Source organism: Aulonocara stuartgranti (assembly GCF_965226115.1).
Source record: "Aulonocara stuartgranti genome assembly, chromosome: 19".
NCBI lineage: Eukaryota > Metazoa > Chordata > Actinopteri > Cichliformes > Cichlidae > Aulonocara > Aulonocara stuartgranti.
The window spans coordinates 21,320,330-21,604,446 of NC_138955.1; the positions used below are offsets into that span (position 1 = coordinate 21,320,330).

General features: G+C 47.4%; 13 protein-coding genes and 1 long non-coding RNA gene across 27 annotated transcripts; 8 read left to right on the plus strand and 6 right to left on the minus strand.

The window, feature by feature from the left end:
• Positions 1–72,936: 72,936 nt before the first annotated feature.
• eipr1 (EARP complex and GARP complex interacting protein 1) lies at positions 72,937–123,356 on the minus strand. Of its 2 annotated transcripts, XM_082516807.1 has the most exons (9): positions 123,202–123,355; positions 123,009–123,092; positions 118,226–118,358; positions 115,347–115,503; positions 103,431–103,530; positions 94,882–95,018; positions 80,972–81,139; positions 75,642–75,809; positions 72,937–73,234 (listed from the first exon to the last, which is right to left on the minus strand). In XM_082516807.1, exons 1-9 carry the CDS (start codon positions 123,241–123,243, stop codon positions 73,060–73,062), a joined length of 1,164 nt encoding a protein of 387 aa, XP_082372933.1. In that variant the 5' UTR covers positions 123,244–123,355; the 3' UTR covers positions 72,937–73,059. The 2 variants fall into 2 exon arrangements, with proteins under 2 accessions (XP_082372933.1, XP_082372934.1); XM_082516808.1 differs by lacking the exon at positions 80,972–81,139 and having other exon boundaries at positions 123,202–123,356.
• Positions 123,357–123,461: 105 nt separating this feature from the next.
• Positions 123,462–152,749, plus strand: trappc12 (trafficking protein particle complex subunit 12). 2 transcript variants are annotated; one of them, XM_082516788.1, is made up of 12 exons: positions 123,462–123,539; positions 124,962–126,230; positions 126,348–126,464; positions 141,134–141,247; positions 143,497–143,635; positions 146,132–146,244; positions 146,564–146,636; positions 147,351–147,424; positions 148,297–148,395; positions 149,474–149,577; positions 150,311–150,398; positions 151,689–152,749. In XM_082516788.1, exons 2-12 carry the CDS (start codon positions 124,971–124,973, stop codon positions 151,929–151,931), a joined length of 2,424 nt encoding a protein of 807 aa, XP_082372914.1. In that variant the 5' UTR covers positions 123,462–123,539; positions 124,962–124,970; the 3' UTR covers positions 151,932–152,749. The 2 variants fall into 2 exon arrangements, with proteins under 2 accessions (XP_082372914.1, XP_082372915.1); XM_082516789.1 differs by lacking the exon at positions 123,462–123,539 and adding an exon at positions 123,568–123,916.
• Positions 152,750–152,799: 50 nt separating this feature from the next.
• Positions 152,800–154,896, minus strand: adi1 (acireductone dioxygenase 1). The gene is made up of 4 exons (XM_082516815.1): positions 154,660–154,896; positions 154,097–154,216; positions 153,523–153,702; positions 152,800–153,438 (listed from the first exon to the last, which is right to left on the minus strand). Exons 1-4 carry the CDS (start codon positions 154,780–154,782, stop codon positions 153,322–153,324), a joined length of 540 nt encoding a protein of 179 aa, XP_082372941.1. The 5' UTR covers positions 154,783–154,896; the 3' UTR covers positions 152,800–153,321.
• Positions 154,897–158,455: 3,559 nt separating this feature from the next.
• tedc1 (tubulin epsilon and delta complex 1) lies at positions 158,456–162,807 on the plus strand. Of its 2 annotated transcripts, XM_082516804.1 has the most exons (9): positions 158,456–158,693; positions 159,634–159,715; positions 159,791–159,868; positions 159,905–160,026; positions 160,097–160,234; positions 160,581–160,643; positions 160,898–160,984; positions 161,107–161,244; positions 162,163–162,807. In XM_082516804.1, exons 1-9 carry the CDS (start codon positions 158,553–158,555, stop codon positions 162,508–162,510), a joined length of 1,197 nt encoding a protein of 398 aa, XP_082372930.1. In that variant the 5' UTR covers positions 158,456–158,552; the 3' UTR covers positions 162,511–162,807. The 2 variants fall into 2 exon arrangements, with proteins under 2 accessions (XP_082372930.1, XP_082372929.1); XM_082516803.1 differs by having other exon boundaries at positions 159,791–160,026.
• Positions 162,808–162,872: 65 nt separating this feature from the next.
• pth2 (parathyroid hormone 2) lies at positions 162,873–165,250 on the minus strand. Of its 3 annotated transcripts, none has more exons than XM_082516813.1 (4): positions 165,238–165,250; positions 163,656–165,051; positions 163,331–163,510; positions 162,873–163,051 (listed from the first exon to the last, which is right to left on the minus strand). In XM_082516813.1, the coding sequence occupies exons 2-4, from the start codon at positions 163,865–163,867 to the stop codon at positions 162,877–162,879; spliced, it is 567 nt and encodes a 188-aa protein (XP_082372939.1). In that variant the 5' UTR covers positions 163,868–165,051; positions 165,238–165,250; the 3' UTR covers positions 162,873–162,876. The 3 variants fall into 3 exon arrangements, with proteins under 3 accessions (XP_082372939.1, XP_082372940.1, XP_082372938.1); XM_082516814.1 differs by lacking the exon at positions 165,238–165,250 and having other exon boundaries at positions 163,656–163,760; positions 164,932–165,180; XM_082516812.1 differs by lacking the exon at positions 165,238–165,250 and having other exon boundaries at positions 163,656–165,180.
• Positions 165,251–167,004: 1,754 nt separating this feature from the next.
• On the minus strand, positions 167,005–199,636 carry rin3 (Ras and Rab interactor 3). Its single transcript, XM_082516786.1, has 14 exons — positions 199,110–199,636; positions 189,468–189,972; positions 188,214–188,328; positions 188,068–188,140; positions 187,809–187,900; positions 181,676–182,714; positions 180,281–180,461; positions 180,015–180,186; positions 179,726–179,847; positions 179,359–179,545; positions 178,943–179,074; positions 178,693–178,859; positions 169,101–169,215; positions 167,005–167,822 (listed from the first exon to the last, which is right to left on the minus strand). The coding sequence occupies exons 1-14, from the start codon at positions 199,142–199,144 to the stop codon at positions 167,554–167,556; spliced, it is 3,204 nt and encodes a 1,067-aa protein (XP_082372912.1). The 5' UTR covers positions 199,145–199,636; the 3' UTR covers positions 167,005–167,553.
• Positions 190,022–219,382, plus strand: LOC309695840 (uncharacterized protein). Of its 6 annotated transcripts, none has more exons than XM_082516769.1 (7): positions 190,022–192,651; positions 192,945–193,109; positions 201,163–201,304; positions 207,931–211,963; positions 213,326–213,449; positions 216,115–216,987; positions 217,694–219,382. In XM_082516769.1, exons 4-7 carry the CDS (start codon positions 208,546–208,548, stop codon positions 218,265–218,267), a joined length of 4,989 nt encoding a protein of 1,662 aa, XP_082372895.1. In that variant the 5' UTR covers positions 190,022–192,651; positions 192,945–193,109; positions 201,163–201,304; positions 207,931–208,545; the 3' UTR covers positions 218,268–219,382. The 6 variants fall into 6 exon arrangements, with proteins under 6 accessions (XP_082372895.1, XP_082372894.1, XP_082372896.1 ...); XM_082516768.1 differs by having other exon boundaries at positions 193,024–193,109; XM_082516770.1 differs by lacking the exon at positions 201,163–201,304 and having other exon boundaries at positions 193,024–193,109.
• A 19,502-nt stretch (positions 219,383–238,884) lies between these two features.
• LOC309695154 (uncharacterized protein) lies at positions 238,885–242,791 on the plus strand. The gene is made up of 2 exons (XM_082515642.1): positions 238,885–239,054; positions 241,615–242,791. The coding sequence occupies exon 2, from the start codon at positions 241,842–241,844 to the stop codon at positions 242,601–242,603; it is 762 nt and encodes a 253-aa protein (XP_082371768.1). The 5' UTR covers positions 238,885–239,054; positions 241,615–241,841; the 3' UTR covers positions 242,604–242,791.
• On the minus strand, positions 242,592–244,177 carry LOC309695155. 4 transcript variants are annotated; one of them, XR_014273043.1, is made up of 3 exons: positions 243,208–244,177; positions 242,939–243,089; positions 242,592–242,680 (listed from the first exon to the last, which is right to left on the minus strand). It is a non-coding gene; the product is annotated as an uncharacterized lncRNA (long non-coding RNA). The 4 variants fall into 4 exon arrangements; XR_014273044.1 differs by having other exon boundaries at positions 243,189–244,177; XR_014273045.1 differs by having other exon boundaries at positions 242,594–242,680; positions 242,808–243,089.
• Positions 244,178–244,310: 133 nt separating this feature from the next.
• gphna (gephyrin a) lies at positions 244,311–267,228 on the plus strand. The gene is given in 25 exon segments (XM_082515641.1): positions 244,311–244,437; positions 244,439–244,486; positions 244,488–244,588; positions 250,715–250,793; positions 250,878–250,935; positions 251,381–251,473; positions 251,548–251,642; positions 252,158–252,224; positions 253,278–253,583; positions 254,817–254,918; positions 255,349–255,486; positions 259,304–259,346; positions 259,467–259,604; positions 260,033–260,125; positions 260,221–260,276; positions 260,731–260,850; positions 260,926–260,984; positions 261,070–261,345; positions 261,573–261,660; positions 262,041–262,114; positions 262,388–262,452; positions 262,989–263,092; positions 263,236–263,332; positions 263,970–264,108; positions 264,183–267,228. Coding segments are annotated over 24 exon segments (2,445 nt in total). The 5' UTR covers positions 244,311–244,426; the 3' UTR covers positions 264,104–264,108; positions 264,183–267,228.
• A 706-nt stretch (positions 267,229–267,934) lies between these two features.
• On the plus strand, positions 267,935–270,216 carry LOC309696152 (mitochondrial import inner membrane translocase subunit Tim9). The gene is made up of 4 exons (XM_082517280.1): positions 267,935–268,164; positions 268,403–268,451; positions 269,572–269,667; positions 269,752–270,216. Exons 2-4 carry the CDS (start codon positions 268,413–268,415, stop codon positions 269,884–269,886), a joined length of 270 nt encoding a protein of 89 aa, XP_082373406.1. The 5' UTR covers positions 267,935–268,164; positions 268,403–268,412; the 3' UTR covers positions 269,887–270,216.
• Positions 270,217–272,565: 2,349 nt separating this feature from the next.
• On the minus strand, positions 272,566–274,707 carry slirp (SRA stem-loop interacting RNA binding protein). Its single transcript, XM_082517212.1, has 4 exons — positions 274,598–274,707; positions 273,481–273,539; positions 273,106–273,213; positions 272,566–272,853 (listed from the first exon to the last, which is right to left on the minus strand). Exons 1-4 carry the CDS (start codon positions 274,659–274,661, stop codon positions 272,785–272,787), a joined length of 300 nt encoding a protein of 99 aa, XP_082373338.1. The 5' UTR covers positions 274,662–274,707; the 3' UTR covers positions 272,566–272,784.
• Positions 273,546–274,591, plus strand: LOC309696096 (uncharacterized protein). The gene is made up of 2 exons (XM_082517211.1): positions 273,546–274,100; positions 274,299–274,591. Exons 1-2 carry the CDS (start codon positions 273,859–273,861, stop codon positions 274,363–274,365), a joined length of 309 nt encoding a protein of 102 aa, XP_082373337.1. The 5' UTR covers positions 273,546–273,858; the 3' UTR covers positions 274,366–274,591.
• A 48-nt stretch (positions 274,708–274,755) lies between the features above and the next one.
• Positions 274,756–279,605, plus strand: alkbh1 (alkB homolog 1, histone H2A dioxygenase). Its single transcript, XM_082517207.1, has 6 exons — positions 274,756–275,265; positions 276,708–276,816; positions 277,190–277,352; positions 278,277–278,367; positions 278,500–278,693; positions 278,771–279,605. The coding sequence occupies exons 1-6, from the start codon at positions 275,128–275,130 to the stop codon at positions 279,210–279,212; spliced, it is 1,137 nt and encodes a 378-aa protein (XP_082373333.1). The 5' UTR covers positions 274,756–275,127; the 3' UTR covers positions 279,213–279,605.
• The last annotated feature ends 4,512 nt before the right edge of the window (positions 279,606–284,117 follow it).

The window sequence follows — 284,117 nt, forward strand, 5'->3', positions numbered from 1 at the left end:
TGTTGAGGTTATATTAACAACACACCTTAGCATTACTTTAAATGTTCTTATCAAACAGAAGGAATGAAAAATGTACCTTCAGTAGGAGATAAAGGTCAAAGGTCACTGATCATGGGGGTGTCATTATGGCGCACCTGGGACGGTAAGTTTCTAACGTCAGCAGGGTGATGCTGTGTTTTTCCTATCCGAAGAGGAACGAGCGCACACACACACACACACACACACAGTCCTCAGCTTGAGTCGTGAGGCGGCGCGTGCAGCTGGCTCGCCTTCCTCCTGACAGAAGCAGAGGAAGGCTAATTTCAGCCTGTCTCCAGTCTGCAGTGCAGCCACTGAGCCACAACACCAGCACGCCGCAGACACCACCTCACAGCAGCACGCCACCCCTCTCTCTGTGCGAGCCGGTCAACTCCAGCTCCACAACCATCATTAAAGCGTTCTGGCTGATCACACGCTTTAATTGGACCGTACCAGCCGCACGGGCAAAATGGCGCCTTGTTAGCTCAGCTGCAGAGCGCAGCGATCGCACAAACAAACAGGCAAACAAATGAGGATATAAACAAACCCAGCGGAAGCTCACTTGGAACGCCGAGCATGTTAGGAAGCGCGCACGAGGCTGACCTGCAAATACACGAGCTGACGAGTAGACGTGTAGTAAAACAGCGTCGGAGGATCAGGGGCTTTCCTCAACGCTGCTTTTATTTTGACGGGTTTCTCCTGGCACTGTGGAGCAATGCTCCCCGAGCAGTTTGTTTAAGAGAAGCCCCCGATATACACGACATGCTCGGCATTCAGAGGAAAATTAGCATCCAATAAGTAGCAGGCATTCATTAGCAGCACTGATGGCCCTGAGGGATTTCTAATGTGGGCAATAAAGCTGCGCTTTACCCACCGAAGGGATGTTTTCTTATTCCTAACGTTTCAGACATACAGCTTCCTCTAAGTATTCCACAGTTGTCCTCCTCCTCCTCCTCCTCGCGGCATTTAATTTGGAGGTGGAAGTGTGTGCATTGTAATATTTTCCCATTTAGCGCTGAGGGACTGGGAGAATTCGGCGGGTCGTTTCGCTTTCACGCTTTGCTGAAGAAAAAGCGAGGACCATCTGACAATAGTTGCTACGAGTCACCTTGGCGCTGCTTTTATCCCGACGTGGTGGCAGATAATTCAAGGTTGTTAATGCCACACAGGCGCCGCTAAATCAGGAGCTGGAGGGGCAGCGCGGCTCCTCTAATCACTGACGGCAGCGTGTTGCTGTTGTTGCTTCGCTGATTAAAACCATTACAGTGCTCGCAGTTTCTCCCTCGCATTACCGCACACGCCCATCTGCCCATGGGGCAAAGGTCATCGCAGAGGTATTATGTGAAATCCTGACGGCCAACTTCCACAATTCTGCCCTTCATGAGACGCTTTTACACACGAAGGCATAGAAACAAGATCGGATCGTTTAACCCTACTGTAATCACTACTGTATGCTACAGTCACAGCGGGGAAAGCTGTGGTTGGAGGCCGCAGCATGGACAAAATTACTGCAACTGGGGGCAATAACCTGGCAATCTTGTTGCCTTTGAAATGGTTGCTCCGGGGACAGGGAGCAGCTCTGCAACCGCTCACAGTCCGCTGCTGTCTGTGAAACAGCTGTGACTGATGCCATCAGAGGTCTGACTCAGGTCAAACTGGTTCCTCCCACTAGGTGACCTGTGGCTGGTTGTGATTGAGACTGAGGCTGTTGCACGTGCAACCTCTGGAGTGCCGGTCGGTCACCTCAGCAACTCACAGTCCGCCTCACGCAGCATTCATTCATCGCAACCAGCGGCCGAGTGAGAACATCTGAGACAGAAACATCTTAGCAATGATTGCTTGTTTGTTACAATCAGACAGAAAAAAAAGAAACATTTTAAAAGTTCATTTTTATTTATGTGCAGTCCCTCCTGAATGTAAAATTCAACCTGTGTATGCAAAAGATTTATAATAATAAAATTATAAAGCTGCAGTCATTGGCTAACGACCTGTCACTCGCAAGCTGTTAGCCAATGAGCACAGATCCTCCTCTCGGAGAGGCCCGTCCTCGCTGCAGACGTTCACATCGACCACGTCATTTCACAGGATTCTTTTTTTTCAGCTCGATTTTTCTGTTTGTTCACATGCGGATAAACAGATCTGACCAATCAGACGGTTGCATTTGGCAACAAGCGCAGTGATCCTGAACGACCTGCGTCCCTCAGACTCACGGCTGTCTGCTGCTCCCTGATATGATTCCTCCGCCTCAGATGTGGAGCTCCGACCGTCCCGCTGACATCATGAAGTACGAGCGAACGCGTCGACTCTGGAATCAACCAGGAAACTTTCCTGTCTCCGTCTTTCTTCTCACAGCTCATCGTCTCTTCACGTCCACTCTGTTTTTTAACAGTGTGTTCTTACGTTAAACCACAAACTCACATCTAAACTTTGTATTGTGCTGTTCGCTGTGTGACGGCTCCGTTTGTTCAACTCCAAATGAGGAGACCAGCACGGTGCTTGCAGAGGTCAGGGCCGTGGTGTCATGAGGTAAAGGAAAGAAAATGATTTGGATCCAGAAGCTTCGGTTTGTAAAAGTGTTTGTCTGAAAACATGACTGTACGAGGACTGACAATGAAATGGTTAAAAAGCACAATATTTGGGCCCACCTCGTGTACTTAGTGCAAGAACATTCACAGCATGAAGGTAACATTTTGCTGTGCATCTTTTTTATGAGACTAAGATGTTTTGCGGTTCCTCACAGATGATTTTTGGAGCGACATTTCTGAGAAAACGTCTCTTTTCACAGCGAAGGTTGCCGAGCCCTGCCGCGGGGCTTTTTTTTTTTTTTTTTTTTTTTTTTTTTTAAATGACATCAGAAACAGCAGTATGCGACATTACGTGATGGCAGAGCTTCAGTTCATCCTTTGTCATTTTTTTTTTTTTTTTTAAATAAATAGGACAGGGGGAATGAATGAGAGAAAGAGGGGGAGAGAAAGAAAGAAAACCAAAGGGGAGAAGAGACGGTGAGAAGGGGGGGGAAGAGAGAGAAAAAAAAAGAACTCCTGGGTCACCTGTATGGAGAAAAAAAAAAAAAAAAAAACAAAAAAAAAAAAACAGAGGAGACAGCAAACAACAAAGAGCAACATAATAATAGAGAAAACAAAGCACCATCACAATAAACTAGCTAGTCATAGATATCAATATTTACTAAATAATAAACGATATTGTGCAGCACGCAAGATAGACAGCGCACAGTGTGCTTTGAGGCAGCAGCCAAGAAAGCTTTAGTCCGCGTCTGTGAATACCCATGTGTGCATACCTGTGTGGATCAGCATGCTTGCATTCCAAAGGTTTCTCCATGTAATGATCTGCTAGGGAGTGTGGGGGGGCCACAGCCCCGTCCTCCAGGGTGTGAAGCGGGTATGGAGGAGATCAAAACTCCAGACATCCAGAGGCCCCCAGAACACAAGAGACCATGGAAGACCAACAGAGGGGCAGCCGCGCCACTGTTCCAGTAAGAGCTGAGGAGAGTCCCAGATGAGGGCTCGCCCAGCAGCCGCGGAGCAGAAGTCAGGGGGAGTTGCAGTGACGCGCCCGTGAGCTCCGCCAGCCCCCAGCTGTGCCTGAGTGACCGAGCCCCAGGCCGAGAGGCCGGGGGCACCCCACCTCCAAAGGGGCCCGAGCGAGCCCCAGGCCCCAGCCCCAAGCGGCTGCCAAGGAGTGAGCCGGTGTGTACCTGGACGCCCACCCCCAGACACAAAGAACCACCAACACACCGACACCTGAGGGAGTCCGCCACCGGCAGGGGAAGTGGTGGTGGGTGGAGATAGGCCTCCAAACCTTGGAGGGCCTGAGGTGTCCCCAGAGAGGTGGCGTCTGATACCCAACCTGACATATAGACACAGACATACAGGCACATACAGACACAAACATCCATTCCCACCCTCATACTCTCATATGCACTCACTCCACACTCAACCAACGTGGAGACAAACATAAAGAGACGCTGTACACACAATCACACTCCCCAAGCGTACTCTACAAACCGGGTCTAGGTACCCTTGCCCCTGGAGGGGGGAATTGCACCCAGACCCAGGTGGTGTTACCCTTTTCCCTGCGGTGGGGAGAGGCAGACCACCCCGACTCCGCAGCAGCAGGGAGGCCCCACACCCCAGACCGCAGTCGGACGGCCAACTCCTCCTACTAGCCCTCCCGCTCCAGCAGGCCGCAGAGAATGGGGGTGGGAGAAGACTCCAAACCTCCCTCCACCCGCTCATTGTAGTGTTGATGCATATGTGTTCTAAGGTGCAATTAAAACCCAGGAGGGCATGGAGCTACCTGCCAAGGAGCAGCAGGTAAGCGCATAGTCCCTCCTGCTAGCCCTCAATGACTAAGTGTATTTAAAATTGAGAGGTGGGCAACGACGTCAGGGGTGAGGTATACACCCTGATGGTAATTTGGACTCCGTGATTGTGCCCACCCCCAAGATCCTATATGTATGTGTAATGAGAGTGTGAATAATGTGAATGTCTAAGTTGTGGGATAAAATTGAGGCAGAGGCAGCCAGAAGGGGACAGGGGGGGGGTAGCCTCCTCTGCACCCTGGTGACATACCCCCACTCCAAGGCCCTGCATGTGTGGGTGGTTGTGGAGGAGCGGGAAGAGGGAGGCAGCTGGAGATGGGGAGGGAAGGAAGGGAGGGGCAGGTAACCCCTCCCTGGGGCCAGCTCCCCCGCTGACCCCAGTAGGCACTCCCACCCTTCGCGACCCGCCAGGGAAGGGGGGCCCAGGCCCATCAGACCGGGGCCCAGTGCAGTAGCGCCCTCCGGCTCCACAGAGCCCTGGACAGTCCACCCAACCCCACCACAGAGAAAACTGCACCCACCCCACCATCCACACATCTTCCAGACTACATAAGACGGTAAACGCCCAGGCTGAGATCTTCCTCCACCTCTCCTGTATCTCCCCCTCCTGCAGAGAGTTCCTGAAGAGAAGAAAGCTCCTGCCGCGGGGCTTCGATACAGGTAATCGCTCCTCCTGTTTGCAGTCGTGGCAGAGCTGCCGCTGTAATCCACAGCCTCTGCTCTCTGCAAACACACATTCACAGGTTTTCCCTTCCCATCCCTCGCCAGTTTTCCAGGAAAACACAAAGCGACGTCTGCTCTGCAGAAGCCTCGTTATCTTCACATAAACCCTGAAATGTGTTTCTGCACAGATTTTGTCAACATCTCATACGGAGGAACCCACGCTGTGAAATTTGGTCAAATTACACGTAGCGACGTCCTCTGAGATGAAGCTGACTGTTAGTCTGTGACATGTGAAAAGCTGCCAGCCAATCATGTGACAGCAGAGCGATTTAAAAAGTTTAAAAGATTCAAATTCATCAGATCACGTCGCGGCTGCTCACCCACAGCATGAGCGCTGCATTATGAAATGCCCTCACATACACGTGCCATCTGAAGCTACAGTGTGTGTGTGTGTGTGTGTGTGTGTGTGTGTGTGTGTGTGTGTGTGTGTGTGTGTGTGGCGTTCGACCCCTGGCTCTCAGCAGATGCCAGCGTCTGTTGTGGAGCCCTCTAATGGACGCCCAGCTGGAGTCAGGCACATACAAGGGCAGCCAAGGTCACAGCCACGGCCTCTCAGGACCCCTCATTTGGCAGAGCCATGCAGCCTGTGTGTGTGTGTGTGTGTGTGTGTGTCCGCTTGGGTATGGCGGGTGTTCTTGTGTGTGTTTGATTCGATTTTCTCGTGTTTGAGACGACGTAACAAAAGGGGCCGTCTCAGGTCGAGAGCCGCTCGCTCATCCTCTCACCTCTGAGCACGTGTGAGTTTATCGTCGCTCAAAGAGGAAACATCCCGAACGTTCTGCAGATCGTCTTTAATCCGTGTCCACACACTCGGTTTGCCGCGAGAAGTCAGTGCTGAGAGCTTGAGGGGAAGCTGATATATGCCGACCTGGTGGGTGTAGTGGGAGCCGTGGTTTTGATCAGCCGTGCGGGCTGCAGGAGTTGAAGGGCGGAGCATCAAACATAATGCCACAGACGGGCCCAGCTCCTCAGCGAGGGTTGAGCGTGGCGCTCAGAGCAGACCTGCTGATTTCTGTAGGTCAAACTTTCAGTTGCAGGATTTTGGGTTTCAACTAAAGACTAAAAGGAAACTCGTTCTTCACGTTTAGTTTAACGTCCGACTTCAGATTGGTGGATGCTGCCACTGCTCCTCCAGCCCAGAACATCACAGTGACCATGCAGCACGGTCCTCAAAACAGCACAACCTGCTGCACGGACATCGCCTGCAGCCTGGTTCAGAAACGTGTCCTCGTTATTCTACGGAAAAGTTTACATTCACTGAATCTGCATTTCCAGGATTTACCGTCACATTTAGTCAGAGTACCGACAGCCGCGGGAGCCGTCTGTCATTATTAAAGGTCAGACAGTAATAACTGCACCAGCTGACTGGATGGCAGTGGCTGCTGCACCAAAAACCTCTCAGTGATTACTAGGGGTGCAACGATATTCGTATCGATATTGAACCGTTCGATACAGTGCTTTCGGTTCGGTACGCATATGTATCGAACAATACAAAATTTGTAATTTATTTTATCAACTTTCCTTCTGACGATGCTGTCTGTGTCGACCGCTCAGTGAATCTGCGTTCGACTACTCCGCCTAGGCTGCACTGTCGAGCGCAGATCCGCTGAGCGCTCAACACAGACAGCATCATCAGAAGGAAGAGCGCAGGGCAAGCTAGCGAGACAGAAGTTAAGCTCTCCATTTGCAACATGGCAAATTGAACCTCCCCCACCCTCATTCAGATCTGGCGTTTGGAATTATTTTGGTTTTCATGTGACGTATGACCCTGAAGGTAAGCGAGTCATGGACTAAAGTAAAACAGTATGTTGGATGTGCCACGCAATGCTTAATTACATGGGTGGGAACTAGTGTGTTAGCGCAGTTAGCTCGTTAACGTGTTGGCCATCTAGCCCCATGCACTGGGCGATCAGGGGTAGCTCGTTAACGGAGATTTGCCGTGTTGTGGCGTTAAGGTCATTTCAACGAGATTAGCCTGAAAGCACTAGTGGGAACACAACGAATATGACTGCACATTTACATCATCCTAGTGCAAAGACAAGTGGAAGCAGACAAAAACAACAAGCATGCATGCTACAAACTTTACCCGAGTCATTTAGACAGCCGTTAGCGCATGATTCTCCTTATGGGGACCTGATATGTTTAATATGCTGCTGAGAATATAGCCCAGAAGAAGCGGATAGTATAGCTTTTTATTTTGGAAAGAGACATTTCTCTGTAATAAACTCTCTTTTCCAAAGATGAGTGATTCCTCAATCAGATACAGGGCTCGCAATATCGCTAGCCCGACGTCCCGGGGCTAGCGATTTTTCCAGTCGGGCTACCAAAATCTATCTCTTCCCTGCCCGTCGGGCTATTGTAGGAAGGAAAAATATATGTCAATGCTTTTGCATTCTTTCAGAAATGTAGCTGGGTAATTATGTCATTGGCATCGGTGAGCCACTGTCAATATGTGACATATTGCAATCGCGTTTGAATTTGCGCTTGTTTTTTGCTTTCACTTTGCAATCGCGCGAACTGTGTATAGAGAGCGACAGCACTGATCTGTGAGTGATGATAATTTGCGCACCAATTCCTTTGACATCGTCTTATCAATCGTTAGCTTACTACGCAAACACGACGAGTGAAATCTCCCGCAGCAAGCTTAAACATGTAAGAGGATGCAGAGAATCGCTGAGCTTATGTGAGTGTGTGTGTAAAAGCAGCAGGATATATATTTTAGTTCTGCTGAGCCAAATAAGACAGGTCAGGGTGAAGAAGTGACAGCCAAAGAAAAGCTTACCACAAAACATAAAAGTTATGACAAATCAGACTATAAGGCAAAAAGAAAGTGCAGCTTTATGGTTTCATGGACAAAATAATTTCTGTGGCTGCGATATGATGAGCTATATAACCGGGGCTGCACATAAGTGGTCCGCATTCGCTGTCAAAATAAAAAACACGCAAAGGGTTAGGGTTAAATTTAAAAACTTTAACTTTTGAGTTAAAATATATATTTATAATTTTAATAAATGACAAATTAAAAAGACATGAACATTTTTTTTGTATCGAAAAAATATCGAACCGTGACACCAAAGTATCGAACCGAACCGAACCGTGAATTTTGTGTATCGTTGCACCCCTAGTGATTACGTTGGTTACTAGTTGCTTTTAGTTTTCCCTGTTGTCTGCAAACACTGCTAGCTACTATCCTAGCTGGGGTAAAACTCGAGAAAGAGCGACAAAAATCAGAAATGTAGAAGGTTCGCCTTCAAAGTAAAAGTTGTGAAACAAGTAAAGCCTGAAATAATCAAACGCAATGATTCCCAAAGTGTACGCTGGGGTCCCCTTGTGGGCGATGAAGGTACTGCAGGGGTGCTGCTGTAATAACAGAAAATGTAGTTTGTGTACATGTACAGCTACAGACTTATTTAAATAAAAAGTTAATGTAAAACTGGTAACAGGAGATGTTCAGTTTGTGATATTCAACAGTCTGTGCTGTTCATGGTTTTTGCGTAAATTTGACAAAGAAATGCGTCACTCTCTTTGATTAGAGTGAAAATTTGGGAGGGATTTTCTGTTTTGAGTTTGAGTTTCTTTCATGAAAGAAATCAAGAAACGTTTTTACAAATACAGAAATTTGACAAGTACTTTCTGTAAACTCAAAGTGCTGCACAGATGTTTCTGTCATTATTGTTCTCATTTCCTCAACAGAAGATGATTTGTCTTTGAACGGACTATTAGCATAAATAAAATCAGTCTGCTGGATATCACCAGATTAGAAGAGACTCCATTTTTGAGCTAGCGTTAGCTTATCACTAAAAACCAAATGTCATACAGACTCGACCACAAACTACAAATATGTACAGGGCTCTCAAAATTTCAAAATCCCTGGTAGCCCTTCGGGCAGGGACTCTTCAGTTTTTGCTAGCCCAAAATAAATGTAAGTAGCCCGAATAAAAAAAGAGAGCAATTTTTTGATTGATGTTTTGTTTCCTTTACAATATTATACATTAAAGTATAATATTGTAAAGGAAACAAAACATTAATCAAAAAATTGTTGAAAAACAAATTACAACATTGTATAAAAATTACAATCATCAACTCAAATACTTGGTTCTAATTGAACAGAAATTTCTATGAACTTGTAAGAACTGTGTAGGACATGAATCAGTCTGTGTCAGATCCTGAATTTGAAATTTCCACTGAAGTCACGGGTAAGAGACAAGTGGAACCAAGATCGAGGCCATTTGCTTTTTGAAGTTTGCAAAGACTGCTAAATTGTGCCAGTGGTAGTTCACTCTTTGCAACATAGTACGCTGTTCTAAACAGATTTTTCAGGTTTATTTTTAGTATGTTATTTGCAATTGGTGTTTGTTCTGGGAAAGATATTGCAGACTGAGCAATAATGCATTTCTTGCATTTCTCATGGGTTCTAATGGGGGCCTTTCTTAAAATGACTGGTCCCAGTAACAAAGGCGCTTGTCGACTCAGAAATCGAGAGAAAACCAACAACACACTCGGCAGAACATTATGTTATTTACACGGGTGCACATAAGTGGTCCGCATGTGCGCATTCGCTGTCAAAATAAAAGACGCGCACCAGATAAGAAGTTGCAACGCGTGTTTGCGTCCATATAAAAAGCAGTGTTTTTGTGCGCTAGAGTGGGATTTTCACGGCACATTCTGCACCACATCTCTGTGCGTTCATCATTTGTTTGAAGCCAGCTCACCTCCTGCAACCACTTTTCCGAGAATACGTGCTTCTTTTGTGGTTCGGACTCCTTCTGACATTTGTTTGGAGGTGGAGGAAGACCAAAGTAATTGCTTAAAGGAGCTTCTTCGACATCTTTAAGAGTTCTAAACAAATGTCTGTCCTCCTCCAGAAAATCTTATGTATGCAAACACGCGTTTCAACGTCTTATCTTGTGCGCGTTTTTTTTTTATTTTGACAGCGAATGCGCACCTGCGGACCACTTATGTGCAGCCCCGGTTATATAGCTCGTCATATTGCAGCCACAGAAATTCTTTTGTCCATGAAACCATAAAGCTGCACTTTCTTTTTGCCTTATAGTCTGATTTGTCATAACTTCTCCGTTTTGTGGTAAGCTTTTCTTTGGCTGTCACTTCTTCACCCTGACCTGTCTTATTTAGCTCAGCAGAACTAAAATATGTATCTTGCTGCTTTTACACACACACATAACGGTCAGCGATTCTCTGCGCGATCAACCTCTCATATGTTTAAGCTTGCTGCGGGAGATTTCACTTGCCATGTTTGCGTAGTAAGCTAACGATTGATAAGACGATGTCAGAGGAATTGGTGCACAAATTATCATCACTCACAGATCAGTGCTGTCGCTCTCTATACACAGTTCGTGCGATTGCAAAGTGAAAGCAAAAAACAAGCGCAAATTCAAACGTGATTTCAATATGTCACATATTGACAGTGGCTCACCGATGCCAATGACATAATTACCCAGCTACATTTCCGAAAGAATGCAAAAGCATTGACATATATTTTTCCTTCCTACGATAGCCCGACGGGCAGGGCAGAGATAGATTTTGGTAGCCCGACTGGAAAAATCGCTAGCCCCGGGACGTCGGGCTAGCGATTTTGCAAGCCCTGATGTACCAGAAAGGAAATTTAGTAACATCCACGCTCCGGGGCGCCAGATGAAATTATAAGCTGTAGCTAACAATTCGTCCACATTAGCAGGTGAAGTAACATTAGCTAACATTAGCCAGGAGCCAAAACTCTGGTGAGCATCAGCAGAACATCCTTTGAGTCAGGGTCAGATCTCCAACTCCAAACTGTCTGTTCAGTCTGTTGCCCGTTTGCAGAACATCCTGCCAGCGTAACAACCAGCACAGCTCGCCAGCTATCAGCTGACCGGGTGGTCGGGGCTCCCGATGCTCCTGCAGCTGTTCTCAAACTTTCTCTGACCTCTGAGTGAAGGTTAAAGGCAGAGTGAATCTTTACTCCCTGATAAATAAACGTGTTATAGCTGTTTTAAGAACTGGAATTAAAGTTTAAATTTGGGAGGAAGATGCAGAAACATGTGAACCAGCATGTTGACGGATCTCCAGAAATGAACAAATGATGTGTTTTAATATTTATTCAGCTGTATTCTAAACACCAGCTGTTTGTTAAAAGAAGACTCGTAGAATAAAAAGAAAATAACTTGAACATCTGACCTGTTTGTCTTTTGTTCAGTGAGCTCTGTACGTTATAAAGTTTATTGATTCAGTAAAGCCGCACACCGCTCCGTATCACAGCCTTTCATTAATGATCAGAACATTGAGCAGATCAGTCCTGTGTTTACAGCAAGCTTTCAAACTTATTTCTCCTTAATGATCCTTTTCTAGCCGAACATCTTGTTAAAGGGCCTATAAATATTTTTTTAGATGTTTTAATGAACGCAGGTGATTAACCATCTTATTTACCATCGTCAGTGTGAATCCACACTGACATTAATCACAGTAAAAATAAAAGGAAATGATGTCACCAGCTAACCCGATCCAAGACAGTGACTTACGTAGGGCTGGACCGCTAATCTGGCATAGCGGACATTTTCCCGGTGGGCTGACACACAAGCACTGACAGCAGCTCATTAATTACTGACACCGGATTGTCCAATCAGATCTCTCAATGTCACCGACCCCTCCCCTACCTTTGCTATGCTCTCACGCAGCTCGTAGGTTTAGTGTGGAATAGTGATGGTAAATTTGATTCTTTTTACTGAATCGAGTTTTAATGAGTCACTCACCAAAGTGAATCGGGTTTTTTGAGTCATTTGATCCACTGAGTCAGTTGACCAGAGAGTGCAAAAAATTTACATTTTCACTCAAACTTAATTTGTTTCTCTTTTCATGTAAATCCCACTGCTAAGATGAATGATTCTAAAAAAACCAACTATTTTATAGAGCAAAAAAGAGCAAAAACATTTCTAAAATTAAGCAATTTCCTATCAGAATTGCTTAATAAACATTTATTTTGTTTATTTTTATTTTATTAGTATTTTCCTTAAATGTGTTAAATATATATTTTCTCATCTAAATGTCCACTGACCTGTGAGCCGGGGGCGGTAATGCGCCTTAACATTGATTGCCAACCAAGAAGAAGAAGCTGTGAGCCAGGAGGGAGGGGGTTAGTGAGTCCTGAGTGATTTGCTTACGCTTACGATTCAACACAGGAAGGGAGGGGGTTGTCAATACCCGATCCGTACCCTGCATGCGCAAATCTTACGTCACTTCCTCTCTTTGCCAACATTGCGACATTCAATATATTTGAATGATACGGTTAGCGCCCAGTTAGCTCCCAGCATTTCTCAACAGCTCTGCCTCCTTTTCGACTACCGGGACATTTAAACAATGGATAATCCGTATCCGCAACAAATTTTTGCTTTTCTCCTCAAGAGAGAGCGTTCCCCGATTGAACAACAGCGCCGTAAAATAAGAAGAATGGTGCCTAATGACAGAGTTAATAATACAGACTTTATAATATGTCACACGAAGATTCAGCAGCCAGATTAAGTGTTTACTGGCAATTGACAGTGACAGCGGACATTATCATCACTATTCCAACAATCCTCTCCACACAGACAAGCATAAACACACTCGACTATCACTAAATCACATTTAACACACGTTTGTAATGACGCTAATTCAGTTTACAGTAGGGTTCATTCGCTCAGTCAGCAGGTGGCGGTATCCTCGTACACTGGGGAGTACACTGCCATTAAAATTCAGGCCAGATGAATGGCAGCGTTGAGCATGAGCCGCTGCTAACAGCTAAAGTTTAGCCTTTAATTATTCTAATCATTAATTATTTAATTATTGCTGCTACGAACCCAACAAACAACCGTAAAAACCTGATTAAAACCTGTTTCAATATCTATAATCAAACAAAATCCAATAAATACGTCACTGGGCTGGCTGGACCACAAAGGCCAGTCTCAGTGCAGCATTGGACAGTCTGCTGCAGAGACCCGCCGTCCCTCCCAGCTGCAGGTGTTGTCCTTTAGAAAACGTTATCGTGAGCACGGGATCATTTGCATGCAGAGTTTACGAGCTGTTTACAGACCAATGGACGGGAATGAGAGGTCGCGTCAGCCACAGCTGCCTCTGTGATGCAGCGCAACAGCATCAGCGCACTGACATGTAAACAGGCTGCTGCACTATATGAGTGTGTTAGCTGAAGTCCATCCATGCAGAAACGTGACCAAATACGCATGAATACGTGTGTGTGTGTGTGTGTACGGTGATCTGTGGCAGAGATAAGTGAGGTTTAGCTCACAGACCAGGACACACGTCTCTAACACGACCTCCTCATGAACGCAGCACCGTGACCACAGAAGCCCCGCCCACCTGTCTAATGTTCAAATTCGGTTTATGAAGAGCAGCCAATCAGAGGAAGGTTGCTGTGAAGGGTGTGATTAAATCACCAATGTCACATATCAAAATCCCATTTCCTCCAGTTCCTTTCACAATAAGAGTCCTTGACATATAAAGTTATAAAGTTACTGTTGTATATGAAAAGTTTAACAGACACAGCTGCAACATATCAAAGACGTGCTTTTGCATTTCTGTCTTCGTGCAAGTTTGCAGCAGTGCATCTGCACCTTTTCCACTCCGGCCCCCGATGTGTTGCTGCTAAAGGTGAGCCGACGGTCTGTGGTTAAAACTCTGAGTGGTTTAAATCACTTCCCCCTCAGATCCTGTGTACATCTTTCATGAAGCTGGTGGGCAGTTTGCTCCTAACTGCAGCAAAAACGTTCAAATGTTTTGCAGTCCTGATTCACCCTCGGCCTCCCTTCACGTCGCTACACGACGTTTTCAGGAGTTTAAAGAGGCGTGCAGGAAATCAAAGCTTTTATCAGGAACAGATTTGGTGCTGAAACACTGGATTTGATTATGAGGTCCATGGTTGACCAGTGTGTTTCATGAAAGTGTCTGCACGAGAGTTAAACCATGTTTTATGCTGAATTATTGCTGTACAGCAGGATGAAAGAGAGATCCTCAAATAACAGTGCAGAATATAAATGTAGTGAAAAGAAGCCATGATGCAGATCACAGCAGCACTTTGCAGTCAGAGCGCCGTCCTGCAGCAGCTACGTCACTGTTTTTGGTGTGATTTATCAATTTGTGTTTCATATCTGGGACTCTGACTGTAAGCAACCTTTCACTGATTTATCACAAACAGATTGCAGCTAACTCCTGACTCGCCTCCATTCAGTTGCAGACAGCAGACTGCGAGTGCTCCCCGTCTCCAGTCCAGTCCACGGTTTTCCGAGTGTGACTGAGGAGATCCTCAAGGTTGCACAAAGACATCTGGCTACAAAAGGCCCCTCCCCTTTTTCTGTGACCTCAGCCAACTCTCTCCTGATGAGTTTATGATCTCGGCCGCAGCTTTCAGGTCGTGCTGAATAAGATAAGAAGCTGTTTGTAAATTTTGGTCAGTTCTGGAGTGAGAAAGGAGGCGTGGCCGTTATGTGACCATGAACACGCTCATGCTGAGGGTTCATCACTGATTACCAGGTGATGCTACGATGTGTGTCCATGTTTGGTGCTGCTTCCAGTGACAGCAGCAGCCTGTCGGTGACCGTGGATGCTGAATCTTCTCAGACACTCGATGGTTAAATGATCTGGAGAAAGCTCTGCTCAGCTCGAGCTCCTCGCCGCAGCTTCGTGACCTGCGCTCGTTTAGCAGACGTACCGTGCGAGCAAACAAGCACGCAGCGATGTCGATGTCTTGTTACCGGCAATGGTGACATCATTCCTCACCTCCAGCAACTTCCAGGTCTAATTCTGTACATGTGATCCCAGTAGACCCGAGCTACCGCCGGGCTGCGTTTCTGTCACCGTCAGCACTCTCTTTCATGCAGCCCGTGGGCTTTGACACGCTCCCGTGTTCGTTTTTTTGGCTTTCCGCTGGAGCACAAACGCACCCGGAGCACATTTCATCGCCAGTGAGCTCTGATCAAACAACAGTTGGCACGCAGGTGAAAGGAACGCGAGTATGTGTGTGTGTGTGTGTGTGTGAGAAAAGTCAACATCGTCTTTCATGTCTGTTTGACGCCGCTCTGCGCCCGCCGTCCCTCTGATCTGCCGACTCTTCCTGTATATCTAGCACGGCTGCCGGCCGTGTGAGTAAATGCCAGGCTCGCCGCCCCCCGCCCTTTAACAAACACCCCGCTGGGACTGCAACCACACACGTCAGCGATTCCTCAACTTCACTTCTGCGTCCCAGACCACAGGAAACAGTCTTAATTCTAATTATTCAAGATCAAATTTACAGAAATGAGGTTGTCCGTCAGCAGGCTGGCGCTCCTCACTTCCTGTCACATTTCTGCAGTTCCTGTGCCCCCAGCGTCTGCGCAGAAATCCATGCTCTAAACACGCGTTTCTTTTTTTATGTCAAGCATAGTGGAAGCCCCACCCACCCGTTTACAAGGAGCAGCCAATCAGAAAAGAATTGGTTTAATAGTGTTAAGTTTTGTATTGTTCATTGTAATTTATGCTTAGAAATATTTAACCATATATGCTTAGAGGTGTATAATCATTTGAAGATTGAAAGAATGTCTCATCCTAGGAGGTCTGTAACAACTCTGTGTAGCATGAAGAGGGGAGTGCGTTCACTCCTCTACAGAGTGTTCTGGCATAGATCCGTATCTTCTCTTGTTGATATATGGCATAGCAAACACACGTATATCTGTCTAAGTATAAGAGCCTTTTGTTCAGATGGACCCGCTAGACACAGGGTCACATCTTGACCTCACACAAATCACACACACACACACACACACACACACACACACACACACACACACACACACACACACACACACACACACAGTATTCTTTGTTCACATGTATACCTATGTAAGATGTTATATGTTAATGACCCTATATTCATGTAACCACAATAAAAGGAGTGCTATGGGGAACCTGGCTGAGAGTCTGACGGAGGTCAAGTGGTGGAACGACACTTGGCTCCAGGCAGGACTCCCTCATGCATGAGTAACATGAAGAACTTTGCCTACTTCGGGTCTTGCTTGCTGTGTAATTATATTGCCTTCAACGTTCCAACGAATAGGTTCAAGCTACAAACCTATCAAATAGGGCGGAGCTAAGAGGGCTTGTTTCAGACAGGATGAACTGCCAAGGACAAAAGGATTATTATGAACTGTGAATCATGCAAAGCTGATCTAGTACAGGAATAAAAACAAGTCTCCTTCTAGCTTCACAGATCAACGATTGGACGCTTTGTTAGTACAGTGACCTCACAGCAGCCATGTCATTGGTCAGCTAGCTGCTGTGGCCACCTGTGACATCATCCACCTGTCAGTCAAAGAGGCCACGCTCCCAGTAATGCAAACTTTTAACTTTTAACAACAACAGTTTTCATGAAGGGGGAAATTCTCCAGAGAAACCAGAACATGTTTCTGCGCCCATGTTTGTCCTGAAAAAGTTATTGATGAATAACTTGACATTCATGTTCCCCAAGTTGCAAACTCACCTGTGCACACTGCATGCGTCTCTCACTGCACAACGAAGTGTGCAGCTACTATGAGTCAGACCACATAGATGCTCCGTACTGAAGCTGCTTCACTGCTTTTCCAGAGACACAGTCGAGAGCGACGCTTTAACCCTTTAACACTAAGAGTTTCATATCTGACACGAGGTTTGTGAGACCTCTGCGTCATCGGTGGGATTTTATTAATCTGAAGAATTTGAATAAATTTCCAAAATTATTCAAATGCCAGAAGTTTAGATGTGAATGAAGCCAAAAACTAAAGAGCAGCAATGTTTGGAGTGCTGGTGACGTCCTCGCTGATACTGTGCTGATGAAACACGATCACAGGAGGATGGGGAACTGAGGTTAAACTGCTCTTATTAAAGGTTTTTGGGGAGACAAATGTCTGAACACAGAGAATCTGAGTTGATGCGTCCGCAGCACCAGTTCAGTCACTGCTGCCGTGAGAAATCCTGATCCTCAGCTTCACGCCCGCTCGTAGATGAGCTGTGCGCTCAGCTTTCCCAGCTCGCCGTCGTCCCGTGTTTACCTCCTCCATCCCTCTCTGTGACTCACAGTTTCAGTGTCCTCGTGTCCTTCAGACAGCATCGCTGTAACCTGCTCCCCTCCCCTGGGCCCGGCCTGCTCAGGCAAAGACAGTAACAGAGCACCATGAAATGAGAGCGTTTCCACTGTGGAGCACAGCGAGACACTCGGCTCAGCAACAGCAGCACCGCCAACAAACACCAACCCACTGAACTTGGTGCTGAATCTGTTATTAAAGAAAGGTTTGATCACGTTTGTATTGAGTGGGTTCTGTTCAGGTTTCGCATGGCGGGAGGTCACAAACACACAAAAAGCCTGCACTCATTATATTAGGGCAGCTTTTCAGCCTGGAAGCTGCAAAAAGCTCAAAAAGATTCACATGAAATGTGTCTCGTACTCATTAGAGGAAGAGCAAAGGCTCATGGGAGTGCGGCGGCTCGGGTTCGGTCGGGGAAGCTGTTTAACACGCCGGGATAACTTTCACTTATCTGGATCTTCTTAACCTCCTCAGCAAGCAGTCGAGCTACAGTGCTGAGCTGTGTTTCACAGATTAACCAGGTCACCTCACCTGTTTCTGGGGATCATCGCCATGGTAACTGATGAGCAGGTTGGGTTTGAGTAAGATCGGTACTCTCAGTCTGTGCCGTACCTCACAGATGTATTAAGAAATCCCCGATCAGGCGCGTTATCTGTGCGTACAACGCCATCAGCTGTGCGCCGTGCGAGGGTTACTGCTACCCCTCCCCACTGTCCTCACCTAAACCTGGGTGTAACACAGCAGACTGGCGCCCCTCAGCATCCTGCTGTAGCGCCGGTATCTCTTTGCAGCCCGTTCTTCCACAGCCGGCACGCCAACATGCGGACACCAGCGCGCAGCTTCTCCATGAGATAAGATCTTAGAAATGAGCTGGATGCTGTTATGAACGTCGTTCTGGAGCTTTTCTGTTGATCTCGACGAGGCGACCTGCTCAGACAGCGATTTCTGACAGCGGCTCTCATCAGGCTGATTGATGCTGCTGAGGATGTGCTGGCACACCGATGCACTCTGCAGCATGTTCCTGCAGAACATGTGTGCGCATCCTTAAGCAGCTTGTCCTTCCTCATAAATCATTTGCAAAGATGATTTTGGAGAAGAGCTGCAGAGGTGATGGGACTTCTTTTCTCCGTCACCTGCAGTGTTACTACCACCTGTAGCTCACCTGCAGAGCGCCCTCCCCCCACGCTACAGCAGCATACATGCATGAGATAAACCAAAGCGGGACCCGCCCAGACACCAGCTCCACCGTCAGAGCCTTTAAAGTCGTTTTTAGTCACCACTTTTATCCAGTTTGTTCCCTGAGCACTAAGAAGTCGGAGGAAACTACTGAGGCACAAAAGGCCAAATGTGCCAATATATGTACGCACACCTCTCCACATGCTGAGGAGAAGCAAAGGAGACCGCCAACAAATAAATGAAAAGAATATTTTGCTTCTCCACATTGTTTTGTGTCACATGACTGACTTACCTTTGAGATCACTTTGCATCAGCAGTCATTCAAAGGAAATTCCTCTGCAGTACTTTGGTCTGATGCAGAACACATTCTCAGCTCTGTGGAAGTCACCATGTCACCAAACATACAGCTGAGGTAAAGGTCGGCTGTAAACTCAAAGGCTGCTCACACAGGGTCAACATGTCTGCCTATATTTGGTCCTCAGTGTTAGCTACAATTAGCTCAGGTGAAGCTTAGCACACAGCTAGCAGCTACAGCCACCTGTGTCATTCACCTGTCAGTCAAAGAGGCCACGCCCCTAATAATGCAGATTGTAAGTCCAACTAGCGATCAGCTGCTTGTGCCTTTCTAATTTCTTTTTTACAGAAATATCGCTGACATCTGCCGAGCTTCTACTTTGTGACCTGCATGTAAAAAACCTCAGTAAAGCGGCGCTAACCTGCTTCTATTTGCTCCCCGAGGCTGCAGGAAGAACTCACTTATCCGAGCAGATTGACTGTATACTCGCCTTGAGCTGCAATTAAAAAAGAGCATTTGGCCCCCTGATATTTTAAGAAGGATTGGGTTATGAGGAAGACTGACATTTTTTAAGCCAGCTAAGGGTTTTTTGTTTTTTTTAAAGGTGTTTTCTCAGCATACAAAGAGAGCAAACAGCATCAGGCATGATTTTCTGGTTTAAACGTGGACTTTTTAATAAAAAAATGACAATTTCTGGTTGTGATTTTGAGGTTAAACGGTAAGCAGGCAGGAAAGGACCAGATTTAAAATGAAAAAGTGACAGCTGGTGGTAAAAAAAAAAAGAGCTAACACAGTGAGGTGATGTGATCATATTTCTTGGTTGAGATATCAGGATGTAATGCTCTCGGTAAGCAGGCTCGCAGTGCTTTTTTTAAGGATACAGGACAGAAGAGAGCCATAAATAATGAGAAAAAGCAGGATGGAAATATGCCGCGGACACCAGACGGTGATGAAGAACATAGAGGAGGAGGGGAAGACAGGCATGGAAAAAGAAAAGGATGAGCGAGATGAAAGGAGGAAGAGGGAGCGAGGGAGAGGAAGCCGCTAATTCGGTGGCCAGGCAGGCAGGCGTGGAGGAAGGGATTTGGAATGAGCTCTGGTCCAGATCCCTGCCTGTTAGACTGACACAGCAACAACCCTGCCACGGGCCTAATCCTCCAAATCAGCCCTCCACCACGGGAGCAGAGACGAGCAAGGATTGGAGGGGAGGACTGCGAAGGGGAGAGGAAGTAAGGAACGAGGGGAGGATGAAACATGGGAAGAAGTGGAGGGAAAAGATAAAGGATGGAGGGACGAGAGCGGGGAGAAGTGAAAGGAGGAACGGGAAAACAACAGAGGGCCAATTTGGCTGAGAAGGATGGAGCGGGGAGAGACAGGCGAGAGGAGGAGAGGCGGGCGAGAGACACCAGGGGAGAATGGAGGAGAAGGGAAGAGAGAGAGGCTGTTTGAGCTGGCGTTTCAGCTCCATCCAACAGCAGGTCTGCCCGGCACTAATGAGTGTGGCTGCTGCATGTGTGTGTTGTGAGGGTGGGGAGGAGGAGTTGGTGGAGAAGCCTGGCACTGCCAACCACCTCCACCACTTCAATCCTTGTTTCTGCACCCCCCCCCCCCCCCCTCGCTCATTAGTATGATTGAATGCCCCCCTCCCTCTCTCGTCTGCTATCTGCCAGGGTCAGTGTGCATGCACAGCTTCTCCAAACCCACCACCCATCTCTTGCTATCTCTCTCCCCACAAAGCAGGCACTGCCTCTGGGCGCTTCTTGCAGCTCGGCTGGCCTCGCTCCCAACATCCGAGGAGTTAGAGGTTGTGGCCTTGAGTCACTCCCGCCTCTTTCACCTCCTCCGGGGGAAAAAAGCAGCTTCTCACTTGAGATGGTTTCCTCATCAGCCTCCTCCAGTTCCCTGAAACCACGTCCATCATTGATTGGTTAAAGGCGTCAAAGGGCAACGAGGCCGCCTCGGTGAGCACGGAGACGGGGGCCAGGTCAAACTGACTTTAGATCCCGGGCCACAGATTTGATCTCACTGCTTAAAACACTTTTTTCTTCTGAACACACTCACATCCATAACACAATGACACATCTGAGATGAGCAGCTATGGGTTTATTTTTGGTGCTTTCAGAGGTGTCTGGCTTCCATGAACTCTAAAAAACAAGATCTGGATCTCGTTTCTTCTCTCGGGTTAGAAGTCAGCACCTTCCTCTCCCTTGCCGCAGGGTTTCTTCTCCCCTCTCTGGAGGCTCCGTCTCTGGTTGGTGAGGTCGTTGCAGCAGAAACAAAAGTCCTAAAGGTTCTGCAGATGAACCTGTTGAAGGATTGTGAGCAGTTGCAGCTGACTCCCTCCGGCTCTATGACGGGGTCTCACCTGTGCAGCTTTCCTGAGGATGAATGATGTGGATGCTGTAGCGGTTTGTTTCGGTAAAAAGGAAGCTGAGCCTGAAGGTCAAAGCTCCCATCCTCACTCGTGACCTTGAGCTGTGCGCAGAGGCTGAAACAGGCTGGGCTTTCCCTTAGAGACGGGGAGGAGCTGTTACTTCTCCACATGGCTGAGGTAGTTCAGCATGTGACCAGGATGAATCCTGGACGAGGTGTTTCAGGCTCGTGGAACAGGGAAAGTCCGAGCACTGCCCCTGCAGCCCACCCACAAAAGGATGGACGGATTAAATGTTCCTGTTCTGACGCTTTAAGTTTGAAGTTGGAGATTTCTGATGTGTCACATTTCACTTTTTCTGTCACAAACATGGGGGTAGATTTGGTTTGAGCATGGAGGAGGGTCTGAAAGATGCTACCAGGACACTTTGGGAGTCAGACACTTCTTTCCTGTTTTTATGAGCTGATTTATGGTATCAATGAAATGAAGCACACTGACAACAAGGACAGGTGAGTCGCCGGCTCTCTTAGCTGTCTGTGTGTTAATAAAGATTTTGTGATGTGATATTTTCCTTATTTAAACTTCAGTCCTACTGCAGTAAACGGTCTGAGAGTAAAGCTATCCTTCTCTGCAGTTCTCACTATGAGCAGAGCCATCCAGCAGGCCGGATCGGACCCTTCGGTGGCCAGCTTTTAGTCCACACGCCACATGTTTGACAGCCGTACTGTGGAGACAGGATGATGGAAATGAGGCTCAGGTGTGGGGAGCATTTCTGTTGATGGAAAGAGAAAAGCAGGAGTGCAGTGTTGTGGGATGGTGCTCAGTATGGCGTTACACAGTCACACGGAGAGGCGCGCTACCCCCCCACCGAGGGCCCTCTTTAAAAATTCATTCAGTCAATAATGACCCTTCGCCCTCCCAGCCTCTCTGAGGAGCTCGCATGGCTGCCTCCTCCCACACCGCCACCCTCTTCCTCAGCCTCACACACACACACACACTCCTCTGTGTCTCACATTAACCGAGCCGCAGCAGCGCCATTAGCTCTGCTATCACGTACGGCTAACTGCTAGCTGCGCGCTGCAGTCACATCTCTCATGATTAACTGCTTCTTCTGCGTCTGACAGATGTTGGAGTCGATTTTCCCTCAAACGACACGAGCAAAGAGACACCTTCTGATTCGCCACTGGCTCAACAAATTAGCAATCTATGTGGCGGCGAAGCTAGGCGAGATAAGCGTCACGCCACGGTGAGGATGGGACTTTGATCCAGTCAGCCATGTTGCCGGCTCTCCTCTGAGATAATTCCCATTTATCTGATTACTCTCTGCTGCATCTTGGAGCAGGAGAAGACAGTAAATTATATGTTTCGGGGACGTTGGAGTGGCACCGGGACCTGGATGAGAAGCAACAAATTGGATGTAGTGAAAGTCTGGGCGGAGAGCCAAGCTGTTCCTCGCAGCGGTGTCACCGAGACTGAGCGCGAGCCATGTTTGAACTTCATTTGGCGGTTATGCAGAGTAGGACTTCTTCTCTTGTTTCCTCATTCACAGCCGATGAATAAAACGGACGTTTAATTGCCCGAGCGAAGCTAATACACTCTGCAGAAACAGGAAGTCCACTTCTATTTAAACTTCAAGGCCACAACCTTAAAAACAGCAGTCAATAAGAATAAAAACAGCCTACCATCACCTCAGCGAACATCCCAGAGCTGCCCACTGCGTCGTGCAGGGGGCGCTGTGGAGACGATTGTGATTTTACATCTGTCATTAAATGGATTCCTGTCAGCAACATTAAAGTAACTAATAAATTAAGAATAAATTGTGTTATGAGTAGAGATGGACCGATCCGATATTACGTATCGGTATCGGTCCGATACTGACCTAAATTACTGGATCGGATATCGGAGAAAAATAAAAAATGTAATCCAATCCATTAAATATCACGAAAGCACCTCACAAAACTTGCAACACGCCGTAACTCACCTCAGAACGTATGCATCACGTGATAGAGCAGCTGTGGCATGCGGGACCTGTCGGTGGTCTGGATAGCATGTGGAGCTTCGCTAGCAACCTGGCATTTCATCTCCGACAAAGTTATCCCCGAGAGAAGTAAAGCAAGTGTGTAAGTCCATCTCTGAATGTTTGTAAAGCATTCCCACGTTAAGCTTAACAAGCGACTGCCTCTCGCTCTCCGGCTGCTACTTCAATCGTGAAACTGCTTAAATCAGCTGATCGGCTTTTCTGTCGCGAGTCCGTGTCTCTTGTTTGTTTTTGGCCCACTTTGCGCCAGAAAGAGCAAACCAGCGGCTGAACAACAGCAGCACGTTTAAGCTTGATAAGCTGTTGTTAGAATTTATTTAATATTAATTTCTACACCAGGATCTTTTTCTACAGCTGACGGCTGGTAACTGTGCAGGGGCGGATCTAGCAAAGTTTAGCCAGGGGGGCCGATAGGGCATTAACAGGGAAAAGGGGGCACAAAGACATACTTTTCTTTCTTATTCTCATTTAAAATGTCTAGCTTTTAATAAATAATTATCTGACACCCAAAGTTTTAATTTGATGTAAAATGAATAGAAGTCAATTACTGTACATAGTGACTATTAAGTCTAATATATATACCCTAGTAAGCTATAGTACTTTTTCCTTTGGGAAGGTACCATCTGTGCAGTCTGCAATTTTGTTGAAGAAAGATGTTGAATCTATTTAATATTTCTTGAAAAATAATTGATTTCTGTGCATTTTTTTTTCACACTGCATCAAATTAAGGTTGATTACGTCGATTAAGCATCATGAGGTGGAGCGTGAGGGGTGGTTCCCTATTTTTTATTTTTTTATTTTTGTTGTTGCTGGGAGTTGGAACCCTATTAGTTAGGTTGCTTAATATTTACGCTAAGTACTCTTTAAAATACCAGAATAGGGAGGATGGTGTAGGTCTAAGTTTATTAGATTGATCAGTATTGCTGAACTATGAAATATTTTTTTTGTATACAGGTATAACAGAATAGCTTTAGTGTAGTTGTTGTTTTAAACTTGAGTATGAACTTGAGTATGAACTTGCAGACTTGCAAAATGCAGCAAGATATTTTAAAAAACAGTTTTGTTGATTAAAAAACACTATATCGGATTCATATCGGTATCGGCAGATATCCAAATTTATGATATCGGTATCGGTATCGGACATAAAAAAGTGGTATCGTGCCATCTCTAGTTATGAGCAGTGTTGGGTAAGTTACTTTAAATTAGTAACTTAGTTACATTACTAGTTACTTCCATCAAAAGTAACTCAGTTACTTCAAGTTACTCGTTACTTTCAAAGTAACTAGTTACTAGGGAAAGTAGCTTTGGTTTTACTCAGAATTATCTTGTTAATGTGTTGCTTCTGTAACTGGATACCCAGCCAGATTGCCAGTCTTCTAGCTTGCTTACTTGCCACAGTGCACTGTGCCACCTGCCAACAGAAAGGAAAAGATAATGTTCATATTTCCACGAGAGAAATCCCACACCTGTACCGTCGCTGACCACCGCCAAGATTCTAGCCTACGTCACAGTGTCATGTGCGCTTTTTACATCCAACACAAAAACTGCAGTCGTGGTGCTTTTGATTGTACTCAGAACTCGGAAATTCTGCCTTCTGAATAGGAAGATGTAGGCAACACCAGACTGCAGATGAGCTGCATACAGGGCTGGACTGGGACAAAAAATAGTCCCGGGCGTTTTGACTAGAGACCGGCCGCCATTATAGGAAAAATCATAAAGCCTTTGAATGAACATAAACACTGTTGTGACAGTGATGTACACTGTTCTGATGGTATATATGCATCAATCTATAAATCGTTTGTTGTAAGACTCAGATAATTATTTATTAAGAGCTAGACATTTTAAATGAGAATAAGAAAGTATTTCTTTGTGCCCCCCTCTCCCTGTTAATGCCCTACATGCCCCCTGGCAACACTTTGCTAGACCCGCCCCTGCACAGTTACCAGCTGTCAGCTACATAAAAAAGGATCCTGGTGTTATTTGTCTCTCAGAAACAGTTCATAACTTCCCTTCAACTCATTCATGTCACCTAAAAGGTAAACCTGTTTCTCCATCACCTGTTCAGCTCTGATGATCCAGTAAGGACATCTCCTGGTTTCATCTTCATGTTTCCCTCTCATCACATAACCAAACCAATATCATGACCAGCAGGTTTACAGCTGTGGCTCCAGCAAACATCAGCTGATACTAGAAATTAATATTAAATAAATTCTAACAACAGCTGATCAAGCTTAAACATGCTGCTGTTGTTTAGCGCGACATCCGCTGGTTTCCTCTTTCTGGCGCAAAGTGAGCGATAAACACACAAGAGAGAAAAGCCGATCAGCTGATCATTGATTAGTTTCATGATTGAAGTAGAAACAGGAGAGGGAGGGGAGAGAATGAGAGAAGAAGAGGCAGCTGTGCAGCAAAGACACAGAATAACTCCAGCTTTGTATCTTTTTCATTGTAGCTGAAGTCCGGGACAAACTGTGTTTCTTTTCACCTCAACAGGAAACGTGTAATATTTTCTCTGAATACCAGACGATTCCGTTTTTTACAGGATGGTTGGCAACTCTACTAACGAACCTTATGAATAAAATAAAGTTCACTATCAGTAACATCATAGCACCCACCCAGCTGTATAGAAACTCCGTCATTTATTATTATTATTAACCTTTATTTAACCAGGAAGATCCCATTGAGATTAAAAACCTCTTTTTCAAGGGAGACCTGGCCAAGATAGGCAGCAGCAGATGTCTCACAGTTACAGAAATTACTGAAACACAGGCAGCAACAACACACATGCAACAATAAGTGAAAGAATACAAATAAAATAAAATTCAATAAAATTCTAATAAAATAAATAAATAAATAAAAAGGTCAGTTAAAATGACAATCTAATTGAAACAGTTGCATGTTATGGACTTGGCCTCAAGGATCCGTAGTTTAGATTTAAAAGCACTTAATGAAATGAATTCAGTCATTTTCCTTCTGCAGTTTGTTCCAAGCCAAGGGTGCTAAATGGACAAAAGCTCTTTTACCAAGTTCAGTTCGGGCAAATGGAACAGAAAGCAACAAGTAGCCATGCGGACGAAGAGAATACCGACCAGCATGTTTCATTACAAGCAGGGAACATAAATAAGAAGGCAGCAACCCAAGTATCGCCTTATATATAAAACTGTATAGATGAGAGTTCCTCCGACTTACCAAAGCAGGCCGTCCTACCTGAGAGTATAACTCACAGTGGTGAGTCTGAAATTTACAGTTAGTGATGAACCTCAGAGAAGCATGATACACAGAATCAACCATTTGAAGACATTGAGCAGAAGCATTCATATATAGAATATCACCATAATCCAGCACAGGCAAGAATGTTGCAGCAACAAGCTGCTTCTTTGTATCAACACACAACTTATTTTGAAAATAAAATCTCAGTTTTAACTTCAGGTTTTTCACAAGATTCTCTACATGTGGTTTGAAGGTAAGCGAGTCATCAATTAAGATTCCCAGATATTTATAGGTGTGAACCAACTCTATTTCATTACCTTCAAGAGTGGTTACTGATGGGATTGTTTGGGCTCGTCTGTTAGGATGCCTGGTTCGTTGACCCAGGGTTTTTGAGTTTATTATTTATTATTTCTAGTCTTTGGTTTCTTTGAATTCTGTCTTATGGTTTATGTCTCTGTCTTCTCTAGTTGCTCTGTCTCCCCTGTCAGCTGTATCCCCTTGTCTAGTTCCCGTCTCTGTGTATCCTTAGTTGCTATATCCCCGTGTCCAGTCAGTGTCTGTGTTTGCCCTGGTCCCACGTCTCTGTTCCCTCTGTTGTAGTGCGTGCATGTGAGTCTGTGTCTTTTGTTCAGTCTGTGTTATGGGTTTCCTGTTTTACTTTGAAAGTCCATGTCTGATGTTAATGTGTCTGGTTTTGCTTCCCCTTGTCTCGTTAGGCCTGATTTGCCCCAGCTGTGTTTCCCTCCTGTTACCCATTCCCTGATTGCTCCCTCTGTGTATTTGAGCCCTGTGTTTCTTTGTGGCTGTGTTGCGATCCACCGTTTACCTAGCTGTGTGTTCTGTCAGTCCTCCGGTGTAAGTTTATTTTGATTTTTTCCAGTTATGTTATATTTGAGTTTAACATTAAAGCTGTTTTGAGTTCACATCTGCAGACACACACCGGAGTCTGCACCTTGGGTCCTATTCCTGTCTGCACACAGCCTACACATAACATCGTCTCCTTGATTTAGAAAACAACATGAGTTTTGTTTTGTCTGCATTGAGAACAAGTTTAAGCTGAAGTAATGAGTGCTGGACAGCAAAAAAGGCTTTCTGCAAGGAGTCAATGGCTTGGACAAGAGTTGAACCACAGCTGTAAATAACTGTATCATCAGCATAGAAGTACAAGTTTGCATCTGGCACATGTAGACTAAGATTGTTTACGTACAGTGGGGCAAAAAAGTATTTAGTCAGCCACCGATTGTGCAAGTTCCCCCACCTAAAATGATGACAGAGGTCAGTAATTTGCACCAGAGGTACACTTCAACTGTGAGAGACAGAATGTGAAAAAAAAAATCCATGAATCCACATGGTAGGATTTGTAAAGAATTTATTCGTAAATCAGGGTGGAAAATAAGTATTTGGTCAATAACAAAAATACAACTCAATACTTTGTAACATAACCTTTGTTGGCAATAACAGAGGTCAAACGTTTACTATAGGTCTTTACCAGGTTTGCACACACAGTAGCTGATATTTTGGCCCATTCCTCCATGCAGATCTTCTCGAGAGCAGTGATGTTTTGGGGCTGTCGCCGAGCAACACGGACTTTCAACTCACGCCACAGATTTTCTATGGGGTTGAGGTCTGGAGACTGGCTAGGCCACTCCAGGACTTTCAAATGCTTCTTACGGAGCCACTCCTTTGTTGCCCGGGCGGTGTGTTTTGGATCATTGTCATGTTGGAAGACCCAGCCTCGTTTCATCTTCAAAGTTCTCACTGATGGAAGGAGGTTTTGGCTCAAAATCTCACGATACATGGCCCCATTCATTCTGTCCTTAACACGGATCAGTCGTCCTGTCCCCTTGGCAGAAAAACAGCCCCATAGCATGATGTTTCCACCCCCATGCTTCACAGTAGGTATGGTGTTCTTGGGATGCAACTCAGTATTCTTCTTCCTCCAAACACAACGAGTTGAGTTTATACCAAAAAGTTCTACTTTGGTTTCATCTGACCACATGACATTCTCCCAATCCTCTGCTGTATCATCCATGTGCTCTCTGGCAAACTTCAGACGGGCCTGGACATGCACTGGCTTTAGCAGCGGAACACGTCTGGCACTGCGGGATTTGATTCCCTGCCGTTGTAGTGTGTTACTGATGGTGACCTTTGTTACTTTGGTCCCAGCTCTCTGCAGGTCATTCACCAGGTCCCCCCGTGTGGTTCTGGGATCTTTGCTCACCGTTCTCATGATCATTTTGACCCCACGGGATGAGATCTTGCGTGGAGCCCCAGATCGAGGGAGATTATCAGTGGTCTTGTATGTCTTCCATTTTCTGATGATTGCTCCCACAGTTGATTTTTTCACACCAAGCTGCTTGCCTATTGTAGATTCACTCTTCCCAGTCTGGCGCAGGTCTACAATACTTTTCCTGGTATCCTTCGAAAGCTCTTTGGTCTTGGCCATGGCGGAGTTTGGAGTCTGACTGTTTGAGGCTGTGGACAGGTGTCTTTTATACAGATGATGAGTTCAAACAGGTGCCATTCATACAGGTAACGAGTGGGGGACAGAAAAGCTTCTTACAGAAGACGTTACAGGTCTGTGAGAGCCAGAGATTTTCCTTGTTTGAGGTGACCAAATACTTATTTTCCACCCTGATTTACGAATAAATTCTTTACAAATCCTACCATGTGAATTCATGGATTTTTTTTTTCACATTCTGTCTCTCACAGTTGAAGTGTACCTCTGGTGCAAATTACTGACCTCTGTCATCATTTTAAGTGGGGGAACTTGCACAATCGGTGGCTGACTAAATACTTTTTTGCCCCACTGTAAATGATAAATAGAAGGGGACCTAATACCGAACCCTGTGGCACTCCGTTGTGCACTGTAACAAAGTCAGAACATAGACCGTCAGATTTAATGCACTGAGTCCTGTTACTGAGGTAGTTTGAGAACCATGCCACTGCTCTCTCAGAGAGTCCTGACTGGAAGAGTCTACGTTTTAAAATGCAATGATCAACAGCGTCAAATGCTTTTGACAAATCAATAAAAAGGGATGCACAGTGTTGTTTTTTTATCAAGTGCAATAGTAATATCATTTACCACTAATTGCAGCTGTGATAGTACTGTGATTCTTCCTAAAGCCTTATTGATATTCAGATAAAATGGCATTGGTGTGTAAAAACTCCTTTAACTGCTCACACACAAGAGCTTCAAGAACTTTAGCCAGCACAGATTAGATATTGGTCTGTAATTAGTTAACACTGCTGGGTCGCCCCCTTTTAATAGTGGAATAACAAAAGCTGATTTCCATACTGAGGGAATTTTATTCGTATCCAGTGTGAGGTTGAAAAGTGTTGTGAGAGGCTCTGCCACAAAATCAGCTGCCAGTTTCAAGAAGTAAGGATGTAGTAAGTCTGGCCCTGGAGATATTCTAGGATCTAACAGTTTAAGAGCTTTACAGACCTCCTGCACAGAGAAAGGAACAAAGTTAAATGGCTGACCAGTGTACACCGGAAGGTTTGTGCCAGATTTTACAGAGACTGGGTTCAGAGAGTCAAACAAAGAGCCAGAAGATATAAAGTGCTTGTTAAAGCAATTCATAATCTCCTTCCTATCATAAACAGGAACAGAATCCTTAAAAACATAGGTGGGTAGAGCGTGGGAGCCTTTACTCACTAGCTAGAACGCTGTACAAGTTATTGTAAATGACTGTAAAAAGTCAGCACAGCTAAAATAAACTCCACCTAAACTTGGTTTATATCTGACCCAGATAGACTGCAGGTCATAACTTCTTACCTGAAGTTCAGTCCACCTGACACTCGGACCGGCGGCCGCCTCGGGTCTCTGCTCCTGCCTCCCCTTTCTCTCATCCACCTGCTGGCCTCCACCACTTGCGGAAGCTCCGCCATAGCCACCACCAAACAACTGAGTTATTTTTACACATCTGCCAGCATCTGGCTAATCCACCACCTCTCAGTGTTTATACCGTTACGGGAAAAAAGAAGAAAAAGAAAACACTGGCCCATCAAAACGAAAAATCACCATCGGCCCACTGAGTCCAGCTATGGCTGCATGTGTGTTTAGTAGTAATTGTTTTTTGTAGAGAGCTAGCAAAACAACCGTTTTCGAGGGCGTCGTCATATTGGAATCCCAACTTCTCTGACGAGGCTAACCAGAACGCCGTTTACTCGAGTGTGACATCATTCCCAGGTCCGTGTTCTGATTTCCGAGGTCAGTAACGAATAACGAGCCTAAATCTAAATCCCAGTAACGAGTTCCTAGTTTTGGTATAATAACTACTTACCATGCTCGTTACCACAATAATAATGTAGTTACTGTAACGCGTTACTTAATAACGTGTTAGTCCCAACACTGGTCATGAGTACTTTAAATTCTCTACTCTAAATTCTTTCAGCGCTTTTTAAAACATTTATTTATCATGAGCCAGGTTTAAACTCTTGTGTAACCACTTTCCCTGTAAAACCATCTGTATGAGGACACGGAGCCTCCAAATCACACCAGAATTTATTTTCTACACTCAATTTATATCTAAACTCATCTTCTGCCTTGCTGTGATATGTGGGGGCTCGTCTGGGATCTTTGGGACAGTTTGTGGACACGTCATCAGAGGCTGGCTGATGGTAGCATTATGTCCAGGGGCCCGTTCTTCGTACGTCGCTTACTACATCCAAGATCAAATGACACATCCAAGACCAAATCATCGCGCTAACCGTGAGCTCGCTAATCCGGTTCTCCGAACACACCTGCTGTTGACGATTAGTACAGCTGGATGAAGTAATGTGAGATCACTGGGTGTCGTAAAAGGGGCTACGCATCCATAGTAGAAACATTGATCGGCAACCCTCTGATTGGTTGGCGAAAATGTCGAAGGAGCGCGCTCGGTATTTTTCGGCAGCAGAGCAAGAACCCTTGAGTGAGGGATTTCAGGAGTTTAATCAGAACGCAAGGGAACACTGCAAAGGCTGCAAAGCAAGGAGAGAGGGCTGGCAGAAAGTTGCTGACAAATCAAACTCGTAAGTAATTTAATAATAACAATAATAATGGAGTGGATTTACATAGCGCTTTTCAAGGCACCCAAAGCGCTTTACAGTGCCACTATTCATTCACTCTCACATTCACACACTGGTGGAGGCAGCTACGGTTGTAGCCACAGCTGCCCTGGGGCAGACTGACAGAAGCCAGGCTGCCATATCGCGCCATCGGCCCCTCTGGCCAACACCAGTAGGCGGTAGGGTAAATTTATTATATTACACTATATTATCCAATATTATATTACATTATATTATATTATATTATATTACATTATATCCTCTTTCACATTAGAGCCACAACAGGACCCACTAGAACATGGGAACAAGTAAAAGTGAAATATAAGAATATTCTACAGAATGGTAATATTTATCACTTATATTGCTTTTCGTCTCTTGGAAAGAGACCCTGGAATAATCTGTTTGTTTGTTTATAACAGCAACCAAGAAAAGGGCAGAGCAAAAAAAGACAGGTGGTGGTCCTGCACAAGTTGGTTAAGTAAATAATACCCTCACGGGAATATCGATATCTCTCAATGAGCACACTGTCGCGCTGAGCTAAAGGATCCTGTCTGTCCCGCAATATGCGCTGAATTCTGAAAACTCTCCTTATCAATCTTGCACCTTCCGCAATGGGTGGCTCGCGTATACGGACAGGACATGGCTGCGACAGACTTCCCAAATCCACCTTCGCTTTTATAGCCGTGGTCTCCCATCTTGATTACACGAAGTAATTTACAATTACTACTCTAAAATATGAATTACATCTGTAATAATCACATACATGTAATAGAATTTTAATAGTACATTTCCCTTTTTTAGGAAATGACTTGTATGTATCTGTGTGAAATCAATAAAAGGATCAAGTGCTGCATTATCTTTAGTTACATTGATGTTATTTATTTATGGTGAAACAGTGGTGGAATATCGCTGTTGCTTTCGTATAAATGAAGCGGACATACCTGCGTGGCCGCGATCTAATCCTGTTTACATGAAGTAAGCCTGCTCCCAAGCAGGTTTACGCTTACGGCTCTGTTGCTATGACAGCAAGTCCCGGATGAGCTTCGGGGAACCGAACGATCCAGGATCACGCGAAATCGTCAACAATCAAATCCAGCTAACTTACTTAGCGAGGTACGAAGAACGGGCCCCTGGCCTTGGGTTTTCCAGCCAGTGTTTGAGTTGTGATCTCTTATTCTTAGTTTAGAATATTCTTTCTTTTGTATTCTTATTTTTGGTTTTTGTAAGTTTGAAGTTTGTTTTCTGTGTCTTCTTTGTTTCCCAGTCGTGTCTGTTTTTCTGTCTGTATGTCTCATTCTCAGTGTTAGTTTCCTGTTTTATTTTGATAGTCTCCTGTCTGCGTCACATTCAGTTTTGTTTTCCCTGTCATCAGTGACGTAGTTCACCTGTGTCTTGTTATTTTCCAGCTGTGTTCCATCTCCATAATTACCTCCTGTTTCCATCTGTTCTGTTTGGCGATGCTGCCAGCTCACGAGTTCAGCGTTTAAAGCTGACTCAAACCTGGTGCAGCAGTGTAGGCGAGGCTGGCTAGGCTCAATGCTGGTTTCTCCAACCTTATAAACAGTATGTTTACACAATGACCCAAAGAGTTTACTTCCATGACTGTTACTATGCAAAATGTGGTGACCATTGATCAGAGCTGAGGAGCGGCTGCAGGGAGCCAGACGTCTGTGATGGCTGGAGTTAGATTCCCACCCTGAGTCCTTTCTTCTGTTATACATAACAGAGCTCTCAGGGTCAAAATTACATGTTAAGATCATGTAGTTAGGGTTAAAACACAAATCGAGGGTCACAGGCAGTGTTGGGAAGGTTACTTTAAAAATGTAACCTACTACAGATTACAGATTACATGCCCCAAAATGTATTTTGTAACGTATTTGGTTACGTTACTTAATGAGAGTAACGTATTCTGAATACTTTGGATTACTTAATATATTATCATGGTTTTTACAACTACATGAATGTGATTTATTACTATTACTGAAGGTCCACGGCTCCGAACCGTAGTAAAGGGACCTCTGGCTAATACGTCGGGTTCGTGTCGGGCTCGTAGCTGAAAATTAGCTTTACTTTGTTGTCTGGGTCAACTTTGCTAGAGAGAGACAGAGAGAGGCGTTGAAAGGCTGCTGCAACGGAGCTTATTGTTTCAGAGGAAAACACGAACACGGTGTACAGTCGAGTCTTAGTAGCTTACTTATAGCTGGGCTCGTCAGGCACTCTTCTTGGCTGCAGTGGTTATTATTATATTTACATGCTTCCAGCTCCCGTTTCTGCTCAGTGACAGCTCGTACTTTTCCTTTTTCTCCCTCCTCGCTCACAGACACATAACGGGTATGGCAGTCCATTCTCCCTGCAACACGGACTACACTGCCCATGAGGCTACATTCTTTAGAGCTATGCTTGTAGCATTCTGCCTGTTAGCTTAGCACAGGGGTGCTCAATACGTCGATCGCGATCGACCAGTCGATCGCAAAGGTAGTATTGGTAGATCGCATGGCATTAAAAAAATAGATGCCAGCCTATCATCCATCCCGTCACTTGATTGATACAGGGAAGCCAGTCAGATGACATCGGATTTTTTCTGACGCTTAGGTCGCTGCGCATGTGCAAACAGCGGCGCGAAGTGTAGTAAAACTGACAAGCTAGTCAGCGAGTTAACTCCAATTTTTAGCTCTCGGTTTTTTCTAAACCTAAGAAAGGGTTAAAAATGAGTGAGGGAGCTGGACCAAGTAAGAAGACAAAAACGTATCACATTCATACGGAATGGGAGGAAGACTTTTTTTTCACGATGTCATTTTCGAAGTGCGTTTGCCTCATCTGCCAGGCTGCCATCGCAATGCCAAAGAAGGGAAATGTGGAGCGGCATTTTCGAACTGTTCACGGAAAATACGACACTACATTCCCGCCGAAAAGCGAGCTAAGAAAGAAAAAGATGAAGGAACTAAAATCCCAGTTGTCCGGACAGCAGTCATTTTTCACACAACAAACTTCAAAAGCGAAAGCCGCCACCGAAGCATCGTTCCGGGTGAGTCACATCATCGTTAAAAACAAGAAGTCTTTTCAAGATGGAGAGATGGTAAAAGAGGCATTCGTTGAAGCAGCTGACTCATTGTTCCGAGACTTTAAAAATAAGGCAGAAATAACATCTTCGATCAAAGCTCTCCAGCTGTCAAGAAGTACAGTTACACGGCGCTGTGAAGCCATGGCGGAGGATTTAACCCAGCAACTTTGGAAGGACATCGGAGATTGCCAGTGTTTCTCACTGCAGTTGGACGAATCTACGGACGTGAGTGACACAGCCCAGGTGTGCATTTTCATTCGTATGGTGTTTACTGATATCACTGCAAAAGAAGAGCTATTAACAGTCCTGCCCATGAAAGAACAGACGCGAGGAGAGGACATATTTCAGTCGTTCAAAAACTTTATCGAGAAAACCCAGCTCCCAGTGTACAAATTGGTGTCTATTACCACAGATGGAGCACCCGCAATGGTTGGCCGCTTGAATGGATTTATTGCCAAGTGCAGGCAGGACGATGCTTTCCCGGACTTCCTAAATTACCATTGCATAATCCACCAACAAGCGTTATGCGCTAAAATGCTCAACATGAAGGAGATCATGAATGTTGCAACGAAGATCGCCTGTTCTATTCGCGCCAGATCTCTTCAAAGACGGTTATTTCGTGCACATCTAGAGAAGGCTGACTGCGACCACTCTGAGTTGTTGCTACACACTGACGTGAGGTGGCTTAGTCGAGGGAAATTCCTGCAAAGATTTCGAGAGCTCTGTCCGGAGATTAAGGAGTTTTTCCGTGTAGCTGGACAAGCAGAATACATGCAACTTAATGACGGTCAGTGGCTGTTAGACTTGGCATTTTTAACCGATCTGACAAACATGTTGAATGACCTTAATCTACAGCTGCAAGGAAAAGACAAAACAGTGATCAACATGATCAGCTCAGTTAATGCTTTCAAACGAAAGATGCAACATCTCTCTTTAAAGCTGCAGCGCCATGATTTGATAAACTTTCAAAACCTGGCGTCAGAGCTGGAGATGCAGGGGATGGCCTGTTTGCAACTTGACAGTGCACGCTACACAGAGCAGATTGACAATTGTCTGTCAGAGTTTGACAAACGCTTTCAAGACTTTTCTTTGCTCGAGCCAGTCGCTACCTTCATGTGCTATCCTTTTCGGGAAGATGCTGATGTCGATTCACTCGCATCAAAAATTGCAAAACTATTTCACCTGAACTCTTCTGGAGTGGAAGATGAGATTTTGACACTACAAGCCGACATTGAGCTGAAGTCCAGAGATCATGGACAGTTCTGGAACTTACTCACAGAAGTAAAGTACCCCAACATGAGGAAATGTGCTGCCTCTTTGACTGCATTATTCGGCTCCACTTATTTATGTGAGTCATCATTTTCCCACATGAACATCATTAAGTCCAAGTACCGTTCCACCATGACTGATGAACATTTGGAAGTGTGTTTGAGGCTGGCCGTCAGCAGCTACTGTCCGGACTATGCATCCCTGGCTGATTCAATTCAGTGCAAGTCATCAGAGTAAACTCAGGTAATGACAAAAAATTTACATTGTTAATTGTGTTGTGAAATATTGGATATTGCGGTTATGCATGTATATACATTGTAGATATAAAGAATCCTCAATATATTTATAAATGAGTATATGTTTTGGATTTTTGTAGTGGGTAGATCATGTTGACTTGGTCATTTTATAAGTAGCTCACATGCGGAAAAAGTGTGAGCACCCCTGGCTTAGCACAACAACAACAACAACAAAAAGGTGCTCTCTCACCCAGGAAACACACAGTCCCAGAGCGCGTCACCCTGTAACCATGGCAACCGTAATGCTGCCGCCTGGAACAACAGAACAAACGAAACCCAAACAGTCCTGACCCGCGACAATATGAAACAGGAAAGTACCGCCGTGTAATCCATTTATTTCAACAAAGTAACTGTATTCTAAATACCACCTTTTAAATCAGTAACTGTAACGGAATACAGTTACTCATATTTTGTATTTTAAATACGTAACGGCGGTACATGTATTTCGTTACTCCCCAACACTGGGCGCAGGTACATCATTAGGTGGGGTTAGTCCTTTTTGGGTGGAGGTGCTGCAGTCTTTGGGTGTTACCTGGGCTTACCTGTAGGAGGGGAGGCACTGCTTTCTGCCAGGCCCCATCAGGCTCCATTAGCTGTCCTTGTAGCTGAGATGATTAAATAATTTAAAATAAGACCAAAGTTCCTACAGACTCTGGTGGTACAGACAGACAGACCTCCTCTCAGCCTCTGAGACTGAAGACGTCACCTGGATGATGATGATGATGTTTCTCCCACTGACATCCAGATGATCAGCGTTTTGAGATTTCCTCACCTGGATGATTGAGCACGCATCACGACGAGTTGACTGAAACATATTCAATCATTGCCTTTTGGTCAGGCTCCCCAAACTAGAACATTAATTGGATAATCTCCCCGAGGCCACGCCTACACCTGTGCGCCGAAGGCAGAGACTGCAGATTCGTTGACCTCCTTTAAATGACACAAACCCACTGAACTCCAGTCTCAGAGCAGTTCTATATTTTAATGCACAGATATTTTTCTCTTTAAACCATATTCAGAAATAAAAGCACATTATTTAAAATCCTATGCACTGTGCCTTCTCTCATTCTTCCACTAAAAGCTTTGGGGAATGCCGACCTAAAGCAGCGGGATCACCTTTGACCCCACCTGTGTCCGCTCCCATTACATCCCATTACCACCATTCACGGCTCTGAGAGGAGGTCCCTGGTGGCAGCGTGTTCTCGCGGTGCACTCCGGGGGGGGAGGGTTCAGCTTCTCCTCTCCATCACTTCGTCCCTCCATTCATCCATCATCAGCGGGCTGCTAAATGGAGCAGAGCGCCTCGCTTCTGACCCCTTTCAATGAGCCACGGGGTCTTCCAGGGGTGCCGCGCTCCCTGTGGTCCCGGGGGGTGCAATTTGGATCAAGCCGCTCACGTCGGTAATGTCCTGTTGCTTTCAGGCTACATTAAGCCTCTGGACATAGCCTCCATCTACTCCACGCAGACCTCTGCACCTCCGTCTGTCTGCATACAGACGTCCTTTCACTCGGCAGCCTCAGGTTTGGTTCACGCGAGGAGAAAGAAAGCAGAAGGAAAAGGGAAATAAATCTGTCTTAACTTAATGCATTCGAGGAGAAAGTCGCACATTTTAATTGTGACACAAATTTTCCTTGGAGAGCTGTAAATCCCAATCTTTCCATTATTCCCGAATCTCCGTGCATCTCTGCCTACCCGTACATACTCGCTCATCTACCACCTCTCTATCCCATCAACAAGTCTTCACGCTCCCCTCTCAACACTTCTCCTGCCACTCATCCATCCACTTGTCTCCCCCCATCCATCAGTGCATTTACTCCCTCTGTGCCTTTAGCACTTCCGCGCTCCCCCGTCCATTATTTCATCCCTCCCTTCTTATTTTCCTCGGACCATTCAGTCTCTCCATCCATCTATGCCAGCCTCCGTCCATTCCTCATTTCAACCATCCATCCTTTACTGCTGTCACCTTCTTCTTCGCTCAGAGGTCATTTCTGTCCAGCGGCAGTCTGCCTGTCAGAGCCCTTCAACCCCGGCGAGTGAAGAGAAGCTCATCAAAGATATCGAGATCTGAGCCGAGCAGCCTGAGCTCACGGGGATTACTGCACCCAGACCGAGCACATTATTAGGAAATACTGCCATGTTCAACATTCACCATAGGACATATATGACAGGAAGTGAAGACAAGTAGGATATTTAGACTGTGTACCTCAGTAGGAGTCGCTGGCATGTTGAAGAGACTGATCGAGGATGTGTCAGCTGCAGGTCTGAGGAGGGAAGCCTGTGAATCCCACAGACGTTTGCAGCTGGGAGCCACTGGATTCCTCCTGAGGTCAACGTCCTGTTTCAGGACGAAACACCTGATGATCCCACGGTCTGTCAGCTGTGGACTGGCTGGCGTGGGATCATCAGAAGACAGAAGAGCTCTGAGTGTCCTTCAAGAAGCCTGGAGAACTTTTCCTGAAGATACTTAACAAGATGATAGAAAAGCTGCTCACACCAAACAATTTTAAACTCACAAATGTATTAATTTATTATAAATGAATCGAGGGCCCACTGACATAGACTGTACGTAAAAGATGGACAGAGCCACCCAGCGAGTCTCGTTTTGAAGCCTCGAGCTCGAGTCATCTGTTGTGTCACCTGTGCTTGAACGGAAAGGAAGCTGCCACCAATCACATCAGTGTGTCCATCTTTTAGATACAGTCAGTGACGGCGGCACTTTCTTTACACTTTTTATATTTGATTCTTTGGTTTATTTGATGTTTTTTTTAAAGACTCGAGGGTTCGTCCTCGCTCATGTTTCAATTAAAACAAACGAATCCTCACATAAAATTCTGTCCATTACTTTCTGGAGCTTTTGATCCTTCCTCACAAAGAAGACATTGATCATTTTTGTGTTATTGGCCGACACTCAGCTCCAGATTATTGGATTTGTGACAATCATCCAAAAAGCATACGGAGGAAAATTAACATCCAGCCCGGGATCGCCGCGCAGTCACGGAGCCGGGTTTAGTTCAAATAATTCCCGGTGCGGAACAATCAGACCCACCTAAACACACTCATCTAACAAACACACAATCAGCCTGTTTTAGATGCAGCACCTGGATTCTCCCGCAAATCCCCTCGACGCACCGAGCAGCACAACGCAAAACAAAGAGTCGGCGTCGTCAGCCTGCGATTCAATCCTCCATTGTAATCCCCGAGTTTTTAATCAAGCCGTGTAATTACTGCCTATGATATAGCATTAGTTCTCGTAGCCTAAATTATGATTGCAGAGAAACTGTGATTATTTCTCTGGATCTAACTCTTCCTCCACTGGTGTCATTATGGCCATATTCGCTCTCAGCAATGGGATAACATCCACCCGCAGGTCAGCCCATTTTCTGCCTCGTTCCACGGGTGTCCACGCCGTTCTTAACAAATGTACCTCTGCAGCGCCTCACGGAGCGAGAATAGCTCCAGATGAATGAAGCAATCAGTGCTTGGTGGGTACCAAAGAGTCATAGAGGCTGATTGCACGGTGGGAGCCGCAGAGCGCAGCTCCTCAGACTCTCTCCATGCTCGGAATAACAAGCTCCATCGCCCACAGTGTGAAACAACAGACTGCTAATTGGAATCAGCACGCCTCTCCCCGAGTCTATTCTAATATCTGCCGGCTCCCTGCTTCATCTTATAGGTGAGGCCTGGGGGCGTGCTGACGCGTGTGGCGCAGACATCCGCCGTGGCGCATTTGGCAACGCGTCAAGCCAGAACGCCAGAAAGGGGATCCTACCGTACGCACGCACGCAGCGAGTCTGACCTCGGTTTGTCTCACACGGACCGCCGACGAAACACGCCCGCATCAGTCCCTGAGGCTAAGACAAGAGTCTGTGGACGCTTACGTTCAGCCGACCCCGTCGCCACGATCCAGTCTCACGCTACACGACCCCGACTGGCTGCACAGCTGCTCATAAACTGTGGAAACCGATGAATACACACATTTATTTACATACAGCAACATTATCAGCGGAGACGCTACATTTAAAGACTTCCTGGAGAGTTTCTGCAAACACTCGATGACTGCTCTGCAAACTGGAAACGTTCCCTTTCAAAGTAAAGGTTGTGCCTTCCTGCCAAAAACAACACGTGTCTCTGCAGCGAGCGTGTCTGCGTCAGTGTTTGAGTCGACACTGAGGATTTCATCCACAGAGATGTAGAGTCACATTCATGGTAATGAACATTTGAGCTGTAGTTTGGAATGACAGCTGAAGGACGTCGTTTGGGTGGAGCTGGACCTTGGTGGATGCGCCGCAGAGCTCTCTCCTCCTGATCGCGGACGCTCGTCGTTCTCTCGTGTTTTCCAGCTGAATGCAGAGCAGCTGTTTCCGAGCCTACGCTCGATGTGCGTGTTCAACACAGCAGCTTTAAGATCAAACTGTTCCTGCAAACACAACCCACACAAACTCACAGCCGCACACGTGCAGGGCTTGTAGACGTGCTCATACACATGCAAAACATGTACGAGCTGGAAGCGGAGCGAAGCCACGACTCACTGACTGCAGGGCTGCGTTACATTACGGCTGGGAAACATGCAGGCGGCTGCATGCCCAAATCCATCATCCATCTTCTTAACAACTTACCCAAAATCAGGGTGGGAGGGGCTGCACCCTGGACAGGACCAACACAGAGAGACACTCACTGGCCCTCTCACTGCCACAACTACAGTAACATCATAACTAAGCAGAAGTTTAATAAAAGGAAAATTAAGAAGTGATATGTGAGTCTCCCACACACAGGCTGCTGAACGTGTCCCCCTCCCTCCTCGAGCCAAACCCACACCAGTGTCAGAGGTCAACTGGAACATCTGGAGAAATCCCACACAGGCGTGTTCAGGTTAAACCACGGGGAGGTGAACCAAGAAAAACTCAGAAAACACGGGAACAGAGTGAAACTGAGAAAACAAGGGTGACTCTGATTGGTTAAAGACGTCACTGGGAGGTAAACTGGTGAGCTGACAGAGAAACGCTGAACAACACGAAGCAAAGATCGAGGACAGACACAGTGAAGCTGAGCTTGAAGGCTCTGCCTCCCATTCTACTTTTAAATACTCCAGGAACAACAAGCAGGCCTGCAGTGTGAGAGCGAAGTGCTCTAATAGGGTGATATGGTACTACAAGGTCATTAAGATAAGATGGGGCCTGATTACTGTACACAAGTACTGCCATTGCAGCATTTTGGATTAACTGAAGGCTTTTCAGGGAATTTTAGGACTTCCTGATAATAATGAATTACAGTCGTCCAGCCTTTCTCAGCGTCACTCTGAGACAGGATATTTCTAACTTTAGAGATGCTGATCAGATGACAGCGAGAGCAGTCGTACATATGTGTCTGATGTCGTGTTGGGCTGCAAGGTAACGCCACCGTGGGTTTATCACATCGGTCGGTCAGCGGAGAGGGAAACGTGAGCTGGAGCTCATCTTGCTCCAGGATGATGAATTACCTGGTTTGACGATGGTGGGTGGAGCCACTGTTCTCCATATCTTTACAGCTTAACAAGAGTTATCATACGCAGGAGCAGCGAGAGAGCGAGAGACAATGGTGGGTGGAGCCACTGTTTGTCGTGATCCTGGGCCATGTTGGCCCAGCATTCTTAGTTTTCGTGTGTTTTGTTCTTTATTTATGCCTTCGTTTCTAGGTTGCTCTGTTAAGATGTCCCTTATTTGATTACCCCCTGTGTGCGCCTTTGTGTATCTGTAGATCCTCGTTTTTTACCTCGTGTTTTATTTCATGCTTTCCCCAGCCCGTCATGTCGTGCACTTGCTCCTCCTGTCCAAACCTCTGTACTTCATGTTTTACTTTGCCCGTCTCCCGTCAGTGTTGCGTTCACTCCTGCCGTGTCTTGTTATGATTATCTGTGTCACCTGTGTTCCCCGTGTGCTCCCACTTCCCTCGTTAACCCTCTGTGTATTTATGTCTGCGTCTCCCTCAGTTCAGTGTCGCGTTCTCCCTCATGACTGTGTGCCCCTCTGTGTGTTTCCTTGTGAGTCAGTTCCTTAGTACTTCCCAGTTTAGTTTCATGTTATTTTGTATCGCCTTTATCCTCTGTCAGCAATAAAGCTGTATTTTGAGTTCAGTCTTGTTTTCCCGTGAGTTTGCGTTTGGGTCCTCTCCTGCCTGCACACAGCCTGATCATGACACTGTTCTTCATATCTTTACAGCTTAACAAGGGTTATCATACGCAGGAGCAGCGAGAGAGCGACGGCAAGGGTGGAGGCGTGCGTGTTTCCTCATCACACACACACACACCAGTGCCACCACAGTCTGCCATGTGCTGATCACCTGATATGTGGGCGGAGCTGAACTGGTGGCAGGAAGTAACAGTTCTGCAGTATCATTATAAATATTAAATATTGGGAAAAAACAGACATCAGAAAAAGGCAGAGGTGTGTGTGTGTGGGTGACGATGTGCAGCCTGTAGCTCGAGGTGTGGAATATCTGCCACAGCTTCCACAGACTGTCACTCCAAGACGAACAGTGTGGGTTCTGTGGGTCTGCTCATGGTGCACCTGTCGCTTTAAGAAGTGATCGACCCATAAAAATAAAACTGATTTTAAACTAATTTTAAATTCAAGATCAGCCTCTCGTGCTTCAGAGCTCAAACATCACAGTATAGAGTTTCACGTGGAGGATCGTCTGTGGCTCGTTACAGTTTTTAGTTTTTAGTCTCAGTCTATGAATCCTCCTGATCGTGCTGATCTTCGCCAACATCCTGTGGGATCTGAACGCCGGCCTCTGGGGCAGATTATACGCTGTGTCCACACAGTCTCCAGACAAAACTACATGTAGCAGAGCTGGATTTTACTTATTTACTTTTCTGGGTTTGCTGACCGTTCAAAGAGCTTTACAGTTTACTAACACATTCATCCAGAGCTTTATTCTCTAAATTAGGGAACCCTGCCAAACTGCACCTTTCCAGGATCTCATCTCATTTCAGAAGTGATGGGAAAAGCTGTCAGAGACCCGTCTCGAACACTGGGTCGGCTTTAAGAGTGAAGCCGTTCAGCTGGTGTGGTACAGACGGGGATTTCTCCGTGTCTGCTGGTCAGTGTTTCTCATCCTCTGCTTCCTTTTCTAGCGGTGTTCCTCAGGGTCCAGCCTCTGGGGGATGTTAGTAGGAGGTATAACATCGGTGTTCACTTCTACGCTGATGACCTACAGGTTTATCTTCCACTAACGTCTCAGGATACGCTGTTAAAGGCTGGATGACTAATGAACGATAATCTGTGGTTCAACCACACCTGCTGCCAGCTTCGTCTCACACAAAAGACCCGTGTGTTTGCTTCAACAAAGATATTTGTCACCAGCTAAGACTGGTGACAAACACATCCACGTCCCGACTGCTTTAACTCTCGTGTCTCTTTGAACGCGTTGGCCTTACTGCTTCCTGTTGTAGAACGCACCTGTTATATCACTGATTCATTTACGTTCAGCTCCCAGGTCTCTCTCCTCAAACTCAAAGCAGAGTTTGCTGCTGCATGATTGTGGAGTCAGAGCACCTGCTCTTTGCTTTCAACTCTAAAACTGAGCTTTACTCTGAGGCCTGACCGGCGCTGTCATTACGTGTCTGCTCATTGTCTTAATCCTGCACTCGGTGTGTCCACGTTTGACCTTTTTTAAATGTAACTGCATGTCTTCGTGCGCCTTCAGCATGGGTTTGCTTTATTGCAACGATCTGACTCGTGTGTTTCTGTAAGAGAGGACCTTTACAGTTTCTGCAGCTGCACCTTGACCCTCGGCAGGTGAGATAACATCCACGTTTCACCTGTGATTGCCGAGTTACTACGATCGCATCGATTCCTCATTAAAACTAAAAATACAGACCGAGGTGGCTGCCATCCACCTGAGGAGTGCAAACTCTGAGCTGAAAACCTGCACAGCTAAAAATATGAAAACACGCACCCACCTGCAATCGTACGCCACAAACACGTTCACACAGCGTCCACCCTTTGTGTTACTGAGCGCGTGCAACCCTTCTTGTTTTTTCTTCCTTTTCCCACCCCTCCTCACCCCTTTTTAATTAAAGCATGCAGTAAGTGTGAAATTAACTCTCTCCTACACCAGGCCTGACAGCTCCAAGCGGGAGGAGGGAGAGTCAGACGCCTTTGTCTCGGCACATAATTAGTGAGATGGAGAGAAAGAGATGGGAAGAGCAAGGAAGAGAGGAGCAGTCGGTCAACCGGCAGCAAGAGATAAAGGAAAAGGAGGAGAGGAGGTGATAAAGTGGAGGGAGGAAGATAAAGTAAGATGGAGAGGGGCATCAAGAGGAGAAGAGATCTGGGGATAGGAGAGGTTAAAGAAAGAAAGAAGGTATGTGGGGGGTTTGTGAAGGGGTCATTACCACCTGCATTAAAAAAAAAGCTCACGGCGAGGATAATGTGGCGACGAGCTGCCGCGCTGCCTCGATCTGCAGAGAAGAAGGAGAAGGCAGAGGTAGCGGAGTCGTGCCCGACTTGATAGATGGCACAATTTGGAAAAGGAGAGAGGCAGGGAGTCTTATGAGTTTAAGAATTGATGAAGACAAAATGGGCCCGGGTAGCAGGGGTAATAACTTGTGGGCTGCGTGCTGCTCCTTATGGGCCGCGTCCCCGGCTCGGCCCGCCTCTGATAGACGGTTTCCCCACCTTCCTCCATCCGGCAGCGCCTCCCCTCTGCAGCTGGGATGAGAAAAGGGAGGAGTGTGATGCCGGGTTGCAGGAGGACGAGGCTGAGTGTGGTGGAAAGGTTGTGCTGCAGATCGGGCTGCGTTACCCATCTGTCTTCATGATTGGAGCTTTAGCTCAGAAGCTCCTGTGAGTCCGACTTCTCTGGTTTTAACCGAGGGCTGAAGCACGAGCGACGAGAAAATAACAACACACGACCAAGAAGTGCAGACTGGTTCAGAATACTTGATCTCACTGGTCAGTGAACTTGTGACAGCGGCTTAAAAATTAGAGACGATTTTTAGTTGCTGAGCTTCAGCTGAGCTGGAGCTTTGTAATCTCCTCATAACCGAGTGTTTGGGAACTCAAAGAGCCTGCAGAGCTCTCCCGGGATCACCGCCTCTCAGTGGTTTCCTACAGAGATGGATTTATAGACCACCTGATCGCATATTACTGTCGACGCAGTTTTTCCTGCGTCCACGCACAGCTGAGAACCAGTTACCTGTTTTATTCTGAACATGTTTAAATTGTTTAGAGTGCATGATTGTTTTCTGCTGTTCCGTCATTTGGTTTTGCCCACTGAGCACAGATCAGTCAGCGCTTTGAATGCACGGGTTCCTTTCTCCTGTTTCTACAACATGTTTCTATGGCCATTCAAGTCTTCACCAGGCGTCAAACCACCAACCTTCCAACTAGTAGAAGCCCTGCTCCAGCTCCTGACCACAGCCACGCGCCGCTGAGATATAAGTCTAGCACATCTGGAAGGCGCGTGCTCAGCATTCCTGAACCTGCGCGACGAATGACTGAGCAGTAAAACTGTTGTGGTGTGTGTGAAAGCGCACATGTGGCAGGATTGGTGCAACAAGTTACAAAGTAATGTGTTACTGTAATCACATTACACAGTAACTACATGTTGTTACCCTGAGGTTATCTGCACATTTACAAGAACTCAAACAAACACACACTGAACGTTTGTGTGCTGTGGAGGAAAATGGTGGAGAGGTCTCCACCTGACGAGGGGTGGAGATACAGACTTTATTTTAATTGCACAAAAGGATGAGAGTTCAACCTACATCTGGACAGAAACAGCTGCATGATGCTGCTAACACAACGTTGGCTCTTTGCTAACATCTGCACAGCATGCTAACAGTAAGCTAGCAGCTAATGTTAGAGCTGAGTGTACGCAGCCAGAGCCTGAACGCAACAGGTAACAATGGAGGATTTTCCAGGTGTGTGTGAGTGTGTGTGTGTGAGTGTGTGTGAGTGTGTGAGTGTGTGTGTGAGAGTGTGTGTTTGTGAGTGTGTGTGAGTGTGTGTGTGTGTGTGTGTGTGTGTGTGAGTGTGTGTGTGAGAGTGTGTGTGTGTCTGTGCGTGTGTGTGTGTATGCGTGTGTGTGTGTGTGTCTGTGCGTGTGTGTGTATGCGTGTGTGTGTGTGAGTGTGTGTGTGTGTGAGAGTGTGTGTGTGAGAGTGTGTGTGTGTCTGTGTGTGCGTGTGTGTGTGTGTGTGTGTGTGTGTGTGTGTGTGTGTGTGTGTGTGTGAGTGTTGGGAATAATAAACTAATGTCAGTAGTTCAACATGCAGGATTTTATGAAGCTGCAGGTGTTTCACAGACTGACAGCAACAAACACAACTTCAGACGATATTCACAGGTGAGGCTGATTAATAACCTCTCACAGACAGGTGTGTGTCTGGGAGGTCTAACACGCGCACACACCCTGTAGTGCATTGTGTTTCCAGACCAGTGCTGGTGCTGAACAAGCCTCAGGATGCAAACAAGCACAGCCTGATACTCATTCAGTAATTATTGACTGGGAGACCTAATCCATTTAAAAGCACACAGGCTGTACACAGCTCTCTGTTCTGCTGTCCGCCGTGTGCGCGCCGCTTCTTTCTTTTTCTTCTCTTATTAAAGATGCTTTCACTCTGAGAGGCACAATCGTACCATCAGCACTCAGGGTTGGTCGAGGTCAGCCGAAGCTATTGTTGGATATTCAAACTCTCGCACTCGCCCCCACACACCGTTCTGATATTTGTATTTGAGATAAATGGGATCATTGAAGGTTTTATGCAGCCAGGCTGCAGGACTCTCGATTCAGGTGTTGTGACTGAATCACCGGTGTGTAAAGACGACCCAAAAGATAGAGGATAGGTCACGGAGTAACACGATTATTATAATCTAGACTGAAGAGAGGCACACCTTGCATTTGACACACAGTCACACACAGAGTGTTTTTCCAGCCGCTCTCCGGGTCGGCTGCGAGCTGAGAGCGTGAAGGATAAAAGTGGGAGGAATGGATGTCATGCGGTGGTGGGGAGAGAAACAGAGAGAGAGGCAGAGGATGTCAACAGTAATCCCGAGTGGATATCTCACCCCTGAGGGCATCCTGCCCTGCGGCGAGAGGGAGAGAGCGCGAGAGAGAGACCCTCGCGCTGCTCTGAGAGTCGAGTAACAACCAGCGAGCAGCTCAGCTGTTCGACACAATATTTTCTACCTGAAACTTGGAACAGAAACGACCTTAAGATTATCGAACCCTACAAAGACGAGACATCCCACACATAACTGCCGTTTCCACCGACACGCACACACTGAATGACAGACAGGCCACCGTTAGAGTCACATTGCTAGGCAACCCCACAAATTCTCATCTCTTCTTATAACACAACAGAAACGGATACGTGTAAACTCGCTCTGAAAAAGACGTCCCCGTAACCCTCAATCAGCCGAGCGCTTTCAGCCGCTAAACGAGTGGGCTCGTTAGATTTCACACAACAATCCTTTTTAACGTTCCCTTTATCTGTGGCACATACAGTATCCTAGGACATCTCACAACATCATTGATTTTCAGTCATTTTTATGCAAGAAGTTAACCTGTCTCATCTCCATCGGCTGAGCCACTTTCATCGTCACTTTGGGCTTCAAGATTACAGTCAAAAATATTTCACTCAGCTCCGCCCCTCACTGTGTTGTGGTCCTGCGTCTTTGGACTTCATCATGAAATATCTTCGATTTGATTATCAGTTTGCTTATTTGGGAGGTTTTCACCTTCATGTAGCCCCTCAGAGTTTCCTGCCTTTTGCTTATGTGCCAATGTTTAGTTTATTTCTGCATCTGTTCACTTCCTGTTTTATTTTGGTATCACATTTAGTTTTACTTCCTGCTCTGCCTCGTTGAGGTGATTGTCTTCACTTGTGCTGGTTTGCCTCAGCTGTTTCCACTTCCTCCTCGGCCTCCCATGTTGTGCTTTGATCTTTGTTTCTTTGATTGTCAGACTCAGTTTTGGAGTTTTTAGCTCAGTGTTGTTTTTAAACTCCGTCTTTGGGTCCTGATTCCTCACAGTCCACATCACGCTTTAACCATGAAAAGTTGTAGATGTTCATTGACAAATTCCCAGAAGGAAACATTTTAATGATTGAAAATATTTTATGTGAGCGTGAAAGCTGTAGCTTTCTAAAGATGTGTTCAAAATGCTGGATTTGGAGCCACTGTGCACTTCGAGACCTCTAACTCTGAAAATAATTGTCGTATGAGCTATAAGAAATAAATAATAAAGTAATTGTACCAAAGGAAAGACTATCAGCTGATTCAGACTTCCTGGACGGTCTGTTAGTACAGTGACCTCACAGCAGCCATATTGTTGGTCACATGATGTCATTAAAAATGCTTCAGCAGTACAAACACGGTCCAGAGGTCCAGCTAGCAGACAGCTAGCTGCTATGACCGCCTGTGACATCATCCAGCTGTCGGTCAAAGAGGCCACGCCCCCAACAATGCATTAATGTGAGCTATAACCCCCCCCCCCAAGCACACACACACACACACACACACACACACACACACAGAACCCCATATGGTTGTTATAAAGGCGGAAACAATCGATACAGACTAAAGGAGGGTTTTTGTATCGGTTACGTTTTAACATGGGACTGACTCACTGCTGCCTCTGCTGGACATCAGAGGACCTGTGGCGTTTTTGCTCCCCAGAGTTTAAGTTTTCACTTCCTGTTTTTGCCACTTTTCTCCTTTTCATTTGCTGAATTTGTCTCCTTTGTTTTCCTTTGACCCATTTTTGTTCTCAGTGGTCATTTCCCAGCATTCCTCTTGTTCTTCGTCATGCATGCCTGTCTTTAATAGCTGATTTTACATATAAGACTTGTTTTGGGACTTTTGTGTCCTACAGTTAGGTCTTCTGACTTTCTCTGAAACTGTTACGGCCTCGCAGTCTTTCCCTCGATTTGGAAGATGGCTGAGACAGCTCAGTGCAGTTTGGTCGTACGTGGTCACGGCGGCGCTGAGCTCTGACTCTTAATAAAGAATGCCTCGCCGCTCTCAAACAGCCGCTGACTGGTTTAATGTTGCATCCACAGAAAACAAGCTGCCATTCATATTCAGCAGCTTCAACACTCGGCCGTAAATATGACAACTTGTTTGTATGGAAACGACTGTGAATGTATGTAATTACAGGGCAGACGGTTTTTAGGATGCATTTACTGTCTGGGGTTCATTTATTCAGGTTCTGTCAGTGTTTCCCAGTAATGGGAGCTCTGATCAACAACGCGTGTGATGGAACAAAAGCCCCGAAACGGCCCAACGTGAAGAAAACAGGAATATTGAGTTATGCACCACACAATGAATTTTGGTCAACTCTTCGATCGGCTCTCAGTCGACCACTTAAGCTGTCTGAAGTGTGAAAGGAGGGCTGTCAGAGCGCTGAGAGCAAAATCAGCTGGTGACGCGGCGCCGCTCTCCGCCATTGATCCCAGCGTCCATCTGTCCGGCCCTCACGCCACCCTCTCCTTCATGTTTACGACGTCCCAGCTCTCGGGGTCGGCATCGTCCCGGCCCGTCCAAGCCATCTATCAAAACGCCTGCCCAGCCCCGCCCCCTTTCCCCTCCATTAGCTGCACACAAACCCCTGGCGGCTCCACGGGACCAGACAGCCCGCCTCTGGCCCTGGCTCCGCGTATCGATTGGTTCTTATGGTAATGGCCGTCTGTCTCCCTATAGTCTAATTGGCTAAGTGATGGGATTGATCCTCAAGATTGTTCACTAAGTTCATTTGCTGCGGCCACCATCGAGACCAGCGAGTGGACTGCATGCATGTTCAGAGCTGCTGCGAGGCATTCAGGGTAATGGCTCTGTAATTGATCAGCTGCGAGCGCAGGTGGGAGGGGCCGGTACATTAGTGCAGGAGGATGTTCGGAGAATGTTGATTAAGGCTCGTTATGGCCGTCATTATGTGATAATCGATTGAGGCGCGCGTGTTGTATACGGGCCGGTGTGCCCTCTTTTTGGAGCAAACCTTTTATGTGACGTCTGGTCTGCAGAGCGGCTGTAACCGAAGACGCCGTCGCGAGTCACGTCACGGCTCCTCGTTTCAAACCTGGTTATAGTCCTGTTTAAACAGCTACTTCCTCTCCGCTGTAACTCCAGAACTTTCTCACCACCTATTTACACAAATATTTAAGCGTCACGGCAGCGTGCACGTGCTCTTTTATTTTATCCGCAGCCAAAACAGCGAGTGCAGGCCGCCGCCAGCCTCCTGTCCCAGTAGTAATAACACGTACTTAATTCCATATCTGAGTCTCACCTTGCTACTCCCACACTCTTATTGTTCCTCTCTCTGCGTACACAGAGCGGGCAGCGAGCAGAAACAGACGCGTGCACGCCGCTCATTGATTATGACACCTCTGAGCACGCGCACACACTCATGCACGCCACACGTGTGCGCTCACCGGCAGCGTGCACACCAGTCCGTGTTATCTCCCGCACATATGTTTACCTCAGGGCCGTCCCTGGTCCCTGTAATGAACTCAGTCAGTCTGAGCTGTGCTGGAGGGATTGTGGGATGTGTGTGTGGGGGGGGGGGTCGCCTGTCACTCTCCTATAAAACAATTAAATCTGAAATCCTACCCCACCCCGCCTCGCTGCAGTGGCCCGCAGTGACTGCGACAGACACACACCGCAGATCTGTGTGTGTGTGAATATGCATGACGCCGCGTTCAGCTTTATCAGCCTCATTATGACTCATCGACATGATGCGAAGCTTCATTCACATTCAGGTGAATGCTGCACGTCTCCGGTACGATCCCGTCGTGTCAAGAGCACACATACGGCGCCACTTGGAGGAGAGTTCAGCGCCCCGGCCCACGTCAGCCCTCCGGTCTCCTGTGCATGTCAGTCTGCTATCAGTAATGCTTGAGCCTGAAGGGTGAAGATTTCCTCGCAGCAGGAGAAGAGGAGCAAAATAGCAAGCGTGGGATGAGGCGGCAAAGGGAAGGAGAGATAAGATAGGAGAGGGAGGGGAAAGGAGGTGACACGGTGATGCACAGCGATATGTCGTCACAGAGGGAAAAAAGGTTAATCCGTTTAATGTGCTGCATATGATCCCAAAAGCTGAACGGCTGCGATGCTATCGCGCACACAGAACACACCCTTTAAAAATAAACATGAGAACAATTACCCTCCAGAGGACGTGGGGGGACGGTGGGGCTCCCACTGTCTCCATTTGTAATGAGAACATTTTGACAACAAGCAGGTCGCCGCTGAGGTCAAGACATCCTGAGACTGGGACAATTATAACGCCGGGGCAACGTGGACACATCGACTAGTCTGAAATACAGAAATTAGAGTTTCATTTGAAAAGAAAACGAATGTGGAGAAAAACAGAAACGTTAGTTACATGAAAGAAACAGGACGATGTTATTTGCATCATGGGTGACATGAAAATGTAGGAACATTTTAGTTGTTAAGCACCAAGATAAATATCACTAGCTGCTTACAAAGATGAGTTTTTATTGGCTTTTAAAAGGGACCACGAGGCTGCAGCTCAGTCTCAGAGAGAGAGACGTGTGGAGTTCACTGATGGAGGAGCTGTGTCTCCTTTAGGTAGCAGCCTCGTGCGCTGCACAACCAGCTCTGATCGCATGACCTCAGGGTCCTCCGGGAACATAAGGGTGTAAGTTCTCGGACATAAGCTGCTGCGTGTCCATGCAGCTCAAAAACCCAAAACCAGAATCTTCAAGGGAAGACTCTGCGTTCTGCACATGTTGCAAACAAGCTTCGCTAAGACAAGTGAACACTGAATGACCACGATGATGAAATGAGTGCACGAATAACAATCTCCAGTGACGTGACTCCACATGGCAGTATTTCTCAAGTGATCCAAACAGAAGCGAAGCATTCAGAGAGAGGATTCAGGCGACCAAGACTTCCCGTCACCTTTGACACAAATCTGTCAGGGACACAAACAACAACCTGTTTTCTCTTCATCAGTTTGGAGAAAACTGTCAGCCGTCCAGCTTCAGTAGAGTCTAAGCAGCTTTGCAGCATCTCCAGCTCAGGAACATCTCGAGACATACAACAAGATGTCGTTGGCATAGAAGCGAACAGAAATGTTCTTAAAACTGCTCAAAATGTGCTGATGAGGGAGCAGGAATGACAGAAACATTAAAGGTGTCACGGTTTGCAAGCCGTGTGAATTATTTAGGACCAGGACGCGGCAGCTCTGGTGCAGGTGAGTATTTATTAACAAAGGAAATACAAACAACAAAGGCACTGGGAACATGAAACTGGAACCTAAACTGGGTAAAACTAACAAAACAAACCAGAAACAAAGGTGCAGGGAGGTCCGGGGAACTACACATGGAGCGATGCAGGGAGACCGAGGGAAACCAACACAGATGAACCAGCAACTACTATGACAGAAGACACAACTTAAATACACTCAGAGAACACAGGGAGATTACACACAGGTGGGGAACACAGCTGGGAGTGATTAACGTGACGAGACTAGGGAGGCAAACTGAAAACACTCACATAAGACGCAGACCTTCACAATAAAACAGGAACTTACACATGAAAGGACACAAACTAAGAAACACGGACTAGATACAGGAACACACGGGCAGAACAGAGTAACACTAAACAGAGGAAGAACAGAACCAAAATCGCAAGAAGAGAAAACACAAAACGCTGGGTCAAAAGGACCCAGGATCATGACAAAAGGCACTGAAAGAGAACCTTGTGGCACACCACAGAGAAGGATATGAAGCTCCACCCGATACACCCACCCAGTATCTATTAGCTAAGCATACTGGATAAACTCATGAATGAAATTCACTGGAAGTATACTCGGAGGTTATTAGATTAATTTAAGCTAGCTTAGATAAGGTTATAATCATTATTATGATATTAAAACTAAAGATAAACTGCGATACTTGATTAAAATTAGCGGTAAAATGATCTGAATGTACGACTGGTGGAAAGAGCTCGGACTGAATACAGCTGTTCATGTAAGTGATAAATCAAACTAGTGACTTAGACTGATGACACAGTCACCTCATAGGCACAGAGCAGCCGAGCTGGAATCAAAGCTAATCGTTAGCTTCTGAAAAGCGACACTGCAATACCCAAACAGACTGAACTCATGGCGACCTCTGACCTTTGTCAGCAAGTTCCTGCACCTGCTGCTGCAACCAAACTCAAAGTGTTGTAATAAAACCATATGTAATGAAAGCCATTATCGAGACTACTGTTATTTAAGGGTACAAGTTGTTGAAAGTGCAAAGTCGAAGCTGTAAGTGTCCACGACGTCCTGCAGTCGTTTGTGATTCATCGCCACAAATGAAGTGACTGTTTCTGCGTCCGTGTGGATCACCCTCCTGTTAGCATGTTAGCTACATGATAGCAAGAACAACATGCCGGCGACTACCCAGAATCCACTGCAATCCCTAAGTCCCATTAAACAGTTAGCTAAACGTACGGGTGAATAAAACTTTAAATAGATTATAAATAGAGAAATGGTAAACTGCAAGCTCATAGTATGGCTAAAGGTTTAAATTATTAACACAAAGTTGGTTTTTTAACAGTTTTTGTTTGCTAAAAGTTGAAGGTTTGAGCTAATAGTGAGCCAACAGTTGTGGATAAATGGTTGAGACACTTTGCTGCCATAAACGTTACCCTGAATATCCGATCTTACCCCGAGAGGCGATGTTGGTGACGGAGCGCCGCCATCCTGATGGAAAAGGTTGGAAACAGGTGAGTTTGGCCAAAGGAACGAAGTGTGATGAACGAAATTCCCTGCGATTGTTTAGGCTGACATGTGACTAACGGTCCTGATTAAGAGCAAAGTTAGAGCACGCAGGATTCACCAAGTGTGTGTTAATGGTGTCCAGCAGTGCATCAGTGTGTGCGTGCGTGTTCGATGGCCGGCACGCCAATTACAGACGGCAACAGGAGTAGCAGCAATATCTATAGGTCATTACTGTGATACAGAGCGTGGCTGGTTCCTATGTATTTAATGGACACAGGGGTGTTTGGACCATTAGGCGGCTTCTCTGCAGCCATCTGGTCATCTGAAGAAACTCCTGTAACAACCCAACACTGCACATCATTACAGAGTGTGTGTGTGTGTGTGTGTGTGTGTGTGTGTGTGTGTGTGTGTGTGTGTGTGTGTGTGCGCGCGTGCGTCAGGAAACGGAGGTTAGCGCTCGGCCGATGATAGAATCAGCAAATGGACGCCACCTTTTGCAGCAGGAGGACAAGTCATTTTAGCAGCATAATGGAATTTCGCAGCACTGGAATATAGTGTGTAGAAGAAGATATCATCTGGTGCAATAGGAGGAGCTGTGTGCTGCGGGGAATTCTGATATTTCTATTTATTCACTCACAGTGGAAGATGAAACTTATTTCCAGGTGAGGTTAACACAGATGAGACTCGGCTGCGGGACTTAACCCTCGCTCTGAGAGGAAGCCGGCCTGCAGGTGGAGCGCGCGCTCGTTGGCTCAAAGGTAAATTTCAGGGGCGTTTACAGCTCGTCGAGCGCCACGTCTCGCTTTTTAATAAGCAAAGCGTGCAGCTGTAAATAACTGCCAGATTCACTCAATCATTAGCCACTAGCTGCTATGTTATCAAAGGGTTTGCAGGTGAGGTTTATGTGTGTTTATTGGCACTGTGAATTTTTAAGGAGGGCTTCGCTGAGGGCAGGAGATCAATAGCTTTTCTATATACAAGTTCTGCTCTAAATCATTTCGCACTGCGAGTCAGGTTACAGCTCTGTGACATGCTGATGATGGAAGTTATGAGCAGCAGTATTGCTGCCAGAATAAAAAGCCAAGTACCATTACCAGGAGGGGGATAAACTTCACTTTGATGCAATTAAAATGTGCGGAGCTGCATAACTGTGGACGCTAACATAGCAGAGTGGGACTAATCACACACAGCACAGCCAGAGGTGGCTGTTCAATCTCTGCTTGGTTTTTGTTCGTGAACGGACCTTCAGCAGGAGGCAGCGCTGCTGAAAATCTAAAACTCCAGTTCTTCTTTGGCCCTCTAAACAAGGCCTGCTGATTGGTCCGGTCTTCCTCAGGTCGTTTAGGTCTGCAGCATTCGTTCATGCACAGCTCTCTGAGCTCTGCAGCAGCTCCGTTCTTTCCTTTTTCAGCCGTTCTGTTGGATCTTTGTCCTGCTGATGACCCAGTTTGGTCCCAGCTTTATCTGTGGGACAGACGTCCTCACACTGACTCTGGGACAGTTCATCATCCCTCCTCCACGTGCTCACAGCTGTTGTCAGGTCTTTATGCACAAACATCTGCACTTTGGTCCGTTTGCTCCTGAACTCGTTGCTCTGTTCAGATGCAGCTTTGCAAAAATAAGCCATGTTCTTGTAGACAGACGAGGCTTTTTCCTTCCTAACTTTGACCTTTAACCTGTAGAGTCTGAGGTGTGACCTCGGGGTGAATTTCCTGGCCTGCCCACTCCTGTGGGATGTGCTAACACACCTGAATGCTGCAGACCTGCAAACTGTCCAAGCTCATTCAGCTGTGCTCACAGTGGTGACGATCACGGCGCTGCTGCAGGAGCAACTGTGAAAATAAATCACTGAAACAGCTGAAGTTAACTAACTCTTAAAGTGTGTCCTGCAGTCAGAACTGTTAGCGTCCAGATAAACAGCTGCCGCACGCCACTCTGCCTCGTCTTTATTTCTTCTTCTTTGGTATTGGGGTTGGTTGGAATCCTTTGCAGGCAGCACGAGCGATGACAGTCTGCTGAGGATGGGCACTTCGCACACTTGCTGCCAGAAACACGCTTCTTTACCAAAGTCTGCTAACCACTTCAGGTCGCCAAGAGCCGATCACTACAGCACCGAGACGTCCTTATCTCCTCAGCAGCACGCCGCTTTAGCCGGCCTTCAGAGGGGAGGAGACCGGCTGTGCATACAAAATATTCAGTCACAGATAAACAGAGGAGGGGAGATTTGTCTTTCTCCTCTTTCCTCCACGTCTCCTCTTACCCACGAGGCTGTGGGAGATGCGATGTTGGAACAGAAGGCGTGTGCAGCAAACCATGAGAAACACAACCAGTGTCACCCGTCGCCTAATTGCGGTGCTGCTAGCGTGAGGGCAGCGCCGCAGGAAACAAACTGCAAACAGTCGAATGAGATTTTATTCAAATGTGGCTCCTCTGGGGCGCCGCTGAGGTTCACCTGACCTCCGTTTTGGACCGCTTTCTGATTGTTGACATGTTTCACGCTGAAACTTCCTGTTTACTCCCCAAAGAGGAGTTTTTGTGTAAACTCCCTCAGCACCTTTGCACTTCCAATTTGCAGTATTAAGTCGATTTGAGCGATCATTCTATTAAGCTGTCAGGTCCCAGAGTCCCAGCACTAGTTTGGGAGGATGAGATATTTCCAGACCTGTAAACAGAGAAAAAAACTGCTTTTTACTTTGTGAGGAAGCAAAAAAATGGCTGCTTATGGTTTCATGTTATAGTAAAATCTGGGCTGATGCACTGACTACAGCTCTGAGAGAACTGGGGAAAAATATAGAATAATCAAACTGGCTGAGCCAGTCAGTGAGAGCACCTGAGAACCACATGAAAGGAAGCAATAAAAAGGAAAAAAGAGCTGAAAGATGAAGTAACCTCCACAGTGGCAAATGTGCGTTACAGCTTCTCCTCCAACAAATGATCGGCTGTTCCTGCCCTCTGTTTTCCATCCTTTAAAGTGACTCTATTTTGTATTCAGTGTGATCTTAAACTGAAGGCTGGGCCCATAAAATCACCTCCACCAGGAGCAGCTCAGCACGAAGCTCTCGGTTTGGAGGCGCACGTCAGCGCTCGCAAACGCCTCTGTGAAGGGGTCCTCTTCTTCTGAGCAGCAGCAGTCTGTGGACGCTCTGATCCACGGCTCACGGCCCTCGGTCTGGTCGGACAAAGAGCCACAGGCCACGCCCACGCAAGTGTCCCAGAGTAAGATACAGGGCAGCAAAGTCGGTGTTAGGAGTCAGGCTGGTGACAGTGCGAAAACAGGAGTTCGAGCCATCACACGTGAACCATTTCCTTTGATTTTTCCAGTTTCTTCCACAGATTGTTTGTCACTGTAACTGTTTCACAGGGACACAAGCGTCACCTGTGAGAACAGAGCAGCGTTAATAGGATTGTTACAGTTTTACATTAATAATCTGAATCAGTAAAAATAAAATCTGAAGCTTTAAAGCCGACGTGGTGAAGATGTGCGCCTGCACGCTGCAGTTTGCCACAAACAGACACGTGAGCTGAGCTCAGATGGTGACAAACTCAAACTTTCATTTCATGAAGGATTTTATTGTGAAAGTCCCGCCCACCCACGGCTGACCCTGATGTCGAACTTTCTGATTTTGACCCCGGGCGGATGTTTTGAATACGAGGACATAAGAAGGCATATCGGCTGTAATCTACTGCTTTCACACCTTGTTGCAGGCGCGCTTACATGATTAAGATTTATAGATGCAGTAAATATTGCCTGCTGATGAAAATTAATTGCACATCTGTCCGTTTTTTATTATTATTATTTATTGAAACACCGACTGTAGGTTCCCGTCCCAAAGAGCCTGTGTTGTTGCTCCGTGAGTTGCTGTGAGACTCCAGGGTCCGACTCATCCATCATTGCCAGGGAGACTTCCCACCTCTGGTGGCACAGCTGTTTGGGCAGTGACACCGGCGTGCCCGCCGTGGCCCGTACATCTGCTGCCGGGTGGGCGCCGACAGAGTCATCGTGGTTTTTTGGAACACAACAGGCAGCGCGGCGCCGCCTGCAGCAGACGAACCGAGACACAAAAGACGGGGTCAGGGGGCTGGAAGTGATATTTTGGGTGGAATGAGTTTGAGATGGAAGCTGATCAAGAGGAAAATGGACTGAAAAGAAACGTAAAGGCTTCATTTTGGGGTTCTTTCAAATCCTGTAGGTAACATGCATGTGCCTCTGTGGTGGGAAGGGCTTATAACGGCCAGCGAACAGTGATTGGTTGTTCCTTCTTCCTTCTTGTTCCTGCCTGCTGCAGCTCTCAGTCCTGTCGGTCCAGATGCTTGTGTTGTAGCTCTGCAGCAGCACTGCGCTGAAGCCCATCAAATATTCTGTCTTCCTCCAGGTCCTCTGAAACCTCGCTGACTCTCATCACGCTGTGTTAGCTTCACATCACGTTCCTCTTTTTACTCTGGGGTCACATTAGTGAGAGAAACCACCCACGCACCAACAGAACAGGTGGATTTTATAGCAATTTGAGGGCATCATTATGGGCATCATCAAGTACTTTATAGTTTATGCAGTTATGAAAGTTTGTGTTCATGAACAAACTACACACAAACGAAGCGAAAGTTAACTCAGAGAGGACGAGACGGAAAAGTTTCCAGAAGCTAAATTCATGTCTGTGGTGGAGATTTGAAAGCATCCTAATTTATATTAGCTGTCATGAGGCTTTTATTTTGATAGTCACACCTATCTATCAAAATAAAAGCCTCTGTCTATGCTGTGATCAACAGAAAAGTTAACTGAGGCTATTCTTTTAGAAAAATTATAGTCTTCCATCAGGAAACTGTGAGATCTACTTTGAAATGTGAGACATTTAAAACATCGATAAGTATCCCGCAGTTTTCAGCAGGGGCGCCTCTGTCTGACCGGATACAAGTAAGTAAACTTCTTCCTGGAGAGTTTATTCTTATTGAATAAAATATGATGCATGATGGGTAATATTTTCTCTGGGGGAGGGCTCTGAACACTCTGCTGGGTTACATGAGTTAAGTCAGTGTGGTTACTGCCATCTTTTATATACAGTTTATGGGCTAATTTTAGAGCAGTTTGGATATTTTTGGAGTCGTAAAAAACTTTTTAACTAAAACAAGAAATCAGCTCTGAGGCTGTCAGCGTTACCTCTGGTGCGGCGGTCGATCTTCTCACAGATGCACACAGGTGAAGCTCTCTTTTTGAGACTCTTGTAGCTCCTACTTTTTTATCCACAGACTGACGATTTCACACCAGGGATGGAAGGAGGGGGATGGTACGACTGGTATGTGGGTCCTTCATGGCAGATCATCAGAGTGTGGTCTGTTTGGCACCAGCAGGTTTGGAGCCACAAAGAACTGAAGGACGGCGACACTGCAGAGGCTCTTATCGTCAGGATGCCACAAAAAACTCGGCAGAAGGTAAAATCTCACATTTTCATGATTAAACCTGCAGTGCCACTAATGTCTCCTCTGCATCATATCGAGCATTCTCATTATCACTGTGTGGTTCCCAAAATGTATTTCTATAGTTCGCTTAATATCAGACGCAGCGAAACAAACTGCTCACCAATAAAAGATTAAAAACACAACATTCATTCCAACTAACATGTTAAAAATCAGCATTAAATATAATCGCTCATCAAACATCGATACAGCAAAGAGCACAGGTGAGACCTCAGCTGTGTGACGCCGTGGTCAGCTTCTTAAAGGGAACAAAAAACTCTCGCCAGTAACATAATCAAAAATCTGAGACCTGAAAATCTGCAAAAAAAAGCTGAAAACCATCCATCACATGTGCTGTGACGGTGTCACCTCCCTGACTGATACCTGCATTATTCAAACAGCTGAACCCAGAGCAGGTTCATTACTTTATTGTTATTAAGCTTTTTACTTTATACATACAGTTTACACACGGACCAACCAATGATGCTGAACCAGTGACATGAGGCCTGAGGAGCTACTGAAGAGATGCAGGGCTGAAACTATAAGCTGCCATCATGCAGATGCTGAATGCGACAGTGCTGTGCAGCTCAAACTGCATTACAAATACTCCACGCCTTTCATACGTCGGCACAGAGATCAGCCTGTAAACATGTTAATTTCTGCTTTAGAGCCTCCGGTGGACATTAGAGGAACTGCACGTATTGATGGCTCACCTGCATACCTACAGGAGCCCTTTGGGGACATTTCACTACAGCCTAGCGTGTATTTTATAGTTTTCTTCAATTCTTTCTGCGACTCTCTGACTCCATAATTTCCCAAATAACTTCATGTTTTCTTCAGTCAGACTTAAGTCAGCTGACGCGTAAACTCATCATCATCACTGAGCTCACAGATCAGCTGAGCAGGACGCTCACGTTCTCAGACTTCTATCCAATCAGACTTCAGAGGAGTCGCCCCCTGCTGGACTCTAGAAGGAGTGTAGGTTTCAGGGCCCGTGATGATAAAAACAAAGTCAAGAAGACATGTTTACGTTGCAGGCGTGTTTATGGTCGTATGCATATTTTGGTTGGAACGCAGCTGTCGGGAACACGATCGCTGAAACGAGACGCTGTTTTTTCCCTTTTGTCAGACATGAATGTCTAAACTGAAAGAGGAGGAGCCTCCAGTCAGCGTGATAAAGTGGTCAAAGAGGGGAAACAGACAGAGGGATGCTGTGAACACACTTGGAGGAGGAGGAGGAGGAAGGATGAAGTCATTTTAGAGTTCAAACCCACAAACAGCCTGAAGAGCTGAAGGGAGGCGAGCTGCTCCTCTCCTCAGCTGCTCCACCCCAGCGAGCTTCTCCTCGCACCTCCCCTGCTGAGAAGTCAGCTTTCATGTTCTTTTCAAAGTCTCAGGTAATATTACCCAGAGCAAGCCTGACAGAGCCCGGGGCAAAGGCAGCGCTCGCTCTCACCTGCAAGCACGCAGGCGCGCTCGCCACGCACGCACGCCATTACCCAGGCATCACCGCTGCGCCCTGCCTACCCACCCACACACTGCCTGCACGCACACACACGTACAATAACACACAACCACACACACTTTGATTGTCTCCACGCTGTGGCTGTCATTAAGACTCATTAAGGGGGATGGTTTTATTGAAGGCGGCCATGTTGAGGCATCCGCTGAATTATTCATTTCCACCATGCGCACACGCACACACACAGACGCACACACACAGACGCACACACGGTGGAGAGGCAGGAAGCTGGAGCAGACTGAAGAGAGAGAGAGATGCAGCCTATATAGGTCACTTCCTCCTCCACCCGCATCGCTCAGAGAAGTGGAACTGGAAGGCAGGAGGGAGGGAGATGGAGAGAGAGGCTTATTATAGCAGGCGCACACACAGAAACAGGGAGGCCGTGGAGATAAAGGAGGCGCACCTCAGAGAGTTGACTGTCACAGGCATGAATGAAGCTTCAGCGCAGCACTAATTCACAGAGGGAGACGGGAAACGGTGTTTAGAAAGGTTTCAGCGTTGAATAACCGTCTCTCCCGGTTACGATAAAAAATCACGTCATCATCTGCTGCGGGTCTTTGTTGGACGTCCTAACCAAAGGAAGTTTGTGTGCACGTGAGACGCTCCTGCTCAAGAAAACAGGAAAGATAAACATCTGTGCATGCGAAACACAGACTGTATATAAAAGATGGACGTGGTCACTGTGACATCACCTGGAAGCATTTTCACCATCGCCATCTTCAAACGCGATGAAGCCAGGGTGACTCTGACTGTGGAGAGGAGAGGATTACAGCCACTGCCCCCCCGCCCCCCACACCCACCTCACAGGAGCCTCACAGGAAGTTTTTCCTTCCTGCTGTTGCCGAGTGCTCGCTCATAGAGGTTAATCTCATTGGTGGGGTTTCTCTGTGTTATTGTAGGTCCTTACCTTACAGTATAAAGCACCTTGACGCAACTGTTGTTGTGAATTAGCGCTGTATAAGTGAATTTAACTGAATTAAGTTTATTGGGGCATGGTGGTTAGCACTGTCGCCTCACAGCGGGAAGGTCCTGGGTTTGAATCCTGGGCTTTTCTGTGTTTGATAAACAGGCAGCGAGTTTGCACGTTGCGTCTGCGTGGGTTCACTGCGCATACTCCAGCCCCAAGTTAGGATCGGCTGATTCGGCTGACCTTAAGCTGCACATAGGTGTGAGTGTGAGCAGGAATGAGTGGCGACCTGTCCGGGGGGTTACCCTCCCCTCTCGTGTCATGGCTGCGGGGTCGTACATGTTTGTTGTGCAGACGGAGATGAATCCAGAAGTGAGGCTGGTGTTTTGGACTTGGTGGCATAGGCTACCACAGAGGGTCCACCTGGGCAAAACGTTATGAGTCTGGGACCGAGGAGCAGAAAACATTTTTGAGAAGAAAGATGAAAACGTTCCAGACATAGAAAGGTGGAGATCTGCTGCTGATGCGACTGTTTTCACTTTTCCACCTCCGACACTGAATCTGACTTTAATGTTCGGGTCCAAATCAGAGCAGATTTCTGTCACAAGAGGAAGACGTGGAAAACTGGAGACTTTCTGCCTTTATTCCAACAGTAAGGTCGATGCTTCTTCTCTGTTTTCTGTGGATTTCCAGTTTTGCTGTTTTGCCTGGAGAAATGTTCTCCATGTTTGCTGGGTAGTGGAGGCTTAAAGGCAAAGGACAGACTCCACGGACCTGAAGGAAGTGATGATCATTTCTCCACCCCCTCCTGCACTAAACCCACAGTGTGAATGGCGCTGGGCACACGTTTACATTTAGTTTGATCAAATATTCATCACATACAATCAGGGCTAATATGACTCAGCACCACGTGGCTGCAGAAGAAGGAGCTGAGTGTTGGGGTAAATGCACACTGGAGGCTAAAATAATTACACTGTGGTGTTGATTATGGTTCCACAGTGTGGCTCTTATTTCTGTTTTTCCACTCCTGTTTCCAACGATGTGCTCGCACGTTTCTTTCTTAGCTTTAACGATGCAGAGCGTAATCCCACAGCGAGGCTGTGGAAACCAGAAAACAGACCACGAGAAATCTTGGAGTGAGAGTGCATCCCGGATTCAATCATCCTTGTCTGAGGTGCCTTTTGGAGTGGATAGGGAGGAGCCGTTTCCTTGGGCCCTTTGTGTGATGCCACAGGTGGAGGAATAATCCTGGTGGTCCTCACACGCCATCGAGCGTCTGCGTTTCAGTCGTGTTTCTGCTGCTTCGTCTTCAGGCTGGTTTCTGTCTTTAGCCCACTTGTGTGGCGGCGGCGCTTTGAACTCTCGGGCCGTAAATCTGTGACGTTACCTGCACGGAGGCGCCGGCAGCTGAGAGATGACAGAGATCTGTTTGAAGAAGCAAACCCATGCTGAATGACAGGTGAAAAAATAACCCTGAGCCATGCTCTCGAGAGTCTCTGAGCAACGCACGCTGCACCAAACGAGGATGAGGAGGAGCTCCCGCCTCCTCCCGAGGAAGATCTGTGGTTTGGTGGCACGCAGCAGGTTCCTCACATCGAAACTTTCAGTCCCGGAGCAGAAAAATCATCGTGAAGAAAAGAGAAAAAGTGTGTTTTTTAAATATCAGAGCAGCCTGTGCTCTCACTGAGAGCACTCTGCAGCATGTAGTAATGAATGGCTCCATAATAAGGCTCAGCAATCAAGAGAAACCACTAAAGTTTGAAAATCCATCATTAATTCACCAGAGCTGAGCGTTCATGGAGCTCTGAGCCGGGCAAATGAGTTTTAATGGATTTCACGGGGCGCCGTGTGACTGACGAACACCTACGCCTTACCTGTTGGTCGCCGGCGAGTCTGCTGCCGAGGTGTACGTCGAGCCGAAACACAATGCCTAAAGAACATAAAGCGGCAGTCCTGACGTCAAAGTTTCTGGATTTCTATAGAAAATAAACTAAAAGTGAGGAAAAGTTTACGACGCTCCATTACGAAGCACCTGATCATGGGAAGAGTCAGAAAAGGGATCATCCAGGAAATTTGTTCGCCAATAAGCATTCCCGACAGGAGTGACCAATCCCGTAAACTCAGCAGGAACGTGTTTCCAGAGGCATGCCGTGTTCCCAACACCTCCTCTAACAGCAGAAGTCTTTTTGCACCCTCCTCGGTGACGGCGGTGCGTCTGTGGTGAGAAAGGTTAACAAGTAATGTGTGAAAGACCCCGGGGCCGCTGCGCTCTGAGGGCCGCTGTAGTGCCGGAAAGTGAATTCCAGTGTTTCCGTGTCAGTTTTAGGTCTAATATCTTTGAAATGACCCATGTTACCTCTGTGTTTTTGTGTCTGCAGCGCAGTTTAAATATCGTTATGGGGCTGTGATTGCTGTTGCTGCCCTGGTGATCCGAGCTCTCTGGAATCAGACTTTTTACGCGGATAAATAAAGGATCTATATTAAAGCTGTGCCCCGTGATACGGTTGTTCTTAGGGGCTCAGAACGACTCGATGGCGTTAAGGAGAGATATCTGACTTCATCACGTTACAGCAGTTTAAATGGAGGCGAAGAGTTTTTGGCACAGCATCAGAAACTTTGAGTTCCATAAATCCAGCATCACCTGTCAATAAGTCAAGCGGTTTAAAATCATCAACACTAACATTAATCTTACTTTTTATTCGACTCTAAATGTGCTCACCCGGCACATTCTTTACATGCATTGTTGCTTTTAAGAAAACAGGGCGTCCGTACAACCTGATCATCTGTGATCGAAGGATCAGTGACCAGAAAGAACTGGAATGAAAACCAAATCTAAAAGTAAACAAGTGTAAATGCACAAACCGGATGTAATGACAACATCCCGTCATCCACTTCCTGATTGGCTGTTCAAAGGAGGACAAATAACAAACACGCCTCTGAGTCAGGCCTCCAAAGCCACGAAAAAAAAGAGTGCCTCCATTCCTGACAGGCAAACACGGCGTGGAGACGAGCGTGAGCGTGTTCACGGGCTCACAGGGCCGATATCACAGCAAAGGTTCACTGCTTCTCTCCGTCACCTGGGCTCCTCTGTCCTCACCTGATGTCCTGTCAGAGACCCAAATGTCAAGTGTGTGTGTGTGTGTGTGTGTGTGTGTGTGTGTGTGTGTGTGTGTGTGTGTGGTCAACTGGGCAAAGAAGACAGATCTGGGTCAGGCGGCTCCCACGAGTGTGTCCGAGCGCTCTGCGGCAGATGACATGTCTGATATGAGCGAGTGAGCAAGGAGGAGAGAGAGAGCAGCATGACAGAGGAACAGCCGGGGGGGTCAGAGGAGGACACACACACACACACACACGCACGCACACACACACACACACACACACACACACACGCACACACACGCACGCACGCACACACACACACACAGCCCTGCTGCCTGGTAGCTCATCCACATCCATCAGTGCGTCAGCGCTATGACAGTCACGCAGCGGTGTGTGCGTGCAGCACAGACGAGGAGAAGCACTGAGAGCAGGTAACGTGCAGAATACAGTATGTTAGCTCACATGAGAAAAAGGTATCGCCAGATTTATTCACCTGAATAAACCAAAACAGGAGCCGAGGCTGAAGCGAAGGCTGGACAGGAAATGTCCGCAGTTCATTCATCAGAGCAGCGAGAAGAGTTTCAGTTTCAGGCCACGTGTGTTTAACATGAACAGGCTGCAGCTGCAGCGAGCTGAGGCTGGTGATGCTGCAACACCGTTTTCATACGGCGTTTTTGGAGGGCGCCATCCAGAAGACTCTGGGGTCATTTGTACAATATGTACATACTTGTTTGTGGGTCTGCAGTCATTCGAGCTCACGTTTTCCTGCCTGTTTGACCTCCTGCTGCGTGTCACGGGTCCAGACAGAGGTTGACCGGTGCAACACTTCAACAGTGCAGTGCAAACATCAGTGAACCCTCCTTGTGTTAGCCTTAAAAATGAAAGAAAACAGAGACTGAAGCTGGCTTTATTAGCCTCATATGTGACGGAGCAAATATGACATGTGGCTCATCAGCCTCCGGTTTCCCCTCCACTTGCCACGAGGCAGTGAAGGAGCGTGAGGGGAAAGGAGACGAGGCGGAAACTGGATCAGGAGAAAATAAAAGAGCACAAGACGTGATGCTGAGCTGCTGCTAGCTGTGGAAATGCAAACAGGAAAAAAGGAAGGAAGGTGTCTCCCATCTGGGAACACCTAGCTGTCCCCTGTGGACAGGTGGAGGTGAGGGTGTTGCTGCCCACCCCCGAGACCCTGGAGCTACAAAAACACAACAGATAGTTACAGGGCAGACATTCGGTCTCCTTTAGGACCAAACGCATCTGCAAACTCGACCTTTGCTTTAAAGTAGATCAAGTCTGCTCTAATTTGTCATTGGTGGACCAGAGCAGCTTTGTACGACTCACAGCTCACAATAATCCTTCTTTATCTGATTCTGGGCCTCAGTTCATGCTTCGTCTGAAACAAGCTCCTCCCTCCTTTAAGCCAACGTTCTGATTGCCCGGCCTTCATAATGGGTGGGGCTTCTGGGACAACCTTAATAGAGATATCCCCTCTCTGGGACGTCATACAGATCCATGAGTAGAAAAACTGTGATTCAGTGAGTGTTTGAAACCATCTGCAGCATGAACATCGAGCTCAGTGGAACAGGAAGCAGGAAATATGACAACATGTTTGTATATAATCCTGCTGTTTCTATCAAGATAGAAACGATTACACTTTCAAAGAGTCACCTGTGACATTTTTTCTTTTGTGTTCGCCCAAGTTTTGTACATTTGTTGGATTTTCTGATTTTCGACTTCCTGAGAGGCCTAACATTTCAAATCAAATCTGTATTTTTTTACCTGTCAGAGCTTTAACGATCAATAGACTGAGCTCTAAGTGAGGTGAAAGTTTTACCTTTTGGACAGGTAAATAAGTTACAGTCCAGAAGCAGCAGCACTTTATAGAAATAGTTTCTGAGTCAGAAGAATGTTACCGGGGGGGAATCAAAAGGAAGTCGGTCCATCAATCAGCCCATCCCCTCACTCGACAGAACAGCAGAATTATTTTGTAAGAGCAAAGGAAATGGAACAAAAAACACAGTTTTTAAAATCAGATCAGCCTGTATGGACTTGATGTTGAGCGATCCCTCACTGAGAGCGCTTTTCAACACATAATAATGAATGACACACCAGGTCGTGGAAATAATACTCAGCAATCAGCTCAAACCACCAAAGTTTTGAAAATCCATCATTAATTCACCATGGGCTGAGCGTTCATGGAGCTCTGAGCTGTGCAGCTCGGGCTAAATTGGTTTTAATGGATTTCATGGGGTGCCGTTCGAGGGCCGTTTGATTGACAAAGAGGTTTGAGAGTCGCCGTAGCCCCTGCTCTCGCTCTGTCCCCGAGCTATGCACCATTGATCAAACACATACAAACTGTCACTCTGTATTGCCGGGATGCCAGTGACGAACTCAGCAGTCACTTCAATCATTAGTCAATCAGCCTCACATCCAAAAGCTGAGGTCACAAAGGGAAGCACAAGGAGGATGTTGCGTGTATTTCTAGCTGGTTCAAGGCGAAAACAAAAATAATTAATTCATGTTATATGAAGAATTTTGGTTTGTTAAGATTTTTTTCTGGCATGTGATAAGAAAAAAGGGACAAAAGCATGTGGACACAGTATTTTTTAGCAATGAAGCAAACTAAGGTTCACCAAGTATGTTGGTATCAGACAGTTTTTCCATGTTAGTGGGGTTCCCTCGGGGCAAGCACGGCAGGCAGAGCATGCCCAGTGAAATCTAAAAATAGACATGAATTAAAAACTAACTGAATCTAATTTCTCTAACTGAAAATTCATTAAAGTTTCACTGAACATGGATGAAAATTCACTTTTACACACTCAATTATGATTGAAATAATACAGAAAGTGATGATCGACAGGAATCCAACAAATTAAACCTGATAGTCGCGTTTAATTGAATCAATGTTGAATTTTGAGATTTATCGTTTTTGCACCATGATTAACAGTGAAACACCACTGACATCATCACTAAGAAAATAGTATACTTTCTTATCTCCAGCCAGGATAAATGTTTTAGTGATGTTGAGTAAATATATTTAACCTATTAAACATTAGAATCTATCTAATGCAGGCGTGCCCAATCCCAGTCCACGAGGACCGGTGTCCCTGCAGGTTTTAGATGTGTCCCTGATCCATCACAGCCGATTTAAATTGATAAATGACCTCCTCAACCCTCATGGACTGGGATTGGGGACCCCTGATCTAATGTTTAAATAATAACAGACGGCTTGACATCTGTGAGGAAGTTGGGGTTCTGTCAGGGCAAGCAAGGCAGGCAGTGCTTGCCCAGTGAACTACAAAAGATTGAATCCTCCTGTCTCTGCTATTTGCCCTGACCGTCTCAGTTAATGGTACAGAATGGTACGGCTGCACCAGTCATAAAACTTGCCAGTACTTAAAATATTTGTGAAACCCTTCGGTGACAGTTGAAACATACTTTTATAAAGCATATGAACGTGTAAAGATTGTATGGTATTCATGTATTTTGTGTCAAAACAGTGTACATTCATTTAGCAGCCTCGATCACACAGTTTCTACAAACACAGTAAAGAAACACACTTTTTATTTGTAGTAAATAATTGAATCAATGACAGATGCTACAAACCAAAGCAGTTACAATCATTATGATGATTGTACCTCTTTGTCTCCAGCCAGGATAAATGTCTGGATGTGGATTAAAATATATTTAACCTTACTATTGAACATTAGGCTCAGTAGGTTCATTTATTTAATCAACATTATTAATAAGTTTAAAGCAAGGTTAGAAAAACTGACCTGTGCACGATGAGACGAATCACGGCAGATATAATGGACTCATAATGCCCCACAGGTAAGAAGGCGTCTTATGGCTGGTTTGACTTGATATCTGACAAAAAGTAATCCTTCTTTATGTTCAGTGACATTAACAATGGTATCTGTTAATGAGTGATTTTTGTGTGAGTGTGTGAAGTCGTGTTAAATGTGTTTGAAGTAACAGAGAACCTGCGTATGGACGTGAACTACAGCTGCAGAAACCTGCAGAGCTGCACGGCTCGTGGCGTGGACGTGTTTCGATCGGCAGACCGCAGATCACAAACAAATCACTTTAAAGATTAAAACCAGAAAAAAGAAGAAACAAACCAAACTTGGTGATTTCAACAGTTTACAGACCTCTGCCTGCACAGATGCACGTGCACAAGTCGAGGGAGAAAAAACAATCGTTTTATTGTAACATATGAACAAGCAGCTTCTCCTCTCCAACCTACCATCAAATAATCCAATCCAACATTCAACCTATGACCCGTGATGTCCTTCAACAGCAACCGCCTCTCAATCTCCATGGAGACACCACGAGGGCACAGGGGGGCGAGTGTCGGCACTGGACATGAGAAATGAGCGCAATTACGCCGTTTGAGAGGTAATTACATGTGCGTCGTGGTAGCGAGGCCCATAAATAACCCTGGATCTACTCTGTGTGCTTGTTCAATAATTGAAGAACAGCAAGGTGGGAGAAGGGAGGTGGGCGCACGCCGCAGCGCTATAGCTCATCATCCATTGTGGTCCCTTTCACCCCGGAAGAAAGGAGGGTCGGTCAGCCAGACAAAGCCGGACAATGACGAGCACCGAGGCTATGAGCCGGGCTGAGGGCGCTCCTGACAGCAGGCTGGAGGACAGAAGAGTCACAGAGACTGGAGAAACAGCTTCAGGCACTAATACGTGTCCCAACAAAAGGTCCATACAGTTTTAAAGTGCTGGGAAACCCACAGTGGGCCACAGTGGACTGTAAGGGCTTCCTTCTAAACCTAAATACAGACTCCTCCTGTAATTTTGATGGCTTAATAGTCTCAGTTCTAAAGCACTTTATCTCCTCCGGAAGCGATAGGATGGTAAATAAGTAGCTTACGGCACACACAGGAGCTTTTCCCCGACTACAGGGTGGTTGTCAGTGTTAAGTAGCTATCCTCGCACGCTCTGAGCTAACATCAAAAGTGATGGGACCGCGTTTCAGTGGCACTAAGAGCCTGAGAGTCCCAACAAAGAGCTCCCAGCAGCTGGGTGCAAGGAGGTTAGCGTCTAACAGATTTCTTCCCCTGTACAGAAAATCCCCGCACATTTCAAACCCTTTGTTTACTTTCAGTCGTCCAAAGGCTCATCTCTGGGTTTCGGGGGCGGGGGGCACCATCTTGAAAAATGATCATCCCCCTTCGCGTTGCTTTGCAGCGTGCGGCTCAGGATTCACAGCGAAGCGCTTTTAAAAGCACAAACGTAAAAGCGGGATCTGCACGAGTATCAGTGAGCTCGCCGTGAAGCCCCGGAGGACCACGCGTGGCCTCTCCTTCTTCTTCTGCGCACATAAATAATGGTGAACGTACGTTTGTCTGCTCCCGCGGGCGCCTTCCTCAGACCTCTGAAGTCTCTCCTGCTCTCCGTCGCTCTGTCTTCCTGCAGAGAGCGCCGTGTTTGTGCATAATTTTCATTTCGAGGGGTCACATAAATTCTCTTCCATGCAAATGAGTCGAACTCTCAGAGGTAATAATCACCTGAAAGCCCCGCTCGCGCTCACGCTCATAACACACACACAAACACCCCAGGTGGCTCCATATCGCATTGCTGACATGAATAAATAATTAAATGAAATCCCATTTTTTAAAATTTCATTTCCACAGCAGCCCAATCTAATTCCGCCTCCACCCTCGGAGGACGACGCCCGGGTGACCCTCAGGTACAATTACCTCCATTCAAGGCAAACACTTGTGTTTCAGGAGCATTTCCTGTGTAACACATGACACACGCAGCAGACGGCACGCGTGGTATTTGCAGGAGGAACAAAGACGTGCAGTCATCACGTCTCTGTGGCAGTTTCCTCCTCGGTTTGATTGCAGAAGCTTCAAAAACATACTTCTGTCATAGGTGCGGAGAAAACGGCGTCCCGTTTCCCGGCGTCGTGAATATTTCAGCGGTTATCCCCGTCTCCTGAGTGACTGCACTAGCACGCATGAGGCTCCCGGCAGCCACAGCAATGCTGTCACGTCGCATCAGGGTCAAAAGGGTCGCGACCCGAGGAGGCCCAGGTGGCCGCCGCGTACAGCGCCTCGGTCACGTGACCTGCAGCACTCCATTCGTGTCGAGGAGCAGCTTCAGGATGGGAGACATCAGCTTCACACCAATAAGTGAACACAGCTGCCTTAATTCTCATTGGCTCAGATTCAACAAGCCGCTGGTCCATGATGTCATGACATCATCATGACATCATCACACATGCCGCATCCATCATGAGAATCTCAGGATCCACAGCCCAAAGGCGCTTAGATGGACAGACTGAACAGACTAATACACAGAGGTCACACAGAGGTCACACAGAGGTCACTCGGGGAGGCGGTGGAGTTGCAGTTTGGCTGTTTGAGCTTCGGTCGTCTTTGTCGTGAGGCGTGTGGATGTGGACACAGCGCAGTTAAATAACCAAGAACTAAGACGTCACTCTGCTGCAGGAGGCCGACATGGCAGAAACGCTCACAGGCAGGAAACAAAGAGCACGACGAGGAGCTGAGGCTGTGACGCACTGATATAACAGGAAACAAACACAGCTGACGCTAATCATGGTGGACGAGACACAGGAAGTAAAAGTAAATATCTAAATGTCACCATCAACTTCCCCCTCTGGGAAAAAAGCCCTCTGAGCGCCCTGAATCAGCGTCGTTCTCCGTTGGAAATCTCTGTGGACTCACCAGGATCTGCCTCCTTTCCTTCAGTGAACTCGTCCCCAGACCTGGAACGAGCTTCCATGTTCTCCTTGTGTCCTGTCTTTGCATCATCGGCTCTATAACTATTGGCTGAGCTGACCGTGACATCACCCTTCCAGTTTGAAAGACCTTCCCACTCTCGGGTAACAAGCGTGGTTTCTGGTCTTTGGTGGAGGTCTCGGCTTTGTCCTGGTGCCTTTTTGTTCTTATATGAACCAAAGGATCCAGGGACGGCCTGTGTCCACGTCACGGCATTCTCAGGATTCGGTGGTTTTCCTTTTGAAGGATGGCTCGGTGTCTCTTTGTTGGTGATGTCATACTATGATCACATCGTGAGAATCTGACAGCCCCTCAGTCAGAAGACCTTTGGTGATCCTCGCTGATGCCCTCCAAACTGGTGCGGACGATGGTGGAGCAGGTGGAGCTGGATCTTGATGCTGGCAGAACAGCCACAGACTCTGGGTGGCGTTTGACTCGGAGGAGGCTCAGAGTTTGATTCTGGAAACAGAACCGCTCTGAAGAAGAGGATTAAGTGTGAGAAAGCACGTGAGCGGTTTGATGTTGGAGGGTAATGACAGATCCCTGCTTCACCCACCAGCTGACATCACGTGTTCTTGGCCGGGAAAACGCCGCAGGCTGTAAATAGCAGCCAAATATGATGCAGGTTATTCACGCTGTCAGCACGCATCCAGATCTCCACATCGACCATCGATGCATCACAGCTAATGTAATTTGTCGCAGGCATACTAAAAAGGTGCTGTCATCGATTGGCATGCAAACACTCAGCGGTTATTAGCAGGCGGATTGACTGATGGGTCAGAAAGCCGCATTCATAATTTCATACTGTGTCACACTCGCCCTCACACGTCTGCACGCGACAGGAAGGAGGCGACGCTCACCGTCCCTCTGCATCTCCACCCTGATCCCTCTTCTTAATAATTGACTGCGGGGCAACGAGGCCTCCGAGTGTGTGTGTGAGCAGCCTCTGTGATTAGACAGATGCATACGTTGAGTATTCAGCCACAGCTCTGCTGGCGCTGACTGGCATACCTAATGAAGTGCACGGCTCCTCCTTCATTGTGTGTGTGGAGCTGTGATGGTTGGAGTCGAGCTGCAATTAAAAGGCCCGTCAGAGCCGTCTGAACTGTCGCCGCCATCGATCGGCCTCGGCACGCACTGTACGAATCCACAGAGAGGGGAGGACTACGGCGTGGGCGGCAGGGGAGCGAGGACCGAAGTTAGAGGAAGCGGAAATATTTCCTGTTCTGATGCTGGTGCGCTGATGGGCCAAAACCACAGACTGTATATAAAAGATGGAGGTAGCCACAGTGACATCACTGCTTAATGACATCGCATTGTTAAGACGTGTGGTGTGTTTTGTAACTTTTACACCTTTAATTAAACTGAGTCGAGTTTAGACTAAAACTAGCTTACATGCTGAAATTATGACAAGAACTAAACAACACTTTTGTTAAAGATTTGTTGTCACGAAGAAAAGACGGCGCCGTCTCAGCTGTGTTTGGATCTGTAGCCCTGCGTACCTGTGACCCCGCCCACTGACGTCACAGCCAACGTTAAAGAAGCACACAAACACAAACTTCATCCAACGGCCAGTTTTTACTTCTAAGCAACACAGATATTTTTTACAGTGGTCAGCATCAAACACAGCCTGTCACACACAGACACACACACACACACACACACAGGCAGCACGACCCCGCTCAGAGCAGGATGCGGTATTTGAGGGCGCGCGGGACTCTGTTGATGACGAGCCGTCCGTCATAACTGAGTGAAGCAAAGAGCCACGGGTCGGCCGATGACCACTCCGCCGCGTACACGCTGTCCTCGTGCTCCTCGTAGGTGGACACCACGCTGTCTTTCAGCGGCTCCTTACCCCTGCGGCGCACACACACACACACACACACACACACACACACACACACACACACACACACACACACACACACACACACACACACACACACACACACAGGTGAGCTGTGAAATACCAGGCAGCCTCATTTGTCTTATTTTCACTGAAAGGTTGACTTAGATAATGTTTCCAACACAATGATGGGCAGTATCCATAGAAACAAGCATCATGAGGTCAGCAGCAGCATCAGCACCACGAGTGCCGACAGAGACGCTGCTCTGAACGCTGGAGGAGCAAATCTGTCGCCATCAGTCAGAGCAAGGCACCTTTGACCTGCGAGGTTCGAACCCGCGACCGTTCTGATGTGAACCTCAGCGTTCCCGGCTTCATCGACTCAAACCTTCAGGGAACCTTAAACCTATTCAGAATTGGAGGAATCGGCATCCCGGCGTCGTTCACTCAGGTCGCCGTGTGACGTGAGCGTTCCTCCCTCCATCGCCTGTGTGTTTAATTCTTTTATCGACTCGTGTTCATGGTACGAACGCCTGTTTGTACCTAAATATAATATCACAGCAATAAAATCAATAATGCAGGAAAAATACGCACAACGCGACTTTATGGTCGTGAGCGCGCAGACGTTTGGAGATTCTCCCGACTTAAAAAAAGATGAGCTGCTGAGTGTCTGTGAGGTCACTTCCTGTCTCGACCTGAGATGATGGTGGCTGAGCTGTAAAGCAGCGCTCTCTTCCTGCCGCCGCACAGACTAAATCAGACTTCAGCGTTAGCGCCGTCCCCACTTCCTCCCGAGACCGCTGCTGTTAGCGCTCCTGAGGGGAAATCCTGACATCATATTTCACGTTAACCGTTTCACGCCGGCTCGAGCGGCTCCCTCCGGGCTGTGCCCCGAAATAAAATCACTCCTCAGCTCATCACTCGTGCGGATCCATCAGGAGGAGAAACGGGGACGAGCGCGTCTGATAAATACTCAGCCCGGCGCCAGTTAGTCTAACGGACCAGAGGGTTTAGGTCTCGTGTCATTGGATGGACACCGCCGTGACATTTGACTGTTTCAGGGGAGCAGCAGGTACGCTGATGATGTCACCAGGCACGCCTCTGCAGCCTGCACGTGCACGCTCGTCAGGGTCTTTGTGGCCTGTGTTCATGTTTTCAGTCAGGCTGTGAGCTAAACGCTGCGCAGCAGACGGAGCGCCACGGCGATGAACGTAGCAGTCACAGCAGTCTGTCAGATCGTTGCGGTTGCAGGGAGGTCGCCGTCCTCTTTTTGGTCTAGTGTGACTGAAGCTCCCCAAGCCCCGCCCACAATCAAGCCTCTGTCATTATTATTATCTTTATGGTCGAGTCTAATTCCTGCACACGCCGTGAGGTTTGCCTTCACGGTTCGACAGTAAGACTGAACAGATCCTTTTCACCAGAAACAAAATGTACAGTCTGAAAAAAATACCCACAAACCCACGGGAGGAACTGTGGAGTGGACACGCAGCGCACAGACGAGAGGGTCAGCGGCTGCAGTGGGAGGGTTCAAACTGGAGCTGAGTGCTGGTGATTAGGAAGGAGAGCTGATAATTGTGGATGAGAGTCGGTCATTGACGATGAGAGGCGGCGGCCGAGGCTGAGAGGGGGACTGGGAGCGTAATGGATGGAGGACGGCGGCAGGTTTGGAACCATTACAGACGATCTCCCTGCTGTGTGGGAATCAGCTCTAAACGCCACGGAGAAAAACTCCTGAAGTGTTTGACAGCAACGCATTTTTAATGTTTCCACTTTTATCACCGCGAGCGCCGCAGAGCCGGAGAGTTCAGCCCATCAGCTTTCATCTGAGAGGATGATTATCAAATAACGCGCTCAGAATATGCCGCGCTCGCGTCATCAGGCTCCTGATGGGCTCCTGACAGCGTGCCTTTACACAGAGCTGATGTGAAGGATAACATCGCAGCATCGGCACAGAGGTCAGAGTTCACGAGGGCCTGGGGAAAACTCAAAGATGTGAATCCAGAATAATAAAGTTGCACCTGATCATGTTTAAAGGAGGTGTGGAGAAGGAAATAACATGATAGCAGCGCCGATCAAACACCTTTAAACCCCGCCCACGCACGTACAGATCACCTGCAGCTGATGGCTGTTTGCACAGGTGTCCACCCTCCCTCCTCTCACATCAACAGAGGTCACGTGAGGAAATAATAGCGTGTTAATAAGAAGGCCGTCCAAAACCAAACGGACCCTGAGGGCGGCGGGAAGCGTGCCGTGCCCCCGACGGCTGCGTTAGGTTAGTCACAGTCACTCAGACGCCGCTGCAGGTACGGCGAGCTTTAAGCCTACGGCGGCTAACCTCTGACCCCTAACCCAAGGTTTTGCAGTGTTCCATCAAAGTCATGTGACCTGTCTGAAGTCAAAGGCAGTGTTCTCTCTTACTTGTCCTCCTGGTGAAGCTCCTCCCCCTCGCTGAGCTCCTCGTCATCCACCAGATGTCCAAATGGCTCCGAGGAGATGGACACCATGTTGGAGAGGATGAGGCGGCTGTCGCTGCTGGCCGTCAACACCAGCTGGTCGTGGCTGTGGTTGTAGCGGACGCTCCAAACCCTGAGGCCACACCCACACACACACACACACACCGAGGCGCTGGTTAGATTAAGAGTGGTGCTTTTTACGACCTCGCTGCACTTCCAAACAGGGTCTCCCAGAACCACCCGCCAGCAGGCCCCTCCCCTACAGCACAGGTAAGATCCAGGCGATCACCTGGATCAGTCACAGCCGCCTGCACGCACGTTTCCACTGTGACCGAGGCTCTGAGGGAGGCTGCTCTCATGTTATAATCGCTCACAGCTACACGCCCTGCAGCCGACTCACTCATGATGGAGCTTTAACAAGCCACACCCCCAGACCCACATCCATCTTTCAGACAGCTCACCGCAGACCAAATATGAAAACATGGCATCAGAGGCTCCGCCTCCGCTCCCAGTGAGTCTGGTGTGAAGTGTATTTCAGTCGCACTCACTACAGCTGCAGCCTGTAAACACTTACAGTTATTGTATATTCATAACATAACTTCATACAGCGTACACTGTAACATACCTATGATCAGTGTTGGTCAAGTTACTTGAAAAAAGTAATCAGTAACTAATTACCAATTACTTCCCCCAAAAAGTAATCCCGTTACTTTACTGATTACTTATAATCAGTAATTAATTACTTAGTTACTTCTTAAAAACACGATTTACAACCTGAATAGGTGATAAAGCGATAGATCTTTCAGCCCAATTCTACTTTTTCTGCATAATCCATCATACAAAATGTAATCAAATGGAAAAGTCTCTTTTTAAAACTTGTGTTATCAGTTTTAATCTTTTAACTTTATGCATCAAGCAAAAATTTAATTATATGCAACATTCTCTGACTGGAAGAAATTTGTTTAATACTTAAACCTATTTTCTGCACATTCCAGCACATAAAATAATTATTTTTTTGTGTGTGTTTACACTCACTCTTTCAAATAGATGCAAGTAAAACACAGCAGAAATAAAATAAAGTCAAAGACTCAGCGGTCCTTTTGCTCTATTTTCATCTGTAAAGCAGGAGTGGGTAGGCGGAGGTTTACCCTGGTGCAGGTGTGCCGCGGCGGTCAGTGGAAGAATCCGCGAGTTTCTCTGTGAATTTCCCATTACGTGGTAGCTACTCGGTGCTTGCTTGGAAGTTTAGGGGTTTTTTTCGCTGTAAAAAGTTTTCTTCCCACGCACAACGGACACTAATGTTTTTGTCACTTTTTATGGAATCAAACTCAAAGTAAGGTCAGTACTTCCACGCTTTAAACGCTGCACGCTCATACTCTCTCCCGCACTCGATATATGATCCACTGTTGATCTGCACACAGCTGTTGTCACTAACGGCGCACTCGCTTACGTCACTGTCATGAGACACTCTCGCAATAAAATCACGGTTTTAGTAACGCAATAACACAGCGTTCCTACGGGAAAGTAACGGTAATCTAATTACCATTTTTGCAATAGTAATCCCTTACTTTACTCGTTACCTGAAAAAAGTAATCAGATTAATGCCCATCTCTGCCTATGATAGATCCATATTCTGTAATATATCTGTATTATTGCTAAAGCACTTAAAGTAATCTGACGCATTTATTTGACTTTAAGCCCAAAGAGTCGATAAACTGAGACGCACTGATGAAGTGACTCCTCCTTATCTTATATTATCATCTCTCACAGCTGTGTGGTTTCACTCGCCCACACACCTGAGTCTGACCTCGGCACCATGTTGGGCTTTGAACCAGCAGGAGGTCCCCTTCAGTCTGAAATGAGCTAAGTTTTCCAGCAGCACCGGGGAGCCAGGCGGGCTTTAGAGGAGCGGCGCAGAGCTTCCCAGCAGTAACTGAGCTCGCCTTAGTGGGAAGGACATCATGGTGACAAAACCTGAGGACCAATCACTGGTGAACGTCTTACATTAGCCCCTCCCATCCCTGTGTTTTTGGTGTTTTTTTGTAGAGAGGGGCTCTGTGCCTGTATTTGTAAGAGCGCTGCGTGTGAGAGCCAAACGCTCGGACCAATCGTGCGTGAGGAGACCACACGAGAAGCTCCTGCATCCATCTCGTTCACGCACTCGCGCCCACACCCATCATGCGGTAAACACGGCGACTCCACAGTGTGTCTCTGCGAGCGTTCACGTGCCAGCAATGGGGATTCTGTTCCTCGCGGCCGACGTCTGAGCTTCTCATGAGCTGATGATATCATAAATTATGCTTTCTTTCTCTCCTCCCCACCTTTCCCCTCGCTCTCTCTGATTGGTCACTCCGACTCCCGCCTTGCTCTCTCTCTGCGAGCCCGGGGGTGCAGCTCAGAGTCCCAGTTCCCTCACAGGGAGGGATTGAGGGATAACCGAGGCTGTTGACAGAAAATCAGCCACGGCCACGCCGTTCCCCGCGCTCCCCTAATCCGCTTCCCTGCTAAAAAATAGTCCCTAATACCCCCAGCAGCCCTGAGGCCATATCCTGACTGCGCTCCGAAAAACGAGCACACACACACACACACACACACAGACACACACACAGACACACACATGCACTACACAAAAGATGCGTGAACATGCAGAAACCACACACAGAGATAAAAAGAAAACATGTCCAGAAAGACAGATTAGATGCTCACGCACGCACGCACGCGCACACACACACACACACACACACCTACCTATGTCTCGTATCACAAGAGATCCCATCTGCAGCCATGGATATGTTTGCCAACTCTACTTTGGTTTGGAGATAACGGCTGCTCTTGAGTGTGTGTCTCTCTGTGTGTGTGTGTGTGTGTGTGTGTATCAGGTAAGGGTTGGTGTGCTGCAGCAGTAGCCCAGTTTGGCTCTCAGACACACTGATCATCTATTCAGCTCACACACACACACACACACACACACACACACACACACACACACACACACACACACACACACACACAGAGCGGACGACCCCGAGCAGGCTGGGTGGCGCTGCGCTCCGGTCCTCAGTGACAAAGCGAGTGGCTGCGTGTTTAATTAGTAATGAGGGCGTGACGAACTTTTTCTGCAGCGGGAGCGGTCAGGCCGTTTCATTAGCTGGGAGATAAAGGTGTTAATAAAAGCAGGAGCCAATGAGCAGCACGGCCATGTTTCTCCTCACTGCGGCTCAAGTGTCCTGCGACTAGGGATGGGTATCGTTTAAGTTTTATCCGATACCGGTGCCAAACCGGTACTTTTGAAACGGTGCCGGTGCTCAAACCGGTGCTTAAAGAATGGAGAACACAAAATTGGTCCAAAAACCTCTCATGTTCAGCTGGTTTTTCGTAAAAAGATAACAATGTTAGCCTTTTCTGCAGCTATGGGGCATATATGGTATCACTCTTGGCTGGAAGCAGTGCTTAAACAATGGGGGAAAAAACACAAACTTTGTCCAAAAACCTCTCATGTTTAATTGTTTTCCACTTTTTCTTTGGTCATTTTAGCCTTTTTGGCCAGGGTGAAGGGAGCATCTGCTATCAAACAAGTAGACAGCCGCATGTAACTATGACGGTGTTTGCTAGTTCACCTTACATGCATTAATGTAATAACGTGGTTAGCCTACTCAACGTAAATTACACACGAACAACATTAAGCTACTCACGCAGAGAAGAACGGCTGCTGCTGCCATCATCATCCGTCATCATTTCTGCTACACTGGCAGGGCTAGGAGCCAGGACTCTCCTCTTCTGGTTTTTGGGGGATGTTGCTAACTCCGGGTCGATAACAGGCACCACACCCGCAGTAGATGTACTCGGTGTGAGGTCTCGCAGCACGCTATCAAATACGGCGCATTTCTGGGCTTTAAAAAAACCCACTATGCGTCGCCAGGTGTTTCATCGGATTTGAGGTGTTACCTCCTTTGACAGTATCACAGTATCAGCTTAAAGCACTTGTTGCAGGCTGCTGAGTTTGCATCTTTTGCTGTGAAGTACAGCCAGCCTTTGACCGCTTCGCTTTGGGCATTTTTAATCTGTAGCTCTGCTCTAAAAGAACGTACGTACCTGGCCCCGCCTACTATCCTCGGAAACGTAAAATGATTGGCTAGAAGTGTATCACAGCTCAGGAAAAAAAGCACCGAAATAAAGCACCGAAATGTGCGCTGCTTTTCGATCTGGTTACTACCGTTTATGTCAGAACCGGACACCGGTACCCATCCCTACCTGCGACCCTACAGTTGGTTCTGCAGATGAAGTCAGGAGAGGTTTGCACACGTGCACACAGGAAGCTTTAATGAAAGAATCACTGCTTCCTGTCAGAGCGTCTCAAATATTAAAGCTCATGTTTGCTTCCCGTCGCTGTCTGCATCTGTTTTATTTTGCCAGTGACTTTCTTTGCCTTCCACTTCCTGTCCTTGTCTGTGTTCCCACCTTTGTCATGTGCTGCCCCGCCCTCATCGTTCACCTCTGACTCTGGTTTTTCTGCTGAGCTTCATTAAAGCTCGTCTAAAGATAATGAAGCAAAGGCCAAACGTGACATTAACGCGGTGACACCACATCCTGAGCACAGGTCAGCACATCTCGCCGCTCGTTCTGGAGGCGGGTGGAAAACATCCCCCTCAGAATCAGCTGTTATATTTAATGAGGCCGTGCAGATGATCCTGCAGGTTACGAACACATGCTTCACCTGCTCTATCGTCTTCTGAGCAGACACCTCTGCCACAGGCTGAGGAGAGCCCTGAAAGTTTACCCAGAATGCACTTTGGGATCAAACATGAGGCACCAGCGCTGCTTCCTGCAGATATTAAACTGCTGCAGGTTATTCTCGGCCTTGGTGTAAATGTGATTGTTTTTTTAAAAAAGCTGAAATTAATTTTTAGCCCTGAAATGTTCACCTGGAGGTCTGCTGCAGGTGTGACGTCACGACTCCAAATGCTTAAATACTTACAGCTCCACATTTGTACTCCTGAAACTGTGAAAATAAAGACTGTTACAGCTCTGTGGCAGACTGGAGCTGGGGATGGAACCTCCTGAGCTGCAGCCACGTCGGGCTACATGAAGGTTAAAGGTCGCATGGCTACATTAAATAAACTGAAGTAACTGTATTTAAAGAAAACTACAATAACTTGGGGACTACTTTCAGATTTGAGCCCAAATTAAAGAAAAATCTGCAACACTTCACTTCATGGGCTCCAGCTGGAACTCCACCCACATATGGGCACGGTTCAGGTGTTGGACACCCGCCCTGACCTCTCTGCATCCACCCACCAGTGCGAGTGTTCCTCCAGCGTCTTCACGGGCTCCTGCACGCTGCGGACGTCCCAGAACTTGACCTTGCAGTCGTCCCCGCAGCTGGCCAGGTAGTACTGGCGGTTTGGGTTAAAGTCCAGGTCGCGCACCAGCTGACCGTGGGCGTTCTCTATACAGTAGATCTGACTGGATAGAGAGGGAGAGAGAGCGGTTAGAGGCATGAAGGCAAATGCACAAGAGCAGAAACGAGCAGGATGAGAGTGAGAGGAAGCAACGAATGAGAGGAACAGGAGGAGGCGTAACAACAAGAGCAGATATGAGGGAGAGGAAGCTTCACCGAGGCTTCCCGGGTAAATCAAAGCCTCTCTGTGTCGCCGTCAGCGAAGGCCAGCCTCAATAAAGCGGCCAACACCGGTGGTGGTAAATTACAAAGGCGAGCCTCACAACGGCACAGCCTCGACTTCCTGCTAACAGACACGACAGCGCCTCCACCTCCTTTTATCTCCCTCAAACACACCTTTAAAAGAAAAACCGTCCCGCTCTCACACCCTTCCTCCTCTGACCTCAGAGCAGCGACTCCTCTGTGGTTACCGCTGTAAGAGGCGAATTCAGGCCGTCACCCGTGAAGCGCTGCCAACGTTCAGCTCGGTCAGCCGGAGCGCAGCGTGAGCACAATGACAGCAAACGCCGCGCTCTTAAAGATTCTCATTAGTGGAGCATCACCAGGGAAGAACCAGTGCTCCCAGAGCTCACGGGTGGAGGCTGAGGTTTTTACACCACCCTGAGAATGAATGCATTTAAAATGTTATTAAAAAGACAGCGCGCCCAACAAAAGCCTGGAGCTGCAACATTTAAAGCTGCTGTTCTTCACTGAAAAATACAACATCGATTAAATGGAACAGGTCGGGGTGGGTTCCAAAGCAGCTTGCAGAGAATAAAGCAGCTTAAACACTCTGAACTGTACATGATTTGTTACTCGCCTGCACCGGCAGGTATGAGCTGAGCCACAAGCTGATGTGGGTGGGGCCCGAGGTCAGCTGATCCATCAGGACCGCCTCTGCAGTGGCAGGTGGACTCAAAGAAGCTCATCTGAAGTGGGGAGGGGGTAGAAATCTGGTAAATGTACAGGCATCATTGTGCTTTTCTGCTCCATGTGACCCCACTGAAGCAGCCGGACATCGAACGCCCAACCTTCACGTCCAGGAAGATGACTCGTTAGATCAAAAGTTTCCTGACGGGCCCGACTCACAGAGAGACCACTGTTACACGGTTATCACTCAGTAACATGCTGCATTTGTCAAAACTCTAAGTTTAGTCCAGGAATGATCTCAGCGTTTGGTCTTTAGTGCCGGCTCCGTTCTTTCTGAGAGGCTGCAGAATTCAAAACGACGACTTAATTGAGACAAATGAAGACGACATTTATGGAACGTTTTACCTGCTGCTTGCTTTGGTTTGCTCCGGAGTCGGAGGTAATAGTTGGAGCAGACAATCACACTCTGCGTGCAGGCTACCGGCCAGCAGCCATCGCACGGCTTCTTTTGTTTCCGCCTCCAACCCAGACCTGGTCAGAGGGATCAGCCTGTGGTCTGGCTTCAGCTCTGGTCACTTCCTGTTTTATGTCTTTGTTTCTCTGAGCTTCTGTTCAGTGATTTTCCCTTTGTTTTCATTACTTTTTGCCTGTTGTGTCCACATTTCCACAAACGTGACACCCGAGCGTGCAAATTATGCACGAGTAGATGGAAACCTGCGTGAGTGAAGTGGTGGCGCCTCGGCCACAAATGCAGCACAGTGTTGCAGAAACTGCAGGTTTTCTGCAGGCCGGCTTGGCCCGGCACGGCTCGGCTTTGTTCGTCTGCGTGGAATGCCTCTGTGTTGTGGCGCAGCTGGATGCCAACAGCAGCTAGCCAGCTAGCTCGTCGCCCCACTGATTGCGATAGGCAATTAACATGCTAATTAAAAATCTCATTAAAATAAGGAAGGAATAAGAGAACGACCCGAGGCAGACCGCTGGGCTCCAATTAGGTCGAGACGGCTCGGGGACTGTGTGCGACTCAGGAAATGTCAAACAACGAGGAAGAAGTTGAAGCCCACAGAGAGCGAGGGGACGCACGGCCGGCGTGACCCCTCGCTCTGCTCACACCTGCAGATCTGAGTTGATGCCGGACATAGAGCCGTCACCCTGAAGGTCTGACGTGCGCCGCGTCGGTCACGGCATGCTTCAAGTTTTTTATTATTTAGCATCATCACACATGACAGACTCACTGCTCCACCCACTGAACCCACTCAAGCAGGAGAAGACGGAGGATGGACCAAACATGGCGCCTCTCATGTCTTCTCCTTGGACACTTGGCCTGGAGCCACGTGACCACGCCCACCCTTAGATGTATCTGGATGAAATGGTCGTTTCTGTTTTTTTCTACATGTCTGAATTATTTCTCCGATGGAGGCCACGATAGTTGCTGATGTTCTGATGAGCTGACAGATGTTTTCCATCTCGCTGAAGATAAACAGGCTTCAGAGGGCCTGATGCTTTTATAAATGAGCGGCTCTCATTTCCTGTGTGATGTGATGCCGTCAGTGTTTCTGACCATGAGGACACTCCTACTCCAGCTCGGTACGATTGGTGTCAATAACATGCGTCACCATGGTTACGTCTTTACGTGTCACTCCAACATAAAGACAGCACCATCAGTGAGGATAAGTCGTACCTGCCTTCGACGACAGCGTTCCTCCTGACCTGCCTGTGACATCACTTTCCTGGATGCTGATGCATGTGCGGGTCACGGGGATGTTGGGTCGCCGGTAGGAATAAATACGCCCGAGCTCGTCAAGCAGCAGCTTCCTGATCCGAGCTGACTCGGAACTTCTGGTGAACTCCCAAAATAGCAATTTCATGAGTAATTTCGAGTCGCAGCACATGATTTATTTACAGCGCCGCCTCCCTGTCCTGCGTACGACTCTGAGGTATAAGGCGTGACCCGGGGCTGTAGGGTGGCTGGTGTTCAACCCGGCCCGCTGTGGAATGGGACGCGCCCGCCGCGTGAAAAGGAAATGGAGCAGGAAATTGGGTTAGTTTCGCTCTTTCCCTCTCTGGTGTCTCTGAGCGATCCCCCCGCCAAGCACGCAGGCACACACCGGCACACGCAACCCTGCCCCCCCCCGGCCCGGCCTAATGGAGGAGGGACCTGGGACTGTGTGTGTGTGTGTCTGTGTGTTTATGTTTGCATGAGCAGGATTAGAGCTACAGTCGACCCATCAAACACGCTCAATCTTAAGTCATCCAGCGAGTGTGTGTGATGGGGGGCTGACGAGGGGACGGGGACCTATTACACACACTGTTACACACACACGCAGATAAAAACATAAAACCGGGAAAACACACTCCCACAAATACCATTTATGTGTGTAAATACAGGCAGAGTGTGAGCAGGAAGCTACAAAGGTAGAGACGCACACACACACAGGCTTAGTCTGGGTGATAAATCTCTCTGCTGAGGGGATCGACAATCTCACACACACACACATACACACACATCCCTGTTTCCATGGCAACCACAGCAAGATGGGAGGGGGAAGAAAAGAAAAATCGAAAGAGGAGAGCAATCATTTCATCGCTGATCAAAATTAAAGCCTGGCTTTGAGATGGAGCTGGCAGAGAAAGAAAGATGGGAGCAGGAGAGGGAGGCAGGGAGGGGGGAGGAGGGGGAGGAGCCTGCAAACGAACAAAAAGTAAAGGATCGTGGCATCAAGCAGGCTAAACGATGGAGGAGAGCACAGAGGTTCGTGTGAAGCAAAGAGTCCAAACTTCCAACATAAACGAAGTTTAAACACCTGAAACCTGCGTTTGTTATACTGCCCAGCAGGGGGCGACGCCCCCGATCATAAACACAAAGGAGAAAATGAGCTCGCTGCTCACCTGATCTCTGAGCTCGCTGAACTCTTTCATGATGATTTTATGTTCTCAGGTCTTACTGAATAAAACATCTGACCGATCACGTGACTGCGGTGAGGTTACTGTCCCAACTGATAACCAATCAGTGCAGGAAACAAAGGCCAAAGAGTGCAAATATTCACCCAGTTTCCCCCTTTCTCCCTGTAACCTCCGTCCAGCGTGTGCTGCAGCAGGTGGAGCAGCTAAATAAGCACGGCGGTGGGGGTGTTAAACGTAAAGGTGTTCTCTGTAATTATTTCAAAGCCTGCATAAGGTCCCGACCCCTCCATTATGAGAGCTACAGCGGGATGTCTGGTTCGTGTCTTCCGAGGAAAAGCCCGGAGCGCGGGAAAAGGTCACGGATGATCGATCTGACAGCGGCAGGGTTCAAAAGGTCACCCTCAAATCAACAGTGGCATATGGAAGAGCACTATTTCAAAAACAGCTGACATCTTTTGCATAATGGCCCGTATTTGAATGTGAAATATGATACTTTGAACAGCCAACACTTTTTGCATAATAGAGCCAGATTTGAATATGTGAATAAAATATGCTAACCTCGGCTAACCTATCATCACGGCACGCCGAGGCGCTGATGGGTAGGTGGAATGGAAACGCTGGTTTTGGTCAGGCAGCGTTCGGGCTGATCCGGGCGAGGAGGTTTGACGATGTCCGCTCGTCGTCTTTGAACCAGCAGAGAGCCGGCGTTTAAAGAAGCAAATGGCACCGCCATCAATCATTTCGGCTTCTTTCGCTTCGCTCTACATATCTGCTCGTTCTGCACATGCTCACATACACACCACAGGGGAGATGTACAGGATCCATGCTTCACTGCAACACGGCACTGCTGTTCAGTATGCACCCTGCAGAGCATGGTATGGCTGCAGGCCTGACAGCTATTACACAGCTCAGTGTGCGTCTGTGTGTGTCTCACTGTGGACTGTGGGTCCAAAAGGGAACTCAGAGTCGATGCAGAGTAAGAACATCTCCAGTGACAGGCCTCTCTCCCTCACAGAGAGGCACAGCTACATGCCCAGTGGCGAGTACTACATGGCTGTTAGCTAGCCTAATATTATTCAAAGGCTTAAAGCCACCCGGTGGGCCCACAGTCAGATCCTCACAAACTAACAACTTGTTTTCATCTTTCCTCTTTAAAGACGTTTTTAACTTACAAACAGCAGTTACTGGTTGTCCAAAGTGGGAAGTTATTTTTAAAAAAAAGTTATTTCTTTGTCTCTGGGAACAGTCCATTTACTCTCTGCAGTCAGCAAGACTTCACATCCGAGTTATTCCACACGGAAGTATGGTTTGTGCCTCTGTGGGGAGACGAGTTACCCGCACAAACAGGAAGCAGCTATGAGAAAGGAGGAAATGGGGCACTTTGAACCAATCCATGATTCCTATAGTGCGCCAAAGCATCCTCGTCACCCAGGCCTGCAGACCGGGGACAGACCAGACCAAAGAAAGTCTTCTTCTGCCTTGGAAACTTGGAAACTGAGAATGTTTGCCTTCAAAATAAAAGTTGACCTTACCAGTGCCACAAACATGCTTCAAAAGGCACTTATTTTGAAGGGCACCAAAGAAATCTCAAGCTTTTTGGTGTAGCATGTTCTTCGCCACTGAATTCAACCAATGACAGAAACGTGGGGGAACCGTTCACCAACCGGTTGGGTTGAATCCATGTTTTTCCCTGGTGACTGCAGGTCGCCCAGCAGTCTGCATGGCTGCGTGCCTGAGACGTAAATCTGTTTCATCACCTAAACCAGGGGTGGGGGAACTCCAGGTCTCAAGGGCCAGTGTCCTTGGTTAAAAGACCTCCTCAACAGTTCTCCAGAGGCCTGGTGATGAACTAAACATTTGATTCAGGTGTGTTGACCCAGGGTGAGATCTAAAACCTGCAGGGCTTGGCCCTCGAGGCCCGGAGTTCCCCACCTCTTACCTAAACTAACAGAGAAGTCTCGATGCATGAACACAGCCAAATAGTTTTACAGGTTAACCCGACCAAGAAATCCTGCTGCCTCTACCAACTGAGTAGCTGTGCTGCTTAAACCTAAACACACGTGGAGGATCACGCGACCTTTACACGAGTGGAACTGTACCGAAAACAAGTAAATACCAAACATCCTGACGAAACTGGTCCCAGTTCTTGAACTGGTTGGGAACATGACTCCAGCCCAGACATCTGGCAGTAGCTCCGATGGAGCTGTTGACTGACCAAGAAACACAGCGATTGGAAGAAGAAACCAAAGTAATGCAGACTGGATCCCGAATCACATACGTCGCTACATGCTTTTAGAAATACTGACAGTGTGGAGAGAGCCGCCTTTCTCAGAACAAACTGCGTGATTGGCTTGTCCAAAGAACACAATGAGTAGGCGGTCCTTCAAGGCGGCCCAGGACGCAGTGAACCGCCTCTGAATGAAGCCTCAGGCATCAGTGCAGCGTCACCCGAGCGCCTTCGGGGCGCCTTCGGAGCACTGCGTAGAGCGATCGGCGTCCTCTCACAGGTGCTGTGAGCAGGTCTCTGTGGGGTCATACGCTTTACATTTTTATGACCGGCTGCATGTTTCGGGTTGTCGTGTCACGCTGGATAAACCTGGAGTGAGCGACTGCAGATAAGTGCATGAGACTTTTGCATAGCTCTGCTGCCTGTTCTCAGTTTTTATGTCCTTCAGCACCAGCAACCATGGTTACACTCCAGCGCTGTGAGCCCTTTAATTAGAGACAATCACACTCTGAATTCTATTGTTGTAAACCGATGACTCTGACTTTATTGACGAGCTCCACATGGCTTTAGGAATCAAAAATGTGCGAGTAAAGCTGAATTACTGACATTTTAGTTATTCTGACATTGAGCTGGATCCTTTCTGGACTGTTTGTGTACACATCACCAGCTCCAATCTGCAGGATAATTAATCTGCTGTATATAATTATGTGATATTTGTTACAGCCCACATGCTCCACTCTGTGAGCTGATGCACATTTAGCACACATTGTTCATCTCTGCAACAATGCTGCCCAGCTCTCACTAACGACCTGTGGCACAACTGAAATAAGACCTTTTAAAAATACATTAATGAAACAGACCTGCCTAAAAATAAAAAATAAAAAAATCACAACAGCAGCTCAGTACAGCAGGGATTACTCTGTGAATAATGTAAAAGCAAAGGTGCAGTGAGAACAGCCGGCTGAGGAGGAGTGAGAGTGTGTCAGGATTTTCCATTAAACACAGTTTTCTGTCCCCGTATCAGAGCCGAGTATTCCATAATTTACATAATGCTGCATATTACATCAGTACAAAGTGGAACAGGCATCATATATGTTTTATAAGCAGCACTATCTTTGCTTTTTTTTTTTTTTTTTTTAAAAGAAAAAAGCTATGCATCTGGGAGGCAAGAGGGTGCTGTAGAGACCAAGCTCCTCTCCAGGGTGTTAGATAACCAGCTCGAGGCGTCTGCTGCTGGTGGAGCTGCACTCCCAGTCCTTATTTTAGAGAAGAGGAGAAAAAGAATGCTATAGTCACACCAGAGAACCACTGTTGACTGAATGCACAACCAAAATTATTGCCATCGTGCGCAATTAACTTGCAACCAGTTTAGAACTGGTCTGCATCTGGTCTGTAACTGGTCTGCATCCAGTCTGTAACCAGCCTGCATCCAGTCTGTAACCCGTCTGCATCCAGTCTGTAATCGGTCTGTAACCAGCCTGCATCCAGTCTGTAACCGGTATGCATCCGGTATGCATCCAGTCTGTAACCAGCCTGCATCCAGTCTGTAACCGGTCTGCATCCAGTCTGTAACTGGTCTGCATCCAGTCTGTAACCAGCCTGCATCCAGTCTGTAACCAGCCTGCATCCAGTCTGTAACCGGTCTGTAACCAGCCTGCATCCAGTCTGTAACCGGTATGCATCCAGTTTGTAACCGGTCTGTAACCAGCCTGCATCCAGTCCGTAACCGGTATGCATCCAGTCTGTAACCGGTATGCATCCAGTCAGTAACCGGTATGCATCCAGTCTGTAACCGGTATGCATCCAGTCTGTAACCGGTCTGTAACAGGTCTGCATCCGGTATGCATCCAGTCTGTAACCAGCCTGCATCCAGTCCGTAACCGGCCTGCATCCAGTCCGTAACCGGCCTGCATCCAGTCCGTAACCGGTATGCATCCAGTCTGTAACCAGCCAGGAGAGTGTTGCACCATCATCTCAGCCTAAGAAAATACGAGCAGTCAGTCAGTGAATGGAAACAAATTCAAAGCAGTGAGAGGAAACCACCGATGGGTCGGTCTATTTTTACTCTGTGTGTCAGAGAGAAGTGGGGGGAGACACCTCAGAGGTCACCTGCAGAGGTAGTGGAGCATGATGATAGGCTGACACACACAGACACACACACGCGCACACAGACACAAAGACTGCTCTTTCACACTTGCAGCCACTTCACACATGCACAGACAGTGAAACACAAACACGACATGCTGTGACCTCGGTGTGTGTGTGTGTCTCTCTGCGTGTGTCTGTGTCTACTGAAGCATCTGAATGTTTTTTATTCTTTTACATTTTTAGATTTGTGTATCAATTTTGTGCCGTTAAAGCAGAGCTCAGAGAAAACAAACCATCACTGTTTGTGATCCAACAGGAAGAGTCACTGTTTTGACATGTCAGCATATCAGAGTGGCAGACATCGCTTCAATTTATATATACATTGTTGAAAAATTCGACCACGTGTGTCGGGGTCTCAGTTGGTCGTACGGACGTCAAACAGTAAGTAAATGATGTTTGTTTGTTTTGTTTTTTAAACACAAGCACGTTTTTCTTTTTACTGATGAATGGTTAAGGTTTGGGTTTCTGCTCGTCTCTCAATGTAAGGTGATCTAACAAACACAGCTGTGACACACGCATGCTGATCTGACATGTAACACGGGCAAAAGGCTCGATCAGGAACTGCTGCACTTTCCAGTATTCGGCCCAAACCATCGTCCAGCAAACTCCTCGGCTACAGGAGCGGCATTTGTCATTAACAAATGAGTATTTGTCCGTTTGCAAAGTTACTAAACCACAAAACCTCAGACAGCAGGCGGTCTGACGTCTTCAGAAAAGACTGAAAAATGAAATCTGTGGTTTTTTCCATGTTCATTCAGAAGTTTGGAATTTTAAGGAAACAATAAAAATAAATGACAGTTTTGGACTGTAGTCGGGTTTTCAGATGATGTACATGTTATTTATTCTCTGTGCTTGTTTGCTGCATTAGTCCTTTTTTTGTTGGCACATCAAACATGTGCAGATGAGACTCTTTTTTTGTTTCCTTTGCAGAGTTAAAATGATTTTGTCTGTGCTGAGCTGATGGAGGACTGCTCTGAGATCAGCTACTAAAATACTTAATGATTATTTTTCTGTCAGTTTAATCTAATAAATGGATCATTTACACAGGTCTGGAGGGACAAACACAGGTCATGAGCTTCCTGGATCTCTGAATATGAGGCCACTCAGGTGTCGTCCTCCGGTCAGGTGGAGGTATAAATTCAAAGAGGAGAAGATTAGGTTTGACTTTAACTGTAACTGAAATGTGGTTTGTTAGTTTGATGTTTGGTTGTCTCTTGCCTCCACCCCGACCTCCTCTGTGCATCTCTTTACCTGCTGTTGGTTCAGACACTTTGGACCAAACGAATCAAACGAGGAGACAAATACGTCCTAATCCAAGAAAAAAAACAAATGTGCTGCAAGAGCTCCTCATTTCCAAGTTTCAGCTTATTTTTAAAAAAACATGAACCGCATACTTAAAATGAAAAAATGAATCAAAGTGCAGATTTTCAGTCCTGACAGCACTTGGATATATTCCTGCACAAACATCTTACTTTATTTAAACCAACGAAAAAGTCGATCGTCCTTATCGGACCATTTTATTGTTTTTCTTTAAAACGTCTGTCATGGTGCGCCCTCTGCTGGCTGCACGTGTCCCTGCAGACTATAATGGTGTGTTTTCACAGCGATATCAGGGATGAGGCTGCTCTCTGCTAACAAGCCCCGCTCCGCCGCCCCCTCCTTCCCTTTGTGCCGATGGCTAAATCAGTACTGTTGCATCCTTCAAAACAGCACAGCGGGAGGAGAGCGGCCAAAACGGGGTGTGCAGGAACTCTTTAATTTGTTATGGGGCTGACGGGGAGCGATATCAATGATTCAACTATCTTATCTGGCCCTGTGATACGCATCGTGTAAATACATTCTCACTCTCTCCTCCTCTCTCCTTCACCCGGCACCCCTCTCAGTCTCTTCAGCACTTTGCTGTTATCATGGCGATCGATGTCGAGGTGATTATTATTCCTGCAGCACAGCCCACACGTAAACACACGCTGACCTCACTCATCAAGTGCTGCAGAAACACACACACACACACACACACACACACACACACAGTGAGAGGTCGGGAGGTGGGCTGCTGATAACCTGCAGTTACAAGGTTAATGTGTGGTAGTACACATGCTCCGTGTCACACAGGAACATTAGTGCTCAGCCGCCTCGCACTTCATCATCTGGCGAGCAGAAGAACGCGCTTGACTCGATTCACGGGCGTCCGCAGAGAGCCGACAGACACACCTGGATGCAAATACGAGCACAGACCGCTCAGGTTTGTGTGTTCGTCTTTGTTAGAGACACAAAGCTGACAGCTACGACAACAAGCTGCAGCCACAGCTCATAATAATCCCTCCATCCTTTGTCTGAAACAAGCTGTGTTAGCTCCGCCCCTTTCAGACAGCCTTCTTCTGATTGGCTGGCTGAACTACATGTGGGTGTGTCGTCTCCACTCAAGATGGACTACTAAAAGCTGCAAGCCACTTTACAACCCGCTCCTGAGCATACTGATTTAATCAGTGTCATCTCTGATGAATGCATAAACAGCTCCAGGCCAGGTGCTCACAGGCAGGTAACGGTTACTGTAGAGCCAACAGAGCTCCTCACTGTGGGTCAGGACTCCAGTTTTTCCTTTAATTCGAGCCAGCAGAACAACTAATCTCACTAATCGTGAATGAATTTGATTCGTGGAGCAGTTCTGGCTTTGGGTGGACAATGTAACATCTGATTCCCCTTAAGCCTCGTTTCATTGCCAGTCCTTTATTGACTTATGCATTATAAGAGTCCATGTGCTAATTAACTGCAGCCGAGTGCCGTGTTACCACTCCGCTGCCTGTAGTGTCGCAGGTTTCTAACTGCTTTATCACATCAGCAAAGCCTCTGATGTAACTGTGCAAAAAATATTATTTCATAATGTTGGAATCTGATAAAGACCCGCAGGCCACGATCGATGAGTGTTTAAACAGCAGTTGAAGGTTCGAAATATTACGGTTCTTTTTAAATAAAGGCACATTTATTTTTATGTACAATTACCTAAAAGTGATCAAAAATATTACAAAATACTCTTAATTGTTCATCATAAATCACTTTGATTTTTTATGAAACTCTATGGAGGCTTTTGTCCTGGTGGCACCTTCTTACCTGATGCAAGTTCATATGTAGTTTAATATTATATTTCAGTATATTTGTAATTAAACGCACTCATTGTCTTTGTCTTGGAAATACTTTCTTTGAAGATAAAACACAATTTCAATTTGAAAGAAAAGACAATGTGTAATAAAAAAAAAGTGAGGTCAGAGGTCAAATGTGACATACCGTAATTGTCGGGCTATAAGCCGCTACTTTTTGCACAAGCTTTGAACCCTGCGGCTTTTAGTCAGGTGCGGCTTTTCTATGGATTGTCCATGATTTTTGTCATATCGTAAGACGATTTGTTTTGTTTGTTCCGCTGTTGTACGGCACTACGTTGCCTGGCGGAAGGGCATGTGATCAGACACACAGTATCGGGGTTCAAGAGTGGTATGTTGGTCACATGTCCATCCGCCAGGCAACATAGTGCCGTACAAGTAGCGCGAAAAACAAACTTCAAATTAACGCTACGCGTTCAGCGGGAGTCGTCGATGACGAGCGGCGATAAACTTGCGAAAAGCAAGTTATGCTCAACTCCACCGGTGGATTCTGACAGCGTGGAAAAGTGTGAAAACATCCATGATCACCAACGGATTTCGAAGGGCTGACCTGCTGCATGATGGAGAGGAGGACACCGCCACGGCCCTTCAGAGGGTGTTTGACTCTGACACTGACAACGAGGATTTGTTTGGTTTTGAAAGTGACAACGAAGGAGAGAAGCGGAGAGTGGATGACGAAGCCATCCTGAGCCTGTTCGTATCCGACACTGGAGAAGTGGACTTTGGTGGTTTTAGTGCGCAGGAAGATGGTGGTGAATGACTGACTTTTCTTCTTGTTAAAGCCGTGTCACTGCACCTGAGCCTAAAAGGTAGTCTGAATCTATTTTTCTGGTGTGCTGTAGGTTATTGTTATGTACTACATTTGTTACTCATTTATGAAGCACAGTACATGTTTCGTACTTGTAATTACCGCTACTTGTACATATACCTAAAAAGTTATGCAAATATGTACCCATAACTTGTTTTTCAAAATATTAATAAAAGTGATGTCTCCAAACAGCCATCTCTTTCCTGACAATTCCCTTTGTGCATATTCTCTTACATATGATAAGTCAACATTGAAACACCTGCGGCTTTTAGTCAGGTGCGGCTAATGTATGTACAAAACAGGATTTTCCCCTGATTTTAGCTTGTGCGGCTAATATTCAGGTGCGCTTTGTAGTCCGGGAAATACGGTATATTTAATCTGTATGTTACTTTCTATATGCTATGCTAACGCTAAGCTAGCCAAGAGCTGAGTGTGTGCAGACTGCAGCCCTGCAGCCAGAGCCTGAACATCCACAGGTGACAGGCGTGTTTCTACAGCAGAATCACCATGACGACCGCTTTGAAGTGTCTGTGCTGGTTTCATCTTTGAGTAACAGCCCCAACACCAATCACAACAGAGCAGAAATATCTCCAACATGCACAAACATTTCACCTAAGCATGAATGAAGAGATGGCGGTGACTCTGACGCCAATGAGAACCCACTGAGAATCAGTGACATCGATATTGGACTCCCATCAGCACCGCTACAGAGTTCGATCAGAATTCATTCAAAACTTTTTCAGCAGTCGAGTTTTCAGACAGAATGAAAAACGGGATAAATGGTTTGCGACTATGATACGATATCCAGGCGGATACTCCGGACACTCGGCTAACCTGATGTATCGCTTCTTACGTCAGTATGACAGTTTTCAGCTTTGCTAGCATAATTAGCTCCCTACTCAAAATGATGACAAGTACATTAAAGCATATGATGGTTTGAGCAGAGCAAAAAGCCTGCACTGCAAACATCTCAAAGTCGGTTTAAAATGAAAGAAGAATCAAAATGCATACACAGAAAATAACTATTGTTTTACCGCCCGGCGAGCGAGCTGGCTCGGTGGAGGTTTGTGTTCTCGGAGGGCCTTTTATCACGATATCCAATAACGACTAACGACTCAGTCATTAATCGCATTTATGACGCTGCTCGTTTCCAACGGTTACACAAAGTTTTCATCAGAACCAGAAAAAAAATCTGCTCACAGCATGAGGAGATGATGTGAACCTGCTCTGAAGCTGTAATATGAAGACACGCATGTGTTTCCTGATGCACGGAGAGGCAGTCGTGACAAAACTCCCTCAGCATGATGAGTAATATTAAACACACAGCTCTGTGTAGTGCATTCAAATGTCTGCATGTAATGACATGCAAACACCCAGTAAAACCAGTAAGCCCAGAGTTTAACGTACACGACTCATTTCGGTCAGATTTACACAGACGGCAGCTCCTTTTAATCAGGTGCAAAGAAAAAAGCAGAGCATTAACGCTGACTGGCAAATAAGAATAAAAAAAAAACACCAACCGTCAGTGACACCTCAGCTCAGCGGCTGCTGTGGGACTTATTCCATCAGATTCAGCGATCAATGCCGTGAAAAAGGAGGTGAAGTCTACACGTCACCTAAATAAAACACCTAAAGGATCTCTCGGGCAGCGGCGCTCACCTCATGGTGCGGAGGTCCCAGCCTCGTATGGCCGTGTCGTTGGCTGTGGCGAGCTGGCTGCAGTTGTGGTGGGGGCTCCACTTGCCGGAGGTGAACTTCAGCTGACCTTTACCCTCGAGGGTGGCGGTGCTGGAGACCTGCGAAGGAACGGGGGCGCCTTTGTTAGCGGGGACGAGAATTCATCTGTACGTGTGTGACAGGTCGAGCGGAGCAGTTCATTAAATCAGCATAATGAGGCTTTATTAGGAGTCATTTTCTCTGCAGGCCGCTCTCAAAACTACAATCGCTCGCTAACAACTGTAGTAATATTTGGGGTATTAGTGGCACGCCAGCTGCCTGCATCACGCCGGCGTGTACACTCCTGCAAACACACCTCAACTCGTGCTGTTGGAGTTACACTGATTCACTATTCGTTTAAAGACTCTAATAATAATCATTTCACAGTATCTGCATATAAAGAAAGGCTGTGCAGTTTGATGGGGGCATGTCTGCGCACGGCTTTTTAGCCTCGTTTAGCTTCACATGGTCCCGTCATCAGTTATTAAGTCCGCTGTCCTGAGACGTGTGTCGGGAACAAGTTACAGATTTAATTTACTGGAAAAAAGAGGAAGCTGAGAGGGAGACAGACTACATGCACAGGAGGAGATCAGGGCAGAGTGGACACACGTGGGGACACAGCTGGACAGAATCTAACCAACATGATCACACACAAGAGGGACTGTCAAAATAAAACAGGAAGTGACTAACACAGAGACCAGACTAAGACATATGACCTTGACAAAACAACAGTGGAGACAGACACGGGGACATGAAGGAGAACCAACATCAAACAAGAACCGAGAACTAGAAAATAAAAGTGATAAAACTCCAGAAGTCCACAGGCGTCAATCTGGGCTTTGATATGTTGCTTTGTGATTCGAGCTTACGTTATTGCCCCCCAGCACAACAAACACACTGAAACAAAGTTCCTCACACCGCAGATCCAGATTTCTACTTTTTATGAAGAACACATTATGAGAAATATTAAAACGTTATAGATAATTACCAAAGCTTCTTTCCAAAAACAGTTGGATGTCGACCTCGTCTGTCAAATAACAAACACGTGTCTTTTCCAAAACTCTCTCCAGCTCCAGGAATTAGCATTTAAAAGCTGTTTGAAAGTATTGAAGTATTGAAAAGCCTGATTCTTTCTCCCATCGTTGTTTCGCCTCCTCTGCATCGTCCTTGGTCAAAGTGATGCTATGATACAGTTTATGACGAATCTTTTGGTCCTAACAGAATCATGCACATCAGTGACGTTCTGTCGCGTCCACATCCTTAAACCTCTTTCAGAAATATAAAAGTCCTGCTTTCCAAACACAAACGTCTGAGTTCCTTCCACCATCCTGCATATGGAGTAAGGTTGGACAAATTTATCGACCATTGATGACAGACTGAGCCGTTCGCCGAATGGTTTTGCAAGAGGGACTTATGTATTTCCCGTCAGTAAGTTAGCTTCAACCAACATTATTAGAAAAAATAATCTGTTTTAAAGCACGCTCTTGCAGCTGCGAACACATGCACCCTCCTCAGAGTGTGCTGGCTGAAAAGCTTTTCCACAGCTTGTTGAGCTGCATGCAGCTGCAGGATTGCTCCACCCATCAAAAAGTCCATCCATCCATCCATTCGCTTCCGCTTATCCTTTTCAGGGTCGCGGGGGGCGCTGGAGCCTATCCCAGCTGTCATAGGGCGAGAGGCAGGGTACACCCTGGACAGGTCGCCAGTCTGTCGCAGGGCTAACACACAGGGACAGACAACCATTCACACTCACATTCACTCGCACATTCACACCTAGTGGCAATTTGGATTATCCAATTAACCTATCCCCACAAGCTGCATGTCTTTGGACGGTGGGAGGAAGCCGGAGTACCCGGAGAGAACCCACGCAAACACGGGGAGAACATGCAAACTCCACACAGAAAGACCCCGGCCTGATGGTGGAATTGAACTCAGGACCTTCTTGCTGTGCGGCCCATCAAAAAAAAAACTTTTTTTTTGATGGGCCATCAAAAAGTCACCTGTGTGAATACAGTGGGGCAAAAAAGTATTTAGTCAGCCACCGATTGTGCAAGTTCCCCCACTTAAAATGATGACAGAGGTCAGTAATTTGCACCAGAGGTACACGTCAACTGTGAGAGACAGAATGTGAAAAAAAAAAAATCCATGAATTCACATGGTAGGATTTGTAAAGAATTTATTCGTAAATTAGGGTGGAAAATGAGTATTTGGTCACCTCAAACAAGGAAAATCTCTGGCTCTCACAGACCTGTAACGCTTTTCTGTCCCCCACTCGTTACCTGTATGAATGGCACCTGTTTGAACTCATCATCTGTATAAAAGACACCTGTCCACAGCCTCAAACAGTCAGACTCCAAACTCCGCCATGGCCAAGACCAAAGAGCTTTCGAAGGACACCAGGAAAAGTATTGTAGACCTGCACCAGACTGGGAAGAGTGAATCTACAATAGGCAAGCAGCTTGGTGCGAAAAAATCAACTGTGGGAGCAATCATCAGAAAATGGAAGACATACAAGACCACTGATAATCTCCCTCGATCTGGGGCTCCACGCAAGATCTCATCCCGTGGGGTCAAAATGATCATGAGAACGGTGAGCAAAGATCCCAGAACCACACGGGGGGACCTGGTGAATGACCTGCAGAGAGCTGGGACCAAAGTAACAAAGGTCACCATCAGTGGCGGGAGTTGAAAGTCCGTGTTGCTCGGCGACAGCCCCAAAACATCACTGCTCTCGAGAAGATCTGCATGGAGGAATGGGCCAAAATACCAGCTACTGTGTGTGCAAACCTGGTAAAGACCTATAGTAAACGTTTGACCTCTGTTATTGCCAACAAAGGTTATGTTACAAAGTATTGAGTTGTATTTTTGTTATTGACCAAATACTTATTTTCCACCCTAATTTACGAATAAATTCTTTACAAATCCTACCATGTGGATTCATGGATTTTTTTTCACATTCTGTCTCTCACAGTTGAAGTGTACCTCTGGTGCAAATTACTGACCTCTGTCATCATTTTAAGTGGGGGAACTTGCACAATCGGTGGCTGACTAAATACTTTTTTGCCCCACTGTATATCGCCCAACCTTAATATGGAACAGGTACCAAGTCCACAGCTGTCTTATAGCGCTGGTGCAGAGCCAGGGTGATTTGAGCAGATCTGTCCAGATGTTTAAAGAAGATTAATCCATTGTCTGGATGTCTCAAGTACTTTTATTAACACAGTCGAGCAGGGATTAGAGGGTCGAGCCCGAGAGTCTCGCAGAGTTTCTGTATTTGCAAAACTTCAAGTTTGATTTGAGGATATTTTCATCATAGAAGAAAACAGCCAGAAGACGCGTTCCTCATCTTCGCACAGTGGTTTGTTCTGCTTACAACAACACTGAACACGCTTGGTTTGAATCTGAACGTCCAGAAACCGTCACCGGCATGACGAGAGCACGCCAAAGCTCAGGCAAAGCTGCGGCGATGAGCAGAGTAACGCTGATTAGCTCGAATGCTGCTCTCGATAGCGCAGCTCACCCATCAGTGTAAAATTTAAGACTGATAGCTGAAAGCCAAATCAAAGGGCTTTAAAGACTGCAATTGATTGCACCGTCTTTGGTTTTTAACACAAACACATTAAAGTGACAAAATGTCAGCGGAGAGGAGCTCAGCTGAAAGGCGGCAGGTTAAACTGCAGCCGGCGACGTATATTTATCAAACCTGCTGCACATACTTCACACAGCAACAATGAAGGTGAAATGAATCAAAGTCAAAATACTTCAAGGACTCTGAATTATAAAGCGTATCACTTCATCGGCTACTTTAAAAATGGAATCCAATTAATTCAGCGGGCCGCTTTGGAAATGATTATCTTTCCTTTAAACTGCGATGCATCCAACAATTCAAACAGCAGCTCTGCACCGCTTCATTTTTCTCTGCTCTATCTGCAGGTTTTATCCTCACCCCCTCCACCACACCTGCCTGTTGGAGCAAGGATCATCGATCGGCCCGTCACCGCACAGCGCCGCGGTACACTCTCATTATTTCAGCTAGAGAGGACAAACAGAGGGAGGCAGAGCGAGGAAGGCCGGCTGAGCGGGGAGGTTTGAAGGAAGGAGACCAAAGTAGGCAGAAGGGGAGAAGAAAGGGAGGAAATCTAAAGACAGGAGCTGAGGAGGAGGGGAGGAAGAGAACAAAGAGGAGAGGAGCACGGCTTCCTCCGCGGCCTTGAAAAATATTTCCACGACTATTTCATGAATGTCCACTCATAAACCTCGGCTTCTCAGTCTATGAAAAATATCATTTACGCATTATTTGTAACCAGAGTTTCCACGCCGCAGCCGTGTCCATGCCGCAGCCGTGTCCACGCCAAATCCTCAGCCTCAAAAAGGAAAAGCTGGACACCGCCATCGTGACATCACTCGCCTTATGTCAGAGGCACCGGAAACAGACTGCAGATAAAACAGACACGCCTACAGTGACGTCATGCTGTAGGTGCTCAACGTTAGCATTTTGACCGACAACACTGATCATCGCCTCACCTGTCAGTGGGCGGGACCCGTCACAGAGCAGGCGAACATTTTGTCCTCAGAGTTTATGTCTGAAGCAACGTGAGGTGTCGTGAGGATTTGGCTGTGTGGGCGTTCCCGGTCGGCAGGGCTCAGCATCCATCAAAGACGGTCCAAAGGTCCAAGGAAAGAACGGCGGCGAGTCACGGCCGCGGGGAGCCGAGGCTGGCGCATGTGCAGACGAGCTGAAAAGGTTCATGCTGGTTCTGATGGACAGGTGTCAGGACACACTTACCTGGAGAACACCTGTCACCAGGATGCATTATGGGAAGAAGGCGAGCGGACGGGGGCAGTGTGATGCTTTGGTTGATGTTCTCCTGGGAAACTCCTTCCGTCCATGTGGATGTTTGACATGTAGCAAATACCTAAGCGTTCCTGCAGACCATGTACGCCCGCACACGGACACGGTGCTCCCTGATGACACTCTGCCATAAAGCAGAAATGTTTCAGGAATAGTTTCAGGCGTTGACTTGGTCTCCAGTGGAGCATCTGTGGGATGTGCTGATAAAGTGATGGGTGTATATCCAGCTGTATCACACAGACACCTGCTAATCAATAAGATCCACATAAAATCACTCAAACTGGAGCACAGCCTCTGGGAGGGTCTGTTAGTACAGTGACCTCACAGCAGCCATATTACTGGTCAGATGACGTCACCACAAACGCTCCGAAAGGCTCCAGCAGCACAAACACAGCGTTCCACGTAGCTTTTTTAGCGCTTGGCTTTCACAACAACGTAGCGTCGGAGGACGTGTTGCCAGCGCTCTTTAAACAAGCATGAAATAAAGTCTCCTTCTTCCTGCGAAGTGATTCCTCTCCCAAATGTGCAGACAGACTCTGAGCTCTTCAAAGAGCAGACGCGCTCCCCAACTCAAGACTCTGGAAACCCGTCCAGCAGCACAGCCGGGGCGCCGTGCATCCCAGGTTCCCAGCTTTATTAGCACACTAACCAAATTAGGGGCCCTAACAAGGCAGCACACACAACACTGGGGGACGCATTCATTTAGGACGCAAGCGGCACTAATGCAGAGCTATCTGTCAAAGCGGCGCGCAGCCGTGCCTCCTCTGCACGCCGAGAGAGCATTAGTGTGCGTTTGTGGAGCAGATGTGCAGGACAAGGTGTGTGTGAGTCAGCCAAGATGTTTTCACTCAGTCCCACCAGCTGGGCTAATTGATGAGCGCCACACACACACACACACACACACACACACACACACACACACACACACACACACACACACACACACACACAGTAATCTAGCACAGGCCCTGGAGACAGACATGGACGCTGCAGCTGGACATGCTGGAGATGAACACGCCACCATGTGACAGACAGGCACCGAAGGAATCCCTCTCTCCTCATCGGGCTTCTTTCCCGATCGCTGGTTCCATATTTGATTATTGTGTCTCTACTTCAGTTCCAGGTGACTTTAGGTGGATTAGTTTCCTTTAGTGTTCCCTTTAGTGTTCCCTTCCTCCTCCGTTTAGTTGTGTCGGGTTGTAAATGTATGTGTAGTTAACTTCCTGTTTTATTTTGATAGTCTTTGGTCTCTTGTGCTTTGAGATTACTTCCTTGTTCCTGCTCTGTATCCTCCCGTCTGCCTCTCATCATCATCATCTTATGAACACCTCAGTTGTCTCCTTGCCCTCTGCCGTGTCCTCCCTCTAGGTCGTGGTGTTCCGTGTTTTCCGACTGTTGAAACTTCCTGTCTGTGAAACACAAAGATGCAAACTCTACGCTGAACGTGTGGAATATGTGCCGCCCTTCATTTTTGATGTACAGGGAGCATCTTCCACTTATAGAGCATTAAACATTGACTTGAGCTGGTCTTGACCTCCAGACCTGGGAAACTGAGGTAGCCTGCAGATACGAACTTCCCCCCGGGACAGCATCCTGCAGGAGTCTGCAGGTCCTCCTGCGACGTGTCCTCCTGCGACGTGTCTGTGGAGGCCATCGGTAATCGGTGAGGATGATTTGAAGCATTTCTAACCTGATGGTAAATGGACTGGTTCTTATATAGCGCTTTTCTACTCTGAGCACCAAACTTTATACAACTAATTCATTCACCGAATCAGGCCCTGGAGATGGACGCTGCAGCTGCAGCCAATCACACCCATTCATCCCACAAGCACTTCTTGTGTGCTTTAAGTGCTGAGTATCTAACATTCATACACATTCACACTCCGATGGATGCATCGGAGAGCAACATGGGGTTAGTATCTTGCCCAAGGATGTTTGGCATGCAGACTGGAGCAGAACCACCGACCTTCTGGTTAGTGGCTGATCTTCTCTGCCACCTGAGCTACACCCCACACACACACACACACACACACACACACACACACACACACACACACACACACACAAAAACACGTACAGGTGTGTGTGACCTGGTTGGCCTTTATGTGAATCACTAAACGAGTGCATGAATCACTAATGACTCATCTAGAATCATCGCTCCGGATGGAACAACACACTCATGAAAGCCGGGGCCGACCCACGCCGCCGCTCTATTACTTCTTCCGCGCGCGCCCGACGCACGCCATTATTTCCAGGCTTTAAACACATAATGGGCCTTTTGAGGGCAAAGCTGGCAGGTTGGAAGACTGAGAGCTTACAGTGAAGAGCCTCTTCACCCTGCATTAGGAAGGTCCACGCACGATTCAGCCACACACTTGACGCTTTATTTTTACTGCAGTGAAAGTCTCGAGTGTGAGGCGTCTGCAGCGTAACAGGGGATCCTGGTCTGAAGTGGGTTCTCCCAGTTTGCACTGGTAGAACCAGAAGAGTCCAGGACTTCTCTCCTTCACAGAGCTCTTAACTCTGCCCCTCGTGCTTCACTACATCCGTGAATCTTCTCTGAGGTCTTCCTTCATCATGTTTTCTCCAATATAGCCAGTCTGACTGTGAGCATCGGCAGCTCGTCCACCTCTGCAGGCTCTCCTCACTGTAAACGCTTCTCTGATGAGTTCACGGACTTCAGGTCAAAGTTCTAAGTGTCAGAATGATGGATTATCTGAGGCATGGAATAAATATCTGAGTAAACTGTATATGAGACCGCAGACCGGCCTGTGCAGGCCTCTAACCTCTAACTTGCACGATCTAACGGTCACTGCAGTGCATCACAGTGCAGAGACAGACGCCATCACAGGGCAGGAAGAAGACGCCAAAAATGGATCCAGGAGAAGGTGTGAGATGATCCACCCAGAGCACGAGGCCGGTCACTAATCTGCTGCTGCCTGGTTTGGATTACTGGCTGTGGAGAAGTCCTGATCCTCAGTTTCACGTCCACGCTGAGTGGATTCTCTTATGAAGGTTTCAGAGCTGCAGGACGTTACAGGAAAACAGGCGCTTGAACCGCGACCGCGGTGGGTAAATGAATAAACGAGGGGATAAAGTTTATGCAACAATTCTGATTTCATCGTCTGTTAACACAAAACAACGACTAACTAAAGCGTCATTAACGAAAGTCGGTCTTACTGAAGCAGCAGAGCGGCGTCCGCGCGCGCTTCGAGAGACGCTGGGCTTCACGCGTGGTGTGTAATGTTCCTCACACATACATCAGGTTGTGTACTGCAGCGCCTGTAAGTGAAACTTAATGTATAACTGCAGCAGCTCTACTTCAGTGAACTGTGAAAGGAGATGGAGCGATTTCCCTCGTACGTATTAAACAAGACTATTACTGTCACAGCAGGAGCAGCTTGACCAGAATAATATTAAAGCAGCCACAGTGCACGTGTGTGTGTGTGTGTGTGTGTGTGTGTGTGTGTGTGTGTGTGTGTGTGTGTGTGTGGCAGGATGAATAGTGGACGCTGTGCTGTTGTCGCACACAGGGAGGATGTGTGCGTCTGATAACACCAGGACGATATGGCAGTTATCAAATAATGAGTTAGCTATTGTGCGATACGGCGTGCGTGCCTCTGGTTTACAGTTTCCTCACCGTGGCCTGTGTGGAGCTCTCCTGCAGGTCCCAGAGCAGCGCATGGTTATCAGCCAATGAAATCATGCGCTTGCCGTCCCCCATGGGCTCCCACAGCACGCTGTACATACACAAAAGACACACAAACACAGAAGCACAGGGCCACAGTCAAATCGAGCGCAAACATGCTGCAGACACACAGGGGGCGGGGTCTGTGACATCCGCAGCGATGGTCACACAGCTGTGTTCTGCATGTTTAAAGAAGATGAATGTGTTTCAAAATCATTTGTAGTAAAAAAATTTATAAGAAATCAGTTAAAATAATAAGGATTGACCTCGAAACCTGCAGTCCCTCTAGTGTCCAGCAGGGGCAGCAGGGGGTCGGTCCCCACAGACTCATGTTAAAACTTTAGAGCAGAAACAAACATGTTTACAGCCTGATGCACAAACTCTTTGGACTCTTAGATCATTTCCTCTTTCACAACAGCTGTTTAAGGCTTAAATCTTGCATTATTAGCGGCGTGGCCTCTTTGACTGACAGCTGCACGGCGACACAGGCAGCTGTCGGTTGCCATTGGATGTTGGTTGGACTTTTGTTTTATGCTGCCCTCCTTTTTACTTACAGTTAGTCATTTGTGTTTGAGTTCTTTCTTCTTTTCCCCCGACAGCCTGACTCACCTTTATTCTTCCCACCTATGTCTCGATTGCTAACTGACCCTCTGTGCACACCAGTCTGTTTACTTCCTGTGTCCATCACGTGTTTCTCTTCTTCTTATCTTTGTCACCATCTGACCATTCGGATCAATAATGCGGCTGCTGTGAGTTTACCTGTACCATCCATGAAGTGTCAGCTCATATTAGCACGTATCTCTGGCAGTGAAACCTCAAACATGCTATTGTTGGTGTGGATGACATCACAGTGGTTGCTTGTACTTCCAGCAAACAAAACCAACTTCAGGTTCTTTGAATCTGCGTTTAATGGTGTCAGGAGTTTTGAGGAGCAGAGCAGAACCATCAGCGGTGATTTTCTGTGTAGCAGAGCTGCGATACGCCTCACTCCTCCGTGCCATGGAGCCCTGTTGTTGTCTAAACTATTGAAAACCCATCAGTGAGTCATTCTGTTGCACTGGGCTACACGCTCCTTTGTTAACATAAGCTCGCTGTAGTTTATTTTGAGCCAAATCCACACACGCTGTTCTGCTGCCACCAATACTCACCGGAGCGCCAAACTGGTATTGACCTACCCATTTACAGAAAAACCAAACACACCAAACAGAAACAAAAGAAAAATAATACCTTTAAAAAATGCCAAATCCTTTAATCCGCCTGTCGGGTACAAACAACCGGAGCCGGATGCTGGAGGCAGATTTTTAAATAAAGCTGGAGCGAGGCTGTAGTCACGCTTTAACACAATTTAGGGTGAACTCATAAACCAGCTGTTCCCAGCAGGTGGCACTATGACGACTGTGGTATTCCTGCCTCTCCGGACTCTCAGGTGCTCATGAAACATGAACGCCTCCAGCACAGCTTCAGTCAGGTAAAACCTTTGGTGCACTCTGCTTCCAGCATGATTAGCCTAAATAGATCGTGACAAGGTATCACGTGCTCTCCTACAGCAGCTTTGCATGATCCACAGGTCATAATAATCCTTCTGTATCTCACACTGATCCTCAGCACAGCCCCTCTGAAACAAGCAGCCTTAGCTCCTTCTTTAAAGACAACTCTCTTCTGATTGGCTGTCCCGGTATGCCAGCCGTACCCTCACGGTGACATCACGCAGTGTGTGTTTGATTGCTGAGCATACGCTCATCTCATTATTAGAAACCCTGGCCATGTTTAAACTCGTACAGGTGAAACTCCTCCCACAATTTAAGTTTGGACGCTCTCATCGTGCCACGCCCCTCTGGCCCCTCTGAAGCACGGCTGCTACTCTGACATCACTCACACGGCACACAAAGTTTGTGTTTGCGCGTCCATAAGGCCTCCTGAGTGCTCACGGTGCTTTGAACCGCTATGAGAAGGCACGCGCTGAACTTCAGATCCATCTCCTCTGAACGTCCCTCCGGTGTCTCAGGGCGTTACTGTGGATCCCCACGCCGACAAGTGCAGGGACCATCGGGACAAGTTAAAGATGGCAGCAGTGCCGAGACCAGTCCAGAGGTGCACGAGTAGGTGATCTGATCAAATCAGCATCAGGACTTTCTGATCACACTCATAAAAAGGAGAAAAAAGCCCATTAGTGCACTTTAAACGCTGCTCTGTGAGTGCTCTTAGTCACATTAGCAGCTTTCTGCACAACAGCCACGAGAGTGACAAAAGCACATAAGCTCAGCCCGGTGAGCACAGAGGACCCAGTTCTGTCAGTCTACTCTGCAGCAGTAAAGTACAGTAGAGCGTTTACTGCACGCTTTGATTCCTCCTGCGCACGCCCGTCTGCAGAGTATCGACCTTTTGCTGCAGCTTCTTTAGGCGAGCCTCTCCTCTGCGCTCTACTTAAACTCTGTATTCTGGAGAGACCTTGCACACCACACTAACTGTTGTTCATCATTCCCTGGATACTTGTTTGCTTTTGTTCCCTCCTCTTAGTTTGGATGGTTTAGCAGCTAAATCGAGACAGAAAGCGACCGCGTGGTCAAAGAAAGACGACAGCCCGAGCGAGAAAGCTCTGCTTTTAACCCGAGTCCTGCCAGCTCTAAAAGCAATGTGTCAGTGCAGTCAGAGACCTGGCAATAAGCTAAATACAACCTTGGCCGGGAAAAGCTGCTATATGCTCGTTAGGGTTTTGATTTAGTGTGACTTTTCAGCTGCGTCTAATCTGGGTTAGAGGATGTAAAATGTCAGCAGCGCGGTGCAGACGTGGTCTGGCTGAAGATCTGGATGTCTGTCACGGCTAGAGAACCGCTGCGATTAGAGCTTTACTAAATGATGCCATTTATTTAAGGAGTTCATCAATTAGACAACTTCATTTCCTTGGACTCATCTGTCAGCGGCAGCAACAATGCCAGCATTTGAAAAGGAGAGAGAGGAGGTGAGAGTGTTCAGGGGAGATAAAAGAAATGACAGGGGAAAGGAGGGGAAGTTAAAGTTTGCTTTTGGGCTTAATCCAGGCTTCAAATACGCACAGTGCTATTAGAAAAGGTGGAGCAGCGACGGAAGGAGGGAGGGGAGTTTATAAGGGCTGTGAAATCACAGCTGCTGAGGGCGGCTTTTACTGCCCTCCTGAGGAGCAGCGAGTCATGGACGCACTCACAGCACGCAGCCTTCGTTTTGTCATTTAGGAGCACTTCACACTGACTCACAGTCAGACCCTGCAGCCTGAAAGGGAAGATGGTTTTCTAAATCTCCCTTAATGCATTTCTCACACTCGGTGAAGAACCTGTGCAGCAGGCCACCTTCAAAGGCCGGACAACTAAATGTAGCCATAAACAAACTGCATCGCTAAACGGTAGGCTGAGCAGATCGCAACAAACTACAAGTGAAAACAAAGATGGGCCATAATCTGGAAACACTGCATCTTACAGGACAGCAGAGCACGAATATATCTGCATCCATCCACGGTGCAACAGCTCATCACATGATGCTCATCCTGGATTATTCTTAATCTTCACTGATAACACTTCACTGTCCGTCCACTGTTTAGAAACAGAGAATATGCACTGAGGTAGTAAATACCAGCAGCACGTATCACACCAAGTAATCTTTCCACATGAATAATCCTCCCAACCAAGTTCTTTAGTATGTTTAATCTCAATCTAAAAAAAACCAAAACGTAAAACTGAATTCACTATCCGGTCGTTAAGTCTGACGTCACTAATAGAGATGGACCGATCCGATATTACGTATCGGTATCGGTCCGATACTGACCTAAATTACTGGATCGGATATCGGAGAAAAATAAAAAATGTAATCCGATCCATTAAATATCACGAAAGCACCTCACAAAACTTGCAACACGCCGTAACTCACCTCAGAACGTTAGCATGTCGGAGCAGTATGCATCACGTGATAGAGCGGCTGTGGCATGCGGGACCTGTCGGTGGTCTGGATAGCATTTGGAGCTTCGCTAGCAACCCGGCATTTCATCTCTGACAAAGTTATCCCGAGAGAAGTAAAGCAAGTGTGTAAGTCCATCTCTGAATGTTTGTAAAGCATTCCTGCATTAAGCTTAACAAACGATATATGGAGCGACTGCCTCTTCTTGCTGCTACTTCAATCATGAAACTGCTTAATGATCAGCTGATCGGCTTTTCTGTCGCGAGTCCGTGTCTCTTGTTTGCTTTTGGCCCACTTTGCACCAGAAAGAGGAAACCACGTTTAAGCTTGATCAGCTGTTGTTAGAATGTATTTAATATTACTTTCTACTCGAGGATCTTTTTCTACGTAGCTGACGGCTGGTAACTGTGCAGGGGCGGATCTAGCAAAGTTTAGCCAGGGGGGCCGATAGGGCATTAACAAGGAAAAGGGGGCACAAAGACATACTTTTCTTTCTTATTCTCATTTAAAATGTCTAGCTTTTAATAAATAATTATCTGACACCCAAAGTTTTAATTTGATGTAAAATGAATAGAAGTCAATTACTGTATATAGTGACTATTAAGTCTAATATATATATACCCTAGTAAGCTATAGTACTTTTTCCTTTGGGAAGGTACCATCTGTGCAGTCTGCAATTTTGTTGAAGAAAGATGTTGAATCTATTTAATATTTCTTGAAAAATAATTGATTTCTGTGCATTTTTTTCCACACTGCATCAAATTAAGGTTGATTACGTCGATTAACCCTTTACAGCCGATCGGAGCGGGCACGCTCTGTTTTGCGTAACTATTTTTAAATCCCGGTAGCACTGCAACCACGTAAGCTAGCGCAAAAATTTTTTTTGCATATGAAACCGGAGGAGTTGTACTTACATCTTATGCCATCAGCTTGTCCTAGGTCACGGTTTCCTTCCACATAAAGCTTTGCAAAATCTGCATAAAAAGCGCTTGCAGGAACAAAAACATAATATTCCAGAAACACGCTTTACCGATCCAATCAGCTGGTCATAACACTTCCTACGTTGGAATAGACGTCAGCGCGAACTTTTGCATTTCCGCCATTACCTGCCCGAAACCGGAAGTGACGTCATTTTCGCGGAAATGTAGTCTTTTTTACTATCAGGGCCTCAGGGCCTATACTCGTCTTTTTAAAAGTTATCTTTGACTTTATGACTTTCTGTGTCGTTTCTGGGATGCTTAGGACTCATATTGCACTGCTGGAAATAGTTTATTTTGATGCATATGCTGCTTTTTTGCAAATTTGCAGTATAATATTTATTTTCGTTTTTCCTGCAGTGTATAAAAATTGGTGTATTTCAAAAATAAAACTATGAAGACACTCAAAATAAATTTCCTGTGGTGGGAAACTATTTTGTGCAACTTTTTTGTATTTATATTTTTGCGGGATTAGCCTCTTAAATTTCTCTAACTACAAATATATGTTAAAAAAGCAAAAACGATTTTCAATTTTTTTGTAGTTTATTGCACTTTTTTGCAATTTATGTAATTACTATGCACTTAATGAATACATATTATTAAAATCTGGGCTATAATGGTTGTATTGATGTATAGCAACTTGAAATGCTCCCAAAAATGGTTCCACAGCATGTAAAAATATGATATAAGCTCTGGCGGACTTGGTTCTATGGTAGGTCTTAAAGGGTTAAGCATCATGAGGTGGAGCGTGAGGGGTGGTTCCCTATTTTTTATTTATTTATTTTTGTTGTTGCTGGGAGTTGGAACCCTATTAGTTAGGTTGCTTAATATTTACGCTAAGTACTCTTTAAAATACCAGAATAGGGAGGATGGTGTAGGTCTAAGTTTATTAGATTGATCAGTATTGCTGAACTATGAAATATTTTTTTTTGCATACAGGTATAACAGAATAGCTTTAGTGTAGTTGTTGTTTTAAACTTGAGTATGAACTTATACAAAATGCAGCAAGATATTTTAAAAAACAGTTTTGTTGATTAAAACACACTATATCGGATTCATATCGGTATCGGCAGATATCCAAATTTATGATATCGGAATCGGTATCGGACATAAAAAAGTGGTATCGTGCCATCTCTAGTCACTAGCCATGTCTGGGCCTAAACTCTGCTGCAGGTCCATATATCAAACGAGTTGAAAAACTGTCTAAAGTCTTTCATCTTTAATAAAATGATCAGCGTTCTGCTCTACCAGGTGTAACAATTGAGTTTAACATCCAGGCATCCATGAAAACGGAATTTATGACATTTAACGGAGTTAGAAGTTAGCAGGGAGTTAGCTCGCTAGCTTCTATCTAAATACAATATAGCATGTCCTGATTGCGGGGTTTGGGAAACAAATTCAAACGTACAGCTCTGTTATCACTTCCAGCATAAATGAAGACAGGAAACTAAACAGCAGTGACGTTTGTAGGGTTACTGAAGTTAGGCTAGCTGGTATATAATGATGTGCTACGTGACCGCTAGCGGCACAGCTATGTTAGCATAATATAAACAAGATAACTTTTTTCCACTCGATAAAAGTTAACGTGAGTGTTCTCGGTGGTCAGGAACAAATGTAATCGCATGGCAGGATGCTGTAAAAGGACCAAACTTCAGCCAGGAGAACAACTGAGATAATCCATCCACAATACGAGGTTAGTCATTCATATACTGTTGCATGGGCTGGGCTGTAGTTACATCCTAAGGTTTTAAAAACTGAGCTTAAATAAATGATTAGCGGTAATAAAAGCCGAGGGAGGTCAACAGTGATCACTGACTGTTTTAGGAGCTTTTTGAGATCAAATAGAAGAAAATACAAAACATTAAACATGTTAACAACACAAAAGCCATATTAAACGCAGACTACTTTAGGCCCAGAAGTAGGATTCGTCACGTCATCACTTAACGACCGGATAAGATTAACTCAAGGGTAGACTTAAGCAAACCCCTACTCAAGCTAGCATAATCCAAAAACTCGTGAACCCAACTGTAACTGTTGGAAGCCAAACTAACAATCAAAGGTAACATCTGATCAATCGATTGATGCTTTGTGTCCCCAAAAGAAAGGCAAGTCCCCACAAAAGCCCTGTGAACACTCTGTCCCCTTAATGTAGCAAAACAAGTACACACACACACACACTGAGGGCTCCACATAGACCTTGTCGATAGCGACTGCAGCATGTTCGATACCACCGCTCCTTCCTTCCTAAACACACACTTCAGCACACCACAGGACCAATTAAAACACACTCCGCTTTGGGATTCACAGCCCATCGTTCCCTGTAGGATCAATTAATTCATGCAATACTGAGAGGCAGACAGTTCGCCTCCCTCCATCTCTCTCTCTTATGAAACACTCCAAGTTATGTGCGTTTGACCTTGAGCTCTGCAACAAGCTGGCACGCTGTGTACTGGAATGTATGCTGGGAGAGCTTTTACAGCCCCATATATCCACGTCGAGCCATGCACTCTCTCTCTGCTCGCCCACTCTGCTGTGCTTTGCATCCATATGAGTTTAATCCCCCGTTACAGAGAAGCCAACACAAATACTCCCTGGTCCTTCTTGGGCATGAACACAGGGACAAACAGAGCATCTGGAGCTGCAGGACGGACGGACAAATGCAGTGTTGCTACGTACAAACTCGCCACATCTGCATCTCCACCACTTCACTTCCTGACATCACCAGTGGGACGATCTAAGCTACAACCTCCACCCAAACTGAAAAGAGTCAAGAATCTGGATATTTACATGCTATTACCATGACGCAGGCTCAAACCTGTTTCCTTTGTTTAGTGTAAAGCAGTCAGAACGCCGTCAGCACAGCTCAGACTTACAGACACACGTTACCCTGGAACTTAAAAGAAGACGTTTTCAGTCCTGCTTTTCCTTCACAGTAGAATCCCGAATGAAAAAAATAAAATAAATAGAAACCTCCACAATGAAAAACCTAAACTGTTCTGTTATTTAACGTTTATTTGGCTGTATGTCAGCAACAGGTGATTTTTTTCTATTCAGGCTGTAAAACTGGTGAAAACAGCCTCAAATTTACGTCCTTTTTGCCTTTCAATCGGCTGGATTGGACCCTTTGACGGTCCCTGGGCCTTATGTTTAGACCCTCTGGGTCAGGACACCGCTTGATTTTAACATCTTCCACCTGTGGACTGTTTCCTGTGTGTCTTTGTGTCCTGGATGCTAGAAAGCTTCAGTTTTCAGCCCCAGAGGTTTCAGTCTGCTTTGCAGTGCCGACCGTGCAGGAGTCCCATAAACCACCCTGTGGAAAACAGCCAAACCCCACCTCCACCTGTAATGATACAGGTGGAGGTGGGGTTCACAATAAACTGGAATTACCATTTAAGGTAACTGCGAGCTCAGCCGCAGACAGATTATTTCTTTGTGCAGCAGCTGCCGTCACAGACGGGAAAAAAGCAGCAGAGCTACAAGCTTCAGCCCAGCGCCTGCACACACACACACACACGCACACACACATACACGGCTGATAGTCCACATGACAGCCCACGTCGGGGGTCCAATTGATTGAGACGAGGCGACGCTCACAGTGAAAATAAGGCTCACAAAGACTCTTTGCATGACGGGGCTGGGACGCAGACAGAGAGCAGAGCCCATCGGGCCTTACAAACGACCACACAACAATAACACACATGGCTGCATCCGTGTGTGTGCGCACAAACACACACAATCACCCCATAAACACCTCCTACCCCCTCCTGTCACACCCCACTTTAGAAAATCAACCTCGCTGCCTTTTGCGCTTTACCGCTCCCTCCTAGGGCCGTGATTGGCTCAAATGGCTCCACGGGAATCGATGCACTCATCTGGCAAGGCTCCCAATCGAAACCAAGTGCAGGAAGAGGGGGGAAAAAAAACACAACATGATTTTTCCCGAGGTTTGTTTAGTCCCGTTATTTTTATTTTTTTGGGTGTGCTTTGCCGATATTTCCATTCAGAGCACGCTTCACGACGGGCAGAGGCTCGAATGTTTGCCCACCCAAACAATGAGGGGATTTGGGGAAGAAAAAAGTGTTATTGTTGCTGAGAGTGGAGGGACTTGCCGGCAACCGGAAAACGCACACATGAAGGATGCGGACACGCTACAGTGGACACACAAGCAGGTGAACAAACACACAAAACAGACAAAAGCCTCATAAGAACTCAGATCTCTTTACTCTTTGTCTTCTTACACACACAAACATGCATGGGTGGTGCAAGCTGCCAGCATTATCACTGTGTGTGTGTGTGTGTGTGTGTGTGTGTGTGTGTGTGTGTGTGTGTGTGTGTACTTGCGTTGCTATCTAACCGTGGACTGCTGTGTCATTACAAATCCACAGACACAGGACCGACAGTGAGGACATTCTTCCAGTCCTGTGTTGGTCCTGCTTTAAATGAGATTAAATGATTTTTAACAAATTCATTTTAGTAAATCAGGCACAGCTGTGATTGATGACTAAATATACAGTTAGAGAAAAGATTAATAATTACTGTGGGGCTGTACAGGGCGTGGCTAACAGTGACTTCCTGTATTTAAACTGCTGTAAATGACTTATCAAACATATCTCATGGATGATCCACAGAGAACAATCCTGCCACAAGCTGCAATCAGTTTTTATCTAAATCACTGTCAGAAGCTCTTTATTTGTCCAGAGGGCAGAAATTACAGCAATGTGTAATTTTCTATAGCGATATTTTAAATGGTCATAAAGATATATATTATTTACTGATGTATATCATTTATATATAGCCAATCCGTAACTGCTGTTGACTACAGTCTATGTACCAACACAAGCAGAGGCTCACCGTGGCAGAGTGGGGAGTGCGTGAGCGATGGAGGAGCAGTGGGCCATCAGATGGTTTCAGCTAATGTGATCTGACCTTTGTCGTCTGTGACAAAATGATCCACATCATTTATAAAACTAATAAAGAGCCAAAATTAATCCCACATGCTCGTTTTGTCAAAATGTCCTTAAAATGACAAAAAAGTTAAAAACAACTTGTTGAAGAAATGACGTCTTTGCAATCCCTGCTGCTGTTAGCAGGACGGGGTCAAAACGAGCACTCCTGCAGGTTCTGCTGTTACACATCGCTGATGCAATGAACAACACCACGCACATACAAGATGTCACATTGCATGGCACACTGTGGCTAACAACAGCAGTGCTAGCAGCAGCAGCAACCTTCCTTCTGTCCTTGCAGGCTAGCAGCTACATGGAGCCTGCAAGGAAGGAGAGCTTTCCACCAAGCTTTGTGACAGCTTCACATCACATGAGGACTACAGGCAGGTGGCGCTGTAACACAATCTGTGGAAGACTGATGGGTAAACATGGGCCGGGGTTGCTTTTGTTTTGGGGGTTTTTGTATTTGCAGTTATTTTGTATTTTTTTGATCTAAAATAAATTTTCCTTTTTACATTTTGTTTCTTAAAAATACTGGAAATACTGGTCCCCTCTTGACCAGTGCAGAATGACAGTCCACACTAGATAAGGGGTGTGTGTGTGTGTGTGTGTGTGTGTGTGTGTGTGTGTGTGTGTGTGTGTAGCAGAGAGATGGAGGAGGTGGGCAACAGACCAAAGCCATCCATCTAGAGAAGCCAATAGTGCACAGCATAGGCTACAGGCTTCACAGCATTGAATCCAGACTCCACAACACACACACACACAGTTTGGTGCCCTTGTGAGGGTTACAGCTCTCGGTGTGTTAAGATGGTGGAGCTCAGAGACATCAATCTCTACCCAGCAGCCTTGCTTGACCTGCCCTCTGACACACACACACACACACACACTCACACACACAGACTCACACTCACACACAGAACTGCACAAATTCAATCTCCTCGGTCTCGTCTCCTTTCTTGAGCTACCCTCCATCTTTCTGTTTTCTTCACCTCCTCCATCTTTATCTCTCCCTCGCAGACACCTGCAGTATGCATCACACTAACTGATTGGTGCCTCTAAAAATGATCGCAATCATGAGGCGGACAATGAAGAGTGGAGTAAAGGCGGGGGGGTGGGGGGCATTGATTTTGGCTCTCGTGGGGCTCTGAGTTATGGCGAGGAGCTCTGACAGTAAGACAAAAGGATCGGGCCGTGACTACAACCAGAGTGAAATGAAATGGACCGGGACTCATAGGGCGCCGCTCAGGCGGCCATTCGAAATTCTTTCTGCCACACACACACACACACACACACACACACACAGCATTTTAATCTGTAATTAAGGACTTTCTAACAGGCGGGAGGACACACACGTTAGAGGAACTGCAGCTTTTGGAGCTTCTCTGCTCAGCTGCAGAGGTTGCACCTTGGTGCTAACATACCAGTGTTAGCTTTATTGAGCCTCAACTTCATGTCAAGTATCTGCAGAAAGGCAAAAGCTACAAAATCCAAGGCTGACTCTTTGTTACAGTGTAATTATGACGACTTCCTGCCTCGCTCTCAAATATGTGATATCTAATAAAGCTTTGGGAGCATCAAATGAAGACACATAAATGATCACATTATTTATGACAGTGCAAACACCCGGAGAGACTTGAACCTGCAGCTCTACACTCACATTCCTGCTGGGTTAGGGGCCTAGTTGATCTTAGGCCTGACAGCGGCCTGCAGCCGCTCTGTTTCAAAGTCAGCCTCCTCCTTCATTAGAAAGCCTGCGTTGTGCTCCGTGCAGAGTTTTGCTCACAAGTGTGTCGTTTGATAGTAAAGTTTGCTGAAGATATTTTGAATTGAGAGAAAAGCTTTAAAGGAGTTTTGAAATCTGTTTTTTGTCGTTTATTTGACTCTCTGTGAGCTGCAGGTCGTCCTGGAGTCTATTATTAACACCCCGTCTTCTAATAAGCAGTCGAACACATTACTGCGGATCAAAGGAGCTCTTGCATCATTTGTGCCACGACTCTGAGCGGTTCCCCGGCAACACCTACCAGGCAGCGTTGCCGTGGGTGCTGTCGTCTAGGTGACAGAGCAGCTCCAGGGTTTGGGGGTTGTGGGCGGATTCGTCAGGTGACTCGTGGTTTCCTGTCTCCCAGTCAGAGGGCATCCGCCACACGGCCGCGCAGGACACCACCCTGCTGTCGCTAGCTGCACACACACACACACACACACACACACACACACACACACACAGTGTTAGGGAGGAGGGTGCTCTTGTTTTACTGATACTGTGGGGACAGTGGTCCGAGTCCCCGATATCTAAATCAGGATATTTTGAGACATTTTGCCAAACTTTCAACTTTGATTAAACTCTGGAAATAAAAAGTGTTGCATGAAAAACATAGTGCATAGAGTACATTCCAGGTGGATAAAGTAGTCCACCTCTAAGCGCTGCTAATGTTTGTTTTTTGAATTTCTATTTTTCCTCATTGTCACCCAGTTTCAAGCTGAATCACTGCTTAATAAATGAAACCGTTAACGATCCCCGGTGGCTTCTTAAGCAGGTTAAACCAGTGACTGGAGCATAAGGATAAGCTTTGTTAGTGTGTGCGTGAGATGTACAGGCACTAATGTGACTATACTCTCTTCCTAATCCACATAATAAACGAGTTATTTTGGCACATCCACGCCAGGGCTGGAGCTGCTAATTGGAACCAGAGGAGTAAATGTAGAGTAGAGTACAGTCATACGGTAATTGGACTAAAAGTTTGCGGGTGGAGAGCACGGGGAGAGAAAGACTCATTTCTTTTTGGTGTACGTATTGGCAGCGCGTGGGCAGGCGTGGGGCCTATTTGTCAAATTAAAAGCATGGCGACACGAGTCCACAGATTTCCTGAGTGGTTTTAGAGGAGCCTGCGCTCGGACTAAGTGGCCGAGCAAACGCCGGGGCTCTGTGCAAGCCCTGCATTAATGCGCTGCAGTGTGCTGCCTGTTGTGTTTCTATATATTTGGGTTGCGCCGGTGTCGGTGTGGGCAGCGGCGCGTGGTGGGCCGTCCACCGTGGCTGTCATCCTGTGAACTCGAGCGTGCAGAACTCAGCTGACAGAAACACGGAGATGGAGGGGGGAGCGTGGAGACTACACCCAGTCCCAGAGCCATCCGCCCCGAGTCCCACCTGACACGGCTGTCTCCTCTCCGCCTTCTATCCTCCAGAGGAGCTCAAACTCCACCAGTCTAGCTTTATTAAAAGCCTTTATTTATCCAGGCGAACGTCTCGGGGAGACTCAAACGTTCGTTTTGAAGTGCGACCGAGACCAGAGGGCATCGGGCACCAACGAGCGAGCGACGCAACGTCTGGGTTCACGCAACAAACAAAAACCATCCTAAAAGATCGACGTAGTGTCCGGAAGTTAACGGCCACCAGGGGGCGACGGCTGTGTTACAAAAACATCTGCTGGATTCATGCACTCTTAGCTGTGGGTCACGTGATATTTATTATAGTGCTTAATATAAAGCTCACAACTCGTGTGTTAAAAATGTTTTTGATACTCACAGCGATGATGTGGTGTCTCAAATCTGACCAATTAGAGCACTGCATTTGGCAACAAGTGCGCTCACAGCTCAAAAACGCTCACTGGGACTGAAACATGCAACCTGTTTGACCTCAGACACATGGCTACGGGTCAGTCGGCTCTCTGGAGGGATTCCCGACTGCCCCGCGGACATCCTGAAGCATGCACGACTCTGGGATTGAACCAGCGACTCCTCCCTGCTGTGCCCGGTCCTGAGAAGACGAACCAGAATCTGCATTTCTTCTTTTTTGTCATTCAGGAACATCAGGATCAGCTCGTCACTGATTCTTGTCCACTCCGGTTTATTCACGGCGCATTCTCGCTTTCGGTGTGCGTACACCTCACGACGAATTTGAATCTGAAAAATTCTGAATTTCGTGTAGTTTTTTCGCTCACTGTGTAAAAAAGCCTTTTAGAGCGACGGCAGCTCACTGGGACGGTTCGCTGGTGGGAAACGCCCGTGCAACCTTTTATTGAAGGGGATCTTGGTCCTTCCAGTTTTCAGTTTAAAGCTGGGTCCGTGGGTTTTACCCGCTGTGTCGTGCTGCCTGAGGCGTCTGCTACATCTTTCCTTCTGTTTGTTGTCGGGTTTGTGGAGACATCGGTCTTCATCTTCTACTTCAGGTTTTTGTCTTTCTGAGCACAGATTTTTCTGATTCACGCCAAAGATGCTTCGTTTATCAGCTGTTTTCCTCATATAAGCTTCTACTAAATGCAAGTGAACGAGTCATTCAGTATATAGTTGATGGATAAAATACTCAAACATTATTCATCTTTATTATTGATTATTGATGAAGATTAGATGGTGCGTCCTGTGGTGACAGATTGTGATTGGGTGATCTGGGGTTTCTGCGTCGCCGTTCCTGGAGAATGCGAACAAACTGCGACCTGCTGAGCAGCTGCTACTTCGAGAAACGGGAATCTGCAGCAGTCGGTCTCCCAGACTCCTACAGATGTGCGTCATAGTGGAAACTTGCACTCATTTAAATAAAACAGCATTTCCTGTCACGAGAGCCGAGGCCCGCTCGGCTCCTTTCATTTTACCGGTTACCGGCGGGCCCGTGCGAGCAGACTCTCTGTAAATAAAGATCAACAAAACGTTTGTGTGACCTTCATCCTGCCACAGCGAGACTCACGTGGCTCCTCGTGTTCACAGATTAGTATCGATTCTATCAGAGTCTGATATATAACGCAGCTGCTGACGTTAGGCCTGTGAGGACAGCGCAGCTGCACAGGGTCATTAGACATAAGAAGTGGAAATAAAAAGAGGAGGATGTAATATATGCACACAGAAAAAAAAGAGGAACATAAAGAGGCAGCGAATGGAGCCACAGACAGAAGGAAACAGTGGGACTCACTTTTGTTATAGCAGGTGGTAAGCACAGCCTTATCTGCAGGACTGGCGCCGATGTGCCATATCTCCCCAGCTTGGTGCAGAAGGACGTTCTTATTAATGATGTTATTCTCATCATCAAAGTCAATGATGTGGATCTGAAAGAAAAGCAGAGATGTGCTGAGGATGAGGCTGAAAAACACCCGGTGCAACTCCCTCCACTCACACCGACTGCAGTTCAAAGCGCCTCTGATTCCTCCGAATGAAGAAGAAGAAAGTTCCTCTTTTATTTTAATGTGACAGTAAAAGTAATTTCAAGGCAGACGTCGCTTTGGTTCAGTTTTTTCTTTTTTTACCCCGTAAACTTCACACGGCTGAAGATCTTCATCTCGATTTGGCCTTCAAAGCAGCGATTAAGACACTGTGAGAGGAGCTGTTGGATTCACGCTGGAGACGTCGGGGAAGGAAAGCCAACCGATGAGGGCTCAGCGGCGTTGGCTCTCTTTACACAGCGCTACATGAGATGACACGTGTCATCCCTCTCATCCTTCTCCGTGGACACTGTGGACGTTTCAGGAGGCCTGTGACGCCATCTTCAGCACCTGAACTGTAAACTCTCCCATCTTCCTCAGGAAACTTCACAAAGTTTCTCCGAGCTCTGCTTACAAAAGCTTCATCTCACAGACTCTCTTTACTTAAACAGGCGGCGAGCGAACTTTATCAGACATGAAATGAAGACTTTAAAATCGTCTTAACAAATAAGAAAATATTGTTTCATTTTCCATTTATCAGCAGAAAGAATTTAAGGAAAATGATTCTGACCCAGAGCGAATCAGCGACAGCAGATTTTTATCTCTGAGGGTGGATGTTAAACTGATTTGGCTCCAACTTTAACAGACTTTATGTTTCCAGCCGCGAAGGCGTAACGTGGACGTCTCCTGTTATGGAGCTACAATGGACCAAAAATGCTGGAAAAACTATCAAAAAGCACCAAATTTGGACCCACGTGTGTAATTCTGTAACAACTGATAGTTTGAAGGTAAAATGTGCCGCGGCTAAAGTTACTATGAAACCAGCTGATTCTGGGGGTAACGTGCTGCTGACCCTGCACTTTTCACCGTGAAATGAGAAGTGAATTCTTGCGTTTAACGTCCTTCAAATGTCCGCCTCCTTTCACCAGCTTTTGTGCCAGCGTGCAGCCGGCTCGGCGTCCCAGCGAGGCTCTCCGGCACGAGTCGCAGTGCCTTCGCTGTGAGCTGGAGTAATCGTGGAGCGCACTTGAAAACACCGCTGAGTGTTTTACAGCGCACGAGTTCAACAAACAAGCCAAAGTTTTATCCAGGAGAAGTTAATGGAAACTCCTCCTCGCTGCGCTCCTTTCATTAGATGGAAATCTATTCTGAGAGGGTCCTCGATTGAATGCGGTTCAGGGCCCGCGCCGCAGTAAAAAAGTGAGGGTCTCAAGGTTTGATCAGACAATTAATGGAGGTTTCTCCCATAAGAAAGACACTTACGGCACCTCGGGGGATCGTTAATGGGGTTGCGCTGGACAATAACTCCTTCCCGGCACTTCCACTCCCCTCGCCTGCACTACTTTTACAGGCTGAACAAGAGGATGAAAGCAGGAGGTGTGAGGAGGTGGAGGAGGAGTGGCAGCATCCTTCAGCCTCCTCAAAGTCAGCTCGGCGGCTATTAACCTTGAGTTGGACTGCGACGAGCAAAAAATTATTAGGCAAAGTTATAATTTTATGGCGGTGGGGGAGCAGTACAAATAAATTCAGGCCGGCGGGACAGGGTAATTGGAGGGCCCGGTAATAGGGTCTACCCCCCCCCCCCCTAATGAACCTAGGTGAGAGAGGAGACAGAAGTCCCGGCCCTCCTCCCCCAGGTGATTTATCCCCCGTTCTTCCTAGCCTGGAGAGTGACTCACAGCCTTCAGCCGCTCGGGCAGCCGGCCCAGCGCTTTTAATTATGTGCCAATGGAAGAGGAGGAGGAGCTGGTAAAATACAGGGGGGTGAGGGATGCACGAGCCTGGCTCGTGGACCCCGCGTCACGGGCTCCTGCAGCAAAGCTCTTTAGCCGCACTGATGACAGTAAGCAGGAGGAGCAGCGAGCGGGCGAGAGGTGCCAAGCTCGGGCGCTTTATCTCGTTAGCGGCCTTAAATGCCACGATCTGTCACCGCAGCGACTGGTCTCTGAGGGATCTGAGAGGGGCTCGGCGTGTGGAGATACTTCCACTCCGCATTACGCTTAATGGGAGGTGGAGAGGGCAGCGGGCTTACGGGTGTAGCACGAGCTGTCGGGGCTGAAATGGCAATCGGAAAAATGGTTTTCATGGGAGTTCAAAGCAAACCGAGCGAACCGGTGCTGACGACCACCGCGCTCCTGATTCAATGGTCCCCCCGAAACCCAGGAAACAAAGACTTTAGAACAAGGCCCGCAGCCCTGCAGCGCGACACACCAGTAAAACCAGCAGGATCACAAACTGCAGCCATCACCGACTCAAGGTTACACCAGTCAGTCTTTCCACCAGAATCAGCTGATCATTCATGAAGCCATGCAAGATTTTAGTGATGATTTAGTCTGACTGTGAAAACTGATCTGGTCGCAGTTTTGTTTCATGTCACGCGGAGATCTGCTGCATGTGTGAAGTTATGATCCCCCCCCCCCCCCCCCCCCCAGTGTGTGTAGCCGGAGGTCCTGGAACATGTTCACGGTATGGAGGTAAAGCTGGCATCAGCTGACCGTCCTGTGATGTCATCGGGACTGACACGTCTCACCGTCGGCCTTTAAAGCAAACAGCCCGCTGAACAAACGAGCGGCACGACTGAAATCTGCAGCAGGTTTAGGAGGACGGCGCTCGGGCATGCAATAAGAAATCCCGCAGATCGACCGGGACGCGTTGTCACCGTTCCCGACGAGCTGCGCGTTAGCCTCGCTAAACAAGACTTGGACTGCAGCGCGTCTGCGCTCGGTGCCAGACTGTTTTCACACTGACGTCTGCCAGGAAACAGGCTCGCTTATTCAAGGCACAAATCTCTTCCTCGCTTTCACACAGCTAATTATTTCTCCCCCGTTTAGAGCCAACTGTTTCTGTCATCTGTCTCCGTAATGACCTCTGCAAGATGTGCATGCATGCTCTCATTCTTCCTGCACCACACACACGCACCACACACACACACACGTTTTCACAGAGAAAACACACAAACAGTTCAGACGTCCATGTGGAGAGGAGCTGATATTAATTCTAAATATAACCATTGAACACATAATTAATCATCAATATCTTTAAAGCTGAATATAGAGTCTATAACATGGTTACAAACTCATAAACCATGTGAATAAAAGCCTTCAGCTGCCTGTAACACAGCGTCTCTGAGGATGCTAACACAGAAAGTCCTGATTACTTTACATATCTGGCCTCTGACCCCTGGTTTGGAGGTCTGTAGAGACACTGAACTTTGATTTCCTGCGTCCTTTCCTTTGAACCTGCTGAGTGCTTTCAAACACATCAAACCAGGGATCCACCTCCAGTCCTGCAGCTTTCAGATGCATCCTTGATGGCAGGACAGCAGCTCTTGAGGACTGGAGTTGGACACCCCTGCATTAAACCTCATTAAACTTCATTTGAATGAATTTTAAATTCTCATATGTATGTACAGGCACAGTTCAGAAGCATTGTTTCCAGGTGTCCCGTGAGACCCTAACAGAGGACAAAGGCACCCTGACAACACTGGGACACACACACCCCTCTGCACGGTAAGGTGGGGCTTCACGGAGGAGAAAGAAGCCGAGCAGGAACCAAAGGAACAAGACTGTGAACACAAGCAGGCAAAAGGAGCTTCCTCTGAAGGGCGGCTGCCTCTCCCTTAGAGATCAGGTGAGGAGTTCCGGAGCTCAGAGCAGAGCCGCTGCTCCTCCACACTGAGACCAGGACGTCTCCTGGGCGGGCCGTTTCATAAACATCCTACTGTGAGGAGCCCTGAGGCGGACCCAGACACCTCGGTGCTCCCCCAGATGAGTGGGAGGAGGTGGCTGGGGTCTGGACTTGAGATGACTCAGGGTCTAAAAGGTGTATTTCTTTGTTTTTACTAAAATAAACACACTCCTTATTTACATGGTTATGTGTGTAATCAGCTTTAAAGGCCCATTGTAAGCAGGAAACCCGTTAAAGTCGCAAAGTGGGAGGAAATTTAAATCTTAGCTGTGATTTAGTGATGAATAAAATTAATTTCTCCAAGTTTCTTTTTCCATCAGTTTGTGTCTTTGTCTGGTAGGAGTCTGGCTGCTGCTCAGTTAAGAAACTTCTATACTCAAAACATTAAAACTCAAAGAACCACTACAGCGAGGCCGTTTATCTTTATAAATGCTTATAAGTCAGAAACCAAAAAGGTGTAATCTCACAAGTATCCAAAAGTCTTCATTACTTCAACAAGCGTTCAATGAAGTCCATAAAGGAAAAAAGATGGGGGAAAGAGGGGTGCAGTGACCACAGAGGAAGAATGGCAACACATTTGTTTATTTCATTGGAAAACCAGGAATCACAGGTGTGGAAGGAAAGGTGTGCTGGAAAATTCCTGCCGTGTTTTATTACCCCAGCTCCAAAGGCGCACTATGATGATGGAGGCTCTGTGGCTCGGAGGCAGCACACCGCTACCATATATTTGGGGACTGTACGAATATTAAAAATTACTGGAGTGTTTTTGTTGTGATGTTTCCACGCCTCCCCCGGGTCCCTGTTTTTTAGTATTTACATGATTTCGCCTAATCCCGAGCTCCCCGTCACCTGTGGACAGGTGCTTCTCACCTGGTTGTCAAACTTGAGTGACTGCGTGCCCACGAGGAAGCGAACAGCGTCGGTCTCAGCTGTCTGCGCCGTCAGAGCTCGAGCCTGCGGAGTAACGAAGTACAGAGTAAGGATTACATACAAGATTCCAGCGCAGAGGCAGCTGACAGACAGCTCGACGGGAATGAATGGAGCCGCAGTGAAGCAGCAGCACCTGAAACTCGAGCCCGTAAATGACGGGAGCGTCGTCCTCCATTTGCGCTGCGTCCTCTGCGCGGTTTGATTCTTTTAATGAAAGGCTTCGCTCAGAAAGCGCCTCTGCGCTCCTTTCTGCTCCAAACACAACACAGCGCCTCACTTCCGCGATTTAAAACTGAAACGTACGGATAGCATGCGCAACGACGGCCGTGTGACGACACTTACGCTTTAAAAACAACGTAGAAGAAGATCCGGAATAGCAACCATGAAACATGTCCTCTCTGACGCACCGTACTAGTAGCTGTACTGTGTGACGCATGCGTGTTACAGGCGCGTCTGTCAGGTTGCAATACGGTAAGTAAACAGTCCGTCCTGCTTCTCTTCCTGGTCTTTTATGCGTTTGCGGCTGTTTGTGCGGTGATGTTAGCGGCAGCGGAGCAGCTGAAGACGCTCTGCGCTGTTTTAAAACACTGTTAGCGGCATTTGACGGTTAGCGGCTCGGCTGGCTTACCTGAGCTAGTTGGCTAAAGTAGCACTAGCATGACAGACAGACCCAATAACCGGTTTTACCGACTTGGTAATCCGAGTACCGGCTCCTGTGTAATCGTGAATAAAAGGCCGAGCAGCTCTGGTGCTGCAGCTCAGTGCTGACAGAGACGGAGATACCATACTGTGTTTACAGTTACAGGAAGCGACGAGACTACAGGAAGTGGGATTCATGCTGATTTAAGGTATCTGACATTCAAAATAAACCACACCAGAGGCTTCCTGGAGGCTGTTTAAAGAGCTGACGGGCAGAAACCAAGCTGTGCTGGCCCAGAGGTCACTGCAACCACACGTTTAACCACGGTTTAATCGAGGTAGCCTCAAACACCCTCAGAGGTTACAGATCCTACAGTCAAAATATCAGGACGCAGTAACTACTTTTAAATAAACACCTGCGGTGATCGGTCTGTGTCATCACTGTGGGCGAGCTTTGGCCCGCTCTTCTTTCAGTCGTTGAGGTTTGCAGCATTCGTTCATGCACAGCTCTTTGAGCAGCACTTTGGTCTCGTTTGTTCCAGAGGTCTTGTGTTTTGTTCAGATGCAGCTTTTTCTGGTTCCCTGAGCATCGCAGGGTCTGACCTCGGGGTGAATTTGCTGGGCCGTCCACTCCTGAGACGATTGTGTCATTGCGTGAACGCATCTTAGTGCTCCAGACCTCCAAACTTCTCGTTTCACAGAGGTGCTCACCCTGATGATGATCAGTTAATAAATGCATTTGATTAGCAATGTTTCCCTGCGTCTCATCCTCTTAATTCCTGTGGAAGCGGTGAGGGTGGAATTTTTTTCCCGCCGTTGGCACGCCTGCTTTGTAGTCCCAGCTCTCACTTTATTCTTTAAACATCTTTGAAAGTTTAAAGTTGTCCCAAAAATTTGGAGTCTTAATGACTGAATCTCTTTTGTTGTCTTTTACACCGTTTTGACAGTCAAACTTTCTGAAAGTTTAGTTTTACAGTTCACGTTACACCAACAGTGAGACGATGTCACCAACCCTAAAAACATCTTTCTACTTGTTTCCAGCTTGTAGTTTTCCTCTACAGGCATAAATTACACACCATAACTGGACATTTTTGTCCTCTTTCACCTGATGTTTCTGTCCCGTGACGCAGAGACCTGTAATAAAATTTGAAAACAATAAAGAATGACAGGAAATGAGTGTTCCTGCTTCACAGGAACGCCACACAACAATGAGAGGAATTGTTGGTTCATGTGTTTGTGTGTTTCTGTGTGCAGAGCAGTGAGATGGACAGCGGGGAAGCTCACGCCCAGCGGCCGGTCTCCTTGGACATCGCCGTAGAGGATGTAAACCAGGAAGTCTCGGCTCCGGCCCCTCCTGAGGCGACCACAGGTCAGACTCCGCCCACAGACGGTGGTCTGCCCCAGGAGGACAGCATCGATCTAGGTCGGGACTTTGCCACACCACAGGAGGACAGCAGCGCCACGCCCTCAGAGAGCCTCATGGACAAGCTCAACGACCAGATGATGGAGAGCGTCATGATTTCTGATTCGCCCAATAACAGCGAGGAGGATGACGTGGTGCCTATCGATTCCCTCCTGGATGGAGGCGAGGAGGAGGAGGAGGAGGAGAACGCGGTGGAGGGAAACCAAGAGGAGCAGAGCGAGATCGGACAGAATACGACTGAGATTAAAGTTTCGGTGGAGGAGCAGGAGGACGGAGGCTCGCAGGAAAAACCAGAGGAAGTGGCGACCAGCGCCGTTTCCCCGGGTGACGTGAAGAGTCTGTCTGACAGTCGCAGCGAGGAAGCGGCGCCGGAGATCACCAGAGCGACCAAACCAAAGGACGAGCCTGTCCCCGTGTGCACCATATTCAGCCAGGGCACCCAGCCCAAGTCTTTAGTGCCCGACGGCTTCCAGCCCACCCTCATCAAGTCGCCCAGCTTCAGCATGGGCGGCGGCGAAGACACCGTGACGCCCAGTAAGATGGCGGGGGCGCTTGTGTGCCAGCCCAGCCCGAGCCTCAGCAAGTTCTTCACAGATAACGGACAGACCAACCCGGCGTCCGACTTCTTCGACTCCTTTACCGCCCCCTCCTCCTTCATCTCCGTGTCCAACCCCAATGCTGAGATCCCTCCAGGCTCCGCCGAAGCACCCGACCACAAGCTCTCATCCACCTCCTCCTCTATCTCTACCCCCGGAGGGATCCTGGACTCTGGCGCTCCCACACCGAGCTCAGCGTTCGCCCCTGCTGAACCATCCCCCAAGCTCCAGCCACCCACACCTCAAACAGCCTCGGCTCCAGGCTCCGCCCCCACCTCAGCTCCAGCTGTCCCACCACAGCCCTTCAACCAGCTGTTTTCAGGCAGCGACGACGCGTTTGCGACGGCGCTGAGCCTGAACGAGGCAGACAGGCGCCACGATGCCTGGCTGCCGTGCGAGGAGACCAGGAAGGTGCTAATCTCCGTAGCAACGCAGCAGTACGGCCCCGCCTACTTGGAGAGCAGCAGACTGACCATGCCAGGACTCAAGTTTGACAACCTGCAGGTAGGAACTCTGATCCCTCAGCAGTAAACCCGCCCATGCTCGTGTTCAGGTGACTGCGAGGACGTTTCTGTCCTGTTGCTTTCGGATGATGTTGAATTTCTGTGTTTTTAAAAACAGGGCGACGCCGTCAAGGACCTAATGCTTCGTTTTCTGGGAGAGGCGGCGGCCGCGAAGCGTCAGGTCCTCACAGCCAACTTCGTGGATCAGTCCTTCAACGGCCTCAAACAGCTGATTGTGAGTCCTTTTAGTTTGTGAGCGGAGCATCGCTCGGCGTGAAACGGGACGTTTACGTGTGGGTGGAGCTGACGTTCTCCTCCACCTGCGCGGTGTCGTCTTCAACTCTGCACTAACCTGAGAAACTGTCACAGTTAATCTGCTGATTTCGTTGCTCTGATTTGTGCTGATTCTTTTCATTGTACACAAAGTTAATAGTTTCCTGTTTGAAACAGTGAAAAAGGTCGGCACCATCAGGTTGGAGGAGTGGGTGGAGCAGCAAATCATTTTGCTTGAAGTCATACACGTGGCAGACTTTCACGTTTTTATTTTTAGCATTTTTAAACACGTTATTAACTAAAACCAAGGAGTGCGGCTGAGTTTAGGAAAAGATCCTGATGAAGTCTTTGTTGTCTTGGTTTCCACGGTGACGTGCTAAGTGATTACTCGTGTCCATGAAGAGTTTTACACTTTGGCTCCACCCAAAGAGAGTCACCCACACGGTGATCACAGACTCAGGTGGGCCACTCGTGTTTACCTGCCTGATCACATGTGTGTATCTGCACACACGGGTCCATGAACACCGCACAGCGCAGAGGCACATCATAGAAATCTCAGAGAGCAGGAAGGTGACGTCTCCTGGGTCAGGTGACACTGGAGAGGATGATTTGAGGAGCTGGAGATGGTTTTACTTTTGTTGTTGTGCATAATTTGAACAGTGTTTTAAGTTAAATTCATGGAGTTGTTTGAAAGCGTATCTGCAGCTCTGATTGTAACCAGAAGAGCTCAGGCAGCTTTTGCAGATGGTCTAGAAACAGGTCACTCTGCATTTGTAATTCTTGCACCAGGCTCCTCGGCGGCAGCTGGAAGGCTCTGAGAGCTCGTGCTGTCCTGCAGGAGCTTTCTGGAGGTAAACGAGTAAAGCGGCGCTCGGCGTCCCGCGGCGGCTGCAGCCTGTCTGACCTCCTGACAGTCGGTGTTTCTGCTGAAGCCGCTGGCTGCTTTCGGTCTCAGCTGACTGAAAACAGTGAATCATTCGCCTCCTTTCTCTTCATATCCTGTTTCTTCTCCTGCCAAGCATAAAAATGCGTGTGTGTGTCTTTGTGACCACGCAGTCTCACCTCATTCCCTCCGCTGCTGCCATCCATCTCTCGTCTACCTCTGCAGCCCTCGTGCATTCCCTCCATCATCATTTCTGACCCACAAACGACCCTGAGAGACGCTTGTTATTTAAAACATATGCACAGCAGCAGCAGTGATGGAGAGAGGTGGAGTGGAGAGATGGAGAGGTGGAGATCCACTCTGCTCACAAGTTCTCTCTCTTCCTGCTGTGCCCATGTATTATGCATAGGACTGCTGTGCATATTTCAAGGGCCTTCTGGACTTGGTGTACACACACACACACACACACACACACACACTCAATATGGTGCTTTCAGCCTGCAGTCAGCTGCACTATATGGCGTAGGTGAGTGTGTGAGGATCATACGCCGTCTGCTGATTGGTGTGGGTGGCTCCCCGGAGCAGGAGAGATGGCGAGGCAGGAAGGTGACGCGGGCTCGCCGATGAATGACGAGCAGAGAGAGCGAGCATCAAAGCAGGCTTCGCCTGGACTCACAACTTTTACCCACAGAGCCCATTAAAGATGGATGCAGCCGCCCTGATGTCACAGGTGGCCTTCGTTTTCCTGGAGGTCGCTGCTCGTGCTCACCTCCTGCTGTGTTTGGACGTTAGATTATTGGAGGCGAGCTGATAACAATGTCTGTAAAACAACAACCTTGTTTATTGAACAGTTATATCATTATGTGAAAGACTGGAAGGTCCAAAGCTGCTCCTGCACGTGGAGCGCTCTGGGATCCCTGTGGTGACTCCTCCTGGCTGTTCTGATCGGACCCCATTGGCTGAGACCTGGAGCTCACCAGACCTGGGTCCAGGTCGGGGCCCTGCGGTCCCTGTTCTGGGTTGGAAGTTGTCATCCTCATACGAGGTTTTCACACACATGTAAATAACGTATATAATCCACAGAAAGAGCCTAAAAGTGTGGATGAGGCAAGCTGTACAAAGCTTGTATATGAAGCAGTCCATTTACCGTCTACATAAGACTAGAAACGTTGGTGAAAGAATGGCTTGCTCAGTGAATTCCAGCGTGGTATCGTAATAGGATGTCACCTGTGCTCAGAGGTCACCGACTTTCTGGAGAGTCAATCGCTGCAGACCTCAAAGCTCATGTGACCTTCAGATGAGCTCAAGAACAGTGCGCAGAGAGCTTCATGAAACAAGTTTCCATCTAAGACTACTGCATTTGGAAATAAGTGTAGCTCAGCGTGCACCGTTATTGAATATACAACAACAGTATTTCTGTATGACCTGTTAATGTGTGGTTTCGTGCCGTTTGCTCGGAGTAAAGGCCTTTAGAGCGACAACCTCCACCTTTCATTGGGGCGGTTCGCAGTTCAGTCGGCACCTGGAAGCTCAGAGCTGAAAGAGGGCAGAGCGCCCAGTCTGACCCGGGCTGCTCGACAGTGATGCGGACGCTGTACTGCTCTGTTGTGCAGAAGGCAAAGCTGCTGGTCGATCCGTGACCACAAGCCGTGGGCAGAGACCAAAAAACAAGCTCCAGGATAGACGCAGCAGAAATGAGCTGAACGATGTCTGAGCTCCGAGTTGACCGAGTCTGAGGAGGTGTGTCCTGTGCTTGGCTGCAGAGATCTCTGTGTTTTTGCAGGAGATGCCGGTGAAGTTTTGTTGTTCTCAGAAGAGCTTGAGCAACACTGGATGTGTCAGAAGTCATGCAGTGGTGTCCTCAGTGGAGCTGCGTGACACAGAAGAGCTTCAGATCTTCTCTTTGCTGAATGTGCAGATGCTGTGACACGTCTCACTCTTATATCCTTCTCCTCCACATCAGCACGTCTCGGTGGCACAGACCTGGAAATCCCACATAACGTGATACTTGAGCGCCTCTTTTTTTCTCGGAGTTCAAAGGTCAGTGCGAGCTACAAGGCGGCTTTCTTTCCTTCTGCTGCCGCCTCAGATTCGGCATCTTGCTTTTGTTCTGTGAGGCAGATGATTTCCAACACAGACTTGAACCCGCGGCCTCCGGCTGAAGGACGACATCTCTGCTCGCTGCATCCTGCTTAATAAGGAGCTTGTGTGGCGTTGCTGACATAATAATGGAGCACTGAGTCACTCCGGCTGATGAATGGATCCGACACCATCTGCCTCCTCCATCTACGACCATCTACTCGCATTCAGATGATTTACTTACCAATAAATTATGAAATTTTCAAACTTCCAAGATCAAACAAACTCGTAGATCAAAGCTGTCGTAGGCGATGTAGCTCGCTGAGCTGGGAGGGGAGGTTAAGATTCAGAAAACGAGAGGATGTGAACGCACGCAGGCGCACACGCACACACACGCACAGTTAGGGAAGTGCAAATGTCAGAAAGCTTTAGGCCATTAAAAGTGCAGCCTGCTGAAGAGTGATGCCTTTAAAGACAGCTGATCAGTCACGTAGAAACAGAGGATGGATGGATCGTGTGTGTGTGTGCGTGTGTGTGAAGCCTTTTGCTCGGCTGACACTCGTCGCTGAGCTTTATCCTGTCGTGCGGCGTCCTGTGTGATGCAGAGGCCGCTATGAGCTGGCAGAATGAGTCATGCTGCAGATCCAGAGTGTGACTTCACCCACTGCCACTGTTCATGCACACACACATGTGCAGCGAGGACACAAACACACACTGAACACACTCACCGGAGGGCCGAGAGTCTGCACTTCCTCTCTCTCTGACTCTTGGCGTCGGCCTCTCTGCCCTCAGCTGATGAATGAGGACATCGGAGCTGCTGTCACACACCACTGTGCTGTTATTCAGTAGTCTGATTACAGTTACTACTCTTCAGTTAGCTGCACAGCGGGGAATCGAAAAGTAAAAATAATTAGACATTCTTTTTTCCCTGAACACATCTGATTTCTGTTCGTGTGGAGGAGAAACGACAGCAGGTCGCTTTGGAGAGGAGACTTTATTTAAATTTTTATAAAACATAAAAAGAGCATTGCAGTAAAGATCACGCAAAAATACTTCAGCTTCTGGTGCGAGGGGAAAAAAATTCAGGATGTGCACCACTAGCTGACTAATCGTCGCTGTTGTCGCTCGTCGGTACCAGAATAAGGAGTCGTTTAATCTTATCTTAAAATCTTAAAATTTTAATGGATGACCAACGACGGTGAAGTGTTACGCAGCCTCCTGCCACCAGATGGAGCAGCGTCGTTGCGACGGCGCTTCATGTGTTTGGGAACATTATTACAATCAGATCGCAGATACGCGAGAGCAGCGGAAATGAGGTGGACGAGCTCTGCCGTGCGATACGGCGAGGAGTTAAGTTATGGAGGCGGCCAGGGAAGATCCGCTGCTCCTCCACATGGAAAGGAGACTGTCGCTACCCGATCTGTACTGGAAACCCGATCGGTACCCCGCATGCGTGAAAGGTGTCTACTTCCGGTCGAAGCGTTTTACGATACTTACGGGTCAGGGTATCTGTTAAGATGTTAAGAATAATAAGTATCTCCTAAAATGTTTCCAATAATGAAACATTTCAATATAATGTAGACAAAAACGAAAAAAAAAGATCTTTACGGATCAGGACTCCCCGATCCTTACTGCGCATGTGCAAAGTCGGACCGTACATATCGGCTGTATCCCAATTCAGGGTCTGCAGCCTTAAAGTACGCAGCCTCAACGGTCCTCAAAGACCGCTAAGGCCGGAAGTGCGAGGCTTGTGAAATGGGACGGTCTAGCCTCCGTTGCGCTGCCCAGGTTGCCTAGCAACCATGATACTAACAGCTGGAAACTTTTCAGCTTTGTTTGACAGAAATGAAGGAGAAAATCTTTTGTTCATTTGTTTGTTTCTACATGAGCTTTGATCATTCTCTGTAAGATTCAGCTCAGCTATTGAACGGCGTATATTTTAAAGTAAAGGCTTTAAAACCAAGTTCGTACAAACGTCACTAATGTCACATAACTTTGCCGACATGTAGCCAACCGTAATGTTTTAATGTTCTTCGTTATTAAACATTTGCACATAAATAAGTGACATAATATTCAGTACTTAAAGTTTACTCTTCAGGCGCCCCTCATCCGCCGTTTTTTTTCGGCAAAATTATCCACACCCACCGCCGCGCTATGCATTCTGGGATATGTTGGGCCACGAAGTCTACACCGCCACGTCGTTAAAATTCAGGGAAATGAAGGACGCATTTCAGGGCTGTCACTACCCGATCCGTACCGGAAACCCGATCAGTACCCCGCATGCGCAAATCTTACGTCACTTCCTCTCTTTGCCAACATTGCGACATTCAATATATTTGAATGATACGGTTAGCGCCCAGTTAGCTCCTAGCATTTCTCAACAGCTCTGCCTCCTTTTCGACTGCCCGGGACATTTAAACAATGGATAATCCGTATACAAAGAAATTCATGCTTTTCTCCTCAACAGAGAGCGTCCCCCGATTGAACAACAGCGCCGTAAAATAAGAAGAATGGCGCCAAATTACAGACTTATTAATATTGACTTAGCAATGTGTCACGTGAAGATTCATCAGCCAGATTAAGTGTTTACTGACAATTGACAGTGACAGCGGACATCATCATCACTATTCCAACAATCCTCTCCACACAGACAAGCATAAACACACTCGACTATCACTAAATCAAATTTAACACACGTTTGTAATGACGCTAATTCAGTTTACAATAGGGTTCATTCGCTCAGTCAGCAGGTGGCGGTATCCTCGTACACTGGGGAGTAAACTGCCATTAAACGAACAGAAGAAGAAGAAAACCCCTGCACATGCGCGGTACGGATCGGGTAGACCCGATTTGTACGGTCCGACTTTGCACATGCGCAGTAAGGATCGGGAGTCCCGATCTGTCACTATCTTTTTATTTTTTTGTTTTTGTCTACATTATATTGAAATACTTCATTATTGGAAACATTTTAAGAGATACTTATTATTCTTAACATCTTAACAGATACTCTGACCTGTAACTATCGTAAAACGCTTCGACCGGAAGTAGACACCTTTCGCGCATGCGGGGTACCGATCGGGTTTCCGGTACGGATCGGGTAGTGACAAGGGCCGCATTTCGAGCAGCCTTTGAATTGGGACAGCCTTCGTCGCGTCGCTGTGACGTAATCGGCCTTAAAATGGTAAATGGACTGATTCTTATATAGCGCTTTTCTACTCTCCCGGAGTACTCAAAGCGCTCTATATAACATGCCTCATTCACCCATTCACACCCACTCGTACAAGCACTTCTATACACAAGTGCAAACTAACCTGCATTCACACGCATTCACACTCCGATGAACAGAGGGCAATTTGGGGTTAGTATCTTGCCCAAGGATACTTGACACGCAGACTGGGGAAGCCAAGGATCGAACCACCGACCTTCCGATCAGTAGCTGATCTGCTCTACCACCTGAGCCACAGCCACCTCTTTAAGGCTGCAGACCCCGAATTGGGATACAGCCATCGGGCCTACCCGATCCGTACCGCGCATGTGCAGGGGTTTTCTTCTTCTTCTGTTCGTTTAATGGCAGTTTACTCCCCAGTGTACGAGAATACCGCCACCTGCTGACTGAGCGAATGAACCCTATTGTAAACTGAATTAGCGTCATTACAAACGTGTGTTAAATTTGATTTAGTGATAATCGAGTGTGTTTATGCTTGTCTGTGAGGAGAGGATTGTTTGAATAGTGATGATGATGTCCACTATCACTGTCAATTGTCAGTAAACACTTAATCTGGTTGATGAATCTTCACGTGACACATTACAAAGTCTGTATTCTTAACAAACTTTATAAAGACGCAGCTTTTAGTTTGAAGCTGAACGTTCTTTGTTTCCAGTTTGCATTTATATTTATACAGCAGCACAACTGTAACAACTGTTACAAGAACTGTTACTGTTACAACAGTAACAGTTCTTCTAACATAAAGGCCCTACAGTAATACTGAGACACCCCAACCATCACATGACCCCTGAACTTGGCGACAGTGAGAAGAAAAAACTCCCTTTAACAGGAAGACGCCGCTGGCAGAATCGGCTATCTGATTGGTTGGGGGTGAGGCAAGGAAGCTGGGACAGAGTGGACGACTGTTCTGTGAGTAATTGGCGAGTTTTTCAGACAGGTTTGCGTCTTCCATGCAGACTACAGGTTACCATGGCAATCTGAGGTTTACCATGGCTGAGGGTTCGGTGCAGCACCCTCCCCGTGACCAACGCCAGGTGATGTCCAGGCTGACCTAGACAACGTCACACGAGTGCTTTTCATGTTGCGTCCGATCAGCGGCGGTTGTAATAACCTGGTGTCGTCCTCCATGTTGGCAGCCCTGTGAGCTAGGCTGCACTTTCACAACAGGTGTGAGCGTACGGCTGCAGCTACATAAACACAGCAAGGTGAAAACAACTGGCAGGAAGGCTTAAACGTGCCCTTCAGCACCGCAGAAGCTGACGGTGCATTACTGCGAGCTCGGCGGCGCGGAGGTGTAATGACGGAGGAAATGACAGCTACGTAGAAAGGTTACGATAATGACAAGTAAAGGTTAGAGCAATGATATCAAAGCCGGCTGCAGCTGCCGGGTCGCTGCAGTGATTATAGGGGTGTGTCTGTCTGACCCGCCAAGGTAGGTTTAACACACACACACAGACACACACGGGCACACGCACGCTGGCCGTGGGCCCAGGCAGCTGCACAGTGAGGGAGGGGAGCGAGGTTAGAGTCTCCGGTGGGAAGCACGGAGGGAAGGAAGTAGGAGACAGAGATGAAGGAGATGGGGGAGGGGCGGGGGCGGCGATGCTAATGAGGGAGACGGATGAGGAGCAGCCCGGGGTGGTGCTGAGCTGGAGTCTAACTCTCTGCTGACCACAGCGGGGACGAGAGAGGAGACGGAGGTCACCGTGAAGAAGAGGAGAGCCAGCCGAGCTGAGCTCATAGATTATCCAGCCTCAGCCCTTCATCACCTCTGCAGAGGAGACAGAGCCGTGCGCTAGGCCGACTCTCACCTGTAAACCGCACTGTTTGCTCAGCTTAGTCGGTAACGTGTTGCCAAAGTTACATCAAAGTGCAGCCAGGTTTGCAGTCAATCAGAAGCATCGAAATTTGGCCGGTCACCTGTTCAGGGTCGTGTTCTCGTGCTGTTTTCAGAGCAACTCTTCTTTTTAGGTCTTTGATTTAGAGATTCAGCTGCTTCAGATACTCAGCATCCATCTTTGTGTTTAAACACTAATACAGTATTTTACTAACACTACTGGTGGGTGTACGTCCGTCTGTCGGGTAGGGCTGTCACGATTACGTCGACTATCAAAATTGTCGACGACAAATTTAATAGTCGACGCGTCATTTGAAGCTTTGTAAGATCCTGAAAGACGCAGGAATAAGTAGTAGGATTTAAGAGTGTAATAACGGACTGCAACAGAAGGTGGCAGCACTGCATGTACAAGGATGCCAGCTGCCGTTAAACCCCAAAGAAGAAGAAGCTGTATCCGGTATCATTGCTGTGTCCAAATTCAGGCCGCATCCTTCGGAGGCCGCATTTGAAGGCCGATTACGTTACAGGGACGTGAGGAAGGCTGTCCAAATTCGAAGACTTCTCTAAATGCAGCCGACAAATGCATCCTACTTTCCCCAGATTTAGCACGGCTCAGCCAATTCCAGTTTCCAACAATGGCAGCAGTTTTAATATTACTCTTATTATTCTTTCTGGGTCACAAAATAAACGTTTAACATATTTTCAGGCGAGAATGTAGCTGTGTAAACCTCAAATATCTGCTCAGTTTATCAAGACACCACATATTTTCAAAAGCGCTTTTCGGAGACGTCTGTTACCCACTAGCTTGATAGCTAGCCGGGGGAAAGGCTCACTAGAGCCGGCGAGAGCAGCGGACTCCCGGCTTCAAACCCACCGCCGTCTTTCACTACTCAGGTTAAACATATATGAGTCACTTACAGTGTTGGGACTAACGCGTTATTAAGTAACGCGTTACAGTAACTCCGTTATTATTGTGGTAACGAGCACGGTAACTAGTTATTATGCCAAAATCAGGAACGCGTTACTCGTTACTGGGATTTAGGCTCGTTATTCGTTACTTCGTGTGGTGGCTATCGCGGAGCTTCCACAGATTCAATAACATTAGCAAGTGGTGGAGGCCAGCAGGTGGATGAGAGAAAGGGGACGCAGGAGGAGGAGAGACCCGAGGCGGCCGCCGGTCCAAGTGTGAACTGAACTTCAGGTAAGAAGTTATAACCTGCAGTCCAGCTGAGTCAGATATAAACCAAGTTTAGGTGGAGTTTATTTTCGTTGTGCTGACTTTTTTGTACTGCGTGCTAGCTAGCATGACGGGGTTTCTATACAGCTGGGTGGGTGCTGTGATGTTAATGATGTTGAACTTTATTTTGTTCATACGGTTAATTATTAGAGTTGCCAACCGTTCCCTAAAAAACAGAATCGTCTGGTATTCAGAGAAAATATTACGCGTTTCGTGTTGAGGTGAAAAGGAACACAGTTTGTCCCGGACTTCAGCTACAATGAAAAAGACACAAAGCTGGATTTATTCTGTCTTTACGCTGCACAGCTGCCTCTTCTCTCATTCTCTCCCCTCCCTCTCCTGTTGCTACTTCAATCATGAAACTGATCAATGATCAGCTGATCGGCTTTTCTCTCTTGTTTGTTTATCACTTTGCGCCAGAAAGAGGAAACCAGCGGATGTCGCGGTAAACAACAGCAGCACGTTTGATCAGCTGTTGTTAGAATTTATTTAATATTAATTTCTATTATCAGCTGATGTTTGCTGGAGCCACAGCTGTAAACCTGCTGGTCATGATATGGTTTGGTTATGTGGTGAGAGGGAAACATGAAGATGAAACCAGGAGACGTCTTTACTGAATCATCAGAGCTGAACAGGTGATGGAGAAACAGGTTTACCTTTTAGGTGACATGAATGAGTTGAAGTTATGAACTGTTTCTGAGAGACAAATAACCCCAGGATCCTTTTCTATGTAGCTGACAGCTAGTAACTGTGCAGGGGCGGGTCTAGCAAAGTGTTGCCAGGGGTCCATGTAGGGCATTAACAGGGAAAGGGGGGCACAAGGAAATACTTTCTTATTCTCATTTAAAATGTCTCGCTTTTAATAAATAATTATCTGAGTCTTACAACAAACGATTGATAGATTGATGCATATACAGTATACCATCAAGACAGTGTACATCACTGTCACAACAGTGTTTATGTTCATTCAAAGGCTTTATGATTTTTCCTATAATGGTGGGCCGGTCTCTAGTCAAAATGCCCGGGACGATTTTTTTTGTCCCAGTCCAGCTCTGTATGCAGCTCATCTGCAGTCTGGTGTTGCCTACATCTTCCTATTCAGAAGGCAGAATTTCCGAGTTCTGAGTACAATCGAAAGCACCACGACTGCAGTTTTTGTGTTGGATGTAAAAAGCGAACATGACACATCAACGACGGTCCAGGCGTGGGATTTCTCTCGTGGAAAATATGCACATTATCTTTTCCTTTGGTAGGTGGCACAGTGCACTTGTGGCAAATAAGCAAGCTAGAAGACTGGCAATCTGGCTGGGTATCCAGTTAGCAACACATTAACAAGAGAAGTCTGAGTAAAACCAAAGTTACTTTCCCTAGTAACTAGTTACTTTGAAAGTAACAAGTAACTTGAAGTAACTGAGTTACTTTTGGTGGAAGTAACTAGTAATGTAACTAAGTTACTAATTTAAAGTAACTTACCCAACACTGGTCACTTAGATAACTTAAAAATGTTATTGTTTGGCTTTTTTAGTATTTTATTTGTTCCTGAGTAAATCGGTTTGGCTGAGATTAAAGTTATAGTTTTTACACAGCTGAATAAACGTCAAGCAGACAACTGATTATCAGAAGTGTGAGATGCTCGAGAATTTACTCCGGTGTCCCGTTATATTTTAGATAGCAAGGAGTTTATTAAACTTCACCGAAACAATCTGCAAATTTCATTAAAATTTAATAAACTATCATCTTGTCTTTATTTTTAGTTAGCACAGACCTTAAACACTTAAAGCTGTAAGCTAATGATAGTTATATAAGAGCAGATGCTGCTGGTGCAATAAGCTGTACGTTTTATGTCCAATGGATGATGATTTGATTAGTCGACTATCAAAATAATCGTTTGTGGCGGCGCTACTGTCGGTCTGTGCAGCCTCTCAGGTGTCCTCATGCTCCCTGCAGCGACGCTGAGCCAGGCCAAGTGCAAAACTAGTGAAAAACAGAAAAGATGAGGAGGGAAAGTTTCCAGTGTCCTTCACCTGTGAAACATTCCTGTTTTGTGGTCGTCTCACTGTGTCCGCCTGTGGTTCATGTCATTAACACCAAAGCCCCCCTCTGCTACTGCACTGACCACATCAACACGGCAGAGGTTTAACGATGCTGGGAGTCTTTCCTGCTCAGTCAGTGCAGCTCCTGGAAGCAAAAACGATGTCAGTACCTCCCTTAGCTTTAGTAGAAGTCCTCTCGTCTCCCTTTGCTGGTTCTCCTCCAGTGTATCAGAACAGCAGGAGACGGGTTGGTGACTCCATCCCATAATGTCTGAAATCCCAGTTCAGGTGTTTTCCTCCTGTTCTTCTCTCTGTCACGCCTCAGGATGTTCCAACACAGGTATGTCTCACCCTGTGAGGTGAAATAGATCATTAAGCTCGATAATGCAAAATACACAGAATAGAAATGTTTTATAAATGTAGTAAAGCAGTGACGTTCAGCATGGCAGGGCGGTGGGAGGGATTTAAACATGACTGGCCCGTTACATCGCGTGTCTGAGAGTTTCAATATCTGCTGCTCGCTGTGTTTAAAGCTTTGCTCCGACTTCCTCTGCCACCTCCATCAATGATTTGGGATTGGCACTACAGGGCCACCGTAGGGAGGACTGTGATGGCGCTGTGCAGTCAGTAAAGAGAAGCCGGAGGTTTCTTCCTGTTAAAAGGGAGTTTGTCCATCAGTGGCTGATTTGACCCACAGGAGCGTCTCCGGGAGTGTCGGGCTGCATCCCGCCGCGTCTCTGTGAAGAGACAAAATGGCTGCTGCGTGAAGTTGAGTAACCAAACTCGACGTCCTTCAGCTCGAGGGCGGAAAGCGTCCCCTGGTTCGAGTGTCTGCAGACCAGCTACACAGGCATCAAAGCACCTTTTTCTCTTTTAGCATATCACGAATGTTTTTTTATTTCCCACCCCCTCTGTGTAATCCGACATGCAGGGGCTTAATTGAAGCAGTGCTGCAGCTGCGTTAAGCAAAGCCGGTGCGAGGAAGCCTTTTTATGTCTGCCTCGCCTGGAGGCTTCTGGGTCTTGCGAGAGAACGAGTGGGCGTTCGTTTGTTCATCAGGCTTTGTTATGCCGGATTTTTTAAAACTCACTAAAGGATGGGCGCAGTGAACTTCCGATCTTCAACGCAATTAAGGAGCCTCACCCCTTTTAAACTCGCGACGAGACTAATTATGAGTGTGTGTGAGGGGAGTGTGAGTAAGTGGGAGTTTGGGTGAGGCGTTGTAATGCTGCTGAAGTCAGAATCATTCATAATTAGAGTTAATAAAAGTGTTTTCATGTTATATTTGAAGCCACGATGTGCAGAGATGGCCTCATCAGTGCTGATGCAAACTGACACCAGAGCTCAGCCTCTTAAACGTTCTCTCCTTCATCCTCTTTCTTTGCTCTGATTTCTGCTGTAAGCACGTTTAAACGTGCCAAGCTGCAGTTCCTCTGACGTCCACTGGAGGCTCCAGAGGTGAGGCAGTCCCCACAGACGCTCGTGTCAAACCCACCGTGCAGGCGGGACGTCACACGTCACTCAGGTCAAAGAAGCTGGACCACCGTTCAGTGTGTGACTGGTCTTTCCTCCATCGGCGGGGTCAGACCGACGTTTGCCGTGACTCCACTCCGCGACCTGCTCGCTCTCATCACGGCTTCGCTCTGGCATTCGGGCCAGTGACAGTGTCTGAGCATGAAGTTATAGTTATGTAAATCCTGAGGTTTGGCTCCTTGTAATGCATGTTTCTGCATTTTTGCTCCTCCCTCTCCTTCTGGCCCAGAAAGACCTGCACAGAGCAGAAAGACAAATATCACCAGAGTTTAGCTTAAAAGAGCCACAAAAACATTTATTTATCTGTTAAACCAAACATCCAAAACAGCGCTGTCAGCCGGGATTTAACACAAACAGGCGCTCACACCTCTATTAGCATGATGAACCCCACACTAGCCATGCTATTGGTCAGATAAGTAAGACCACGCCCCTAATTATCCAAACTTAATATGATATAAACAGGTGTTACAAAGGAGTGAATTCTCTATAGAGACCAACCAGTTTGTGTATCAGGCTGTAAAAATCTAACATGGGAGTCTACGGGGCTGACTCACTGCAGGCGCCCCAGCTGGACGATAGAGGAACTGCAGGTCCAGGGTTTGGTTTTTCACGCGCCATAAAGTGAAGAAAACATTGAAAAACAAACCCCTCCAATATGTGGGGCCACACTAAAGGTCATTTACTTCCTGCGGTCTCTTCCCCTCCTCACGTAGACACCGTCTTCCTCTCGCACCCCGTGGCGGTGAGCGGCGTGCTGTAGTGTGCTGCAGGAAGTGTGTGCGTGTGTGTGACTGACTGCAGCTGCTTTTGGCCATCCAGGCTGCCTCCTCGTTTTCAGCTTCATTTCCCGCCCTAATGAAGATTCAGAGGCAGCGCAGCGACTGGCACAGGAAGGAGAAGAGGAAGCGGTGACGGGAGGAGGAGGAGGGCAGGCAGGAGTGAGAGTCAGATGAAGGGGAAGGAGGCGAGGAGGAGAAGGGAAGTGGTGATGAAGGCTGTGATAAAGAGAGCAGCCCTCTCGCTGCCTCTCTCTCCTAATTAGCTCGCCGGCTGTGATGAATGGCGCAGCACTTAGGATCCAATCGGCGAGCCGACCTTGTCATGCGTGTTGATGGGGTGGGGTGACTCTGCGCCCCACCCCCTCCCAGCACATACTCTTACCTATTGTACCTCCTCCTGTGGAAGCAGATGCTGATATCTGGGCATGTGTGCACTCGTGTTCTCGGCCTTAATGACCCCCCCCCCCCCACACGCACACACACCTGAGCTCATATGGTCACTTTCACTCTGCAGTGTTAAAGTCACAGCAGGATCAGCTCAGGGTGACTCATGCAGTGTTTCAGTGTCTCTGCTGCAGGATGGAAAACATCCACAAGCGTCTTCTGGAGATGAGCTGATTTAACCTTTGACCTTTAAGGTCTTTGTCATGTCACATGAATTCAGAGGTGCAGTCATGAGTCGTCCTGCTGCTCAGCAACGCAGGTGGAGTCATGTTTAGGTATTTGACCTCCTGTCATCTTCACCAGGCTGACACTGAAACAATCTAAATGGCACTTTTAGAGGGAACAAGCACGTTTGGTGAACTGTGCCTTTAAAACAAAGTCTCCAACAGTCTCTGAGTACAAAAGGTCATCGAATCCTCTCGAGCCGCCCGGTCCTTCCAGAACCTTCTTGAAGTTCTTTGTTCTGAGCTGCATTATATTCTGTCTGATGTCGGTTCTCCTCCCTCAGCTTCCTCTCCCTGTTTTGTGCAACAGTTATTCTGACTTATTTCTGACGCCTCATGTCTCGTCACCCCTGCAGAGCAGTAAGAACTGGCGCGCCGCGGTGGATCTGACGGCCCGGATGCTGACGGCTCACGGTCAGGGATACGGCAAGGCCGGCCAGCCGACCTCCCACACCACCGACTCGCTGCAGGTAAGACGCCTCACTGGTTCCCGATGGCATGAATCCCGTGTTCGCTGACATCAGTCGAGTCTGCGTCAGTCTGAGATACTTTTGTTGTTTGCTTTGTCCTCATCTCATACGTTTTACTGCCATATTTTCCCCGTGTGTTTGTGGAGCTCCATCCAGAAGATGGATGGCTGCGCGAGCTCATTAAGAGGCCACCCTCGTGCTCGGCTCTGTGAATTAATTAGCCGTGTCGCTGCCTCATGCCACATATCACAGTTAGTTTTATGTTCTTAAACATCCGGCTCACTTTAGTGCAGGAGTTGGAGTCCTCGTGTTCCAGGGGTTTCTCACATGTTGTGTTGCATGGATGTGCACATGTTAGAAACATGGCAGCAACTGTTTTTCTGTTCATAGATCTGTGTGATGTCGCAAAGAGGGAATAGTCCCGCCCACCCTTATGTTTAAACCTCCTATCTGGTTGTTCAGTGATGACGTGACGAATCCTACTTCCGGGTCTAAAGTAGTCTGCGTTTAATATGGCTTTTGTGTTGTTAACATGTTTAATGTTTTGTATTTTCTTCTATTTGATCTCAAAAAGCTCCTAAAACAGTCAGTGATCACTGTTGACCTCCCTCGGCTTTTATTACCACTAATCATTTATTTAAGCTCAGTTTTTAAAACCTTAAGATGTAGCTACAGCCCAGCCCATGCAGCAGTATATGAATGACTAACCTCGTATTGTGGATGGATTATCTCAGTTGTTCTCCTGGCTGAAGTTTGGTCCTTTTACAGCATCCTGCCATGCGATTACATTTGTTCCTGACCACCGAGAACACTCATGTTAACTTTTATTGAGTGGAAAAAAAGTTAGCTTGTTTATATTATGCTAACATAGCTGTGTCGCTAGCGGTCACGTAGCACATCATTATATACCAGCTAGCCCAACTTCAGTAACCCTACAAACGTCACTGCTGTTTAGTTTTCTGTCTTCATTTATGCTGGAAGTGATAGCAGAGCTGTACGTTTTAATTTGTTTCCAAAACCCCGCAGTCAGGACATGCTATATTATATTTAGATAGAAGCTAGCGAGCTAACTCCCTGCTAACTTCTAACTCCGTTAAATGTCATAAATTCCGTTTTCATGGATGCCTGGATGTTAAACTCAATTGTTACACCTGGTAGAGCAGAACGCTGATCATTTTATTAAAGATGAAAGACTTTAGACAGTTTTTCAACTCTCAGTAATGCCATAGTGATCGTTTGATATACGGACCTGCAGCGGAGTTTAGACCCAGACACGGCTAGTGACGTCAGACTGAACAACCGGATAGCCAGTCGTCTTCAAAGGGGCGGGGCTACAATGACTTCTTTGACCTGTTGGCCTGCGCTAAGGCTTATTTTGAACTGTGAATCATGCAAAGCTCCTCAAGTTGAGTGGACAGCAGTCCTGTTTAAATGTGCTGCAGGTTCTAATAAAACACACGTGACCATCAACGCTGACAAAAGGTTCAGACGCTTTTCACGCGTTTGAGGGTTTTTTCATTTCCAAAATATGTAATACAGGTCACGCTGAAATGGTCCGACACAGAATTAGAGCCACAGGGAGAGAGCACACTGTGGGAGAACTGTCTTTTTAAAACAACGTTTTTAAGACTCCCTGAATAAAAATGGCCACAAAGGTCACAGTCTTCATCCCGAGGCCGCCGGTCCTTCCCGAAGTCTTCTTGAAGTTCTGAACAGTTGACCTCGTGCCACCGTCCTAACTCCAGCACGCCGCCTCAGCCGGGTCGAGAGGGAGCAGCGTGTCTGCAGGGGTTACACATGCCGCTCGCGACCTTCTGGATCTTTCCGTGGCGAGGCGGTCCATCTTCCAGCTCGAGCGGCTCAGGGTGCAGCATGAGCCCTGGCTTCTGTCCAGCAGCTGAGAGAATCCAGTGCCCTCCAGATGTGGAACAGCAGCCTCCACTCAGACTGCAGCCTGAGGTGGAAGCACTGATGTGTTGATGAAGTAAAATGCTGCATGTATTCATACATTCAAAAGGTTCTTGGTGAGCCTTTCACAATAAAAGCCCTCAACATACACATTGTGACAGCTGTGCAGAGGAAACTGTGGATAATCATAGAGGACATTATGTCTTAGTCGTGCCTGTAGTTTAACTCAGGAGTGTGGGTTTCATCTGCACAGCAGGACAGCTGAATGTCACAGTGTGGGTCTCTGTGTAATGTAGTTTACCAACTCACACAGTGTGTGTGTGTGTGTGTGTGTGTTGCAGCTCTGGTTTGTGCGGCTTGCTCTGCTCACCAAGCTGGGCCTTTTCCAAAATGCCGAGCTGGAGTTTGAACCCTTCGGCAACCTGGATCAGCCGGACCTCTACTACGAGTACTACCCCACTGTGTACCCAGGCAGGAAAGGTATGGACACACACACACAGCGTTGTATCCCAATGTTCCTCGTGGTGTTTTCTGGGTCATACAAGAAGAATAAATCTGACTAGACTTAAATATTTATTTAAAAAAGTCTGTAATCACACCGTCATGGAGTAAATACAGCTCCAACTTTCACACGTATGAAACTGGGTCGAGAAATGACGTCCGCAGCCCATCGCACAGACGTCGTTACCGCCTTTACGTGACAGCAGCCAACCAGGTGAGTCTGCGGTGACGCTCGCATTATTTCCGCTGCTGCTATTGATCATAGATCAGAGGCTCGAGCAGAGCCCGCTGCGTGTTGCGTATTCTGTCCGTGAGCTGCTCGCTGAGGCCTCTGAAGGCTGAACGGCAGTGTTCATGACGGCGCTGAGAGGCTGCTCTGCGAGCGTTGAATGCGTTATTAGGCTGCTGGCTGCTCTACGACAGGATTTAGCATTTTACCCACATTTTTTTTTTTTTTTTTTTTTTTTTTGTAGGAATGCACCAGCGTATCCACCACTGTCCTATTAAATATTCAGAGGAAAGTTGGTGCCAGGAGCTTGATATCAGCCTGTATCATCGAGAAGCTCCAACAACTCCACTTGTCTCCAGCAGCTCTTTGGTTTTGTTTTTCCTCTTTTTACACTGCATGAATTGCTCTCTAATGTATTCCCATTACTTTGGATCTGCTTCGCCCCTCGGGCTACCGCAGTGTGAAGGCACCACACATCACACAGACACACACACACCCTTACATAAAAAACACTTGAAGCTACACTGCACAGCTCTCTGAAGAGCACCGATTGACTTTCCATTGCTCAATATTAAACGCTTTGTGCCCTGCTAAGGTGCTCTCAGACAAACTGGCATGAGTTGTGTTGCCTGGCATCACAAGTCGAACAATTCTCCGCTTGCATCGACTATCTATTACCCGTGATCGTGCTCTTTGAAGGCCTTCAGAGACGCCCGGTCTGCGCAGCAGCGAGCGAGCGCTCGGGGAAGGAGCAGAGGTCCTCCGTTGGGTACGGGCGTGAAAAGCTGAGTCCAGTTTGGGCTGAGAGACATCGGAACCTGCACACAGTTACTGCAGCTGGTTCAGAAGGAGAGGTCCCACCTGACCCGCTCACAGTCAGCTGTTTGTGCTTTTTGTTATATTCATACTATGAATATTTTCAGACTAGCAGACCTCCAAGTGTGCAGGGCCCGGTTCAAATTTGGTGCTTTTTCAATTGTGTTATTTTTCCCCTTCCAGCGTTGGAGCTTTGAGAGACACAGTGAGACATTTAGCAGTCTAAAGGCGAACTCTGTGTTCTGATAATTCACTGAAGAAAAACGTCAAACTTCTGGCTTAAATTTTCATGGCTCGTATCGCCGTGCGGGACACAGAACACGTAGCAGTATTGCGCTTTTCAAAATAAAAGCATTAGGATTCCAGAGACATTGTTTCTTCTGAAGGCTTTTATTGTGATAGGATGTTTCTATCCTGTTTGTCTTCAGTTCTCGGGTCGTTGTCCTCAGCACCTTCAGCTGTCTTGCCTCGATGTTAGTTCCTACCTGCTCCTGCTCACCAGTACATGTCAACTCCACAGTGTTGGCACCTTGGCTGCTGCCATGTTGTGTTTTTGTTTCCAGAAGTGACCATATTTGGAAAGAGGCCGTATTATTGGTCAGATTAAAAAGGCTCTGACAGCACAAACACAGCCCAGAGGTTCAGCAAGCAGCTACAGACACCTTTGTTGCCATTCACCTACAAGTCAAAGAGGCCACGCCCCCTAATGATGTCTACTATCCTGACCAATCAGGCTGTTTATTTTAACATGGGCATCTCTGGGGACTGACTCACTGCTGCCTCTGCTGGATGTTAGAGGAACTGCAGGCTCTGGTTTAATCCTCATGCTCATATTTCCTTCATTATGAAGGATGCTGCTATTACTAATGAAAGTAAAAGCCATAAATTAAATCTGCTGAAAATGACTGACACCCCGGGAGATGAAGAATAATGAATCGCAGAGTCGTCGAGGTCCCGTCACCGTGACGATAAAACCCTATAACGCAGGGCGGGGGCAGAGCAGAGAGAGTGTCGAGTTGGAGCAGATAGACGAGGAGAGATGGAAGGTGAGATAGAGACGGGCAGCGATGGACCAGACTTTCACATCTGATGGCTGATATCAAAGAGGCGCTGATCAAAGCCCGTGGACTCACCTGAATATAGGCTCTTCCTCAGGGGCGCGTGTGTGTGTCTGTGTGTGTGTGTGTCTGTGTGTGTGATGTCGAGGCAGAGAGATGAGTGATGGAGCTGAGCAGCGCACAGAGAGCGAGATGAGAGGGTTTAATAAGCAGCCATACGTAGCTCGGTGCCATCTGTAGGTTCCTGCCTCCAGGGCTGTGTGCAGTCTGTGTGTGGGTGGATGGCTTTATATTCTCATCCTTCTCCCGCTCTCCTTCCTGCTCTGTCCTCATCCCACCTTGTTTCTTATTCCCTCCCTCCATCCTGTCCAGGCTCCATGGTGCCGTTTTCCATGCGGCTGCTGCACGCCGAGCTCCCACAGTACCTGGCTAAGCCCCAGGAGGCCCTGGACCGCCTGCACCACCTCAAAACCGTCTGCCTCACCGTTAGTGCTAACGCGCACGCACACACACACACACACACACACACACACTGTAGTATTCACACAATAAAAGCACACACCCACGCAGAAGCACATTAGCTGTACAAATCCTGAAGCCCACCTGTGTAAACACACAGGTATGGCAGGATTTTGGAGTTCTTGAATATGCAGATTGTAACACACAGAAGTGCTGGCACTCAACCAGATCTCACACACTCACACAGACACACACTCACACAGACACAGACACACACAGGCACACACAGACGCACAGACCATCCTGAAGTTTTAGCCCCTCCCCCCTGCTTCCTGTTCCTCACAGATTCTGGAGAACCTGGAGACGGGCTCAGCCGAGGACGGCAGCATGATCACCTTAATGCAGGAGAACAGACAAGGTAAGCTCACTGTGAGCTGGCCGCAGTCCCAGAATGCATCACACTGTGGGAGGAGAGTGAGGTCACGGGCCCCCACCGGTAACACACACACACACACACACACACACACACACACACACACACACACACACACACACCTGGTGCAGGACTGCAGCATAGCTCAGCCTCTCAAACACACCGATGCGGCGCTCTGTAGGTGTTTCTGCCTGCGCTGAATACCAAACGGCTTCTTTCCCGGCCGCGTGGATCCATACCGATCACTCCCGACCAATCCGCTCACACCTGCTCCGCCACGCCAGGGAGACGGGTGGAAACCCACGCCTGACTTAATGTGCACTCTGGTGTGTGTGTGTGGCTGTTTCAGGAAGTTTTCCAGTCTGAGCATGAGCAGTGGCGTTCGCCACGGCGTGTTTTTAAAAGCAGTCGCGTCCTCTGTCTCTCCTCTCCCCGCCCACGCCAACAGTCAATAACACTGGGCCTCGCCTTCGCACATGAGACCCCTGCTGAGTGATTAGCTCTTCTCCCCAACACACACACGCACACATACACACACACACCATGAATAGTAATAGGCACATGAGCTCTTCCACTCTGTGCCGCAGTGTGTTTGTCTTAAAATAAACCCCGCTGTATTGGGGGGGGGGGGGGGGGTATAGGGATGCCAACCCCCCCCCCCCAAAAAAAACCCTCTTCTTCTTCTCTCCCTGTTTGCAGCGTCTCTAAAGCTGTGGAGGTCTCGCCTCAGCCGGGTCATGTACTCAATGGCCAACTGCCTGCTGCTGATGAAGGTAGGTGCGTGTGCGCGTGTGCGTTTGTGCCAGAGATCTCTGATGCCAGCCTGCTGGAGGATTCACAGTGAAATCCCCTCAGACTGACCACTAATTGGATTCTTGGTCAGTGAGTGAGCGAGCGTGGGTGAGAGAGGTGGGGTAGAGACACAGTGCCATCTAGTGGTCGCAGCTCAGATTACACCACCCTGTTCAGATTACATTAGCTTAAATTTAAACACGCAGAGTTCCGACTCTGAATGAATAAAGATTTTATTTTATTCACGTTTAAGCTCCAACCAGGTCATGTGACATTCAGAGCCTGACATCAGCGTCATGAAGGCTTTGTTAACGAGGGCGCGGCGTTCATCAAGTTTAAGCCTTTAACGCTTATATCTGTTTATCTGACACTATTTTTGTGTATGTTCACGTCTTTCTGTATACAGTCGTCTTCTGCTGTGGGACACGCCGCGGCGAGTCATCTTCGTCACAGCTGTTCTCAGCACGCTGTCTCCGCCATGTTTGACAGTATGATCTTGCAGACTGCTGTGTATCGATTTCAAACTTAATCCGTCTCCAGTTTTAAACTTTTGGTGATTTAGAAACGTGCTCATGAGCAGCACGCCGCCTCCGCAGGTCGTTTCCAGCACACGCCCTCCCCCCTCCCCTCTCTGACCCCTCTGTTGCCCGCTCAGCGCTCCAGTCGCCACGTGAGCGATGTGGAGGTGGACGGAGGGTCACTCCGCCTGCTATTACTCCATATGTTTGATTAATGCTCTCTCTCTCCACACCTAAGCTCTGCTCTTTCTTTACCCTGCTCGCCCTCCACCTGTCTCCGCCACCCACCACTCCCCTCCGTCACTCTGTGTCCTCTCTGTTCTGTCTGTCCTCAGGACTACGTTCTGGCTGTGGACACCTATCACTCCATCATCCAGTACCAACCCCAGCAGAGAGCGCAGCTGCTCAGCGGCATCGGACGCATCTTCCTACAGGTCTGCACGTCTGTACTCCACCCTGCTACACCACCCTCTGTTACTCCAACCATTTAAAGGGGACATGTCACACATAAAGGCTCATTTACATCAGTGAGCTCAACAGCTGCAACTGTGAAGCTGGAGTTAAGAAGTTTTATAAAAACACACAGACACACACTCACACACACACACAGACACACACACACACACTCACTCACAGACACACTCACAGAGACTCACACACTCACTCACAGACACACTCACACTCACAGACACACACACACTCACTCACAGACACACTCACACTCACAGACACACACACACTCACAGACACACACACACACACACACACACTCACTCACAGACACACTCACAGAGACTCACACACTCACTCACAGACACAGACACACTCACAGACACACACTCACAGACACACTCACAGAGACTCACACACACACTCACTCACAGACACACTCACACTCACAGACACACACACACTCACTCACAGACACACTCACACTCACAGACACACTCACACTCACAGACACACACACTCACAGACACACACACAGAGACTCACACACTCACTCACAGACACAGACACACTCACAGACACACACTCACACACACTCACAGACACACTCACAGAGACTCACACACACACTCACTCACAGAGACTCACACACACACTCACTCACAGACACACTCACTCACTCACAGAGACTCACACACACACTCACTCACAGAGACTCACACACACACTCACTCACAGACACACACACTCACAGACACACACACACACTCACAGACACACTCACTCACTCACTCACTCACTCACAGACACACACACACACACACACACACTCACTCACTCACAGACACACACACACACACACACTCACTCACTCACAGACACACACACACACACACACTCACTCACTCACTCACAGACACACACACACACTCACTCACTCACTCACAGACACACACACACACACACACACACACTCACTCACTCACAGACACACACACACACTCTCACTCACTCACAGACACACACACAGGTCGGGGCTAACATGCTGTTCCTCTCGCACAGATCGGAGACGTTAAAACTGCAGAGCGATACTTCCAGGACGTGGAGAAGTGCGGCCCGGTGAAAGGCAGCCAGCAGGCTCTCGCCACATGCGTGTTAATGAACAGGTACCTGCATGCGTGTGTGTGTCTGTGTTTCATTTAGCGCCTCGTGCAGCGTGTGAACTTCATGCCTCAGCGGCGTGCGATTTCGAGGAGGTCGAACGTCTGTGCCGACCCGACTCCCTCGCACGCTGATGCTCGCCTCGCAGACCTGCAGAGCTGCTGTAAACTAGAGCGGTCTCGTACTTCCTGTGATCGTCTGCGTCCATTTATTTATTTGGCAAATGACAAACTGAAGTCACATCACTTCCCCCGGGTTCGAGCATGCACACAGTCAGTATCTATAATTTGGCATCTTAATCAATATTAATCATATCGTGGTTCCTATTTTTCAGCTTTTTCACTTCTATCTTAGCATTGAAATATCATTTTGATCAATGGATGATTAATGAAAGGCCTTTTGTAATGTCTGTAGCGCCCCCTGGGGGTTGTTGCTGTTTAATCAGGCTGTGATGAGGCTGGTCGCTCTGAGAATAAATGTGATTGGTCCTGAACAGAGCCCCTCCCCTTTTTTATTTTCTTAATGATTTTCACTTTGGTGTCAAAACTTGTTGCAAGTTTCATTTTTTGAGGTGTTGAAAGAGTTTTGAAAAGCAGTGATTTTGTGGCAGCGGTTGGTTTAGTTGCTGCTGAGCTCGTCTGTGTTCAGGGATTCACCTGAACGCAGGTAAACCCGTTTAAACCTGTTTGAATGCTCGACACAGGTTGGAAGGGTTTGAAATGTGTTTCCTGCTTTCAGGGCTTTCGTCCACCTCAGTCAGAACAACTACGCCGAAGCACACGCCTCCTTCATCGAAGTGCTAAAGATCGACCCAAAGAACCCCGTGGTAGGTACCGCCGCCATCCTCCAAACGGTCCCCAGAGCAGTGCACAGAGTGGGTCAGGCCGCCTCTGTGGGCTCAAACTGTGCTCGTGAATATTTTGTACTTGTAAATCAAAGTTGAGAACTGAGTTTTGTAACCTTGTAACCCAAAATATCCGAATATTTTATGTTTGTGCATCTGTAGATGAGAGTGTGTGTTTAAAAAATATTTACACGAGTTACAAATTGTTTTATGAAAGTCTGCTGACAGGAACAAAGCAAAACACTGCGTGTGAAACTCCCTGCTTCTGTGTGAGTTTCAGCTTACACTACGAATTCTTCCTTTCAGCTGATTGGTCAATGTCATGTCTATTACAGATGTAACAATCCAATCAGAGAACAGATGGGTTTGGCTGTTGGTGGGGTACTTTATTGACCAATCAGCTGAAAGGAAGAATTCTAGTGTAAGCTGAAACTCACACAGAAGCAGGGAGTTTCACACGCAGTGTTTTGCTTTTTTCCTGTCAGCAGACTTTAATAAAACAATTTGTAACTCGTGTAAATATTTTTTTTAAACACACACTCTCATCTACAGATGCACAAACATAAAATATTCGGATATTTTGGGTTACGAGGTTACAAAATATTTATGAGCACAATTTGAGCCCATATTCCTCCACAGTGACGTCATCACATACACTGACTGCAGTCATTACAGTGGTGAGGTTACTTTTGCACACAGGCAGGCCGCTGTGGATCACTTTGTTTCTACGTCATCGTTTCAAACTGCACTTTGTCTTTACTCGGGTCACCTGAGACTTTAATATGTGTAATATTGAAGTTTGATGATCAGTGTGGCAGATACGTCACGTGTCACAAACATCGTCAGTGACGATGATGATGAAGATCAGTAATAAAATCACAGTAAAATGTCATTTTTTTGAGCTGCACTCATGTCCTTGTATCATAACCATCACTCTGTATTATTAGCTTATGATAAAGTGTCACCAGCAGAGGGCGCCAAACAACCACAGCCAAGCTGGTGACTGAGCAGGTTCCTGTAGGAACTAGTTTCTTCACACTGGCTGCATCCTGCAGCCGTATCACTCCTCAGGAGGAAGTGTGTGTGTCTACTCTGGCTCATGTGACAGGAAGGAAACATTAAATGTGTCGGCCATTAGAAACAAAATAGTTTTGTGCTGCTCAGAGCAGCCAGTCAGAAGACTTAAAGTGGGAGGAGCTAAAGTGTCTTGTCTCAGACTGTTACACCGGTGCGTGCACAGTTAAACCCTCCTCTTCCTCCGTGTGTTCGCAGGCCAACAACAACGCGGCGGTGTGCCTGCTCTACCTGGGCCGCCTGAAGGAGTCGCTGGGCCAGCTGGAGGGCCTGGTGCAGCAGGACCCGGCGCAGTACCTGCACGAGAGCGTCCTCTTCAACCTGACCACCATGTACGAGCTGGAGTCATCCCGCAGCACGCAGAAGAAGCAGGCGCTGCTGGAGGCCGTCGCCTGCCGGGAGGGCGACAGCTTCAACACGCAGTGCCTCAAGCTGGTCTGAGAGGAGGAGCAGCTTAGTTTGACCTCCCAGACACAAAACAGCGAGTTTTATTGTCACGAAACAGATGAAGGGCACCCAATCATCATCATCCTCACAATAACCCACAGGAGCAAAGCCTGCAGCAGCGTCCTCCAGCGCAGCACAACCGCAACCCGAAAATCGTGTCCTCATGGCCTCCCTCTGACTGCTGAATCACACCAGAGCCAGTCTGCGTCTCCAGGTTCAACACACAGCTGTTCAAAAACAACAGATCTGAGCTGCAGGAAGGAAGCTCGCTGGTTTCCATTTGTAGTCCATTTAACTGGACTACAAACTGGCCAACCATGTTTGAGTCGAGGGTTAAAGAGGGAACAAATTTACTGAAGCACAGACCCGCTCTTTTATTAGTCGGGGCAGGAAGAATTTTCAAAATAAAAGCCCCAGTGCAGAGCAAAGTCCAGGATAAAAGCCCACATCGGTGTTTCCCTGGTCAGACGGCAGGACGGCTTCATGTTTCACACATTTTAACTTAAACTGGGTCCAGTTTAATTCAGCTTTATCCCAGCTCGCCTTTTAATTTGTAGTAAAGTCTCAGCCCACTTTGTGTTTTGGGAGGAACAGACGGGATGCTGGAGGCGGGATGTCAGAGACTCCGGCGGGCATTATCCTGATTATCTGCAGACCGGACAGCTTCAGTGACTCAGCCCGCTCGTGTTCAACATATCAGCAGCAGGGTTTCCTTTGAGTTCACCAGGAATTATTATATTTAAGTGATTTGTGTTTACTTTCTGTGCTGATCATATTTATGTAAATGAAATAAAATGTGGTTTTAAGTGAAAGCGCAGCTCACTGTGTGTGTTTGATGTGGGAAAAAATGACAAACAGCAGCTTCATATTTATCCTTTAATCCAGAGACAGGAAGGCACTAACGAGCTGGATCCTGAATAATCACGAGAACCTTTAAAGAAGAGTTAAAGTCCTGATGAAGGAAGCTGTGCTACAACATTCAAACCACCCAGGACCTCTGTGTGGAGGGGCGGAGCCTCCAGGCTCACCGGGCAGGAGTTTTGCACGTCTTATCCAGGCGTCGGGCAGCAGTCTAAGAGTCACCTGACCTCTGCAGTCTAAGAGTCACCTGACCTCTGCATTCTCTCTCACGGCCAGCAGGGCGACGCTGCCCTCACGCCATGACCTGCTGATGGTCTCGTCCTGAGTCGTGAAGCACTCATGGTGATGTCATGTTCTGGTCTTAATGTTGTGGCTGATTGTTCCTCACAGTAAAAACTAAAATTTCTGTCTAAGAAGTAGAAACTGAAATTAAAATCTTCATGCTACATCGTCGTCCACATCATCGTTCTCTGCTCTGATTGGACAGCCTTTTTCTGCAGTGGGAATGGCGTCCGCGGCACTCTCAGGATCCCTGCATTGACGCCACGTATCGCTGACGGATCTCGAAGTTGTCAGCGGGGCGGTTGTAAGCCTTCCACACCGGCTCGCCCACAAACAGCCGCATGGCCTTCGTGTAGTTCTGCAGAAACAAACAGATCAGACAGTCAGGATTCAAACCAGCAACCAAATACGCACTGTACAGGCGCAAGGCGTGTTTTCGTACCATCTCGTCCAGCGTGAAGCGGTGGTAGATACCCGCCGGCAGCGTGATCAGGTCCCCTTTTCTCATGGCGATCCGGATCCACCGGTCCTCCTTGTCCCTGACATCAAAGTAGGCCTGGCCGTCCAGGATGTAGCGGATCTCGTCGTCCAGGTGGAGGTGCTCCTCGAAGAACATCTTCAGCTGCAGGAGAAACAGGAAACCTCTCACTCACTTCAAATAGAGCTCACATTCCAGTTTCAGCACCGCCGACGCTCGAGTGACCCGGGAATCTTTTAACACCAGGATTAAATCTGGAGCGTCTCTGCGATACACGAGTCTGACTTGGTGCAACGATGGAGGCGGGAGGAGCCCTCAGCCTGCCTCCATCAGTGCACAGCTGGACTCAGAGGTGCTTCAGACTCCTCTGCATGCGATCATGCGCTGCCACAGTGAAGTCTGAGATGAAGAAGCTCAGAGGACTTTTCCCTCCCTGCAGTGAAAAACCTAAAAAAGGAAGTGTGGTGCTTTTCAAATTAAAAGCTCCGCAGACACAAACACGTGCTGGTACTTGCAGCTTTCAGAGCGCGTGGGTTACCTTCTCCTCGTAGTTGGGCAGAGTGTCCTTGTGGATCGTGATGATGTCCATGTAGGAGTAACCCCGGTCCTTACGGATCTGCTGCAGCTCTGGGTCGCTTTCATAGATGTCGGCGTTCAGCTGCAGGAAACAGGAAGCAGTCAAACCCTTACCTGATGTGTTTAGTGTAGCAGAAAAACTAAAGCACATCAGTGGTTCCCGTATCAGTTACCATGACGATACACCCCAGCAGTGAGTGGACGCCCTTCTTGGTCAGAGTTACATGGATAAGGTGCGTCACAGTGCAGGTATCTGGACTTCACGTGCTCAGCACGTGACCTGTAACACCTGCTCTGTGTGCAGAAAACATGGGTGCTTGAGAGCAGCTTCAGCTCAGTGACCAACACTGATACCTGCTGTGTCTCAGCTGAACCCTCAGCACATAGTTTTACCTGCTTCAAACCCAAGAACTCTGAGCTGTTCGGGTCCAGCTGGGGATCAAGGGTCTGCACAAACTCCCACCCAGGAACCGCTGACCTTTAACCCGAAAACCTGCACACGTGAGCGGCCTTCTGCGGACTCACCTGCCAGTAAAACACTCCGAGCTCCTTCAGCTGCTCCAGGCTCACCGGCTGGTGCGGCTCCAGCCTGTGCGGCCTCCTCTGGTCCTCCTCGGACCCGTCCATGTACCAGGCCTCCAGACCCATGACGAAACACTTCACAGCTGGACCCGCGCGCTGTCAGACTTTCTTACTGCTGCACGGCTGTTTCGCGTGACTCCGGCAGCACTTCCGGTGTGCTGCTTTCAAGTACCTGGAATGTAGCAGGAAAAATGACGACTGAGAGGTCTGCAGATCTGTGACTGATCATCAACATTCCAGCAGACACCAGCTCCCGTAAAAACATGACAGATTGGAGGGAAAACAAGTTACAGACAAAGAACAGTGAAAAACATTTAATGTTTCAAAACATTATAAATATATGACACCCAGTCTCACAAAGAATGACCCCTGAATGACCAGAGATGATGAGAGAAAACAGAGGAAAGGCAGACAGGAACACTGCCTCTGACATTTCCATTCAGCTGTATTTGTTCTATCATATTGGACTTTAATATATTTTTAACGTATTTTAAAGAAATTTTTACATTTAAAAATCGAATTTGAGTGACAATTTCTTTCATCGCTCAAATTAGAATGAAACGTTTTGTTTAATAGATAATTTAACAACAATAAATTAAAATATTATCTCACACAGGCATAATTTCATAGCGTCAAATAATTTATAGACCCTTTTTTTTTTATCTGACTTAACAACAGAATTTAAAAGCTCATTTATTTTACATAAATCTGGGTCAAGTGTTTCTAGTGCGCAGGCGCAGTTGGTTTACCATAGCAACAGGAGGAGCCATCAGTTGCTGACATGGTGAATGTTTGTAGGTTCTTTTTGGGGGGCTCTTTGTGTTTTTTTAAGTTATTGTTATTTGTATTCCTTTGTTTATTAGCAAAGGAGAGAAAGATGGAGTCTCTTCTTCGACCTGCTGGAAACAGCGCTACGGCGGCTAACAGGCTAACTTTAACGAGTTCTTAGCTTGTTTGATTCGGCAACATTCGAGCGTTCGCGGGTTTAAACTTTTCCATGGTAACGGCGACCTGCACCAATCAAAGACGTCGCTTCAGTGTGTGATTGTGGGTAGAGCAGTTCTTATCCAGGAAATCGTGGGGGAAAAAGCGTTTTTGTCCAAAATAAATGAAATAACGGTTGATGAGGAGAGTTGTGGTTTCCATAGGAACAGATGGCACTGTTTCACAGGGTCGTAGTCAGGCTGCTTTCCATGGTTACAGGACTGTGGCTCAAAATCCCCTCCCTGTGGAGAATATGAGCGCCATGTGTACAGGATCAACAGCACAAACCACAAATATAAAACATACAATGAATTCATGTTGTTGTTGATTTAAAGATGGCTTTTATTCAGAGTTATTAACATGAACCAAAGCAGAGTGTAAACCCTGCCTGTCTGACTGTTTCCAGGCCAAAGCCACGACTGTGAGAGACGCGCTGGCCAAATGAGTGAGACACACACACACACACAGTCTTTATTAAAGTCTGAGTAAGTTAACTTCAGATGCCTGCACTATGATTTGGGGAGGATTTTAATCAGGTAACCATGGTAACTGATACTATAGAACCAACCTGCTCTGGAGCAGATAATGTTCAAGATTAGAGATCCTCATGCGTGACATCCCTACGTACGGACCAATCAGGTCTTTGAAAAATAGCGTCACAGTTTGTGAAGATCCCTCAGAGCTCAGACAGTCTTTGTGTTTATGACGGAGCGTCGGGAAAACATTCGTGTAATGGAATAACGATCATAATCAAACAGAAGTTATATCCCACACAGACTCATTTATCTCCACCGGACAGACGATTGCACAGTTTATCTCAAAGTCTGTGCTCGTCTCTTTTGTTTCACACGCCATCACCACTTTCACTGCCACGGGACGGCGGTCAGACAATAACAGCGCACTTACAACAGTATGTACATGTATGTAATAATGTCTGTGTGTGTGTGTGTGTGTGTGTGTGTGTGTGTGTGTGTGTGTGTGTGTGTGTGTGTGTGTGTGTGTGTGTGTGTGTGTGTGTGTGTGCAGGAGAGAAACTGAGCGAGGCAAAAGTCGTTAAACTATACGGTCAGATTCCTCCGATAGAGAAGATGGACTCGTCGCTGTCCACGCTGATGAACTGCGAGTGAGTCCTGCAGACGGACGGCGTCTCATCGACTCTCACAGACATCATTTGGGAGCCTAAGAGGGACTCAGACTCAGGAGTTTATAACACAACAGTCCATTAGAGCTGAAATAAAGCTTGCATGCACACGTCTGATTAAACATGTCAGGTGCACTTTTCTCACAGCCGATTGGTCAATTAAAGTGTTCGTGGCGTTTTCAGGCCCGTGTTGCCCGGCTCAGATTCTCAGCCCAGGTTCAGATGCTTCTGCAGGCACGACTCCGAGCAGCTCGACTCAAACGCTGAAACCTGAAGGAGACGCGTAACTACGACTCCCAGGGTGCATTTCACTCGATGAGTCTTTTTAATGGGTTTCAGTTTGAAGACGGTCCCTGAACACTCATCACGAAACACAGAAGCTCGCCGTCAGTGGCTCCACTCACCAATATACATTTAATCTCTGTTTCAAATGAATCAGTTCATTCGCCTCCGATCAGGCCTAAGTTGACAGGTTGCGTTGACGGATGAAGCGGCAGTGTGTGGAGTGTAAATGTTGACTGCGCTTTATAGATCTGCCCACTCATATTAGACAGAACAGCATTTAATGTCATTGTACATACACAACAGAGTCAGAGCTTCAGTTATTTACAGAACAGTGTGAGGGCCACATGGGAGCAGGAGCGTCAGTGTCTTTGACCTGTTGCTTCTTCCTCCACAGGCAACTGTCTCTGTCCACGAACTGCAAAGAGAAAATAACCACCTACGGCCTCCGTGTAGGAGGCCGTAGGTGACACGCTGGAACAGCTGTGGGTCTCATAACCAGTTGGAGAAGCTGAATGGAATCCAGTGACTGAAGAGCCTGAGAGTCCTGTACATGTCCAACAACCTGGTGAAAGACTGGAGTAAGTTCAAAAAGAACCGAGGCTTCAGGAATACTCACTCAAACCAATTTGTTTTTAAGTTTCTCCTTGTTGCTGATTGGTGGGATCTGGATGTGATCCGTGCAGGTGAGTTCATGAGGCTGGCGGCGCTGCCGCCTGTGGTTCGTCGCACCGCTGTTCGTCTTATAACGGACTTTCTCTTTTGTAACAGCAGCTCGGGACTGTGCTGCAGACGCTGGAGAATGCCTCGGCTTCTAACAGCTGTTTGCAGCTGGTCCAATGTTACAGCTTTAAGTGACTCAGAGTTCGTGTTCATACGTTGTGACGGTTCCTTTATGATTTTCAGTGATTCTGATCATTTAAATAAATACTTTTGATTTTTTTAAGAATAATCACTGCTGGAAGGTTTCTCACAGTTGGCTTTAAGATCAGATGATTCAAATATATTGGACGTCTGTGACACGAGGAGCAGAAACGCTGCAGGAAACTACAACAGAGTGCATTCTGGGTAAACTTTCAGGTTTCAGCTGTGCGACTCCTTCAGGTTAGAGGAAGACTGACCAATCAGAAACGAGCTTTACTGTTTCTACTGGACTCTATCGGAGAGTTCTATCAGAGGGGGCCATGTTTGATGTTTCTGTCACAGGGCACTGTTATCAATAAAGTTTAGATAGAAACGAACACGAAAAAATAATAATGAACTTACGCCCCACCCACCGCCTCAGGATCTATCTTCTGATTGGTTACGACGAACATCAATCTGCGGCTTATTCCCTTCCTTGGTAACGGCCTCGGACCCGGAAGTAAACACGTTAGCCGCGAAATGCCAACAGACTGACGGCAGAGAGAACATCTGTCCAGCTGCTGCGATGAAGAGGAGCGCAGACGTGCACGTGAAGCAGGTGAAGCACGTGATCGCGGCTCTGTGCAGGCTGCTGGCGGCCGCGGGGCTGGACTCCGTGCCCCCCCCGGACTCCTTCCGACGGGCCAAGTTTGGAGACGCGGTCCAGGTGAGTCAGGAGCACGTCACCGGCCGCTTTATTAGGTACACCTGGTCAACCGCTCGTTTACATAAGTATCCAATTAGCCAATCACAGGACTGCACGTGATGGAGACGAGCTGCTGAAGCTCCAAGAGAAGAAGAAGAAAAGAGATTTAAGAGCTGGGTTTCTGAAATGTCAGAGGGGGGTGGACAGACGAGGAGAAGAGCATCTTTCCCCTCCAGTCAGTAAGAGCTGGTGCTGTGAACGTGGAGCGTGAACCAGCACCAGCTCGCTTCATTCAATCATCCACAGCTTGGCTGCAGTGACATCTGCAGGTGACATAGAGGCAGCAAAGGGCTCGATAATCACGCTGAGTTCGGGTTTGTGCGGATGATGCTGGAAGGTGTGCTCAGGGAAGCAGGTGCTGGGATGGTGGGGTGTGACGGGGTCACCACTGTTTTCAATACAATAGAACGGATTTTATTGTAACTATACACACATACAATGAGATTAAAAACAAATAAATAAGGGTTTGTATTTATTGTTATTGTTGTTGCTATTGCACAGCACTGATGGTAATTTGCATAGTCTGTGTACAGAGGGGAGTCGGGGGCTGGTGAGGTCAAACTGTATGGTCAGTGTGAGTTCAGGCTGGTTCAAAATTCAGCCTTCAAGAGATCTGGAGCTGCTAAATGTGTTCCTGAGGACTGACTGCAGTCTTTAGTTTTCCACTGGTGCTTGAACTCAGCGTACACGTCATGTGACGATCCAGGTGATCTTCACCTCAGTGAAAAGAAAGCCACAAATATTAAATGTGTGTAAAGCTTGGACATTTGAACACATCCACACATGTAGTAGTTTCAGGTGTGTGTGTGTGTGTGTGTGTGTGTGTGTGTGTGTGTGTCACATCGTGCACACTTCCTCCTCTTCCTGATTGGACTAACTCAGCGTCTCGCTGGATTTTCAGGAAGATCCGTTTTGGCAGCTGCTCGCCGACATCCTTCAGACCACCAGCGTCGTTTCCTGTGACAGCTCTGAGCCGACAGCAGGTCAGCACTTCTTCATCTCGCCCTAACTTTGCTCGTGCACACTGTAAGTGACGTTTGATTGGTGCTTTTCCTCAGAGCGCAGGAAGCTCGTGGCCGCCGGCTTGTGGCAGAGCGGCTTTCACGCTGACTGGATGTATGAGGGAGAAGGAGGAGGCGCAGCCTCCAGCCGGGAACTCCTCCTGGCTGGAGGCGCAGCCTCCAGCCGGGAACTCCTCCTGGCGCTCGGCTGGCTGCTCGCCACCGGAGCGCTGGAGAGCATGGTGATGAAGAGAGTGCAAAAGCTGGACAGGATGCTGCTCACGTGCACACCTGTGAGTACCACGGCAGCGTGCAGGTGAGCCTCCCCCATGTGTGCTTACCTGTGTTCTCCCTCTCTGTCAGGTGCTGCCACACCTTCCTGCTGACCTCCATGTAGACTCCGCCTCCCTGAGGAGACTCCAGTGGCTCATTGGCTGCCTGAGACATCAGAGACGGATGCTGCTGTCGATGCTACGAGAGCAAACCCGAGCTCTGCACGCTGTGAGGAAACCTCACCCTTTCATTCACGTGACATTAGAATAATCAGAAACAGCAGTTCCACTTTCAAACAAACTGAGTCAGACACATTTAGCTCAATGACGTGAAACACAATGTTTTATATTATATTATGAACACAACAAGCTCGAAACAGGTTCCCAATTTAGAAATACATCCCAGCACTGACGCTCCCAGTCAGAGCCGTGCTAACCTCCAGCTCACAGGGCTGCTGCGAGCCTGGACCATAAATCCACATTACTGTTTCCACTCATGCCAGGATTTCCACTTTTGTCACGGATATTCTCCACTTCATGTTCACTAAACCAAATTAAACCAACTGTGTGTTCAGGTTCTTTCTGCGAGCGTCACCCCGACGCCGTCCTCTGAGCAGAGCTCGGCTGCACTCGAGGAGGTACGTCTGAGTGTTTCACAAACTCTGTATATGAAAGATGGAGGCAGCTTCCAGCAGTGAGGTCTGTGAGGAAGTGAGCAGATCTCTGAGCTCAGACTAGCTTATGGTCTGTGCGTATTTGGAGATGACGTTGCCTTTAGCGTTACAAGGGAGCAGGAGGAGGGAGGGTTTAGGGCGGGGCTACCAGCTGCTGATTGAACAGTACTGATAAGTTTATAACAGGAGGAGCTGACAGGCGTGTCCTTCTGCTGCAGGACTGCGTTTCTCTGCAGCAGCTGTGCAGCCTCCTGGAGGCGTACCTGAAGTGGAAGCAGGTGGAGGATGTCTTCTGGACTTGGATGGTGCGTTTGTGGTTCTCACACCATGAAAATATGATGAATTTTAAAAAGTAATCAGCTTCACAGCAGAGTGGCTGAAACAGCAATGTTAGAGGAAGTGATGCTGTGTGTGTGTGTGACTGTAGGACAGCGTTGTGGACCTGAAAGATCCCATCACCGGGAGGCCCAAACATCTAACCAATGAGAACCCCAGAGTGTGTTATCATGGAAACAGCAGGCTGGAGAAGCTGGAGGCGGTGCTGCTGGGACTGCCTGCAGCTCAGGTGAGCAGCACGCAGAGGTCAGCCAACACAGGTCCTTACTTTTGTCCTAAATGGGACAGATTTCTCCTCATTAGAAAGCGTTCAGTCAGATGTAGGCACTGAAAACGTCTCGGTTAGGTGGAAATTTGCCCCTTTGTCACAGTGGATCTGTCCCACCCCACATTGACTGCGTCAGTTTCAGAGTGATGCTGATGCATGGAAAACCTGCAGACCGAACCGTGATGTTCCATAGATGTTTAAACTCAAATCGATGCTGTGCGGGCTTCGAGCATTTCCCATGATTCTTTGTTGTTCTGTGCTTTACTCAGATTGCAGGCAGTCGCCTTGACGACATCCAACATAACGGAGCCTAACTCCATTTCAATTTTTAGTTTGAGTTTTATTTATGAAGCACCAAAGCACAGCTGAAGGGTACGGACTCAGTATGCAGCGGCCCAACAATCACACGACCCGCTGTGAGCAGCAGTGGGGAGGAAGAATTCCTTTTTAACAGGAAGTAGCATGAACTAGTTTTTCTCTATCAGTCTTGCAAGAAAGAAGTCTTACATATGTGTTTAATATGTGCGTTGAATGACATGTCCTGGTCAACAATGACTCCAAGGTTCCTCACAGCGTTACTGGAGGCCAAGGTAATGCCATCCAGAGGAAGAATCTGCTTAGATACTATATTTCTAAGATTTTCAGGGCCGAGTACAATAACCTCAGTTTTATCTGAATTAAGAAGCAGAAAGTTAGCGGCCATCCAGGTCTTTATGTCTTTAAGACATTCCTGCAGTTTAACTCATTGGTGTGTGTTATCTGGCTTCATGGACAGATAGAGCTGGGTGTCATCTGCAGTGAAAATATGTGCAGTGTTTTCTAATCAGGCTACTTACATGGACGTTTATGGTGTTTATACTGATATTTGTGCTCCTGCAGGGAGGACAGAGGAGACAAGGAGGAGATGGTAAGGACAGAGAAGGAGGAGAGAGGTTTGGCGTCTCCTTGTCCCTCCCTCCTGTTCTCTCCTCCTTCCCATCCATGCCCTCCCTCTCACAAGTCTGCCGAGTGAGGCCTCAGCTGGAGGAGCCGAGGAGGCGCCCGGCCAGAGGCCCCGGTGGGCAGGCGGAGCCTCCAAACGAGCTCCCGGCGTCCGAGGCCGTGGCGCTGCTTCTTCATGCAGAGGCCGTGCTGATGAAGAGGAGGGACGAGCAGAGGCTGACCAACAGGACGAAGCTGCAGGAGACGATCAGCAGGCTGGAAGAGCTGGTGCTGATTCCACCGTGAGCGTCCAGTTTAAACTGGTGGAGCAGAAGCTGTGAGGACGTTATCGTCTCTGCAGAGACTGAAACAGCTGCTGCATACGAGTCACTCAGAGCATTTAATAACTGATAAACACACACCGTCATAACTGGATATGTTGGTCCGATACATGAAATGTTGTGAAGTCAAACTACAGGCGTCAAAAACATCATTTGCTTATTTATTCATTCATCAAATTAAACACAAAGTTGTTTTCAGCAGAGCCAAAAGAGTCACTTTAAATTTAAACATTTTAGAAATTAAACAGATTCCAGCTTCTGATGTTTTCTGTCGTCGGGTAAATTTCTGGGACTTGTCGTCGGGTAAATTTCTGGCGACCGTGGAGACACGTCATGAATTCACCACCAGCAGTTTCTGCATGTACGAATTGAGCCACTTCTGCCTCTCCATGGAGGTGAGCAGCTTGCTCTTCTCCCTGAAAGCCGCGTCGTCGGCCACCACCAGGTTCCTCTTCGCCATCCCGGCTCCCGGAGACGACCATTCTGCAGGCCACGCCCCCTCCACACTACAGACAGAAAACAACACAGTGCACCACTGTTTAAATGGGAGAGTCAATTTTTCCCCGTTTAAGTTTGACTGTTTGTTAATTTCATAATAATAACAACAATAATAATAATAAACCAGTCTTTATTTTTCTATCCAATCAGACTGCTTTGTACAGATAGAAGAGTCTCCCCCTGCTGGACGCTAGAAAGAATGCAGGTTTAATGTTTTTCATCATTGTCCTTCTTTCATACAGTCTATGATGTTTCATTATGAATTTATCAGTTTTGCCCAGCTGTACCTTGTCTCCGCCCCCTCTGGAGCAAATAGCCACGCCTCCCTCATCAGTCCTGCTTTGCTGTTGGCTGCTGCTCTAAGGCCGGGCGCTGACATCATTTGGATGCTCCAATCACGGAGAGAGATGGAAGGGTAGAGGACGTCCCAGTCGACTCGTTTGTGTTCCTCCGAATCTTCCAAACTTCTGCGATTGGACGAGATCACAGTGACATCACAACGTCATGTAAACATCATTCACACGGCACCCTCAGGCCTCCGTAGGAGGTGAAATCCTCTTTCCAATGTCCGGCAGAGTGTCTGGCTCATTCATTGGTTCGGAGCGTACCCACCTGAGAGGAAGGCGAGGCTGAGGGAAGCCAGACGTCAGCAAGATCATACCCAGAATGCAAAGCAGCGGGACGCACGTGCGGGGAAAAACAGGAAGCTGAGACATCCTAAAAACAAACAGAAGAAGAATTTTCAGTTTCATGAAGCTCGTTGTGATTTCACGTTGCAGCGCCTCCTCCGGAGAATGATGGTCACTGATGTAATTCCTAAACATTTTTATTCTGCATTGAGGACCAAAGTCTGGCTTCAGGTGTGCGCGTCACGTGTTTCAATCTGAGGCTGACAGAGCGGCTGTAAACCACGGCGCCCTGACCCCGAGGTCACCGCTCGCCTCTGGCTCGTTATTTCTCAGGCGACCGTGAAACAGCGAGTTTGAGCCCTAACGAGGAGCTTTTGGTGCCTGGAAGTTAATCGGGCTGAGCTGACCTTTAACCCCGGAGACACCTGTTTGGCATGGCTGTCGTCTCTCTGCAGCGGGCTGACATGGGCACGTTCTTAACATTGATTTTTTTTTTTTCATGATGGTGATGAAGGAGGCGGCGCCGTCACATTATACTCAAACTGGGCTCATGTAATCCATTACTCTTTTCACAGGAAGTCGAGTGATGTCACCACTGTGGTGTTTTTTAAATGTAGCTTATTTGACTTATTCGCCTGTGCAGGCGGACACGGACGCTTTTTATACTCCAATCAAGTTAGTTCAGCAATCATGAAGACGTATTCTGATTGGAGCCGATGTGTGCCGTCACGCCTCCGCCAGTTTCACCCTGATCTGATGCCGGACTGAATTTGGCGCACTGTGAGGGACTAACCTGATCTCAAATTCAAATTTTATTTGTCACGTACACAGTCATACACAGTACGATATGCAGTGAAATGCTTGGACAACTGCTCGTGACCTAAAGAAAACAAAAAAGGAAAAGGCTATGAATAAGATAGGAAATAAATATGAAAAATTAAAAAGGGTAAATTTTACTAGGAAGGAATAAAATATAAATTAAGGTTAAAAATGAAATAACTGTACAACACAAATTAGAATGAAGGGTAAATTTAACTGGGAAAGAATAAGATAAAATATATAAATTAAAGTTGAAAATTAAATAACTGTACAACAAAATACACAATATAGAACTATATAAGAATGTATGAAGAAATATAAATAAATATATACACAATAACAGCAGCTGTACAAGTATTAACTGGAAATGAAGAATGTAGTGACCAGTGTTGTGCAATCCACATTATGTCTTATTTCAGTGCCAGTTTGGCACTTCTTACCTGCTGCTCAGGTGTCGCTGTGTCTCCTCGGAGCTGCTCGCGTCACTCGGGGAGAGAAACCAACCAGAAACTGAGCAGAGCTCCAGGCGACTCTGTCCCAGCCGCTCAGATTTCTGCTTCCTGTCAACACAATAAAGTTTGAATAGAAAGAATAGATCCTCACTCGTGCTTCTTGGTTGACGCTTCGCCCTGTGCAGATGAATGGTGGTCTTTCATACTTATATACAGCTTACTGTGGAGGGTCTGAGCCCCCCCACACACACACGCGCACACACACACACACACTGAAGCATGTACACCCCTCACCAGATCAATCCAGCTGTGGTTCAGTGCCGAGGACGCCGTTAGCTTGTTAGTGTCCCGTTTCAAAGACTGTTAGTCACGGTGCTGCTGCAGAGGGCCAGCGTCCTCATTACAGAGCGTGCGTGTGTGTGTGCATACGTGCAGGACTGTTCATTCGTGCCAAACAGAGAAGCTTTATAGGACGTGAGAAATGTTCTCTCTGGAATAACAAGAAAATAAATCATCATGAAAAACAGAAAACGCGTTCATAAATAGAGACACACACACCTGTCTGAGCTTCCTCCACACTGACAGGTTAACGAGGCGTCCTTATCCACGGTGAAGGCCACTAACACAAACTGTGGGCGATGTGAGCACAGACGTTTCCTGTGTGGCGCTGAAGCACCTCAGATCGTCAAACGTGTCCCAGGGATGATTCCTGCAGGACGTCCCAGAGTTACTGAGGACCACAGCGTCCACGTGCTGCTAGAGGACGGTGGCATCAAAGGTGTTTCAGGTCATTTTACCACAGAGGACCTGCTCCGCCCACCTTCAGTCCCACCTGTCTCCTTTCCCGATCAGCTCGCTGTTGCTGAAACTTCCCGCCCTCCAGTGTGCGGCTGGTGTTTCAACAAACCTTCATATTAATAGAATCTATATTTTATATCAGCGGCCCCCAACCCCCGGGTCACCGTCTGTGAGAGTTGAGGCTCGGGTGTGAAATGTATGTTTTTCAGGGTTTTATCGGTTTTTTAACGTTAACTCTGTTTCTCTGGGTCTGTTCCCGTGTGTTATGAATAATACTGGTTTTATTTGGTTGTATTCATCCGTGAACCTTTAAAGGCCGGTCTGTGAAAATATTGTCGGACATAAACCGGTCTGTGGCGCAAAAAAGGTTTGTGAGCGCCGATTTATATTATTGATCAAACTTAGGCAGAAAATTAAATGAGTCATGATGAGGGTTCCTGATGTGCTCACACTGAGCTTACCTGAGTTATGTGTTTGTGTCTGTGTGTGTTTGGTGGGTCATGAAGCACAAAGATAAAGGTGAAAACAGATTCTGACAGGAAGCTCGTCTCCTTTTAAGGAGCTCGTTATGGGCGCTGCTGGAAATAATGACCACAGACAGGAAGCAGGTGTCTAACACCCTCACAGGATAACGAGCAGCAGACGCCGAGCGTGAGCCTCCTCGCCGTGCCTGTGCTCATCAGAAATCCCCGTCGCCGGATTCTGCTGGAAATGATATTTAGGCACTGATCAGACTGGAGAGATGTAGGTGAATCAGGGCGTAGGTGAGTCCTGTTGACTCCATCGTGGACCAAACGCTGAGTGCCTCCTCTCAAAGCTGTCACATGTCACAGACTCTCTCCACCGTCCTGCACGTTTGAACTCTAATTCACTCACTGATAGCAGTGGTTACCATAATTCTGCACGCACACATTTTTATTTGAAGTCATTTATTCTTTAATTCTCTTATTTAGAAAATGGGGAAACTTGAGCTGTGAGAGCTGCAGCTCCTGTCTGTGGATCCTGTGCTGATTCATGTGACGCTGAATCTTCCCAGATATCAGCGGCTGCGAGGTTGTTGTACCGTCAGCATTTCTGCTGCTTCATCAGTGTTGGAGTTGTTTGGATGGAGCCTTCGGTCACTGACAGGTCGCCCCCTGGTGTCAGCAGTGCGCCTACAGGACTGGAAAGTGCAACAAAAACTTCAAAATAAGAGTTGTGTTACCAAAGCGGTAAAACTCTGAGGATCTTGTGACCCAGCGAGAAACATTACAGGACACAGCATTGGTAACAGGCGCTTTATTAACAGCAGGGACAGCGTGAGATGACTTTTGGAGTGTGGTTGGGTTTTGTTTGAGGACGAGACGTCAGAGTCTACCCGACCACAGAGGGATCGAGCGGGCCTCAGACAGTCACCCCTAACTCAGCCAATCACAATATCTCATTTTTACTAAATACTATTCCAGGTCTTAGAGAAAATGATTCGCATCGTTTCCAAAAACTTGACTTTCCCTTTCGGTTAAATTCTTCGCAGAGAGTAGCATCGTGTATCCAAAGGCCATAAACAGTACAAACATGATCATATATGTGCATGCTAGCATTACATGTGAGTCCTGCCGCAGTGGGCGGGGTTCCAGACCCCTGCCCGCTGTGAGCTCAGTTTGTCTTTGTTTTCTTGTGTTTTGTCGAGCTGCTCGTGTTTCGCCATGGCTGAACTTCCTGTTGTCCTGCGTGCTCTCGTCCACGTCAGGCTTCGAATGACACCTGAGGTGGAAACGCTTCATTTTTGCTTCCCTCCTCTCAGCATCTCCGCTGCTGCTGATGGGGGAGGAGCTACAAGCTGATCAGGCTCTCCTCCTTCACCCTGGGCTCCTCGGTGTCAGCGGGCGCCATGTCTGCAGGGATGAAGCATTCTGCAGGTGGAGCCGGCGGCGGGTCAAGGGGACAGGTGCGGCGGGGCGGGGCGTCGGTGGGTTGATCGGCGGGGTGATAGACGAAGCAGTAGGCTCCTGGCTGGCAGCCACTCTTCACGCTGAGGGCGAGCTCTGTTTGGGCCACGGGGTGATGGATGCCATCGATGTACACGCTGAGGGTGTAGGAGTCTGCAGAGGAGAAACACGAGTCACTTCCTGCTCAGACAGGAACCAACATGTCCAAACTGGTCGCAGCATGGCAGTAAAAACCAAACCAGAGAGGAACACATGGTGTCCTCCATCGCCTCACAAAGCAAGAAACAGCCAGCAGATTATTGCAAGAAAGCCAACGCAAAGTCGGCGAGGGAGCTGGAATACACGGGTCAGCAGACAGAACACAAGAGAGGTGGAGTGCAGGCAGGGCGGAGCGGGTGGAGGGGGTGGAGATGAGCGTGACACAAGGACAGCAGCAGGAGGGAAAGAAGGTTTAAAGGTGGAGACGGTGGAGCTGAAGGTGTTCACTGAGAGTGAGCAACAGGGGCCGCTCAGTCAGAGGGTCTGAGCATGTGCAGATGAGGGAGGGTGGAGGATGAAGATGGAGCAGAGGAAGACCTCAGAGTAGGTTCATGGATGCAGAAGAAGGACATGCAGAGGAGGATACTGGGATAGGAGGAGATGGATCAGGACCGGACGTCTGGAGCCTGGTTTGATTTTCTTACTCTTCTCTTGATTGATAATATTTTATTTCAAAAAGATGAACCTCCAGGTGATGCTGGAGTACATCGAGCAGGTCGGACGATGCCTCTGATTTTTATCTTAGAACTATCGTTAACCAAAACGACACAATAAGAAGAGACGATCTCAAAAACAAGGCTGCAGCCACCTGCCAGGAAAAAACTGATTGTTCAGAGGTTGCTTTGAATATTTTCACTTTTCCAACTGGAAGTAGTCGCAGTGACCTGGGGTCACCCGGAGGTTACGCGTGTAGCTCCCTCTGAGTAACCCCCTGTCAATCACACGGTGACTGCACAGGTTGCCTCGTGGGTGCAAGCCTGTCTCCACTTAACTGCAGCCACCGTGACGCAGATAGGTGACCCCAGGTGGGCAGGGATAGCTCAGTAGGTAGAGTGGTGGCCCCATGATTGGAAGGTCGGGGGTTCGACTCCACTGAACGGCTACCCTGAGGTACCCCTGCTCCCCGGGCGCTGCACTGGTGGCTGCCTACTGCTTCACTGGGTGAATGGGTTAAATGCAGAGGAACTATTTCCCTATGGGGACTAACACGCACACTTTTACTTTTTTTAGGTGAGAGCTGGCAGTGCACCAACAGGAAAACCCAGAGAGCCAATCTGCTGTGTGTGAAGAGCTTCATCTGAGCAGATGTGTGCTGATGTTCACTGATTCTGACTGCCAGAGGAAGAAAGCTGCTTTGCGTTGTCCCCGCCGTGACGGCCGACGTGGGGTTACCTTGTTCGAAGCGTGCGGCGCACTGCTCAGAGAGCTGCTGGATGGTGGTCATGGGGAGGATGCCCAGAGTTTTGGGGTTGGCTCCGATCTCGGGGCAGCATATCGTCAGGAAGTCCTGCAGAGAAGCAGAGAGGTCTGAGCGCTCACTCGCCTGCATACGGTTTTTTGTAATGTACAGAGATTTGTTTCTGGATTCAGTTTTGGTTTTATCATTGTGTGTGTCCCTGAGTCTTCTGTTACTTTGAGTTTCCTATTTTACTTTGACTTTTAGTTTGACTTCCTGCCATGTGGTTATCTTCACCTGTGCTTTGTCTCAAATACGTCCGTTAACTAAATGAGTTTCAGGTTATTTTAAACTCTGAGTGTATTTTAGCTTCAGCATCGGATTTTCTGGTTTAAGTTTAGATTTTTTAACAGTTTGAAAACATTTTAATTTCATTTTTTAATAATAAAATTTATATTTTTTTAATTATTGTAACGTGGAGGATGTCTGCCAGAAACACAGTTTAGAAGTTCAGAGCAGATATTACAGTCCACACAAACCACAAACAGATTCACTAAAACCTCCAAACTGACCAAGACTAGAGCTACAGAACTCACGGAGTACCTCAGGGTTCCCTGCTGGGTCCCTTTCCTTTGTCTAACAGCCGTGTTTTTACCAGGCAGCGGTCGACTGTCTGAGAGATTCTGCCACAGTTGGAGATTCTTACAGTCTCGCATGCAGCTGCAACGTCTTTGCTTTGAGCGGAGAACATCTGTCTTCTTACGTAGTTTCTAAATCCTAAATTTAGTTACTTTACAAATGATTTCACCGAGATGCCGTTTGAGGTGACGTTGAATCTTATAACCTTGTTTAAGACCTTCCAGTAATAATTCTCACACTTAGACTTTTACTGTGCACACATGTGGCTCCTCCTCCTTGAATCGCTACCTTATCGTGGTGGAGGGGTTTGTGTGTCACAGGGATCCCAGGGGCTATGTTGTCTGGGGGCTTTTGCCCCCTGGTAGGGTCTCCCATGGCAAATTGGCCCTGGGTGAGGGACCAGACAAAGAGCGATTCATAAGACCCTTATGAAAAGGACACCGAGGGAACAGTTTACCCTGCCCGGGATAGGGTTACCGGGGCCTCGCCCTGGAGCCAGGCCCGGGGAGGGTGCCCGAGGGCGAGCGTCTGGTGGCCGGGCCTTAGTCCATGGGGCCCGGCCGGGCACAGCCCGAAGAGGAGACATGGGCCCATCCTCCCGCAGGCCCACCACCCGCAGGAGGCGCCATAGGGGTCGGGTGCATTGTGTGCTGGGTGGCGGCCAGGAGCGGAGGCCCTGGCGGACTGACCCCCGGCTGCCAAGACTGGCAATAGGGACATGGAATGTCACCTCTCTGGTGGGGAAGGAGCCTGAGTTAGTGCGTGAGGTTGAGAGGTACCGGCTAGATATAGTCGGGCTCACCTCTACACATGGCTTGGGCTCTGGAACCAGTCTCCTGGAGAGGGGCTGGACTCTGTCTCAGTCTGGAGTTGCCCTTGGTGAGAGGCGGCGGGCTGGGGTGGGTATCCTAATATCCCCTCGGCTTGCTGCCGGTACGTTGGGGTTTTTCCCGGTGGACGAGAGGGTTTGTTCCCTGCGCCTTAGGGTCGGGGAACAGGTCCTGACTGTCATCTGCGCTTATGCGCCGAGTGGCAGTTCAGAGTACCCAGCCTTCTTAGAGTCCCTGGGGGGGGGGGGGGGGGTGCTGGAGGGTGCTCCACCTGGAGACTCTGTTGTCCTGCTGGGAGACTTCAATGCTCACGTGGGTAACGACAGCGAGACCTGGAGGGGCGTGATTGGGAGGAACGGCCTCCCTGATCTGAACCCGAGCGGTGCTCTGTTATTGGACTTCTGTGCTAATCACAGTTTGGCCATAACGAACACCCTGTTCGAACATAAGAGTGTCCATAAGTGCACGTGGCACCAGGACGCTCTAGGCCGTAGGTCGATGATCGATTTTGTAATCGTATCAGCAGACCTGCGACAATATGTTCTGGACACTCGGGTAAAGAGAGGGGCTGAGCTGTCAACTGATCACCACCTGGTGGTGAGTTGGATCAGGTGGCGGGGGAAGACGCTGGACAGACCTGGTGCACCTAAACGCGTAGTGAGGGTGTGCTGGGAACGTCTAGCAGAGGCCCCAGTCCGCGAGATCTTCAACGCACACCTCCGGCAGAGCTTCAACAGCATTCCGAGGGAGACTGGGGACATTGAGTCCGAATGGACCATGTTCAGCGTCTCCATTGCCGAAGCTGCTGCATTGAGCTGCGGCCGCAAGGTGGTTGGTGCCTGCCGTGGTGGTAATCCCCGAACCAAATGGTGGATACCAGAGGTGAAGGGAGCCACTAGGCTGAAGAAGGAGTCCTATCGGGCTTGGTTAGCCTGTGGGACTCCGGAGGCAGCCGACAGGTATCGACAGGCCAAGCGGGCAGTGGCTGAAGCAAAAACTCGGGTGTGGGAGGAGTTCGGAGAGGCCATGGAAAAAGACTTTCGGACTGCCTCGAAGAGATTCTGGCAAACCGTCAGACGTCTCAGGAGAGGAAAGCGGTGCTCTACCTGCACTGTGTATAGTGCTGGCGGAGCGCTGCTGACGTCGACTGAGAAAATTGTCAGGCGGTGGAAGGAATACTTCGAGGACCTCCTTAATCCCACTGACACGTCTTCCGAGGAGGAAGCAGAGTCTGGGGATGAGGGGAATGACCCGCCAATTTCCGGGGGCGAGGTCACTGAGGCAGTTAAACAACTCCTTGGTGGCAGAGCCCCTGGTGTTGATGAGGTCCGCCCCGAGTTCCTGAAGGCTCTGGACGTTGTAGGGCTGTCCTGGTTGACACGCCTCTGCAATGTTGCGTGGAGATCAGGGGCAGTACCTGTGGACTGGCAGACCGGGGTGGTGGTCCCCATCTTTAAGAAAGGGGACCGGAGGGTGTGTTCCAACTACAGGGGGATCACACTCCTCAGCCTCCCTGGGAAAGTCTATGCCAGGGTGCTGGAACGGAGAGTTCGTCTGTTAGTCGAACCTCGGATACAGGAGGAACAATGCGGTTTCCGTCCTGGTCGCGGAACACTGGACCAGCTCTTTATCCTCTCCAGGATACTTGAGGGTGCATGGGAGTTTGCCCAACCAGTCTACATGTTTTTTGTGGACTTGGAGAAGGCATTCGACCGTGTCCCTCGGGGTGTCCTGTGGGAGGTGTTGCGGGAATATGGGGTGTCTGGCCCATTGCTACGGGCCATTCGATCCCTATACAACCGTTGCAAGAGCTTGGTTCGCATTGCCGGCAATAAGTCGGACTCGTTCCCGGTGGGTGATGGGCTCCGCCAGGGCTGCCCTTTGTCACCGGTTCTGTTCATAATTTTTATGGACAGGATTTCTAGGCGCAGCCAAGTGGCGGAGGGCTTTCGCTTTGGTGGCCTCAGAATCTCATCTCTGATTTTTGTGGATGATGTGGTTCTGTTGGCTTCATCGGGTGAGGGCCTCCAGCTCGCACTGGAACGGTTCGCAGCCGAGTGTGAAGCAGCGGGAATGAGGATCAGCACCTCCAAATCTGAGGCCATGGTTCTCAGCCGGAAAAGGGTGGAGTGCCCACTCCGGGTCGGGGATGAGTTCCTGCCCCAAGTGGAGGAGTTCAAGTATCTCGGGGTCTTGTTCGCGAGTGATGGGAGAAGGGAGCCGGAGATCGACAGACGGATTGGGGCTGCAGCTGCAGTAATGCGGACGCTGCACCGGTCCGTCGTGGTGAAGAGGGAGCTGAGTGTAAAAGCAAAGCTCTCAATTTACCGGTCGGTCTACGTCCCTACCCTCACCTACGGCCACGAGCTGTGGGTAGTGACCGAAAGAACGAGATCGCGGATACAAGCGGCAGAAATGAGCTTCCTCCGAAGGGTGGCTGGCCTCTCCCTTAGAGATAGGGTGAGAAGTTCGGCCATCCGGGAGGGGCTCAGAGTAGAGCAGCTGCTGCTCCACATCGAAAGGAGCCAGCTGAGGTGGTTCGGGCATCTGACAAGGATGCCCCCTGGGCGCCTCCTGGGTGAGGTGTTCCAGGCATGTCCCACCGGGAGGAGGCCCCGGGGCAGACCCAGGACACGCTGGAGAGATTATATCTCTCGGCTGGCCTGGGAACGCCTTGGTATTCCCCCGGATAAGCTGGAGGAGGTGGATGGGGAGAGGGAGGTCTGGGCCTCTTTGCTTAGGCTGCTGCCCCCGCGACCCGGCCCCGGACAAAGCGGATGAGGATGGATGGATGGATGGACACATGTGGCTCCTCCCACCGTCCACAGACATGCAGTCAGCAGGTCTGAATGTGATTGGCTTGCCTTGGTGGGTACCAGAGGAAGGGGGTGCCTACTGGGGTCAGCGGGGGAGCTGGCCCTAGGGAGGGGCATCCTCCCCTCCCTCCTTTTCCTCCCCATCCCCGGCTACCTCCCTCTTCCCGCTCCACCACACTCACCCACACAGGTAGGGCCTTGGGGTGCGGGTGTCTCACCAGGGTGCAGGGGAGACATTCCCCCCCCTCTGTCCCCTTCTGGCCACCTGTGCCTCAATTTTATCTCACAACTTAGACATCCACATTACTTACACTCTCATAACACACACATATATACAGTGGGGCAAAAAAGTATTTAGTCAGCCACCGATTGTGCAAGTTCCCCCACTTAAAATGATGACAGAGGTCAGTAATTTGCACCAGAGGTACACTTCAACTGTGAGAGACAGAATGTGAAAAAAAAATCCATGAATTCACATGGTAGGATTTGTAAAGAATTTATTCGTAAATTAGGGTGGAAAATAAGTATTTGGTCACCTCAAACAAGGAAAATCTCTGGCTCTCACAGACCTGTAACGTCTTCTGTAGGAAGCTTTTCTGTCCCCCACTCGTTACCTGTATGAATGGCACCTGTTTGAACTCATCATCTGTATAAAAGACACCTGTCCACAGCCTCAAACAGTCAGACTCCAAACTCCGCCATGGCCAAGACCAAAGAGCTTTCGAAGGACACCAGGAAAAGTATTGTAGACCTGCACCAGACTGGGAAGAGTGAATCTACAATAGGCAAGCAGCTTGGTGTGAAAAACTCAACTGTGGGAGCAATCATCAGAAAATGGAAGACATACAAGACCACTGATAATCTCCCTCGATCTGGGGCTCCACGCAACATCTCATCCCGTGGGGTCAAAATGATCATGAGAACGGTGAGCAAAGATCCCAGAACCACACGGGGGGACCTGGTGAATGACCTGCAGAGAGCTGGGACCAAAGTAACAAAGGTCACCATCAGTAACACACTACAACGGCAGGGAATCAAATCCCGCAGTGCCAGACGTGTTCCGCTGCTGAAGCCAGTGCATGTCCAGGCCCGTCTGAAGTTTGCCAGAGAGCACATGGATGATACAGCAGAGGATTGGGAGAATGTCATGTGGTCAGATGAAACCAAAGTAGAACTTTTTGGTATAAACTCAACTCGTCGTGTTTGGAGGAAGAAGAATACTGAGTTGCATCCCAAGAACACCATACCTACTGTGAAGCATGGGGGTGGAAACATCATGCTATGGGGCTGTTTTTCTGCCAAGGGGACAGGACGACTGATCCGTGTTAACGACAGAATGAATGGGGCCATGTATCGTGAGATTTTGAGCCAAAACTCCTTCCATCAGTGAGAACTTTGAAGATGAAACGAGGCTGGGTCTTCCAACATGGCAATGATCCAAAACACACCGCCCAGGCAACAAAGGAGTGGCTCCGTAAGAAGCATTTGAAAGTCCTGGAGTGGCCTAGCCAGTCTCCAGACCTCAACCCCATAGAAAATCTGTGGCGGGAGTTGAAAGTCCGTGTTGCTCGGCGACAGCCCAAAACATCACTGCTCTCGAGAAGATCTGCATGGAGGAATGGGCCAAAATACCAGCTACTGTGTGTGCAAACCTGGTAAAGACCTATAGTAAACGTTTGACCTCTGTTATTGCCAACAAAGGTTATGTTACAAAGTATTGAGTTGTATTTTTGTTATTGACCAAATACTTATTTTCCACCCTGATTTACGAATAAATTCTTTACAAATCCTACCATGTGGATTCATGGATTTTTTTTTCACATTCTGTCTCTCACAGTTGAAGTGTACCTCTGGTGCAAATTAATGACCTCTGTCATCATTTTAGGTGGGGGAACTTGCACAATCGGTGGCTGACTAAATACTTTTTTGCCCCACTGTATAGGGCCTTGAGGGTAGGCACGTTAACGGCGTCCAGTGGACGGTCTGTGTACTCAAACCTACCTCTGGTGCCGGTGCCCACCTCTCAATTTTAAATCCATGTAGACATTGAGGGTTCTCGGGAGGGGCCGTGCTAACACCCGCTGCTCTCTAGCAGCAGCACCATGCTCTCCCTTGTTTTAAATGCACTTTAGAGCAACACGCAGCAACACTACACCTGAGCGGGAGGAGGAAGGTATGGGGTCTTCACACACCCCCGTTCTCTACTAGCCATCGGGGCGGGGTGGCTGGGAGGAGATGTTGACTGTCCGATTGGCCTCCCTGCTGCTGCGGAGCCTGGGACGGTCTGCTGGCCTCCACCTCGGGGGGAAGGGTAACATCTCTTGGGTCTGGGTGCTGTTTCCCCCTCTGGGGGCGAGGGTACCTGGACCCGGGGTATAGAGTATGTTTGGGGAGTGTGATTGTGTGTACATGTCCATTTATGTCAATCCTTACGTTGGGTGAGTGCTGAGTGTTTGTATATGTGTGCATGAGGGTGGGAATGCATGTTTGTGTCTGTGTGTGCCTGTTTGTCTGTGTCTATATGTCAGGTCGGGTCTTGGTGTCCGGGGCTGGGCGCTCAGGTATGTACCAGCTCACTCCCGGTGGCTACTTGGCGGGGCCTGGCGCCTGTTGCTCGGTCAGGCCTCCTCCGGGGTGCGGGGGGCCCTCAGGCCTCCGGCCTCTGGGCCTGCGGCTCGGTTCACTCTGGCACAGCTGGCTGCCGGCAGAGCCGGCGGGCACGCCGGTGCAGCCCCCTCTAGCTTCTGCTCGGTGGCTACTGGGTGACGCCTCGTCTGGGGATCCTCAGCCCTTCCCATGAAGGTGGCACGGATGCCCCTCCGGTGGTCCTCCTTGGGCTCTCGCAGTCTGGGGCCTCTGGATGTCTGGGGCCTGGATCTCCTCCATGCCTGCTTCATGCCCTGGGGCACGGGGCTATGGCTCTCTACATCCTCTTGCAGACCATTACATGTGGAAACCATTTGAATACAAGCGCTGATCCACACAGGTGTGCACACGGGTGTTCACTGCTCGTAGACTTAAATTACACCTTTCTTGGCTGCTACTTCAAAGCACATTGTGCGCTGTCTGTCCTGCGTGCTGCACAACAACATTGAATATTTAGTATTTACTGCTGTTTACACTTAGCTAGATTAATGCGATGGTGTTGTGTTTAGTACACTCAACAAAAATATAAACGCAACACCTTTGTTACTGCTCCCATTCCCCATGGGATGGACGTAGAGACCTAAAATTCATTCCAGATACACAATATAACCATCCCTCCCAAACAGTGGTCACAAATCAGTCCAAATGTGTGGTAGTGGGCACATCTGCTATATTGAGATAATCCATCCCACCTCACAGGTGTGCCACATCAGGATGCTGATCTGACATCATGAGTAATGCACAGGTGTACCTCAGACTGCCCACAACAAAAGGCCACCCTGGAATGTGCAGTTTTGTCTCACAGCAAAATGCCACAGATGCCACAAGCAATGAGGGAGCGTGCAACTGGCATGCTGACAGCAGGAATGTCAACCAGATCTGTCGCCCGTGCATTGAATGTTCATTTCTCAACCATAAGCCGTCTCCACAGGCGTTTCAGAGAATATGGCAGCACATCCAACCGGCCTCACAACCGCAGACCTCTTGTAACCACACCAGCCCAGGACCTCCACATCCAGCAGGTTCACCTCCAAGATCGTCTGAGACCAGCCACCCAGACAGCTGCTGGAACAATTGGTTTGCACAACCAAACAATTTCTGCACAAACTGTCAGAAACAGTCTCAGGGACGCTCAACTGCATGCCCGTCGTCCTCATCGGGGTCTTGACCTGACTCCAGCTCGTCGCCGTAACAGACTTGTGTGGGCAAATGCTCACATTCGATGGCGTCTGGCACGTTGGAGAGGTGTGCGCTTCACGGATGAATCATGGTTCACATTGTTCAGGGCAGATGGCAGCTGAGAATGTCCCAGTTCTTGCATGGCCAGCATACTCACCGGACATGTCACCCATTGAGCATGTTCGGGATGTGCTTGACCGGCGTATACGACAGCGTGTACCAGTTCCCACGAATATCCAACAACCTCGCACAGCCATTGAAGTGGAGTGGACCAACATTCCACAGGCCACAATTGACAATCTGATAGACTCCATGCGATGATGTGTTGCACTGCATGAGGAAAATGGTAGTCACACCAGATACTGACTGGTTCTGGGTCCCCAGACCCCCAATAGCGCAAAAAACTGCACATTCCAGGGTGGCCTTTTGTTGTGGGCAGTCTGAGGTACACCTGTGCACTACTCATGATGTCAGATCAGCATCCTGATGTGGCACACCTGTGAGGTGGGATGGATTATCTCAATATAGCAGATGTGCCCACTACCACACATTTGGACTGATTTGTGACCACTGTTTGGGAGGGATGGTTATATTGTGTATCTGGAATGAATTTTAGGTCTCTACGTCCATCCCATGGGGAATGGGAGCAGTAACAAATATATTTTTGTTGAGTGTATGTTGCTTTGGTTTTTTTGCTTGTTTTCTATTCTTTCTCTCTCAACGGGTGATCCAGGAGATTTTATTTTATTTTATTATTATTTTTTTCCCTTTCTCACTGTCCCTCTCCCCTTCTGTTTTTCATTTCCTTCCTCTTTCTTTCTCCTTTTCCTATCTGTCACTCATGTCTGTCCCGTCTGTAACAACTGAAAATAAAATATAATAAATAATAAAAACAAAGGTCGATCAAGTGGACCAATATGGCAATGCCACGATGATCCATTTGGCAAAATAAATCCATTGGGTATCCTTGTTGGTCCTCAGACAACAATTCTGACGGCTAAAGAACCAAATGGGACAGGCCAAAAAAAAAAAGAATGTGATTGGCTGTCTGTCTCAGTGTGTTGGCTCAGTGATAGGCTGTCACGTGCTGTGTTTTATTTGAGTATTCTGATTACACAAACACAGTCGTATTTGCTTGATTAGAGTTCTTATAGATTTTTCACTTTTGTTTTCATTCTATTTACTTTTACTTTGTTTAAGACTTTAGTTTTTTTCGTTTTAGATGATTTCAATGAATATTGTATTTGTGAGGCAAGATTTAAGATATCAGTGCAAATATTACAATATGAACTTTTAGAAAGCAGAGTCAAGTTCATAAACGTCTCATCAGGCAGGAAACTTTACTTATTCAACAACAACAAAACGAAGGATAAGCCTCTATCATTTTATTTTATTTCAGTTTTTTAAAACTGAAATTTTCAGTTTGTGTAATTGTATTTTTTTTTAAAACAAATATTACTCTGTGTGTGTGTGTATACCCGTATTGATCCCTGAGACGTGCGCTCCTGGTTGAATGTGCGCCGTCTCTCCCAGCGGTGGATCGAGTCCTGGACCTCTCTGCTGAGCTGGCGCGTCGCTGACCTCTGCTGGTCAAATGTCTTAATGTGCTCCAGCGCCCCGTAGGTGGTGGTCAGGTAATAGGAACCTGCACACACACACTCAGTGATTTCAGTGACATGATCAGCACACAGATGAGTGTGTGTGAGTATTTTCGGCGTGGGTTGGCACCTTCTCCCAGCGTTAGCGACGGGTCCATCAGCTCCATCATGTACTCTACATCCAGCTGCAGGGCGCACAGGTTGGATCGGGCCAGGACGTACATCATCACAGGCAGGAAATCATCAGCGCCATGGGACCGCCCTGCAGGGACAAAGGGAAATCTAAACCTGCACTTTATTCTTACAGTCAGCAGGGGGCTACTCTGCTCTCCACAGCTGGTTCGCACTGATGCGCCTCAGTCGCATGTTTGTTACTCCACGCCTCGCTCACCAGGCTCAGTTTTGAAACAGAGCGATTGAGGCTCGATAACCGCAGGGTACATAACTATACGCTGACCTCCAGATATTTATTAATCTGCACTTTTTCCTGTACATGTAGTTTAATAATGTGGGGGCGGGGCTTAAAGCACAGCTGGCGATGCTGACCTGGACAGCTGATAGACATGGAGTCGTAGATGATCTTGCAGGCCTTCAACAGCTGCTCGATCTTCTTCTGAGGAGAATACTCCTGATGGAGGTTGTTTAGTTTGATGCTGATCTTCTCCATAGACGAGGCCTCAGGGACAGCCGTGGTAATTCCTAACGCCGTGGTGGTGCTGCCGAGGACTACAGACTGACACACAAGAACACAAACACCATCAGCATCGCAGAGGACGCTCCTGCTGCTGCGCAGGGACTGCAGCAGGCCTGCAGGTGCATGCATGAAGGATAAAAACAGGTGAAAAACTTTAAAAATTCAAAGAAAAGAGTGACGGTCGAGGTTTCATTTCATGGAGGCAGCTCGCTGCACCACCTGGTTCTGGGCCAGCTGTTTGAGGCCGCCGTTGCCCGTGTGCAGCTTCTCCAGCCTCTGATAGATGGACTCCTTCAAGGGCTTCAGGACACTCTTACACAGAGCAGCTTCCACAATGCTCTCTGCAGGCACAAGATCAGAGTTAAAGTAGAACGGCTGACGTCACCGTTTATTTCTTCGTAACCACAGAAACGATGACGTTGTGCGATGTTCGAGGAAATGACTGAGCTCAAACTTCCCCGTGTGACCTCCACATAATGCAGTCTAAAAATAAAAAGCTGTGAGTTACCGAGTTTGTCCTGCATGTACTGGTGCTGTGGCTCCAGCATGGCCTGCAGCTCCGTGCTCTGCAGCAGGTAGCTCTTCAGCTGAGTCATCATCTGTCGGATCTCCTGCAGCATCTCAGTGGAGGACGAGTGGCTCGACATCGTCTCCAGGGTGAAGGCGCGGTGCTCTTTCACCTAAACACACAGACTGGTCACATGACGTGGCATCCAGGCGGCGCGTGGCTGAGCTGAGGGTTTGGGTGGAAGGCTTCCGCCTCTGCGCACTCACCAAGTTGCCAAAGTAGCTGAAAGGGTCCCTGGCGAGCTCCACAATGCGCTGCGTGAGGCGGCGCTCGTGACTGATGAGCCCGGTGAGGACGGTTGACAAACGGTAGCGGGCTTTGTCCAACATCACAGTGGTGGAGGTTCGTCTGACGGCTGCTTTGGGGCTGCGACTCTCTGCCAGGCGGCTGGAAAGAAAGCAAAGCCTTTAGTTTGAGCTCACCGTATCTGTGCGACACCTGACGCTTGCATGAACAAACTTTCTGCACTTTACTGCGATTTCCTTTTGACCAGCATGATGGTGCAGCAGACTACGAGCTCCAGTCCTTACTGAGACATCCTGTACAGAGGAGTGGTGTTTATAGGTTTCCACACTGACCTCAGAAGCTTTGATGATGTCAGCTTTACAGAGAGGTGTGCAGCCTGAGAACCTGAGACCATGAGTCTGTCGGGGGGATCGGAAGTGTTTCAGAACATGTTAAAAATGTCGCGTAAAGTCTGCTGTGGTCTGAAAGGAGCTGCACAAAATCTGAAACCACAGGATGACCAGCTGAGGAAGCCTCATCTCTCCACTCTATCACAACATTCTTGTAAATCTGTAGCTGCTGCAGCTGCATTTAAGGTGGATGTTTGTTGCTAATCTCGTTCTTCAGCCTGTTCAGAAGTATCTGCAGGTTTTTGTGCTTCGCTGATCAGATGTGGTGTGCAGCAGGGGTCTGCGCTGGGACCCTCTGCTTCCTGATGTTAGCTGTAAACATGCAGTCACCCGCCGTGCAGTCAGCAGAGGCTGAGCTGTGTGCAAAACCCAGATAGTAAATGACTGCAGTTTCATTTTGGCCTATTGAAGCTTGACTGCATGATGATAATAGTTGACCTTGGTGTTATCAGCCGAGTCCATGGACCCGGCTGGCCTAGCCTCTGGGTGTCTGGCTGTGCTGATATCAGCCACAGCCTGGTTACTGTCCGGTTTAAGACCCACTCTACATGGCAGTGGAATAAATCACAGCAGCATGTGGTTCTCATCCTGTTTGGACTTTGAACTTTAAGCTTAAACCAAACCAGCGCAATAAAAGCAAAGTTTTATTTTGAAAGAGAACAGATTTATGATCCAAAACTTCCAGAACCATAAACTTGCAACATCTGGCACAGCCACCTGTCTGACCTCCTGATCTCCATGACCTGTGCATGTGCACAGGTGGATGTAGGCGGGGTCTGAGAAAGAGGCGGTAAATGATGGCCCAGAGGAACAGTTAGTGGTTAAACTCAAAATGCACGACAGAGTGAAACTGATTTGTTTTTAACGTTTGCTGTCTGCGGGGAAAATGCTTTTGTTTTTGTTGCAGTTCCATCAGTGACCAGTAGGAGGCATGCAGCCAGGCCCAGGTGATGGGCTCAGGCGTACCTGTGGTTTTGCTCCAGTTCCTGGTTCAGCTCTATGTCTTCTTCTGTGCTGCTGGTGGAGCTGGAGTCGGGCTGGGTTGCCAGAATAGCGCCCCCCTGTGGCGAGTACAGCGACACATCCGGCCGCCGTGCTGGGGATGGAAGGGGCACTTTGATTGGAGTGCTCTGATTGGCTCCTACGTGCTGGGACGCAGGTGAGTCGGGTGAGGTGGGTTTCCTCCTCGGTGGAGGTACTGGGCGGGACGGTTTCTTTCCCGGCGGGGGGCACGGTGGGCTGGCTCTCACTTTGTCCTCCTTCTCCTCCTCCTTGCCTTGTCCTTCTCCCTCCTTCTCCTCCTCCTCCGCCGCCGCTTGGTGCTGGTCCTTGCTGTCCTGCTCAAACAGCAGACCTGATTTACTTCTCCTTTTCTCCCCCTGCTCTCCTCCCTCCTCTCTGTCGGCTTTCTTTGCAGCATTTTGTCCCTTCTCTCTCTCTGTCCCTTCTCCAGCCTCTCGCTCAGAGCTTTTTCTGGAGGGAGAGGTGCGACAGAGAGGAGCAGGAGGCAGAGGGGGAGCAGCTCGGCCCTGCGGGGGGACGGGAGGCCTCGACGGGTGAGGTGATGTCAACGCTGACTTCCTCCCTTCTCTCTCCACTACTCCTCCCCTTCCTTCCTCTTTTCTCTCAGCTTCAGGAGTTGCAGAAGACAGCGGCTCAGGCGAGGGGGGAGGAGGGGAGAAGAGGAGGCCCATCCCGGCCCCTGAGCCCAGACTGGGGGGGCGGGGTGGGGGGCGCTTATATTTAAGCTCAAAACTTGTTATGGTTTGACCTTTGTCCTGCGTGCTAGGCTTCTGTGAGGCTTCTCCATTGTGCAGGGAGGAGGTGATGCTCTGATTGGTGCTGATGTTGTGTTTGGATGTGGAGGAGGAGGGGCTCAGGTCTTTGCTCGTGTCTCTGGGCCGCTCCTCCACAGGAACAGAGTTCACGTACAGATACATGTGGGTCTGATCCAACATCAGGTCCTGATTCTCAGCTCGCCGGTTCAGGTCAGACGTCCAGAAATCTGCAACGCGAAGAAGAGTTACTCCCATTTACATGATTTCATCACCATCATTATCATCACTTCCTCTTCCTGTTACAACACAGTGGTGTTTTTGTGTAGCATATCTAAAAGCTTCATTAAAAGCGTAGGAAAACTTATTTCTTGTGTAACACAATGCAAAACAATTTTTTTATACAGCACCAAATCACAGCAAGTTGCCTCAAGGTGCTGTATTATTGTAAGGTAGACCCTACAATAGTACATACAGAGAAAAACCCAACAATCATATGACCCCCTATGAGCAAGCACTTTGAAGGAAAAACTCCCTTTTAACAGGAAGAAACCTCCAGCAGAACCAGGCTCAGGGAGGGGCGGGGCCATCTGCTGTGATTGGTTGCGGTGAGAGGATTGTTTGCCGAGCGTTATCCAAAGCACACTCTCTTTTGATTCACCTGCTAATTTTATTAACAGTATTCACTCACTGTGTCTTTGGGGTCTTGCTAGCTTAGCTTAGCTCATAGCCGACTCGTTAGCACCAATGCTACTTCACCTGTCCCTCCTGCACTTTCTTGCTCATTGTGTCAGATGTTTAGTTACTCCTCGGCCTCCTTTAGCAGTAATGATACTTGTAATAAATGCAGCATATTTGCAGCTCTGGAGGCCAGGATTACTGAATTGGAGACCCGGCTTTGCACCCATCATTCACCCGTAGCTAGCCAGGCCCTTGTAGCTGGTGCAGCCGAAGATAGCGTAGGCCCTGCTAGCTGTTCCCCGGCAGACCCCAAGCAGCTGGGGAAAGGGGGCGGCTGGGTGACGGTGAGGAGGAAGCATAGTCTTAAACCATTTTTCCCCATTCTGCGACACACCCGCCGGGGGTCAAACTCTGGTAATTGGTGATTCTGTTCTCAGACATGTGAAGCTAGAGACACCAGCAACCATAGTCAATTGTCTTCCAGGGGCCAGAGCAGGCGACATTGAGGGAAATTTAAAACTGCTGGCTAAGGTTAAATATAAATTCAGTAAAATCATAATTCACGTTGGCAGTAATGACACCTGGTTACGTCAATCAGAGGTCACTAACATCAATATTGAATCCGTGTGCAACTTTGCCAAAACAATGTAGTTTTCTCTGGTCCCCTCCCCAATCAGACCAGGAGTGACATGTTTAGCCGCATGTTCTCCTTAAATTGCTGGCTGTCTGAGTGGTGTCCCAGAAACGATGTGGGCTTCATAGATAATTGGCAAACCTTCTGGAGGAAACCTGGTCTTGTTAGGAGAGACGGCATCCATCCCACTTTGGATGGAGCAGCTCTCATTTCTAGAAATATGGACAAATTTATTAAACCCCCCAAAATATGATTATCCTGAGTTGGGACTAGGAAGCAGAGTTGCAGTCTTACACGCCTCTCTGCAGCTTCTCTCCTCCTGCTACCCCCCCCCCCCCCCCCCCCCCAAAACCCATCTCCATAGAGACTGTGTCAGCTCCCAAACAGACAAAAAACAAACTAAAAACCAGCAACAAACAACTTAAACATAAACACAAAGAAAGAACAATACAGTATCCACATCTGAACCAAAGAGTAAAACAGTGAAATGTGGATGATTAAATATTAGGTCTCTCTCCTCCAAGTCTCTGTTAGTACATGACTTAATAATTGATCAACAAATTGATTTACTCTGCCTTACCGAAACCTGGTTGCAGCAGGATGATTATGTTAGTTTAAATGAATCAACACCCCCGAGTCATTCTAACTACCAGAAATCTCGAAGCCCAGGCCGAGGGGGTGGTGTGGCAGCAATTTTTCACACCAGCCTATTAATCAACCAAAGACCCAGACACTTTTTAATTCATTTGAAAGCTTGATGCTTCGCCTCGTCCACCCCAGCTGTAAACTCAGAAACCAGTCTTACTTGTTATCATCTATCGTCCACCTGGGCCTTACACAGAGTTTCTGTCTGATTTCTCAGACTTTTTATCTGATTTAGTTCTGAGCTCAGATAAAATAATTATTGTGGGTCCATGTAGATGCTAAAAATGACAGCCTCAACATGGCATTTAATCTGTTATTAGACTCAATTGCCTTCTCTCAAACTGTAAAAGAACCCACCCACCACTTTAATCACACTCTAGACCTTGTTTTAAGATATGGCATAGAAACTGAACATTTAACGGTGTTTCCTGAAAACCCTCTCCTGTCTGATCATTTCCTGATAACATTTACATTTACAATATTTGATTACACAGCAGTGAAGAGTAGACTTTATCACAGTAGATGTCTTTCTGAAAGTGCTGTAACTAAGTTTAAGAATATAATCCACCCACTGTTATCATCTTCAATGCCCTGTACCAACACAGAGCAGAGCAGCTATCTGAACGCTACTCCAACAGAGGTCGATCATCTTGTTAATAATTTCACCTCCTCACTACGTACGACTCTGGATACTGTAGCTCCTGTGAAAACTAAGGTCTCTAATCAGAAGTACCTGACTCCGTGGTATAATTCTCAAACACGTACCCTAAAGCAGATGACTCGTAATCTGGAGAGGAAATGGCGTGTCACAAATTTAGAGGATCATCATTTAGCCTGGAGAAATAGTTTGCTGCTTTATAAGAAAGCCCTCCGCAAAGCCAGAACATTTAAATACTATTCATCACTGATTGAAGAAAATAAGAACAACCCCAGGTTTCTCTTCAGCACTGTAGCCAGGCTGACAAAAAGTCAGAGCTCTTTTGAGCCAACAATCCCTTTAACGTTAACTATTAATGACTTCATGAACTTCTTCACAAATAAAATTTTTATCATTAGAGAAAAAAATGACCAATAATCATCCCACAGATGTAATATTATCTACAGCTACTCTTAGTACCATTGATGTTAAGTTAGACTCTCTATCTATCTCTAATAATAATACTACTAATAATAATAATAATCTCTAATAATCAGCTATGTACCACAGGCCTTCAAGCTGGCTGTAGTTAAACCTTTACTTAAAAAGCATCTCTAGACCCAGCAGTCTTAGCTAATTATAGGCCAATCTCCAACCTTCCTTTCATATCAAACATCCTTGAAAGAGTAGTTGTCAAACAGCTAACAGATCATCTGCAGAGGAATGGTTTATTTGAAGAGGTCAAAGGAGCTTGCAAAGAAAAGCGTCTGGACTTCTATAAGTTGCTTGAAGACGTTTCACCTCTCATCCGAGAAGCTTCTTCAGTTCTAAGGTCAAATGGTGGAGAGTCCCAGATATAAACCTAGTGGGAGTGACCCCCCACAGAGGGACAAAAGGACCCCCTGATGATCCTCTAATCGCCTGAGCCAAGGTGTGAAACTGGGCGTGGGTCCCAATCAGCCAGAGTTTCGGGTGAGCTCATTGTGAAACCTGGCCCCACCTTATCATGCGAATTCCTGAGGTCAGATGGCCCAGGATGTGAGTGGGCGTTAAGGTGTCTGGGAAGGGATCTCAAAACTGGATTATAGATGGCAGAGAGTTGATGTCGTAAACCCCCGCCTCTGTTCAAAGATGGTCGCTCACAGTGGACATAGATGGCTTCTTTCACTCCTCTTTCAAACCATCTGTCCTCTCTGTCCAAAATGTGAACATTGGCATCCTCGAAAGAGTGACCTTTATCCTTAAGATGCAGATGGACTGCTGAGTCTTGTCCTGTGGAGGTGGCTCTTCTGTGTTGTGCCATGCGCTTGTGAAGTGGCTGTTTGGTCTCTCCAATGTAGAGGTCTGGGCATTCCTCGCTGCACTGTACAGCATACACCACATTGTTAAGTTTGTGTTTTGGCGTTTTGTCTTTCGGGTGAACCAGTTTCTGTCTGAGCGTGTTGCTGGGTCTGAAATACACTGGGATGTCATGCTTGGAGAAAACTCTCCTGAGTTTCTCTAATACACCGGCTACATAGGGGATGACAATGTTGTTGCGTCTGTCCTTCTTATCGTCCCTCGCTGGTGTCTGGTCTTCTTTTCTGTGCCTCTTTGCTGACTTTAAAGTCAGCAAAGAGGCACAGAAAAGACATTGGAGAGACCAAACAGCCACTTCACAAGCGCATGGCACAACACAGAAGAGCCACCTCCACAGGACAAGACTCAGCAGTCCATCTGCATCTTAAGGATAAAGGACACTCTTTCGAGGATGCCAATGTTCACATTTTGGACAGAGAGGACAGATGGTTTGAAAGAGGAGTGAAAGAAGCCATCTATGTCCACTGTGAGCGACCATCTTTGAACAGAGGCGGGGGTTTACGACATCAACTCTCTGCCATCTATAATCCAGTTTTGAGATCCCTTCCCAGACGCCTTAACGCCCACTCACATCCTGGGCCATCTGACCTCAGGAATTTGCATGATAAGGTGGGGCCAGGTTTCACAATGAGCTCACCCGAAACTCTGGCTGATTGGGACCCACGCCCAGTTTCACACCTTGGCTCAGGCGATTAGAGGATCATCAGGGGGTCCTTTTGTCCCTCTGTGGGGGGTTACTCCCACTAGGTTTATATCTGGGACTCTCCACCATTTGACCTTAGAACTGAAGAAGCTTCTCAGATGAGAGGTGAAACGTCTTCAAGCAACTTATAGAAGTCCAGACGCTTTTCTTTGCAAGCTCCTTTGACTACAATGACCTGGATGACTGAGAACCTTCACAGACTTATTTGAAGAGTTTCAGTCAGGTTTCAGAGCTCATCACAGCACAGAAACAGCTTTAGTGAAGGTTACAAATGATCTTCTTATGGCCTCTGACAGTGGACTCATCTCTGTGCTTGTCCTGCTAGACCTCAGTGCAGCATTCGATACTGTCGACCATAATATCCTATTAGAGCGATTAGAACATTCTGTAGGTATTACAGGTACTGCACTGCAGTGGTTTGTATCATATCTATCTAATAGACTCCAATTTGTTCATGTAAATGGAGAGTCCTCTTCACACACTGAGGTTAATTATGGAGTTCCACAGGGTTCAGTGCTAGGACCAATTCTGTTTACATTATACATGCTTCCCTTAGGCAGCATCATCAGAAGACATAGCATACATTTACACTGTATGGTGAATGCTGATGTTTGCCTCAGTGATAATTTGACAACTTTAATAACCTGATGAGTTAATTATTTTACCTGCACCCATAGCAGCAATGCTCTCCAGCTCCTCTCTCTTAGTTGCCGTGGTAATGGCCGTGGGTGACCTCAGCGGGACGGCCAGGATGTCCCTGATTTTTGGATCGAGTTGGGAGAAGGTTGAATGAAGCAGGTATTGAAAGAGTGTGCACATGTATGTGAATGTGAGTGTGTGGATACTGCGAGCACCGCAGGCTTGTTTTTACAGTGTGTGTGTTATGCGATGTCCTGCGTGCTGCTGCAGGTGTGTTTGTGTTACCTGCTGTGGAAGTAGAAGGAGATGAGTTTGAAGATGTCATCAAAGACCAGAGAGGAGCCCTCCAAGTGGACGACTGGGGGAGACAGAGAAGAATGAATGGCTTCCTCCTTTGTGTGAATGTGTGTACTTTCTGAAGCAGCACCTACACGTCTTGTGTTGTTGGATCTTCATGTCGCGTACGAGCGGCGCCCCCTGCTCGTCAGGCAGCCGTACCGATAGCGTCGCGACGTCGTTGTCCTCTGTGCTGCGCACCAGGAAAGCCTGCAGACACCAGCGAGTGTGGTTTTGAGTCTGAGGTCATGTGATGTACAATAAGAAGCTGCCTCCTCTTTTAGAAGCGCACAGCTGTATGACTCACAGCGCGAGCGTCAGCACAAGTCTGAGGACGCTCTCACATGTCAGCGTCTCACAAATTTAACAGGTCCCATAAAAACAAACATGCAGCTGTGATTCACCTGGATGTGAAGTCATTCCATCTCAAACCAACCACACAATCTTCTGCTCCACTGCTCAGATTTGCTATTTGATATATGCTAATTATTAAATATGTTTATAATAGATATTAGATGTTATCTCTACTGTGAAACGGTAGCTTTCAAGTGAATGAAAGATGGAAAATGGTAAATGGCCTGCATTTGTATAGCGCTTTACACTACATTCAGTCATCCACACATTCACACACTGACGCAGGTGTGGAAAATGAAGAAAGGTCCATATAACCAAATGATTTGTGAGTTATGATCAGAGCCTGGCTCCTGTAACCCGTCATATTTGCTCAATCCAGCACAAAAGCTAAATGCAAATCAGAGCTGGTCGAGCAGGAAATGAGATGGGTTGGCTGTATGTTCATGTCAGAGGGGATCTCCGAGGTTCCTCCAGCAACACCAGAAACTTCATTTCCTTCATTTGGTGAAGTTTTGAACCCGTCTGCAGATTTTCTGCATCAGTCTGTGATGTAAATGTCTTTATTTATTAAAGGGAAGAGGAAAATCAGGGAGCAGTCACCACTTCAGTGTCATTATTCCCAGCTCTAACACAACAATGACTTCCTGCTGAGTCGCCACGCGTGAAGACGTAAATTGCTCTTCGTAGGTTTGTTTGGTTTCCAGATGTGAGTCAGAGGTAAAGACTTTGTGATGGTGTCTGATATCAGGCCCTCGTTTCTGCGTTTTAACAGCTTTAAACCTGTTAAACATGTTTCACATTTCTGCTGTTGATTCAAACTTTCTGTGCATGCACGCGTCTACAGGTAAACGAAAAAAGGAGATGATGACGTATTTCCATCAGAGTAAAGGATATTTACCCTGTAAATAGGGCCCATTATAGAGGGGATACCTGTGTGTGTGTGTGTGTGTGTGTGTGTGTGTGTGTGTGTGTGTGTGTGTGTGTGTGTGTCTCACCCCGGCTGGCTCCTCCTCCAGTATCCTGGCGGTTTGCTCTCGGCTGAGTCCTTCGGGCCGCCACACGGAGGTGCTCCCGACCAGCCGGTCCACCGAGCTCAGCACCGGAGGAGCCGGTGAGGCTGGTGGGAACACAGGGGTGGGAGGGGGGGAGGAAGAAGAGGAGGGGGGTGGGAGTGTAGGAGATAAAGGAGCAGGAAGAGGGGGAGGAGAGAAAGTGGGCGTCAGATCAGAGGAGACAGAGGACAGCAGGGGAGGAGCAGGAGTGGGGACAGGGGAAGGTGAGAGAGGGGGAGGCAAAGATAAGGGAGGAGGTGCGTGGACCGGAGGGAGAGGGGGAGGGAGGGACGGAGGGGTGGCTGGAGGCAGAGGAGGTCGAGAGGGGAGATGGGAGTTCCTGACTGCAGAAGGTGGAGGTTTGGGCCGACATGGCCGGGGCGGCGGGTGGGAGGGCAGCGAGGGCGGAGGCAGGGGGGGGGGCGGGTCAAGTGGTCCTGTCACAGGGCTGCAAAGAGAAAAGGTCAAAGGTCAATAAACAGATTGACAGCTGGCCGGTGATGTTTCCTGTGATCAGCTGCTTGGACTTTAACCACACTGAGAGGATGGCCCACCCGCTGGGCCCAGGCCCCGCCTTTTAAAACACACCTGCTGCTGCTGCAGATTTCATAATGGCTGGCATCATCGCCGGCTTCAAAGGGGCGGAGTTAAACATCTGACTTAACACCAGTGCAGCCGACTCAGAAAGCATCCAGACGGCGGAGCGGACCTCAAACACGAGCTGAACTATCACCGAGCGCCACGTGCTGCTGCTGGGACGACTCCTACCGCCCCTCTGTGATCCCTGACGGAGCTCCCAGGTCACGTGACCAGCTCCTGAGTCTGGTTTCATTTGTATTATAATTGATTTATTTTTTCAGTGTCGTGTGCAGCACTTTGTGTCTGCCGTGGTTGATTTAAGGTGGTGATAAAGACACCTGAGGGACCCTGCAGGTATGTTGTTGAGGCCAGTTTACCCCAGGTAGGGTCTCCCTGCATGAGCGAGGGCTGGAACATGGATGGATGCTAACGCAAGCTGTGCTGGTGACCAGGTGGATGTTAGGAGGTGAAGTCTGATGTCAAGGTCGTGGTATCACTGACTCATCCTGTGCCTGTCAAGGCCCGGGGTGTGTTGTTGTCTGAGTCATGTGACCTAAGGTGTGAAGTCTTTGTGCGTCGCGTGGTGAGTTTCAGGTCCGCCTCCGAGGTGCCAACCACAGAAGGATGCTAGAGCTCATCAGGTGAGAGGTGAAGCATCCTCAGAAAGCTGAAAATGAGATCCCGTTGCTTCAGCTGAGGCGTTTAAGCCTTAGAGAGACGATAAAGACTAATTGAATCTAAGTCTTCTTCACTCGCCGCGGCTGCAGCGCTCAGAGCTCCTCGCTCGCAGCAGCCTGGAAACCACACAGATGTTAGCGGTGCATCAGAAACCGGAGCACAGGACAACAGCAGCTGATGAGAGCGGTCTCTGGGGTTTGTCAGGGCAAGTGATTTATTTACATTACATCATCTGACATTACAGCATGGCCTCTAGGGGTCACGGGGTCACCAGTTTGGCTTTTTAAGGCTATGAAACGGTAAAAGCTGGTCCAGCAGGAGCACAGGCGTGTTTGAGACGTCTCCTCCCCCAGCCTGACACACGGGCAGCAGGGCGCCGTGTGTCTGTGTGTCAGTGAGCTGCTCCTCATCATCACCTGGTGAACACAGTGAGTTAATAGCGCAGTGCTGTTAGAGGAAGTCTGTGGTCAGTTCGTCTAGTCCTGTGGTTACCAAACAGAGAACAAAATAGCAGGTTGGTGTTGAAGGTAGTCCGCCACTGATGGCTGCACATCGTTTCCATCAGTTCTTCTGATCGTGTTGTGAGGTGAATGCACGGCCCGCCTGCAGTGTTTGCATCTACCCGGCTTTACCTGCCAGGTGAGTCCGACAGGTGCCGGACAGGTGGACGTTGGGTTTCCAGGTGTGTGTGTTGCTACCTGACAGGTGACTCACTCAGCGGTCCAGATGACACCAAAAAACATGAAAAGAAACACTTTCACAACACTTGTGTTGTTCCTCTTGCAGTTCGCCACATATAAGAAGAAGATCTGTTTCCTGTCGTTGACCCCCTGAGGGGTCAGGGTCACCTGGACCCTTCCCCCCTCCCCCCATCAGTCGGGGCCTCCTGTGTTGTTCTATTAAAATCCCAGCATGCACCTGCACGCTGCAGGCTGCAGCCTTTATTTACCTTTGCTGCAGTCTGAGTTACCTCTGCCTTATCAGTGGTCTGGTGGTTTGGCTTTAAATAGACGAGTACTTGCTAGCAGTATGTTACAGCACGGTCATGCTAACTTACGTTTGTCTCTGTAGCTAAGTTTGAAGTGCTGTTTGTGGCCCGTAGATAACAAAGGCTCTCAGCTGAGAGTGGCGCCATCAGCGAGCGTTAATATGTTTGCTTTATGGCTTCCTCTGCTCACTTCTCCCTCTGCAACGCAAAGAGTGCCGGTGATTGTAAATTACAGCAGATTGCTGACAGCAGAGTGACGTAAGGTGTTGTTCTTGAGCTCCTCGTGTTTGTGTTTAAAGCAGCTGTTACACACGGGGGTGGTCTTTAATTAGACCTGTTTGGTGCCCAAGTGTCACTTGAGGACGAGCTCATGGAGGTGCAGCGTGGATGAAAGTGTCTTTAGGGTTGTGGACCCTGAACCGGTCTGTGATCGTGCACAGCATGCAGGTGATGTAGCGGCCGACCTACGTTCCTTTGGGAATCTCGGGGAAAGCCGGGACACAGTGGAGAGATTGCGTCACTTAACTGTCTCCAGGAAAAGGGACGGCGTCTAAAAGGAGCTGCCGGGGCTTCGGTGCCATCCGTCTCTCAGCCAATGGCGTGTCCAGCGGGGTGGCCTGGGGGGGGGGCACAGGCCACCCCCCAAACCAGACTGGCCACCCCAGGTGCCACCCCAAAGGCAAAACAATAAAATTCAATCAAATATCAAATGTCCGATTATGTTTTCACGGTGACGCTCAGATATCCGAGTGTAAGTGAATGCAGCATCGCTTCTGCGCTATGCGCATCACGTTAGCAAAGGTAGGAGAGCCAAGCGCGAAAGACGGCACTGCAGGAAACAATTTTTCGGTGAAAGAAAATGAGGACAGAATAAATGTCCCGGTAAGTAATATTAAGTTTGTTGAGTTTAGTAAACTTCGGTGAAATTAGAATACCAAGGAAAAAATAACACTTAAAGAATTATTGCAGCTGTGGAATATTTCAGACAGTATGCTACTGAGGGCAGCTAACATAAGAGTTATGAGTTATAAGATATAATCTAAGTCGTAACATTGCTGTATGGAGCTGCAGATTTGGTTGCAGGTTAACATAGCTGGACTGGCCATCGGGCATACCGGGCATATCCCCAGTGACTTATTTTTTATTTTTTTTTGTAATGGCATGAACAATGAGAGGTGGTGGATTGGCCAGATGCAGGTCGATGTGTAGAAATAACTCCGTTGTTTGGTGGTGGCTATGACGGGGCTTCCACAGAGGCAACAGGTGGATGAGGGAAGGGGAGGCAGGAGGAGAGACCCGAAGCAGCCGCCAGTCCGAGTGTCAGGTGAACTGAACTTCAGGTAAGAAGTTATGACCTGCAGTCTATCTGGGTCAGATATGAACCAAGTTTAGGTGGAGTTTATTTTCATGTTGCTGACTTTTTACTGTCAGTTGCAATAACTCATACTGCGTTCTAGCCAGTTTGACGGAGTTTTTATACAGCTGGGTGGGTGCTATGATGTTACTGATAGTGAACTTTATTTTATTCATAAGGTTAGTTAGTAGAGTTGCCAACGGCTCCTTAAAAAAATGGAATGGTCCCTCATTCAGAGAAAATATTACGCGTTTCATATTGAGCTGAGAAGAGACGCAGTTTGTCCCGGACTTTAGCTAGAATGGAAAAAAGACACAAAGCTGGATTTATTCTGTCCTTACGCTGCACAGCTGCCTCTTCTTCTCTCATTCTCTCCCCTCCCTCTCCTGTTGCTACTTCAATCATGAAACTGATCAATGATCAGCTGATCAATGATCAGCTGATCGGCTTTTCTCTCTTGTTTGTTTATCGCCCACTTTGCGCCAGAAAGAGGAAACCAGCGGATATTGCGCTAAACAACAGCAGCACGTTTAAGCTTGATCAGCTGTTGTTAGAATGTATTTAATATTAATTTCTAGTATCAGCTGATGTTTGCTGGAGCCACAGCTGTAAAGCTGCTGGTCATGATGTCTGTTTAGATATGTGGTGAGAGGGAAACATGAAGATGAAACCAGGAGATGTCCTTACTGAACCATCAGAGCTGAACAGGTGATGGAGAAACAGGTTTACCTTTTAGGTGACATGAATGAGTTGAAATTATGAACTGTTTCTGAGAGATAAATAACACCAGGATCCTTTTTTATGTAGCTGACAGCTGGTAACTGTGCAGGGGCGGGTCTAGCAAAGTTTTGCCAGGGGGCCAGGTAGGGCATTAACAGGGAAAGGGGGGCACAAAGAAATACTTTTCTTTCTTATTCTCATTTAAAATACCTAGTTTTTATTAAATAATTATCTAAATCTTACAACCAAAGTTTTTATCTGACGTAAAATGTATAGAAATCATACATATACCAACAAGACTGTACAACAGCATTTGTTTTCATTCAAAGGCTTTATGGCTTTAATACCTGGTGGGCCGGTCTGTAGTAAAAATGCCCAATTTTTTTGTCCCAGTCCAGCCCTGCAGGTTAATACTGGCAGTGTCACCATGCCAGCTGACTGTATTTTATCATCAGCCAGTGTTGTTCTTTATCAATATTACCAAAGTTTACCATAAGGCAGCATAGAAAGTATTTACTTGCTTTCAGGTTTCATTCAAATGTTAGTCTTTTCATTTGTTTCCCCACTTTTTTCCTGTTTCAAAATCAAACACCAGTTTGTGAGAAGATTATCTTCTTTTTTTAACAGGCAGATAAAGTTTTGCATTGGCTAATTTGTCAATTGTTTGTTACAAATGTTCGTATTTTAATTTTCAAAAATGTTTTTGCCCAAAACATATGTGCACTATATGTCAGTAAAAATACTATGCAAATATTGCTGTCCTTGAATGCTGAGTAAGCACTGACAAAGCACTGATTGTATCTCTTGTACTTTATCAACGCAGTATCTAAAAACTTTGCACCGTAGTGGTTAAAATCTCATTCTAATAAGAGTTAAAAGTGCATTTGGTTATTAGGTTTATAGGATTATTGAATTATGGTTAAGGGTTGGTAGAATTTTTTTTTTAAACATTATCTGCCAATTAAATCTGCCACCCTTCTCCAAATCTGTGCCCCTACCTGGCCCCCCCAACAAAAATTTTCTAGACACGCCACTGCTCTCAGCTGTTCTTACAAAAAGAGCCAGTTGATTCCACTGAGACGTGTCTTCAGTGGATTTCAGGCTGATGAAATCATGTGACTAACCGATCCCAGTCCAACGGCCATAAGTGCCCGTCTGCTCACAGGAAGACAGGCGGCACAATAAATCGTTCAGTCAGCTGAATTTTCAAGCTGTGACCAGAAGCAGACATCCTGTGTTTGATTCATGTTTGCTGAGCTGCATGGAAACACCACGCACGCACATTTACTCCACCTTTGATTCCAGCGGAGGAGACGTTAGAAACGGCCTACACCCATCACGTCGCTGAGGTGCGTCTTTACCTGACACAGGTTTAAAGTCCACGCTCGGTCTGCTCTGACTCTATTAAACATGAAGCAGTGCCTTCACTCGTGCTTTGCTGTGGTTCACGTTGCAATGCAGTCTGGGTGGTGATGTCATACAAGTGGAATGGTTACGGTACCGATCTGTGCTCAACCTGTTCAAAGGAGGAACATTTGGGGGGCGTAGCAACACGAAAGCGATCACGGGGGTGAGGGTGTCCGTGTGGCGCTCCACGCCAACATCCGGTCGTCAGATGTTGGACGATTAAACACCACCAAGCAGGACTCCATCGGCACCTGTATCGGAGTGTCTGTGCTGTCTGAGCTGGACACGCTGAACTCAGCCTGACTGCACGGGAAGGTTGTCACTTCCTGCGCAACGCTTCACAGCCAGCAGGGCGGCCTCTGATACTTCCTGTCTTTCATGGTTGTTAGGCTGGTTCACATGTGCTGCCTCAGGATCATCAGGCTGAAAAGTGTTCGACCACTAAAGTCTGTCAATGAGTAAACGGGTGGGGCGGTAGTTCGATCCCTGGCTCCTCCAGTCTGCGTGCTGAAGTATCCTTGAGCAGGGCACTGACCCCTGAGCTGCATGAGAGTGTTGGTGTAGTTTGTGCTAATAAGGACCGGCCCGTACATAAATAATAAAAGCTTGTGAAGACGATGACAGGCATCTGTGACCTGCTCCTGCAGCCGCAGACGGATCAAATGCCAAGAAAGAAGAAACTATAACTCACTTATAAACTCACAGCTAAACGCTGTGTTGGTTATTTATGCTTGTTTAAAGATATGGACGTGCAGGTGATGGTGTAGGTCTGACAGCAGCCTGTCACTGCAGGTCAGGCCTTATAGATTGTTTCACTGACCAAAAACACGAAGACAAGAAAAGCAGCAAAAGAGGTCTGTGCCCCAGAGGGAGCCCCCTGCTGCCCCCACGACCAACGTAAGGAGAGGATGGACGGGTGGACTTAGACTTTTACAGTTACTGCATCAGTTTTTACTCCACTGCAGTTTTTGCTGAAATGAAGCAGTCACATGTGAGCTCTGCAGGTTTCAGTAACAGTCCTGTGATGTGTAAGCATCCACTTTTACATCTCATACATGAGTTATCTGGGCCTTTTATCCCCGAGGAGTTTTAAATGAAGAAGTGATACTGCAGCGTAGTAAAGCAGCACAATACTTCACCCGCCGCTGACTCTGCGGTGACTGAGCCTTCAGCACAACAACACTCGCGCTCCCTGCCGCCCTGCGGCCTCGATAACGTAGTGATTAGAGCAGGGCGATATGGCCAAAAATATTTATCACGATATATATTTGAAAATTTGCAATAACGATATAACCGACGATATAATTGATGCGAGACAAAATACAACTCCACAACATTACTAGCGCAAAAAGACAACCTTCCATTTATTTTCACTTAAGAAGCTGGTTTTTATGTACATTAAAGCTTTATAAAAATGTAACAGTGCAAATGCAAATTCCTTGCTGAAAGTTTAACCAAAAGGCATTTCCAGTAGAAATGGGCTGACATATCCTGAGCATAACCACGTATAATATGGTTATATGGTTAAAAAGAGGTGCTTTGCAACATTAAACTCCAGTGTGCAGTACGTATTTTTCGGACCATAAGGTGCACAGGATTATAAGGCACATTAAGCGAAACAAAGCAGTCAGATAAATCAAACTTTATTAAACTCATTCTTCTTGCTTCCTCCACTTCTGTACCATTGTTTCATTAATGTTGAATTCTCTGGCAGCTGCTCTATTCCCATGTTGTTGCAGTATATTAATGACTAACCTCGTATTGTGGATGGATTATCTCAGTTGTTCTCCTGACTGAAGTTTGGTCCGTTTACAGCATCCTGCCATGCGATTGCATTTGTCTCTAACCATGAAGAACCTTCACGTTAACTTTTATAAGTGGAAAAGTGTTAGTGTTCGTCCTCCAGCTTCACTGTTTATGTTATGCTAACATAGCTGTGTCGCTAGCGATCACGTAGCACATCATTATATACCAGCTAGCCCAACTTCAGTAACCCTACAAACGTCACTGCTGTTTAGTTTCCTGTCTTCATTTATGTTGGAAGTGATAGCAGAGCTGTACGTTTGATTTTTTTCAGAAATCTCTCAGTCAGAACATGCAATATCATGCTTAGGTAACTAGCGAAACTAGCGAGCTAACTTCCGCTAGCTTCCTGCTAACTTCTAACTCCGTTAAATGTAATAACTTTTGTTTTCATGGATGCCTGGAAGTTAAACTTTATAGTTACACCTGGTAAAGCAGCAATGCTGATCGTTTTATTAAAGATGAAAGAATTTAGACAGTTTTTAACTCTAAGTGATGCTGCAGTGTTGTTTGACCTGAAGTTTACGGAGTTTAGGACCCAGATTACTCCCAGATTTAAGAGCATATTAGTCCGACAAATACGACAATAACAACGGCCGCTTGCATGTTCTGCAAAAAATGTGCTTTGTTGTGTATCTGACGGACAAACACCAAACCAGTTCCACATCACGGAAGTTGCACCATTTTTACAAACCAATTCTGGTTCATCTGTTTCACTCAACAATCGGCCATGTGCGTATGAAAACAAAGGCACTGCGCATGTGCGTTTTACTCCCATTCTATCGCGATATTTCATTTTCCTATCATTGCCTAACATTATACCGGTATTACCGTGAACGGTATAATATGGCCCAGCCCTAGTAGTGATTTGGACACAGGCGAGCTGAGTGAGAAACGAATGCCACAGAGCAGGACACTCATTTACAATGACTTCTTTTCACAGCCAGAGAAGTCGCCCCCTGCTGGACATTACACAGAATGCGGGTTTAAACATAGCCTGTATATAAAAGATGGACATAGCCAGCCGTTGTTTTTGGACTCCTCAGTTTGAAAAATCATCTTTAGAAACGAGGGGGGAGTGCTGGCTGCCATGATTGTAGACTGTATGAGACCATCACACAGACTGATTACTATTTAGTGCTCTACAACATCCAATCAAAACCCTAGAACTTCACTGTGCACCACACCTGGAGCTCCGCCTTTGGGGACGGTCTGTTAGTACAGTAACCTCACAGCAGCCATATTATTGGTCAGATGATGTCATTAAAAATGCTCCAACAGCACAAACACGTTGCGAGGTCTAGTTAGCAGACCGCTAGCAGCTGCAGCCACCTGTGTCACCATCCACCTGTCAGTCAAAGAGGCCACACCCCCAATAATGCAAACTTTAAGCCTTCATACAAGTCAAATAGGAAGGAAGAGATCAAAACAGTTTTTCTTTCTTTCTGCTGTAAAGTTGGACGTTTTATCTCGGGAGCCTCTGCTGGAGCCTCTAGTGGGCGTTAGAAGAACTGCAGCTTTTGGTGCTTTCGACTTCCATCGTTTACACAAAGTCTTTGATTCTTTGACAAATTAAGCAAGCCAATTTAGAATCGGGAATAGGAGCAATAATCGTTCAATAATCAAGCAATAATCGTTCCTCTCAGTAAACCTCAGAAATGCTCCATGAGGGAAGGTTTTTGTCCTTACGCTCACTACTGAAGACTTTTTCATTTAAGTTAAATCCTGAAGCATTAAGCTGACATTCAGATGTGATAACAGTCAATGCGCCTTTTTGGAGCACTTCACATCAACTCAGGCCTCTCTAACTCTCCCCTGGAAGTATGGAAACAGACTCCAATCCTGCACAGAATCAGGATTTTCCCCGCTCTGGGAGGACACTGACCTAAATATGAGCGAGTGAGTCATCACATCTGTTTTTCCTGTCTGACTTTCGACCCCCGACTCCCTCCTCCACTCTGAAACCGCAGCACCATCCCCCTTACCCCTCACTCAAAAATGCCTCTCGCTGCTTTTTCCACCCGTACATATCATCGCAGACCCCCATTAGACTCACCCTGCGTCCTGGGGAACGACGCTGGCCTCCATCATAACGGCGGCGACTGACTGTTTGACTGCTCCGTCTCTCTCAGCTCCATCGAAAACCCCGCCTCCTCTTTGCCCCCTTCTTTCCTCCTCCTGTTGATCTGAGCAGGCCTGAATAAGGAGAAACTACAAGGCAAAGGGGAAAATGTGTTCCTGTGTCGGCCCTCCCCTGTGTTTAAGCCTCGACTTCCTGAGCCGTTCGTGAGGCAGGAAGAGGCCGAGCACTTTGGTCAGACTTCCCCTGCTCTGCCTCTTCTTAGCTTGTGACACACTCTCTTTGCTTCAGCGCTCTGCAGCTGATCCTGCTCTTTCTCAACTCGGCTGCTCAATCAGACCTTTGAATTTCTGCATTTTTACATCTTTTGGAAACACAACCCTGCCTCCTCCACGTCCCTTCTCCCCTCCCCTCTCTACTTTTAAACTTTTCCAGATGCTCTCCGCTCAAACTCTGGAATGCTGGACTTCATGTTTCCTGCAGGCGTCACTGTTTTGTTTTTTTTTGGGTTGTTGACCCCGTTCTCCTCCTCCTCCTCTTCCTCCTCCTACTCCCTGCTCACATTTACAATAGAAACTCTGCTTTTGCTTCTCTACACCTACTCCTGTCTGAGCTTATCTCTTCTCTCATGTATAATCTCTCCCTCTGAAGACATTCCTGCCCAAAGAAACTATTAAGATTGGACTGATAGCTCAAATTAAAGTGTGTGTGGCAGGAAGACTTCATGTTTGCAGTTTTGGGAGACAGAGCTGCAGAGTGAGCGTTGATGTTAATCAGAAACTCTGCAGCGTGTGCAGAAGCTACAGACGCTATAGGTCTAACCCCCCACTGCTGCTCTGATGGCTGCACTTACTGTAAAACTTTAAGGGTGCATGGTGGACATGCATATGTGGTCACACGCGCACACACACACACACACACACACACACACACACACACACACACGTACATGGTGCATTCATGTGTGGTGAGTGTGCAGCTGCTTCCTGTGTGATCATTTTTCACTCCGACAGCCTCCACTACTCACATGAAAAACCAGGTGAGAAGCTGACTTCACACTACATCGTCAGCATCAGTGAGCATCCACCAGAGGGCGCTGCGGCCCACAACATTCACTTGGGATGAAACCAGGAAACCTCATTACAGAAACACCAAGAGTCACGCTCGGTCATTTTCAGCTGGCTGTTTTTATCCTCGGCTGCTCGAGCAGCAGGGAGCGGGGCTCATTAAGGCCCACTGTGACCACGGTAACGCTCGCCTTCACCACCGTTTAATCACGCTGCCGACGCCAAAACAGACCTGACCTCAGACTGAAGGCTGACCTGAACGATTTTACCGCCTCTCACTGATTTTTCTGGTGAGCTGCATGAAATGCGAACATTTAAAAAGTACAGATCAGCTCCGGAGACCAGCTATAAGCTCAGGGCCTCAAACCTTCTCTCTGTAACGCCCAGCAGGGGGCGCCTCCTCTGAAGTCTGATTGTATTGAGGTTTGTGAGAAAATGAGCGTCCTGATCAGCTGAGCTCAGACGGCTTTACGGTTGCTGGTTTCAGAACTGAACGTCCATCTTGCATTTACAGTCTGTGGAAAAATCACAGACTAAGTGAAAACTGATTAATGCTGCAGAGAAGATCCCTGATTGGAGCATCGAACGAGGCATGTGAGGGTCTTTCTGTGCATAAATTACTGCACATGCATTTCTCAGATCACCTCCTGTTCATCGAAGCTTGGACGTGCCATATATCATAATGGATGTAATGTGATATATTTTGTAAGACATTCATGCTGGCTCTTTGCTGTGCCTGGCTGTTCTCACAGTGAAAGCATGATTGTAGTATATGTGTCAGTTACAGGCCACCATATGCTGCCCCAGAGGCCTGCTGGGATGAGTCTGAATAGATTTCGAACCTCGTCTTTTATCTGTGTTCTGTTTCAGCTGAAATGGCAGCCAAGCGTTTGATTTAGGTGATTCATTTGTTTACTGGGAGCCGGCTGCAGGATTTGACGGCGTTTCAACATTTTCTACAGATGACGTGGAAGGAGTGAAAGAGTGAGAGGATCAGCTGTTTGTACAGCATGAGGTTTTTGTTCCAGACGGAGAAAGACGTGACTGACAGAGCGAATAAAGCACCGCTGGAATATGTAACATGACAAAGACTGTATCTAAAAGGTGCGTGCTGCTGTCTTTGGTTTCTGGAGCCTGATTTTTAAGATTCAGAGGTCGTGTTTTGGATGCTGCCGTGTTGTTTTTGTGTTTCAGGAAATGGCCATATTTGGATGTGAGGGTGGAGTTATCAGCTAATGCTCCCTGCTACTGCTGCCCTCACAGTTCCTCAGTTATGACTTTTGGGAGACTGACAACTTCACGTAAAGGTGTAGATCTGAATATAGAGAAGCACTAAGCTCCTCACACTTTGTGCCGGGGCTTCATGCTCTCACAGATGTTCCTCTTATGAAGCCCAGCTGTGCGGTGTGCACACAGATTTACAGGCTGCTCTCACACAGACGAATGTTTCTGTCCATCTTGTCTCAGCAGACACGCAGAGTCAACACCGCTCGAGCTCACATTGCAAGCCAGCATAATAATAAAGACGAGTGTGAGTCAGTCTGTGTGTCAATCACACGAGCGTCACAGAGACGACTGGCCCAGTTTTAATGAAATACGTTTTTAGAAAAGATTTTCCCTCCAGAGAATAAATGAAATCATTCTAATGTATGTTAACTACTGCCTCAGTGTTCGACTGTGCAGTGAGGGCTCTTGCTGGCTTTCAGAACCATCCACTGGCTAAATACTAAGTGAGCCTAAATAGCCTTGCTGCAGTAATGGATTCGGGAAAGTACTCCATCCATCCATCCATGCAGGGATGCTCAGGCCTCCGTCTCCCCACCCACTTCCTCCAGCTCTTCTAAAGGGGCAGTGAGGAGTTTTCAGCCAATATGGACACGAGGCATCAAGGAGACACCTGAACCTCCTCAGCTGGCTCCTTTGAGGAGTAGCGGTCTACTCTGAGCCCCTCCTCACCCTCTCTCTCAAAAGTTGAGACCAGAGGAAGCTTTTTGATCTTCTGATTGGCTCCCCCCTCACACAGCCAGAGTTGTGTGCTTTGGGTCACATGATCCTAACAGGTGAAGAGTGTATATTACTCAACCAGATGGTGAGTGATTGTTGGGTAGTATCAGTGGCACCAAAAACCTCCTTTGTGATGGTTTGGTAGCCCACAGTCAGTGTGGCAGACACTGACTTATCTGAAAACATTTGCTAATAACAGCCGAGCAGTCATGAAACTGTTTTCCATGAAAAATGACAAAAACCAGCTTCAGAGTAAAAGTTCTTACCCGACTGAAACAGCAAACTTCAAAAGAAACTTTTAAAAAAAGTTTTTAACTTTTAAATATTTTGTTATGCAGCGGTCACTATAATGTGGTTCACCTTTCACTGTTTCACAGATTTTTTTTTTGCAATTTGGTAGTGGTGCAGCGGATCGCGGTTGATCCGTAATCCGAACCGATCCCACTCCACGGTTCGGTACGCACGTGATCCGAGGATTCGAAAAAGAAGAAAAAAAAGTATGTTTATGGTGGCGTGGTGGGTCTGTCAAGCGATAGTTCTGGCCAGCGCTAGCGGTCCAAGTGCAGGAGCAGAGGAGTTTGCGGTATTTAAGCAGCCCTTTGCTGCCCAGTCCAACTGGCTAAAGCTATTACAGAAGCTGTTGGGGTGTTTAGCTGCAGACGGGAGGCCGTATTCTGTTGTGCAAAACAAGGGGTTTAAACTGTGATGAACGTGCTTGAGCCACGCTATGATATGTCGTTTGCGTCCACTTTAGTGGCAAGATCGTTCCAAGCATGTATGAGCGGGAAAAGTTTAAAGTTATGGCTGAACTGTCCCAGGCATCTTCTGTTGCTCTAACTACTACAAATGGGTGGAGCTGTCACGGTCAACAGAAAGCTACGTGACCGTGACAGCTCATTGTATCACAGCGGAGTGCGATATAATGACCGGTGTGTATTATTGTAGGGTCTACCTTACAATATAAAGCACCTTGAGGCGACTGCTGTTGTGATTTGGTTCTTTATAAATAAAATTGAATTGAATTGATGATGTTTGGATGCTGATCCAAAAACTGATCCGAACCGTGACGTTTTTGATCCGTTGCACCACTGCAATTTAGCATGTTTTTTTTTGTTGTTGTTTTTTTTTACAGCACATTGTGTTCTGCGTCCTGATTGGCTGTAGACCATGGTCAATCAATCTCGTGCCGTGTTTCTGGACATGCTAAAGGAAGGTAGAAGTTACCGTCCATGCAAACTACAGAGACCTCTGGTTTTAGCCAATGATTTCACAGTAAACTCCAGCAACCACTCACCAACCAGTCGCCAACCAGTCAGGGAATAATAATGTTTCCCTGGTAACCGATGGTTCAAACCTCTATAGGCCTCCGTGATGACCATATTAACGACACGCCCCTTCTATGACATCATACAGATGGAAACAATGTTCCCTCTAAGCTGAGCGCGTGAGCAATCGCGCACTGCTGACACGGTCTCCCCACACATACAATCATCCAGCCTGAATTGGAATTAAAGTAAATACATGTATTTATTTTATTTTGCTGATTTTCTGTGCGGGGAGACTGTGTCAGCGGTGCTCACGTGCTCAGCTTCGAGGGAACAGTGGATGGAAGAGTCAAAACTCCCGCTTGCACTCGCAGCAATTTCATTATTTGAAATTATCCACATCTAATATGAACATCCAGCAGAGCAGCTTCCTGGGAGGAAAAGCTTTTACTAAAGTGGACTGTGGAGCCTTGGCAGTGGTTTTAAAGTGTGACTGCGGCGCGTTTCTGATCTCTTGAGCTCACTTGTCAATCAAAGCGCGTGGGTAGCATGCTGACATTTTCTTCTTTAGTGGAGGAAATTTGTGTTGCTGTGGGTGGCTCTTTTCCATTTATTAATGTGTGTTATTTAATTTTTATTTTGCCCAAACATGGTGAACATTTCCTGTTCTATTCATTCAGCATAAAATGGAACCAAACAGAGCGCGTGCAGAGCGCGTACCTGTCGTAGCACACAGGTGCAGGCGTGCATTATGTCTCCTGGTGGTAAAAAATAAACCCATCCACAGCAGTTTATGGTCAAACGCTGCCACTGATGACGATGCTTTTAAATTGCAGTGTACAGTAATGTGCGTACCCAATGTTGCTGTTTCTTTGTGTGTCGCTCTTACTCTCCCTGCCGCCTCCACACCGATGCGTGTTGTTGCATTAACGCGGAGGTGAAGAGTGGGAGGTAGAGGGCAAACTGAGAGGGCTACAAGAGGGATGGAGCGAGCCAGGGAAGAAAGAGAGTGTGGGAGTCCGAAGCATAGATACAGAACAGATAGATAGATAGATCTATTTGACTGTCCTTCTTTCTCCTTCGTTGCCTCATTTCTAAAACGTATAATGACGATGATTTCCCACGGGTAACCCACTCAGGTCAAACTAAATCTAGAAGGTAATGAGAGAAGGGGAGAGATAAAGAGTGATGATGAACGAGGGATGAGATGGAAAGGAAAGAGAGGCAGATGGAGAGGAGAAGTTGGTCTCTTTGCAGCTCCAAAGCTCGTAAAGCCCCGAAGCTGTGTGGAGTGCAAACGGGAGGGAGGGAGGCTGAGTCGAGGAGAAGAAAAGCTCGAAGGGAGAGAGAGTGAAAGGGAGAGGAGGAGGAGGAGGAGGAGGGTTTGCGTTGGTGTGTTGGCTGGCAGAGAGAGCGCTTGTCAAAAAAACCTTCCACTGACAGAAGGCATGATTCACAGCAGAGAGAGAGAGAAACAGCAGAGATAAAGAGAGAGAGAGCGGCGACAGGACAGAGATGCCAGTTAAGAAAAACAAACGAGGATGCTGATTTGAAGCGGGATGACAGCACGCCAGCAGGATGGGACTGAGATCGACGGAGTGGATTGACTGACTGTGACCACGCTGATAAGGTTTTGGCTTTTCTATTGATTGGTTTGAAAAATAGAGCAGGTGGCGGTGGCAGCGATGAAAGAGAGCAGGAGAGGGAGAGGATGCTTGAGAACGAAGGCTGAAAGAGCTAGAGAGACCTGGAATTATTCTCAACTATCAATAGGCTTCTTTGACGGCTGATGGAAATTAGACAGCTCCGAGTGCTCACCGCCGCGCTGGAGACGGGTATGAGTGCGAGGACTGTGAAAAGCTTTCTGAAGATGTTCAGAACACGAGTCAATCAGTTCTCTTCATGTGGAGATGACAAGTTCTCCACATTCAGTTTGTGAATCTGTAAATTGTGATTTGAACTTTTTTCGTCTGCTGTGGTTCTGAGGTTAGCACATCTCTCAGTTTGTGTGCTGGATGTCAACATTTCAACAGCCTTTTGCAGAAAATAAATTAGCTTCTTGTACATTTACTGGTACAGTTTGTCCTCGGGACTGTACCCTCTCAGGTAACCGAGTCTTAATTTAACAAGGTGCAAAATCGGGTGCAGGAGGAGCTGTTCGTTTATTTTATGTAATTTTATTTTCATTCATCATCCACTTGGATGAGGGCCCGGTGGCGCCAGTGTCCGGCAGCCTCGCCTCTGTCAGTGCGCCCCAGGGTGGCTGTGGCTACAATGTAGCTTGCCATCACCAGTGTGTGAATGTGTGTTTGAATGGGTGGGTGACTGGATGCGTAAAGCGCTTTGGGGTCCTTAGGGACTAGTAAAGCACTATACAAATACAGGCTTAAAGCAGGCACCTTATACTGCTTACTAAGACACATTTGCCCTTTTGGCCCCTTGCAGGGCAGACATAGTTACCCTGAGTTTTAATAATTAGACCTGAACTCAATACATCCTGTTTGTGAAAGTCTATGACGTGCTAAAGAATGCTATGTGATGGACCACTTTAGTGCATTAAACCTTACACCAAAAATGGAAAATCAGCTCTGAAATTAAAATGGATAATTTGCAGGAATATTGAGGCCATTTTAAACTTATTTTCATCGAGCATTAAAGCAGCTGGTGCTGCATTAACATCAGTGTCCTGAAAGGACGTCTCACCTTTTAGGCTGTAAGAACTATACCTGTGTAAAATGTCCAAAGAGTTTAGCTAAACAGCCTTTTTGTAATAGCACCAGCAAGTGGCCAGGATGATGTTAGCACCTCTGTAATTGTGGATGTTGGTGCCGGTGAGTGTGCTAATGAGCCGGGTTTAAATATGCAACTCTCAGCTGTGACGCACGAGGTCAGGACTCGAGTTCCAAGCTTGCTTTTAGGCTCGACTTTCTTTATGTTACATTTGCTTCAGGCACGAAAAGCAGTGTCCAGAATGTTTAGGTAAAAAGCACTTGCTTAGGCTGAGGCACCAAAAATATTTGACTCCGTCTAGACTGAAAGTACTCGGTTACATGTAGACTAAAAACATACTCAGCTATGTTTAGGCTCAAGACATAGCTATGGTTAGCTAAACATAACTTTCATACTAGAGCAATAGTACTCATGTGAAGACAACAAAAGTACTTCATTAGGTTCAAGCTCCAAAAGTACTTGGTCGTATTTAGGCTAAAAAAAAATACTGGCTTAGCTTTAGGCCAGAAAGTACTTGGTTAGTTTTAGGCTAATAATACTCCTGGTTTAAGTACCACGAGTATGCGGTTACCTTTAGGCTCAATTATGCTAAGTTAGCTTCAGGGCAGGAAATACTTGGTTATGTTTAAGATCAAAAAGTACTCAGTTATGTTTAGGCTGAAAAGTACCAGGTTAGCTTTAGAGTAGGAGCTTTTTGTTTAAGCCCAACAATTGAATGATTTTCTAACCTAATGAGTTGATGAGTTATCTCAGCTTTGGTTAGGATTAAACTACAAAAAGTACTTTGATATCCTCAGGAAAAAACCTAATCTACTAGAGTAAAAGTACACAAATAGGTACAGGAGCCAAAAGTACCTGGTTGTATTTAGACAGGGTACAGGGTTAGTGTTAGACCCTTGGTCAGGCTTAAGCTCCAGCAGTGACCTATATTTTCAAACTTAATTGAATCACCTCAGCTTAGTTTGAATTATCTCAGTTTTGAGGGGAGTCATTGAAATGACTGCTCACAACAGTAAAATATGGCGCTGACTGACACATGACAGGAAGTTACATAGATTTTCATCCATCTTCTTCCACCTGAGCATTTTCCATCTGTCACAGGCTGGAGGTGGAATACACCTTGGACTGGTTGCCAGTCTGTTGCCGGACTTTAGCAGGTTACCTATCCAACCAAATCCTGGAACGTCCACTGGCTGCCCCCTGTCAGCCACTAAGTGATGCAGGACGAATGAATTTCTTTATATGTGGACGGGGTTTCATTTCTGCAGCACTCTGTAGGCTGGAGGACATGGTTCACTATGTTCTGGACAGCACACTGCTCCCCTGAGTTTGTCAAATGCTCTGCAGGCACTGTCAGAGGAAGGTTTTAGAGAAACGCTCTCAGTTTACGATTAAACTTGAAATCGAATTCAGACTTTAACTTCCTGAGAGTGGTCACGCTCCAGCATCAACACAAGCTAAATGCATCTTTCTGTAGAGGTTCCCTGCAAAGTAAAGGCCATATCCAGGCTAGTCTCAAGCCCAGTTAGGGTCATTTTTCTCTCAGGACTGTGTGCAGCACCACCAATGAAGGAATTTCTATTGTCAACTAACCTGAATGAGAGTCCCTGTAATTGTGTGTTCATTGCTATTATTACCTAATATCCTGCTCACTGACTTTGATACATACGGAGAGACTTTTTCAGGCTCTTTTCCATGCAAATTATTTTTATTTGCTTTCTCTCTCCACAGCCAGACGAAGCTAATCATCGAGTACGGCCAGAATGAGACGAGAGGCTTTGACTGGATTCAGTCGTCCATCCACCGTCGCTCTGTCTGACGGACTGCCGGTCTGCTGGATGAAGATTTAATTGGCTGCGAACAAACACAGAACAATAAACAGCCAGAATAAATACAAATGCAGGCACATCGGGGGGAGAGTGGGAGAGAAGATGAGCTAAAAACAGCAACTGTGTGGACATAAAAACTGGACCCGTTTCATCTTTTCTTGCTGTTTTCCGAAAGCTGTTTGGAATATTTCTCAGAGTCGGATTCCTCATGTTGTTTGCACCGTTGTTATGTCATGGATTATTTGACGGGACGGCCACTTTTTTGCAGGAGTGTCATACTTTGATCATCAGAGATGCTCCTGACTTCTCATTAAAACAGAGAGAACACACGTCAGGAACATGTTTTTGAATGTGACGTTTTATTCTGGCATGGCCGTCTCAAACCCAGTTGCCATGTGTCCTTCACTGCCTGAATTTTTCTTTTAGATTTAGTCAAATTAACGACTTCACAATTCGCTCTTCAAGCTTCACCCGTGACTCCCACCAACCCCTCCCACCCTCAGCCATCCAACCAATCATGGGCAAGCCTCTCAGCCGTCCCGGGTGTTTCAGGAAAAGCTCTTGCTGCCTGGAGAAACATGGAATTGGGGATGGTGGAGTGGGAGGGCGAGATGGGGGGATGGAGGGGGGATACGGGGATGGCTACGTACCCCAGCGATCCATTTATGACACTATGTGCATCAATCAGCAGATTGACAGCCATCACCACCACCACCCTGGAGGGTCCATACGGCGAGACGGTTGCGGCGAGGGCAGTTTTAGCTACTCTACGAGTGGCTCGCTCCGAGTCAGCAGAGCGCCCCCCGACATGTTTGACTCGCAGCCACGGTCTTTAACGCCAAACCCCTCCTTTGTTCGGCGCTTGGATGAGCGAGCCATCTATGATTCGCTGAAGCTCGGCGGTCAGGACGGAGATGACGGTGGCTGTCATTCGCCGGGGCGGTTCACCCGATCGGTTTCTCCCTCTGTGTCTTCATTCTCAGCTCCGGGTGTGTCCTCCTCCTCCTCAAAGAAACATCACCATCACCACCCCCATCACCATGGAGACAGCACAAAGAGCCGAGACGGTCGACATTCCTGGAAAGTCCTGACGCCTCCGAAGCACCTGGAGTGTCTGGAGCTGACTACATCTGAAATGATGGACAGAGGAGGTGGATATCTAAACCCGGGGCACTACCCTCCAGCTGGGGGGCAGTCCTCCTCCCTCACCTCCCCCCTTATTTCTCCCTTCTCTGGCTCCCCTCTCTCCTCGGGCTACCACACTCCGGTGTTCTTCTCCCCCGCCAAACCTCGACCCAGCCAGACTCAGAGTTTACGCTGTTCACCTCCCCACGTGATCCAGCCCAGGCATTACTCCCAAACCCAGAGCCTCAGGCTGTCACCCCCCCAAGAGCTGAGGAGATCCCCTTACCGCTCCCCGCTGGTCCAACTGTCTGCTCACGACCTGGAGCAGGACCTCAGGGATCGAGGAGGAGGAGGGGGAGGAGGAGGATGGGGACGCAGCGAGCGAGAAAGGGAGTGGGAGAGGGAGAGAGAGAGGGAGATGGAGCGAGGGTGGGCTCAGCGAGAATGGGAGAGAGAGAGGGAGAGGGGAAGGCTGGAGAGGGAGCGAGCACGGGAACGGGAGAGGAGGGAAACATCTTTCGCGACCTTCGGGTATGGCCGACCAGTTCCTCTGCGTTCGGACAGAGACTCTGTGTTTCTGGAGTCCGAACAGGGTCTCGACACAACGCCATTACTGCTCCCCCAGCCCTCTCCTTCACCCTCGCCCAGCGCTGCCCCCAGAATGGGCACTGGGGCGGTGGGTAGGAACAGAGCTGGGTCAAAGGTCGGCCCTGAAGGTGTGGGAGGGGTCATGGTTTCCAAATATGACAATGGAAGCGTGGGTTTGGTGTTGGTTGATAGTAAATCTGGGTGTGGGCCAAGGTTAGTGAGCGAGGTTGGGGGTAGAAATGTGATGGAGGCTGAAATGAGGGCAGGAATACAAGAACACCATCGTGCTGAGAGCTGGAGCAAGTATGACAATGGATCCAGGCCCAGCGTTAAAAACGAAACGAGGATGGGCTCCCAGGTAAAAACAAGACCAGGGGGGCGGGATTTGGAAGGAAAAGTGCAGTCTGGGGTGGGGAGGGAAAATATGGCTCCATCTGCAAACAAGGAGGTACACAGGGCAGGGTCATCAAAGAGTGGAGAAAGATCAGGAAGGGCTGTAGCGAAACCAGAACCAATCGCTGAAGCTACACCGTCAAATGTGACTGAGAGCAGGGATGAGCCTGGAGCTAGAGCAGATCCTGCAGCTGGATCTGGTCCAGGGATGAAGCCACAGGGAGGAGCAGAGGTAGAGACTAAGGCAACTTCAAAGAAGGTGGAGAGACAGAGTGAGGCAGAAGCTGAAGTAGCTAAAGTAAATAAGGAAGTTGTTGCCGCAGCGGAGTCCAGGATGGAGGAAAAACCTGAGACCGATGTTACAATTGCTCCTACATCTAAGCCTGAGGCAGCAGTAGAAGGTGGAGCTGGCAGTGAGACAGGAAATAAGACTAACAGTGAGCGCGGGGTTGACACTGAAGCCAACAGCACCAAGACCGCAGACAAGGGTCCTACCTGTGCTGCGGCCGAAGATAAAACCAAGCTTCCTGCTGCAGATCAACCTGAGAAAAAGACTTTCAACATTGATAAAACCGAATCCAGCCATGTGGAGAAAAGTTCACGATCCAAGAAGTCCAAATCCTCCAAGTCCAGCTCCAGGACTCGACCAGGCACCGCCACGGGCCTGCGGCCAGGTGTGGTCAGCCCGCGGCAGAGCAGGGCGCTCGGAGACCTCGAATCAACAGGCCCAGCTGAAGGCATCGAGTCCACGTGGCCTCGCCGAATCATCGTGAGAAAGAGGACCGTTCGTCAAGGTGGAGCACTCCACAATCTCCCCATCCTCCCCCCCCTCCCCTCCGTCCTCTCTGCGCTGGAGAAGAGACGCCCACTCGGCCACCTCCGTGCAGGCCACTTCTCAGAGAACCCTTTATCAAATATAACAAACTCCACCAGTATTGTGGGACGATGCTCGCTCAAAGAGCCCTCGCATCAGGAGCCGGGGTTGGGGTCCAGTTTGGTGGGCAGGGCTTCGCTGAAGGAGCAGAACTTGGAGCACTGGAGGATCTGCAGAGAGCAGGAGGAGCCAAAGAGATCCAAGAGCAAAGAAATACAAGGGGACAAGACTGAGGAGGAGAGGAAAGGGAATGAAGAGCGGAAAGAAGAGAAAGACAGAAAGGAGGAGAAAGTGGAGATGGACAAAGAGAAGGGTGGGGTGGGGCTGGTGGAGGAAACAAAACAAGAAAGAGCAGAGATGGCAGTCGAATTGAAAGTCCAAGACAAAGCAAACAAGTACAAGGAAGCGAAAAAAGGCAGAGATATCGAGATAACTCCTGAAAAAGTGGAGGAGAAAAGTATGAAGATAAGGGATGAAACTGCTGGGCGAGGCTTGGAGGAGGAGGAGGAGGTGGTGGTGACATTACAGAAAGAAGAAGGAGAGGCGGAGGGAGGAGAAGGAGGCACACTTGGCGAGGAAGGAGGGGTGGAGAGCTGGGACGCTGTCCTTGATATGGTCAACACTTTGTGGGATGACGGTTGGGATAAAGGAGGAGCAGGAGGAGGAGCAATAGGCGATGCAGACTCCCTCTCGGGCTCCCTGCAGCGCTGGCCTCTCCTCCGACCCCCCATCGGGTTCGGAGGGTCCCACCCTCCCTCCTCAGCAGCCTCGGAGCTCAGCCTGACGGAGCTGGAAAGGAGAGCCCGGGAGCTGGACTCTGACCTGGAGCACCTCGACCTGTCTCAGCCCCTCAATCAGGAATCGTACCCAGCGCTCCTGGAGCCTCAGAGGGAGCGAGCGGACATGTACCAAACTCACCCCGGGCCTCAGAGAGAGAAGGCTGGCCTGCACACAGGTAAACACCGCACACACCTGCAGGAACTCGCACTCGACACACGGACGTTCACGCCGCTTTAGAAATCACACCTGACAAACGTGCTGGCAGCCTGAAGCGTTAGATGATGAGTTAGACGATATAAACACAGGAGTCAGTGAAGCTTACTGACGAACACGAGGCAGGCAGGATGAAGGTGAACACCACCTCGTTAGCTGAGAGCTGATTGGGAACAAGACAGGTGGAGACAAAGGAACACGAGGGCCGAGGAGAAATGTGACTGTGACCCACATGAGTGAATTTATAGTCCAAACACGGTGGATAAAAGTAATGAAACATCTGTCGTTGCAGTCACACACTGACTTCTTGTTCCAAATTAAAATGAATTTGGCTCCAATAAAACACAAACCAAATCGAGTCTGTCAGTCGGGGTAACATTTTCAGATTTTCTAGGCTGTATTTCTTTATTTCTGTTTTACAACAACAGGTGTTTAATCCCTTTAAACGAAGCCCGGAGAAAGATGCTTTTGTGCTCGCTGTTTGCGCTCCGCCGGTGCAATCACACTGCAGACGCTGAGCAGGTTTTGGATTTCAGTCGCTGTTCTGTATTGTTTGTGACTCAGAGTTTAGCTGTGATGCTGGCTGTGAATTATTGGACCAAAACAGGAGGTGGTGGTGAGCTGGTGCCAGAAGCCTGCTCCTCCAATCGATGTATTTATTCACAGAATTTAGAAGAAACAGCAGCAAAGCATTTAAAAGACATGAAAAGAGTGAAAAGAAGAAACACAAACAAAAGTCAATAATAGAGAAGATCAATCATCTATGAAAACTTTATAAAAGCTTCACAAAAGCCTGTTTATGAAGGAGGTTTTAACAGTTTGCAGTGAGGAGCTGAAAAACTGTTGGGAATGCTGCTGTGGGAGGCAAACCTGAGCCGAGCTGTTTCCCACTGCTGGAGCCCCTGCTGGACCGTAGAGGAACTGCAGGTTCAGGTGTGCAGCCACTTGCAGCAAAGTCGTGTGGATGAATGTTCCTGCATGTAAATGTAAAATATAAAAAGCAGTGATAATTGTTCAGCACAGCAGGGAGTGGTGTTACCTTCCCCCTCGTGGGGGCGGTTGAGTCAGAGCCAGGTGGAGATTTGGAAATGCTTCATGAACTGTAGCAGCAGTGACAGATTCACTGGTCCATAAAGGAAAAGTCAGGGCTTTAAAACAGGAGCGTTTCTGCTTGATTGTCATGTGAGCAGTGGCTTTCTTTGCTTAGATCCTTCCAGGAACCAAAGAAAGGCTCGGATACAAAACAGTGGGGAAGAAAAGGCAGGATGCACTGGTTATAACTGTTTCTCTGTTTAAAAAGGTAAATATGTGATGTTCTTTTCAGGGGTGGGCAGCAGGTCCCAGGTCAGCTTGGAGCTCAGTACTACAGCCTCACTGGCTACAGACGCTGACAGACCTCCCGGCTCCTGGTCAACCAAATCTGCCGGGACGTCCACCACTGGCACAAGGTAAGGAATCTAAAAGTGCAGGGCTCTAGACTAACTTTTTGCCATGTGCCAGTACACCTAACTTTTTAAAGTTAGGTGTACTGGCAATAGTTCTTTTCCTATTACAGCTACATCCACTTCTGTCGTGCCTAGGCTGCTCACTAGGGCTGGGTATCATCACTGATTTCTATAATCCATTCGATTCTGGTTTTCAAAGTCCCGATTCGATTCAACTTAGCCAGAAGAGTCAGAAATATTATAATTCTGATCATTTATCAGTACTGACTTCATCAGAATTGTGAACATCACAGCAGATGCCTTTGTGTGAAAGTAACTGAGAATAAAACACAGAAAAACATGAAGGAGATTTTCCTGGTCTGGCTTTTTATAGCAGATAACCTTAAAAATATTCTACAATGTTCTGTATATAAAGTTTAAATTTCTTCAGTATTGAACAACAAAAAAATAGGCTTTCTTGTCCGAGGTCATTTAAGTGAAAAAAAGAAAAAGAAAAGAAAAAGACAGCAGTCACAGCGCTGTAAACAACGGTAGACTGGTGGGTAATAAGCGAATGAATAATACAGAAAACAGAGATTGGAGACGGGAAACTGTTCTTGAAGTACAGAGAGAGATAGAGAGAGAGCTAGCTGTGCATGAAGTGTGATTTTAATAGTCGTGGAAGCAAAACAGCAAAATTCATGACGACATTGATCAAATGTGAAGCGCAGTTTGCTGCTTCTTTTGCTGCTGGCTCGGTGAATTTTGGTTGGAGAGACAAAACCTGCAGCTCAGAATCAGCGCAAAAAGACGTAATCACAGCGCGGACCCGACACATCAGAATCGCTAAGCTCCGACAGCGTGTCCGTTTACGGGCCGTCGGGTGAGAAAGCCGAGAAAGACAAAGCTGATTCTGATGCGTCGGTCCTCTGTGTTTACGTCTTTGTGTGGAGTCCGTGTACCTGCTCTCATTTGCTGTTTGGTTGTTGTTGAAATGGTTTTGTGAGCTTTAATCTGAGAATCTGGCGTTTCTGGCAAAACACAGTTATATTTAAAAGTTGATTCATGATTTAATGAATTGATATCGCTTTATTCAAGCTACTCACCTCCCACTTCCACCTGCACTTTCAACTGGACCACGGCCAATCAGAGAGGTCCCGCCCCTTACTATCTCTGATTGGTTTAGTCCACGATAGGGGCAAAATGTGTGTCTGTTGTTGACCACAGGGAAGGTTGCAGATTTTTTATTTATTTATTTTTTTGCTACCGGAACAGTTGGTCGCAGAGGTGCAACCAAAATTTTTTTTTTAGTCGGACCACTGAAAAGTTTGGTCGCATTTGCGACCAAATTGGTCGCACTCTAGAGCCCTGAAGTGTCACTGCAAGATGCCAGAATCCAGGATCAGCCATGTCTCCACCCCTCAAAGGCCTGTCCTGTGTCTCGTAAACTGAGGACAGATACAGGTGTGTTTGAATGTAATGGGATTACTGACGGGAACAGGAACCAGTGCAGAAACAGCACTGGCAGCTAAATGGGCAGAGCTGTTTCTCTAAACTGGAGACCAAAACGATGTGTCAAGGTGATCAGAAAAACTGATTTCCATGGATGAAAATACGTCATATTCTGATTTCATACTCAGAAACAGGGTGGGTTTAATTACACACCAGGCTGATTTTGAGCCAGAATCACACTACAGTCAAAATGAGCAGGGGGCGACCGTGGTTCAGGGGGTTGGGAAGGTTGTCGGTTCGATCCCCAGCCCTGTCTGTCCTGGTCGTTGTGTCCTTGGGCAAGACACTTCACCTACCGCCTACTGGTGATGGCCAGAGGGGCCGATAGCGCGATATGGCAGCCTCGCTTCTGCCCCAGGGCAGCTGTAGCTACAACTGTAGCTGCCTCCACCAGTGTGTGAATGTGAGAGTGAATGAATAGTGGTATTGTAAAGCGCTTTGAGGGTCTCGAAAAGCGCTATATAAATGCAATCCATTATTAAAATAATGATGACCGAAGTTACTGCAGCTGTGCAGTGAATCCAGTGATGTCACTGCCTTTGAAATGATCACATGTGAGAAACTGAAATTGAGGAACTGCAGCACAAACAGTGATGTACAGTATATACACTGAGCAATAAAAACATCAGACTGTCTGTTTAATGGACTCGAGCTGCTGTTTTATTCGCTGTTATTAGCTTTTGTGTGAACGTCCCAGAACAGAGCGAGCTGTACCTTGATGAGCTGAATCATTTAAGCTTAAATGTCATCCAACTAAATGATCTCTAATCATATTCTTCAAACTGAGCTTTGAGGGCTGGAGCTGCTGTAACTGTGTTTGTAATCAGCATTGTTATGAAATCATTCATATGAAGCTGTTGCAGGCGTCACACGTTTTATTGGAAACTGATTAAAAACTGCACAGTTAACTTTCCTGTCTCTACCTGATCATTCCTCATGGCTTACAAATAAAGACACAAACCAAACCGTGTCACAGCCGCAGCAAAATTTAGAAAGTGAATGTATTTGTAGTGATGTGTCCATCACCCGGGATATCTGTGCCGATGGCTTGGGGCTGTGCGGCTAAAACAAATCAATGGCCTTGATCTGAAAAGTGGGTTATCACTTTAAAGGCTTCGGGGGGGCTGAGCACACATGGGGATGCTTCACCACCTTCTGTCCTTTTCTTCTTTTCCAGCTCTGCTAAAGAGGACAGCTCTCCAGACTCCAACCTGACGCTGGAGTCCGACTCAAGCGGCGTTTTCCTCTCCTTATCCAATCAAAGCCAGGAGGAGGCTGGCTCTGACAGTGACCAGCCAATCAGTGGTTCCGACCTGGGCAGCAGCAGCACGTCACTGGAGAAAGATGGGGACGATGGAGGGTTAAAGGAGTGGGGGAGGGAGGAGAGCGCGGAGCTACAGTGGTGCTACCCGTCACTCCTCAACACGTGCTCGCAAGAAGACATCGAAGGCGAGAGGGAGGAGGCGGGGCGCGGAAACATGGAGGAGGATGAAGAGCGGGGAGAAGGCGAGGACAGAAGGAAGGATGGGAAGATGGGAATGGTTTCAGTCATCAAGAAGCCGTTAGAGCAGAGCGTTATTAAGAGCTCCATGGCTCTGAGAATTGAGGACATGCCCCCCAGGAAAAAAGTCACCCTCATGGGAATAGACTCCCCTCTTCCTCTGTCTCCTTCAAAGCAGCCAATCAAACACTTTCTAGATCCCAACCAGAAGCCAATCAGAACATCAGGGCTGGACTGTGGTGACATAGATCCCTTCGTCCAGTCGGACAGCTTTGTTTACCTTGCTGTGTCTGCAAGACCTGCCTTCAAAGGTGAAGTCACCACGGTGACAGAAGCCCACAACGTGAAAAAGGACAGTATACACCACCACACACACGGCACGAAAACGCACGTGGATCCGCCTAACCCCAACTGGGACGCCAAGCCAACACAGCTCGCCCCACAGAAGCCAGAGGAGGGAGATTTCCTGTGCACCGACAGCTTCGTCTACCTGGCAGCTCCAGCCTGCCTCCTGCTGGGCCCTCCAGGAACTACAGCCTACAGCGGCAAGTGAGTATGCACTCGTCTACACTTCACCTCTCAGCTGAAAGAGATGTATTCATTTATAAAAACCATCCATCCGATCATCCATCCATCCATCCATCCAGTCATCCGATCATCCATCTGATCATCCATCCATCCATCTGATCATCCATCCATCCATACAATCATCCGATCATCCATCCATCCATCCATCCAGTCATCCGATCATCCATCTGATCATCCATCCATCCATCTGATCATCCATCCATCCATACAATCATCCGATCATCCATTCAGTTTTGGTTTCTTGTGCAATCTTTTCACTGTCAGCTAATGTCTCAGTGACACTAGAGTAAAAATAGGTTGCCGGCCTCCTTACCACCAGGAGAAACTGGTGGTTGCTCAGTGATTGCATTGAATGTTTGGTGACCAACTGGCGACATTCTAGTTGCCCGAAGGTAATATCTTCCCCTGTGAGAGGCAACCTGTCTCCCATCACAGTCTGACTCAGACTGACTGCAATCACTCTGAGACAGATTGGTAAAGGTTTGAAATAATCAGTTTGATTTATAATCACACACAGATTACCAACGTTCCAATCAATCACTCGCATCAGTCTGAATGAGCCTGCGCTGATGAGCACCAGGTTAAAAGCAGAGCTTTAGTGCTTTTAAAAAGCACAAATGATGAAGATACCAGAGGGGTACATCTGGCTTTCTCTTCTGTTTTTTAGGGAGTCCGATTCGGAGAGCTCAGGTTCGGGAGCTGCTGATGTGTCTGTGCTGGGTTGCGGTTCAGTGGCAGGGGACAGCGATTGGGACTCGGACCTGTCCGACTCCGATCCGAGCCGCTCGTCAAGGACCTCCGCCACTGGGAGCAAATCTGGCCGTCCGAAGCGGCTGCCCGCTGAACCTGACTGGGATTTATTCGGAGAAACCACTGAACCCGAAGTGCTGAGCGAGCTCTTCACGGAGCAAGACAGGAACAACAACGGCATAGCAGAGAGAGTTTCCGGGGTTACCACCAGCATGGCAGCAACACCGTCCGTCCCCATGGCAACTCAACCCGCCACTCCACCGTTGAAGAGGATGTCGACCGTGGAGCAGTCATTGACGAAGAAGGTGACGTGGCAGTTTAAACCTGCTCAGAGGTCGGTGTGCACGGGAAGCAAGAAGGACAAAGAGAGGGAGGCGATGTCGTCATTGGCGGGAAGGTTTACTGAACTCGGAGGTGGCGAGATGTACAGACCCACCCCTTCATCTTCATCGTCTTCATCGTCGTCACCATCGTCATCGTCATCCGGCTGATTTCTGAAAGAAAAGCTTGTTTGGAGAAGCTTTTGATGGGCTGAAGAAAGGTAGAGGCGAACTTTAGCTCCTGTAGACCTGCAGCTTTTGCCTGTCCGTTCCGAATTCTGTGTCTCGCTGCTGCCGTTGCCTTGGATGACCTTGTAAAGGCTGCGTTGCATTTTCTTCAGTTAGTCAACAAGTTATTGTTATTATCATATATCACTTTAAGTTGGGACGGTCTTCACAGAAACAGCACCGTTCCTGTACAGTTTTACTGACTGTCGGTTGTTTTTTTCACTCACACGTTACATCCACGTCTGTTAAAATAACAGATTCGAATAATTCTGTTGGAGTTTTATTCTGCTGAACGTACTCTGAGGGAGGATCCACCTTCAGACTGATTTCACATCTTATACTATTAGAGCCATGCTGGAATTAAATCACAGTGATCCGTAAAGTGATCTGAGTAGGAGAAAGTGGTTTCTGCTGCTCTCTGATTTTTACGGATGTAAGAGTGTAAACGTCTCGCCTGCTCCCCCACGTCTTTGAAGACGGACTTTTACAAAACTGGCTGAGTTTGATCTCTACAGTCTATGGTGTGTTTTATAATCACAGCCAAGTTTACAGTGTATTTAACAGTGTGATAGTATATTTTGAACATGGAGATAATTATTGAGCAAAGTATTAATATATATATATGTGAGTGTGTGTGACGAGTGTGAACAACTAATTGAAGGATTTAACAATAGAGTTTAATTTAAATGGTTTATTTATCACTTAGACTGAAATTGTGAATGTTATAAATGAGCAATATGCTTACAGATACATGCTATATTCTATGTTTAACGCGCCTTCATTCAAAGGGAGTCAAATACGGCTGTTCTGTCAAACCTGCTGGTGTCTCACTGATACCTGTCAGGTGTCTTTTGGTGAGGGTCAAATTTGAAACAGCTGCCAAATTCACATGTAGAAGCAGGAGAGTTGGCAGTGATCAATAAAATTCTGCCGGCTGGTTTTATCCACCAAATACCGCGGTCATGTTTGGGTTAAAATATGTTTGCAACACGACACACTGAAAAGATGTTTCAGGATACTCGGCACATGTGCAGTCAGTGCTTAATGTGCAGTTCCTCTAACGTGATAGACTCCCACGTTAAAACTTTACAGCAGAAATAAACACGTTTGCATTCACCCTACACCGGGGGGGGGTTAGGACCTCACTTGTTTAGATTATTGGGGGCGTGGCCTCTTTGACTGACAGGTAGATGGTGACACAGATTGCTCTAGCTGCTAGCTCTCTGCTAGCTTCACCTGAACTGGACATCTGGACTGTTTTTGAGCTGTTGAAGCATTTTATACGACATCATCCGATCAATAACATGGCTGCTGTGAGGTCACTCTACTAACAGACTGTCCATGAAGGCAGAGCGAGAGTTTGCTGGGATTTTATTATGTTATTTAGCGCTGATCATTAGGTATCTGTGTCTGTGCGATGCTCCCAGCCGCAGGTTGCTAACCTCGGTGGCTTCAACTGGCACAGGCTGGAGGGTGGTGCAATTAATGTAGCGCTATTAACAGCTAATGTGTGGCACAGATGGAACATGGAGTGCAGAGATCTCAGCACACAGAGGCTGCAGAGACAGGCAGGGAGCATGTAGTGCTGGGAAATCACTGAATCACGACAAAGATTTATTTATTTACACTTTCTTCTACTGTTTGAGGCTCTTTTAATAAACAGCTACTTCAGCGTGTTTGATTTGGGGGAATCTTACTGTTCCTGACACAACCTCAAAGGGATATGTCTCTCCTCCCACGACTGAACCAGAAAGCTTTGATTCGTTAGGTGAATGTGGAAACACGATGGAGCCACTGCTTTTTCAGCTACATGTGAAAAATGACAATAACATACAGTCGCTAACTCAGGTTGTAGTATAGAAAAGAGTCTCGTTTTTAGGCCCAGCTGGGGCTCCGCTAAAATGCTCAATCGGAGGCTCCACATGGGGGCTTGTTAAACCAACTGTTAGTGCAGTGGTTGGGTCCATCTTTTATATACAGTCTGTGGTTTCTCTAACACCAGCGGTTTGACAGACGCCGTTATTTGACGCCCTGCCAGCGAGAGCGGGCTGGAGTGTTTAAATGTATAATAATGGCTGAGTTTGATTTTTATTTATGCAGCCAGATTTTGATTGTAAATGCAGTCTTAGACTCATGCAGAGGTTTTATGTGTAACATTTTTAATCATCAGGTAGTTCGGTTTTAAGTGCCATAAACAGCAAGACCACGGCTGAGATGATTGGTCGTCTTTGTCTCACACTGGGTTTATTTCTGCTCAGAGTACAGACTTCTTCTTTTGTAATCCTCCCCCTGCCATCTTTGGCTTTTCTGAGGAGGATAAACATGCTGGAGACGTTTTTCTCCTCGCTCCCCGCCGCCGTTTGTCACCGCTTCAGCTCTGTTTGTGCTGAAAAGCAAAGCAATCCAGGAGATTTCCCTCTGAATCCAAAGCGAAGTGCAGCCAGCGGGGAGGCAGGTGGAGCTGCCAGTCATCCCAGCAGTGGTTCTGCTGTTCAATCATTACATGATGAATGTGGTTATCATTCACTGAGCTAAAAAATGGGACAGGCAGCACCTTCCAAAGACATCGCAGACATGTCAGGTCACTGATGAGAGCGGCTGAAAGTCTGTTTTATGCACGATGTTGCTGATAAAGGTCTGACAGGCTAATCGTCCTCACATTTAGTCTTGTTGTTCTTAATGTAAAAGTGAAAATGAGGAACGAGGGCCAGATTTACTAACGGTTCATCACTTTTAGGCCTTTTTCTGGTTTTCATGAAGCTGCTGTTGACGAGATACTGTAATAAGGTCTTGGCCCCTCACACAGGGACCAATCAGTGACCTCCGGCAACCTGAGATTGCTAGGGACAAATGAGCATCTCCAACCAGTTTGCCAGAAACCCTTGAGTGAAATCAGCTGTAAAGAGGGCGCTGCCCCACAGATGTCTGTGATTGCTGACACGTCTGCAAACACTCACCAACCGCTGCTCAAACTCGCCTTCAGAATAAAAGTTGCATGTTTTGGTTGCCACAGTAGAGCAGAGCTTTTACGTTGGAGTCAGATTTTCTCTGGTTGGTGTTTTTCGGGTTGCATCGCCGCTCTACAAACAGAGAAATGGAAAACGTTTGACTCCACATGAGATGTTTTTCTTCTTTTGTGCGGACACTCAACGACTGCGGAAATCTGCTGCTCATCATGGAGGTTTCAGGTGCAGCACTGTAAACCTCCAGCAGCTTCCAGCAGCCAGTCAGCGACCAGGTCTCTGGGCCTGTGTGACGGAGGCCTGCTGGTGTTATTGAACTTGAATTCAGAGTGTTAAATTTAAGAGTATCAGAGAGCTCAGAGTGTGAAATGTCGTTTTAAGGAGCTCTGACCTGTGTTAGAGAAATGCCTGCAGCTTCTGGCTGCAGGGAGCAGTAACAGTAACCTCACTAACACTCGGATCGGTCAGGAAATGTTTGAGCATCCTTCAGGTCAGCTGTTTGTCAGCTGTTCGCGAGTTCAGGTTTAGATGGTAGAACTGATGTGAATCTGCAGATGCACTGCGTCACGTTTGTCATCGCTTATTTTTGACCTGCTTGGTGCTCTGTTGCTCAGTTGCCTGGTTGCGTTGCCTGTTACTGAACTAAACTGGCTGTGTCTTTGTGTAAATTTGGTGCACTGCTGGTGGATCACCTGCCGAATGCACCTGATTAGTAAATCTGGCCTCAGAGTTGCTCGTGATGTTTGAAATTCTGGATTTTTAGCCTTGCTGGGATAAGATGATGTTTTTTTTTGCCATGAGCAGCTTGAAGCAAGCCGCACACAGAAAGGCTTCAGTGACGACGTTGATGATGATCTGTGTAAACCGACAGGATTTGGTCGGGCCTTAAACGCACCTGTCAGACTTCCCGGTACATCCACAGAGGATTGGAGTGTTTCATTAACATGCCTCTATTTTTAAATCTGCAGCTTCTTGTTTGGACTGTCTGAATGTCTTTGAGGTGAATGTTAATCGGGACACAGTTAATGACTGATGAAGGCTTTTACCCCTCATGTTAGACTATTCCTGGATGGGGCTTTTTTTGCACAGCGTCACCTCTAATCCCCGTGAAAGTCATCATTTAACAGGAAAAGCAAAATGAAGCTGTGAGGAGACTCCCTGGGCCCCACTGACCTCCTCTAGCAGGAGAAATGAACACAAATACATGACTGCATCACTGCCATGATTAAGAAAAAACAAAGACTAAAGTTTGGTTTCAGCAGAAAATGAGACAAAATGGGCTGCAGGAAAACTACTCCACACTTTTATTACTTCCAGGCTGGACGACTGTAATTCATGATTATCAGGAAGTCCTAAAAACTCCTTGAAAAGCCTTCAGTTAATCCAAAATGCTGCAGCAAGAGTCCTGACAGGGTCTAGAAAGAGAGAGCAGATTTCTCCTGTTTTGGCTTCCCTTCATTGGCTTCCTGTTAAATCCAGAATTGAATTCAAAATCCTGCTCCTCACATACAAGGTCTTAAATAATCAGGCCCCATCTTATCTTAATGACCTTGTAGTACCATATCACCCTATTAGAGCAATTCGCTCTCGCTCTGCAGGCCTACTTGTTCCTAGAGTATTTAAAAGTAGAATGGGAGGCAGAGCCTTCAGTTTTCAGGCCCCTCTTCTGTGGAACCAGCTTCCAGTTTGGATTCAGGAGACAGACACTATCTCTACTTTTAAGATTAGGCTTCAAACTTTCCTTTTGCTAAAGCATATAGTTAGGGCTGGACCAGGTGACCCTGGATCCTCCCTTAGTTATTCTGCTGATGGTTTGTGATGCTCTCACCATGACTTTATGCTGCTGCATTAGCTCTGTCACAAACTTTATTCTGTCTCAGCAGATTCCCTCTCCGATCCTCATTCTGTTGGAAGTTTCTTCCTGTTAAAAGGGAGTTCTTCTTCCCCAGACTCATCGAGTCCTGCTTGTATAGTAGGGCCTTTCCTTACCATCTAAATCAGCCTGAGATAAACGTTGTGACGTGGTGTTACATGAACAAAAAGCAGCCCTGCTCAGACTGAAGTTGTCTAAAGCTCCGAGCGACAGCGGCAGAGGACGTTGTCATGGGAATGATTGCATCTCCAAACTGAGTCTGAATGTTTTTGTCTCTGACAAGCTGCAGCCTTGTTCTCCACCTTCATCCTGTCCTCGGTCTCCTCCACCATCCCCTGATACCATCTTTCACACAGTTTGATTTCAGCTTTTACTGCACAGCAGCACCGTGTCATCACGTTCCTGCACAACATTAACGTAATCTGCTCCAGCCGCCGTGACCACTTGCTCTGTAAACATTACATTTAGTCAAAGAGAGCAGAAACTTCCACTGACAGCGGTCACAGACTGTGTCGCTCGTTCTCTGTTTCACACGTCTGTGTCTCGTCCTCCTCCACGTTGCCTCGTTTCATTCTGCAGCCCCGCTCGCACTCGCCCTGCAGCTGTCGCTCAGACCTGCAAATTCTAATTACGTGATTATCTTTTCTGTTCAGACAAACGGTGCTCGCTCGGAGCTTTTTAGCTGAGACTCGCTCTTTCCTCCCAAAAAACACACGCGTGTGCACCAGCGTGCAGCTGCCAGACGATCAGAATCAGCAGTTCTCAGCTTCAGTCACCGTGAAAGTGATGGAGGTATTTGGAGAGGATTTGTCATAAATCAGTAAAGGAGTGCATGTTTTACTTGAAATCTTTAAATAATCAAAGCGTTCACATTTTGCTGCTTTAGCCTTTGCGGACACTGGGACGTCTGTAAAGTCGTGCCTGTTTCATCGATCCGAGGTCTCGTCACACAAAGTACAATCAGCGGGACTCCTTTCAGAGTCGCCTCCTTGTGCACCTCTGGACCACTTCCTGTTTCGATCATCACTGTACGTCTGGTCACTTTGCCTCTGAGCTGCACACCGCATTCTTTCCACTGACTCAAACTCTTCGCTGTAGAACCGGACATCCTGGGAAAGGTCCAGAGGTGCACACAGAGCTGAGCTTGAAGGAGAGACTGGCTGAATTTAAATAATTGCACCTTCTTTGCTCACTTTGTTTCTAACCCAGCTTCAAATCATGCAAAAGATCTGGGACACATCCCACCCACTTTTCACACCTGAGCAATATATAAACGTGGAGGGGTAGGCCGTGTGCGCTGCTGTGATCCTGGCCCTGTGATTCTATAAAAACGATGAGAAAACGGCTGCAGATCCAGTTTCCCCTGCAGCTCCACAGTCGGGCTTCGGGCAGCTTCTTGGTGATTTGCCGGCAGCTCCAGCTGAGCGGTTCTTTTGAAGCCGACTCTTTCTTCTTGCAGCGATGTGACGGGGCATGGTGAAACTATCTGTGTAGTGACCCACTCTGCATGTTTGTCCTGACCCTGTGTTCAGGCTGTTTATGTGACACTGTTCATTGATTAATTTTTTTTATTTCTGTATTAAACTATTGGCTCTTTGAAGTGTTTCAGCTGAAAACCTGCATCTCACTGGAACATTTTCTAACCTGCTGCTTCACAGTCTGATCGACGAACAAAAGCTCAATAACCGAACGGACGAGTCAGACGAACTTTATCGACCTTTGAATTTCTGTTGCATCAAACTGTGGCAAAACATCTAGTTTCACTGTGATGGATAAAAACCACATCCTCTGCTGACTTTTGTAAAATCAGGCCTGCGTGTAATACTTTGCTGTTCATATCGACGCTGCTCACTGGTAAAGCTTAGCGATTAAGACCTGAGACGGATTCTTAGCTGGAAAATGATTTATGTGAAATCTTTTCGTGTGCCATATTCCCAAGCCTTGTTGAAGTGCATTATTGTACAATAAAGACTAAAGTTGATGGTGGCTGTGACTCTGGCCTGGTTATTTGCAGAAGCAGTAGGTCAGAGATCGGACTGCGTGACAACACCGAAGGAAACGTGAACATTTTAGTGAAGTTTCACAGTTAGGAAGGGCTCATTTAGCTACTATGAAATGACAGATTTATGGCCATGAGCCCAATGTGTGTCCACCTCCTCGGGCAGATGAAATCTTCCTTTACATGATGCTGTCTCCGACCATCAGGACTGAACACAATTCAAAAATAGAACCTTTTCAAATCGTTAGGTGCTGTGGACCAGCCGTGACCTTTAACCTTTTGATTTAAGGCTGGGATGCAGAGGCAGCTGAGTCAGTGCAGAGCTATCCCGAGGTGATCTGCGGGCTTTTATTCAGACAAATGCTTCAGGAAGTCTTTAGACAACGTTTCTCTTTTCAGCAGGACGAAAGTCAGAAACATCCGGTCAAAGAAACCGAAGAGCTCCTCAGGGCTGAGAGGTCGATATCCTTCACCAGACTCGGTGTGAAGATCAGACAGCATCACAACAGAGAGCTGCAGATAACAGCATCTCTGATTCAGGCAGGTCTGCTCAATATTTTTACTTCACTTCTGCCCAATGTCATCGTAGCTAACTGAAATAAGCTCAAGTCTAAAACTAGACCTGAAAAAACATTTCAATTAACTAAAGTAAAATAAAACCGAGCTTTTAAAAACACATTACTGAACAGGGATAACCCCTGAAGGTGTGCTTCAGGGCTCCAGCTTCTTCAGTTCTAAAACTGAACTGAAGAAGCTTCTTGGATAAGAGCTGAAACACCTCCAAGAAACTCAACAGTCGCTTTCCATCCGAGCTCCTTAGACCACCATGGCCTGGCTCACTAGGAACCTACACAGACACTATATAAGGACCATTTACCATCTGGGGAATTTGGAGAACAAGTCAACACTTCACACTTGTGATTGGGCTCCTCAAATCCTTCCTGGACCACCTTTGCTTTGTGGCAGGGCACATTATCCTGCTGAAAGAGGCTGCAGCCATCAGAGAGTACCCCAAACAGGTTGATTGTGTTCATCTGGATGTTTTCAGTGGGAGAAACGTTTCATCCAACTGACTTCTTCAGTCTCAGCTGACTGCAGGTTTGCCCAACCTTATAAACCCCCATTGTTCATTCAGTGGGCTAGTTTCAGTCGTTGTGCAAATGTATTGTTTATAAGGTTAGTGACGAAACACTTCTCCCACTGAAAACATCCGGATGAACACAATCAACCTTTGGGATTTACTTACCTGAAGGATTGAGCCTGCATCAAGACCATCAGGGAGTACCGTTTCCATGACAGGGTGTGCCTGGACCGCTAAATAACGTCCACATGGATGGACATTATACAGATCATTGCCCAAAGCCACTGATGTTCAAATAAAGCCGAGACTTCAATGTCCAGCCTATTCGAATACTTCCTGCCAGTGAAAGAGTTCAGATAATGCAATGAAACAATAAGAAAGTTTGAACTGAAGACAAAGAGCTCAGCTGGAGTGTTTGTTGACATCTCGTTTCCAGGGTTAAGGAGGACATTCAAGCTTAACAAGATAATCTGGAAGTCCTGAGAGTCAAAAAAAAATGATGTTTTTCTAATTTTAGCCTGATTGAAACTGTTTCCTGTCCTGTGTTTGTGGATGAACTCGTCTGAGGTAAAGCACCATCACTAACTTAAGCCTGTTCCTTACCTTGACCTTTTATCTCCACCTACTCCTGTCCGTCCTATCACAGGAGCTCTTTGGTAATGTGACGAGATGTTCCTAAGAGAACCTGGCTGTGACCCAGTATGTAATCCATGACCGGCTGGTAAGTTGGTGTTTGTCTCTAAGCTAAAAAGTTGTAGAACCAACTCGTAGTTGCTTTGGTCACTGACAGGTTGCTGTGGTCACCCAGAGGTTTCAGGGAAGATGCTGAGCTGTCTGCAGGCACTCGTCTTTTGCTCTTCAAAGTAAAAGTTGTCCTACCGCTGAAAACAACATACTTTATAAGGCACAACTTTTACTTTGAAGGGGAACAGACTCTGTTTCTAGTTTGGTGAGTGTCTGCAGACAAGTCGGCCTCTTCCATGCTGGTGACTTTAGTCACTAAAGCAACAACCTGCTGCAACCATCCACCAACTGGGAGTCAGCAGGAGGTTACTGACTGTTTCTAGGCCTGTGTGGATGTGGCTTTAGCAACTACTCACACTCAGGTAACACACATCTTTTACTTGGTAACAGCGGGTCACCGACCACTCTGCACGCCTGGACCCTAAGTCGTCGCTGGTTATGACCCCAAAGGGAGAAAGTCAGAAAGGTCAAATGTAACCAAGAAATTATTTTTTGTCCTCTGACTGAATGGATGCCAATGACAACCTGACACACAGCAAAAACTCCAGTGTTAAATTAACACTGGAGAGTGTCTATATGGGTCCACACCTCTGAGTGTTAAATACAACACTGTTGAGTTTTAAATTAACACTTTTGACAGTGTTATATGTTTAAAAGTAACCTAGTCAGTTTTGAAGATTAACAATGGCTAACACTGAGCAGTGCTGATTTTCTAACACTGGAATATAACTCAAAGTGTTAGAAATATTCCAGTGTTAGAAAACTTATCTCGGTCTCCCTGGTGAGCAGTGTGGTGTTTGCTGTCTTTGTTGACCTGTTTGTTTGTTCATTCCTTTTCTGGATGTCGGCCTACCCGCTGAATTTTCTCTTTTAATTGAATCATGCACATTTTGTGGAAAACTCGCCATTTTTACCCCCCTGCCATCTGTCTCCCTGGGCTTTCTCTAACAACTCGTTATGAAACTGGAATTCATTTAGTGCTGTATCTAAACGAGCGACGAAGCCAACCCCTGGTTGCAATTTAGGAAATGAAATTTTAATTAGAGGTGCAGCGATTTCATTGATATCAAATCAGCGGCATCAGGCTGGGTGATTAATCATTCCTGGGAAAACTGTGAGAGACTTGGAGACACACAGCCAGCCTGCAGAGCCATCTGTGTGTTAAATAGTACATGGTGCAGGAGGAGCTGTGTCAGTAATGTAGGTCTGTCCATCTATTTAAGGCTGATTAATTAGAGCACTTTGAATAAGGCCACGGAGAATGAGAGAGAGAAAGGGGAGAGAGACCACCGTGATGAATGGATAATCCATGTGCCATTTGCACAGCCGCCGCAGGGACTGTGGTGATTTACTGGGCCAGATGACACAGTCTGTTTGCCGTACAGTCTGAAAAAATATGCGAGCAGATTTCATCTGATTCTTGATCTAATTTGGAGAAACTTTTGAGGATCAGCGACAGTAAACACAGACAGGCGTCCTGCTCGCCACGAGGAGGCACGTAAAGCGGTCATGGCGCCTAGCTGACACAGCCAACGGGACAAAATCGGGATAAAGTTCCTCACGAGATTTCCTCCTGATCGTCAAATAAACACACTAAAGACGCTCTGATCTTCACGTAGGATGACGCTCTCGTCCACAGACCTGATTGGTCAGTTGGGGTATTTTTGGTACTCGCTGATCACCGATCAGGAGCAGGTCAGGTCTGCTGCGTCGGTTACCATGGTGAACGCCATTATAAAACACAGAGTGAGGCTCAAGTCCTCCTTCAAAGCGCAGTCGTCTGATTTTCAGTCGTCCTGTCAGCCACACAGTTGTTACTGTAACACGCTTCTGTTCCTATTAATGTGGCCACTTTGACCCGAGCCCCGTACTGCTTCTCCAGTCGCTGAGGCGTCTGTCCCGTCTGCTGCTCATTTCCTCCCCATCAGATCAAAATTAATTCGATGGCCTATGGTTTTTCAGCAGACAGCTCTCTCTCTGGCTTTCCTTAGGCTCTTTGATCTGCATGCTCAGCTCTGATTGGTCAGTTTAAGAGGAGACCAGAAAACCTTTGAACCAAAAAAGTTTCATGCTCAGCGCCTAAATCCTAAAATCGGATGGTCACCATAGCGATGCACCATCATGACGAAGATCTCTGTCTCACTGTTGAATTGTGGCTTTGCTGTCTCCTCTGTGCCGCGACCTCACTGTCAGTCTGTTTGTCATGATGAATGTTAGCGTGTTGGTCTGCTGTGACTGGTAAATGGTAAATGGCCTGTATTTATATAGCGCTTTACTAGTCCCTAAGGACCCCAAAGTGCTTTACATATCCAGTCATCCACCCATTCACACACACATTCACACACAGGTGATGGCAAGCTACATTGTAGCCACAGCCACCCTGGGGCGCACTGACAGAGGCGAGGCTGCCGGACACTGGCGCCACTGGGCCCTCTGACCACCACCAGTAGGCAACGGGTGAAGTGTCTTGCCCAACGACATCGGCAACCTTCCGATTACAAGGCGAACTCCCAACTCTTGAGCCACGATCGCCTGCAGCGGTCATCATCTCCAACCTGTCCTCTGGATCACGGACCCAGCTGCAGATTAGTCATTGAAGAACAAAACGCATTCTGACCCACAGTGAGAAAGTCACCTAGCATCAGGTTTAACCTTGAAGGTGGTTCAGTTCTTGGTGAGGTACGCCACCAGACCCCGGGCATGCCAGAGAGACAGCTGAGTGTGAAGGTAAAGGTGATTTAGCAGTCGATCGATGTCCTTACCCTCAGCTGTCATCACGGGCAGCAGAAATGAGCTTCGTCTGAAGGGTGAGGAGGGTGAGGAGCTCAGCCACGAGCTGCTACTCCACATCGAAGGGAGTCAGCGGAGGTGGCTCCAGCAGCCCTGCTGGGTGAGGTGAGTCTGGCATGAGGAGAGACCGGGGCTGTGGATGGACGGACAGACCAACACATGGGTGGATGCTCACTGCAGCACAAAAGGCCCTTAGCTTTTGAGTGTGTGTGTGTGTGTGTGTTCAGGGGTATGTATGTGCATGGATATGAGTGTGTGTGGGTGGCTGCTGGCTTTTGTCATGGTGTGTGTGTGAGTGTGAGCTGTGTGGGTGCTGGCTGTTTGTATGCACTGCATGTGTGAAGAGAGGCTGCTGTATCTCAGCAGAATCTAACACACAGACACACACACACAGAGGAATATAAAGAGGAGGGCATCAGGATTCAAGGCTGACTCTCAGGCCTGTGAGATAAAGAGCCACATACTGAAGCATCAACACCCTCAGATCCTCCAGTAATATTAATAACTCTCAGCACCATCGTGGATATTCACCAGCAGTCACCTGTGACGTTTACAAATGAGCAGCTCTTATAAGTCAGTGTGTGGGTTTTGGTATCTCCTCTATGCTGATGATATTCCACTTTAGCTCCCCCTCAGTCCCAACAAGTCCAGGTGGATAGCATCATCGTATCAATCAGGACATCAAGAACCGGATGGCTCAGAGCTTCCTTCGCCTGAATGAGGATAAGACAGGAACGCTCCTTTTCATCTCCTCTGACTCCATCAGAGGAGACATTCTGATCCGCTTGTCCACCGATGCCAAAAACCTCTGACCCCGGCTTTGACCTCAGGGTTTAAACAGAGCTTCTTTCACTGCCGCTCCATATCCGGGTCAGAGCTTCCTGTAAGAGATTGTGAAATTGTCGTTCATGCTCTCGTTTCCTGTCAGTTGTACACCTACACTGGTGTCAGTCGGGCCTCTCTGTCCCGCCTCCAGCTCTTCCACAATGCTGAGCTTCACTGCACCGGCTGCAGTCAGGTCTAGAAGCCCTCCACAGTCCGGGTCCTTCCCTCAGCATCCAGGTCCCTCCAGTCAGGTGCTCTGTGTTTGACCCAAACTGTGGAGTCTGCTCCCTCCACCGGCTCTGACTCCGTCTGATTTCTAGTTATTTCTTTTCCTTCACAGATCCTGGATTATTTCTTCAGGATTCAGGAATTAAACACTGAACAAGGATTATTTTCAGGCTCTCTGATGACTCCATGTGTTAGAACCTTTTGTTTTTATTCTTCACACGTATCCAGAAGGAAAACACTGGAAATTCGCAGCTGATTAAAAATATCGTCTGAAAAACTTCTTTAATAATGTTTCCATCATCTACCCGATCATCTGACATATTTCACAGAGGATAATAGTTTAGATTAACTTCTGAAAATACAAATATGAACATTCATGAATTCATATTTAATCTTTGTGCTGTGAAACTAAAGCGAACAAGGACACTAAAAGGTTTTAAACAGATTCTGTCTCAGTCGAGTTTCTGTCTTTGCTGTTTGTGGATGAATCACAGCCGTGGGCTTTTTCACAGCAGCAGGAAATAATTCCACTAATGGTGACTCCGATCCGGCGATCAGCGCGCTGTGCCTCGGTGATGTAATCAGCCTCACCTGCATTCAGACAGGTCAAAGTGATGCAGCAGGGGAGGATCACTCAACAATCTGCAGCACGTCCACGTGGCGTCTCCAAAGACAGAAATCCACCCAGTAACGATTCAGATCAATGATTTATTTACTCCAAAAGATCAATCAAAGCAGGCTGGGAGGAAGGAGAAGGAGGAAACCAGCCCGAAAGGACTCATTTCCTTACCATCTTAGCCCCTCCCACCAAAGATGCGAAGCAGGAGGTGAGGAAAGAGGGCGAAAAAGAGACATTGTTCCCTTTAAAGCATCATGTTTGACCAACTCTGCACTGACCCCTGATAAGAACACGAGCACAAACTAAAGAACGGCTCCTGTTTGAAGAGTCCTCCTCCTCGTGTGGTTTCCATATTCCAGCTGTGGCCACACCTCTTTCAGGAGAGACACACCTGTGCATACTCCTCTGTCTGTCTAATGCATTGCAGGATTTGAGAGGTCACCCGCAGGAGGTTAGACAGCGAGGCAAGCCAAGCAGCAAAAGTCCCAAAACCCCCTCAAAGCTCCGCGACACGAGGCTCCGCCCACTGTGCAGAGTGAAAAAAGGCTTTAGTTTGGCGGTGACTTTAACATACGTAATCTGATCTGTCCTCAGAGCCCTGGGGGTTGAGTTCAGTCAGCTGATGTAACCCTTCTGTGGGGTCTGTGGAGACACAGCCTGCACGAGCTGCAGTTCCTCCTACGTCCAGCAGAGGCAGCAGTGAGCAGTGCCCATAGACTCCCACGTTAAAACTTTACAGCAGAAACAAACATGCTTACAGGACGATACAGGAGCTGTTTCTGTGGATAATTTCCCCCTCATAACGTTTTTATAACTCACATTCAAGTCTGCGCTATTAGGGGCGTGGCCTCTTTAACCCACAGCCTCCCTGTTTGTGCTGTCTGATCCTGTCGGAGCATCTTTAATGACATCGTGTGACCAAAAATATGGCCGCTGTGAGGTCACTGTGCCTACACAGCGTCCAGCCCGTCTCTGTTTCAGCGCTCGTGCATGCTGCGTAACGAGCCCAGCAGCCCGCAGTAAAGAGCGCACAGACGGAAGCTGTCACAGATAAACGGGCTCTTCAGTTTGTGTAGGAAGAGTAAAATGCAGGACCATTAGCGTACCGATCATCCTTTGTGCTCGCTGCATGTTTACCTCATAGGCAGAGCGCGATGAAGCACGATGAAGAGGAGGATTTTTAATGTCTGTCTGTGTGAGGGCAGACGGGCTACTTCTCTCTGACAGATTCATCCTGCTGCTTTTGTCAGAGAGAGTGAAAGAGATTCAGGCAGAAAAAGAATAGGATACAAGCTCCAGCATGAAGAGGAAGAGGAGATCAGGAGGTGCTGATTATATAAAACCCTCACAAATATCAGCTGAGCTATTTTAAACCCAGGCTCAGAGAAAGCAGCAGTGTGGGCTGATATGTTGGCCATCACAGCAAACCCAGCACTCGTGTGTGTGTGTGTGTGTGTGTGTGTGTGTGTGTGTTCCCTCCCTGCAGAAACCTGGCGGACTGGGACTTTAAAGCCAGGTTACATAATGTGTAACTGGAGCTTTTATCAGCGTAGAGCTCCTGCAGGTTCCTCCTGGTCGGAGCATGCCCAGTCCTGACTCAGAGAGGAGGCCCTACATCCGTGCGTGGAGGGCGTGCGGACGAGATGTCGGGAATGTTTTCATACGCATGTGAATCTGTCAGCAGGGATTTGGACAATGAAATCAAAGACAAAGTGTCTGCTATTTCTGAACGCTGAAAGCTTCGCACTAAATGCTCTGCACTTCCACGCCGCCTTTTAACCCGAACAGGGCTGTTTGGTGCTTTCTAACTCACACTCCGAGCTGCTGGCAGGATCCAATCAGACACAAAAATGTCTACCTTTGGTTTTCTGAGCTGAAATCACACCAGTGTGCGCTAAAAGAGCACCTCAACAATTCGTCTGAGTACCATTTTACATCTTTTGCTTTATATAAACCGACTGGCAAATAAAACTGGCCAAGCGGCGAGAACACGAGCTGTTCGCCACCTGTGAAGGGCTGCGTTTGCACTCAAACCACAACCAGACGTCAAATGAATCTGCAAATGAGCAAAACAAGAAACACAGAAAGCTGAGAACCGAACGAGGTTCTCCAGGCTGAGGAACCCCGAACTGATGAACGCTGGGCGCCAAATAAAAGAGATGATCCCCCATCATACGTGGATGTTCACAGCTCAGGCGGGAGAATCCAACCTGGTGGAAAAATAAATGCACACCTGCACAAAAAATAATTAATAGTGATAATAATGGTGACGGAGGTTCTGCGACACAGGAAGTGCTCACGAGGTGGAGGTTCAGAGGTCAGCAGTACCCGAGCCTTCAGGTACGTGAAGCCTTGAGCCGTCTCTGGTACAGTTTAGGGTTTACAAACTGTGACCTGGCCCGTTTCCTCCACACCTCTCCCACCCGTGGGAGCGCAGAGTCCGCGTCACACGCTCACCTACATATATTTATAACCACAAACCGATGTTCCCTTTTCTCCGAGCTTTACAGGAAGCTGGAGCTCCTCAGAAAGCTGCCAGCTCTCGGCAGAGACCCAGATCTTTTGCTGCTCGGCCCCGTCCTCACACTCTGTGCCGTTCACGTCTGCAAACGGCGAATAGTGCCAGCTGATCTGACACAGCCGCGTGACGTCCTCCCTCCCCGCGGAGGCCAGGTGTCGGGTTCACCTTGAAATTCTCCCACGCAAACAAAAAGCGGCGTTTAGAGAGCGAAGCTGGATGCTGGTTAAACATGACTCACTCCTGCTCTCACAGCGCCTCAGTGATCCTGCCTCAGATAAAAGCAGCAGAAGCCTCCAGGTGCAGCCAGGTGGAGCTCACAGCGCCCTCTGCTGGTGTAACTGTCGACACCCCACAGGCAGCTCCATCCACAACAAACGCGACACACAGGCAGATGCAGTTCGCACGTTTAATGATCTCAGACTTTGGCTCTGTTGTCACTGCCAATAAAAGTTTGTTGTACTTTGAAGTTCTGCTGAAATACTCTCGTTACTCGTTACATTACTGTCCCTGCTGTTAAACTTTTTATTATTTTTTAAATATATTTTTCACCTTTATTGCAGAGTTTCTGCCTCTCGTCATGAATGAGCACACGTGGAATCTGCCTCCACCTTCAGGTTTGTCCTGTGGTGGGCGCCTCCACACTCACTGACGGCTTCCTCACAAACGCGCGCGCGCACGGCCCGAGTGATCCCCACAATCTCCGCGCACACTTTTCTCGTGTTTTTCCTCAATCTCACAATGTCTGACCTCCGCGCGCCTCTTTCCTGGGGGTTGATGCGGGTACCCCGATATGACGAGGTGGCCGAGTGGTTAAGGCGATGGACTGCTAATCCATTGTGCTCTGCACGCGTGGGTTCGAATCCCATCCTCGTCGGTCAGAAGTTTTCCCGCTTTACTTCAGCGCGTGCACGACCCGCTGCTCATCTTCATCCAGAAAAACACGGGGGAACTTCCGGCACCAGCTTTCACAATAAAATCACGCCATTATCGTTCTCAAAATCAGCTTCTTCTAAAATCCACAAATTATTCAATTCTCACATTTCTGAGCTGATCTCCTGACACCAGGGAGAGCTCCCGGGAATGATCTGCAGGGGGCGCTGTCGCGCTGGTTTCTGTTTCATCACATTAATGCTCAGGTCAATGTGCAGATTTATTCATACTGGCTCATTATAAACGCACAAAAATATAAAATCTTCTTCAGATAAATTAAAGCCAGAAGTTTATGATCAAATAAAAATTCACGCCTCATACGTGACTTCGTCTCATTATTATTATTACTGTTGTAGTTCCCGACATTGACCACAGGGGGACAGTGTTCCCTCATGGTTCAGCTGTTTCTGCTTCATGTGCTGTGTGGGGTTATTTCCTGTTTGTGATTTTGTTTTTAAATCCTACTGCTAAGATTAGTGATTCTAAAAGAAAACAACTATTTTACAGAGCAAAAAAGAGCACAAAATTCTAAAGGGAACATTTATTTTGTTTATTTTTATTTTATTAGTATTTTCCTTAAATGTGTCAAATATACAGTATACTTTCTCATTTAAATGTCCACTGAGCTGTGAGCCACATTGGTTACCAACCAAGAAGAAGCTTTGAGCCAGGAGGGAGGGGGTGAGTAGCTCAAATGTGCTGTTAGCATGTCAGCAGAGCGATTTTGTTTTTTGTTTTTTTAAACTTTATTTACAAACAACAGTATAACATACACCGTCATTAATCTGATTATGTTACATCCTCGGTTGAGCATTATAGCAAGAAAAAAAAAAACGAAAAAAACAAAACAAAAAAGCAATAAGCACAAAACTAAAAGAGTTAGTACAAAAAGAAAGAACAGTCACTGAAGGATTTGAACCAAAGGCAAAAAATAACATGAGCAAAAAGGGCAGTCATGATTATAAAATAGGGAGGGTTTTTTTTTTAACATAGATTAAACTCTTTAAATAAAACAACAAGTTTATGGGCTTTCTTAGTATTCACGAGTTTCAGCGACTTAGCCCAGAGTTTAAAGTCCTTCAGCCATCTGTTTATACATGGTTTAGCTTTAAAGTATCTGCATTTGTGAATAAAAAATTTCCCATTAACAAAAACGTCCTAATCAACAGGTCAAAATCTGCATTCTCAGCAAGTATTCCAAATTTTATTACTGTCACCGTCAAATGTGGTAACTGAATTCTCCTGGACTGTAGCCAGCTCCACATGTCAGTCCAGAAGGAGTGCACTGATTCACAGTAGAAAAACAAGTGATCCAGACTTTCAATATCATTTTCACAAAATGTGCAGGCGTTCACTTTAAGTTAAATTTCCGTCTTAAGAATTCATTGGTTGGATAAACCTCATTAATGATTTTAAAGTGAACCTCTTTTACTTTAGGGGAAAGAGGAAGTGAGATATACTTTTTTCTTATCGCGTTAACCTCCATGGTCTCAAATTCTTTAAGGATATAATTTCTTTTAACCGGATTTGGGCAAATTTCGTTGATCAAAATATTCCTGATCACTTTGTTTGTAAACCTGCTGTCACCAAATTCAACTCCAGCTATGCAGAGCTGCCTCAGTCCAGGAGAAATTTTAGAGTGCACAATATCTTCTTTTATCGTTGATCTCAAAGGGACTGGGATGGCTTTCACTGGGGATTTATATCTCTTAACAGTACATCTTACATCAAATTTCTCACAAAACGTCTCATGTTTTAATAAGACCCCATTATCATCCATAAAATGAGCTACAGCCCAAATCCCTTTAGATCTCCATTCATCCACGTTCCATATAGGGGTATTGTGAGGAGTAAAGTTATGTTTATGCCTTTCTTTAGCCTCTCAGCTACAGCTCCAGACAGGATCTTATATGAATGTGAATTCTCCTGGACTGTAGCCAGCTCCACATGTCAGTCCAGATGTTAGCAGAGCGATGCTACTGTGAACCAAGGAGCTATCCGGTTGTTCAGTGATGACGCGACGAATCCTACTTCCGGGTCTAAAGTAGTCTGCATATGGCTTTTGTGTTGTTAACATGTTTAATGTTATGTATTTTCTTCTATTTGATCTCAAAAAGCTCCTAAAACAGTCAGTGATCCCTGTTGACCTCCCTCGGCTTTTATTACCACTAATCATTTATTTAAGCTCAGTCTTTAAAACCTTAGGATGTAACTACAGCCCAGCCTATGCAGCAGTATATGAATGACTAACCTCGTATTGTGGATGGATTATCTCAGTTGTTCTCCTGGCTGAAGTTTGGTCCTTTTACAGCATCCTGCCATGCGATTACATTTGTTCCTGACCACCGAGAACACTCACGTTAACTTTTATCGAGTGGAAAAAAAGTTAGCTTGTTTATATTATGCTAACATAGCTGTGTCGCTAGCGGTCACCTAGCACATCATTATATACCAGCTAGCCCAACTTAAGTAACCCTACAAACGTCACTGCTGTTTAGTTTTCTGTCTTCATTTATGCTGGAAGTGATAACAGAGCTGTACGTTTTAATTTGTTTCCAAAACCCCGCAGTCAGGACATGCTATATTGTATTTAGATAGAAGCTAGCGAGCTAACTCCCTGCTAACTTCTAACTCCGTTAAATGTCATAAATTCCGTTTTCATGGATGCCTGGATGTTAAACTCAATTCTTACACCTGGTAGAGCAGAACGCTGATCATTTTATTAAAGATGAAAGACTTTAGACAGTTTTTCAACTCTCAGTAATGCCATAGTGATCGTTTGATATATGGACCTGCAGCGGAGTTTAGACCCAGACACGGCTAGTGACGTCAGACTGAACAACCGGATAGTCTTGATGTGTACGGAGCCCCGCAGGGGACATGGGAGAAAAAAAATTAAGACGGACTTTTGCGAGATCTCGCAAAACAAACTCGGGATCTCGCAAAACTTTTTGAGATCTGGCAAAAGTTGAATTCCAACAATAGCAGCTACTTAGTTGTAATATTACTCTTTCTGGGTCACAAAATACACTTTTAAGATACTTTGAGGCGTGAATGTAGTTGTGTAAACGTCAGATATCTGCTCAATTTACAAGACATCACATATTTGCAAAAGTGCTCCGACGTTTTCGGAGATGTATGAAACTTTTGTGAGATCTCGCAAAAGTCCGTCTTAATTTTTTTTTTCTCCCATGTCCCCTGCGGGGCTCCGTATGATGTGAGCTTCTACTCAGGGTTTTTTCTTCCAGTTCAGAGCAGAAATGTTTTTGTTAAGATACTGGATGTTGTGTTTTTCTCCACAATATTAATTATAAGCTAGATATATTTCTACTAATGAAATTAGTTTGCTAACAGCAACAGGGATGAGTCAGTGAGTCAGTTGGGCTTGTGAATCATGATTCATGGGTCAATAAAGTGATTCTCGAGTACTGAACGATTCATTCATGATTCGCGCATCACTACATATAAGTGCTGGCTCTGTGATGATGTCATCTTTACGGCTCAGAGCCGTTCATGAAAAGAAGCACATTTCATTGGTAGAAGTGTTTTTCCCACTGTTACGGCATGCTGCACTTTATTCGTGACTTTAAAACTGACCACAGACATTTTCTGTATGAAAACAAATTTTACTGGACGGTTTTTACATGTTTGGATCTTTTTGTTTGGGTAAAAACAAAAAGAGTCATATTCAGAGGGTAATAAGATCCTGTGTTTCGTCTTTAAATGGAGTTGAAAATTGTTTGAAAAGGGTTAACTTTGGTTTTTAGTGATTTCAGAGGAGGGGAACGACACCCAGGTAATCACATATCATTTATTTTAAAATTATTAAGAAAATAAGCGTGGATAGACCGTGTTCCATTAAGTTAAGTGTTTTACTTTGTGCTTGTGGAACAAAATTCCATGTAATCGAATTACTTAAAGCCCCCTAAGTCACAGCTCGATGTAAACAACTTCCTGTAGAACAAAAACAGCTGTTCTGATCCAGGTCGATGATTATCAGGACAGCTGGATTACTGCAGGCTTAAAACAGCCAGAAGCATCACAGCCTGTTCCATCAAAACCAGTGTGATAAACCAGAGTGGAAGACCCTCTGTTATAGAAGAGTACACACACACACCTTCCTCGCTGGCTGTTGGTGGAAAGAGTGAGATCACCAGGTGAGTCTCGGCCCGTACAGGTGGTGTTCGATGTCAGAGGCCACGCTGCAACTTTAGAGCTTCAGTTCATCAGACGCACTGTTGTGAGTGGCGTGCACGTGTTTGTTGGCGGTTAGGGTTGCCAACTCCCTGAAAAATAAATAAGGGACACCTCGTGGCCAGGGCCGAGCGACCCAGTTGTCTTCACCCTTCCCAGTGTGGTGAATTTTCTAGCTCTTTTTTTTGTGTGTGAAATTATTTTTTTAACCATTTCACTTGAATTTGATTTAAGCAGATGTGTATTCTTTGTGATATGAACACATGTGAAACAAATGATCATTTAGCCATTTATTTTTTAGCTCAAAATGACAACATTAACACAATAAAACAGGTCTCCTTCTTAAACAGAAGCCTGTCATGCTTAACTTTTGAGAATATAAGTAAATCTTTCTTTAAAAGAACTCTGTCCTGCTTAACTTAAAATAATAGAAAACAATAGAAAGAAAAACATTCTTGTAACAGTGCACATTTAGTGCATTTAGTACAATTGGCTTAATGCTAATCAGCTGCTCCTGTTTGTAAACCCGCTTGTTCCCATGATTACGCATCTTAACTCATCATCATTATTCACCTATGTATTACTTTTATGTATTAGTCATCTATTTGTTGTAATCATCTATCCTTACAGTTGTTTATTACACAAAATAAATTATATTATCACACTTCTGGCCACATAGCGCTGATATTCATTGCACATGCCCATATTAACTTTTTCCAGTCAGGTGTTTTCCTTTTCCCATTTTTCCCTTTCTCTGAACAAACATTGCTGCTCTAATGCTGGGCTCACACTGTGCGGTTTTAGGCCCATTTTGAGCCGATTTTTGAGTGATCGGACCGATTTTGGCCTTCATCGTGCATCGTGTAGTATACGTGGGGTAACGAGAAGTGATTAACACCTCACGACCAGCTCCCGATCATCAATCGCTCGTGAGGGTGTCACCACAGCCGCTCACACTGCTCGCGCGCAAACACGTAAACGTTGGTGTAAAAGATGGAGCAGCACGGCTGTGCAGCGTGTGATCTGGACACAAGCAATGGAGGCACACAACCGTGAAAATAGTTGGATCTACATCGCTGCTCAGTCACAGCTGCCCGATCAATGTTTTTCATTAGCAATTTAGCAAAGTTGGTGGTGGTGGTGTGTGTGTCTGTGTGAGTGAAAGACGGAGAGAGAGAGCGCGACAGATTTTCTGTTATAACCTTCATTTTATGGAGGCACAGTGTGCGCACTCAGGTCGCATCAGAGCATCGGGCGGTATAGTGTGAGACCTGCATCGTGACCTACCAACTTCTAATCCCTGCGAGTCAATCGTGCAGTTTGAGCAGGAGCTGAATAACGTGACTGAAAAAATCGCACAGTGTCTGCCCAGCTTTAGGTGTACTGTCGTCCGAGACTTGCACCGCAGTGTCGGCGTTTGTTTCCCTGTTGGCCATGCTTCTTGTTGTGGTCATCTGTTGTCTTCCGGTATTTTCTCCGTAAGCGACCTTTCCTTGACCAATGAGATGAGCGGTAATCTGAATTGTCATACTCGTAAGTGTGCTGTCAGCTCATTGGTCACAAAGCAGGAGAGGGGCTGGGAATTATGTTTTCAAACAAAGCGTTAATTCCATTAACATTTATAGACTACTTTTGATTCTCACTGTATTACGGGACAAAGTGCGTCCCTTATTAGCTCAATACGGGACGTGTGCTTTTGTTTCGAAATACGGGACGATTCCGTTTTTTAAGGGACGGTTGGCAACCCTATTGGCGGTGGACTGAACGCGCTGCACTGTCTGGACATTTGACAGTGAGCCAATCAGCACACTGCAATAACTGCCCCTCCCCCTCCTCCATGTGCACAGACTTCATTAGGTGAGCAGGAAGTGGGACTGGATAAAGGAGCTTTTTAAAAGAGAACGTGACTGGAAACTGAAGTCTCGGGTTTAGGGTTTGCGGTCCCGCCATCACTTCCTGCTCCGATGATCATGTCCAACGTCCATGGCTGCAGATCAGATCTCACCTGTGAATATTTTACAGGAGGATTCATCAGGCAACAGAGGCAGCTGAGAAATGCATTTATTTAAATTTAAGTAGATTTTATCAGAGACGGGACAATAAACCGAAAACTCCGACATCAGGCCTCACATACAGCTGCAAAAAACTGCAAAAAATAATAATAATAATAATAATAATAATGCTTTAGGGACATTTTAAAGACATCCTGTGGGGCTGTGCCAAACTTGCAGTTCCTCTGATGTCCAGCAGGGGCTCCAGCAGCGAGTCAGTCTCATAGACTCCCATGTTAAAACTTTACTGCAGTTATTATCATTCAAGAATCAACTGTAATTATAAATTGACTGAATCCATTCTGGCTTGTTTCTTTTCTGAGGTTAAACCTGCACCTAAAATATTTACTGTGACGTCTGATTTCAGTTTTAATCAGTTTTTAATGTGTTTATTGATTTATGTTAATCTGATGCTGTAAAAGCCTCCAGCCCTGTGCAAACGTCACAGTTTCCTTTCTGCGCTTCTTTAAAGGCTCTGTGTTTGTGCACTGGTGATGGGTGGCTCTTCGTCTGCAGTGAATGAGCTGATGAAGAGTCTGAGTCCTCGCCGGCCTGCCATGGAGTACTGTTACAGATCAGGTGACTCCTCGGGGCTGAGCTGGGACGTGGGTGAAGGAGGCGCCCGTCTCTCGGAGCGTTTAAAAGAAGGTGGAGGGCTCGCGTCCGATCCATCTGCTGAGCCAACAGCAAACAGGAGCGATGAGAAGTTCGGATGCAGCCGTGCACAGACAACACGATCGGTTTCATTTAAAGAGGAGCGGGAAGTCCGGGCGCCAGGGTCTGCCTATCAGCGAGGAGACGAGTCAGACTCTGGAGATTAGTGTCCGGCGGATCAACAGATCATCTTCTAACCTTCACACCGTGAGCAGGTTAAACACGGGTCAGTGGTCATCACAGATGGGCCAGTCTGAGCTGAAACAAGCTGCTAACATCCCTCTGCCGCCCATCAGGGGCTGCAGACCCGGCAGAGGAGAAGTCCCTGCAGCTCCGCCTGCCATCAGAAATACGATCCTTCATGTGTTTGTGGCAAAGTGGGGGAAACCAATCCAACAGTCAGACAGACTCAGCGAAATCCACAGCAGACCGGCACTCGCTGAGCGGCTGGAACAGCAGAAGAAGAGCGATGACATCACTGGTGTGGACGGTGGCCGTACGACAACGATGCCGGTCATAGTTAAAGATGACGGCGGCGCCTGTGAGGAGCGGCGACGGCAGAGAGAGTTCTGCTCCGATGACTCAGCTGCTGAAACATCATCTGAGGACTCAGAGGTCAGAGGTCACGCAGAGACACTGGAGGAGGACGATGGCGGTGATGACGAGTACTACAGCGAGCAGAGGATCACAGAGTGGATCCTCCAGGTCAACTCGAGCCTCTTCTCTACAGGAAACACTCAGAGAGGCGCCGAGCCTGCAGAGGAGCGCGACGTGGCCACCATAAAGATCATCTACAGCGGGGACTGAACTCCCAGCTCAGTCTCCTCCTCCTTTCACAGGACGCTCACAACCAGGGAGGAGCCCGAGGTCCTCGAGGAGCAACGCTGGCAAAAATAACAGAAAACGTTTCAGCAAATAGAACAGCTGTAATCTGGGACACTGGTGATACCAGCTCCAATTCACTTTAATTCAAATAATTTCATGTATATAAAGAAATAACTGTGTAATTACATGAGTAATTTAAACTTGGTACTGTGGCCCACCTGCAGTACCATCGCAGCCCACCGGGGGGGCACAGTGCATTAATTTAAATAAAATGTAATCAACCTGGACGAGTGTCAGCAGATCCTTTCAGATCTCACCGAGGCTTTGCTCCGACCGATGTTCTTCATCAGAAACAGAGCTTTTGATTGGTCAGTGACGTCCTGGGCTGAACGTTTCTCTGTAGCTTCTGCGCAGGTTAAATTCCCACAATCCTGTTCTGTGCGAAACCAGAGAGCAGGAGCATAAATCCTGCATACATGGGGCATAAATCAGTTCTATTAAATATTATTTATATAGCGTTAAATGAACATCAGCTTTTATTCACGGAGGCTCAAACGAGAGACTAACCCGGCTCGGTCATTCTCACCAGATTGTCTCGATGGGCGGGGTTAGTGCTGATGACTCAAACTGCGATCTTGTCCTAATCCCAACAATACGAAGTTAAAAAGACCGAAGTTAAGTAGCAGATAAAAAATAACTGTCCGTTATCTACGTTCACTTATCCTAACATCAGCCTGTTTCAAATGGCTGAGTTCACCCAGGGTCTAACCTGTACGTTCAAGGGGCGGGGCTAGCAGCATCTGACCAATCAGAAACATAGATAAATGTGCTCACAGCAGAGCAGCTGATTTCACAAAGGAGGACCGGTGTGTGTGTGTAAACACTGCTGTATTAATAAAGTTTAGCCTGTTTGAAGCCGACTGTGTGACAGAACAGACTGATTCATATCACAGCTCTGTCTCGACGATCGAGTGTTTCATTAATGTGTTAAGGACGGTCTTAGCTTTTATCCTCTGAGCTGCAGACTCGGTGGAGTTTAACACTGAGAGGAAAGAATAAAACCTCTTTAAACGCTGACAGAACAAAAACTGCTGAACAGCTCAGAGGGAGTGTGACGCTAATTTCCAGAGATCTGATTGGTCAGTTATTTCATACCTGCTGATCTGTAATCTAGAAACTCCCCTACTCCTGGGCAACATCAGTTGCCATGATGATAAACCCTAATAAGAAGGATCCGCCTTCACAGTACAGGAAACCCAGAGCTAATCCTGGAAAAGGAGAAATCCTGCCTAATAGTGCAGACCTTAGGGTGACATTATGACTCCGCCTCTCCGACCTGACGTGGATGCTGTGGGTTTGTAAAGGAGGACAAAACAGAAACACATAACTTATTTTTAGAACCGGGGGTCTGAAGGTGCACACTCAGAGGACAGCTTCCTGCTCCGTCCCGACTCTAACGCCACCAAGGTTTCCAGAATAAACTTCCGTTGTACTTCAGTCACACCTGAGAGCAGCAACTGAGACCGTAAACTCATCAGGAAGGTGTTCACTGAGCTCAGGTGAGCTGGACGCTCAATTCTGTTACACTTCTATCCAATCAGGCCTCAAAGAGGTCGCCCCCTGCTGGATGTTAGACAGAGCGCAGGTTGAGTTTGGCACCTGAGTTTGTTTAAAGCTGCTCTGTGATTGGAGGACATGGTGAGGTCAATGTCACGGCTCCACTCAGAGGTCATCCAGCTGCAGCTCTGGCGGTACCGGGTCACCTGATCGTATCGGTAGTTGGAGGGGATTCAGAATGCACGCGCATGCACACACTGGTCCTCCTCCAGAGGTGCAGCACCCCCTCCCCCTCCACCCCCCAGCCTCTGTATGCGCCGTCACAGTGCAGACAGAGGTTGTAAACATGGCGGCGGACGGGATGGTGCTCACCAACCACGACCATCAGACCCGCGTGGGGATCCTCACAGGTAAGGACACCGTGTCATCACATGCGCTAAAACGCCTCTGGGCAGCGTACCTGTGCGCCGTTTTGTGCCCGGCTCCCTGCGCAAGTCGGTGTCACGATACGGGCTGTCTCCGCTGCAGAGCGGGCTAACGTTAGCCACATGCTAACCGGGTTCCCCGCGAGCCGCGCGGCTGCTGGCGCACAGGTGCGCGTTTTGCGCTAAAGAGCGGGATTAACGTGTTTGTGTGTGACTGCGGATTAACGTGTGAGCACCGGCTGCACCTGTCAGCGAAACTGCGGCGCTCAGAGGTGTTTTATTCGCCGTGAAGCGGCCGGGAGAAGGGCCGGGGAGCTCTTTCAAAATGCGAGACGAGCTGTGCGTGCTACAGTGAGTGTCTACCAGAAGCCGTGCTTTTATTTTGGAGGTAACCCCGCGGTGTTCCGGTGTTAGTGGCTAGCTTGCAGGTGGTATTTTGAGCAGTGTGCCGTTACGGAGCCGACATGAGCTGCATTATTCATGTCCCTCTGCGGGTCTGACGAGGGCCTCGGCTCACGGTGGGCTTTTTTAAGATAACGGGACCTCGCGGCTTTTTAACGGCCGGGGTTTCACCCCGTTAGTGTCCGTTTAACGCAGTAATGAGCGTTTTCCCTCCTCACGCCATTTAGTTCAACATTAAACACGAACGCGCAGCGCGGCACCGAAGCTGTAGCTGATGTTCGCACCGGAGTCGTGCCCGCGGGAGGACTGGGACCAGTGAACCCAGTAACACTGGACATGGACAGGGATGCTTAGCTAACTGAGGATAGCATGGGCAGTCCACTGTGCGCCCAGCAGGGGGCGCTGTGGGAGGGCCCGCAGTGATTTCCACACAAAAACACGCTAGTTCCCACAAATCCAGAATCAGTACTGTGAACTGAAACAAATCAATTGTAATGATCAATATTTTATTCACTGTGACGCTGATTCTTGCCCATAAAACACTAGCATTCGGCTAACATGTGCTGATTGGTGAGTTTTAGAATAGGAGGTCCTCTTGATGGCGTTCTTTTCCCGGTGATACCTCTTGTAGGTGCGTCGTAGTTATGTGGTTGAAGTGTTTGAAGGTGATGCTAACTGCTGCTGGCTTCATGCCCCAAATCAAAATGGAGGATGTATTAAAGTGGCTTGTGGTGCTCATAGAAAAGTACTTTACTGCATTAAAAATCCATTAAAATGTCTAAAAATACAACTTTATGTATTGTTTCAATCCTTTCTAGTAAAAACATGCTAAAGATTTCCATGAGAAAAATGTTTATGTCTCGAAATGTACATTTTTGTTCTTCAGCTCCATTGAGCTCCATTCATCCAGGATGAGCTTGAGAGTGCCCTCTATGGAGCAGGAAGAGAACAGCTGCTCTTTCATCCACCGTGCTTGCAGTTCCTCGTTAGTGACTTTAACGAGCAGAGAGAACAAAGTTTGAACACACCAAATAACACAGACAACCAGAGCACGATACTGCATCGTACGCCATCTGTCTGTCGTAAGGTTTTACGTGTCAGGACATCAGAAAAAATTTGGTGTTAAAAATAAGAAAATACAACCTCAGATGAACAACGCGTTGTACATTACACAGTAAATATTTAACAAAAAGACCAAATCCAAAAGTGGTGTAGCTCCTTCAGCAGCAGTGACCTGCAGTGATCGGTCTGCGCCATCACTGTGGATGAGCTTTGGTCGTTGAGGTCTGCAGCATTCGTTCATGCACAGCTTTCTGAGGTCTGCAGCATTCGTTCATGCACAGCTTTCTGAGCTCTGCAGCAGCTCCGTTCTTTCCTTTTTCAGCCGTTCTGTTGGATCTTTGTCCTGCTGATGACCCAGTTTGGTCCCAGCTTTATCTGTGAGACATCTGCACTCTGGCCTCGTCTCAGAGCACATCGTTCCTGTTCAGTTCCTTTGAGCACTGCACGCTCTGATCTTTTGGTGAATTTGCTGCATCCACTGCTGGGAGAATGTGGATCCACCCTGTTCTCTCCTATAGAAGCAGCGAGGGTCGAGGTCTCACACAGTTTCTGTATTTTGACCTATTTTCCCATAAATGAATTCTGACTAAGTTTAATATGTCACATTGTTGTTGTTTTTTTAAGGTTGTATTTAAATCATTTTAAACTAGCTAAGGACCAGATTTTAAACTAGCTTACTTTCCTACTTTCTTTTGACTGTGACTGTTTCTGCTAATATTCGTAGGCGAGCACTGATCAAACGTTTCCCAGTCCGGATGCTGACTCCTTGTATTTGAGTTCCTGACGTAAAATAAAGTAATAAAGGACGAGAGGAGCATGATAAATAAAATTTAAAAAAAACTATGTTTTGGCGTTACTCTTCTCGTTTACTGTCGCTCATCAGATTGGAGCTGAGTGTGAGAGTCTTTCCTGCTGTTATGTGCACAAACGGTTTAAAACCTGCGAAGCAAACCACTGAAATCATATTGAAAGCCAGACTGAGCTGTGAATCAGGTGAGGATACTCGGGTAGAGTCCAGGAATCAGAAAACAGCAGGAGGAAATTAACCAAACAGCTGAAGTTGACTGACGTTGTCCCCCTTTGAAGTCCAAAGTCTGGATGAGGAAGATCAGGGCTTCCTGTCATGTGACGTGCGAATTCTCGGTCTATTCCTGCTTCCTTAGATGCGCTGCTCTTTGCTATTTCATTGTTTGTCTTGATCCGTTAACTCTGGACTTGCAGCGGCACTGAGCACGCCTGCAGGACGGCGTTCTTCTACAAGCTTCGTGGTCGTGAGCGATGCTTTTTTGAATCTGCCGAGGTCTTCCCTGCCAGCTCCTCAGAGTTATCGGACCGCCGTTTCCTCCATCTTCCTCTGCAGCACTTCACCCTGAGCGGGTCCTTGAAGGTCCGTCCTTCAGCTCTGACGACACGGCCGCAACATTTCAGTCAGTAGATCTTCACATGGAGCTCTTCAGCTGTCCCTCACACTTCATTGTGGTTGTTGTTGGTCATGTGATCAGTGTAGGAGGTCTTTCCTGTGGCCGTGGTTTTGTTTGGACGCTCTGCTGGAGATGACGAGGACCTGCAGGTCTTGTTTTGTCCTGCTGCTCTCAAACTCTGCAGTTGTTCAGTCTTGTTGGCACAGCGTTACCAGGCGTCCTTTGAATTTGTTGTTTCTGTCACTCTCATTTGTAAGTGCCATTTATTCTTTGTGATCATTACTCTCTGACTTCCCCTCAAAAATAAAGATTTTGTTCACACGGATGACGCTAACAACGACCTGTTTTGCTCACTTCCTGCTCTTTCATTTTAAGACTGGACGATGATATTTTGGCGTCTGTGTTCTTGTAACTTGTGGAGAATCTTCGATCCTCCAAAAAAACTCATCCTGTTGGTTTCCAGCTCCCTGTTTTTATCTTTGGACTCTGCTACAGCAGCTTTGCATGATTTACAGTTGATAATAATCCTTCTTTATCTCACACTGAGCCTTGTGCAGCTCCTCGGTTCATCCATGTCTGAATTGAGCCGATTTAGCTACTCCACCTTTAAGACAGCTTTGTTCTGATTGTCTGTGAAGGTTCTCAGTAGGGCTGCCACGATTACGTCGACTATCAAAATCGTCGACGACTAATTTAATAGTCGACGCATCGTTTGAAGCTTTGTAAGATCCTGAAAGACGCAGGAATAAGTAGCAGGATTTAAGAGTGTAATAACGGACTGAAACAGAAGATGGCAGCACTGCATGTACAAGGATGCCAGCTGCCGTTAAACCCCGAAGAAGAAGCTGTGTCCGGTATCGTAGCTGTGACCAAATTCAGGCCGCATCCTTCGGAGGCCGCATTTGTAGGCCGATTATGTTACAGCAACGCGGCGAAGACTGTCCAAATTCAAAGACTCCTCCAAATGTGACCTTCATTTCCCCAGATTTGAAGGATGGGTCGACGTATCCTTTGTGGCACAACCTATCCCAGAATTCATAGCGCAGCTCAGCCAATTCCAGTTTCCAACAATAGCGGCAGCTAGTTAGTTTTAATATTACTCTTATTTTTCTTTCTGGGTCACAAAATAAACGTTTAAGATATTTTCAGGCGAGAATGTAGCTGTGTAAACCTCAAATATCTGCGCAGTTTATCAAGAAACCACATATTTTCAAAAGTGCTCCGACGTTTTCGGAGACGTCTGTTAACCACCAACTCGATAGCGAGCCGGGGTTCAAGGCTCACTAGAGCTGGCGAGAACGGCACACTCCCGGGAAATTGTTTTCAGAACCACCGCTGTCTTTCGCTACTCAGGTTAAACGTGATATATATAAGTCACTTAGATAACCTGAAAATGTTATTGTTTGGCTTTTTTTCAGTGTTTTATTTGTTCGTGAGTAAATCTGTTTGGCTGAGATTAGATTAAGTAAAACTTTCTTAATTCCCTGGGTGGTTTTCACACAGCTGAAAAACGTCAGACAAACAGCTGATTATCAGAAGTGTGAGATGCTGGAGAATATACTCCGGTGTCCCGTTATATTTTATATAGCAAGGAGTTTATTAAACATCACAGAAACAATCTGCAAATTTCATTAAAGTTTAATAAACTGTCATCTTGTCTTTATTTTTAGTTAGCACATACCTTAAACACTTAAAGCTGTAAGCTAATGATAGTTATATAAGAGCAGATGCTGCTGGTAGGGCTGGGCTATATCATACCGTTCACGGTAATATGGTGTAATTTTGGGCAACGATAGGAAAATGAAATATCGCAATAGAATATGGGTAAAACGCGCATGCGCAGTGCCTTTGTTTACATACGCACATGGCGGTGATGCAGAATGAGAAGCGCGAAAGCGGATCATTGAATGAAACAGATGAAGCTGAATTGGTTTGTAAAAATGCTGCAGCTTCAGTGGTGGAACTGGTTTAGCTTTCGTCCGTCAGATACACAACAAAGCACTATTTTTGGTAGATGCTAGCGGGCCGTTGTTATTACCGTGTTGTTTGGAAAATACGGCACACTTAAAATCAATCCTTTGATTTTCTGTAAAGTCGACAGTGCCCCTTATAATCCCGTGAGCCTTATGTATGAATGTACACGGGGCTCGAAAATCTGTCAAATGCTTTAGTACGACTTTGCTAAGCTACGAAGCCGCCACCGCTTGATGGATTGTCAGAGCATTACAGCTATCGTAGACAGGAGCCTCGCGGAGTGATACGTACTGTGCTTCAACATAATATTACCGTATTGTGTGTTTATAACCTGTTTTTAAGTGTTGTGGATATTATACATGGTTATGCTGAGGATATGTCGGCCAGTCTCCACTGGAAATGCCTTTTGGTTAAACTGTCAGCAAGGAATTTGCATTTGCACTGTTACACTTGTATATTACTTTAATGCACATAAAAAACAGCTGCTTGTTTAAGTGAAAATACATTGATGGGGTTTTTGCACTAATAAAGTTGTGAAGTATTTTGTCTAGTGTCAATTACATCGTCAGTTATGTCGTTAGCGCAAATTTTCAAATGTATATCGTGATAAATAGTTTTGGTCATATCGCCCTGCTCTAGCTGCTGGTGCAATAAGTTGTACGTTTTACGTCTAATGGATGATGATCTGATTAGTCGACTAATCGCAAAAATAATCGATGACTAGTTGACTATCAAAATAATTGTTTGTGGCAGCCCTAGTTCTCAGTCATCCAGATGATCGTAGTCTAAGGAGCTTGGAAAAAAAAAGCGTCTGGACTTCTTTAAGTAGCTTGAAGACGTTTCACCTCTCATCCTTGAAGCTTCTTCAGTTCTTCAGAACTGAAGAAACAACTTAAAGAAGTACAGACGCTTTTCTTTACAATATCCTTGGACCTTTGTTCTGATTGGCTGCCTCTCACAAACAGAGGGTTCAAACAACAGGTAGACGGGGCTTCCGCAGCTGAGATGAGCATACAAGGGTGTCCCCTATTTGTGACATCATGCAGGTCCAGCCTGAGAGTTCAGAGCAGCCTTAGCTTTGGGCTCACACTCTGAGCTTAGTGTTAGAAACCTGCAGCACTGGAACACGAGACATGTGACAGGAAGTGAGGAGGAGGAGGTGTGTGTGTGTGTGTGTGTGTGTGTGTGTGTGTGTGTGTGTGTGTGTGTGTGTGTGTGAGAGAAACCGTGCTGAGCTATTCTTCCTCTGCAGTGAGCGACAGCTGCTTCAAGAACCTGGCTGAGGACCGCAGCGGCGTGAACCTGAAGGACCTGGTCCACGACCCCTCGCTGTGAGTCCTCATCAGCAGATCTGCAGCATGCACGTACACACGTGAGCAGCATGACAGTAACTGTCATTGTGTCACTTCCTGCAGACTAGGAGGAGTCATCGCGGCCTACAAGATCGTTCCAGATGAGATCGACGAGATCAAGGTAATCCCAAAAACAGGAGTCCTTTTTTAATATCTCTGTTTGTGCCAATAAAGGGAAACGATTTAACGCTTTTTCACAGACGTTTGTCTGTCAGTGGGCGGGGTCTACGTGTAAGTGAGGTCGTCCGCAGCTCTCGTCCAGTCAGACGGCGGTAAACTGGTTTAAACCCACTGAGCATCATAAATACACGTTAAGGTTTTGGATTGAAACAAATTAGAAATCAGTAAAAATTCTGAGTTGTGATGATTTCTAATCGCGTACTGACGTCTGCTCCACATGCACGAGCAACGTGGCCTCTGTCTTTATGCATCACTGTGTCCACGTGATCGCCACCGCCGGCATTTCAGACTGACACGTTTCTGTTTCTCTGATTCTGTGGCTGTGATTGCGGCTGCTCAGCGTTGGTGCTTTTATTTTGGCGGTGACGAGCTATGTGTGTTTGCAGGAAACTCTGCTGGAGTGGTGCGATGAACAGGAGCTGAACCTCATCCTCACGACCGGAGGGACCGGCTTTGCTCCGAGAGATGTTACTCCTGAGGTACAGGAGGTTCAGAGGCGCGGCTCGACGGCAGACCGCCGTGTTCTAACTCGCTGTGGTTTGTCGTTTTCTAGGCCACCAGGGAGGTGATCGAGCGAGAGGCTCCGGGAATGGCTCTGGCCATGCTGATGGGATCTCTCAACGTCACGCCACTGGGCATGCTGTCCAGGTGAGCGCTCTCACTGCTCATTGACCAGTCACTGTAACGTGGCGTGCGTTTATCTTTGTAAATTCACATCTGGATCTGGAATGTTTTGGGAAACTGTCTGAATTTAATGCGGCAGCACGTCTGCCCACCGAGCTTTAACCCTCTGAGGTGATCAGCAGGTGTGTCAGAGGATGATGTCAAAGCTGTACTCGGGTCAGTTATGGAGCTCCGATAAGAAGCAGACTGTGGCAGATGTTCCTCCTGAACCTCCAGATGTGCTCCTGCATTAATGGTGCCTTCACAGTTAGTCCTGTCACGTGACCATCTTGAACTCTCGGCCTCTCTGGGAGGATCTTCTTACAGCCAATCACGTCTCTGATTCACCTGGTTAGGTGCTGTCAGTCACATTGAACGTGTCACTTCCTGTTTCTTCTGTTACTCACTGGATTCTGATGAACGGTGCAGTTTAAGTTTGACACAGTGTGGAAACGTTTGTTTTCTAACCTGCTCTGTGTGCCGTGTCCTCTCCTCTGCAGGCCTGTTTGTGGTATTCGTGGCAAAACTCTGATCATCAACCTTCCAGGAAGCAAGAAAGGCTCTCAGGTACGAGTCTGACTTTACTCTGCTCAGTCTGCACCGTGTGGATCTTTGCACTGAACTCGCCGGGTATGTCGTAAGACGTGGCGATCCAGTCAGGTGGAGCTCAGCGTTTGTGTTATTTACCGTTAAAGTAGGAAGAGTTGAACTGCGTCGTTACAAAACTACAGATGTTGGATTACAGACCTCTGTGGGTGTCTCCAACCTCCTCCCTGACCAGCTCAGTCTGAGTGCGTTCAAGCAACGTCCTGAAATGTCGAGCAGCTTTTAAAAGTATAACAGAGTCTGAAAATATAAAGTTTGAGTGTCTAAGCCACCAAACGTGTGTGATCCACAGCTCAGAGTAACACAGGCTGAGTCAGGAGGACGGCGTGTCTGAGCTCAGACTCTGTGTGCACCAGTGAAACCAGTACACCTGTCACACATCACTGCAGTCCAGTTCACATGCATCTGTAAAGTGTGGGAGCTCATGGACTTCTGTGTCCCTAATGCCCACTCGCTCCGTGTTGCCAGCAGTGAGTCAGACTGTTTACAGACAGGATTTGTAGGCGGAGCCAGGTGTCTTACCTTTGTGCTCTCGAGATCTGGTGGTTCTGTTCAGGTGGCCTCCAGCTCACACAGGAGCGGTTTGCAGCGGTGATGAGAAAGCCAAAAAATGCCGGGGTGCCACCCTGAGTCTATAAAACTCAGAATGGTTGAAAGGAGCAGCTCGCCCTTCAGTGGCTGGCCTCTCCCTTACAGATGGAGGGAGGAGTTCAGACTTTTGATATGCGCTCAGAGTAGAGCTGCTGCTCCTCCACATCGAAGTTCAGATGGTTGGATATCTGACCAGGACGCCTCCTGGACGGCCTCTGGCTGAGGAGGCGTGGGGCAGACCCAGGACAGGCTTGGGAATGACTTGGATGAGCTGGAGGAGGTGGCTGGGTTTGGGATGGGGGAGTCTGTGCTTGGACTACTCGGCGCGACTACTGTTCGTGTAAACGATCCACTGTGCGTGCAGCGTCTGCTGTGAGAGTTTGACGCCATGACGACGATGATGATGAAACTTTGATTTTTCAGGAGTGTTTTCAGTTCATTCTGCCCGCTCTGCCTCACGCCATTGACCTGCTGCGCGAGGCCATGGTCCGGGTGAAATCCACGCACGCCGCCCTGGAGCAGCTGCCCTCCCCCTCCCCTCTGCAGGCCAACACGTACGCCAACACACACACCAACACACACACCATGGAGCGCGGGACCCAGTGTGAGGAGGAGGATGACGAAGAGGAGGACCGGAGGAGAGGTCGGCACGCGCACAACCACCACCATCATCACCACCACCACCAGCACGGCTCCTCCCACATCACCGCAGCTGCCATCGCTGCCAAGGTAAGCGGTGCGCAGGCCGCACGTAGAGCAGCGGCGGTGCTGGAAGCTGCCAGATGAAAGTTTAATGATCAGTGTGGGGAAAGTGGGTCACTGCAGCAGCTACTGTACTACAGACGCATGCAGCGGCTGCTGCAGGACGCACAGAAATTACCGGGAAGCGAGCGCTCCGCGGGCAGGACGGAAGACAGGAGGCCCGCCTCCCAGTAGCGGAATGACATTTAGAAAACACTTCCTCCTCAGGGTCAGGCGGGTCATTACAGGCTCTGCCCACGGGGCATTGCAGGTTCTTATAACTGTAGAAGAAATGAGCACCAAGGAAACTCGTTTTTCAATCCGTCGTCACGTTTAGATCCACAGGTCACGTGACAGAGCATCACGTGACCTGTGTCGGACGCTGTCAAGAAGTTTCGATCAAACTGGTCATTATGGCTCCTTTATAAAAGGAACAACTTGTCAGGTTTTAACACTGAAGGGGTGGCTGTAGCTCAGGTGGCAGAGCAGGTCAGCCACTAATCAGAAGGTCGGTGGTTCGATCCCAGGCTGCCTCCTGGCTGCATGCCAAATATCCTTGGGCAAGATACTAACCCCATGTTTGCCTACTGGTGGTGGTCAGAGGGCCCGGTGGCGCCAGTGTCCGGCAGCCTCGCCTCTGTCAGTGCGCCCCAGGGCAGCTGTGGCTACATTGTAGCTTGCCATCGCCAGTGTGTGAATGTGTGTGTGAATGGGTGAATGACTGAATGTAGTGTGAAGCGCTTTGGGGTCCTTAGGGACTAGAAAAGCGCTATATAAATGCAGGCCATTTACCAGGCCATTTGCCTTGTTATGGTTTTTTAGAGAGGAGACGACAGGAAGTGATGACTTGAGGACAGTTTTGGTTCATCGATACGTGTGTAAACATTTTAACACGAGCATGACCTCCATCGTGTTAGGGTTTACCCGATGCAGGGATGTCCGGTGTGGACTAACTGTTGGCTTTAGTATTGTTAGTTTGTAGCGTTCCTCTTAAAGCCACACCCCCACAATGACCGCGAACAGCTCCTGTCGTATCAGTTAATTTACAGAACGAATCCATGTGTGTGAGCCCAGGTTTGAGCTGTGACGTGTGGAATGTTTCACTTCATCCCATCATGTCCTTCACCTGTGTGTGTGTGTGTGTGTGTGTGTGTGTGTGTGTGTGTGTGTGTGTGTGTGTGTGTGTGTGTGTGTGTGTGTGTGTGTGTGTGTGTCCATCAGATGAGCCATGCTGTGCTCATGGCTAAAGGGAGTCCCTACCTGCCTGGCCACACCCCTGTCCCTCCCACTCATTTCACCTGCTCCTCTGCCCATGACCATCAGGTGAGACTTCACACATGCACCTGTCCTCTCCTCTCATTGGTCAGTTCATTGTGTCAGTCACCATTCTTCATCAGCTCCTGCCTGAACTAGCTTGAAGATTATCTGATGCCGCCTTTTTTTTAAGGTGGACCTACTATGAGTTCCCTTTTCAGTTCAACCTATGATAATAATGCTGGTAGTAAAAACAAATCAGAAAGTATTCAGAGTATGAAAGTAAAACTTTGCATGACTTCATTAAATATAGTAAAGTTATAAAAAGAACAGCTGATTGTGAGGGGGTCAGGGGTTATGGAGCGTGTTCAGCTTTGCAGCTTTAGGTTCTAATAAAACAACTGAAGGAAATCATTGGACTAGCATTGTGTGTGTGTGTGTGTGCGTGTGTGTGTGTGTGCGTGTGTGTGTGCGTGTGTGTGTGTGTGTGTGTGTGTAGATCCCGGACTCGATCATTTCTCGAGGTGTTCAGGTGCTTCCACGAGATTCGGCCTCTTTAAGCTCCACCCCCTCCGAGTCACCCCGGGCGACACAGGCAACTTCCCGCCTTTCCACCGCTTCGTGCCCGACACCCAAGGTACAAACAAACCTTCACACATGCACACAGACAGCACCGCTAAGAGCTCGGCAACAAAAAACGCCATTCTGCATGAAACACCAGCTTTCCTGTTTGTGCTGTGTAACGGTCATAGAGCATGCCCAGTAGATGTACGCTGATTGCTGATCGAAGCCCTTTATCAAACAATGACAAGCACTTCCTGCATGATGAGAGCTTTTAATTACTTTCTTTATTTCCTAACCTCCTCCGTTCACTTCATAGAACCAGAAAAATCACATTTGATTTCCTGGCATAAAAAGCTCCAGCTTCAGGACCGAGCCAATTTATGGTGAATAACAAACTCGGTGTGTTCGATTTCATTGGAGCAGAAAAACGAGTATTCACAGTTAGACTTGGTTCACGTGCCATTTTTTCAAATATCAAATACTTTCTTATTGCCAGTATCTGAACAGATTACCATGTAATTTAAAAACACGCTAAGAAAAGTTTCTTCCTGTTTGTCCCGTGGCGTTCCCTAAGGTGCTATCCTGGGTCCTCCATTATTCCTTATATACTTGTTCTCTTGTATATGTTTCCATTTTTTTTGTTGTTGTTGTTGTTGTTGTTGTTGTTTTTTTAAATCACTAGTATTTGAACTGATTGTAAAATTATTAAATCAATTACATATTCCCCAGCTTGTCAGGCGGTGGAAGGAATACAAGTCTTTTGCTACAGCTGTTGACACCACCCGACATGAGCTGCCTGTTAAGAAGGAATACTTCGAGGACCTCCTTAATCCCACTGACACGTCTTCCGAGGAGGAAGCAGAGTCTGGGGATGAGGGGAATGACCCGCCAATTTCCGAGGGCGAGGTCACTGAGGCAGTTAAACAACTCCTTGGTGGCAGAGCCCCTGGTGTTGATGAGGTCCGCCCCGAGTTCCTGAAGGCTCTGGACGTTGTAGGGCTGTCCTGGTTGACACGCCTCTGCAATGTTGCGTGGAGATCAGGGGCAGTACCTGTGGACTGGCAGACCGGGGTGGTGGTCCCCATCTTTAAGAAAGGGGACCGGAGGGTGTGTTCCAACTACAGGGGGATCACACTCCTCAGCCTCCCTGGGAAAGTCTATGCCAGGGTGCTGGAAAGGAGAGTTCGTCCGTTAGTCGAACCTCGGATACAGGAGGAACAATGCGGTTTTCGTCCTGGTCGCAGAACACTGGACCAGCTCTTTATCCTCTCCAGGATACTTGAGGGTGCATGGGAGTTTGCCCAACCAGTCTACATGTGTTTTGTGGACTTGGAGAAGGCATTCGACCGTGTCCCTCGGGGTGTCCTGTGGGAGGTGTTGCGGGAATATGGGGTGTCTGGCCCATTGCTACGGGCCATTCGATCCCTATACAACCGTTGCAAGAGCTTGGTTCGCATTGCCGGCAATAAGTCGGACTCGTTCCCGGTGGGTGATGGGCTTCGCCAGGGCTGCCCTTTGTCTCCGGTTCTGTTCATAATTTTTATGGACAGGATTTCTAGGCGCAGCCAAGTGGCGGAGGGCTTTCGCTTTGGTGGCCTCAGAATCTCATCTCTGATTTTTGCAGATGATGTGGTTCTGTTGGCTTCATTGGGTGAGGGCCTCCAGCTCGCACTGGAACGGTTCACAGCCGAGTGTGAAGCAGCGGGAATGAGGATCAGCACCTCCAAATCTGAGGCCATGGTTCTCAGCCGGAAAAGGGTGGAGTGCCCACTCCGGGTCGGGGATGAGTTCCTGCCACAAGTGGAGGAGTTCAAGTATCTCGGGGTCTTGTTCGCGAGTGATGGGAGAAGGGAGCCGGAGATCAACAGACGGATTGGGGCTGCAGCTGCAGTAATGCGGACGCTGCACCGGTCCGTCGTGGTGAAGAGGGAGCTGAGTGTAAAAGCGAAGTTCTCAATTTACCGGTCGATCTACGTCCCTACCCTCACCTATGGCCACGAGCTGTGGGTAGTGACCGAAAGAACGAGATCGCGGATACAAGCGGCAGAAATGAGCTTCCTCCGAAGGGTGGCTGGCCTCTCCCTTAGAGATAGGGTGAGAAGTTCGGCCATCCGGGAGGGGCTCAGAGTAGAGCAGCTGCTGCTCCACATCGAAAGGAGCCAGCTGAGGTGGTTCGGGCATCTGACAAGGATGCCCCCTGGGCGCCTCCTGGGTGAGGTGTTCCAGGCATGTCCCACCGGGAGGAGGCCCCGGGGCAGACCCAGGACACGCTGGAGAGATTATATCTCTTGGCTGGCCTGGGAACGCCTTGGTATTCCCCCGGATAAGCTGGAGGAGGTGGCTGGGGAGAGGGAGGTCTGGGCCTCTTTGCTTAGGCTGCTGCCCCCGCGACCCGGCCCCGGACAAAGCGGATGAAGATGGATGGATGGATGGATTCCCCAGCTTTTTGGTCACATGTTATTTAAATGAGCGCCACTAACTAATGTTAGCTTAGAAATAATTACCAAATGAACATCTCTCAAATATAAACTGTTCACACAGGGTTTAGATAAAGACTCTAGACAGCGAGTTAAGGTTAGCCAGCTATATGCTAAGTTGACTATGAAGTAGTTTGTGTGTGTTAGCAGCTAAGTTTATATTAGCTACCATTAGCCAAAAACCTGCCAATGTAATGAATAAAAAGCTGTCTAAAATGAAACCCTAAATACAAACTGATCTGGAAGCTATATTGGTTATTTTCATGTTTCTTTGTCAGTGAATATTAGCTAATCCTTACTAGATTCATGCACTGTAGCTAAGTCATGGCTTGTTGGCTAACTTTGTCTGAACTATGCTTGAAATGAATTAAATGCTAGGTGGCTAGCTTCCCAAAATCATTTACCTGTTAAGTGAACCATTGTTATAATTTACATTTTATATAAAAATATGATTTTTGTCAAAAATTAAATGATGTAACCGTTTAAATAGATAGCAAACTAGCTTAGAGCGAGCTTGGTTAGCTAGCTGGCTGTAACTTAGCTTTACAGCTTGTAGCAGACATTTATAACATCCAGGTCAGGTGTAGTGTGTGTATGCTGCTCAGTCAGCTGTTGGACAAACATACATGACGTACAGACCATACAACAGAGAAACATGACAAAGTTGGACAGTCTGTGCACAACTCGGCATATTTTAGATGCTAACGTGTTCTGAGCAACAGATGGGTTTCTGAGGTTTTATGCCTCACCTTTTAATTTTGACTTGTGAAACAAACTCCCCCCCCCCCCCCCCCCCCCGGTAACTATCGGTAACCATCATCACAGCATCATTAGACTGTTACAGATGAGTATCTTTAGGTCAGATTTGAATATCAGTGTCATTCCAGGTGTAAGCAGTGATCGTCCTGATTGAAGCTCTCGTTATGTGCATGAACTTTATTCAGGAAGTCTCGGGACGTGTGCTGTCTGTTGAATGGGAGTGAATGGGACTGTGATGGTTGGAAACACTCAGATCTATTGAAATGTCTTCAGTTGTGGTACATTTAAAAATAAATGACCTAAAATGTAGCATCAAATTATGCTTAAATCATCTCTGCAAAGCAGCCAATCATCAACCTTATGTACCTTTGCTTTTAGTAAGAAGACGCCGGCTTTCTGACCTCTGGTTTTAATTTGCTGTTAACATCAGCTAGGAGAGCAGAATTAAAGCTCTGGCTTATATCTGCTGTTTATTCAGCGCTCAGACTGATCTGATGAGTAAGATTAACCCGACTCGCTCTCTCGGTGCTCCTGAAATGCTTGAATGTTGCATCCAGAGTCATTGTTTATGTTTCCACATCCTGTGAATGAGACGCATGAAAAGAAAATTATTCTTTAAGATGATTTCAATCAAAATAATCTGTTTTTCTGCAGGTTCAGTCACGATGTGGCAGCAATGAGAACATACTGAGAGCCAGTGAGTTCAGTATGTGTTTCGTTTACCTTTAAAGCTCGAAAAAATAGTTTTCAGGTGTTTACAGGTGTGTGTGTGTGTGTGTGTGTGTGTGTGTGTGTGCGTGCGTGTACGCACTCATAGGCCACAGCGCAGTTGACATCAGTAAAGTGGCGCGTCGTCATCGCATGTCGCCGTTCCCGCTGACATCCATGGACAAAGCCTTCATCACTGTTCTCGAGATGACGCCTATTCTGGGAATTGAAGTCATTAACTACAGAGGTGAGTGTGTGTGTGTGTGTGTGTGTGTGTGTGTGTGTGCGCTGCTCTAACACAGGAGTATCGAGCCCTGCACGCCCACGTGTCCACTAACTGCTCCACCACAGAGCAGTTAGATGCTGCTGTGGTGATGGCATCTGATGGGAGAAGCATTTCAGCACCTGCACACTCTGTTTGAACCATGAATGTGTAAAAGGTTGCTCCACCTGTTTGACTTACGGAGGTTTTGGACCTGAAAGTCAAGCCAGGTTGACGTCAGTCTGATCGGCTTTTCCCCGCTGTCGGTCAGCTCGTCCGGTCAGGACCGTAGCCGCCCTCCTCCGTCGTTCCTCCACAAGCTGCGAGAATCGCTCCTCCCACAGAGTTCAGATTGTAGTGAAACAATGAATTTGTCCTGGATAAGCCTCTGAGAAAGTCTTCTCTCTCTGCAGATGGTTTGGGTCGAGTTCTCGCTCAGGACATCTATGCCAAAGACAACCTTCCTCCGTTCCCCGCCTCTGTTAAAGATGGCTACGCTGTGCGAGGTGAGACTGTGGGCACCGCCTCAAACATCTGCGTTTTTTTTTTACCTTTTATCTGTTGAACTGAAAGCTCTAACCGACTCATGTTTGACTCGTAGCTGCCGATGGCCCGGGAGATCGCTTCATCATGGGGGAATCGCAGGCTGGACAGCAGGTCGGCTCTCACACAGCAGCGTTGTGCATAACCATCATCTGTCAACCAGATTCTGTGGGAGACGCTGCTAACCTCAGCGTTATCTATGAGCGGGCTCATGGTACACACACCATGATCGGCACAGCGCGAGCCATGCTCAGACCGTTTAAGTTCACGTATGTGCAGAATGTAGATCAGGATCAGATTGATGCACATCACCGAGTTCATATCAGCAGTGAAGGCAGACAAGGGTCTTTAGAGCCACACGTGTCACAGAGCAGGAAGTCCTGGGAGTCGACCTCTGCAGCCAAACGCTGGCGGCATAACAGCTGCAGTTCCTCTAACGTCCACTTGAGGCTCCAGAATTTAGAAAACTTCTCATCTCCTCCTGATTACTGTGAATTTCAACCTTGACTAAAAGCCTTATTACCAGATGATGTCATCGCTCTGTAAACTGTGCTTCTTGTGTTTTCAGCCCACCCACACAGTCATGCCAGGTCAGGTGATGAGGGTGACGACCGGCGCGCCGATTCCCTGCGGAGCTGACGCCGTGGTCCAAGTAGAAGACACAGAGCTGCTGAGGGAGTCTGAGGATGTAAGAACACCAGGATGAAGGTCGATGGCGCTGTGCGTGTGCCTGCTGGCTTTACTTCCTGTTCGTCTGTTACAGGGCACTGAGGAGCTGGAGGTGAGGATCATGGTCCAAGCCCGGCCCGGGCAGGACATCAGGTGAGAGAGGAACGCTTCTCAGGTCGTGGATGTCAAACGGGTGAAGGAGCAGCGTAGACAATTTGGTGCTTTTGTGTCCACGCAGGCCGATCGGTCACGACATCAGGCGAGGGGAGTGCGTTCTGGCTAAAGGCACGCACATGGGCCCGTCTGAGATCGGCCTGCTCGCCACAGTGGGAGTGACCGAGGTCAGCGTGCACAAGTTCCCCGTGGTGGCCGTCATGTCCACCGGGAACGAGCTGCTGAACCCGGAGGATGACCTCCACCCGGGGAAGATCAGAGACTCCAACCGCTCCACTCTCCTCGCCACCATCCAGGAGCACGGATACCCGACCATCAACCTCGGCATCGTCGGAGACAAGTGAGCGCGTTTCCCCGCCTGTCGCTCCAGTCTGATCATTTCCTGTTCTGACATCTTAAAAAAGCTCCAGCCCCCACCCCCCAGCACGGTGCAGTCAGGGTTTAATCTTTCATCCACCCTCTGAGGTCCACAGGTCCCTCAGTGGGAAATCTGAAATCTTCCACTCGAGTCCGACCTCAGTCTGTATCCTGAACTTCCTGTGACACCCGTGTGTCCTCTCTCTGCAGCCCTGACGACCTGCTGTCAGCTCTGCACGAGGGAATCAGCCGTGCTGATGTCATCATCACTTCAGGGGGTGTGTCCATGGGAGAGAAGGTACAGTAACTTCAGTAACTTAACTAACTTCAGGCCACGCCCACCTGCTGAGAGTCTCAGCTGCAGTACCAACTGCACGTTCGCTCAGGAAGTGAAGCAGGACTGGGCGGACTTCTTCGCCGCTGCTACAGGAGGTGTGTCTCTCTGTGGAGTGAGACCGCAGAGAGAGCCGAACGTGAAGGCGGAGCTGACGATTTACCGTCTTTCATCAGCTCTGACCGCGAGCCGTCACTCCTAATCGAGCTGAGGGCCAGGTGAGGCAGCAGGTGGGCGTGGCCTAAAGTATCTCAGTGTAAAGCTCACTGATTGAGTGATGCACTGAGCAGATGTTCTGATCGTCAGTGTGCAGGAAACCTGACTGTGTGTGTGTCTGTGATCAGGACTACCTGAAACAGGTGCTGGATATCGACCTGCACGCACAGATTCACTTTGGCCGAGTCTTCATGAAGCCAGGGTAAGACGGAGCCGAGACTTCCTGCTTTAGTCCCAGAACTTAAGCACCACAGTCACACCTGTGTGAAATACCCGAGAGCTTAAAGCTTCAGGCGGCTGTTAATGAGCCTCACCTGTGGCTGCAATGTTAGTCTGTTCACTGAAGTCACAAATGTTTCTTCTGATAGCTGAAGGAGTTCCTCACTGCAGGTACTCGCAGTACTGCAGGTACACCTGACGGCTGATACCTCAGTCTCTGCCTCTGCTCACGCTGCTCTGTGTTTCTGTCCCTCAGTCTTCCCACTACCTTTGCCACAGTCGACATCGACGGGACACGAAAACTCATCTTCGCCCTGCCAGGTAACATATTAACCCTGCTGTGTAATTCACCTGCCTTTGAAGCGTCCTCGGGTCGTCCCCACAAACGCCTGTGATCAGAGTCACGATTCCCGATTGTGGATCCCAAAGCGAAGCAGGAAGCTTGAGAGCGTCCTGAGCCCAGACTTTAACCTCCTGGAGACCAGAAAGCTTCAGTGCAGGCTGAACGTCAGCAGCCTCCACAGAGATGGGCTGAGAATTAGCAGTTACTACATGTACTTCACAGTACATGATTGTACTGTGAAGTACATGAAGTAAGGAAGGGAAAAAAATGAATACAAATCAACAGATGACGCAGACACTCTTTCAATGTTTCGTATTCGTTGCAGGCAGATACGTGCATCTTAAAATAACTCCTCACAGTAAGCTCCATAAATGTTCCAGCAGCGCCTCGTCGACACGAGTAACTCCAACTGACCACGTTTATGACATCATTCAGAGGCCGCTCGTAAATGCGCCACATCATGTTATCGAGCTTCTGCACCATCATCACACGTGGTCTGTTTATTGTTTCCAAGGTAACCCAGTGTCCGCTGTGGTGACGTGTAACCTGTTTGTGATTCCTGCTCTGAGGAAGATGCAAGGCATTCTGGATCCTCGACCTACAATCATCAAAGCGAGGGTAACACACACACACACTCTCTGAGGTCATGCTGTAACCCTGCCTGCAGGTCAAGGTGAACCGAGTGTTTGATGCATCGCTCGGGTTACATAACACAGTTATTGTTGATGAAAGTCTGCTGATGCCACTGTTCTTCTCTTCAGCTCTCCTGTGACGTTAAGCTGGACCCCCGGCCTGAGTACCACCGCTGCATTCTCACCTGGCATCACCAGGAGCCGCTGCCCTGGGCTCAGAGCACAGGTGAGTGCGCACACACACGGTGATGGTGTGTACCGTCAGTCATTGGTGTCTAAGCGTTGCTTCCTGTTTCCTCCTCGCCGCGGTAAACTCTGGCCTCTTCTCGTCCACACGATTAACTTTATTGATCACATCATGGAACCGTCATAAAGATGTTCCACACGTTCATAAAGCATCGCGCTGTTCAGCTTCCTCACTGCACTTGGCCCAAATGAGCCGTTACGCTTGTGTCCTGTAGCGCCGCCCTCAGAGCTTTACATCAGCTCGTCCAATCAGGTTTGTCGACGGTGCTGAGCGGTTTGTCTGCTCTGAGTCCAGCTCACGGATACTCGCTCCAAAGTCTCTGAACCTGCCAACGAGGACTCATCTCCAACCGGCTTTCTTGGAGACGGAATTGACGTTTTCTCCTAAATTCATCGTGCGTGTTCCCAGATACCCGAGGCTTCCGCAGGGCGTCCAGTGACGCGCCGTCGCAGGCCCATCCATCACGCTGGCTCTGTGGTCGACATCAGTCAGCTGATTTATGTCAGAGGCGTCGTAAACGAGCCTCTTAAATGTTGTTCTAACCGCTGCCTCGGTCAGCGTCCTGTCAGTCATCTCACTTGGGTAATGCGACTGACCACACCCCTTCTCCCTGCAGGTAACCAGGTGTCCAGCAGGCTGATGTCCATGCGCAGCGCCAACGGCCTGCTGATGCTGCCCCCTAAAACAGAGCAGTACGTGGAGCTGCACAAGGGAGAGGTCGTAGACGTCATGGTCATCGGACGGCTATGATGCAGGTACGGCGGCTCCACGGACGCACTGAGCACGTGCGAAGCGTGTGCTTTCTGTTAACACTTCTTTTTCTCTCCAGACTGAAACGTCACTCGCTACCGATTACCATGGCAACGCCAGGACTTCTTGTCTGCACAGGAAACAGCCGGGGTGGGGGGCGGGAAGTGGTGCATGTCTACCTGGTCGCCATTAGCTGTGATGTCATATGCAACAGCCAATCGGAGCCAGCACAGGCTGAGTCCTCATTGGTCTGCTCTGAGGAGATCACTGTATTTCAAAGGAGAAAAAAAATGTGAAAAAATATACGAAATATGAGATTTATTCTGTAATATTATTATTATCCTGATGATAATGATTATTAATATTCTTAATTAATATTCTATTTATTATTATTATCATGGTTCTGACTGAATATCATCATCTTAGTAGTATTCATGCCCTCTTCTCTCCTCTTCATTTGCTTTGTGCGTTTTTCCCGGGTAGATTAGAGACATAGAGACCCTCCTCCTCCTTTTTCTACCCTTGCTCTGCTCTGGCGTCCTCTCTCCTGCTATAGAAACCTGCTGTTTCACTACGTCTCCTCCTGGATCACACAGACTCCAACATCAGCAAAACACGGCTGATGAAGACGTCCTCTGAGTGAACCTGCTTACGTTGTTTGTGCCTCTGAATATTTTCTGCCAAACAACAAAAAAGAAAAGAGAACAAGCTGCAGGTGTCCTCTGGTGTTCCTTTTTTACCTTTCTGCAGATTCAACCCTCTCAAACATCTGGAGACATCTCAGCGAAGCCATGAAATCGTCCTCGGTGGGTCAGCGGCTCGTCTTTGGGGCGCCGAGCGATTTCTCCGCTCCGATATAAATGCGATAAAGACGTCTCTGATCGCGGTCGTATCAAGGCTGCGCCACACTGGCGGTTCAGTCCAACCCTGCGTTCAAGTGGTGTTCGACCAGAGTGTGACGTTTATGTTAAGGTAGCTCCAGAACCTCTGGGCTCACCTGGAGTGTCGGGCGCGATTACATGATTACTCCACATTTGCGTCTGGAGCTCTGGGTGTGGGATTTGTCCTTTCACTCGCTCTGATCAGGCTGTCCAATCGGGAGTCTTTATTCAGATTTTTACCCACGACCGCACGTGCAGGAACTGACCGATTTGGCAAGTTCGGAGAACAGATGCGATTCCCGGTTTTTCCATCTGCTTGCATCACTTGAAGGCAGGGTGTCACATTCAGGTGCTTGTAACTACACCACGTGTATTTTTGCCATGACGGTGTTAAGGTGCTCGTTATGGTCGGTTCGAGGCTGTAAATCAAAACGTCATCTGACCGCCGTTCTCTCCGCGTACTGTATGAGCGTGCAGAAACCCTCCTTTGACAGTTCGCCCACTACAAACGCAGAAGCATCCGAGCTGCTCGCCGTAGATCCTGCTGATAAATGTTTACCGGTTACCAACAACCAGAAGCGTCCTGTGAGATCTGAGAGCCCCAACGCAAACCGCCCACTTCCTCTCATCCTTCCCGTTGAACCGGTTTTCCTGCAGCGCGGTGTGTGATGTGTAATCTAGAGCCAGCTCATATTTACCCAAGTTTCCCAAAGTCCATGTTGGTGGTAAAATGGGAATACGGTTCTTCCTGCTTTGACCCGTTTTCCACCGATGTGGTACCGGGGTGCTACTTCATCAGATCTTAACCAATAAAAAGTGCCACAAAACCACTGGCACCTCAAAATCAGCGGTCCCAAAGCGCCCGTTTCTGATGCTTGGCATTCCGGCCTGTGAGACAGAGTCTGGTTTGCTGCATCCACACCAACAGCTCTGCTTTGGAAATCAGGTGGACAACTCATCCTGTTACGACCTTTTTCCAACAACTCAGTGCCGCTGCCTCACCCAGACCCCGGTCCTTTCTGGGTTGTCCCGTGGTTGGATTCGTGGATCAATGGTGGGAGTGGGAACTGCACGAAATTTCTCTTCTTACTACAGACGTTACCCCGGCTCGTGCTACCTAATGTTCTGGCACTGCGTTTGTGGGGAAAAAGGATCCGATTCTTCCTGTTGGGACTTCTTTTCCACTGGTGTGGTACTGCTGCTAAATCTAGAAGCAGGTTATTGACTTTGCACTGAAATGACGGTTTCCCAAACATTGTAGCCTACAGTTGGACTCAGAGAGGTTACCACTGATTGGCCGAGGCAGCTCACAGCGGTGCTTGGTTCTCAGCCTGTTCTGGGAGAGAACCCAGGCAGAACCAGCTCTGTAACTTCTTCCTGTGAGGCTCTTCACCTCCACTCTCAAAACCAACCAAGAGCCGGCACCACGTCAGTGAAAAACCTGAGTTAAATATGATCAACCAAACCCACAGGTCAAAGGTCAGGCGCTGCATTCAGGTCATACTGGAGTAACTGCTCTGTCTGATTTTAACAGTACCGACACGGCGTCCTGAATGCAGCGTGGCTCGTTGTCCTGAATTCCCCCCCCTTCTTGTCACACCTGCATGCCCATAAAAAAGGGGGCGTGTCTTTCCTCTTTGGGCAGGTGTGATTCCAGGCGTTAGAGTGTGGTGCAGCACCTGGGCGGGGCTTCTGATCTGACTAAACGTGACGCTGATGCTCTGGTGCCAACACTATCTTTAAGTCCTCTGGCTTGGTTTCCAGAAACTTCCCAGTTACCTCAAATGCACCGTATATATACAGCATATATGAGTGGCTCGTGCTGCGTCCGTGTCACATGGGAATGGTGTGATGATGTTTGGCTGTTCGTTCAAAGAAATTCCTAAAATAGTAAATAATGCTTGCCGTTCGGCAGCTCGCGTTTACGGCAGCTCACTTACGACACAAACGCAGCATCAGCGCGCGTCCTGCCGCCTGCCCAAGGAGGACCAATCAAACCCAGATAGATCCATCAGAGCGAGCAGAAGCAGGTTGTTGAGAAACTGCCTTTGTACCGAGTGATTCGTAACACTGGGCTGAACTCAGTGTCACACTGCACACACTATAAACTATGACCAGCACTTGTAATGAAGCAATGACACAGCATTCTACTACTACTGTATAAATATGATGAAGAGGATGTTTTTCTGTAATATTATTGAACCTGAAGATGAATTAATAAAAATAATCCTGATTATTCTGTAACTGCTGTTTGGCTCGCTCGCTTCATTCATAACAGCACTCGTCTGAGAGCGCTTCACGCTGTCAGGGACGGTAAACGTCACATCTTGTCAGTGTGAAGAGCTTTAACTGCACATTTAATCCCTCAAATAATTTAATCTGAGAGAAAAGCGCTGTTTTTCTATATGATAACACAATGCTGATGTAGGAAATGAAAGACCTCTGTCAGGTGTAGACTTAAAGAAACAGCTCTGGTCGCTTATTTCCCAGATTCGCAGTAATTATAAATAAAGTTTTGCAATAAATTATGAAGAAATGTGAACTTTTCAGATAAACCATTATTAGTCCCACATGTATGAAATTTGTTTTTTTCAGAACATTAAAAATGTTATTATGATGAAATATTTAAAAATAAGAATTTTTCTTAGATTCTTTTCCTATAATATTACCTTTTTATAAATAATGAGTACTTCAGGCTTCCATACTGCATGTTTAAAGGCAGGTAGGAACCATCCAGCAGGAACCTTTTGTTGCTGCGCTCGTTCTCCTCACCTGAACATTCGTCACATTTTTCTCTCAAATATAAATTTTTATTCGTGTTTTGAGTTTAATAAAATTATTGATTTTAATAACTGAATATTAAGCTTAGTTTTAGCCTCATGTTGAACGTGTTTATTTTTTTAATTTACATGAAAAATCGCAAAAATATCGGAGAGAATCTGCTGCTCTGTGCGCATGCGTCCTTCAGTCCGTCACTCGGAGGTTCCCCTCAGGCAGCTCGGAGCTCTGGTGAAAAACTGTCCTCCTGCTGCTGTAAAGGGAAACTGAGCGCTGCTGCTCGGGAGGCTGAAGAAGAACATCTCCAGGAGAACAGAGGGACCCTCATCAGAGGGCGGGAACAAGGCGCTAACCGGGCTAGCCGTTAGCAGCAGCAGTCCGTTTAAAGTGCTGTTTTATCAGGTAGGTTTGTTCATCATGTCACTAAAGCCCGGGTAACCTCTGCTATCTGAAGCGTTACTAAACCAGCCAACCTAAGCTGAACGGTACACCTGTAAGGTCACATTGAAAGAATAACACGTGAGCGCCGGAGGAGCTTTAAAAGAGGCGGACCACGAAGTGCGCTAAAATGGAGGATTTATGAATGGAGTCTGGTATGTTAGCATTACTGCTAATTGTCGCCCTGTTTCCCCTCCCACAGAGTCCGAATCATGGCGGTCCAGGTGTCCGAGTCCGACCAGATCAAACAGGTAAGTGACCCCAAGAGTTTTCATGTCGACTCTGAGAAAAGAGGCTCAGAATTCAGAGGCACAAAGTCCGGTTACTGTGGCCTCCAGGGTCCATAGAAAGCCCGCACTGAACTATACAGCAAGGAGGCCTGTGAGGGACAAAACAGGAGAGAGCGACAGAACCGTAGGTAAAAATAAATAGATAAAAATAGAATCAATCAAAACAAACTCAAATACCGTCAATGCCAGAACACTGTGGCAGCTTATTGGGACCAATACTGGAGTGAGAATGTGTGGAGATATAGATATAGATGTATATCTATGTGCAACAGAAAGTGCACATGTAAAACTGCAGTGTTAAGCGATGCGGTTGAAAAATTTGGGTGCGCCTTTAAAAAGTTAGTCTAGAGCTCTGCATATTATATATTTTAATTTGAAATAATAAGATTAGTATAAAGCAAGAAAATACAACCGAATCACAATTTAGATATGGAAAAAGTAAGAAAAACATTTTAGGTCAAAAGATAAAGTTTAAGAAGTTAACTTTGTACAAAATCAAGTGATACAGGAAATGGTTTAAAAAGTAAATAAACGTAAAAACAGCAGAGTCTGAGGAAAGCATGACAAACATTTGAGTATTTAAACAATTAAAAAAGACTGAAAAAAACAAAAGGAATTTATCTGAAAGTTTTTTTATTATGACATCATAATCCCAAAAGTCGCCCCGTCGGTTGACCTGGACGTTTTCAGCGGAAGAAACATTTGAATTCATACATTAATGAGAAAAGTTCTTTAAACTAAAAGTCACAGCTTTGATCCAGTGGCATTGCTCTGATCGTTTTAACCTGCAGCAGGAAGCCTCTGTCGCACACGCAGGTCTGAGTTAATACATTTGAGCTCCCACCTTGGCTCTTTAGAGCAGCTTCACAGTCTTGGAGCACTTTGAAGAAAACCAAAACTGTTGACTGCATCAGTAAAACTGAGCGTGCCTGAAGCAGCGAGAGGACGGAGGTTAAAACCTGTTTGAGGAAATTTCTTCCCAGACCTGAACCTCGGATCCTTCTCGGTCGTCTCTCAGATTGTTTTGCTGAGTTGCTGCTCTGCAGCAGTTTTCTGAGCTGTGTCTGTTTCCTGTGTTCAGTTTAAGGAGTTTCTGGGGACGTACAACAAGGTGACGGAGAACTGCTTCATGGACTGCGTCCGAGACTTCACCACAAGAGACGTGAAGCCCGAGGAGGTAAAAAAAAAAGATGATTGGATGACAGAAACATGTGAGTGAAGGAACATCTGGATAAAATCCTCACAGCCGTTTGTGTTTCAGTCGAGCTGCTCCGAGTCGTGCCTGCAGAAGTACCTGAAGATGACTCAGAGGATCTCCATGCGTTTCCAGGAGTATCACATCCAGCAGAACGAGGCTCTGGCGGCTAAAGCTGGCCTGCTGGGACAGCCGCGCTGACCCTGAACCTGGGCCAGGCTGGGCCGTGCTGGTCCAGCAGATCCTCCGGCGCTGTAAAAACAGACTCTGAAGCTGCGCGTGAGGACGTTTTGTTGTAGTTTCTGACCTGAAGCTCCACCCCTTCAGATTCTATCTGCAGGGTTAGTCGGCTGTTCTGTGCATCATGGGAAATGTAGTTTCAGATTCTTTATTAACATGCAGAATATTCATTTAATGTGCACATTTGTCTTTTTATTGAACACAACGACCGACCGATGTGGTGATGATGATGATGATGATGATGAGCTGACCTCATTTTTCATGTGTGGAAATAAAAATAATCCGACATCAGGAATGTGTGGATGTTTTCATCAGAATCAGAATCAGAATCAGAATGGGTTTATTGCCAGATGTTGAGGTTTGCAACATTAGGAATTTGCTGCGGTGCTTCAGTGCAAACAATAAGAATTAAAGTGCTATGTAGAAAGAAAGATATGTGCATGAGATATACATGAGATATATACATGAGAATAAGAATTAAGAGTGCTACGTAGAAAGATATATACATGAGTGCAGGTGGTGATCAGTGCCAGACATGAAATGATGCAGTGACACAGCGTTAGGAAGTGCTTTACTGCATCCGGCCTCACTCTGGCTCTGCTGCAGATCACACAGTCCTGAGAAACGTTCATTTTCTTTTTGTTTACTGTATTTTTAACAACATGCAAAAAGTAACAAAGTTACTCAGTTACTTTTAAAGTGTTTTGCCTGCATTTAACATGAAATGTACTGTGTCTTGCATCATGATTCAGATCATTACCAAATACAATCAAACTCAGAATGATGAGGTCAGATTCTGAATGCAGGGGCCTGTGCTTCGTACCGCGCTAAGTGAGTTAGCTGGATGAGATTGTTGACGATTTCGCGTGATCCTGGATCGTTCGGTTCCCCGAAGCCCATCCGGGACTTGCTGTCATAGCAACAGAGCCGTAAGCGTAAACCTGCTGGGGAGCAGGTTTACTTTATGTAAACAGGATTAGATCGTGGCCACGCAGGTATGTCCGCGTCATTCATACGAAAGCAACAGCGATATTCCACCACTGTTTCACCATAAATAAATAACATCAATGTAACTAAAGATAATGCAGCACTTGATCCTTTTATTGATGTCACACAGATACATACAGGTCATTCCCTAAAAAAGGGAAATGTACTATTAACATTCTATTACATGTATGTGATTATTACAGATGTAATTCATATTTCAGAGTAGTAATTGTAAATTACTTCGTGTAATCAAGATGAGAGACCACGGCTATAAAAGCGAAGGTGGATTTGGGAAGTCTGTCGCAGTCATATCCTGTCCGTTTACGCGAGCAACCCATTGCGGAAGGTGCAAGATTGATAAGGAGAGTCCTCAGAATTCAGCGTATATTGCGGGATAGACAGGATCCTTTAGCTCAGCGCGACAGTGTGCTCATAGAGAGATATCGATTTTCCCGTGAGGGTATTATTCACTTAACCAACTTGTTGACGAGGGGGTGCAGGACCACCACCTGTCTTTTTTTTTTGCTCTGCCCTTTTCTTGGTTGCTGTTATGAACAAACAAACAGAGTATTCCAGGGTCTCTTTCCAAGAGACGAAAAGCAATATAAGTGATAAATATTACCATTCTGTAGAATATTCTTATATTTCACTTTTACTTGTTCCCATGTTCTAGTGGGTCCTGTTGTGGCTCTAATGTGAAAGGGGATATAATATAACATATTATAATATAATGTAATATAATATTGGATAATATGGTGTGATATGATAAATCTACCCTACCGCCTACTGGTGTTGGCCAGAGGGGCCGATGGCGCGATATGGCAGCCTGGCTTCTGTCAGTCTGCCCCAGGGCAGCTGTGGCTACAACCGTAGTTTGCCTCCACCAGTGTGTGAATGTGAGAGTGAATGAATAGTGGCATTGTAAAGCGCTTTGGGTGCCTTGAAAAGCGCTATATCAATCCACTCCATTATTATTGTTATTATTGGATTACTTACGAGTTTGATTTGTCAGCAACTTTCTGCCAGCCCTCTCTCCTTGCTTTTGCAGCCTTTGCAGTGTTCCCTTGCGTTTTAATTAAACTCTGAAACTCCTGAAATCCCTCAATCAAGGGTTCTTGCTCTGCTGCCGAAAAATACCGAGCGCGCTCCTTCGCCATTTTCGCCGACCAATCAGCGGGTTGCCGATCACTGTTTCTGCTATCGATGCGTAGCCCCTTTTACGGCACCCAGTGATCGCACATTACTTCATCCAGCTGTACTAATCGTCAACAGCAGGTGTGTTCGGGGAACCGGATTAGCGAGCTCACGGTTAGCGCGATGATTTGATCTTGGATGTTTCATTTGATCTTGGATGTAGTAAGCGACGTACGAAGCACAGGGCCCAGGTCTTTTATTTTGAGTGTTTGGATTGTGATGTTCGCTCAGTGTGGAGCAAACTGCTTTAAAGACAAGTGCGGTTTCATCAGGATGGACGTGTTTCTATTCAGTTTGGTTTTTATTGAAAAGTAAAAACTAAAATCTTTGTCGTTTTACATTTTTGTGTGGACTTCCTCTGCTTTGTTATTTTAAAAGAAGTCTGTTCAAAGTTTTTCCTTCATTTTGTTCCTAAAGTGAAGGAGGAAGTCTTTCCTGACAATAGAACCATGAGGCAAATGGAGTTTAGTTTGGTCTTTATTGGCTTTTTTCTGTACAGCTCGGCATGAACGGTTTCACATTGCAACAGGAAGTCCAGCACGGCGGCTGACAATAAATAACAAGATGACTGACGGCTCGGTCACCAATTCAGTGACGACGATCAAACGGGAAGTGTGAAGCCGGCCCGAGCAGGCAGCCGGAGCACGGAGAGAAGAAGAGCAGCGCATCCTCGGAGCATCAGTCGTACTCGGCGTCTTTGTCCGACTTCTGTCCTGCGAACGGGCGTCTGTTCCTCTGAACCTGCAGCTGGAAACACACCAAACAGTCAGAACATCTCACACCTTCAGCGCCACAGCCACCGTCTGTGAGGGCGGGGACACTGAGCGATCAGAGGCAAAACTTCTGCAAACGTGCAGAAGATGACATCATAAAAGTGATCTGGTTTAATCCAGATGATCGGAGGAGCACAGAGGTTTTCTGACTTGACCACTGCTGCTTCAAAGAGACCACAGCGACTCCATTACCCAGAAGCCCTTGCTTTGGTGACATTGGTCTTACCTTGGCGCCCTCGAGCACGTGCGGGTCCTTCTGCAGAGCGTTGTTGAGTCCTTCCTCGGAGGAGAAGCCGATCCAGCAGAAGCCTCTGTGGAAGCCTGTTTCTTTATCCTGAGGACACACAGAGACGTCACTGACGTGCAGGCGCACGCACGCAGACACACACACACAGACGCGCACACACACACACAGACGCAGACACATACACACTCACTGCCACCACCTGCTGCTCACATCGTCATCTCAGGCAGTGCTGACACACTAAAAACATGCAGAGCTGAATTGAGGCATGTGTGTGGCTGTGAGGCTACAGGTGATCACTTCCTGTCAGGTCATGTGACTGTGTGACACTGAGTGATGTCAGTGATGATTACTTACAAACGGCAGCAGGCACTTCTTCACGGCTCCAAACTGCCCGAAGTACTCCTTCATCTCCTCTGAAACACACACAGGAACACGTCAGTCCGAACACCTGAGTGTCTGCACCTCACCTGTCCTGCTTCCTCTCACATCCCCTCACATCTGCCGTCATCTAGTGCTTCGAGTGGGTAGTGTCTCACACATCACAGCCTGTCCAGCCCCTCCCTCGACCCCACGGAGGATGCCATCACCCTTCACACAGCGCTGAGCTATCTGGAGAACAGGAAGAGCTCCATGAGGATGCTCAACACCAAACTGGACCACCTTCAGATTCCCTGATCCTGGGATCCAGAGAATAACCTGAAGCTGAACATCCTTAAAACCAAAGAACTTATAATGGACCTCAGGAGGCACAGACAGGTCCACTTCCCCCCTCATTATAAACGGAGGACGGGTAGAATCTGTTTCCACCTTCAGGTTTCTGGACACCTGATCTCACCTCCGACCTACAACACCATCGCCGTGGTAAAGGAGGCCCAGCAGTGGCAGCACGTCCTTGGTGTCCTGAGGAAGAAGAACCTGGACCTGCTGCTGGCCTTCTACTGCTCCTCAGTTGAGAGCGTGCTCTCCTCATTCAGGTCACTCACACACAAACTGTTCACACCAAGTCTTTTCTACCTCGGAGCACTTTGCTCTCCACTGTGGGCCTTCCTGTTGTTTCTCTACATATTCCTCCTTATTTATTCCTGTTGTCTACTTTTTATATTTTATTCCTGCACAGCGGTGGAGCACCCACAGTTACAATAAACGCATATTCTATTCTATTCGTGCTTCAGAGTGTGGACGGAAGCTCAGGATCAGTCAGAGGATCACTCAACTGTGACTCAAGCAAAACTGCTCTGACGTCATCAGCGTGGCCTGTATTAAGGGCAGTCTTTTAACGTGAACTGCCTCAGGTAAAACACCGGTAAGCTGCAGACACGTGACTGACCTACCGGACACCTTAGTGCACGTTAAATTCTTCCCTTCTTCGCGTGCTAATCTACCTGACGATAATCGACACGCGTGATCGGCTGCACACGTCACATGTCGTCACTAAAATCAAACCTGACTGATTGATAATGAGCAGACTTACTGGTGGCCACAGTCCACGGCACTTTGGACACGAACACCTCGAACACTTTCTTGGACGCCGCCATGTTGCTCCCTCTGACCTGTGACGTAATTGTGCGTTCAGGGCCCTGGGTAGCGTCTGATTGGTGGGTGCAGGAGTTTAAATATGTGAATTCTTTCAAGCCTAACTTTGAACAAATTTATTTTTCAGAGTTGGTTGTTCTTCCGTTTTTCTCTCAAATCCTTTTAACCAATATTTCGACGTGTCTGCATTTTATTTGTAATCTATTTCTTATTCCTGATCAAGGCTCTGAATAAAATCATTTTTAAGAAAAAATGATTTCCGAGGTTCAGTAAATGCAGCTTCGATCACGTGATTGAGCACCGTGACCCGCGTGCACAGTGACATTGAAACATGTTACAGTTTGTCTCTCCCCGCTCGCGCTGTTAACTGTTTAAATATCTGTTTGTTTGTTTGTTTGTTTGTTTGTTTTGTTCTTTCATTTTTGTTAGTTTTTACTTCCGGAGCAGGGCGTGCAAGACAGTGACGTCATGGCTAAGATGGCAGCCTCCATGGTGGAGGGTGGAGAGGATTCGTTTCGGAAGATATTCAAGTTTTACAGGAGAAGGAACCCCCCGCCGGACCTTAGCGACGTCATCGACTTTTCCAGGTGTGCGCCCGGTGAACAGGTGAGAGCAAAGCGCGCTCCCGGCGTCTAGCAGCCATCTTTCTCCTTGTTCTTCTTCATGGGTCAGTTTGAAGTTTGACTTCTCTGACCAACAAAGTGAACAGTTCCACAGGTTACCTCCACCTGCCCTCATCTGTCCACTTTCATTTCTGATCAAACTCACCTGGATCGATTATTTCATCGATCATACCGATGACTGTGTGTCACAGAGGGAAGTTTGAAGGTGGACTGGTTCAGGTCTGCTGAAGAACAGGTGCAGACAGCACCTGAGCGAAAATGATTTTACAACCCTGACGTCTGCTAATGATGTGTGTGCAGTGTTGGGAAGGTTACTTTTAAAATGTATTCCATTACAGAATACAGAATACATGCCCCAAAATGTATTCTGTAACGTATTCCGTTACGTTACTCAATGACAGTAACGTATTATATATATGTGTGTGTGTATAACTCTGTAACTTCTGTCGGTGCTGTGCTTTTTTGGAAATCGAATTTCCCAGAGGAACCCACCCGAGGGATTAATAAAGTTCTATCTTATCTTATCTTATCTTATCTTATCTTATTCTGAATACTTTGGATTACTTAATATATTATCATGCTTTTTACAACAACGTGAATGTACTATTGCTGTGTGATTTATTACTATTACTGAAGGTCCGCGACTCCGAACTGTAGTAAAGGGACCTCTGACTAATACGGCGGGGTCCCTGTCGGCTCGTAGCCGAAAACTAGCTCTACTTTGTTGTGTGGGTCAACTTTTCTTGCGAGAGACAGAGAGAGGCGTTGAAAGACTGCTCCAACGGAACTTATTGTTTTCGGAGGAAAACACGAACACGGTGTACAGTCGAGTCTTAATAGCTTACTTACAACTGGGCTCGTCAGGCACTCTTCTTGGCTGAAGTGATTATTATTATATTTACATGCTTCCAGCTCCCGTTTTTCCTCGATGACAGCTCGTACCTTTCCACTCCCCTTTTTCTCCCTCCTCGCGCTCACAGACCCATAACGTGTATGGCAGTCCATTCTCCCTGCAACACGGACTATACTGCCCATGATGCTACATTCTTTAGAGCTATGCTTGTAGCATTCTGCCTGTTAGCTTAGCACAACAACAACAACAACAACGAAAAGGCGCTCTCTCACCCAGGAAACACACAGTCGCAGAGAGAGAGAGAGCGTCGCCCTGTAACCATGGCAACCGTAACGCTGCCGCCTGGAACAACAGAACGTAGCTGTCAAACAAAACCCAAACAGTCCTGACCCGCGACAAAATGAAACAGGAAAGTACCGCAGTGTAATCCATTTATTTCAACAAAGTAACTGTACTCTGAATACCACCTTTTTAAACGGTAACTGTAACGGAATACAGTTACTCATATTTTGTATTTTAAATACGTAACATGTATTCCGTTACTCCCCAACACTGTGTGTGTGTGTGTGTAGATTGTTCCAGTTAACCTCGACACCGCCGCGGTGAGCGATGTGGAAGCCACTAGAGTCGGATTACAGCCCGTCAGAGAGTGGCGAGCCTTCGGCCTGCGAGGACACCCAGGTACACGCTCACGTCAGAGTTTAAATAAAGTTTGGATGCGTGCGGTCTGGTTCAATTCAGTCCGGCTGTAAAGAACCAAATAACAGCGACAGTTGCCTCGCGGCGCCTCGTACTGTGAGGTAAAGCGTAGGGAGAAGCCGGCTCTGAGGCAGGTTACTGAGAGTTGGTCTCATTTTTCCATGTTTCAGGAACTGAAGTGTTTTTAGTCTAGCTCACTCTGCTGTGGCCTGCTGCTGAACACACGAGCTGCTTTATGTCTTTGTTACCTGCTTCATCTGAAGATGGCCCATGAACTGGACCGAGTTTAGTGCTCTGGGTACACGAGGATGATGATGATGATGATGATGATGATTCTGTACTCTTCCTCGTCCAGGGTTCATCTTCATCTCCGATCCGTTCCTGCGCGGCACGCAGCCGTTCTGGCTCCGACAGTGTCTGAAGATTTACCCTCAGAAACCAAACATCTGCAACCTGGACATGCACATGTCCCCCTTAGAGACTCAGGACATCTGGGGACAGAGTATGCACAGCCTGAGGTGAGACTCACAGGTGTGTACAGGTACGTGCTGCACAGGTCACAGCAGGAGGAGCTCGACCTCCCGATGAAGGTAAACAGTCTACTACCAGCAGGGGTCACTGCGACACCACCACAGCCACCAGCTGCTCAGGTGTATCTGCGCCTGGTCATGTGTGCGTGTTTGGAGGTGGCGGTCTGAGCATGGCTAAAGACCATCAGAGCTCTGAGTTTACAGCTGATTTTCAAACCGTTTCGCTTCTTCCAAATCCTCAAATTATGCAAATGACCCCGTTTAAAATGCCGCTTTTTCTCCCCCAACATTCCTCTAACATTCCTCTGATCTTCCCCCAATGTTCCTCAGACATTTCTCCAATGTTCCTCAGATTTTTCCCAAATGTTCCTCTGACATTCACCTGATGTTCCGCTGATGTTGACAGGAGCGCAGATTGTTTCTTTAACCTGATGTTCGTATTGCCATCGTTGGTGTCAAGCAGCTGCTTTTTGTGACCTTCTGCTGTGAAAGCTGAGAGTGAAGTGAAAAAGTGAGGAAGGGTTAGTGTTTATGAGAGTGCAAACAAAACCTCGGAGCCTCTGTTTCCTATTTTATGCAAGAAAAAGCAACTCAAGTGTTTAATTACTGAAAATCCTTGGTGCTCGACTGCTGCAGTGTCTAATGAATTCAGTGCCACCAGGTGGCGCTGTTTTAAAGTCTGCTGTTGTTTGCAGGTTTGGGGAGCTCAGCTGCTGTCAGATCTTTGAACAAACTGTGTGCCCTCGTCTTCCTCTTTAACCTATTTCATCAGCATACTTTACTGATCCCTAAGGAAATTATGTGGGTTACAGTTGCTCCAGTACAGTAACAGACCAGACTATTTAACAATGCAATGTGTTCCAGATCTACAGATTTAAGAAATAACACAATATGTAAAACTTTGATCCGCAGATCTTCTCCGGCTGGAAAACGAGAAGCGCGGACTCTCCTGGAGCGGCTGCGCTGGGTCACACTGGGCTATCATTACAACTGGGACACAAAGGTGAGCATCTGCTTCACCTCTTCGCTGCTGCTCCTCCAGCAGCACAGGCGGGGACGGTTTCAGAGCAAACGTTTGCCACGGTCTGTTGTGGCGCCCTTTCTCTTCATCTCACTCCTCCCCTCCTGTTTGCAGACGTACTCTCCCAGCAGTCACACTCCTTTCCCACGTGACCTCCACCTCCTCTCCGCTCACGTGACAGCTGCCTGCGGCTTCCCTGGCTTTATCTCGGAAGCGGGAATCCTCAACTATTACCGATCAGACTCTTCTCTGGGAATCCACGTGGACGAGTCGGAGCTGGACCACACTCGACCGCTGCTGTCGTTTAGGTGGGACGCTTGTTTTTTCACCGTCGTTATGCGAAGGACATGTTTGAATTCCCTGTTTTTCCGTGTTGTCTTTACAGTTTTGGTCAGTCAGCCATCTTTCTCCTGGGCGGCCCCCACAGACAGGACCCCCCCAGAGCCATGCTCATGCACAGTGGGGACGTGATGGTGATGTCAGGGCCCAGCCGCCTTCTGTACCACGCAGTCCCACGAATCCTCCCCGCACCTCCGGGGCGTCTGGCATTAGAGACGGGGGGAAGCATCCAGACCCCCCCACCACAGGAAGGCTCCGTGGTGGAGCCGGTGTCCGAGGAGGAATGGGCTGTCTGCTCCAGGTACATCCAGAGCTCCAGAGTGAATGTGACTGTCAGACAGGTGCTGGCACCTGGACAGAAATTTCCAGAAACTCCCCGTTCTCACCAAACCACGGACACTGGACAGACGGACGGATACGATGATGGAGAGAACGGAAAGAGGAAGAGGAGCAGCAGTGACTCTCCTTATGCTGCTGAGACTCACTGAGGGCACTTACAGCACGGGCCTCCATGAAGGACGGCTTCTGCTTGGTTACTGGGTTTATTTGTTAAAGGATTTATGTGGGTCAGTGTGTAGATGCTGCCAGAGACGGGACGAGACCCGATCTAAAGATGAACTCTTAGGAGTCGGTGCTAATCTGGATCTGTTAATCTGTTAAAATGATTGTTTAACGATTGTGTGAATACAGTCCATGATTCAGTGAGCAGTAGTCATGAAGAAAGAAGATATAATCCAGTACCCAGATCGAGGTCTATGTATGTATGCAATGTTCTCTCTAAGCTGTGCACATGCGCACTGCTGGCACGTCTCTGCGCACAGAACATCTGCGTTGCGCACAAAAAAATCTAACCTGAATTGAAATTAAAACTTTAACAATTCTGTTTTGCAGTGTGAGTCAGTGACTGGCTGCTCCCATATGGGATCAGAACGATGCCACCGTATCCCATAGTCCAGCCAATGATGCGATTCACATTCGTATATACGCAGCTAACCAATGTGGTTGACAGGCTATGACACGTTAATGACAACGTGTACAACCATTGGAGACGTGAGCAGGACAGACGGAACAACTGACGGGAAAAGTGTGGACTTTATACCAGTTTTTAAATTGTGTTGATCGTTGTTTATATTTACTGCAGGAAGAAACGGTAAAAACATTGTTTTATAAGGAAACGCTCGAAAGCCTGTGAGCAAAAACAAAACCAAAAACACCCTCACTGTGAGAGATTTGCACCATAGTTAGTGTGTAGTGTAGTCAATAGTTTTGTTGTGTGTGTCAGAACAATGATGCAGAACAGCTGATTGTGCTGTAAATAGTTGGAAACACCTTTAAAAAGAAAAAAATTAAAAATTAAAAATTAAAAAAATAAATAAATAAATAAAAAAAAAATATATATATATATATATATATATATATATATATATATATATATATATATATATATACATACATACATACATACATACAGTGGGGCAAAAAAGTATTTAGTCAGCCACCGATTGTGCAAGTTCCCCCACTTAAAATGATGACAGAGGTCAGTAATTTGCACCAGAGGTACACTTCAACTGTGAGAGACAGAATGTGAAAAAAAATCCATGAATTCACATGGTAGGATTTGTAAAGAATTTATTCGTAAATTAGGGTGGAAAATAAGTATTTGGTCACCTCAAACAAGGAAAATCTCTGGCTCTCACAGACCTGTAACGTCTTCTGTAAGAAGCTTTTCTGTCCCCCACTCGTTACCTGTATGAATGGCACCTGTTTGAACTCATCATCTGTATAAAAGACACCTGTCCACAGCCTCAAACAGTCAGACTCCAAACTCCGCCATGGCCAAGACCAAAGAGCTTTTGAAGGACACCAGGAAAAGTATTGTAGACCTGCACCAGACTGGGAAGAGTGAATCTACAATAGGCAAGCAGCTTGGTGTGAAAAAATCAACTGTGGGAGCAATCATCAGAAAATGGAAGACATACAAGACCACTGATAATCTCCCTCGATCTGGGGCTCCACGCAAGATTTCATCCCGTGGGGTCAAAATGATCATGAGAATGGTGAGCAAAGATCCCAGAACCACACGGGGGGACCTGATGAATGACCTGCAGAGAGCTGGGACCAAAGTAACAAAGGTCACCATCAGTAACACACTACAACGGCAGGGAATCAAATCCCGCAGTGCCAGACGTGTCCCGCTGCTGAAGCCAGTGCATGTCCAGGCCCGTCTGACGTTTGCCAGAGAGCACATGGATGATACAGCAGAGGATTGGGAGAATGTCATGTGGTCAGATGAAACCAAAGTAGAACTTTTTGGTATAAACTCAACTCGTCATGTTTGGAGGAAGAAGAATACTGAGTTGCATCCCAAGAACACCATACCTACTGTGAAGCATGGGGGTGGAAACATCATGCTATGGGGCTGTTTTTCTGCCAAGGGGACAGGACGACTGATCCGTGTTAAGGACAGAATGAATGGGGCCATGTATCGTGAGATTTTGAGCCAAAACCTCCTTCCATCAGTGAGAACTTTGAAGATGAAACGAAGCTGGGTCTTCCAACATGACAATGATCCAAAACACACCGCCCGGGCAACAAAGGAGTGGCTCCGTAAGAAGCATTTGAAAGTCCTGGAGTGGCCTAGCCAGTCTCCAGACCTCAACCCCATAGAAAATCTGTGGCGGGAGTTGAAAGTCCGTGTTGCTCGGCGACAGCCCCAAAACATCACTGCTCTCGAGAAGATCTGCATGGAGGAATGGGCCAAAATACCAGCTACTGTGTGTGCAAACCTGGTAAAGACCTATAGTAAACGTTTGACCTCTGTTATTGCCAACAAAGGTTATGTTACAAAGTATTGAGTTGTTGTTGTTGTTGTTTTGTTATTGACCAAATACTTATTTTCCACCCTGATTTACGAATAAATTCTTTACAAATCCTACCATGTGAATTCATGGATTTTTTTTTTCACATTCTGTCTCTCACAGTTGAAGTGTACCTCTGGTGCAAATTACTGACCTCTGTCATCATTTTAGGTGGGGGAACTTGCACAATCGGTGGCTGACTAAATACTTTTTTGCCCCACTGTGTATATATATATATATATATACACACACACACACACACACACACACACACACACACACACACACACACACACACACACATTGGGTGAATGTGCAGTAGTAGCAGCAAGCAGGTGAATTCTGTACATTAATATGAATAGACATCTGACTATTTTACAGGATAGACAATATAAACATATTTAAAATTAAAGGAATTGAAATGTACATTGTGCCTTGATTTAGTGTCTGGAAGAGAGTCCTGTCTCAGTCAATTATAGATGATGTGAGAGGGCGGGTGTGTGTGTTTAGGGCACGGGTGGCTTGGGGATAGAAGCTCCTCTTGAGTCTCTCTGTCCTTGCCCGGAAGATGCGGAACCTTCTACCAGATTGCAGAAGTTGGAACAGTTTGTGGGACGGGTCCTTCAGTATCTGCGCTGCTCTAGTCCGGCATCTCCTGGTGTAGGTGTCCTGAAGCGGGGGGAGAGCAATCCTGCAGCAGCGTTCTGCTGTACGGATCACTCTCTGGAGAGCTTTTTGGTCCTTCACACAGCTGTTCCCAAACCACGATGTCATGTCATCATCAAGGACTCCAGTCACCCCAGCCATAAACTGTTCAGACTACTTCCATCAGGAAGGAGGTTCTGCAGCATCCGGTCCCGAACCAGCAGACTGAGAGACAGCTTTTTCCACCAGGCCATCAGACTGCTGAACACGTCATAGACACCTCACCTTCACTACTGGAACTTTAACATTATGCACTCCATACTGTACAGTAATGCCACTGTTTTGCACATGTCTCAACTCTGTATATTTTTATATATTTTATTTATTGTTTACTCTATTTAATTTGTAAAATATGTGTATACACACACACACACACACACACGTAGAAAAATATTTAGTATACACATCCAGAAATGCATATACTATTATATATTGTACATATATTTATTAGTTTCAGATGTAGCCATTCTTGTATTTTGCTTGTTTACATTATTGTATTTTGCACAACTCTGTTGCTTGTGAAGCTCGCACACAAGAATTTCACTCACATGTACTGTACCAATGTACCTGCACATGTGATGTGACAATAAAAGTGATTTGATTTGATTTGATGTTCTGTGTGAGGATGCTCTCTGGACCTGAATGTGGGCAGCCCATGTCAGGTCTGAGGAGATGTGAACACCAAGATACTTGAAGGACTGCACACTCTCCACTGGAGCTCCATTGATGATAATGGGCTTGTAGTCTCTGTGCTGACCCCTTCTGAAGTCCACCACCGTTGTTGGAGATGGCACCCAACACCACTGTGTCGTCAGCAAACTTCATAATGGTGTTGGCGCCATGGGTGGCCACACAGTCTGAAGTGTAGTGGGAGTAGAGCAGTGGCGAGAGGACACATCCCTGAGGTGCTCCTGTGTTGATGGTGATGCTGTTGGAGAAGCACCTGCCCACCCTCACCACCTGAGTTCTGCCAGTGAGGAAGTCCAACACCCATGCACACAGACGGCTGTTAAGTCCCAGATCCCTGAGCTTTGTGAACAGTCTGCAGGGCACTATTGTGTTAAACGCTGAACTGTAATCAACAAACAGCATTCGCACATAGTTACCCTGTTTCTTGTCCACATGGCTGAGAGTGGTGTGTAGGACGTGGGCGATGGCATCCTCTGTGGATCTGTTGGATCTGTAGGCAAACTGCAGCGGATCTGTGGTGTCTGGGATGGAGGAGGAGATGATGTTCTTCAGCAGCCTCTCAAACACCTTCATTACTACCGAGGTCAGTGCAACTGGCCGGTAATCGTTCAGGGATGAGGGTTTGCTGTTCATGGGCACAGGGATGATGGTGGATCTTTTGAAGCATATGGGGACCACAGACTTCGCCAGGGACTCGTTGAAGATGTAAGTGAACACACCTGCTAGCTGGTCAGCACAGCAGCGCAGCAGACGGCCGGTGATGCCGTCTGGCCCCGCCGCTTTCCTTGTGTTCACTCTCCTCAGTGCCGCTCGGACATCATGCTCCGCGATGCTGGTCACCGGTCTCTCACTGATGACGTCACTGTCCTCGGTAGTCAGGTGGTAGATAGCATTAGCCGATGCAGGATTTGAATCCCATCTTGGGTTAATGTTGCCAAGAACTCCTAATACCTGACAACTTCCCTCAATAAGTATGACGGATAGACATCGTAAATTGAAAACGCCAGAAATTAACATTGAAACAAATTACAAAGTCTCCTGAGAAACCAGCAAAAATTGCCATAGCTGACTGTGTTTCAAGTCATCAAGGCGGGAATTGGTTAAAGTTTTCAACCAGCAATAATCACGTCTCAGTAGAAC

Coding starts and splice junctions, on each gene's coding strand:
- eipr1 (XM_082516807.1), bottom strand. CDS start 123,243: ATGGAGGACGACGCTCCCGTCATTTACGGGCTCGAGTTTCAG. Junction 123,093..123,201: donor TTTACGGGCTCGAGTTTCAG/GTGCTGCTGCTT, acceptor GTTACTCCGCAG/GCTCGAGCTCTGACGGCGCA. Junction 95,019..103,430: donor AGAGCTCCACACAGGCCACG/GTGAGGAAACTG, acceptor GTTCCTTCGCAG/GTCTCCAGCACCGCCACCCT.
- trappc12 (XM_082516788.1), top strand. CDS start 124,971: ATGGACAGCGGGGAAGCTCACGCCCAGCGGCCGGTCTCCTTGGACATC. Junction 143,636..146,131: donor TGTGTACCCAGGCAGGAAAG/GTATGGACACAC, acceptor CATCCTGTCCAG/GCTCCATGGTGCCGTTTTCC. Junction 147,425..148,296: donor ACTGCCTGCTGCTGATGAAG/GTAGGTGCGTGT, acceptor GTCTGTCCTCAG/GACTACGTTCTGGCTGTGGA.
- adi1 (XM_082516815.1), bottom strand. CDS start 154,782: ATGGGTCTGGAGGCCTGGTACATGGACGGGTCCGAGGAGGACCAGAGG. Junction 154,217..154,659: donor TCGGAGTGTTTTACTGGCAG/GTGAGTCCGCAG, acceptor TGTTTCCTGCAG/CTGAACGCCGACATCTATGA. Junction 153,703..154,096: donor TGCCCAACTACGAGGAGAAG/GTAACCCACGCG, acceptor TTTCTCCTGCAG/CTGAAGATGTTCTTCGAGGA.
- tedc1 (XM_082516803.1), top strand. CDS start 158,553: ATGAAGAGGAGCGCAGACGTGCACGTGAAGCAGGTGAAGCACGTGATC. Junction 159,716..159,790: donor CAGCTCTGAGCCGACAGCAG/GTCAGCACTTCT, acceptor GCTTTTCCTCAG/AGCGCAGGAAGCTCGTGGCC. Junction 160,235..160,580: donor AAACCCGAGCTCTGCACGCT/GTGAGGAAACCT, acceptor CTGTGTGTTCAG/GTTCTTTCTGCGAGCGTCAC.
- pth2 (XM_082516813.1), bottom strand. CDS start 163,867: ATGTTTAGGAATTACATCAGTGACCATCATTCTCCGGAGGAGGCGCTG. Junction 163,511..163,655: donor CAGCCTCGCCTTCCTCTCAG/GTGGGTACGCTC, acceptor GTCCAATCGCAG/AAGTTTGGAAGATTCGGAGG. Junction 163,052..163,330: donor CCAGAGGGGGCGGAGACAAG/GTACAGCTGGGC, acceptor TTCTGTCTGTAG/TGTGGAGGGGGCGTGGCCTG.
- rin3 (XM_082516786.1), bottom strand. CDS start 199,144: ATGATGGAGGCCAGCGTCGTTCCCCAGGACGCAGG. Junction 179,546..179,725: donor AACAGCTGGCCCAGAACCAG/GTGGTGCAGCGA, acceptor CTTGTGTGTCAG/TCTGTAGTCCTCGGCAGCAC. Junction 178,860..178,942: donor GTCGCTAACGCTGGGAGAAG/GTGCCAACCCAC, acceptor GTGTGTGTGCAG/GTTCCTATTACCTGACCACC.
- LOC309695840 (XM_082516769.1), top strand. CDS start 208,546: ATGGGCAAGCCTCTCAGCCGTCCCGGGTGTTTCAGGAAAAGCTCTTGC. Junction 211,964..213,325: donor GAAGGCTGGCCTGCACACAG/GTAAACACCGCA, acceptor TGTTCTTTTCAG/GGGTGGGCAGCAGGTCCCAG. Junction 213,450..216,114: donor ACGTCCACCACTGGCACAAG/GTAAGGAATCTA, acceptor CTTCTTTTCCAG/CTCTGCTAAAGAGGACAGCT.
- LOC309695154 (XM_082515642.1), top strand. CDS start 241,842: ATGAGAAGTTCGGATGCAGCCGTGCACAGACAACACGATCGGTTTCAT.
- LOC309696152 (XM_082517280.1), top strand. CDS start 268,413: ATGGCGGTCCAGGTGTCCGAGTCCGACCAGATCAAACAG. Junction 268,452..269,571: donor AGTCCGACCAGATCAAACAG/GTAAGTGACCCC, acceptor TCCTGTGTTCAG/TTTAAGGAGTTTCTGGGGAC. Junction 269,668..269,751: donor GAGACGTGAAGCCCGAGGAG/GTAAAAAAAAAA, acceptor TTTGTGTTTCAG/TCGAGCTGCTCCGAGTCGTG.
- LOC309696096 (XM_082517211.1), top strand. CDS start 273,859: ATGGACCTCAGGAGGCACAGACAGGTCCACTTCCCCCCTCATTATAAA. Junction 274,101..274,298: donor AGCGTGCTCTCCTCATTCAG/GTCACTCACACA, acceptor TTCGTGCTTCAG/AGTGTGGACGGAAGCTCAGG.
- slirp (XM_082517212.1), bottom strand. CDS start 274,661: ATGGCGGCGTCCAAGAAAGTGTTCGAGGTGTTCGTGTCCAAAGTGCCG. Junction 273,540..274,597: donor GCCGTGGACTGTGGCCACCA/GTAAGTCTGCTC, acceptor TGTGTGTTTCAG/AGGAGATGAAGGAGTACTTC. Junction 273,214..273,480: donor AGAAGTGCCTGCTGCCGTTT/GTAAGTAATCAT, acceptor GTGTGTCCTCAG/GATAAAGAAACAGGCTTCCA.
- alkbh1 (XM_082517207.1), top strand. CDS start 275,128: ATGGCTAAGATGGCAGCCTCCATGGTGGAGGGTGGAGAGGATTCGTTT. Junction 276,817..277,189: donor CGGCCTGCGAGGACACCCAG/GTACACGCTCAC, acceptor TTCCTCGTCCAG/GGTTCATCTTCATCTCCGAT. Junction 278,694..278,770: donor CGACCGCTGCTGTCGTTTAG/GTGGGACGCTTG, acceptor TTGTCTTTACAG/TTTTGGTCAGTCAGCCATCT.